General features: G+C 36.9%; 1 protein-coding gene across 1 annotated transcript; it reads left to right on the forward strand.

Annotated features, from left to right (window-relative positions):
* The first annotated feature begins 73,936 nt into the window (after positions 1-73,936).
* Positions 73,937-202,488, forward strand: COL11A1 (collagen type XI alpha 1 chain). The gene is made up of 67 exons (XM_071564612.1): positions 73,937-74,051; positions 88,120-88,287; positions 90,211-90,424; positions 92,838-93,000; positions 104,605-104,733; positions 114,791-114,907; positions 115,516-115,611; positions 117,781-118,026; positions 120,553-120,615; positions 122,075-122,116; positions 122,465-122,527; positions 124,122-124,196; positions 125,493-125,576; positions 125,771-125,827; positions 126,957-127,010; positions 128,047-128,100; positions 128,215-128,268; positions 128,865-128,918; positions 131,952-132,005; positions 132,120-132,164; positions 133,469-133,522; positions 133,612-133,656; positions 134,094-134,147; positions 134,610-134,654; positions 135,695-135,748; positions 137,780-137,824; positions 138,588-138,641; positions 138,721-138,765; positions 142,088-142,141; positions 143,059-143,166; positions 145,817-145,870; positions 148,867-148,920; positions 151,049-151,093; positions 151,224-151,277; positions 151,367-151,411; positions 154,526-154,579; positions 155,435-155,488; positions 157,672-157,725; positions 158,601-158,708; positions 159,472-159,561; positions 159,851-159,904; positions 164,910-165,017; positions 165,560-165,667; positions 166,712-166,765; positions 169,726-169,779; positions 170,506-170,613; positions 173,891-173,944; positions 174,884-174,937; positions 175,031-175,084; positions 182,537-182,590; positions 183,046-183,153; positions 183,343-183,396; positions 183,659-183,712; positions 184,739-184,792; positions 189,625-189,678; positions 190,049-190,156; positions 190,242-190,295; positions 193,188-193,241; positions 193,973-194,080; positions 194,689-194,742; positions 194,833-194,868; positions 194,984-195,037; positions 195,845-196,094; positions 198,054-198,166; positions 198,940-199,008; positions 199,658-199,891; positions 201,571-202,488. Exons 1-67 carry the CDS (start codon positions 73,937-73,939, stop codon positions 201,715-201,717), a joined length of 5,424 nt encoding a protein of 1,807 aa, XP_071420713.1. The 3' UTR covers positions 201,718-202,488.
* Positions 202,489-288,358: the final 85,870 nt, after the last annotated feature.

Below are 288,358 nucleotides of genomic sequence, written 5' to 3' on the forward strand. Positions count from 1 at the left end.
AAAGAGTATTCAAAATAACTGAGTAGATATCTCACAGGTGGTGTGAGTGTCTTTCATAAGGATACAGACTCACATATTCATACTCATAATCCATATTCAATTACTACTGCAGTAGTGACAGGAATTTCTCAGGAACAACTGGTTGATACTACCGAATGTATTCCTTAGAAGCAAACTGACAATTAATCTAGTTTCAGTATCCATTATATTTTGCTCTTCCAAGGAAAAAATACTTTTTAATTATCCAAATATTAAGAAATTAGTGAGGAAAAATTGGTTAGAATGCTACTGTGAAATAGTCTATTAAAGAGTGTTTGAGTTTCCTAGAAAAGAATCCTGATACATATTTCTAGATGTAAGTTAATGTATATTTGTATTTAAAAATTCTCTTTCCAGTTGAAAGCAATTCTTTTGCATTTAAAACACAGTTATGAGCACATGGAATTCAATAAAAACATTCTCATCAACTTTAAAAAGATTTTGGATTAGGCCTTTAAAAACAAAAAGAATGCTCTGTAAGTCTTTATCAGTGCTGTTTTGCTAAGTATGAAATCTTTTACAAATAATCTTCAAGGCAATTTTCATTTGCCTGAATGTGCATTTTTTTTTTTTCATTTTCCATGAAAAAGCACATTAATGGCTAAAGTCAAAAGTTTGAAAAAATCAAGGCTAAATGTCTGGATATAATGATCACATATGTTCCCTGGTTGGTTTGCAATTTCATCAAGGATTAACAATATTTTTTTAAATGCATTGACTGTTCTTTTAGGGTTTTTTTAGTCGACTACTACATAAGTTATACACGTTTAATATTAAATCTAATACTTTTAAAAATACACTAACAAGTCATTGAAACTTTATTTTCTGGACACCAAGTTCTGGCATCTTTCATTCTACTTTATGTTCCAAGCAGTCATCTGTAGAATAATACAAATATATTCCATAAGCGCCTACCAGAAAGGTTATGCATGGAGAAGGTACCTTCTGTATTTTTTATGAGACAATGAATGTTCTTTGAGACTCAGACTCTTCCTAGAGGGAGGAAAACATCCTCTCCTGTACATTCCTAGCATTTTGGAAACACTTGAGTAAACTGATATACAGTAAAGTATATTTTATTTATCATTTTATTATCAATGGAATAGAACAAAATTTCCTGGATTTCTACAAGCACAAAATCTATCACTGCTGTGATACAAAGTGACCTAGAAGAAGGAGTCAATGAGGAGTGGAATGGTGGTTTTTAGCACACATTGTGCAAGAGATGACACTGAAATGCCAAAAGTGTATAGTTCTAGGCTGGATCTTTAACATTTAATACCTCTTCTGAAAGAGGTATATCTGTTTACCAGAAATGCAAAAATATTCAATAGAATTTACCTATGTAGGTAGACAATAGGTTCTTATTAAATTAGATTATGCTATTTGCTAAGGTATCAGTTCCTGATGTTGTGTTAAATACTTTCACCAGAAATGGCCAAATAGATAGGTAACAACTAATGAATTTCAGTGTGCAGAAAGGAATATTTTCATTAGATATTGGGGAAAAGCATTCAAATCATAACTTGGAGAAATATCATATTTCCACTGTAAGGATTCCATTAGATAGGCACTCTTCAGTAGTGAAATAAACACTTATTCCATCTCTTTTGGATTCTTCCAGCCATTTGACAAATTTCACTTTGACAGTAGGGAGACAGCAAATACTGAGAATAATAAAAAGACCAGTCATTAGCACAGGAAGATCTTCCCTACTTCTTCTCCATCATATAGGTGTTTATAGAACTTTTAAAAATAAAATGGTTTTTTCCTTACAGGAATTCACTCAGGGAGTTTTTTTGGCCTTTTTTGTCTGGCAAGAAAGATTACATAAAGGAAAGACTCCCCTGTGGCTTTACAGAATGTATCATTCTCTGAAGTGGCAAAAAAGCCCCAGGCAGAAATGAGGATAGCAAAAGAGTTTCTCAGCTATTTTACTGAGAAGGGTGATGAACCTATAAACTGTGCTTAGAAATCTTTGGCAGAGCCCTGAGCTGAACCCCCAATCCCTAATTTTCTAACCAGTGCCTTAACTGGAGATTTGGTGTCCTCTTTCAAAAACACTTAGTAAACAAACTCAAAGGAAAATGAGCTGGTTAATATATCTTTGCAAGTATAAGATGTATGAATTAGATACCAGATCAGAGTAGACACTTCACTTGGTTACTATAGTTACTGAAATACTTTGGTTTGGACCCGCTAAGTGGAGACCGTGTCCAGTTGGTGTAGCAGCACTGATCCTTGTCACTCAGGAACAGAAATTGGGATCATGGTAAGATCTGGACCCAACTGGATTTTATTGCAATGACGTACAGAGCTGACGGAGAGATTTCTGAAACTGGAAATTATAACCCACAGGAATTAGAGGATTTTAAACCCTGGTGAGATGCAACATTTCTTAAGAACAATAGATTACAACATTTTTATTCTGTACTGCTTTGGATAATTAATTTAATAAGTCATTTTGCTTGTCATTCACACACATAAAAATTAATGTACATGGTGTTTCCTTATTAATTAAGTCTTTGAATTCAGCAGATGAACATTTCTTTCTCACAGAAAATATATTTGATTGTAAATGACTGTCAATAAAAAGTAAAGCCAGCTCTGATGAAAAAATGTGCTGAAAGTGAATACCTTTTGAACTTTGAATCTTTATTTCCACTCTTTATAGAAATAAACACATTTATGGTTTGTTTATTGCTTGCAGAAAGAAAGCCTGTTCATCCTCCCCTACTCCACCCCTGTCATTTCCTGGTCTAGCTACCGAGCAGAGCCTAATCACAAGATGTCTGTGTATATCAAACAGATGTTCACTGGCAACAGAAAATCATTGTCTGGCATGAAGTTATATTGTGTGTATACTGTATTGAGCACACTTACTTGAAAAGCAATGCTTTGTGTCACTGTATCTGTATCTCATAATAAAGAACAAGTGCCCACTTCATGTTATGTATCACCTCTATTGTCATTCCACAGCAATGTGTTTTACAGATGTCTACAAATGAATTTTGGGCTGAACTCCCGTTACTTCTGAACCATAAGGAAGTATGATATGCTATCTGTCTGGTATTAGTTATTAAATTTTTTTGAAGAGCAGTTAGAATCCCCTGAATTAATTTCAGAACTCCTGTTTTAAACAAGACCCCTGGCAGTTGAAGTCTGACCAATGGGTCTGACAGGTTTTCAGCACAATACCTTTAGGTGGTGATGATGTAGTAACAGCACTTTATTTCCTGTGAAGCCAACAGCTAACTCTTAACTTCATGTGTAAACTTAGATGGGGCTTATCAGGTCCTCCATGGCATTTCATGGTGCTTTACCCCTCTCAGGATCCTGGTCTCTGTCTGTTTTTGTTGAGAGGGACAGGAACGAAACAGTGGCAGCACCAGGAGCCATCCTTTCAGACTATGTCTGACACAAGCTCTGAGTGGTACATTATCTGCTTCAGTGAAGCAGAAAGAGGAGATCATCAGGGAGCTGGCTGTGCTCCCTGCTTCTCTGTTCTTCCCAGTTCTGGACATGTTAGTGCAACCTGTGCACTTCTCTAGCCTCAGCCAGCTGGCAAGAGCTCCCACAAGACAGTCTGTCTGTGAAGGTAGCTATGAAACAGCCTGATATCTCCACTTAGCTCTCTGCTGCGATATGGCTGCAATGCCTATTGACGGCAGGGCTGGTGGGCGCGGCACACACTGACTTATGGGAAGGAGTATCACAATACTGGGCTAATCATCAATATGGGGATATGGGACCTGCTTCACCTCTCTGTCTGCCACTCCTAGTGCTGTTAAAGTTGGCATGCACATGCCAAGTTGCAGTCTGTCTTTCTGGAGAAACAGTTTTAAAAAAAAGCTCAATTCCAAACATTTTTGTTCAAAGTAGTTCTTTACCATTTTTGCTGTATACAGAAGCACTGTGTTCTACCACATAAATTCCAGTGAGCTACCCTATCAAACCACAGACATTGTCTCCATTTTATCTTGAACTATTAGGGCAGAATACTTTGTCAGTAATAACAACAAAACGCCAAAACAAAATAAAAAAACCCAAACACCCCCCCCTAAACAAACCAAAACAGACAAGAAAAGCCCTCCAAGAAACAAACAAAAACCCCTCACAACAAAAGAAAATCCCCAAAGCAAGCAAGCAAACAGAAAACAGAGAGAGTGGTCAGGAGACAAGTGGAAGAAACTGGAAAAGAAATATATGAAAATAAGAACCTGTGCAATTCTGTATTTAAAAAAAGCATGTTGAATTAGTATTTTAAGGTTCATCTACTTTACTGAAGACTGTGCAAAATTCAGTCATACTAGAAATGCTCAAGGAATAGTCTGTTGAAATATATCTATCACAGTTATGCATAAGTGCATATAAGTTCTTCAACTGAAATGACCTGATTGAAATTGGAAATTCACACATGAAATCTTAGTCAGAAGTTCCTATGCGAGTGGATAAGAATGCATGGATACTTGGGCTATGAATATTCTCTTCCTCCTACCACAAAATGACATAGAAAACACATTTCAGACATGCTTTGGCAACTGGAAATAGAAATGCCATATGTCAAATATCTGAGTAACTATCAGACTAGATCCTTATTGAGCATTGGTCTTCCCTTTTGCAAAGACTTTTTAAACTGAGACAACTATGGTAGCTGTCCAGAACCTTCAAGCTCAGCTCTGCCAAGCTCTGATTCAGCACAGCTAAGTGGGAGCACAGACAGCAGTGCTTCAGGGCTGCTCTACCCTGGATCAACTTGAACTCTGTCAGTAACGTGATATATGTTCTGGTCTGAATCTTCTCCTCCCCTTCAGTCTAAGCTCCCAAATGCCCTTTGCAGTGGGGAGGGTAAGCAATGAGAATAATGGCTGGCATAAACTAACTTCATGTTGTCTACACTTCACCTTAGGGAATCCTCAATTTTGTATTAGGAAAAAGTTAGGATGAATATTAATGAAAAGGATTCTACCTTGAGCCAAGGGACTTGTTTTAGTACAACCACTGTGTTACATGTGTTGAGGCAGCATGGTAGATGGGTCTGTTTACCTGCATCAAGCATCTAGAGATAGCATTATGTTTTTGTGCAAGTATTGTAAAATAATATAATGTTATATATTGATAAGTCTAAACAATAGCTCTTACCTTTCCAGATTTCTTAATAGAGATTTTAGCAGACTTGTGGGAAATTACCATCCAAGCCTAGACTTTTTTCCCCTCAGTTAAACTGCAGAAGGATAAACTGTCCTCTACTTTGTATTGTGATGCTCAAGTCTTACTTAAGCCTTCAATTTATACCAACAGCTGGATTTATTCTTCAAACTCCCTTGTCTAGATAATGACAACTCCTTCTCTCTTTCCTTTGGACAAATCGGGAAAAAATATGTCAAATGAAGACAGAAGAAACAGAGTTTTCTCCTTGCAACAACAGAAAGAAACCCTTAAAGAAATATAAGCTCTAGACAAGACTCCTCTTTAGGACAAAGCAAAGAAAGCAGGAAGTAGATACTGCCTTCCATTCCACTTTGGCACTGAGATAAAGCAAAGCTTTCAATGAGGTAAGAAGGAGAGTCTAGAAACAAGTGTTTCTATATTCAAGTGGAGTTTGAGATTTTTCCTCAGTTAAGGGTAGAGTGCATCAAATCAGACAGTTTGGCCACTCCCAAGACCTCATTTTAACTTGGGCTTCTAATTCTACATGATCCAGAAAGGCTTTCTGCAGAGCTACCAGGCACCAGTGAGTTGTGTTCCTGGTTTTTAACTCTTGCCTTACTTCTCAAAAGTGCTGCCAGAGGTCCTGGCCACATATTCTGCAGCATGTCCTGTCTGGATTCCACATGAAGATGATACTGAAGAGCATCTCTCAAGGGTAAACCTAGACCCAGAAGATCAGCTTTAGGGATTGCCGATTCACACAAAATTGCTGGATCAGGCTGAGACAGGTTTCACCGAGTAGCATTTATATTCTCAGTCTCTCCTAGTAGAAGACATAAGGGGCATCAAACAAGGCATTCGTATCAGATCAGAATCACAAAATCCATAACTAGTGAAAATCAGTGCCTCAGAGTGCTGTGGATTAAAAATACTTTATAGCTCACTCCTATCTATTAAAGAGCGCAAAGAGAAACAAGTAATGTAAAAGAGCTTATTATCATGTAGCTCAGAGCAAGCCCCACATTTTCCTTCTGTAGCTGCTCCCTATGGCCCTTATTTTGATGTTTTGGCTACTGCTTTCTGACCTTCCTGTCTGGTTGCTTGGTTAATTTGTGCTACCTCCAGAAGACCTCGGGTAATTTGCCTCTTCAAGTCTTCAGCTGCCAGAGATGCGTTTCCTTTAACCTGTCCTTCTCTTGAAAACACAGAAAGTGTGAGAATTGAGTGCAGTAGTTAACAAGAAGAAACTAAAGGAAAACACAGCAATATCATGTTTTCAAGTATTTTTCAGTCACACAGAATTTCAGAGAAGTGAGAATTCAGTTTCAAAAGGAAAAAAAATTGAGGGAGACCAACTAAAAGCTTCCTAAAGTACTATCAGAATCCCTACTTTTAAAGCAACAGAGTAACTGGATAGTGTGAAAAATCCCACAATAAAATTAAATAGCTTTTCTCTTTCCTTGTATTCCATCCAAATTTAAGTTCTTCAGGGTATTTGTTTTATACCTGATGCATTTTAGGAACCTTATAGTCATAAACAGAATTATTGCTGTTACAGTGTAAGACACCCTTGACTTCTCTCTGATAGAACAGCAGCTCTGTGACTCCCAGCCTCATGGTTGGCCCACGAGAGGATCAGAAGGGTTTTCTTTGGCTTACACAATTAAAGTCTTGGGAGAGCTTAAGTAGAAAGTTTGCTTTACTATTTTGCAGTTATACACGGGCAATCTGTGCCAGGCTGCATGTCAGACTCTGCCAGGGAGTCTGTGCATGCATGGAATCAGTGCACCTTGTGCCACCAGCTCCCTGCCACCGACAGGTTCCCACCCTAGCTGAGTCTCACGGCCGGACAGGGCAGCCTTGTTCTTCCCCAGAGCTGTTGTACTTCAGTGGTTGCAAGTCTCTTTCCAAAGTGTCAGAATTAAAGACAAGTTATAGATGCCCCTTTTCTTTTTGTTTCATGAGTCCATCCTGATGCTTTATTATCCAAGATGTAAAATGGAAGTTAAAAGACAAGTTATTTGGTCAGGATTCCTTTGGCCTTTCTGCCCATCTTAGTCAACATCCCTGATTTCTTCTTTCAGCACTGCTTACTTGTAAACTAAGTATATCAGTAAGTACAAGATTAGTCCAAACAACTCCTTTAGCTGTTCAGTGTCTTTTATTTCGCTGTCTCCCTTTCACCTGGTTAATTGTTCAGTTTTACACTCCACTGGAAAAATCCCTTCTGAGTGTTGTCTGTTGTGTGTTAGTCAGTTGTGAGTGGACATCCCTTCTACTGTGTTGCCATCCAAGAATGACAAATATTAAAGCCCTGTTTCCCTCCTGATTTCCCCCCAGTCCCAGCTGTGTCTCAGATGAATTACTTGGGTAAAGCCAAAGGCTCAGAAATGCACACGCCTTTCCACTAGCACTAATCCCCAAGTGCAATTTGCATCACATAATGATAGGGAAAAGGACAAGAAATAAAAATCACTGAACGTAGAGAGAAGACTGAACTTTTATGCACTATTAGAACTATTACTTTGCAGGACACCCTGTGTAAACTTGTCACCAAAAGAATTAATAAATAAAACAATTAATAAAGTTCAAGTCTAGGCAGGACGTTAATATCAAGGGAGCCTCTCACAGTTTCAGCACAAACATTACTGTCTTCTAACTATGCTCTTTAAAAAATGGATACAGTAGGATTTTATAACTGTGTGTACAGTAAAATTGTAATTAACTTCCCCTGATCATATAATGATCTAAGAGAAAAGTTGAAAAGAAAATATAAATTTTTCATTGGCAGTCCTGTTAAAATATATGAATATGGCACATGGGACAGCAATTAGTGAACAGAGTCACTATTATCCTCTGCAATCATTTCCAAACAAATGAAGAAAGAAGGCTGCAAAGCCATATGGTATATATATTATAAAGTAACCTGTTCCATTCTTTAGACTTACTATTACTGCTTTTGACACAGCTACAGGAAATAAAAGGCTACTGGAATGCAGACCGGGAAAATGTATTCCCAGAAGGCTTTGCAGAACTAGAGGCTGGAATCATTGAGTGGAAACAGACTTTGCAAAGCAGTCTCCCATTCTCTGCTGCTAAGATGATCTTCTCAAATATAGAATACATTCTACAAATGTGGCCATATTTAGTAGCTGTGCTTTTAAGATACTTATGGAGAGAAAGTGAAAAAAAGGAAAAAGACAAAGACTTCAAAAAGGTGAATCTCTTCATGGAGGACTGGAATGTAGACTAGAAAAAAACCATTTTCAAGGGAGGAAGCACAAAATCAAACAATTCATAAGTAGTATGCAAAAGTTGATTATTTTCTTAGTTAGAGAAACAATATTAATACATATTAAAAATGTATGATCAACAAGCCTCATAAAAATGTTTTTATAACATTGAAGAGTATGTTGCAGACATGCTGAGACATTTAAATCAATAATCCATTAACAAAACTATTTTAAAGTATGATTCTTCTCCAAAATACCTAGCATCAGTCTTAACACCCTTGCTCCGAAATGGTAATAATTAAACTGTGATGAAAATATACATTCTACAAATGAAAGACAGCTTGTGAAAAAACTGATAGTTATACTTTGTCTGCCAGTGACTTCAGTTTCATTGCCTAATATGGGTAAAGTCTCGGCCTCACTGAAGGCACTGTATCTATCATTAATGGATTTAATGCTGCATGTTCTGAAAAAACCAGCAAAAATCCTTACATCTCATTGTAAATACAGCCTAGGAACATTTAAGCCTTCATCAATAAAACAACAATGGCCTGTACATGACATGACATTGTTTGGTCATCTGTCATTTAGCTACATTGATATACTGATAATTGAAAATATTGGTAATACAATAAAGTTTGCCAAATATTGCCATCTTGACAAAATTAGTGTCCTTTATATGGTTTCACACCCAAGCGTGCATGCTTGTAAAAAGGGAAATAATTTTCTGACTTAATTAAACAGATCAGCAAATATTTATATGAATTGTCTAAAGACATTTTTGCTCTGCTGAACAGTTGCATGTGGCTGCACCACACTTGCAAGAAACATTCCAAAGGAGGAGCTGCCTGTGTAAGGCAACTGTAGGGCCTGTATCCTTTGCTAGAGGATTACAGCCACCAGGACAGTGTTACCAAAGGTCTAAATTTCCTAGAACTGATCTTTCTATGACTAGAATTTCTGTTTCAGTACATGCTATAGTGCTGCCGCCTGTTGCTATTGACTTTAGAAATAAAGGAACTTGAAGTTGTTCTGACAGGGAAAAATAGAGATTAAAATTTGCTGTATGTATTTTCCGTCTTGCCAAGCTGGGTCAACAAGCTAAATAAAACTGGTTTGTTGTAATTACTGTACATAAAGAACGAACCTCTCTCCTTGAAATATAAGATTAAACAGTCAAACACTGACCAAAGAAACAGATCTCCAAGGTATTGTATCAAAGATGGGGTCACATCCAGGTCTGCTTACACAGGAAACCATGAAAGGAATTTTGCCCTGAGCCCAAACCCAACTGATAAACACGCAGTTGCCCACCAGCTGGAAGGGTGGAATGGTGGGCTGAACTCAAAAAGGGTCATGAGCAGTGACCGGGTGCAAGCTCTCCTGCAAGGTCACTTGTGCTTGGAGCAGGGGGTCCAACTATGGACTGCCTGTCCCCTAACCAGCATCCCCAACATCTCTTTAGTCATCTTACTGGAAACCTGCTTGATACATGTTGGTTTGGGAGGAAGGCAGGCTAGGCTTACTGTTACTTTGCTTGGGAAATGAGATCAAGCTGATCACCTGCTGCATTTTAACACTAATGTTTCTCTTTAATCTGTCATCTTACAATTCACTGCCCGTGCTTCTGTTGTATCTCTGTGGCCCCATACATACACTTGGAGCTATTCAGGACATTCAAGCAAAGGTCCCCAATATCCTACAATTGACCTCATGCACATCAAGCAAAAAATGGGAAGTTCTATACTAGAAGGTGAAGAGTGACAACATTAGCTTTCCTTAAGAAGACGTAAAAAAAAATCGACTCAAAATATAAGATAAAAATGTATGCCAGCAAAGAAATTATGTTTTCTTCCCTCTGTATGTCATTGTATTTTCAAGAGACAGGGGTGAGCAACAAAGCTAAGATAGGTAGGCAAAGGCAATAGGAGCAGTAATGAGAGATATTATGGAAAAGAAAAAGAAATGGAAGTAAAGGAGAGTGTAGGCCAAAGCAATTTCTGTTTGGTGCAGCATCTTGAAGGCAAAACCAAGGAGAATGATGTGGTGAGTAGGTGAGAAAATAAATGGCTTTGAGATGCTGAAAGGAAAAGTATTTAGGATAGAAGATTACGATTACGGTTTTGGCAGCAACACCTCAGACAGGAAAAGGAAAGAACACAGCCAGAGGAAGGCAAGAGTTGTCAAGGAGATGATGAGGATGAAGCAACAGAACAGGAAAACTGAAAAGAGTAATAAGACTAAGTCTCCAGAAACCCTTCAGTCTGGACAGATTTGAATCTGCTTTACTGAGATGTATCTGTTGGCTTCTGTGACTAATGTGGATCTATGTCAGGGCAAAAGACATCATTCTTTAGTATTACTCAGATTTATGCTTTTATAAAGGAAAAAAACAACCAACAAACCAAACCTTCTGGCTGTCCCTCAACACTTTGTGAAAATGGAAACAAGGAACTGGAAAAGTGTATATTTTTTCAGTCAGTCAGTGGACAAACTTAACAATAGAATGTATACAGGTTTCCTATTTGTTCAGAGGTATGAAATGCCACCATATTTACAATAAAATATCAGTTTGCAAAAACGATGGTAAGGTTTCACCTGGTTGAAATTGGGGAAGGATAGCAACAATGTTAGATTTTTTGGTCACTACACCAAAATTAGTAGGTTAGAACAAGTGTTGCTGTTGCCCATATTTCTTCCCTTATTTTAGCTGCTGTGGTTCCAGAGGTGCCAAATCAGCCTTTTTGGCTAAAAAATCAAAGCCGGCAAGAAGCAAAAACTCTAAAACCTTACAGCTTATAATGAATGTCTTGGGTCCAATCCTCCAAACACGCATGTAGGTAATTTTTTACTTGCACAGTGAATTCCATTTATTTCTCTGGAATTATTTCTGTTACTAAAATTCCTCATATATGTAGGAGTTTAGAAACCTGGACCTGTTCTTCACTGTTTCTGCCATGTGCTGGCAGTGTTTTAGTACAGGAGACACTTAAAAAGATCCCAGACAGGAGCATAAAGAAGTCCAAAGGGAGCAATTAAGAAGTGGCCAAAGCACTGCAACAATTCGGACAGCAAGACTTGTTCTCTAACTAAAGCTGGTGACTTCTGTAGGAGCTCTATAACTGCACTTAGAGCCCTTTAAAACTTTGCTCGCTCCTTTCCCTCCTTCTTGCAAATGAATAGAGCCATTCATTTCAATGGAACTTTTGTCTGTGTGGGTCTGGAAAGCTGTCTGAGGAACTTGTACTGCTCCAGGTAGCAAATGTTTGTAGAATCCCGAATGTTAGACAGTCTGTAATACTAATCTGGATGGCCTCAGTGCAAAATAAGGTGGCTCAGTAGAGATCACCCACTACCAAGACTAAAACAAATGAAATGTTTGGTCATATTAAATAATTAGATACTTCTAAAATATTAGCAAAAAAGAATCAAAGAATTGACCTTCCTTTGCCTTGGCCAATACACAGCAGTATAGACAGAGACGGAAAAAAGGCATGTGACTTACAAATGTTGATCTCAAGAAAGAAAATGAATAGTTCATCACTAAAAATTCAAAGTGGTCCTCACTAAAACAATAAAAGCAAGAAAATTAGTTGCTTATGCACTCTCAGAAGCCCACTCATATCATACTCTTTTGCCACTATATGCACTTTAATTCCACGGCCTCAGTGTCGGTCATAAGCAGGATTTGATGAAATCCTCTTTAGTATCTGAAGAGATCTGCCAAGGACTAACATGACTAACCCATGCCATGGAACACAGGATACCTGTAAGAGAAGTTTGTGTCTCTAATGGCTTCCTCCTCACAAGCTCTGTCTACCTTCCATGTAGTCAAGATTTCATCACACTTTCAGAGCCATGAGAAATTTCCTCTCATCTATCCATCATTGTCTCTATTCATTTTGTCCCTTTCTGGTCGCATCTCTTTTGGCAGCTTCTACACAATGTTCTCCACTTGAACACAGGCTGTCTGGGGGGCTTTGTTTTTCTTTCCTATGAGGCTCCTAATTCTTAGGAGTTACCTGGAGATAGTTCCTCCATGACATACTCTGCAGCAAAGCTCATAAATAGTGAAGAAGTAGAGAAAAAACTAAGAAATATTTTTTAAATTGAAAAAAACAGTTTGTAATAAATCATAGTAAGGTCAGTACCTGCTTAATCCTTTGACTTACACAGTGAATTGGTTTTTTGCGTTCTCTTACACAAATTTTCCATTCTGCCTGTGCAGTTCCAAATATATTACTGACCTTATCAGAAAAAAGTATTAAGGGCACATTTTGGAATTAGTACAGTTCTTGAGCTATTTTTTGCATAGGAATAATTCCCCTGATTGCTCTCCTGTGGGCATTTAAGACCCATGGAGCACACAATTGATGTCTGCATAGAAATATCAGAAATTAAAAAAATACTTTTTTTCTTACTAGACCTTGATTACCTGGGTACTATATGTGATTGTCTCTTTCCAGTACAGAAAGGTACCTGTTTGCAGTGAGAAATTATTCATTTTATTTGCAGCCGGATTTTAATGGAGGAGGTTTAAGTAGCTTCCAGCTGTCTTTGGAAGGACTTGTCAGAATTTTCCCCTGAAAAAGATCTAGAGATATTCAGGAAATAGCAATAACTTTAATAAATCATAAACTGAAACCAGTGAAAGCTGGAACTATTTAGTAGCAGGAGGCTGAAGGAGGATGAGAAAAGAGAGAGAAGCAAATATGACAGAGTATGATTTGTGTTAATAAAATAATTTTGAAATGTAACACCTCCCTTTGTGAAAAAATAGACAGGTGACAATTATTTCAAAAATTGTGCTGGAACACAAAGCTAATGACAAAACATCCGTCCTTGCCACAGGTGAGCAGGTCATGTTTTACCTGACATATCTCCCAATGAATGGATGTGTACACATACTTTCATACATAGGTGTATGTACTGGACAATTTAAAGGCGTTTGCAGGAAATATATTGTAAAATATCAGTCAGAACAGTCTTTTTTATATATAAAAAAATAATTTCTTTCTTTTAGGGATGCATTTTGCCTGAAGTTCTTACTTTCAAATTTCCTCACTCTCTTGCTGGCTCAAGAACATTTTGCAAAACAGGAAATATCTATAGTTCCTAGTCAGAGGCCAGAGCCAATTCACAGGGTACACATGAAGTTGTGTGAGTGCTATGGGCTTCTCTGGACTTTGTTACAGTCCCACTTCCACATTACTGAGGGAAAAGGGATTTGTTCCTGGGGTACTCTAGAATATCTGATAAATCAATTGCTTTATATCAAGAAATTGCTTTTAAGATTCTCCACTTCTATGCTCAGAATAAGAATTAACATCCCAAGATGTACCTTTTCATAAACTCCATACAAATGGACATTTATAAATGAAGTAAGAAAACAAAATTCTTATTTGTCTATTATAATGGCAGTCAGGAGGTCAGCCTCAGTTATCCCCACATAACCCCACCGAACCTGCCCAATGGGATGCGGTGCTGCAAGCCACGGCAGAGCTCTGCCCAATGTGCAAACTTCAGGAAGGAGAAACCTTCCTTACAGAGCTCAAAGGAATCCTTGTGCTCTCTGAAGGAAAGGTATAAAGGGGTGCTTGTTAACAAGAGTCAACACAGCTCACTTTCTGGAAAAAGAGTGGGGATCTTGGTAAGAACCTGTGTCAAGGCAAAATTTCTCCAAGAGGAAAAAGAAGCCAACCAGAATTTTAAAAAACACTACCTGCTCTGTACATCGTTGTAATTGTATGACACATTCCTATGGGATTGACTTTCTGCAGAAAACTCAGTAACTGACACTGTCATGTAGTGCTTTTAATTCTTCATCGTATTTTTATTTCTTTAACATAAAAATTATTCTTTTTAGAAGTTAAAATGGAGGAGTTTCTTTTTTACAAAACTTTATGTCGTGCTAGTGTTGTATCACTATTATGTGAGTCCTGTTTATTCCAAAACCTAGAAGTTGCTTTACACTCTTACCTGGAAGAGAAGGAAAAAAGAAGCAGTGTGTTTGTGTGTGTGAGGAAGAGAGAAAAGATATTTTGTGCGGCTTTGAGAAGTCAAATTTATTTAAAGATGTCACCTTACATCTGTAGGTGTCTGTAGATATGACATGAAAGCAGGAGTGGATGGTAACCTATCTTATTTAGTATTTTGCCCCCTCACAAAGAAAGCCTATACTCTCACCATGTCAATCATTTGGTCTTGATTAGTGCCTGGAAAACACTCAAGTGATTTGCCTCCGTAGGTTCAGCAGTCCAGCCGCCGGGCACCCCGTTCCGGGCGGGAAGGATGCTGGAGCACGGGTGGGGATTGCAGTTTGTCGCCGCTGCTGCCCCTTGCCTGGGAGGGCTTGTTGTGTGGAACTGTGCAGCCGCATTCCCTCCTCCCACGGCTCGGCCCCATTTCCAGCCTTCCCGGCCCTGTGGCGCGCAGCTGGAGGTGGGGCTCCTTTCACCCCATTCTGTCCCAGTGCAGGCTCAGCGGGACATTGCATTGTTCCCTGGGCTCTGCATGCCTGCAGAGGGGGCCAGAGAATCCGGCACTCTCACTACCTAAACCCACTGAATGTCGCATTTTGGAAAACTTGGGAAGTACTTTGAACAGAGACAAAGGGAATCACAGTGTCACTCAATGTTTTGATATGATGTTGCCCTCTAAGGTAATCTGCTTATCACGGTTTTTACTTTAGTAACTCATTAGCCATTTTCAGTGCTCTCAACTCTTTGAAAATAACACTCATTTTTCTTGTTTTCAGTGACTTAGATTTTTCACTTCAGCTTTTGTGGAATGTGTACCAATAAAGTCTTAATGATCTTTATATTTTTCAAGAATCTTGTCAGAACTAAATGCATTATGACTTTTCCAAAACAGGATGGAAATCATGATCCATCTGTAAATTTTCTGTGTACCACAGTCATTTATTACTTCATAGTGAAATTTGAAATATGAGAACAAAGCAGAGGCAAAGTCAAATAAAAAAGCCACACCAGAAAGGAACATCTGCAAAATTCTATGAAAAAAAAAGCACAAATGTTATGAATTAAACCTTTTCTGACTTTTTCTTACAGCTGCACAACCTCACACTCAGCAGGACAGGAAGGACTATCTAAATATTTCCTATTCAATCTTCGGAAGCAGAAGCCCATACCATTTTTTGGAAACATGAAATAAAAGTCTGTGTGCTAGCATACTCCAGAAAACGTAACAGCTGATAAAGAATAAAAATGTGAATCATAAAATGCAATATAAATTGCAAGTAATTTCAATTTTTGTCTTTAACACAGTCTTTACTATGGCTACAGTTGACTTTGCTAAGAAGTGGTAAGGGCCAGTGGAGAAGATGCTGCATCTGACATGCAGAGATTTATTTTTCACAGCATATCAAAATCATGCATAGAAATGAGCTGTCTGGGAGGACACAAGCTGGGCCTTATCTCTGTCCTTTTGATCACAGAAAGATGAGGGAGAATGTTCATAAGTTGCTATCAAGACACTAAAAACCCACCCCTGTTTCCTACCTCTGACTTACTCGTTCTTCAGCTCTAAACTCAGTGGGGTGCAGGAGCACAGTGTCCTGTGCCAATCAGCCTGCAGGGCAATGGAAACGCTGGCAATGGCAGTACATTCCAGACTAGAAAGAACCATATGTCAAAGCTGCTGATAGTAGTGACACCTTTGTCATCAGCTGTTAGCCACGGTCTAGCCTCCAGATTTTTACACACACACACACACACACACACATATATATATACACATACAGATATATATACACACATACAGATATATATATATATATTTAGTCAGGGTTGCAGTTTCACGATATTAAAATATTTCTAAATCCTCGAGGAAAATGCTAAACACAAGAAAATGTGTATGGACTGCATAAATTGAAATGTTCACATTAATTTTCATATATAGGGACTTCCCTTAGCTAGCTCAAAGCTTTATATGCTTTGTGGTCAGGGTAAAGAGAATTGCTGTCTGTATTTGCCATTCAACTTGGCACAGAAGTAGCAAATAAACTTTGCTTGTGGCTGCTTTCCAAAGCAAACAGAACTTTTATCTCTACTTGAAACTTTTATTAAAGCAATGAATATCACATCTAGCATGCATAAATTCCTTCTGTCCTGCACTAAAGTGGAGTACACAGAAGGATAATTTGGGTAATTAGCTCAAAATAAAACCCCAGTCAGAGGAAAATTTGTGCATAGTGCAATGGGTTATTGTGGAGGGATGATCAGATCTTTTGCTCCTCTGTTCACCCGCTTAACTCTACAGTCTCCAGAAAAAGAAACTTGACTCAACTGCAGTTCTCCTGGGACTTTGCTCTGGCATGGCTCCTTTTCTTTCATTCACAGTGAACCTTCTTTTAGAAGTCATAATCTGCCCTGGAATCTAGTTTTGTATTTTGAGTCAGAAAAATACTAGCTCATTCTGTATGTGATATACAATTTTTCTGATGCTGACAAGTATATTTAACACCCCAATAAAGGTATTTGAATTAACTTTTTAAATATTTAAACTTGTACTCTCCTGTATATATAAAAAAATCTACTTAAAGTTGGATCCCTGATATTTGACACTGGTAATATACTGTTCACTGTTTCCAGCTATTCATGGATGTGTTCCAGATATGTTCCTGACACATAAAAGAATTTTATGCTATTTGAATACACTTATAGTAGCTGGAAGCATTTTTCAGCAAAGGACCTCACTCAGGATGATATATTTGGTGAAGAGGCATTGCAAATAATTCTTCATGAGCCTGTGCTGTACTACTGTACACAGACGATGTACATGTCAGAGCTGTTGTGCTCAGCACAGATGTTCCACCAACAGAAGTACTTCGAGTTGAGAAATTGCTGGCCATTAATCATATGTTATTAAAAAGGAACCCTGTTTATGTATCTGCTGCTACTGTGAAATGTGTTGAAGCTGAAATAGATGCTACCATGCTATGACAGGGAAGCAAAAAACAAAACCCCAGTTTTGTGGACAAATAGGAGAAAGATTCTAGAGGATGCCAACTATAACTTCTTACTTCTGTTCTTTTAACGAAACAAAACCTGGCACATTTGCTTCCGTTCACACGGCAGAGGAACTGCAGCAGGTCTCTCCTGCAGGGCTGTCTCGCTGCAACCAGATCAGCCCCTGTCAAACCTCAGCATCCAGGAAACTGAGTGACACAGAAATTCTATTGGTTTGTCAGTGCAGGGCATTTCTTTCCTTCCTTGTCCAGGTCATTTGGAGGGACAGGAACATTTCCAAAATCTCACACTTCTCTTCAGAATTCACCATTTTCATGAGTCACAACCATACTGATCTGGGCATCACTGGCTTTGCAGCCATAGCAAAACTCAAGAACCTACATCAAAGCAAGTCAGATAATTGGATGTTAGCCTGAGGTAGTATCTGTGCTGCTGTGACAGCACAGGCAGCTCAAGACACTGGCATTTATCTTTCAAATGTAACCTAATCGCTATTTTTTTTCAGTAGTGCTGTTTTAACTGGCCCTTATACATCAAGCTGTTACTTATGTCATTTGAATAACATCTGCTCCCTGTTCATGGTGAAGTGTTTCAAGCTAGAGAACATTTTCCCCGTATAATGGTTCCTGTAGAGCATTTGCCCTGGTCCTCTGTCCTGTGTGCTAGGAGGAAGGGCGGTTTGTTTTACCTTATCTGCAGCTGCAAGAGATTCTTCAGAAGTTGAGAAGCAGAAAGGGACCCAGAGGTTACAGCAGCTACACTCAATATCCCCAGTGCATCTCTGCATTAACACCCCTGATTTTGGACCTCTCTTCAGGACTAGATTTGTAAGGATGCCCCAGCCTTTGGGTCTCAACTAAAAATAACTAAAATATTCAGAGCATGGAACAGAAATAATACAGAGGTGACACAAATTTCATTAGAAAACTTTAACTTAAAACAGTTTGTGAAGACAAGAAGTTTCCTTCCATGAACATGGAGAAAATCACATCTCTTTCATCATCCTGTGATGAATGCAATCAGAAATTGCCATTGACTATCATGCATAGATATAAAGAAACAACAAACAAAAAGCATTGACTCAGTTCCCCTCTTTTGTGCAGCATCTACAACTTCTGTTGCATTTTTTCCTTTTTGTTATGGTATTGCCAATGCTGAATGAAAGAGCTTACAAATTTATAAAAAGATTTGGATAGAAATATAATACCTGCAGTTTTGTGATTTGTCATTTCTAAAAACCCAAAACACCATGCTTAGCTTTTTCAAATTGAAATCTTCAGTTATGCCCCAACCACAAAAACATGCCTATGCTATCATGTGGATCCCAGCAATTACAGTTTGTTTCTGTGATCTGAACTGTAGAAAGTCTCCAAACAGTTATTTTGGACAAAATACATTCCTATGTTATTATTAAGCCTTTTAAGATCACTTTCTATGAATTCTATTATTTCAAATAAACAGGTTGGTATTTCAGAAAGAATTAAAAAGTAAGTAATGTTAAAGAAACCTAGATAGTAACTGATTTGAAGAAAGCATTATTAGGCAATTGTCTTAAATTAATGCAAGTATCTGAGCAAGGTCTGGCAAGACTTTGACTATTTATGTGCTTCCCATAGGTGCAGGTGAAAATTCCAGGCAGAAACAGAATGGAAAATTGAATTAGTATCATTCTAACTCTAGATTAGTGTGGCATAGAACTAAAAGCATAGCATAGCAGCAACAGAGAAAACCGCCAGAAAATATTACCTCTGCTAATATTTATGGCATGAACTTTTATTTCTTATGAAATTCATGTCTACTGACCCCACTTTTCTGTGAGGGAACTTATTGCCTTGGTGTTGTCAGATCTGTTTAAAGAGAAATTGTATCTTGGTAAGACATAAAAAAAATTTTCATTAGAGAAATGCAAAAAGATGGGAAAGACTTAATTTTCTTGGTCTTGACAATGATTTTTCAGGGGACAAATGCATAATTTTTTCTTTAATCAGGCTGTTTATATTATTATTGCTTACCCAGGCAAGTGCTTGAATATACCATGAATATCACTTACCAAAACTAGGATAAATATCCAGCTGTGCTTTTTCATGCACAGCAATACCAGTTCATTTCTTAACCTGTATTCTTTTTTCAGTTTATCTATAAGCAGCTGTTAATGTTTCATCCTAATAATTTTTAAACTTGTATTGCCATAAAGCAACCTTGATGTATTTATTCAGGATATATTATTCCATAATGCTTTCTTATCAATCTCTTCTTCAAACAACAGGCCTGAATTTTGCTTGAGTATTGTGAATGAATTCAGCTCATTGTTAGATTTAAGTATAACAATCCATTATAAATGCAGCACACGATAGACAAGATTCTAGAATGGCGGTATATTCTTTCATATACCACTTTAGTAAAGACGAATGCTTTTTTTTTTTTGTTTAAATGTTTTCAACATACTGCTTTCTGTTTGAAGTTTATTCCAGACAAAATGAAATCTGAGTCTCTTTTGTACTTTGGTGTACAAACAAAGTACAAAACAGGATTCTACCTACCCCTGCAATTCTCATCCCATTAAAGACAGGTTGCTGGAAACTCTGGCTTCCTGATTACCAGTGACACCATTCAGATCACAGAATGTGTTCTGGGCAATCTCTTCTCTAGGGATGAAAATAAACAACAGAGGTCTGTACTAAATCAATGTACCTTTTTTCCTGACTATTATTTCTAAATTATGGACCCAAGTCTAGAAGGGCATTATTCACATGTATAAGTTAAATAAAGGAAGATTTATGATACTGGTTGAGATGTAGAACCATAAATTTATCTAACTTGCAGTATCAGAAAACTCTTCAAATAGAGATGCATTCTTTCAGTATCAGATTCCATAATTTTCTGAGATGCGAATAATCATATCTAATTTATGGGGGCAATCACGTGTTTAAATTATATGAACTGTGTTCATAAATAACTTGAAAATAATAAATTCAAATACAAATAGGAGGCAGTTGTTCAGAAATTTTGGTGGTTCTGACACAACTGGTTTTGGCTGAGACTTTTCTGGGCCTTGTTCTATCAGCAACAGATTTCCATTAAGAATCCTGGGCATTTGAAAAGTGCAAGGATGGCAGATCTGTTAGCATTCATCTTACATGCAGTCTTGACCATGTTTGGGACAATGATGTAAGTGGAATGGTAGTCCTGTTGTAGTGCAGCAGAGCCATGATCCAGGCAGTCAGTCAAGAGTGGGGAGAGATCATTGTATGATAGAGCACAACCATCTCATTAGATCAGATCCTCAAATGCACTTTACGTTTTAAGAAATGTCTGTCTTCCTCACTAAGCAATGCCAGAGTAACTGTTTCAGAGAGTCATGTGGTCAACATATACTCTCCATGTAGTAGCCATTCTGTCTTCCCTGTCATGAGGATATATGGATTTCATTTTGTCACTCTACTTAAGACAGAACAGTAGGGATTTTCTCTTTTCTACTGAAAACTGTCAGTTTTTATGGAGCCAGAACAATCTCTATGGAAAAAAAATGAGACATTTGTGCCTTTAAAAAAATAATCTAAATAAATTGCAGAGCAGAACCTTCTAGATAAATTCCTCTTAACTTTTGACACTTGGTCTATATTTCCCTCATTTTTCAAGACATGTTTTATCAATAGTCCTCTTTGGTATGTACTGGTAAATGTCTGCATAATTTATAAGCCACAGGCATCCAGGAGAGAGATTGAGACAGAATATAGCAAGTGTTTATGAAAGGTACGATGAAGGTTTTCATGCAGCACAGTTTATTCAACTGTGAAAACATTAGTTGGGATATTAGTGAGAGGGTGCTCAGAGCTCCTTTGGCTGCTGACCAGGATAAATGGTCCAAGCAGAGGAGCTGACTGCAGATTAGTTACATATAGAGAAGATACAAAGGAAAAAGAGAAACATAACCCGAGAGAGAGCAGCATGTGGGTTGAGAGATTAATCAAGCATTGCCTGACTTATTTTTCCCCATGCCCTGTTCCTCAGTGAACTCTACTCTTTCCCTCATTCTCAGCTAATCCCACCTTGCGTTGTCCTATGGGTTCACACCACCTAAAGTTGCACATGTTATCACATCCCTTTCTTCAGGATGTTATCTGGTTTGAGACACAGTGATATAATTGCTAGGAAAAAAAAATTAATGGCAATACAAGGAGGGCACAGAGTTTACCACAGCTTTTCATTGAAAGTATTATCTTAAAGTCACAGACAAAACAAGTATGGCTTTTCTCCTTCGTATGGCATCTCCCTTAATCACACCTCCATGACTTTTTCCACACTCTGAATGTAGTTCTTACATTTGATTCAAGTGTGTCTAAGTTTGCATCTCAGATGATGTTTCTGCTCTGATCAGCACTCCACACTCAGCACTGAATGCCCCTCTGAGACCTCGTCAGGCATCCCACTGCCATTCTGCACTGAGCTCAAAGAACAAACTGAATGAGGTTTATTTCAGGCAAAGTGAGAACGAGTTTGTTTATCAATCTTGACTGGCTGGGAAGATCTCCATGTTCCAGGATACTCCTTTGTATATCAACTTTTTCCCCTGCTTGAAACTGGCTGAACACTTTTATACAACCCAGTATTTTACCACAATCTAGCAAGGGATAGTTAAAAGCACTGTAAGAAAATTTTATCCTAAAACCAAAATAAAGCTGACATACCCTGAAGTGTATATGGAATTGGATACTCTTGTTTGCTCTTGATTTTATAAGCAAACTGTTCAGCTACTATTCAAAATACAACAATGTGAAACATGGGGTATGTTGAGTTATTTTCATCACCATTTATTAGAATGTTCTTTAAATGCTGATAATTTCAGAATGAAGCTGGAGATCATTTAAATATGAAGTATAGCATCCTTAACTGTTGAAGTAATACTGCACAGAAACCACTGCAGGATGAACCCACCACGAAGCCAGCTGAAGGTCTGCAGTATTAAGGACATGCTCTAGTCAGCACTTTCCACATCACAGACATATACAACTGCAAGAGATCTTCCTTGCAGAATTCACCCTCAGTGCATACAATGAGGCATCAGCAGTTAGACTCAGAATGAAGTTTTGTCTGACTTTATCTCCAATTTTGAGGGATTGCAAAGCCTCAAAATGTAGCCTGATGTAATCATTGATTTCCATGAAGGTAGTCTTAATTTGCTATTTTTTTTTCCTGACATCTAAGCAAAATATTCTTATTGCAAATTCAACAGTGCTATTCTTATGATTTTATAGTCAAAGTACAGAGGATCAGCCCTCTAACCAATTTATGTACACTGGAGGGTCTCACAGTGTAATCTGACATTTGATGACCTTTTTCACAGCTCTTGAATAATTTTGACTATGCCAAAACATGCTCATATTTTAAGCTGTGCCAGCTGCAATGTTTTTCCTCAGCAGCTTCTAATGTTCTCCTATGGAAAGTCTGATTTATGGGGTTTGTACACAGATAGTGCAGTTTATCCTTGCTAAAAGTTGCACTGCTATCTCCATCAGTATGACATACCAGCTTATCCTATCCCATCTTTTAAATATTTCTATAAAGTAATTAGCATTGTTTGACAACCTGCTGTATACACCTACACTTACATAACTGTCACCACACCCATTTGTTACACTGCAGCCTATGCACATCCTCCTGCTCTGCAAAATAAACCTGTTCCGTTCAAAGTTACCATGTCTGTTTCTTTATGCAATTTAATTCTAAAACAGTATGATTGAAATGCACTAAGGATTTTCTATCATTCATTCTTGCTTTATTTGAATGTTATTTGATTTTGTAGAAAGCAGCAAAGAACTGTGTCACTTCATTAGCGGCCAAACTGATTAGTGCTGCTGAGTAGGTTTGTCAATGCAGTTCTGTATTTCACAGGTCATCATGCTTACAACACATTTTTATAGATGGTTGCTTTGCCATATGCATGCTGTGCTTCACACAACCATTTTAATGTGTTATTTTTATTACAAACAAATCCACTCTCTGCTGGGAATTATCACTTCTTTTCATGATCAGTTCATATACCTTAAATAGATGTTCTTTTAAGTCTTTCATTGCAAAACAGTATTTTAAGATACCCTTTAAAATTCACATTCCTGTGTTGCAGTGATGATGACAGAACACAAACAGAACTGGAATTCCCTTTCAGAAGGACAAGGGAAAGGATTTCAGTAGAATTGTCATATTAAATTCCACAAAATAAATATTTTATTCCTTTTTTAACACATTTCCTAACTCTTCAGATTCAAATACTTGTTTTACTCTATACCATCATAATTAATACTTTATTCTGTGGAGCATTTTTAGTAGATATTCTATAGCTTTCTCACATCATAGTTGTGAGTGGCTTTCCCAAGTAGCAGACAAATTGCAACAGCCCATTCTCATTATTTGCCAGGTTTCTACTTAGAATACTTTGATTACTCTGTTCTTTCCAGACACTTAATTTTTTTATTTTCTAAATATTATTATAATAAAGATATGACTTAGTATAAGACTGGTATGAGATAAATTTTCAGCTTGCCTTATTTCATAATATGTGAAAAGCTATACAAAGTTGTAATTCCAGGCTGGATAAAGGCCCTACATCTTGGTCTTAATGACAACTGCAACAAAGTTTTAGGTATAACTATGACAACTTCCTCTTCCATAAGTGAGGTTTTATTTGTTCATTTAAAGAATTGGAGATTTTGTTTCGTTTTGTTTTTTGGTGGTGGGTTTTGTTTTCCCAAAAATCTGCATGTTCACTTAGTGTTATTTGGAAAGCTCTTTTGAGAGCCCCAAAGGACCTTGATCTCCTAAAAGATTATTTTCTTGCCAAATGCAAGCATTGAGTTTTATTTCTACTTAGTAAAGCATTTTAGGCATTAAATTGTTGGTTACTAAATATCAAACTTGAAAAAGGATGTGGTCCTTCACATATAGCTAAGTTAGTCAGTGAAAATTGTACATTTGAAAGGTGTAGTTCTATATTTATTCAAAGTTGAATCCACTAAACCACAAACAAATGGCTTTCTAGTCTCCTGTGTCTAGAAAATTAAATAGAAGCTTGCAATTACTTGCACACCATCTGCTGCAACACCCTGCTGCACGCCATCTTCAGGAGGAGTCAGAGCAGCCAGAGGAATAGGTATGCCTGTGAAGTAGATGAGCATTCTTGGGGCTTAACCTGCTTCAGAATAATTCCTCTTGTTAAAAATATTGTTCACAGTGGTACAATAAGGAATTAAGAAGCATTCATATGTGCTCCTACTTGAGTTTCTACTGTCAAAAACTTCAGCATAAAGCAATAACAGGAAGTATTTTCATTAATTTGTTTGATTTTGAACAGGTCTTTGGGAAAAAAAATTCTTAAATTTTGGATTTCTATGTTTGTAACTGTTTCTCTTGATCTGATTAAGCCTATGGAAATCTATTTAAACAGGTTCATCATGTCAAACCATGTAAAATTTAGGTCAAGCACTAACATCTGTTAGCAACTTTTTTCTTAACTTAGAAAGTTCAGAAAAGTAAGAGCAGCACAGAAACCAGTTCTGTGAACACTTATTTGAGTAAGTCAGAGGAAGTGCTCTCAGTGGCATAAAGAGGCAGTAAAATATCCCTCCATCCTTGGAAAAGTAGGTGTATGCTTGTTGTCTGTTGCATCCTGCTTAAAACCTGACTTTGTACCTGCTTATAGTCAGCTTGCAGTATGAAGACTGGAGAGAACGATCTGTAAGGAATATTTCCTTATCACAAAAATATTTTTACCCAAACATAAAATGTTTCAGCACCTTTTGCAGCCTCTTCACATAGAGTACTACATAAGAATTTGATTACATTGGTACAAAACCTCTAGGCCAACCAATTTTTTTAAATAAACATAAAATCCTGACAATGTAGAAGTGACTAAATGCACATTAAAGGCCTACACTCAAAACGCACCATAATTTGCTTATTTAGTCTTGATGTATTTTTCTCCTCCTTCAGTTAATCTGCATGGATGTGTACTTCAGCCTGACATACCATTTAGGTATGTGTATTAATATTTACCCAGCAAAATTAAAAAAAAAAAAAAAGAAAAATAATGCAAGCTCTTTTTTCAGAATGCAAAACTGTTCACATTCATGGAAAGATTAGTAGGACAAGTTTTTATCACTTATCATGAGCTGGATTTTCTTAACTAATTGCTATGTTGAGTGCTTAAATCTATTTCTTTAAGTATTTCTTTTATTCTAATAAACTTTTTTGTTGTCAATTCTTTTATGAATATATACCAGATTCCATCATAATGGTTGATGCAATTTGTACTTTTAACTGAGTTTTTGGGATCTCATATATTAGCAACAATGTTGAAGAATTGAAGACAAAGAATCTTTGTCACCTGAGAAATTCCAGCATTTAAATGCCTAAATTGCTCCATTCTTATATAGATGGTAGAAGGAAATAGCTTAAAAATAACTATTCGGAACACGTTAACTTCAAAATATTACTCTATTGATGTTACTTTTGCATATTCCTAGAAAAGAATGAGGCTTTTTTTCTGGCTTGTGAAAGCAACCTGAAATAATTTGGTTTTATTAAAATAATTTTTAAATTAATTAATTAACACTGCACCATTATATCTGCAGTGGTATTGCAGCTCCTAGATCTTGCAAAACTTATATAAGTTGTGTGAATTATAGGCCACTTGGGCATCCTATTTAAGGTTATAAAGAATAAAAGCAATGTCCTGAGAGAGCAATACAGTTATTTTATATTTTACATAAAGATATATATACATTACGGAAAACATATAAAAATAATATATAAATCTTCAATTTTGTATTATAATGTGTTTAATTAACAGTTTAATTCAGATAAGAAAAAATAAATTCTGATTTGGATCAAGGAGATTTTGAAGAGTTGAGTTAATTTTGAATTTTCCAATCTGAAAAAAAAACCACAAAAAAAATCCACAAAAACCCCCAGCATCCATTAAAAAGTTTAGTTTGTAAAAACTACAGTATCTATTGAGAATATATTGTCACATGAAATTCCCAACCATTCCCAGTTTCAACATTGTATAAAATCTTGCCTCTGCCAATTAGACATGCATGAGTCCCTCAGCACAAAGCCATTTTTCCATGTGATGCTCTAATGCAAAAGGCACGACGCTCATGAAAAAAGCACTGTGTTTGCAGAGTGAATATTTAGTTATTCTTTAGGTTGTCATTTGTGGCTTTATGAAAGGACAAATGTTAGGAAAGAGTGAAAGGCGTTCTCTTGCAAGTAGAGAGGGATACAGAAGATTACAATATGAAGTACAACATAATCATGCATTTACTGCACAAAACCACCTCAGAAATATATAACAGAAATATATACATCCATTTTGAGAGTCACAGCAGATGTTCACCTATTTGAAGTGAAGGCCAACAGCTCTCACCACTCCCGTAAAGTACTGCCTGAGAAGTAAAACAACAACAAAGCAAACAAAACCAAACAACAAAATCAAAACAGACACAGGAACACACATCCTATCTATGGATCTCAGTTCCCCAGTTCCAGAGACTTAGGCAGATAGGGGAAGAGGATGAGTACTCAATTCTAAATTATTAGGTAGGAATTATACTTCTTTCCATGTTTCAACATTTGTCGAGCTCTATTCTGACTAGATATATAGATTCTGGATTACTCTGAATAAAAACCAAAACAAAACAACCCCAAACCACAATAAAAGTATAGATTTAGCTCCCCTCATTATATTCCATAGTTATCACAACAATTTTCAACTCTTCTAGCAGTGCTTCTCTACATGACAGCTTCTGGTGAAAAATATCTGCCTGAGTTTCTGGAATATGAATATCAGCAGCTTTTAAAAATTAAGTTTAGTTATTTCAGGATTACTCTGTGATAAAATAATAATTAAAGAGCTCATCAGTGTCTCATTTCCTGCCCACTTTTTCATTGAGTCAATCCCTTCCTTTTTTTAAAAGGAAGTTCTTTTGAAATAAGTGAGAGTATTTCAAACATGAATTACAATTTGACATAGAGTAAGGGTGGCAAAACTGGACCTGTTTCAAACAGGTGAATCCATATTGTGTGTACACCATGGAAAATGTGTATTGGTAATTTTGTTCATTCATCAGTTGTCTGAGCAACTTGCAGAAGTTTGTGTTGTGAGAGTGCCCCATTAAAGAGACTCACCTCATGAACCCTCCCAACAAAATATAGGCCCATGCTGCCTGTTAATGGTCACTTGTGTGAGAAAAGCTGAAGCATTTCATTTATCCTTTTTTTATTCAGGAACAGACTTTACAGAAGATCATGAACAAGAATTCCACAGGGTTTGTCTCTGTGCACAGAACAAAAAGTTGTTCTTAACTCAGAGCTTGCAGCCCTCGTTTTCTGCCACAAAGTAAATAAACCTGCACACATGTCTAACACACATGAATCTGTAAAGGAAGCAAAATTAAAAGAAATGATAGTGTGGGACCAATTCTGCTTTAGGTATGACTGTAAACTCGAAGAATTTTTGGTCACTGTCTCCATAGGCAGTCCCCACACTGCCTCATTTCTTAGCCCTGAGTCAGTAACTTGGCAGCAGTTTTGCCATGGCATGAAAGCCACATACAGCAGCTGAGAGCAAGGGCCATTCTGGCTCTGCCCTGGCTTTATCCCTCCTTCCCTGGTGCCCAGGTGTTCTGGAGCTCAGGGGTGCTGAGCAGGGCAGTGGTGCTGCTCACACCACAGCCTGGCTACAGACAGGACACAACAGCCACTCCCAACACTTAGTCAACAACCCACCTAGAGCTTGCAGAGACAAAACATTTACTCTCAAAAAGCAATGTATTCCTGCTAAAAAGAGTGATGAATTGAATAATTTTAGGGAATTATTTAAGGGGGCTAAAAATAAAGGGTGAGGACAATACTCCTACCTTCCAGCTACTGCTGTTGGATTCCTCCGGCCAAGAATGTTGGTAAGGCCTCAGCTTCTCACACAATTGTGTCTGTATAAAAATAAAAGAATAATTTAGGTTCTTTTCTACTTTTCTTATTTGTCTTAGTAGCTTTATTCCACTATTTGAAAGCCAGTGTGTATGCATAAGGAGTGGATTACCACGAGTTTTTCCCATGTCTGCATTTATTTACTCATTTTCCCATAAGAGAAGAAATAAATAACTCTCGAAATGGATTGGACTCAGATCATGTACTAATCAGGATATATATAGATATATACATATATGTATAGAAAACCACAGACATACTGAAGAATTTAAAACAATGGCATGGCACTTGCCATTATAAACATAATGAAAAGATTCGCAGACATGAAAATGCAACATTTACTCGAAAGACAGAAGATGTTTTGTCTTTCAATTGTCTTTTTAATACACTCAAATTAAGCAGTTTTCAGAGAGGAAAAAGAGAAAAATGCTCTAGTTGTAACTGACATTCTGGGCCAGGTAGTCACAACATGCTCTATAAGTCCAATTCCAGTCTTCCTTTCTTGCCCACCAAAATAAGCCTTAGATTTCTATACCTAAATACTGCTGTTCAACTAGTTCTTAGATACATACAATTGTATCTTAATTATTAGAAATTCATTGAGACCTACCAATTGCACCACCTGAAAATTCCCTACTTTAAAATTCAGGAAGACAAAATTATTTTTAATAGTAGTAAATTCTTTCAGAGAAAAAAAACCCTGGAGGTGGCGTTCTGGGAATACTGATGGAATCCTCTTATTAAATACAGATATATTTGCATTCACACTGCTAGATTCAGCTAGCTTGCCACAATGAATCATTTTTAAGGTCAAGGAGCAAGAAGTTTCCATCTGCAGAAGTGAATAATGATTGAATAATCTTTTTGGATGTTGCCAGTAGTATCTCCAGATTTTGGCTCACATATCTTTGGCTTAATGTCTAAGGTGACAAGTGAATTTAGCTTGAAAGAGAAATGAAATACTAGTGCCAGCAAACAGGCAGTAGACTCAGCACATCCATCAACACCATGGATTCGTCCTCAGAATTGGGTCAGGAATTTTTTGTCATTTAGATCTCGTACTATCCTTTCCAGAAAAAAAAAAGTAGCGAGAAAGAAGACTACATTTCTCAGCCTAGGAATCTTTTATCTTCTTTGCTTTAACAGTTATTTCTCCCAAAATGAAAGTGTCTGTGTCTCATGACACTCTCGAGACTTGAAAAAATACCCCCCGATATACACAGTTGTCACTCTGTGGATTCACATTTTCTGCTAAAGCAATCACTTTAACACATAAAACTGCATTTGGATATTGGAAACAACCTGAATCATGTAAATTAAAAATTATTTTTACAGATTGGAAATATTTATTGTCAGTGCACCATATATCTATGTAGAGTTATTTTATTTCCTACCAGGGTCAATGTGTGATGCCAGATAATAAGGCCTGTGAAGGCAAAATATCATTACAGTGCCAAGAGTTTCATCTCAGACTTTCTGTGCATTACCTACCCAAACTGCTGACTACTACTTATTTCAGTTGCATCTGAATTGAAAAAAATCTCGTTTACTAAAATTAGTCTCTAAAACATGTACAGATATACCAATACAATCTTTTGGAGGTCACTTACATAGTTAATATGAGTGAATTTAAGAAAGAAAAATGTCATTTACCAAGATTATAATTAACAATATCAGTTTCATCAAGAAGTGACAAACACTATTTTCTACAGAGTCAAAATGATCTTCAACAGAACCTGAGAACCACCTTGCTGCTCTATACAATCCAGAGACTGAACACTAATGAAAGCATCTGAATGTCAAGAAATATTTCTCACAACAGTTAAAATTTTAGTATAATTTAAATTAATTTTACTTTGGATGCTGTCTAATTTTGGACTGGCAATATCATCATGTTCTGTTAAGGAACTGCACGGCTCCTACCTCCAGTGAGACACAGACTGGCCAAAAGCCAATGGGAAATCTAAATTTCACATCCTACTTTCACTTGAGATGAAATCCTGCCCCCTCTAAAAGTTAAAGGGAATTTCACTGTTGAGTTAAATGGGAAGGATTTAACCATAAATAAGACTTCTCTATTGAGATCCTTTAATTTTGTATCTAGGTGGCAGATACCTTTTAAAAGGGAAGTGAGATCTGTTCTGTCAGTCCTTGGCTTTGCAAACCTCAGGGGGTCCAATTAGTAGAGAGAAATTTAAACAGCTGTATTTTGCCACTTAACCAAGGAAAACTATTTTGTACCAGACACATAAAAAAGCTCATTTAATTATGACAAGGAATTTTTAAGCATGAAGGAAGTTCAAGCAGCATGGTTAAAAAGTAAAATTCTCAAATAGAGCACTGCTCATTTTCATGGGCTTTTACACTCTTATCTGAACTACTCCCATTAGCTAACTGAGCCGTATTTTATCATGATCTTCCCTTTCTAAATAGGGAAACCCCCCCAATACCATCTGTTTATACTTGTTCTACTCATTTACCTTTTAGATTACTCAAACAGAAATCCAACAAATTTGAGTATTTAATGACTGACAGCAAACACTGAAAAGGATTTAATGATTCTTTCTGCTGGAGCCCTTCTTAGTTACAGAAGGAACTAAGTTCAGTTACTTAGTTATGTTGTAAAATGTTTCTTGGACTCTCTACAATCATTTTATTCTCATAGACTGGATGATGTCTCCAGCATGACTAGTTCAGATTCCGATGCACACTGTCCTGATTTTATAACACATACTTTTCATTGCCAAGCTCATCTTGCTAGGATTTTGTCTACACTGTAACTGGAATGGAAAAACTAGATATCTAAGCAGAGAGTTTGCTACAAAAAAATCCCAAACCCAACCCAACCCAAAACAAATCAACAAAAACCAACTAAAACAAACTTCAGAAGGGTAGTCAATAAAGGCACTTTAAAAACACCACAAACTTTTAGGGGGAAATCTCAACTGAGACAGATTTCAGAATACAGGAAAAACTTAAATCAAGCATCTTGCCATCACTTGTCAAGTGGCTCCTGTAACTTACCTGTACTGGACTGATTGCTGTCCTCCAAGGAGAAAGAATACAATACAACCAATGTTAATATTTACATTAAACAGGAAAAAAGAAATCTCATGAACTACCATGATGGACAGGAGGGGAAGAGCAGAGACTGCGATGAACAGAAGTAATAAGTGAAGTAAGTTTTTGGACATGATCACTAGCCTAGTCCACCTCTCTCAGATCCTTCAGGTACTAGTGCTTTTTACTTCCAAACAGGTCAGTATTATAAAGTCAAATATGCGATGTGCCGAAGTAATTGTCTGCAAAGCCTCTTTTTTGCAGTTCACTTGTCCTCAGAATGATCCCTCCAGAGTTTTTACCCCATCATTCACCTCTTCTTATCTACTTTTATTGTTGTTGGGGTTTTTTTTCTCTCTGTTATAAAAGCTCCTTCAACCATTCTGTCATAGTGCAGTCCACAAATGTTGTGGTAATTCCTGACAAGTGTGACAATTTCCATAAAATGTTTCATGTTGATTAATTCAATTAGTTTTCTAAATGAGGAAACCAGAAACTACAGTTGGATGTTTTCTGCCAAGAGAGAATCTGACTCCCGGGAGTAAGTTTTCATGAGAAAAAATATGAACAGCTCAGACTCAGGCATTAGATGAAAGCAGATAACCTCTCTGGCAGAAAAGTTTTAAAACTCTTCTACACTTCCTTTATGAAACATTATGTCAAAACAGAAGAGCTGGAAACAAGTAGTGCTCAGGACAGTGGTCGAGTGTGCAATTTTCAGTATAGATTGTTGAATTAGTACTTTTGCACTTTTCTCAGCAGTCTTTTCTGGACAAAGCACAGCTGCCAAGAGTGCAGAAATAATGAAGTGTTACAGCCCAAGAGGGAATGCAGGTTAAGGATTTAAACAGGCAGAAAAGCAAAGTGGAAAGGGCTGATGCAGAGCAGCCCAGATGAGAGAAAGGAGTAGTCAGGAGGGAAAGGCACCTGCAGTAGTCATGGCAAAAGGGGCTGGCCAGGCCCACAGGCAGGAGAGTGGCCAGTCATTTATTAGTATTTTGAAATCTGATTTCAGTTTAAACTTCAGTAAAAAACCAAGCTAGCAAATCCTGCTCACTGGACTGAAGAGTGAATTTGAAAAACACTAAAGCTGTCTGGGAAAGAAAAGGACAATGTGAGGCTGTGGATATCCCACTGGGAACTTTTAATGATTGCAGTAAAACAACAGTAACAACAACCAACTAACCAAAAAAAAAACCCAAAACCAACCCAACCAACTAAAAACCCCAAAACCAATGAAATACATCAATATATGCTCTGTAAAACTGCAAAACTATTAGACAGATACTGAAAAAAATTGATGACCTGAAATTATTCAAGGACCTATAATAATAATGTAGATCCTGTATGAGATAGTTAAAAGAATGAAAAACTGTTTACAATAACATCTCTAAACATAGCAAGACAAGGAATATGAAAATATTTTTCTTTGGATCATTTAATCTGTGGAATTATTTCCTTTCTTCCTGTTAAAAATACAATAATGAACTGAATGAAGCCCTGATGCTGAACCGAAAGAAAAGGAGACAGGAAGGAAATTAAGATCCCAAAGGTAAATGGGTGTAATATGGAAAGAAACTCATAAAGTTTAGGATCTACAATATTATTCTCCAGTCCACCACAGAAATTTCAGCCATTTTTTCTGCCTTTATTACCCTTTCCCCAGCCCTAAGATTTTAATTGGATTCTGGATAAGCATAAAAAATTTTTGAAGAATCTGAAGTTACTGAAACTAGGAATTAAAAAGTGCTTCTGCCTAAGAGTGACAGCTGTTACAGTATATTGAAACACATCACACAAAGGTTAAGGAATAAACAGAGGTTGGCATGTGAGAATGATCAAGACTGCAAAATAAAGGAAATGTGGCACTACAAAATTCTCTTGCCCCATTTCATGAGTGTAATGACCTAAAGTCAGAAATTAATGTTAGATTTTGGGTACCAGAGTGGCTCTTGCCAAACACATCACAAAATCGCTATGCCTGGGCTTCAGACAGCTCAGCTACTCTAGATCATCATGCTGTGAATGCCATGAGAAAAAAACAGCATTTGCTGAAGAGTTAACAAAAGGGCAGTCTGCCAGACTAACTTTTAGAAAAACTGGGGAAAAAAACAAAACAAGGCAACCAAAAAAATAGCAAAATATAATTTGAAAGCTGAGGTCTTGTAAAGATGTAACTAAAGCACTTTGGATTTTTGAGCCTAGTAGTGGGGTTGAAAAATACTCTCTTGTTACACTAAGGATGGAATTGGTTCAACTGGCTGCTGTAAAGGCATATCAAGAAAACATTTTTTTTTAGTGGGCATTACTTTCATATGTTGGCATGCTGCATTCATCTCTCAAAATGAACTGATGATAGAGACATATTAGAGATCAATTACTCTAATTAGAATAGTTAAAGCTGTCTGATTCAATCTATGACTAAAACCATAATAACTAAAAAAACCCAACCAACCAAAAAGCACTCCATAAATATCAGTTGCTCACAGCAGTCCAAGAGGTAGGTATTAATACAAGAGTAATTCAAACATTTTGCTACTATACTGGAAGATCAAGAGGTGTGAGCCTTTTTTGTTCAGCTTTCAGAGCTTCCAAATAGCTCAGCACATAGAAATTGTCTGCTTTTAACATTGTTTCCAGATGTACTCTTGGAGAGCTTTCTTCTTTTATTTGGACTGATCTGAATGACCTGAACCTTGGAAACACAATTATACTCTGGGATAAAAACATTATTCTCTGGTAATAAAGAACAAAAGGCAAAGATATGTGTCGACTTAATATCTAAGCTGCTCCTCACTCCAGAAAAAAGGGCAACAGGAATTTTGATTATTTCACCCCTAATCTAGCTTCTAAGCATGAACACACTCCAACATATACAAAGAGTTTAGATGTCCTCTGATTCAGTCTTACAGTAATGAGCATCCATTGAATCACAGATTAGCAAATGTGTTCGATTACTGTATTTTGCTGGAGAAAAATAGACTAATTGGGAAAAATACAACAGAGATAAATAAATCAAAACTACAGACTTTACATTTCAAGATTGGTAACTAGTGTCTCTGGTAGGGCAGGCAGGACATACTCACAGTATTAACATATGAAGTGTAACCCTAGACAGATGCTGGTGTGTGGGACACATGCTCGTCTGTCTGTAGTAGGGTCAGTGTCCAACAAATCTGCCCAGAGTCTGCTTTCAGCCCACACCCAAAACTCTCTGGCCCAACAGTAACAGAGGCTGGAAATGGGCTGCAAGAGCCAGAGCAATTAACCATGGCCAGTTCCCAACAGCTGCCATCCCCCAGAGCCCCTGACTGCCTTCTGGCCAGGCTGCTGCCTCCATAGAGCCAGACCTGCAGCCAGTACTTGACAGGAGGGGACTGCAGACTTCCCAGGAATAAGTATCACTTAGTGTATCACAGATCCCAGGAATTATCCCCCTGATCCACAAAGACTCTGCAAGCTGTAGCTTAGGCAATATTGCTTTTGACTATTCAAATTTCAAGCAGCTGGATTCCATCTTCCAATGAGCCACTAGCTAAGAATTCTGCTGTAAGTTTGGTGGAAGAATATTCCTTTGGACCAAAGACAGAAATGACTAGTCATTTATAATACAAGGAGTTCTCTGGTGGCCTCACACCACATACCAGCTACACAACTTTCATGTAATAAAAAGTATATTTCATCACTATACAAGAAATCATGTTAATAAAGAGAACAGCCCAATTCCAGCTGCTAACCAATTTTATGTGATCAAGTCCAGCCCAGTAAAGAAATGAAATCTAGACAACACAACACTACTTAGCAGAGCTCCAAGTCTTACCACTGTCTGCTCTCATTGCTGAGTTTATTTCTACCATTCACATATCGGTTACCATTTTACAACTACCTTTATTTTAGGTCCTTTACTGTGTTGATTGTTTGGGCAATGCATTCCAAACAAAACTCATTCAAGCTACACCACCTATGGACACTTGGGGCATTAAAGGAATAAAATACAGAGAAAAGGCTTCATTTGGCTGATGGGAACTGGGCTGTTTTTCAGGGTGACTGTTCACTGGGAAGAAACCAGGCACTGTTTGCACTGAAACCAGCAATTCTGCAGTGACCTCAGAGGCAGTTTGTCTCTCTTCTCTGTAAGAACTACTCTCGTAAGACAAAATTACTTCCTCCTTTGGATGCTGGGGTCTGTGGGTCTGTTCTGCAAGGAAGAACCATACATGTGCAGCTCACAGAAAATAATAATTATTTAGATCACTGTCTGCAATTTCCAGCTTTCCTTACATATGACTAAATATGAATTTTGTATTACATAAATATCTAAACTGAATCTTTCTCAGCATTTGTAAGTGGCATATTAAAACAACTTGACAAGTTAAGGTACAATACAGTAATATTTTGAAAATTAACTTAAAAAGATACAATATTTTTTACTGTAAGAACATCCATTTTGCATATTCAAACAATTACCCTATGTATCACTGATTTGCACTTATTCACACAGAAATGTAGCTCCTTCCAGTGAATGGCCATAATGAGGCCAAATACATTTCATGTCTCCTTTTACCAATTGATGTTTTCTTTTACCTGAGGGCAAACATTAGTATTTGAACACCATAAAGTTAGTTTCCAAGCAATATTGCTATTTAGCTCACTAAGAAAATGCACAGAATTTGCTTTTCCAAGCAATTGAAAAAAAAATCAATTCGGCTAATATAGCTGCTGAAAGCGAACATCATTATTCAACTTTCTCTTACGAATATGCACAGTGTGGCAGTCCTCAAGGAGAATTTGAGAACAGCTTTCTCTCTTAATATCTGAGTTCTGCATCACATTTTTTTCCCTTCTTGAGATGGTAAAACTGAAAAATCATGAGTTCTCCTGCAAGTGGGAATCTCTGTCCCACCAAGAAGGAAGTCAGCAATTTGCAGCTGTGCAATCAAGTACGGCTCTTCCAGAAATACTTCCTAATCTTTCTTTTTTGTTGGTTGGTTGGTTGGCTTATTGATTGTTTTGGTTTTGCATGGGCAGAGAGGGAGTGTGAGATGGATAATATTTTCAAAAGTCAAAGAACTAGCTGCATCACCACATGGAGTTGTACAAACTAGGAACTGTATTTGTCTCATTTTCTTGGTGTCTATGAAGACATTTCATATCCACCACATCCCTGTCCCAAGAGAAGTTCAGCAAATGTTTGAGAGGGTCTGAAGATTTCTTATAACACTGCACTTCTGATCAGACAAAGAGACTGGTGATAACTGAGGTCCCACACCAGCCAGGAGCCATAGCATTTTACCTGGCTGCTGAGCCACTGTTGTTGAGAATAAAAGCATAGAAGAGAAGTAGAGGCCAGTGCTTTAGGGTGATTGTGTCCTGCCTGTGCAGCCAGGGTGCTCATTTTGGCTTGCCTTCAGAAAACAAATAGGCTGATATGTTTTCAGTAGGTGGGAATCAAACACACTAGACCAAAAAGTCAAAGTGAGTTGGGTAAGTAAACAAAACATATCAAAGGAACTTAACTCCTTGGCTGTGGTAACAGTGGATTCCAGTGGAGTTTGTGTCTGGAAAATTGGACTCCAGGGCCCAAAGGGATTAATTTTTTATATTTATTTTACTTTCCGCTTGCAGATTTGGAACTTTGTACTCTTAAGTCTTTCACTCATTTTCTTTCTCCCTCTAAGAACTGGATAGCAGGTCAGGGGAAAAAAAATGAAAATATGTACTAATTACACAGTAGGTTGAAAGACTTCCTTTCAACTTGTTACTATAAATAGGACAACAAACAGAGCTATTGACATTAGTCACTGTTAGAAAGGAAATAATTTCTCTGATTACTCCACATATACTGTTTTTCAAAAGTTGTATTTTAAAAGCATAAAATTACTACAATATATAATGAGTTAGCATTTCATAACAGTAACATGACAGAATTGTTATTTCACAGCAAACTAAGACTACTTACAAACACTCCTAAAAAGAGAATTTGAGCATTTATGTTCTGTAAGGCCCTTTACTAACAAGGACCTGATAATAATGTCCTTCTGGAACACAGTGCATTGTTTTGGGAAACCAGTAATCTGAAATTCAAACTATAAATTACAAAGGCTTTTGGCATTCCATCAAAGTGAAGTCTTTGTTTGCAAGCATAGCTATTTTAGTTTTGTCTATTCCATCATCAAAAGAAACAAACCTTGTATCCTCTGCAAGAGCTAATCAGAAGAAACATGACAACTTTCAGACTGACAACCTTTAGAGAAGTATGCAAGGCTTCCAGTATGGTTTTAATCTTTTATTTGAATGTTTGCGCTTCTTTGAGCCTAAGCAGTCTTATGTTCTAAGTGGAGTTTTACAGCATCCTCTCTGGTCATTTTATAGAAGCATTAAATAGTTTGGATTGGAAGAGACCTTAAAGATCATTTCGTTTCAACCACCCTGCCATGGGCTGGGACAGGACCAGGTTTTTAGTGTGCAAAACCAGATAAAGTAGCTAGAATACCAAAATAAATGTTTCTCTCTGATGGCTTCATTCAGCTCATCTAAAGCAAAGGGGAAAATCTTCATTTATTTCATTATATCCTGAATGCATCTGTAAATGAGTACAAGCTAGCAGATGAAAGTCAAATACTATTACCTCACAGTAAAAAAAGTCAAAACCAAATGCTACAGCTGACTCATGCATATTTGCATTGTTTTAACTAAAGTACTATTTTTAAGACAAGCTCAGTGAAGTTGGTCTTCTATTTGTAGACAGATCCTTCATCATTAAGAGGTATTTTAAGGTAACACACATTATTACATTATGCCAGTTCTCTGTCGCAGACATAATTTCTTCTGATTTGACTGAAATTTTAATCAGCTGCCAGGAGAGCAATTCCTTCACTGGTAGAGTTCAAAACAGGCTCTAATACTGAGCTGCCTTGGGAATAAAAACTGACATTATTGTTACAGCTCTGAAAGCAAATACAATGTATTTTTATCTTGCACAGCTGAAAACACCAGTTTTCTATGCCTTGAAAATTACTAGAGAGTAATCTTATAAAACAGCTACAACTCTATTTACATTTAAATGAATAAACTGCTACACATAGATAAGCAACAACTTGAACTTAGCTGAGAGGTTTTCAGAACAGCAATTACACTAAAAATCACAAATTTAACCTAAACCAAACAGTTTGAGAAACGATGTCAACTTCAAATAAAACTGTTTGGGTTATAGATAGGAATGCCTGACATAATATAAAATGAAATCCTTCCATTCTACAGAGTACAGGCAAAGGCTTCACCAGAAGGTTTTATCACACTCTGAGCATCCCATTTGTGCGAGATCTGGGGACAGAGTGTTGAACTGCAAAAAAGTACAAGCCTTTCAGACGTGCAGAAACTTTGACAGAACTGGATTTACCCCCTAAAGAGAAGACCAAGGAAAGGTACAATGAAGCAGCCTAAAATATGCTGAACAAACAAGGGAGTAAATTGCTCTTAATACCCACAATAAGATCAGATAGCTCATTTTCAGTCTGCATCAGGGGGACTTTCTAATGGTAAAGCCAATGACATTGACAAGAAAGAAGATTGCATGATATGTTCAGAACTCACAGTTCTCCTTCCTTGGGACAAATTTCAGTGTTCCAGGTCCTCACAAACTGCATAACAAAATGAGGTTGCACTCAAAGGTGTGTGAGCCTTAGATAACATGAACACAGACACAAATGAAGGTATGGCAAGTATTCTCCTGAGCAGCAATCAGCAATCCCAAAGCTGGTATAAAGCTACTTCTCCAAAAATGCAACTTGCAACTCACGCCTGAGTAGGGCTTTGTCAGTTCAGGACAGAGTAAAATCAACTCACAGCACCTCAGCACTCTACAATACTATTGTAGTAACTGCTAATTTACCTTCTACTTGAAATGTTACTCAGAAAGAACAATTAATTACACCATTTTTAAGTCTGTATTTCCTTAAGTCTAAGATAATAACATAATTTAGTTTGGAAAGGACCTCCAGAGATCATTTAGTCAAACCCTTTGCTCAAAAGAGGACTAATTAGATCAGGTTGCTCAAGGCCTTGTACAGTTGGGTCTTGACTATATCCCGATAGAGAGATCCCAACATCAGTCTGGACAGCATATTTCAGTATTTAATTATTAAAGGACTTTTCATGAATTTCATTTGCTTTTCTTAGTTTGGGAGAGGTTACAAAACACTATGTATATATTCTTAAACTTATCTTCAGGGGAATTAACATTTAATATCAAAAGATGTATAAAAACACTGCTAATAGAGTAGTTCTATCAGGCCTATTGTCATGTTATTACAATAAAACTGCAAATGATGCTCATAGTGGGTGTTTTGCTAGATAAGTAGACCAAGTTTGTACTGTAGTAAGAATCATGTTAAGCTTTCCTGGGTTTTGCAAGTTTAATTTTTCTAAAAAAAATTGCAGTTAATACATTTATTAGTTACTGTTACTGAAGTTATCTAGAAGACATTAGATATTCTCTTACATATTAAATATTTTTGTCATTATTTGTCAGGTTTATTTGGGTAGACTTTATTATATCATTCAATCACCACCAAACTGGATTAGGGAAGCCTTAAACACTACATGAAAGATGCAACTGAACTGGCAGTCAGTCTGGCATGAAGTTCGTAAAGTCCAGGAATTGTAAATCTAAGCTTTTATACTGCATAACCAGAGAATTTGTGAAACAAAATTCAGCTATATTTCCAACTCTCACCTCTGAAACTTCTGCTTGAGTATTGAAGATTGCTACAGTGAGTTTCCTGTGTGTGCATCCATGGCCCATCACCAGCAGTTAGCAGGGCTGGGTTAGCCTGACACACACCCAGTTCCTCTGCCTAGTTAACATAGTTCACCCCTGCTGCCAGTGCACAGCCTGGACATTCCATAACAAGTATCCACCACTTGCCTGTGCCCACCTATACTCCTAACTACAGAGAGGTTTTCTGCTTTGTCTCTGAAGTCTTATTTTCCTATAGCCTCAAAGAGTTAAGCCCTGGTGAGATTTTGTCACTAACTTTTTTCTGTAACAAACATTACAAACCAATTCTAAAAGGGAAACTAAGGATTCTCCTGGGTTCTCACAGGTGAAAAACATGAGGACAAATGCAAAGGAACTAAATAATCTTTAGTAATTTCAAGAGAAAAATTAAAAATAATTAAAGTCATATGTTTAATATTTCTAAAATGTCTAGCTTAGTTTTTTTTGCAACAAGGTACACTTCACTCTTAGAAGTACTTGATACAGCCATGCAGCAAAGTATGGAAATTGGTTTTTAAGTACCAGCTTTCGTTCATACATTTTTCTGTCAGTGATTTATTTAAGGCAGTTGAAAGATACAGCAGTGGTTTTGCCATAATGAAAATTCCACTTCTTGTAGCACTTGTGTCTTGGCTCCATATTCGCTGATTTGCTCCAAAATATATTACATAATAAAATGGAATTTCCAGACAGAAGTCAGTACTTTATAGCTAGATATGTATCAAGGGAAACCTCTTCCACACGTTGGCTGCTAATTACATGCTATTGGTTCTTGACAGAAATACTTTCTGGATTACATTTATTTTTTGCTCCCATAAAGACATTTAGAGAAGACTCAACAGCACAATCCCATTTTACTTTCCACACAAATCTATCCATCTTTTACTGGGACAAAGTAAGACTTCATAATAAGCAAGTTAATTCGGACTTCAGAAGTGTGTATACATATATTTTATATATATATGTAAATTTTTCAAGTGTTTTTTTTCTAAAGGGACAATTTGAGGTTCAAAAGGTGCTTTCTGAGGAAGGCATCCATCAGAAATAGCAGAAGCAGCATGTTTAGCAACCAGAATCCTGGATCTCCTTTCCCCAAAAGTGTGAACCAAGTGGAAAGACTTTATTTTTAACCTATTCCAACTCCAATAGCTCCTCACACTTCTTGATGAGAAAGACATCAAGAAATCCACATGGTGTTCCCTGAAAAAAGTGAACACCATGTTCTTTGTGGGACATCTTTATGGGACCCAAATGCTTCATCCAAAACTGTACTAAAAGTGAAACCCCCCACAAACCTAGAGACTTTCCATACATGTTCCCAATCTTTAACTCTTCTTCCACCATAAAGCTCCAGTGGAAGACTGTCATGCACAGTGCATAGAATAATAAAAGTCATAATATTCGGTCATGAATTTAAAAACTGAACTGAGAAGGTGGCATCTTATTTTGTGAAATCTCCAAATATCCCAGAAGAAGAGCCACCACTTCCTCCAAGGCCTTTTTAAATTTTCTTTTCCCCTGGAGTTCACTCTGTAGGCCTCCAATCTACAGTTGGAATGATGTTCCTTTGCCTGAAATAACTCAGGCTATTTCACAGATGCAGTAAAAATAAAATTTTACTTCCTAGTGAAGGAGACAGAGGTGATCTTGCCAGTGGATGAGGCAGAGCAAGCCATTTCTGTAAGAAGAAACTTAGTGCAACAGCTGCTAAATGACACACCGTTATGTCCTTTACCTGCAGCAGCAATGAGCATGGCTTTGAGGGAATTTAAACTAGACATGGGTGATTTTGCTGAAGTATCTGCTTAGACCCCACCTGAAGTTAGTCCCCACCTCTGTGTTATCTCTGGCACTTAAACTAGCTGCACATTACAAGGGGAGTAAACAGTGGGTATATGTTCCAATCACCTGGCAAAAATGAGTAAATAAAAGGAGCAAAAGAATAGTACTTTCAGAATATTTTCAAGGCATTTACAAAATTATTACAAGCTAAAAAATTTGAGCTAAAGAATTTCCTTGGCAAAATACAGATTTGGATCAGAACTCCTGAGTTTTTGAGACCCACAAAAGCAAGCTGTAAGTATAAATGGGGGAACAAAGACAATAGATAACTGTGGAGACAGGAAAAAAATACCCTAGATACTGGAGCAGATGAAAGAATTACAAAACCTCCTTATATCATAATTTAAGAAATAATAAGATTAAGCATTCAAGAACTGAAGACAATCACACATGACTTCATAGTTTTACCCCAAAACTACCCAAAGCCTCCTTCAGAGAAAGTTCTAGGACTCTCCTTGAATCTCAGGAGTAATTCAATTTTAATAGCTCTGATTTTAAAACAGAAGTAGAACTTCTTTAAGATTAGAGCAGTAAATATCTGTTTATCTTTATACCTCAGTATTGTGGTCTTTGTCTAGATCCTTGGAGGAGTCTGCTTCACTTGTTTAATTTCCCTGGTGACACAGAATATTTCAATTGCAGAGATATTTCTCTTCACTCAAGCAAGACATTGTATTTCTAGAGATCTTTTGGATTTCATGGGTTGCAAACAATATTCCAGAGCCGAGGTTTTAGATAAACATTTTACATATGAGCAAAAATTAGGAATAAGTCCCACGACTAACCCTTCCTGTACGGATGGATGACGGTCACTGTTATCCAGCTTGCAGCTCTCAGGCAGCTCAGCTAATCAACCAGCCCTAACACTACCCATGACTGTTTCCTATTAAGCCATTCCCATTGCCCATTCTTTTTCTGAGATCTCATCAGCTAAAGGAAAGGAACAGAAACAGCTGACAAACTACTTAGTAGTGTTAAAAAAAACAAACCACCGACCAACAAACAACTGCCCCCAGTCAACCCCCACCTGTTTGTTCCAAAGAATTAGCTAGATTTTAGCATGCCCCACCGGGTTCACAACTCACTTTAAATTTCTAAATATGGCCCAAGTTTTCTGAAGAAACAAAAACCCCAGCTCAACACACTAAATTCTCTGTTCACCTCTGCTTCTATTACCCAGTATCCTGAACTGCACCTTCTCACTTGGATTACATAGATTTGATGAAAAACTTCCAGCATTCTTATATAGAGTGCTCCTTGCCCCACCAAGGAAGTGAGTTAGTAAATATTGCACTAGATGGCACTTCTAAGATTATAAGATCACCCTCACAATAGGAACTGGTTTAAAAATTCTATACCTGTGTGTTGTTGTAATAGTCACACAAACAAATAAAAAACATCTACCAGAATTACCAATCAAAACATTGAATTCTGGAATATTTCTCACTTGATCCTTTTCCTCATTTATCCCATCTATTTGAAAGGTCAATGCTAATCCCAAGCAAGGTGTTAAATATTTGTAGATGGCCTTTGCACGTAAATTTTGTATCATACCTGCTTCAACATGTGTTTCACCTAAATTTTCCACTATATTCAAATGGTTAAATATTTTCAGCACTGTGACTACTACAGTTGTGAAGAATTTTGCTGCCAAAATTAATCACTAGAAGATGAAAGAGAGATTTTTGGATTACCTTCAAAATCAGCCACCGAGAATTATGCAGCCAATACACAACTTATTCAACAATTTTTCCTCTTGGCCAAATAAGAAATAAGGCTAAGATAACTTCTTACTATGCTGTTACCTGTTGCTTTTTTTAAGTACCAGTTGTTTGGTTTGTTCAAGTAGTGCAACAGATTCCACAGATTTTATTTAGTCTACAGGTCATCTTTTGGGCAACTACTTCAAGAACATATGCCAATAATTAGCTGAATATCTTCTGTATGTCAGAGGCTGTCAGAGAAAAAAAATTCTTCAACTGACTGTAACAAATAGAATAATAATATAAAATAAAGAAAAATAAACAATAATATTGTTAAATAAACATTTTATGGTTACGAGTCAACATTTTTTGCATTGTGAATTAATCACACTCTCCACTAAATGTTTCACAACATGCCACAGAGGCAAAACATTCAAAGGGCCTAAGCAACATAGGTGCTTTAACCAGTTTTGAAAATGTGACTCAAATTAGTTGGTTAGCTGAATACTTCTGAAAATTTTATTCTATCCTCTATATTTAAGATACCTCACGTTGGTAACTGTATTAACATCTTATATTTCAAGTAAAAACACTTTGGGTGAGTGACCAAATTCCCTCATATTCTGTAATGCCCAGAAGATATATCAACTCTTTGTGATGCCATGTGAAAATTGTGTGTACTCACTTGCAAAAAACCTCAGTATATGCAAGAAAGTTCACTCAAAGGTACCACCAGTAGAACACAAATTCAACAAAATGCAGAAACAAGTTATCATGGGTACTCTCAAACTCTGGTTTTGTATTAGCCCCTACTTAGTGACCTTATCCCACTGTCACAGGTCAGGTTTTGAGCCCTGTACATGCTGTAACTTCCAGGAATGTATCTACAAAGCTCTCACTTTGGCCTCACTTAATACTCAGGAATTGTGTTACTCAGAATGAGTCAAGCAGACATACATAAACATATAATTTGCAGAATTATCTTTGCATTTCCCTTTTTTTCCCTTTCAGCTAACTCTGACCAGGCCTGTTAGTCCTCCCTCTGTCTTTTAGAAGTGCATTTATAAGCAACACTAAAATTAACAATACCATCTTCTTCCCCGTGTCACCATAGTTCAGTTCAGTTCTTAGGTAAAAGTCCCTTTTCCAACATATCTTCCTTATTTAGGATGTAATTAGAAGCATGAGGCAGCTTTCCCCAGTTAATTCTGAAGCATCTGGCATTGACCACTATTTGCCTTCTGTATGTCAATGTATATGTTTGCAAAATTAAAACCAGACTAAGAGAGTCCTTGACCAAGGAAAATGCCAAAAATGAATTCCAGAATCCGTAACAAATCTACGTCTACTTAACAGCACAGACATCCTCATCTCCTCATGGGCCTCTGTCTCTACTATAATGAAAAAAGAAACTAAACCAAAGGCAACAAGTAATAAAACGAGTGGATGTATGACAGAGCAGCCTGTTGGTGGACACATTTCTTTGCCTCTGCTTCATTCTTTCTTCTATCATATTAATTTGTGTAAGCATATAACCAACATCAATCATGTCTAATGCAAATTTTTCTAGTTATAGTAGGCACTTAAAAAGAGAATTTACCAACATGGGCTATATTTTCAAGTTCTATCTGTTTTGTTGTGAAGTACATTCCAAAGAAAACAGTTTACCCTGCCAAATAGCATATGATGCAGACCTGAAGTATATTCATACCACCATATGTTCACCATTAATTCTTCAATCAATTAATGAGTTCTACTTAAGAATCCTCTAAAATACAAGAGAGCAGCTGTCACTAGTCCAGGGTGCAGAGCCCTGGCCTTGCCACAGAGGGCCATGGCTGCCACTGCTGCCCCTCTCCCACCATGGCAGAGCTGTGGAAAGCTAGCACAGCTACTCCCACTGTCTCTGAGGAGCTCAGGCAGTGCTGCTCAGGGGCATCCCTCTGCCTGCCATGCCAGCCAGCTGTGCTGCCTCTTTGTCCTCCCCAGCATCCTCACCTGGTCTACTCAGACAACTTGAGGTAAGTCTCTAATTCAGTATGAAACCCAAATCTTAAAAATGTAAAAGGGCGGGAGAAATCACAGGCTGCTGATTTTGGTTTATACTTGGTTATAGGAAGAGTCTTGCTGAAGGTTACTCACAGGTGTTATTCTGCGAAACTTGGTTCTGTTCATCCAAATCACACGACAAAAAAAAAAAAAAACAAAAAAAAACCCAACTATTTTCATTGTCCGCCTCATCTACTTCCTTCTCCATTGACATTGGCAAGTTCTATTTCGCTCTCAGGAGGATTTCATTGGCAGGAACTAAACCTGTTCCAAGCTCACATTTGTACCAGGTGTCCGTGGAGTGATTGCTGTGAGGGGGTTGGGGTGGTGCCAGCCAGTTCCTCAGCATTCCCAAGGCCAGGCACTGCTGAGCCCCTGGGCAAAGCTGATGGTGTTGCCCTGAAAGTGCAAAGTTTTTAATGATAACCCACTAGGGTTCCTGTTGAAACTGTAAAATTGAAAATATTTTATGTAATTACAAATAACCATTTTGAATTAAATCATTAGCTGTTTATATCCAATGTTAATTCTTAATACAGCAGAAAGTGAGTCTACAGAAGTTGAGTCCTCACACCATACATCTCCTCTGTTGGAGACATGACCAACCCTTCTGTATGGTTCCAGGCTGTACATTTCAATGCAAAACAAGTTCCACTAGAAATTAGACTAAGATCTCTGTCCTGTGGTCTTTGTTTACAAGTTACTAGATTTTAATCTTCTGAATTCTATGTAATATCTCTTCACTGAAGAGTCAGCTTCATGACAAATAGTAATAAGCTAGGCACATGTGTATAGCATCCCTGTAGAAATGGTCTGCATTAGCTCTCCTTCAACTTAAAGCTGTATATGTTTATGTTTATCTGTTTGGCATTCTGTTTGTTTTTCCTTGTGGGAGATACAGTATCTGCCATCTATGCTTGTGTGTCAAATCCTCTCAGCTGCTACTTTCATGTGCTTGCCAGAGCCATGTTCCGTGCTGTGCCCCACTCCTCCTCTGCTCCAGGCAGCCTTCCAGCTTTGCCTCACGCTGCCAACTGGAGATCTGCCTGTGCAGTCCTGTTTTGTTACTGGTCAATGTCCATTAATAATACCACTTCACATCATCTCACTAACCCAAAAGCCATCATTACTTAAATAAAACACAATCAAAAGCTACTAGCATGTCACCCTTATGCTGCTGGATAAGTCAAAGCCAAGTCAAGAAAAAAATACCAACCAAAGGATAAAACCTGCAGAACAGATGACAAATAGAATGTACCAACGTTCAGATTTAAGAAACACGAAACAAACTTAGCAGAGTAAGTATAAACTCTTCTCATAATGAAGTTTCTAATTACCAAATTTTAGTTTTATTCATGCTAATATGAATCTTCTGCAATTCTATGGTTTTCACAGGCAGCCACTCTGGTTTTGCCCTGCTGTAGCCAAGATCAGCATGTGGCCTTTGAACTCCATTCTCTCACTTAAAAGCAGCTGATAGGAAGTATGTAGTTATTTTATTCTAAGCCTCCCAACCTTCTTTTAACTCTTTTGGCTTTAGGGCAAATTTATTCCTTGGATACCACTTCAATTACTGTTACTCCTTTCTTTGCTGAGTAAGACTTAGTCAAGCAAGGAAAATAAACAGTGTGCTGAAACAAATTTGAACAATACTGGTGGTATTTTCTTAAATGCTTAATTTTTACAGGCTCAAGAATATTAATGTTGCCTTTCCTAGTGTTCACCAGACATTTCTATTGGCTCTAGCATAACACTCCTGCCTTCTACCTTTTACAGAGATATCTATGGAAGCTGACAGACAGCTTTAGCACTTAAGAAGCTTTTAATGAAAAACAAAAGTCCATCTAGGAGCACTTTGCTATTTTCAGTTTTCCAACTCTTCACCAGAATCAGAAAGACTCAGTTGCAAGGAGGAATTTTCCTTCTTTTGTTGAAATTCAGAAACATGTAAGTCAGCAGCACTGTGGTTCTAATCTCAGCTTTCAACTTGAAGAGCAGAACTGTGGTCACTTGTTCCCTGTAACTACCAGAGAATTCAGGAAAACTGTTAAGATCAAATTATGCCTTTCCAAAGGCAGGCAACTCACATGGTAATGTGCTGAGCCACCACCAAGGAATGCTCTGGATTCTATTAATACCAGGGCATTTTAGTAGCGTTTTCTCTAAATATGCAGCCTTACAAAAAAGCCTTATTTTCATGTAGCTAACACAGTGGAAAATGTGGTTACAAACTTACTAGTTGAGTATAGTAACTTTGGCTTCAATAAGAGGACAATTATTGTATAGTTTATAATTTCAGAATTAAGTTAGATCATAAAGTAGGCTACCAGTAAACACTAAGGATTGAGGATTACAATAATACATAATTCTTTGTTACTGACATCGAGACCAATTCACTAACTGGAGTATGCATGCATAAAATGATTAGACTTGGATGTAGTTTTGATGCATATGTTCATGGCATGAGTATTTATCTACATCTTCATTTTTTCTAAAAATTTGGTCTTTCTTACATGAAATACGATCAATATGCAAAAAAACCAAAACCCAATGTAATATCGTATTTTAAGGCAGCAACACCTAACAAGCTCTTTAAAGCAAGCTTTATAAGCATTTATCAGTTCATTGTAAATGTTTTGACAGAAAGTTTCCAAACAGATTTCTCAATAGCTTGCTTTCACACTAAGGCATACAAAAATTCTGTTATATATACTGAAATGTTTCAGATAACCTAGGAGGAGTATTAAACTTCTTAACTGCCTATTAAATCAATACATCTTTTCCATGGCTAATCAAAATTAGAAACCCATCATAGTAATGCAGTCAATATGAGGGGTCTCAAACTGTTCATCTAGAAAAACACAGTTTCCATTTGCTTTTCAAATTCTGCAGTGCTCACAAGAACTGTGACCTGTCAGAGCTACTCTGTGTTAAATAGCCACCTTCCTCTGCTACACACACAGAGCTACAGTGTGATTTCACTGTGTAAAGATGGCAGAACACTTGAGCCTTTGTAAAGAGACTTGTGTTTCTTAGACTGCATAGTTTACTTTAAACTATGCATGAAATATATTGGATCTAAATTATTACCAAAAATTTAAGAGATCTTAGAATTACTCTGGATAATTTTCAATATTTAGAAGTTGACAAAAATGGAAAGATGTAACAAATTAGAAAAATCACTAAACACTGACTAGATCCCAAGCACACACATTGGAACACTGCTATTAGTGATCACCTTTCACTAAAAGCTGTTTCAGTATCACACTAAGGAGGTGCAAAGCAGTCAGTACAAGAAGAACTGTGGAATGATTTCTGTACAAGGATAAGCTTAAAAGATCAAGATTCTTCAGCTTTGATATTAGATGCATTAGATGTAAAAATAATAAACAGAGAAAGTGCCCAGAAATTATTTAGCACTGTTTCTTATAATAAAAAAAAATGGAAGTCACAAAAAGAAGGAAACATTTGATAGATTGAAAATTAAAAATAGGAAATGCTTTTTCACATATTGAATTTTTAAATGGTAGCATTTATAACTGCAATATTTTGAAAGCAACTGTATACATGGATTCAAAAACAATTAATCAAATTTGTATAAAATAGGTTTGTCAGTAGCTTTCAAACATGATGAAAAAAAGATGTGTTGAAGAGGAAAGATCTTCAGTAGTAGAGCCCCAGAAGCTGGTACGGGGCACTGGGAGCTGTTCTTACACATCTGTGGGCTTCCACTCCTGAGCACTCTGAGACAGAATATGGGGTGGGATGGATGGTGGATCTGACACGCTGTAGCCAAGCTTATTTCTATTCAGCTGCATAAGAATGCTACAAAGCATCCAGTTGTTTGGATGATCATACAATTTACATTGTAAGTCTTTAACTTGAGTTTTTCTGCCTCTGGCTACTGTATGCTTCCTCAATAGACAGGAAATCTTCTGTAGTTCCTGAGTAGACACAAGAAGGGTCCTGAGAGTAGATAGAGTTTCAGAACGGAAAAAAATGAGAATTACCAATTCAAACAATCAGTTTCCTGTCTTTCAGGAGCCTCATGCCTTACTGTCTTTCAGGAGCCTCATGCCTTACTGTATAATACAATATAAACATGAGCTTGTTTTCTCCTAGTATTTTCATTTCAGTTCATAATAAAATCAGTCTCCTTATTCATTAAAAAAAAATCCAATTACATTAATGTTAACACATTACTTTGGGAGTGACTTTTATGCCAATGATAACAATGTATCCCAAACATGTGTTATTCTTTTTATTCCATTACATCATTTATAAGAACTGGTTGAAGCAAGTGATGGGCCATTCATGCTACTGGAGTACAACATATAAAACCAAAATTACAGAAACTGTCAGAAAATAGTTATTTCTAAACTGCAGCTTCAGTCTAAGGCCTGTTCTCTCCCATATCACATGCTGTGCCCACTGCCCCAGGAAACAACTGGAGCCATCAGCACAGCTTCAGACAGCCTCTAAACCTCCTTAGAAAAATCCTGCTAGTGATCTAGGACTTGGGTGTTGCTTGGAGGAGTCCTACCAATTAGATAGCCAGGCCACTGGTGAAAGCAGAAGAGTTGAAAATCCAAGAACTCTGGCACTTCCTGGGCCAGGAATCAGGGAGGCAACATTTTGCAGCTGATTTGTTATGAATGGACTGACTGTGTGCGTAGTCATGCTACACATCTGTGTGTCCATCAGATGGGTTTTACTCGATTGTTCCTGTCCCTGGGAACAAGGACTGAAGGATTTACAGGCAGCTCTAGAATGCAAAGCCATAACAGGACAGACTGAAATTACTACAGGCAGAGGAATGAGGTTTTTCTTAGTAGTTGGCTGAAGGGAAGTTATTCTGAAGTCTGAAATAAAAAAAAAAACAACACATACTTGGACTTTCGGTAGTCACAACTCTCATCACTCCACCCTCAGAAGCTTCTGTTAGAGTGGTGTTCAAACTCTTCCTTCTTTCTCTCTCTGTCTCTCTCTCTTTCTCCTGTCCTAGGAGTAGGAGTTTCTCCTCTCTCATTCTTCATTCTCTCCTAACCTTGTCTAAAGAGATTATGCTTTCCCCACAGGGAAAATTTCAGCTTAACAGCTTTCTCTCTATGAAACTCTTGTGGCTCTTACAGTGACGTGCTCATCGCTACCAGAGCAAAGTAATTGCTTTCTCCAAAAAACAGAGGGACAACTGGAAAATGGGATAAGCCACCTCATGATTTACAATTTAAAAACTTTTAGAGGATTTGTGGATTTAGTGTTTGCATTCCTTTGGAGATACAGTTAAATGTCAGAAATAGACAATAAGTAGGAACAATCTATGCATTTGATACTTTTAGTAGGACTTACCCCTGCTAGTAAACATTTCTCTTAATTTTTACACCTTATTTAGTATTCTGGACTTTATATGTTTAAGATATTTTATTCCTCTTTCAACGTTTCTTTCACAATTTTTTCTGCAGTTGTATGAGATTTACACTGCAAAAATGCTGGAGCTGTACCAAGGCATTTTCTTTTTCTTTAAAATGAATGTTTCTGTCTGTGGGGTTTTCCCATACCTCTATATTGTTTCTTGTCTTTTTTCTTTCTTTCTTTTTTTTCTTTTCTTTCTTTTTTTTTTTTAAATCAAATGACTTCACCATATTCAGGCTGTCACTAAAAGAGCTAAGCACCCCTAGGACTATAGTGCTTGCCCAGACAAATGTACATTCCTGTCTGTAGAGACATAGCCGGAATGTCTAGCATCAAAATTTCACATTTTGTGCAGTCAATTCTATTTCACATACTAAGCCACAAACCCATTATAGTTGAAAACAGCAGAAAGTCTGTTTTAAATTAGGTGACGCAAATACAGTAGTAACAGAAACCACAGAAAAAGCACATGTATAGAATATATGTAGGCAACCAAATATGAAAGGCAGGTATCAGTCAAAATGCTTTCCAGTCACAGTTTTAGCAAACACAACTCATGAATAAAGCAATATATTAACTGAACAAAAAGGCAATGCAGTGTTTTACATTTCCCGTTTACTGAAGCTCTACCAAATATGAAAGCAACAGAAACAGGTAATCCCAGAATGTTTGAAGACATGCTTTATTAAAGCAAGGGCTTTCTTCCTTTGAATGGACAACTGGAAGAGACAGTACAACACAAATTGCTAAAGAAGGCAAACCTTGAAAAGCACGTTATTTAGACTCACAAGAGACAAGATCACTTACCAGAATAAAGCAGGAGAAAAAACATTATGTAGGCAAAATTTAGAAAATATTTCATTTTGCTCTATTACTCCTAACGAGGGCATGACTACTTGTATTCATCTCATTTTTATGAGACAGAATACTTGAAATGGATCTAGCTTTAATGTAGAGACAGAAACAAATGGTTGGCAATTTTTTAACAGAAGGGTTCTACTTTCTAAGTAAGATCATAACTAATGCTAAGATTTGATGGGAAAAAAAAAGTTTTGAATGATGAGGCTAAATTCATATCAGTAAATCAGTGGATTAAAATAATTCCATCACCTTTTAATGCAGAATTGTATGAAATTATTAGATTAATAGAAACAATAAATTTATTTTAACATTGGGACTATTTGAAGTTCCTTGTCATTTGTCTTCTCAGTGCTATCCTGATGTGGTTCTAGTACATTGTTCCACTTGTTCAAGGACAAAGGAAGTTATTCATAACAGGTTAGTACCAGCAGAACCTACACCTCTGCTGTGTTTTCAGATTTTTTAGGCCACGAATAATTGGCCTGTTGAGGTGATAAAGCCTTGACTTATACTAAGGAAGTTCAGTAACCCAAGTGGAGCTGGCACAAAACTAAAGCTGTAGCTATTCACACAAACACACACACACACACACACACACACACACACACACACACACACACAGAAAAAAAAAAGGTCTGAAGAAATATTGAAGAAAATAGTATTTGCAGCTATAAAATCAACTTTTAAAGCCCCACAGAAATATTCTACATTTAAGATTAAAGGCAATTGAATCATATGCATTATGAAGTATAAGTTACATACAATTGATGCAATAGTTATGTCAAATTACTTTTATGCAATCAGCAGTTGGCTCAGATACAAGTGACAAAGCAGAATCTTTTCTCTTGAAAAAGATTGGCTACATAAAGCAAGTATCATCTTCACTCACAGGATATTTATCTTGCATCAGTATTGACACTATACATACTATATTTTAAAGTCTTTTTTTCACCCCACTAAGGAAAAAAACATAAGAAAAACCCATCCAAAATGGCTCATTTCTTGTTCCTTATGTATCATCTATATATTTCCTTTTTTCCACATGTCTAGAAATTTACTTTACTTGCATAAATTTTCCCTCTCCTATTTTTCTATAGTATTTGCTTCTCCTTTATATAATACACAATATATATTTAAAAATCAATTCTCCTCATATAAATTATTCTTACAGATTCTTCAAATGCATGTGCCAATGTAGTTTACTTTAAATTCATGTGATATTTGAAAAAGTCAACATAGCAAAAGAGGAAATAACATACTGTTCTTAAGACATACATCATTTGTGATAAGTCAAAAAGATTTCATCTTCAAATATCACAGTGCCACATCCACTCCACAGTTCATGCTGACTTATTATTCATGTTAGAAAAATAAGTATTGAAGAATTGGGAGAAGCTAAAAGTTAAAAATAATTAGGCTTTGATGTTGAAAACAACACTTCAGTAATAAATTTATCAGACCTAGCCTGACACAGCCAGCCCATGATTAAAAAAAATGAAGTCTGTAGCATACAACAAGACTGACAGAATGATTAAGTACATTTTTAGCATCATCCATTTTCTCACCTGTCTTTGGATGTGGTTTCTGTCAGCTGATCAAACTGTCAGCTGGCGTAGCTGGGGAATGACAGGAGTGGAAGGGTTTCCTTCTCTAGAGTATCAACCCTTCAGTGTTCTCATTTTCAGACAATATATATCTACTAAATGTCTTCAAACTGCACTTCTAAATAATCATCGCAAGTAGAACGGATCTGCATATTTTTTCTTAACACAGCAAAACAAGCATACTTATATCAGAAAATTTTCTAAAAAATCCTAAAGCTCTTTAAAACATACTTGCCAGTGATAAGAATTAATAAGATTTAAGCCTAAAGCAAGGTCTTTAGCTCTAGTTCATTGTTATATCCAGAGACATGTGGGGCCTCTGGAAGATTGGTTCAAAATTTTTTTCTTCACATTTTAATTAATTTCTACATTTTAATAAAGATGGTGTGTAAACCTAATGGGATTAGAGTTTTAGCATCTAAGCATTTATGAAGTAAAGTGCAAATTGAGAGTAAATCTTATTAAATATGGAATAATATATATTTTTGGAACTTTTTGCATAGCTTACTTCAGACCTGAAAGGTCCAGAAGAATAAAACATGTGGGAGTAAGCCAGATTTGGTATATGTTTTCAAGCCATAAAAACTCTGCTGAAGGCAGTTAAAAAGTATCCAAGACTTGCACTGTACCAGGAAATTTGCATCAAGACAAAACAAACAGGAAAAAACACAAACAGTATATATTATCAAGCCATCTATAAGGCACAAGCATCCCATATAAAGGCTTTTACCTAAAGACCCTAAGCATTTATTTCAAAAGACACATTCAAAATGAAATGGATGCAAAGAAATAATAAAGAAAATCAGACCTCTTTTTGCAAAATATGACTAAAAGTACCACCTAGCTAAGTCTACAAAACCTGATGCTAAGGGAGAATATGATCATTTTCCATCAATATAGCAGGTGAATGAGTGGCTGCAGGCAAGAAGAGCATTATCTACTTTTGAGGCAATTGCATGATAAATTTGCCATAAATAAATGTACTCACAAAATTAGAATGGCTTTATATATCAAAAGATGGACATCTGAAACAATCAGTTACGGAAACAGCTGAACTCATTTGAGATGAAGTTTGGTAAATTCACAAGAGACTTAATTTTCTTGCTGTTTTATACATTTCTTAACATCTGAAGTTTAGGAATGCTTTCCTAATGCTTTAATGTTTTTCTTGGTTAATCTATGATTTTCAGCAGCCATTTTATGTTTCATGACAGTGTAAATAAAATGCAGGAAACAGTATATAATGACATGATTCTGTCACTGCAATTTTGGTCTTGTGCATCTCAATGATCACATGCCTTTGCTATGCCACAGTAAGTTTTAAAATGCTGCATTTAATGGTAAGTCTGGTAAGCCACAATTGTAGAGCTTGGCAATGCTTGCTTTGGCTTTGCAAAGAGAGATATCAAAGAGCTATAAGATCAACTTGCCATATTTGGCACCATCAAGTTTAAATTAAACTTGTATCATAAGTGAATGGATAGTCAAATAAAACCATCCCTCTGGAAATAGCAGGGTACTGTATATAAACTAGAAGAATTATTGGTTGTAAAGCAGTCTGGTCTGGATAGAACAAACTCAGCTGGCCTGAGCTCAGGGAGCTGGTTTTTCTGCTTCATAACAGAGCTTTTATTTCAGAAGCTGGAAACCCTGTATTTAGCCCAGCTACAAACTCTTAAATGAATCAACTATGTGTACATTTGATAGTATGTTTACTAAGACTTCCAAGTGTGTATAGTTTTGTCCTCGTACGTTAGATAGTATGGTACGGCTGCATGTGTGCTATCCTACACTAAAAGTCTAAAAATAACCCAAAGCCTTCCCTTTAAAATATTAAAAACCCAGTTGTGCCAGAAAAATACACTTCCAGCAATCCAGAAGATACATCTACTAACATACTAGCTCCCACAAAATACCTGGTCTTTCCCACTCTGAAGCAACTCATCATGGGTTTTCCTTCTTTCTGGATGGTAAATGGGGCATGCTCTCTATGACCCATTATTAATTCCATTTGTCAGTTACCATCATTTTCCTACTCCCACTGCCCTTTTAACCTTCTTTCATGGACTAAACTACTTTATATAATCTAAGCTGCCCATTTCAAGTCATTACTTTTATTTTAAGGACATTTCTAACTTCAATATACACCTACTCCAGGCATAAATATAACTAGTTGAATATGAAAGAACATGTCAGTGTGAGGAAAGGTTATAGAAAGTCTTTTGTACATTCAAGTTTCAGTCAGTGTGTTCCACAATAGAAATAGAATAGAAAGACCAGGCAAGAAGTCAAAGGAGAGCAGATCCTGGATGGATTTACATACAACAGAGGAGCTGAAATATTTTTCAGCCCTGAGAAGGAAATCCAGATTTAGAAAAGGGAAGGGAATTTGACCATCTTGTTAGGGAGGTTTTCCAACAATCCACAACCTTGATTTTATCAATTTAAAAATTAATTTGATATTTTACTAAAATACAAACTTAGAACCCTCACTATTGCTTTGAATGAAAACTTGTAAACTGTGCTACCCAGTCTTATTTGCCAGTACTGAACAAGACAAGAATCTACTATTTTCTTTATCATATTACTAGAAACACCTATAGGGAATAATTCATAAATGCAGACTACTATCCCATCTTAGCAAATACCCAAAATATCAGCCTATGGCTATATGGTTTGCTACAGTTTCTTCATCTGTACATTTCAAATCTCAGCTTTCACTACCCCTTTCTTTTCCCACAACATGACAGCAAAAAGTTAAAATTTCAAAATATGTGGAAAGCACCCCTGGATTAGTTGTTTTGTGTATCCTCTTGTGCAAATATAACAGGGCACTACTGCTACAGCAAGCATTTGCTTACCTGTCTTTTATGCTACAGCATTACAGAGACAAACAAGGTAGTGATAATGATTCTTGTGTTGCTTGTTCGTCAAACCCACACTACAGCTGATACCATCAAGATGCACATTTGGTACTGTGAAATTATTTTCCCAATGTTTCAAATTATTTAACAATCTCATTGTACAGGATTTTTAGAACCAGTATTTTAGTTATTTTAAGACATGAAATTGAACCTTTTTTCCCCCAGAATATCAAAAATTACAGATTCTACTGCTGAGAGTTCACAGAGAATATAAACCCTCTGTTCTGCCCAGGTAATAGGAATAAGCCAGTGATTAAGGACTACATCTAAGTCAATCTTTGCAGGGTCACTTGGGAAAACAAACCAAATTAAATTTCAAAATCACATTGCAAATATCACATCAAAAGGCTGAGTGGACAGATTCATTCAGAATTTACCTCCATAACTGAATGTAATTTAACTCCCTTTCATTCTAAAACACATTAGAGTTATTCATACATTTTAATTCTGGATGAAAGCATTTTCAGGTTTTCCTATTAATTTCTATTTCTACTTTTAATAAATCTGAACTAATTTTTCCTCTTATATTACAGATAAATTAAATAATGTTCATTTAACATGCAATTCACTGACTAACTGAGGAACACTAGAGAAAGGGAAACTGATACTAATAAATCTAAATTATGTTCTACACTAGAATCCTTTTGGAATAGAAGTAGCATCTTTACATAAATATTGTTTATGTAGATATGCTACTTTTTTTGTTGTTTTTTTTTTTGCTTGCTTTTCCCTTTTTTCATCACAAACCATTTTTCATATCAGAAACAGTACAAACAGGACAACCAAAAATAAAAAGATCCCAGGAACAACTTCCATTACCACACCAAATCTTTTCTTTGCTCATAGTTTTGGGGAAAATGGTGATAACCTTTATATATCATTGATACTTTTCTTGTTTTTTCCTTGTGAAAAAGTAGATTTGAAATTCTGAAAAATTATGAACAGTTTGCCTGACTCTTGTCACTATACTGACTAATGTAAAATAGCAGTGATCTACAGGATTTAAAAACCAGCAAATTTTAAGAAAACACAGGAACATGTAGAATTCACTTACATATTAAGTCTGTTGTTGAATAATACAGTACTGAGGCAGGAAACAAGGATCCATTTTTGCACCTGTCAAAAAACAATAGGCAAAGGACTCTTAGTAACATATTGATTGTCAAGGAACTGAAAATCTCATAATATGCTTATAGTAACCTATTCAGATGAGTTATAAGTCAAAAAAACCCCTTTATACTTCTGATAAATTGATTTTCTTAAATTATAGTAAGAAAATAAATAGCATAATCTCAGCTAATGAAAACCAAATCATGTGCTTCTAGTATCACTTATTGATGACTTATATTAACATAATTCTATTTAATAAATCATGTAAACAAAACCAGTATGAGGATGAGATTAAACTTCATATGGTCTGAATTAAATGTCTCTTTCAGAGATATATGTCTTTGAGAACTCAAGCTTGTCATTAACCATCTTCTTTACTACCAATTTCTGAATAGTTATTCTACATTATATATCTCAATACACAGAGTGGAAGGGAAGCCTATAAGATTTACCACAGCAGGACTTGCCACCAAATTACAAAAGTTAAGGCACAATAATGAGTGATGAAAACTTCATGGCAAACCATTCAGCTCTACATTATTTTAGAGCAAACATATAGTATTTTTAGGTATTTTCCTCAACTTAACACACTTAATTTGAGTTATAGCTTAAAATTCCTGTGTTTACAAAACAGACTGCCTTAGTCTGATGAGTCTCATTTTACAGACTTTGGAAGAAGAAAATTAGTATAACCAAGAAATTCTATTTACTGGTTGCTTTTAAAATCAACCAGATCTGTTTCATTTTACATAGGAATGTTAGGTAATAAATTTGGGCATCTCAGATCTCATTAACTCAGTGTAATTTCCCCTTTTCAGTGGTATCATTCTCCTAATCCTAGCTCTCACTGCTTGTTTCTTGCTCTAACAGACTATCTCAAAGCAATTCAACATGGGCGAAAAATGGAATATTGCCCTTCTGAGCTTCAGGTTAGAATCACTGTGAGATGAAGCTCCATAACTGGCATATGAAAGATGGGAAAAGTACATTTTTGTGGTAATTTATTTAAAGAAAGAAAAAGTCAGCTGTCTAAGACTGCTCAAAGGTTTGGAATGTCACAGGCATGTTGTGAGAGGCTGGCTGAAGAAGCACATGCAAGCGAAATTGTGAAAGATGGATGGTAAATAAAGCTTATCACAACTGCTCAACTCATCATATGAGCCATATGCTAAAAATTAGTCAGAGTTCCAGCTTAACTTTACAAGAATCAACGTATCTCCTTTGGAGCAGATATCTTTTCTAATCCTATATGTCAGGGCAGGAAGCAGGCTAGGACTTAAGGTAGAACTGTCCACACCTTCCTTGGGATCAACACTTCAAAAGTGGTTAAAGGTTTTCAATTCCTAAGCTAGGTTTTAGTAGAACTCAAACTGGACCAAGGTTGCTTTTTAAATAGGCATAATGCAAATTTGTTGAAAAAGACATGTTCAGATACAACATTTTGTAAGCAATCTCTTCCCTACCCTTGTTGTCCATACATCCAAATCCTGCTCCCAGGTCCAGTAGTTTTCAATTCCTGGATTGCTCCAAACACAGCCTAAGGAGACTTTCCTTGTCTCTTTATATGTAGCTATATGTCTGCTCCCTCCCTCTTATAAAGATTTCCCAGGTCCTCTACAAACTCCCCAGCGGCTTGTTCTGAGCAGTGGAAGCTTTGCAGGGTGAGCATGGTCATCAACACTCAGAATTTGTTTCCAAAGAAGCCTCAACATCCCTTCTGTTTGAAAAAGTTTACCTGAACCGAATGAATCCCTCATCAGGCCTATTTGCATATTTTTATAAAGTGTACTGCACAATAAACTGTGATTAAACAAGTAACACAATACACTTTTCATCACACCATGGATGGATTGTTGTGTCAGGGGAGGGTTAGGCTGGATATTAGAAAGAGGTTCTTTACCTAGAGGGTGGTTGGGCACTGGAACAGGCTGCCCAGGGCAGTGGTCACAGCCCCAAGGCCGGCAGAGTTCAGGAAGTGTTTGGACAATGTTCTCGGGCACAGTGTGACAACTGGGGATGGTCCTGGGCAGGGCCAAGAGTTGGACTCGATGATCCTTGTGGGTCCATTCCAGCTCAGCATGTTCTGTGATTCTATGAGTCTGTGAATACTGTGTTCAGTTGTTAATTTAAAAAATATCTTACTGCTAATGAACTTCCTTACTTTCACAGTCCAGCAGGATGTTCTGCACCACTCAGTGCTCCCTGGTTCTGTTTCCTGGCAGTACCACAATGGTGGAGAATCCTTAGGAATTCTTGAACATTTCTTTAACATATGCTTGACCAAGAAGAGCTCTTCACTTTTCATTTAAAATGAGACTTTAAATTTCATGCTCAGATATTTGCTGGATGGATAGGAGCATATTTCTGTTGCAGGAAATGATGCTTTACTGGTGAGGGAACAGCAGGGCAGGGTTTGTTTTGTGAAACCAGACATCTTTTCCCATGAAATGGCCCTTGCTCATAATAAGATATTTTGCTGTTTTGTTTGTGTGATTTTTTTTAAACTCCCCAAATAGGTTTGACATAGACCTACAAAAGGCTGGGATGGGCTTTATTAACTCTACATTCAACAACTTTTCTTAAAAAAAAATATTAAAAAACTTGGGTCTGAATTATTCACCAAATCATAATTCTCAGAATACAGTTTTAACCAAATTAAATAAAACCAGCAAGTTTTTAAGAAATTAAGATGAACACATTTTTTAAAGTGAGAGAGGAAGCAAAGCACTGAACCTCAATTTTTAAGGGGAATTTTTCAGAAACAAGATAATTCCTGCATTTCTTGCTGCTGTCTTCTGCACAGAAAGAAGCCACTGTTTTACAAGCCAGACCATTTTGCCTTTGGGGAGGGGAAGTCAGGAACAGGGAAACTCCCTGTTGAAGGGACAGCAGCAGCATTCCCAGGCCTTCAGACCATTCCTGTGGCTCCCACAGCTGGAAATTAAACAGAAAAAGTGGGTAATGCAAACTTGTGGTCAGATTTCAAAGTTAGTAGATTGCACCAGCTTGACATGGTTGAAATCAAACTGTGCATTCTTTCATTCCACTTTTTTATTGTTTGATCAATGTAGGTGTTTGAAATTTTATGAATATCCACTGTGACAGTGGATCTCCACTCTCCACCACCATAACTTTTAAAAAGTTGTTTGTTTTCCTCTTTCTCAATGCAGTATGAATTAAATTTCACAGTGTGACTCACAGTGTAAGGGTAAGTAATAAAATGTATTAGTAGCTTCATTTTGTAGCACGATTTCATGGGATCTTCTAAATTATTTTTTCTCAAAAACAGCAAGTACAGTGAGTTTCAGAAACATTTAATGCAGACATGTTACCAACAAAAGTTACATTTCCACACAAATAACAGGATGAAAAGCTACCATCTCTTTCCCATTACCTTTTATAATAAAGAAACAGCTCTAGAGTTTTCTTGAGAATTTAAGAAAAATTCAAAGCAGATGATAACATGTAAATTCCTTACAGGCTAAGGTAAGCCATCAGGGATATGACACCATGGAGACAAAGTAGTTCTGATAAATCAACCCTGACAGAGACGAACAAAGTGACAGACCCACAGGCAACTCTGAAGTCAGCAGCTCTACTGCTTGTGAAGTTTGCCACAAAGCATAACATGCCCAGGTATTTTCACCTGCCTGTTCATTATTCTCATTCCTGTCAAAATGCATCTTTCTTGCAACACTGTCATTCACAAAACATTCACTTTAGGCTCCAAAGGCAAACAGGCCAAAGTCAGAGCTCTAGCAACATGACAGGAGACACTGCAGTCAATAGCTATGGTTAGTTATACATTCATGAAGAAATTTGTCTCAGTATCTCCAAATGTGGGAAATGCTGACCTAGTCAATTAGATGCAATTTAGTGTGGGTTTGCATGAATTCAAGGGATTATTTCAAAAACAAAACTGCAAAATTGGATTTTGTCTTAGATACTATCTGAAATTGTTCTGCTTAGTTTTAACATCAATACTTCATCCATCTCTTTCCCTGGGCATAAGCAGCATAGGCATCACTGACTGGGGGAGACTGAATGTCCGTTTTCATTTAGTCATACTTCTTTTCCAAAAAAGCAAGGCCCTGCAAATAAGCATTTCTCATTCCTTTCTTCCTATAGGTCTTTCCATGTTTTTCAATACCATAATCACTTTGGGTCTAACATAAGAGTATATACAGTGAATTATCATCCTTCTTTTCCTTCATCCACTTCAACTTTCTTCCAACTCAATGATAGCTAGCATCATTCCAGCTTATATTTGTCTTAGCCACCATACAAATGCCCAGGAAACATGTATTGATTCTACTTGTCACATATAAACCCACTAGTTACATACACTGACCTTAGAAATGTCTAACTACCTTGTAGTAGTTGGAACTAGTCCTGGGGAGAAAAAGATACATATAAAGATATATCCCAATAGGGTACACAGATATATTTACATGCTTAAAAACTAAGTACCTGCCAAAATACTAGAAGGATCATAAACATAGCTGGCTTGCAGATGGGAGAAAAAATAAAAGATAAAACCAGTATTTATTGTAAAGATAAGTTAGATGTTTTTATCTAAGGGAAACTAAAAGACAAGATTGCTATATATCATCTGGAATTAATTTTGAGCCTTTTACATACTTAAAAATAAAAACAGATGTATAAAATCCTATTGGCATAATAAAGCCCACTTTTCTAAAGGTTATTGTCTGCAAATGTGATGAACTTTAAATTCTGTCTTTAGGAGGACTAAAGCATCCTGAGCAATCTAGGGATGATAGCAAGGTATAATATATACTAGAATCAATATTCGAAGTAAATTCTTTTCTCTACAATTCTCAGTTTTGCTCCAATATCTGATTATAATTTGGTAGATAATTAGAAGACTAAACCATATAATAAATTTTGAAAAAATACTGCAGTCATAATTTGGAATCAATCTGAATACAATAAATTAATCCTTAGCATAAAATAAACATTGCCTCCTACACTTCAGAAGCTGAAAATATACACTGTAGATGCTATAACCATATCCAAAGTTGCTTTCTCCAAATAGTGAGAATCTGCACCAGTACTGCACCTGCCACAGAAAGGTGATCTGTCATTTCAATGTCTGACAGCACTACAGACAAACAGACATATTGCAACCCTCATTATTTTTCCCACTGTATTTCAGAAATTCTGCAACTCCTTTTATAGTCATTCAACAGTACTACATTTTGAAATGTTCAGATTTTTTTCTGATCAATGTTTTTTTTAGCAATCTAACGTCAAGGCATTATGTATAAATTCACGGAAATATTTTTTGTTATACCTCTAGAACTTTCATAATGCAAATAAGGAAATAATCTCATAATCTATGTGGAATTACAGAACAAATTTAATTTGGAAATAGTTGAATTCAGGACTCACTACTGTGTACTGAAAATTGTTATTTAGTACACAATTTAATTATTGCTATGATAGCTTAATAATCAGTAGCCTTTAATCTTGAGTGTCCAGGCCACCTTGTAAAATAACACGGTAGTGGAACAAGCAACATAATAAAACTTGACTTTCATTAGCTAAGAATCCAAACTTGAACTTCTGTATTCATTTTTATTGCCTATTTTATAGAATATAATTAAATTAATATAAATAAATTAAGATATATTTTAATCCACAGTTTTACATTTTATATCTTTTTATCTTCCTCAACAACTACTGCACTAGTAGACCTCATTACTTTTTGCTTAATTCCAGGCTGGCTACAAATGAAACTAATTATTTTATAGTTTGGGCAATGTGCCTGGCAGACAGCAGGACTTGGACACCCACTGCTGCTTTAAAGATACATGTTGAAAGAAAAACTTGACATTTTCCTGATAAAGTTAATCATTTGTGTGGTATTGACTAGAAAATAATCACTTTCTGGAAAAAGATCAAAACATGGGCAGCTGAGGTTATTACTGACTGCTATAGAAATATTGAAGCATTGTAAGCACCTGTTAGGTATGTTTTTTTAAAGTGTTAAGGGGAGGTGAATAACATGGAGCGTGAACTAAGTAGAAATCAACATATTGATCATTTAGTCTAACACACATTAGAGAAAAAAAGGTGTATTACAGTTTCAAGATAACACCAGATGGGAAAAAGTGTATGCAAAGGTGTTCTGCTCATCCTGCATTTACTGATTATTTTGTGATTCTCAAAGAGTTTCTATATTTTTCTCTTTTTGTCCTAATATCAGATGCAAATATTCACATTTTTTTACATTAAACAATGATTAAAGTAATACTTACTTGTCTTGCCTTTTCAACATCCATACAAATTCAAAAACAACATGTAAACACACTATCTGAGGGAGGAATTGTGTTCTCTGCAGAAATCTCTGCCCGTGGACAGGAAGCTTAAGGCAATTTGGTAGTTTTCATGCAATCCTTGTTTCATTTTCCCCTGGCAAACGAACCACTCGATGCCTTCTGGGAACTGCTGTGAACAGACCCAGCCCATGGGACTGCTGGGACTGGTCCCCAAGACTTTGTTAGGGCCTCTGCAATGAAGGCTGCCTCACATTTCAAAAGGGCATGGTCAGCCCTACACAGCGTTTTCAAATCTTAAAAAATTAAAAGGCACCAAATCAAATTAAAAGCTTTGCCATGCCTACATTTTAAAGCTACTACACATAACCACTTTCCTCAAAGGGGTTTCTCTCTTTTCTGGGATAAAATCAGAATTTGGCCTAGAGAAGAATTATTACATGACAGGCTAATGCTTGTGATTCAGTTTTCATCAGCTAGGACTACTAAAATGGCCATCATTTTATGAACTGATGTGGACAATGAGAAATGTTTGAGGTCTGACAGCACCTTCATACTCCAAGGCAGCTGTCATTTGGCAACCTCTGTGACTGCTTTGGCAGGATGTTTTATTTTGGAAGAATATGAGTTAAATATTAGAAGACTTAAATATTTATTTTAATATAAACTATTAATGTATATTTTTTCTTTCATTATTATTTAGATGCATTTTATGTTTTGGTCTTCTCAAACTTAAGCAAGTAAGAGGGCAGGTATGAGATGGAGACTCCTGAGGCACAAGGTCTCCCTGAAATGTTATCTTTGTCTTTGTGTTCTTTCTTACACAACAGGATAAACTTTTCTTCTCCTTCAAAGTACTTTGACAAGAGATTCAGTTGCAAGGTGTCTATGTATAGGAATTGGAAGTACAGGACTGTCACGACTGGGCATAAAATTCATTTGCTGTTTGCTACTGACCTTACTAGTTCTCTCCCTGTTTTAATTTTCCCCAGTTAAAAGGAACTGTGAGGGTGGTAGCATTAGTGTTGCCAAAACCTAATAAACATGCTGCAAGTGTGTGACACATGCAGACCATTAGTCTGTGCCTGCACTGCCTCCTTGTGTATTAGATAGGCCACCAGTACTCCCCCAATGCAAAACAATGTCACAAAACCATGCAGAACAGGAACTGTAAGAGGCTTGTTATACTTAAACATCTGTGTTCTTAATTTGTCAAAAGTCATAATTAAAAATGGACTGTGGTATGTAGACATTGGCCCACTAGTTCAAGAACAGCAATGATTGAAACAGAACTGATCAGGGACACTCTGACTGATAATAAGATAAACAGTTGCCAACAGGAGTAACTGAGCCTGTCTGCACGGTCCCCTGTTAGTTCTCCCACTCCACATATCTGTTTCTATTGGTCTCCAGCAAAAGGCAAGTTTTGGATAAATTGTAAAAATATATAAATGTAAGAGCCAAACTGACACCAGCAATTGAAGTCAAATATTTGAAAGTGTTGTGTTGCAAAACCACAACAGACTGAAGTTTTAGTTGGCCATTGAAAAAATTCAGAAATGGCAATCAAAATGTAGCTTTTTGACAGCTTTGGTGTGTAATGGCAATATCTAAAAAATAAACAGAAACTGAGAAACTAATCCCTACTTCAAATATATATATATGTCACTTTCAGTTGTCATAAATGAGGAAAATTCTGGCGTCATATATGTCATATTTTATGAGATGTATTGCACATTACACTCATTGCTCTTCTTTTTTTTTCCTCCTTTCTTTGAGTATAACAACTTATAATTACCACAGGTTATGATTAAAAAAAGAAATTCATGCAGATTAAAAGAATGGTGGGTTGCTGTATCAATTACACTAATGAATGCTATAAAGTATCAGTAGGTGAACCTTGAAAGGTCAGGGAGTTTGGCTGAAATAAGTACCCAAAACTTGAGCTGAATGACCAAGCTGAGCTGGCAATGCTGCATGATACTTAATACTTCCTGCTGCTTGCTGAACAGGATGGAAATGTGCTGTTTATATGCTGCAAAACGCTATTTCAGCAATATTTTCCTCTCTTCTGAGGGAGATGCAGAAAGATCAGAGTACTCTACAAAACAGTCATGATTAAGACCCAACAAAGTCAGTAAGACCAGGAAATATGGTGATTGCTGCTTTTCTTCAATGAACTTCATAGGCTGATAGAGTGCTAACATTCTCTTTTACCCTGAGGACAAACATATAGCACATTGCCAGAAAAAATCCAGTCAGAATATCTTCCATTCACAAATGTGTGGTCCTGCAGCTCCACAGTCCACCATATGCTGCAGCTCCTTAAAGAGGTCACCTGTATCAGCACTGCAACAGTGCTCACTTTTGTGCATAGTAAGGCCATATAAAGCAAGAAAGGAGGAAGTTCATAGAGCATTAGAAATTTTCCAGCCTACATCCATCAATGAAAAGAACAAAGTTAATGAACAGAACAAAGTTAATGAAAAAATGGTGCTCCTTAATTAAGAGTTTATGTAAAATGCAGTTACTTTTCATTTCATATAACAATACAGAAGCACACCGATAAAAAGGAGGGTTGGGGAGTAGAACACCTCAAGGAAGGCAACTGTGTGGCATGGAGGGTGCATCAAAGTAGCAAGGGGGTAGGGGTCTCAAGGTAAACACACATGCTCTCCTCCACAAAGCCAGGTCAGAATCAAGGAATACACTAATTTTTTTCCAAACAATCCTGATCTCAATTATTAGAAAGCCAAAACAAAACCAAGGTAACTAAGTATACAAAACCAACAAAAAAGCCCCCATGAAAATAATGCATTATCTTCTGATAATACCAGTTTCTTTTATCTCCCTTCAATGCACAGACTCCATACATGGAGGGTTCTTCATCTTTCTTTTCCTAAATCACAACCATAACCAGACCAATGACCACAACAAACATGAAACTAAGAGACTGACCCCCATTATTATCTCTGTGGCTCACACAAAATCAATTGACAATTGAGGATCACCAAGTGAATTCCTCTCAACTGCACTACTCAGTTTTGTAACCAGAACTTCTAACAGAAGATGATGCATTCTCAGAACACTTGTAAGCCCTGCATTGTCTGAGAAAGACAAGATTCTTTAATTTTTATTGCCTCAAGAACTGAACATAACTGCAATGTAAACATTATTTTCATTGCAGTAAGAGCATGGATCAGTACAAATTGTGGTAAATCCTAACCTCAGGTGTAGTCTATTTGACAACACTTTACCACACCTCAACTAAGAGAATAGCCCATGAAAACATGAGAGCTGTTCAGAGAGCTGTGCAGAATCCAACAATTATCCAGTACGTTCAAGTTTTCATTTCCCAAATGATACCTCCTAACTCCACCTGCACCCCAACTTCTAATTTTATATGCATACATATGTTTATCAAAAAGAATATAGACTCATGATGATTCCATGGAGCATTGTATTCCTGCAAGCTTTTCAGAACCTGATTTTAAGTGTGAGTCTTGAAAATATTTTTCTACCCTAATCTGCAAGCCAATCTTATCCCAAACCTTCAATACGCCTATTCCTGAAAAGAAGGTGTTGGCCACTAATAGTAATAAACTACTTAGTATTGCCCAGCAATAACTCAGTCTTCTGAAGTCATCTTTTGTAGTCAACCTTAATTACAACTGTATATAGATTTGGCAGATGACAAAGATAACAAACTGAAAATAACATACTGGATCCTGATGACACCAGACCACTTTGTATCTCTGCATCCAATAAACTGGATTGCCCCTGAGTTATGTTGTAGCAGTATCTGCCCAGTTCTCAGCTCTGTAGCATCTGCAGAGGCCAATGTCAACTTGTAATTTATACATAGGAAAGTACTGTTAAAATGTAAGACAATATCAGTCTCTGGTTTCCACTTGTACTGTTTCTATGCTTACCTGCAGGGGACTCTGAACAACAGAACATTACTCAGGAATGCAGACATATATTAAAAACCCTAACGTCAAGTGCAACAAAAGTCTTGTTCAGTTCTAAAGAATTAATTACAACTGTAAAACAAAACATAGACCCTTAGTTTGTTTCTCCATCTGGTGTAAAATACTATTTTCTCTTGAGGAAGAAAAGGACTAAAGGTTCTGGCTGCTAACTACATTACACAAAGCATGCTGACAAGACTTTTGCATTTATGTGAATTCTACTGTTGATGCTTTATTTTCCTAAGCCTTAAACCCTCTGCCTAACACTAGGCTTCTTCCCAGCCCAGAACACTGAGGCATTGGTTTCTGCCAGTTTATGTAAAGCACTGGCTTCAATCAGTACCTGTATCCTTCTTCTCTCCTTCCTTCCCATAGGTTCAAAATGTAAGTGGAAATAGTGACAATTTAGAATGCAAGTATCAGCATTAAAGTAATTTCTAATAGTAGTTTTCTCTTTAGGAAGGGCACCAGTTTCTACAAGAAATCACAACACAGTAAATCAGATTTTCTATTGACCTTTAGCAGTCTTGCATAGTTGAATTATTCAGGGTTTAGGATAGTTACGGTTCTCAAACCCTGACATTATTACTTGAACAGTAACCATAACCTGAATTAACTAGGACACAGGGAAGTCATCCCCACAGTTAAAGACAGTATTAGTGATTTCTACCAACGCACAACTTAGGGGGAACTTGTAGAAAGGTATAATGGCTAAAACCTTCATCCTAAACCTAACCGTCATCTCCTCTTCCTAAACATTCTACTAGTTCCTGTAGGACTAATACAGCAGGGCACAAGAATTACAGCTTCCAGGGGTCAGCAGGAGCAATCTGGCTTCTTAAGACTTCAAAATCCTCAGCACTATCGATGTGCCAAATCTTTCTTATTTTTAACTAAAGTAAACAAAAAATAAACGGTGGAGGAACTGGACTTCACACAAATCTATGAGATTCATAGTGAAGACATTTTATTACACATAGCACACAGTTTATTTTTGGTTAGAAATACAGCTAATTGGCTAAAAGAGTCACACAACACCATGCTAGAAACTTCAATTGGTTAGAACCCATTATCTCACAAGTCCCATGTTTATAGTAACTTATCCTAGATGTTTTCAAGAACCTCTCTGGTGTGCTGTGAGAAACCTGAGGAGCTCCCATGAGAATCCTCTTGGGAGTAGCTACTCCTCCAAGCAGCTGTGACTTGTTTATTCTTAGCTGCCTTCAGACTCACAGGGTCTTCTATAGATCTGAATTGCTCACTTTTGATTTTACTGTAACTACATTTAACAATATCGCTTGTTTGTGTTAACCAACTTCTGTAAAAAGGATTATACTTATTTGTTTATGAGACGTCATCCCTGAAGTAAGAAGCAACACAGGTTATTGTCTTGCTTTGATATTACCTTCAAAAAACATGGAAGATTAAATTCTCCAAATCCGTTCTTATCTTCCTGATCCTGAAGAACAGGATACAAGTTTGATGGTTGACATTTTTAACTCTCAAGGTTAACCTTATTAACAAAAACCTGGATAAACTCCCCCAGCAAGAGATGTGTAAGTTCCTATTATCTACATCCTCTTCCCAAACCAGCAGACTGTTTCAAACTGGAGTCATTTCATTTAACCTTTTAAATCCTAACACTAATTTTAATACTAACTTTATCCCTTACACAGGCCTGTAAGTTCTAACCTCTCACATTGGTGTTACTGGTAACAACTCCTATTAGTGCACATTTAAAAATGTAGGGATTTTTTCACCAGAAACTGTAGAGATTCAACATTCAGTATAAGTACAGCAACAAATATGCGTTCAATTTGTAGCCACGTCTCAGTGGCTACAATGCAGCTGCTGCTCCAGCTTTGCCTATGTCATTCTTAATGTATTATCCATATTTAAAAAAAATTGGTAATGCTAATATTTCTGTAGTCTTTTGGTATGTCAGCTTATGAGTACTGAACTATGCTGTTTTGTATTGAATTTCTTTTCCTATTTTCTTCCCTCCCTAATTCCTAGTAATCCAAAAAAGAATCACAGGGTCATTCCCTAGCCCAGAGAGTTTGCTGAGAGCCACAGAAAGCCTTGGCTTCATTCTTCGAAACCTTAGATCCTGGAACTGGGGGAGTTCAGTGAAGCTGAAAGGTGTGATTGGTAGTAGCAAAAGGTGTATCACACTTTTGAAGATAGAATCATGGAAAGTAATACTGTCAATATTTTTTACATATGCCTGTGTTCAAATATTTGTTTCCCTTTAAAACTACAAAAACAAGCTGATTAGCCTTTCACCTAGCAGAGATCATTCCACTAACCTCCATTGGTAAGATGTCTTGTTTTACAAGGGCTCACTTCTTTGAAGCAGTGTAACTCATCTTCCTAATACTAATCATACAACAGAAAACTCTCAGAAAATATAGATCTGCACCAGAAATGGGACAATGATGAAACACTTACCTACCTAAAACAAAAGAATTAAAGTAATAGAGAAGGCAGTGAGTGACGACTTTTAAGGAAGACATTTATTTTATAATATTCACTTATGTGCTGTGAACAGAATTGGAAATGGCATCAACATTTCTGTGAAGCTAGAAACTAAAAGTCAAGATCTCTGAGACACATGGAAACCAACAATAAAAGCATACTCTTCCTTAAAGTGCACTAGTTATTCCCAATGAAATGACCCTTTTATATACAGAGAGATCTCTCACTTCTGGTGATATCAAGGAATATTCTAGGAAAAACACAGTGTGATTGCAGGAGAGCCAAAGAAAACCATATTTACAGTTCAATTTCATTACAGTGCTTATAGTCTGAAGAGCATGAGAGCACTGCTGCTGTGTGTTTCTTGCAATCTACAGTGGTCCAAGGAAACATATTCTCTTCTCAGTTCCTAACCCCTCCCCCCCTCTGCCCTAAAATACAACAATGACCCATCTGTGCACATACAAGAGAGCAATTCCTAATATTTAAACATGGACTAATCTGCCAATGTTGATGTATCAGGGACAGCACATAATGAATGTCACAGTGCTTAGTCTTTTTTTTTCACTAAAACTGTCTTGAAGAGTAATGAGGAACAAAAAAGCCGACAGAAAGAACAAACCACTGTGGATCACAGCTGAAAATAACATTCTCTTCTGTTTTTCTCTGAAAAAAATTTTCGCATCTTAACTCTCTTTCAGGTTCAAGAAAGAAAATATTTCTTTTGAAATTACATCTAAGGGCTGAAAATTTCTAACAAAAATCTTTTAAGAATAATTTTATGGCAATCATAAAGCTTGTCTATGCTCCAAATCATTATCTATTCTTTGGCATATTTTCATGGTATCTAGGATGCAATTACTTCACTCTACAATATCATCATCACAACTGAGAACATTACAAACAATAATTAAGAAAATAAATTAGATGTAAATCAATTAAATGTAAATCATTGTCCTTAAACAATGAATGTGACAGGCTGCAAGACGTGAATCTCCACTTAAATGGCATGTAACTTTTCTTTTGTAACTGCTGAATCTGATGTCAATTTATTACATGTCTGTGTGGCCTGATATGTCAGCATGCAAAAATAACTGAGCTAGCTCTAAACTAATGTGATCCTGGTACTAGAATTAATATAGAATTATACAGAAGTGCATATTAATATAAGCATGCTACCTCACCTTCGCATTTTTTCCTATTTGTTCTGCTTCATATTGATGTAGGACTACACAAAGCAGTGGGTATCTTTCCACTGACACTTTGGGAGATGAACAGCAGTCCCTAAAATTTAAATAATGGTAAAGGCATTGTGTAAAATTTCTATTTTCCACACTGTGAGAATACTTGCTCTTGTTCTGGGCAGTTTTCCCTTTACACTAGGGTACATTTTAGCTGTACACATTTAGGCTGACAGGAAGGCTCAGAAAGAAAGAGATGCAATGTGTGACACGATGGAAGTAGCAAGAATGCTGGTAATAGAAAGATGTGTAGTTTATAAGCATGAGGAGGAAACTTGAAACTTTAGAGTGTATGAGATTTTCCAAAGTATTGAGTAAAAACAATTGCCATTGGATTACCTACTGATATTGTAATGAAGGAGTTTGAAGCATGGAGTTAACTTGATCTGTTCTATTTAGTAAGTGACTGAGAACAACACAGACTGGCAGGGAGACAATAACAGTACTGACTTTTGGGGACCTGTATTTAGTTAAAGATGAACAGATGAAAAACTATAAGCAGCTGAGGGTAGTCTCACAATTGCTGGGCAGAGTCTTGCCATCGCTGGGGAGATGGCTGAGCGGTGAACCAGAGGGTGCTGTTGGGTTAAAGGACTGATGATCTTAGAAGTCTTTTCCAACCATAATGATTCTATGAATAAGTTTGGATACAGAAAAGGGGGATGCATATGGCATTTTGTTCTCCATAGTTGTACTGTGGGTAACTACCTGAAATGCCAGAATAACCTTGTGTATCTCTTCACTGAATGGCACTCAACGCACAGCACTTACAGGAGCTCAGGATGTAACTGTGTGACACACCTCAGCCCCCTCATTTGCAAATCTAATGACAATTACACCATTTCAGGAAACTAAGGATAGAAAGAGCCAGGTATATTAATACAGTACAGCCAAACATAAGCTATTGTAGGAAAGGATAATAAATTTCTAAAGTATAATTTGACATGTATTTTCTGAGAAACCATGTTTATTAACGTTAAAGTTCTCAGGGCAGGAAAGTTTTAAAAATATTCATATACACTTTTACTAAAATGTGACCATGGTTTTCTCTCATTTTCCAGAGGAACCACAGCAAACTCTGATACCAGCACAGGAACTCGAGTGGACCTGCTATCTGACTAAGCTCTTCAGAGGTTTCTACCACCTCCTTGCAGGCCTGTCCCCCTTACCGGTTGCTGCACAGGTGTGCAGGGCAGGAGTGCGCGGGGAGGGGACACCTGCCTGCCGGGCCCAGGTGTGCTGAACCTGTGTAGTGTTGAGCTTTCCCTCCACCAGTCCGCTCCCTCCTTTCTAACAGCAGCCTTAGACCGAAGCTCCTAGAGGTGCCTCAAGGGTGTGTGAGAACAAGCTGCGCCTCAGAGAGGTGTGAGGGGGAACGATTCGCCGGGGCCGGACCTGCCGCCACGCCAAAGCCAGCAGGCAGTTTCGGGGAGACCGAAGGGCCATCCGGCAAAGGTTTCACCTCCGCGCCCCGGCTCCCCTCACGCACAGCCCTCTCCTCGGATCTGCCCTGCCTCGCTCCCTGCCCTGCCGGCCCCCCTCCCCTGCTTTGCTTCCCGCCTGTACCCACTGTCGCCCCCCGACCGTCCCTCCCGCCCGCGCTCCGCGGGGCGCCGCCGCCTGTGCGCATGCTCGGGGCAGGGGGCCCACGCGGAGCGGGGCGGAGGCGGAGGGGACGGGACCCCCCGGACGGGACCCCCGGCAGCGGCCCCGACCCGCTCCCGCCCCGCCGGCAGCGCCCCGAGCGCCTCCGGCAGCAGCGCTACCCGCGCCCCGGGGGCCGGCGGAGCCCGCGGAGCAGCCGGTGTGCCGCCGCCGAGGCGGAGGGCGGTGCTGTGGGCGGCCGGGGGAGTCCCGCGATTGGCCTCCGCCCGGCCGCTGGCGTGTCAGTCGGGCTTCAGGGGTGGCCCTGCGAGCCGCTCGCCCAGCCCTCTGACGGGATGAAGCCTTTAGGGGGATGCGGCGCTCTTTGCATTTTGATTAAAGCCCCTCAACTCCCTTCAGTCTGAAGGCAGGGCACCGGGGAGGACGGGTCGGAGGGGCCTGTGCGAGGCCAGGCAGAGCGGGGCAAGAGAGAGGAAACCCCTCTCGGTTTATCACGTATGGCTCTATAGGAGAAATCATCTCTGGGAATATAGTGGAAAGGACGGAGCTGGTATAAACTGAAGGCGCCCGTTTTTAATTCACACTTGAGGCTGCCCAGCATGGAGAAGCAGAGATGGTCCACAAGGTGGAAAACGAGAAGGTGGCCCTGGGACTCGGCTGTAACTGTGCTTATCACCTTCGCTATCCTTCTCCGGACTGCAGAGGTCAGAGGAGGTAAGAAAGCAAAGGGGAGCCGGGGAGTTCAGTCGCCTCTTTCCCCTGCTCGGGGGCGCAGCTGGGGCCGTGTTTCAGAGCAGACCTGTCAGAGCGACTCAGGGTGCTGGAGGCGAGAGCGCCCGCAGCGGTTGGGGCCGGCCCGGGGCGCGGACCCCCGCTGGGACCCCCGGCCGCGCGGGAGGGGCGCGCCCCTGCCAGGTGCGCGGCGGGATGGCTCCCTTCAGCCTCAGCCGAAACCTTGGATGTGGTTTTAATGAGGTAAAGGGATGCACACTGCCGCGGTGGGAATATGAAAGAAATACTTGTTGAACAGAGTGACTCTATCCTCTTCCAGCGCTGGATTCTGTTTCGTGGAGTGTGCGTCCCATTTTCAGTTTTATTGAACTGCTCAAGTTCACCAAGTTGTCACTGAAATGTGACAGGTATCTGCCTTCTCCGCGTAGGGGCGAGGAAAGAAAAAGCTGGAGGTTGGAGGCTCTCTGCTTTGATTTTCTCCATTCTCTGCTATTTTATTTTTCATTTTTGAATGGGTTTCAGTGGGCAAAAAGTTTTCCCGGGTGCAAGTGTAGGAGCAGGTCTGTTTGAGGGGGCTCTCTGCAGCCGTCGCGGAGGACAGCCCCCGAGCAGCGGGGCCCCGCAGGTGGTATGCGCAGTGCCGGGCCCGGAGGTGCCCGGGGGGGTTCGGGGGGCTCAGCCTGACTGTCGCTGGGCTCCGCACGGGCGGTGTCAGCGCCGGGGCGCCGTCCCCAGCCTCCTCCCCCTTTGCAGCCTCCGCGGGGCATTGAGTGGTCCCTTAGGTGTCCGTGGTGCTGGTGGGCAGGGTGCGGCCCGCGGGGGACTTGCAGTGGGAACAAGATCCAGGCAGCAGCGCCGCAGCCTCAGCAGAAAGGAATCGCCGCCCCCTCCCCCGCACCTCAGCTCGCGTCCCCCGCACTTCTCCCCTCCGCACCTCTCCCGGCACGGCTCAGCGCCGGCCCCGCCACGCCGGCCCGTTTGTGCGTTCCGAGCTGCGCTCCCACGTTCGCGGAGCTGCCCTGCGTAGTCTCTGGTGGCGGGAGAGCTTTCCTCTCCCACCGAGGGTGAAAACGCTGTCTCTTCTTCCCTTCCTCCAGCCCTCTCTCACTCGCTCCCTCCCACCGGAGCCCGCAGGCGCATCTGGGGGCCATTCTGCCAGGGATTGAGGTTTTTATTTTACTTTGGGTCTGACATCCATGAAGGGGCTTAACTCTCATAAATGAAAGGTTTATTTCTTATGCAGTTATTATTTTAACGAGGTCCTTCTCAGTTTGAATTCCCACTCTCTGAATCAACAGGCGTCCTGGAGGTAGCAGGAAAGGTGATCAGTCCATTCAAGCCTGTATACCTGAGCTCAACCTTGACGGTGTCAGATCAATCAGGGCTCCTGCCCCCTGCTGGCCCCGCTTCTGACAGGGACTGCAACGGGTCAGATTTCATTGCTATTGCAATTCCACCGACTTGGTGGAGTTACAACAGGGGTGAATTAATCTCGCAGAGCTTCAAGGATTCGACTATTCGTTACTATGTCGAAACTAAAGTTCTTCAAGAACTGATACTGTCCTCAAAGATATGATCGATTTCTTATGCCACTTTTCACAGTAAAACTGACTAAATTAGGTAGGATTTATGAAGACTATGTTTGCATAACAGGCTGGATGCAAATGACAAGTTAAAATCTCAATCCAAACAGCCTAGAAAAAGACAGCAGAAGTTATCTGGTGCTTACTAAACTATACTCAGCAACGTTAGGCAGACTAATTTGGTTTTGGTAACTTTACTAAAAACTAAAAGGCTATCTTGAAAAGCTTTTCTTCTAGTCTTCTGCATAAAGGACATTTCAGAAACATAAAACTACAGGCTTCTTGTGTTTGTAGAAATATTCTGGAAAGAAGTTCTTGAACTTTTCTGAAATACAGTATGCTATTTACTTAGAAACTACAGGGAGCTGTGTGTTTAGGGCTTGATCTGTTATTGAAGTCAGTAAGAGTTTTTCCATTGACTACAGAGGGAGTAGAATTTGACCTAATTTCTCTAGCAGAGTACAAGGGACGTATTTCTGGATCATCTGTTATGCATTCTAACCTTATTTAATGTAGTTAAAAGATAGCATAGGACACAATGATTCAGATTTGACAACAGGAAAGGGAAAATACAAAGCAATAAAATCAAATAGTATACTATAGCAGGTAAACAGTATAACTAAATGAAAATGCTGGATAAAATATGAATGCTGGGCAAATTATGAACTGCCATTATAAACTGTTTAAAATCTTATATTCTTTAACTTCCTTTTCATAAACTACCTCCATGAAAATTACATGGTGTATTCAGATAAAGTGTTTATTATATAGCAGTGGCTATTTTTTAAGTCAACAGAAGCCATTCCATGTAGACAAACCTCACCAGATTCCTAAAATTCTTGGCTTCTTCCAAGTTTCTTTATTTTAACACACACACACGCGCGTGCACACACACACAGACACACACACACACACAAAAGTATGAGGTGTCTTGCAGAAGTAAGAAATGGTGTGGGAAGTTGTGTTTGGGCTCTCGAGTTATTTAGACAGGAAAAGTTACAGAAGTGAGAATCAACTGAATGGGAAAAGCAGTGACTCATATTTGGTCATCTCAGTGCCCACGAGCTCTTCAGCAGCTCTTTTTAGAATATATTTTTGCTTTAAGACTTGGCTAAAGTAAACAAAATTCAGTATTTTAAAAGACATCCTTTGATTTCCTTTCCCCTTCCTCACCTTTAATACTACGTCTGTTGGTAATGTGTTTGGAATGAATAAACTCATTTAGCTGAAATGGCATGGCTTCAACACTATAAATTTTTTGTAAGGGCTTGACATCAATGCACTATTGTGATGCTGATTTAAATTTCATGAGCAAGAAATGAAAAATCAGTCTTTTTATTATTTATAAGCTTTTTTCAAGCACATGGAAATCCTATTCCGAATCTGAGTAAAAGAAAAAGATTTAAGAGACTTACTGAAAATGAGGCTATGAAGGTATGTATAGAAAACACACTTTGGACCTTCTGTGTAAGTGACAAGCAGATTTGTTTCTAATATAAAATAGATACTTTTTAATGTCATCATAGGAAATACAAAGGTTCCTTGTGCTTCCCCCACTCAGGCTTGAAAAGTAATAGTAGTTCTAGGTGCCCAAGGAATGCAGAACTGGGCCAATAAGTGATGGCAAAAGGAGAGTTTTTGTGGATGCACTCTTAACACTGTTACTTATTTGTAAGTGCTAAGTTACACTGTAGTTGCTTAGTAAGGAAGGTATGGATTTTTTTTTGTGGATGGAAACTCTTGAATGTATCTGGCTAGTCTAAACCTGTACAAAATGCAATTTTAAACTAGAAAAGTATAAATTTCTTCTCGGAACTGTTAGTGATGTAAAACATTATTGATTTTAACTGATCAATTCACTTTCAAGGTTGAAAAAGGATATAGACATTTAAATTATTCCTTTATTTTTCAGTGAAATTGTCTTGTATGTTTATTTCTGTGGGTTTCTTACATTAATATTCACCAAGTTAGCAGAAATGAATAAATCAAAGGATGTTTTCACTAGGTGCAGCTGGTGGTCCTGGCTGAACATTTTTTGAGTCCCAAGGATCAGCAGGTGAAATGGTCCAATCTTCCCAGAATAGTTCATGAGAGACCTGCATGTCTGTTTTGAAGTATAATTTAGATTTCTTAATTGTTTCTAAGGTAAAATAATTATTGCAACAGCAGCAGCAGACAGCAGACACAGAAAAATGATTGGTATGTGTTGTTAATTTTCTAGAGTGTGTATCTTTGCGTTTAACTTAAGAGACTTCACAAGGATCCAAGAAAGGATGATTTAGGCTGCAGCAAATTATGCCTTTTTATTAGCTCTGCAGAAAAGAAGTTTCTCAAATTCAGTTTTGTGTGTATCTTAAAAAATGTAACTGTATTTAAGTGTATCTAGAATACCCACAAATACTTAGTGAGTTTGGCTTGAAATAATCTCTGTCCCTAGCACCTATAATTGGAATGACAGTAGGAAAAAAAATCTTTAATATAAAATGTTTCTTGGTACTATCTTTTTTCTGATTACTAAAAAAAAAGAAAAAAGAGAAAACACCAGCAAAACCCATGCACCCCGATCCCCCTGTTGTTTGTCAAATTGGTGTCTGCAGCAGTTGTAAAATGCAGAAAAGGAGTTGTCATACTCATTTTTACAATTGTCATGCCCAAAGTTACTTGATGTCCTCCAAACAGAACCCTGAATCCTAACATGGTTGCAGCCCACTAAAGGAGCCAAGACATTGCTACTGAAGTTATACCTAAAACACTCTGGAGCAATTATGTCTTTCCCGGATTTGTTTGGTACAGTGGCGAACAGTAGGGTCTCCATCTGCCAGCAAGATTAAGAAGTTGCTTTTCTTTTCTCTGTAGAGCACTCTGCTTCTTTTCAGAAGAAATCCTCCTAGCATGGGTTAATTTATCATTGTTCTGAGTATTTGTTGATTGGGGGGGTGGGAATAAATTAAGCAGAGCTTGGGAGAAATCTCTAATGTTCTAAGAATGTGAAGTCTCATGCAGTGATAAAGATTTGCCCTCTGGATGGACACAATTGAGAGCAGTGGCTTAAAAGGAATTAGGTTAACACACATGCTTGTTGCAAGGGCTTATAACTGTTCTACTCTGTATTAAATAGCAAGTTTACAGACTGTAAATGTAAGGATTAATTGTTGACCCGGTTATTACAATAGTAGTAGAATCTGGCAGAACTTAAATTCCTTTTAACACATTAGCACACATAAGGGGTGGTAAAACCTTTGTGAATTTCAGGTCTGGGACTTCACTGTTTGCAAAGTGTTAATGCACACAGTATGTGAAATAGAAGGCATTTGGCAGAGTTCGTATTATGGAAGCAAAGTGTTTGTTGCAAATCAAATTGAAAGATGTATTATAATAGATGATTTTAAAAACAAAGATCCTGATCCTGCTGTTAAGAATGTCACTGGCAGCGAAGCTTTGTCTAAAATACAAATTAACTTAGTTGTGAGTCAGATTATGGTCACATTGTTAAAGTATTACTGTAGACTAAGTGTTGCCTACTCTGTTCCTTAGCTGTGTACCTTTCCTGACTCATATGACCATAGTAATCTGATAGATTATCAAGCATTCATAGTTTATAGAAACAATAAGTTCAGGATTTTACAACCTTGCTGTCTGCATAAGAGGAATTCCTGCTAATGTCAGTAGGATACAGAACTGAGTCTGATTTCCTTGCCTTGCTCTCATATTTCTGAATAAAAATCTTCATAACAAAACTTTTAAATGGGCTCATTTTTTTATGTTTAATTACTGAAGGAACACCTTTTCTCTCCCTTTAGCAGGGACCATTTTTAGATTATCTTTTTTTTTTTTTTGATATGGCAATAGAAACAGGATACTCCAAGGATGTAATACTTGTTTTGCTGATTTTCACAGTTGAAAGTGCTGTGTCTGCTATCTGTACAAAAATAACTTTTTGAATCTGTAGCAGAGGCCTCAATATAGTTAGACACTGGACTGCAGTCCTGATAGATTTTGCTGTGGTGCTAAATAGGAATAACTCCACAGAAATATGGGGACAGATGTTAAAGTATTGTAAAGTAATGGATCAGTACAGGTCAGCACCAGATGATGAACTTGTCCAGTCTTCTGGGGGTAACAAGTGAAACCTTTTATGGAATCAGCATCAGGTCTTGAGTGCTTGATTGCAGTCAGTGTTGCTGAACAAGTGATGAGTACAACCTATCCAGCCTCCGAGAAGGTTTGGGGTAATAAAAAGGTCACATTTTGTGATGAAATGCAAGCAGCAAATATCATAAAGAGTCTGAAAATCTAGGTTACACTCCAGAATTATGCAGTGTAACAAAACCTAGAAATAATTATTCCTATTTTTTGCTGAATATTTCTGGTAAATAAATCAAACTGCAAGCCAAAGTTGTTAAAGATCTGAGCATGTATTGCATATAGACAAGTTTTGCACTGTTTTCCAGTATGGGATTTAAGTGTATTGTGTTGGTGGTTTCTTTTTGTTGTTGTTGTTTTGTTTTGTTTTGCTTTGCTGTTTTTGGTTTGGTTTGGGTTGGTTTTTGTTTGTTTTTTTTTTTTTTACTGTATAAGAGTTAGAGATTGGTTGTTAAAAGAAGATATAGTTAGTAGTTGGTGAGTGTCAAAATTGCATCCCATGTGTACTTAGACTGTCTGCATAGTCTTTGAAATACTATGATGTATTCAGTAGATTTGGCAGCATAAGAAGTCAGTGAAAAATTTCCAAACTGGAAACAGAAGTAGCCAGTTCTGAGCAGTTTCACTGTTGGTGAAATAGTCAGTCCTAGGCCATTTAAAGCATTCCTTTATGCATCTGGATAATCTCTAGTTCTCGTAACCATTAAATATCAAAGTACTGCAATAACACCTTCTTCTAAAAATGTCACCAGTCAAGATCCCAATTACATAATTCACCTAAAACCTAACATATAGGAAAATTCTTAACAGGTGAAACAACCTCGACGTTTGTCTCTAAAAATACATATAAGGGCAACATACATTCAATTGTTCTCATAAATTTACATTCAAGTTCCTAAAGGAAAAAAAAAAAAAAAAAAAGCTTGATTTTCAGCAGCACTATAAAATTTAGGCAACTCAATTGCTTTTTTTTTTTACCTTGAAGATGCTCTGTAACTGACTTCTGCAGCCCATAAAACAGAAAGTTCACTTTATTCAACTCTGTAAAATCCCTTGGTTAACACCTATGAAAGGTGTTGGAGCCTTAACAAAGTACACTGCTTTTGATTCTTGCTCCCAGAGCAAGAATGTCTGAGCTCTCTGTAGAGTTGGGAGGCAGGTGATTCTCCAACTGCCAGGCTCAAAAGAATGTGAGGACAGGCAGCTCTGCCCAGAGCCAGCCAGGAGGAAATGCTGAGGACAGAAGTGTCTGATCCTTCTCTGGTGCTTCGACACCTGTGGCTGAACTGCAGGGAATCGTTGCTTGGGATACAGAGATGAGAGTCTGCAGTGGGAAGGCAGTAGAGCCCTTTCTAAGAACTGGGAAGCTCAGTGAAGCATTTGGGCATAATATGCTTTTGAATTCCTACTTTTGAATGTTTACTTCTTATTAATGCTTAACAGATGAAGAACACTGTAAAATAATAAGTATAGATAGTAATAAGTCTGTGTATTTCCAGTTTTAAAAGATACCCATCATAACTGCCCACAATAAGTAAAAGTGCCTAAGGGTAAAATTAACCACAGACACATTCTTACCACATTAGAAGAAGCACAGATTTTTAGTAATAGATGGGTCTTGTCTTGTATTCTAAAGGTCAACAAACTAGCAGTTTAATAAATTCAGACTCTAACACTGTTGGTAAACACCTCATGTATTCATTAAGCCTTGGACCCTTTAATGAGTGTCAGAAGCCTTCATCATAGTATATTATCTTTACTCACCTTTAGAATACATGACAGGTCCTTGGAATGAGCACTTACAAAGATTCAAAATTGAATATTCAAAATGTTAAGAAAAGTAAATAAACTAAATAACTGTAGGCTATTATGCCTTTAATAGGTAGCCTGGTTTTAAAAACTAGGCAGCTGCCAGTACCTTCTATTTAAGTCCTTAAATATAGACCTAGAGATTTAACCATAGGTAGCCTATTTTGAAAGTCTTGTCCACAAATATAAGGAGTCCCTTCATTAGTACTCACCAAATATGCACATTTTAGCCTACCAGGCTATAACAGCTTGTACGTTTTAAATGATCTGTTACAGTGACATAAAACTGGACTAAACTTTGAAAAAACACTCCATTTAGAATGGAAGATTAATATTTCAATGCTCTTTAAGTTTTAGTTTTTGTGGTAGTTCCATTGGAACAGATTACTGGCAGAATGAAACCTATTTCCATGGGAAAACTAGAAGTGAAATAGTAGTATTTTAGAAACATCAGTCTTCCTAAATTTCTCATATAATTCTTTTTAGTGGGGCACATTAAGCTCTTTTCTACTCCAGGATGGTATCTCACTACTTAGGAGTTATTGATTGTAACTCTTAAAGGCTCTTATGAAGTCATCACTGATAAATTTTCACTTTCACATCAATTAAAAAAGGCCATTTCTGAAGAACTATGATAACTCAAGAAGTTGCCTATTTATTATATAGGAAAAACACCAAATACTGTATATTGTAAAGAATAATGGCAAAGTTACGTACTTAAGGTATTAACAGTGTGGCAAACACTGAGTGGCACCCTCCATTTGGTAAGGTGTATCTGTAAAGGAAAGAATACTGGCTCCTTTTTTTTTTTCTTTTTCCCTTGAGTTTTGTTTTTGTTTGCATTTAAAATATATCCTCCAGCATGCAGTCTGGTAGCATCTTGTAAATGAGGTAGGTGAACAAAGCCTTTAAATAGAGAAGGATCATTGTGCCTGAACTCTCACAAAAATAAGAGACTGAGGAGTTACCAGAAAATCTAAATATAGTAGGATTTCAACTTTACTTATTAGGTATTTGAATGGAAATAAAAATATTTTAGTCTAATTGAGTCATCCCCTGAACAATTTCTTATGGGAATGAATTTTGTAGCCAGAACTTGCCACCACAGTCACTTTCCTGTCGGTCCTGGAGGGTTCCACTTTGAGGCCTGACAATGAAATCCTTTCTTCTGAAAATGCAGGTGATAATTTCCTGTATATACCCTATCTTCAGTAACAGTCTGTCTTGAACTTGTTTGCTCCTTAGGCATCAGCACCTTTTTCTGCAGCTAAAAAATGCTTTGCTGTACAGGTGATACCAAGTTTGGTACACCCCATGTGAAAAGGTTCAGGGCTCTGTCCCCACTGCAGCTTCTAAGTGGCTAATGGCACATTCTGTGTGGAATAGAAGAAACTAAGTGTGACCTTTAGATAAGTCCATTCTGACTTCCATGGTTATCTTTTAAGGAATAATCAAACTCACTCAAAAGTTCTCAATTCAATGAATAATATATTTTCAATTTACATGTGTTCCAGTCAACTGAGGAACAGCAAATACAGCTGGGGTAGAATCACTCTTGATGTTTGACCTCTTCATATCTAAGACATGAGATAGTGAGTGAGATCCACCCTAGTGTGGAGTTGCAGCCACTCTTGGAATTGACACATAAACTGCTTCTCAGTGCAGCTTTACATAGGTTAGAAACTTGTCTGCTGACCAACTAGCCTAGATGGGTCAAAAAGAATTTCTGGAAAAGCACAAGTATGTGGTAATTGTTTTATTTCTGTGAAAAAAAATCTGTTAATAGAGTGTCTAAGTCATATTTTATGAATGAAATTAATATGACAGAATTTTTCAATTTATTTGTGACTGCAGCAGACTTAAATACTAAGTGGAAGCATATATGTATGCTAAGAACCAGGAGGTCAAGGTTTTTCTATGCTTAAGTGTCAGTATTGACACATACACATTTGCTGCTTAGAGTGATACAGGACAGAACATTTGACTTATGTGAAACAACAGCTCTATTTTCTGTGTGTGTTAATGGCCTAACAGTTGCATAGCTAGCACTGACAGTGATGTCACTCACTAAATTGATTTGAGTAAAACTTAGTAAAATAGTTTGTATATCAATCAGTGTGCTGTAAATCAAAACATTTTCATAAATGCAAAGTCATTAAAATAAAGATAATTATGCTTGAAATGTGAGTGTAACTAGAAAGATAGTATGTATAGATTCTCCTCTTTTATCCAAAATTACTGTGGCTAGTATAATTCCAAAGATGTTATTGCTACCATTGGATGCACTGTTAACCCATCGTTTTTTGGGGTCTGTACATTTTACCTTTGCAGAGTCAGATGGTTTTGTCACAATGCAGAAATTGAATGGGGGCTACTGAAGCAGAAACAAGGAATTTTACTGCCTTTTACTAAGGTACTAAGTTCACTGTGATCTCAGTTACAAACAAGATACATATTTAATAAACTAAGTTGTTATTAAACACCATTTATTTGATTACGCATCTACATTTAAATAAATACAAATGTAATGAACCAGGCATGACTATTTCAATTCAAATTGTCTTGCATATGTTAGAACTTGTCCCTGTCTTGTAATGTATATTATTTTACCTGGGGTTATGTGATTATCTACAAGAAGCATTCCCTTAGAGAGCTGGGGAATCGCTGAGCACATTCACTGAAAACAGGGGTCATCCTTAAGACAAGGAGGCTTGATGTCACATAGTGAATAAGTCATGAGCACAGACTGTGTGCCCAAAGGACCTCAGTTTCTGCAGTGTTATACAGTTTCTCAGTCCCTCCTTTCTCTGATATCATCACTTGTATTATTATGGTACGTGAGAACCTCCTCCATGCACAGTTTCCACCAAGAGAAAGGCAGAGCTATGTTATGTAACAGATTCCAGCTCAAATACCAGGAAGTCTAAGTGAAGGAAGAAAGTCCTCTGATCTTTGGCAAATTTTCCCTGTCAAACAGAATTGAACTTTCAAAGGTGATGTCTAAGTTTCATAAGGAGAATTAACTGCATCCCAAGGAATGATGAACTGGAGAGCAGAGCTGTTGCATAATGGTTGTTATTTCCATGCCATCTGAAATCTTGGCACCAAATTGGAAAGATACAAAAGCATGACATCATATAACATTAATCTACATTTTTCTTTACCTTTTGAGAAAACTGTCCCAGGAAATCAGACTAGAAGGTAAAATAATTTCGGAAAGCTCTTTCATGCACTGTAAAGAAAGGCTTGTGAGAGACCCTTGATCTGTCAATAAATGGGTAGTATTAATGTTGCCCTATTTGAATACAAGCTATAATCCTAGTTTGTGGACCACACACACAGCAAACTGCATGCCCTTGGCACTGGTGCTCTTTCTGGTTATTTCTTACCATTCCCAGAAAACATGTGGGAGGAGCATGCTAGAGAAGAGGCAGTTTTCAGGAAAAATGGAAGGGCACAGTGTCACTGAGCACTGCAGAACCTGCCAAAGCTGGCAGAGAGAAGCCATAGTTCAAGACTAGACTCTTCTCTGACTGTGAGTTGTCTTCCTGCCTCTCTCTCTGGTCTTCTATGCAGGCACTCTTGACTGTACAAAGATTTCTCATTACACTTGAACAGGTCACCTCTGACTAGTTAGGGCCGAAGCTGCAGTTTTTCAAGAGCTATTTATTTTAGCCTGTATTCCTACGTGTGTGTGCTCTGTGGCAACAGCATCTATTGCTTTCTGCAGAGGCACTTGAGCAGGTTATCTGAGCATGCACTGTGAGCTCATCAAGAATTTTAAGACTAATGTAATGGCAGCATGGTCAAGCCTACAAAATGCTTGTTCCAGCTAGGTTGCCATAGTTACAGAATATCTAACAAAAAAATCCTGAAATTCCCTGAGACAAAATTTCTACTAGAAGAAAGAAGGGTTTTCTGCAGAAACTTTGCTATATGGTAGCACTAGGCATGACACAGGAGTCGTGCATTTTTTACCTTTCTGCCTGTTTTATCTAAAGACTTCTAAAGAACTACTTTGCTTTCTAACTGTTGTCTGAAGTGGCTGTCTGAAACCTTTGCTATAAATTAGGGAAGTAGTTACTTGTGGCCTATAGGTCAGCAATCTTATCTTTGGTTATTGATGAATTACCTTTTTTGCATTAATTACTTCATATAAATTGTCATTTATATATAAATTGTAATTTCATTTTACTTGTCACTTCTATGATGAATTACATTTCTAGAAATTCTTTTAAACTGTCTAATGCTGCTATTTTATATTTTGTGAATCAGTTTGCAGAAATAAATCAATAGTCAGCTATGGACTATTAGCAGAATGTTTGTTCTTTTTATTTGGAATTTTTGATTTGAGATTGTCCTATTCTGTTTCTTGTCTGGATGTTTTTTAGCAGCAGAACTAGCAGGGAGTAATGAATAATCTTGTTTATGGGTGAATAGTCTCCCAGTCAGCCAGGCAAAGGAAGGTCATTATTCTAAGAAATACTGAAGAATCTGGTGCAAATTATAGAAAAGAGCAAAGGAAAAAGGAATGTAGCAGTGGTTGACTTATACAGAGAAATGGAATTTTTACTAATATTTCTTGTCATTGCTCCTACATTACTGGTTCAAATTATTATAGTTACATTAAAAATAGACATCAGTTACCAGAAAAGAAGTGTGGTAGTTCTTTCAGAATGGCAGTAACACCATGAGTGGAACACCTATAGAAAATACATTATATTCATTAAAATTATTTTTAAGTACTCATCAGAGAGGTAAGACTAATAATACAGAATTTGCCTCTATTGAAACTTTTTAGAATGTTTAAACATAATTTTTTAAATCTGCAGGATACATAGATTTTAAGAGAATTCAGGTGTACTGTAGCATTCATTCACAATGTATTAGCTTGCAACAAACAGTGGCTATTTGATAAGTATTTTATAACACAATGATCTCATGAGAAAACAAAATGAGAAATTACAAGATATGAAAAAATTAAAGAAGTTCACAGGCATTTTCTTGTGAATATAATTCCAGAGAGATAGAAATTATGTGCATTCTGGGGTGATTGAGAAAACCTCAGATTTTGTTTTTAAAGAGAATCAGAGATTAGTTTAACCACAAAGTTGAGTTCTTTATATTTGGCAGTGTCAGGAGATGAATAGGATGAGATAATTAAACTTAACTTTGTTCACTTATGTTACTGATAATGAGTATACAAAAATGAGATCCGAGATACTGCAGTGACAGAAAAATAGCCTAGAACTGTACTAGTAGTAAGAATAGAAGATGCAGATATTTCCCATAGTGACTGTTATTTAAATATCACTTTCCCTATGTTTTTACATTCTTTCACTCATTTGCAAATAGTTGAATGTTCATGAGCAGTGAATTTTGGGCATAAGCTGATACTTGTTGACATGTAAAATGAATGACAGCAGACAATAAATCAGCTACAGTTAATGCCAAGTGCAGTTCAAAGGTGAGAAGTCAAGTCAAATTTACCAGGCACAATTCTCAGCTTTCAGGTGAAACTCACGTAAGACTTTTGCTGTCCAAATAAAGTGGTTATGAATTTGCCAACATAAAATATGAAGAATAGAACCAGTGAAAAAGAAATCTACTGAAATTCTGTTTCCACTCCAAAAAAAATGCATTAGATAGCCCATGAACTGTAGGGAGTATGACAATGAGCACCTTAATTTTCCCTAAGAGAAAAGATACGTAGTGCACAAACTATTTTCTCCCACTGTCTCTGTTGAAGTGCTTGTCCATCCAATACCTTGATCTTTTGCTGTGGAAAACTTTTATAGATTAAGACTTTCTTCTTGGGTTTATATATGTGTTTCTATACATATAAATACTGTCTTGTTTGTTTGTTTTAATTTGCCTCAGTATCAGTGCTCTGAATTTCAACTTTAAATTGCTGAGCACAAATTGTAGTTGGTCTTATTGTACTTGGTCTCTAAGGTACAAACCACATCCATTTGCATTTTATCTTGGAAATAATGAAAGACTTTGATTCAGTCCTTGCAGGCAACAGGTACATTTTTTTTTTTCTAACTGAAAAATAAGTTTACCTGCTTCCTTATCACTTTGTGTTTGAGAAGAAGTTATATGTAATCAGAATATATTATAATGTTAGCAACAGACAATTTCCTGGTAGCAGATTATTGAGACTTGAATAGTTCTGAAACTTTTGTGCAAACTTTGAAAATCAGTTCCACTTCTTAGAAATCACTCATTAAAAGCCCATATTGTAGGTTTCCATCACCAAGATTTTCAGTGTATGCAAAATGGTGATTTTCAGTCAAGTACTTTGAAAACCTAATAATAAAAATTACATTGTATTGAGTCAACTCTTACATATTTGAAAATGCATAATCCTATAAATGGAAATAGAGTGCAGGTGCTGCTCTGACGACACATCAGCTTTTGCAATGACATTCATATCCTTTCTGGAGGCTGCAGACCATAGAGATGCAAGATGAGTAACTCCTTTTTGTTGGTTTTTTTTTTTCCTTTGTCAGCTGAACCTGTTGATGTGCTAAAAGCATTAGAATTTCACAATTCACCAGAAGGAGTATCAAGAACAGCAGGATTTTGCACAAACAGAAGGAATTCAAAAGGATCAGATGTTGCTTACAGAATTTCAAAAACTGCACAGCTGAGTGCCCCAACAAAGCAGCTGTACCCAGGTAAGATTGTCAGAAAGCTGTTACTTTACTGCCTATGTTTTTGTGGTGTCTAAAGCACAGCATGTACCGTCATCAGTACCACAAAATACTTCTGTTATTCCTAGAGTAACAGGACAGGCTTTTTATCCACTGAATAATTCAGTTTTTATTGGGTTCAGTTATAAAGCTCTTCATCAAATTATGTCACTTGCAGAATTGACTTGTAAGTCATATTACCTGTTCTTTCATGATGCTGCCTGGTGGAAACCGTATTTGGTGGCTTTGGCAAGTTTCCTGCTGTTTCTGTAATCCATTTAAAAGCAGTAGTGCTTTCTGGAGTCCTGCTGCAGTGGTAGGAATGAGTTGTTGGCCATTGCAAAATCATTCTCAGAAATACCATCTGTTAAGAATTGTCTCTGAGTATCTAGGTACTTGGAGCACTAAACAAGGCTGGTTGTGGATAGCTAGTAATGTCATTCCATCTTCTGTCAAATTGCTCTAAAATGAAATAGTGAAATTTTGGGAAAGATTCTTTGGATGTTGCAGAAAGACTTTTATTTCATTATTTTTCTGTCACTCATCACTTAACTCAAACTGCTGAGGGAAATGATAGTAAGAATATTAAAAACCCAAAATCATGGAACATTTAAACTTTCTGCTTTGACCCATTGTGCAGAGTTTGAGCAAGTCTGTCTATGAATGTACAGATTAGATGTGGCAAACAAAAATACTTTCTTTTTTGACTTTCAAAGTAGGAGTTACATAGGTATCACCCAGATCACTAAAAGGGTAAAACATGCTTTATTTTGTAGTAATAATGTGTTCCCAGATCAACATGAGAAACAGCTCTACACGGTTCAAGTGTAGCTTATATGTTTCCTTAACTCATCATTTTATTATTGATGCAAAATCCAAGAAAAATTCACTACTGGTGTAATATTTATATTATTTTTAACAGAGTTCTTCCTGTTTGAATGTATCCTCTCAACTAAGTTGAGTGTAGTTGACAAAGCTGTCCAGCTGAAAATACCATGCACTGAATGGCACATTTGTCTGTAGTGCCACACTGATATTAATGTGTCTGTGTGTATGAGTAAACACTTCTCCACCTTGGTAAGGATAATAGAATAGGGACTTCTCTTTCTTTAAAAAAATGCAAAAATGATTCATTGTATTTTCATATGAGGAAAAGCTGAGGTAGTTGGGCTTGTTAAGCCTTAAGAAGAGATGTCTGAGAGGGGACCTCACTGATGTGTTTAAATACCTAAAGCAGGGGTGCCAAGAGAATGGAACCAGAGCACTTCTCCTGTGAACACCGCCAGAGAGAGCTGGGGTTGCTCAGCCTGGAGAAGAGAAGGCTCCAGGAAAACGTCATTATAGCCTTCTGGTACTTAAAGAGGGCTTATGAAAAAGAGGGAGAGGGCTATTTGTGTGGACAGGTAGTGACAGGACAAGGAGGACTGGTTTTAAAGTAAAAGAGAAGATAGTAGAATTAGATGTTAGGAAGAAATTCCTTACTCAGAGTGTCATGGGTGCTGGAACAGGTTTCCCAGAGCAGTTGTGAATGTCCCAGCTCTGAAAGTGTTGAAGGCAGGTTGGACGGGGCCCTGAGTAACCTGGTCTAGTATGTGGCATTCCTGCCCATGGCAGGGATTGGCACTAGGTGAGTTTTAAGGTCCCTTTCAACCCAAACCCATTCTATGATTGTATAATTTGCAAGTTATATTTTTAAAAACCATTTAGGTACGTCTTTCAGGAATTAAAGTATGACCAGAAGAAGAGTTAAAAATTTTTCCTAATGTGATTTTTTATGTACTTTTTTTGAGAATTAGAAAACCCCAATTTGTATGCCAGATTCCCCATGCTTAAGGAAATAAATCCAACTTTTCAAGAATTATTTCATCTTTTCTCAATTTATAGCTGTATATATCACTTTGTTTACAGGTGGAGATTTTCCAGAAGATTTTTCAATATTAATGACAGTAAAACCTAAAAAGGGTATCCAGTCTTTCCTTCTGTCTATCTACAATGAGCAAGGAATTCAGCAAGTAGGTGTTGAAGTTGGTAGATCCCCTGTCTTCCTGTTTGAAGACCAAAATGGAAAACCTGCCCCAGAAGACTATCCTCTTTTCAGAACAGTCAACATCGCTGATGGCAAGTAAGTGTAAAATTGTAAAATGAGAATGTAAAATTTTAAAATGAGAAATGGTACCAAAGCCCACTGTATAGGTGATTATGGTACTTACAAGCAGTTTTCTTAGATATTTAAATGAATGAGGAACACAGTTTTTAGCTAGTTGGCCTGCTGTGGTACAAAATCAGAGAACCTTTGCAGCAGAAGACAGTTCCAGCTTCAAATGGTGTATACAGTTACAAATAAAGCAAGCTGGCTTCCTTTATAATTGAAGAATAAAGAAATAGTCAAAGAAAGTAAACCCACCAAAACTAAACTTGCAAAGATTCTTCCCGTTCAATATAGAAATTCTGTTTTCAAAAAGTCTCAAGGAATAGTCTCACTAGAAGAATTGTCTGATCCATTGGAAGGTAGTAGGCAGAGTGAAGACAAGTTGACAAGACAGCATAGAATTTCTGCTATTCCTAGCCAAAACAGCAGATAAATAAGATGGTTCAGATATCTCTGTATAAGGAAATCAGGGAAGAATAAGCTGGACAATTAATCTGAAGTGCAGCAAGGACTTACAGTGCACCTCCAGTAAAGGAGTTAATCTCAAACACCTGCTGCATTATTAATGCAGTTGTTAATCTTTTGTAGCTTTGTAGCAAGCACTCATTCTCTGGGAGCGTCATTCTAGTTCTTGTAAAAGGACATTCATTCTTTCAAGGGCTTTTTATTTACTGTGCTGTGGTCCTGGAAGAGCAGCTATGGGCTTCAGAGATACACAGAAGTAAATTTTACTAAAGCAAAAATAAATCAGTAAGGAAGGGCAAAAACCGAACAATAATGAAATACATTTATAAAGCAATAAAGGAGAAAAAAAGGAAAAAAGCAATTTTCTTAGCATTTTATTACCAGACAATGAAATTATATCATGAAAGCTAAACTTGATGCATTTCCCTAGCAGGAGTATTGAAACAAAGCAGCAAACTTTTTTTAATTGACTTTTGCTAAATAGCAAAGCTTTGACATAGATGTCAGAATTTCATCCAAAATGTTGAGAAATGGACAAAAATTAAGAAATAAAAATGAACCTCATTTGGTACAATTTCCTGCAGTGAGATTATACAACTTCTAAATCAGCTGGAGTCAATCCTGTCCACAGTGAGTTATGATTTCATGCTTTCAGTTTCTACATGCTTTCAAAAAATAGGCTGACAATTTTCTTCTGACTCAGCTATTTTATGAAGGATCTAGGACAATAGTCTTCATCTGAAAATGAGATATATTTAAAAAGTGTAAACAGTGTAATGTGCCTGAGGATGCATGGCCAGTTTGCTTTTATAATGGCAATGTTTAACCGCGTTCCAGAGAAAACATGGAATTACAGTTCTGGCTCAGTGATACTGTTTAGCAGTCAGATTCCATTAGCTTCAAGGTGTTCCTTTTGATATACAGAAGCTCTTTGTAACAATCTGAGCTGTCTCTCTGATTTAGGCAACCTTAATGTCACAAATGCCAACTAAAATAATTTGATTCCAGCCTTCCTCCTACCAGTCAGTAATATGACATACTTTGACACTTTTTGCCCTGGTCTGTCAAAGATTCTTTAACCCTTTCCTTCATGTTAGATTGCAGAGTGGTCTGCTCTTGCTCTTAGATATTTGAGAGAGGCTCACTAAATTAAAGTGGTCTGTGATGATTATTAATAAAGTCTCATAAAGAATGTAGTAGAGTTGGGAAAATAATATAAAACTTTATTTCAAATAAAACACAGACACTTGTCAGTATTCTGAATCACTTCATTCACTTTTTGATTAATATTATGTAGGCAGGGCTATTGTTGCAGGAATATTGGCAAGCATTCTTAAGTGTATGTATCTGAAAGAGCATCTATGTTGGAACTGTTGTACATATTCAAAAAACCTCTATAGTTCTGGTATACATTCAAATAAGCAAAGGAACATGGTAAAATTTTGGTGCTTGATCATACAGAACAAATACTAAAACGTAAATAATAAATAATAAGCTGCTGGATTAATTATGTTTGCACAAGTAGTTCCTTAAGTAATTTGGAAAATCAAGCATAAAAAAAATCTGCTGTCAGATTGTTCAATTGAAAAATGTAAACAATGCACTCACTTATAATTTGAGTTTGCTGATGTTCTTTGGGTAAAGCTGCAGAGGTCAGCTTGAACTTCATCTTACATAGGATATTCCCAGCGACCTATGGATCTGATTCATTTCTGCTAAGGGACAGATTGTGTGTAACAAATAGTCAAAACATTGTGTACATTTATACATGTGTGAAGAAATGAAATAAATGGATGCAGTTAAAATTTTATCTGTGAATTAATTGGTGTACCATCTGATATAAACTGACTTGATTAGAACACAATGACCTAGTTTTAAAAACATAAATTACAGTAGAGATGTGTTTACCTTTTTTTAATAGGTGGCATCGAGTAGCTATTAGTGTGGAGAAAAAAAGTGTTACAATGATTGTTGACTGTAACAAAAAAACTACAAAACCACTTGACAGAAGTGACAAAACAGTTGTGGACACCAATGGCATCACTGTCTTTGGAACCAGGATTCTGGATGAAGAAGTTTTTGAGGTACAAATCAATAATGAACAAATGGTATTGAGTGATTTTGTGTTGAATGAAGTGCTTAATACAAACAGAATGATTTTTTTAGGTCAAAAGCTGATGTAGTATAGAAACTTGGATTTATAGAACCTGTTAGTATAAGCTGAAATGAAATACAAGTATAAAAGGGAGGTGTATTCTTGGAAGATTTGATGCATTTTTCTGTCCTTTAAATTATTTTGTATCTGGAAGGGACTTGCTTTTTTTGTCTTCCTGCCAAATACTGAGATACCTGAAGTATTTGGGAGAATTAGTCAGGGAAAGTTGTGTTGTGCGATATTGAATCATTCTATTTCTCTCTCTCTTAAACATCTGAAGGTATTTGTGCATGCTAAGAGTATTTGAGAACAGGGGAGAAGGACCTGGAAAGTTTTCTGTGTAATATGAATCCGTTATACTGTTTATCCCATTTATTACTCTCTTCAGTAAATGGAACATACTTTGGCAATAAGGACATATATGTTTCCATCATTTACTGGCCAAGAAGTACATATAGGAAGGGTAAAATGCCTCTAAGGAAGTATGTGGCTGCCAATCATGAGGCCCTTCGAAGTAGAATCCTTATGTCAATGATTATTTTTGCAGGCTAATAATGAAGCTTCTTTAGATCTACACTATTGAGTTTCTTTTACGATATTATTATACAGCAGTTAAAGCTGTCAAATTGAAATTAAAACTCAAAAATAAGAGAATACAGTTCCGTTGTTAACTTAATGCACAAAACGTCAGTGCTCCATAGGTGTCCATTGCTGCAATCCTGGCTTTATGCAGAACATGCTTGAGAAGCTGCATGGGGATCAGAGTGAAGGATGAAACTTTGATTTGAGTCATGACAAAGAGTCATTATTTTAAGACAAAATAAATCCTACTGTAGAGGTTCCTCCTCAGTGACAGTTTCCTCCATCCTTGCCTTTTGCAGTTGTGTATACAATTCCCTCTCTTCTTTCAGTCCCTATAAAGGGAGAAGAGATGGGAAGGGATGTGGTAAAATGTAATTATTTTATGGTTGAAAGCCACTGTTGAAAGAGTCAGTAAAGTTGGATGAAGACATAATTATCAGATTAACATTATCACTTAAAATCAGAATTAGCAGATTAATTGAAGAAACTCAAAAATAACCCTATATTTTTCTTAAAGTCAACATGGACATGAGAATGTAACTTTAACAGAATCTGCTAGAATGAGTTAAAAATACTGTTCACTGAGGGCTTTTGTCACATGTGGAAGGATGGAAAAGGAAGGTAGTGGTAGTGATCCTCTGCCAAAGTGTTTTGGTGAAATCCCCTACACTCAGATGGCAAGTTAGTGCTTCAGTTCCAGCTGAGACCAACTGAGAAGAAAGATGGCTTTGGACTCACAAAAGAATTTGTGCAGCTGTTTGTAAAGTCAGTTTTGAGGCTGAATCTTAATATTCAGTACTGAGAACAGCAGCATTTCTATCTTTTCTGACGTCACTGTACATTTTTGATTTTCTTCAGTGATAAGGGTTTCTTACTCAACTGAGTACAACTCTTTCCTCTCATTTTATTTGGAGAAATCAATTACTGTCTTGTAAGGTGGTTCTTGTAATTGCTGGGGATTTAGATTTAGTCTGAAGTCTTAAATTAGAAGCTTGCGATCTTTGCTTTTGGGATAGGTTTCTGCATTTTCTTTTACTGTATAGCCACCATGGATTCATTTATATCAATATTTGAATCTTTAGCTAAAAATGTGCTTGTTGAAATTCGAGTGTCCCTCAAAGTTCAAACAAAGTACTGTGCCATATGCATTAGTAATGAATCACATAATCATAGAATGTCCTGAGTTGGGAGGGTCATTGAGTCCAACTCCTGGCCCTGCACAGGACAGCTCTAAGAGCCCCATGCTGTACCTGAGAGCATTGTCCAAATGAGTCTTGAACTGTCAGCCTTGGTGCTGTGACCACTGCCCTGGGGAGCCTGTTCCAGTGCCCAACCACCCTCTGGGTGAAGAACCTCTTTCTGATATCCAGCCTAAACCTCCCCTGGCACAACTTCAGACCATTCCCTTGGCTCCTGTCACTGGTCACCACAGAGAAGAGTTTGGTACCTGCCCCTTTATTTCGTCTTGTGAGAAAGCTGTAGACTACAATGAGGTCTCCCATCAGCCTCCTCCTCTCTAAGCCAAGTAACCTCTGTCCTTCTAAGGCTGGCCAAGAAAAACACAATCTAGTTCATTTTTAGTTTGCCTGTAGTTTTTCTACTCTCTAAACAGCATTCTTTTTGTTTTCACTAACAAGACTTCATCCATCCCTTAGTTACTGCTGCTACAATTTCTAAAGTTTGGTGCTGTTTCCTGAAACCTGTCTCCTGCTTGAAAGTCTTCTGGTTGTGTTTTAAATGTTCTGTTTTTCTCATTCATGGTAGCACAGAGTGATATTTGGTGATTTCATGAGTCTCCTTCTTAGTATTTCTGTGTTAAGGCCCTTGCTGTATCTTGGGACCACAATAGGCACTAAAGAAACACATAACACAATGTGTCTTATTCTGTGTGCAGGAAATTCCAGAAATTAAGTTATTTAGCCATGACACTAGATTTAACTGTTTAAGACTTAAAGCTGTATACAAAAGACTTTTCATATGTCATATATTGCCTAAAAAGAAATTCCTATTGGAATTTAAACCTCCGAATGTCAGAAGGACTAATATATCCATGAATCATAAAGGCTGTTTTATCTTGGGTAATAATTACATTTTTACTCATAATAAGCCAATGATTTGATGACAGGGGCAGTGGAACACTTCAGATTGCTCCAACTGAATGGAAATTTAAAATGTGGAAATAATGAACATGTAGATAAATGTAATGAAATCTTGGTCTTCAGAAACATACTCGTTGAATATGACAGTGTTTCTTTTTTGTTTTGAACCAATTTATGCAGCATAACACAACTGCATGAAAAACAGTTACTCGAAGGTAATTGATTCCCACTGAAAGGGCCCAGTTGCACCTCTAAGGTAATTCACAGCCTGGTCAGAATCGAAGCTGTGAACAGTTGGATACATCATGTGTTCCCATTCCCTTAGAGAGTGCACCTGCATCTCTATGACTTCTGTACACGTGTCAGAAACAAATGTTGTTACATTACATGATTCTGACCTCCTGACAACCCAGTTGTAAATTTTGAAAAAAGAATTCCTCTTTCAGTCATATTGCTGTAACATCTTTGTATGGACTGTTGTTTCTGTGAGGAATGTTTCACACTTATGTTAAAACAGCTTTATATCACAGTGGATCAAGTATTCTTTTTTGTTTCTAATTGCATTATTTTAAATTTGTGATACTGGATTTAATGAAATTAAATTCTTGGCTATTTCCTTTTCTGTTTTTTCTGTTCTTAATATTAACCTCCATTTTCTAAGCAGTTCTCCCATCTTTGTTTTGATTTTGGCAGTCTGGCTATTGCTAAAGCAAGAATATGTTATAGTACACTGGGAAATTTTAATGCATACATTCTAATCAGTTGGACACAACTGCTTTGATGGAACTTTCCTATGGTGATCAAAGATTTCAGAGTGAGTGGGTGTCTGGAGATGGGGTAGATCACCACTGAAAGAAGGGAAGGGCTAATTAGTGTCATAAGAGCATGACACACGGCTACCAAATTTTCGGAGTTTGTATATTCAACATACACAGTACTCTTTGGTAAATTTACCTACTGGCACTAAAGCAAAGAGGAGTATTTTTAGTAGTGCTGTCAGAAAGATCTTCTACTTTAGCTTTAAAAGCAAGAAAAATTTTCTCTGAAGTGTTTTCCAAATCTAGTGGAGGGGTTGTGTGTTTTATATGAGAAAATTCCAATTTGGAGTTGTCTGCTGCTCATTCCTGAATGTAAGTACTAATCTGAGATTTTATGACATTGTGGTCAGATAACATGGGAATCAATGTGATGTGAAAACCAAGATACTGAATTCAAGAAAGCATTAAGTGCACACAAATGCTTGAGAAGCAAATTTTAAACTGTGAGTGTGTCTTAGAATAATAAAATTATGCTGTCTAGAAACTGTATTATTATTAACTGCCAAATTATGAGAACTTCATTTACACTGCTAAGCCCTTGATTGCTGAAGTGGATCTTTTGATATCAGTGGGACTCATTTGTAAATGCTTGTTTATGAAAGACTGTCATAACATTCCTCAAACTTTTACATGTGTCTTTTGAAATTAATGTCTTCTGTGTTTTCAAATACATAGTGCAATAAAGGCTGATTTGTAAGTGCTTTCTTCAAAGAAGAGAAATTTCCAAATTGCGTAGAAAAAAAAAAAGGAAGAAATTAGTGAGATGCTGGTACATGGCACCTAGTAAAAGAATTTTGAATTGTGTTCATTGAAATATGTTTGTAGCTTAAATGTTTGATAAATAATAGGGATCTTTTCATTCTTTGCCAAGATTTAAGGATTTGTCACTCCTCATTTAGTACTGTTGGTGTGAACAATACAACAGTTTTTTATAAGTATTTTCTAACAAGTTAATAACTAACAGAATCTTTATACAGATATTTCCCTATAGACATTTTTTCTTCTTCAGGACTCCACATGTGCCAGACCAATGCAATAGTTTTTAGGCATTGTGCTATAAATGAGTATAGCGAGACAAAACCTTATGTATAAGACTCAATTAAAACCCAATAGAAAGCATTAAAAGCACAGAGCTTTATGAGATTAAATCCTTGCAGTAATACTTGTTAACAAAGCGTTTAGATTTTGATACTAGGCATTAATCTGTTTTCATGAAAAAAGCACTCGTACACTTGTATGCAGAGTAGGATTCCTTTAAACAGCCTGGGTGAGCAGCTGAAGGCAGACTGGTAGTGCTCTGACAGCACTGTCATTAGGCTGCAGAGGCTTTCAAATGAGGAACCATTCCTCACATATCTGGAAGCATGGCAAGTCCAAGAAGCAAGTGCAGAAAGGCCATCCATCTGTGTGCATGCTCTCTTAAGAAGGTAGCTGTAGTAGAATGGGTAGAGCTTTCACTGGCTGATCAAATTTGCTGTACAGCCACAGTAGAACAGAGAAGCCAGCCCGGAGCAAAGTGTCCTGAGGGCATGGAGTGTGAGGGAAGTGTCCTCAGTGTCCTTTGCTTCACACAGTCCCACTGAGCTGCACTGCCAGCTGATGGAGACACAGTCAAAACACTTCCCAGTGTATATCACATTTAGTAATTGCTACTGACCCACTGCATGTTTTGTGTCCATCAGACTAAAAAGTTATGTTTAAGATAAGTCCTGTGGGGAGAGGCTGAGGGAGCTGGGGTTGTTTAGCCTGGAGAAGAGGAGGCTTAGAGGTGACCTCGTCACTGTCTAGAACTACCTGAAGGGAAGTTCTAGCCAGGGGGGCGGTTGGTCTCTTCTCCCAGGCACTCAGCAATAGGACAAGGAGGCACGGGCTTAAGCTCTGCCAGGGGAAATTTAAGTTGGAGATCAGAAAAAAATTCTTTCCAGAGAGAGTAATCAGGCATTAGAATGGCTTGCCCAGAGAGGTGGTGGATTCACCATCCCTGGAGGTTTTTGAACTGAGATTGGACGTGGCGCTGAGTGCCATGATCTAGTAAATGGACTAGAGTTGGACCAAGGGTTGGACTCAATGATCTCGGAGGTCTTTTCCAACCCAATTGATTCTATGATTCTATGATAAAGGGAGCAGAAACCAAAAATGCAATAGGTTCCAGGCAAAAATATTCAGAATCAGCCTTTTAGGTATCAACACCAGAGAAGTAGCCAATTTCAGCACTGAGAGGTAAAAAAAAAACCAACCAAAAAAAAAAAAAAAAAAGCAAAGCAAACAGTTTTTCTATTTCAGAGGCACCTCATAAAAACCCAGATTTCTTACAAAAGCCTTCTATTTGGCTTGTTTTGTTTTGGCTTTTTTTCTTTTTCATCTCAAAGAATGGTGATTTGGTGTTTATTAATTTTTTATCATTTTCCCAACTTATGCCCAAGGAACAAAAGTAAATAATTCCAGTTTTCCTCCCCTGTTTTTAAAAGCAGGAGCGGGAAAGTAAAAGAAAGAGTTCTGGTAATTCATGGGAATTCAAGTTCATTTGAAAAGAATGTTCCCAAGAAACAAAAGAATGATCATTTAAACTGTTTGTAATTACATTAAATGTAATTACATTAAAAATGTAATTAAATTAATTAAAAATGCTACATGTTGCGCCAGCTCCAATAAATTTAACAGATAGGATGTATTATTACTTCATTTATTATTGTGTTTAATACGTTTCAGTTTTAAACACAGCTATAAATGAGGTTTCAATACATGAAAATGTAAGAGGTTTACAGATCTTTTATCAAACAAATAAGATGTCCTTGGTCATACGTGTGTGTTTTTCTGTGCTATGTACACTTGCTGTTATTTAGGCATTTTAATAAAATCTAATCTCTTAGCCAGGAATCACAGTTGAATTTGGTCTGTTTTGAAGGTTAAAAATTATAATTGGTATATCAAACTATTTCTTAACAAAGCTGAATTTATCCTCCTATAAGCATGGTGTTTTCAAAAATCAAGAAGACATTGATTTCAATGGAAACTTGGAACTGTATAGAATTCTGCTTTCACAATTTATTACTTTTACAGGGCTTCAATCTGGCAGGCTCTAAATATCTTTCTCTAGCAATATTATGCAATGGGCCCTGGTTATGGAATATTATATTAAAGGCCCTTGGAACTCCTCAAGTCCTCAAATGTTAGCAGGAAGATTAAATGAATTCTGCAGCAAGTTTTTCTGAATTCTGCAGTAATATCCATGCTGTCTAGACTTTTGTTCTTTGGAGTCTATAGCTATACTGTCACATAACTTATTGGAGAAAGTGGCACATATATACACAGGTTGGGATTTCTTCTGATTTACTATAAAATTCACTTTGTACTACTTAGGCTTTAGCCATAGCATGAAAATAAAGACACTGATTTTGTTCTCCTGAGTTGATGTAGTGCCTAACACTGCTTTTGTTTTGCTTTCATCGCAATTGACTTGGACTTCTTTAAAATCTAATTATCCTTATAAGCACATAAGAGGCACTCATTTTATCCAAAATATTAATCAGAAGAGTGGTGTTTTGCTAACACCAACCCCTCCCACTCTAGTCATGGAAAGTCTTTTTGAACCTCTCAGATATATATAAATTAGACACTTAAGTAATTGCTGCCTTTTTTCTTTTTATTTTTTTCTTGAGAATGTCCTGCAGAGCGTCTCAAGTAGTGTATGTCTGCTATTCCATGGACAGGTATTGCTGTCACTTGGCAGGGTTATTGTTTTGTTAAGATTCTTGGAGATATCCCTAAAATCTGTCTCTGAACTGTTTGAGTTTCTTGTGGAACCAGAGAAGTAGACCATAAAATTTTACATACTGGAAGGAAACATTAATTCCAGCATTGGTTCCTTCTTATAGTTCCCTTACAACCTTGTAAGAATTCAGACTTTTTCCTTTTTAACAACATGAATGATAATAGTAGAGCTATCTTTTCTTGATGATAAAAACTTAGGTAATAAATAGACTATAAATGGACTACTTTACAGTTGTACTTCTCTAATGCACCATATTTAGAAAGCCTTAGTAAGACTACATCGTTAGAAGGAAAAGAGAGTGTTTCAAGACAGACAATATCTAAGACATTTAAGAAGTCAATTAAGATAATAAGCAGCCATTAATATTTATTGCTATAATGATAAAATAATTCATTCCTAACTACTCAGGCCATAGATTTACATCACTGAGAAAACCTGACACCACATCTATCTGGAGAGATTTTCCTTGTTTCTATTTCTTCTGTGGAATCCAAGAAAAGCTCCAAAAGCGTGGAATCAAACATAGCAATTATTTGCGTAAGGCTCACTAAAGCAATAATTACATGAAGACATAGTCAGTACTGGAAAGGGAACTTGTTAGTTTACTGCTTTCCTGCAAATTTGGTCTCTGTTTCTTTCTTTTTTTTTTTTTTTTTTTAATTCAACACTGGGTTTTTTCAGTGTTACAAACTCCTTTCATATCAAGAGGCTCTCTTTCCAGTGCAGATACCTCACCCTGTGCATCACTGCTTTATGTTTTTCAACAAATCTTAGAAATCTACATGGACATAAACTTCCTATTCCAGACTGTCACTGTGGAATATCTGTGAGATTCACAGAGGAATTTTCAATGTGTGAGTTTCCGACACACTTATTCTTAGCTGGGCTGTTCCTTGCTGTAGAACAGTTAATGTGAGGGAGTGTCTCTGCAGTTGTTCCACTAAACAGGTGTTCTACTGACTTGAGCATGTTCTCCTGGTAGCTCTCTAGCATCATTCTCCCCCTTTGCTGTGACATGCAACAAAGAAGTGAATGTTTCCTCAGATCTAAATTATTCCTTTTAATAGTCTCAGGCAGCTTTTTTCATATAACCATGGAGCTGATTCAAAAGTCCTTGCTTTTGGTTATGAGCACATCCCCAGAATGGAGAGGAATGAAAATGTTCATAGACTTTAACTGCTTTTATTCCATATTGCAATGAATGACTCAACTACGCATGGTTATGACGATTTCACAGAGAAGGGAAAAGAGCTAATCTATAGAGACAGTTGCATTTCGTACTCTTTTTTTTTTCCTATGCACTCTTTAGAATACTTCAAGGATCCTCAGGTGTATTTGTACATTTAAAACTGTTCTTCTGTCTCCACCCCCACCTTTGTCCTCCCTCTCTTGCTTTCATCATTCTATCCTGTATGCACAAATTCATATACGTTTAGATACCTCAGTGTGGTTTTAGAGATCAGCTACTGGAATTCTTAATAACCCATGACTGCATTTATCCATAATTTCTTTTAAAGTTCTTGGGACTTGTGCAGGTAGATCATTAAATGCCTAATTTATTACTCTAGATCATAAAATCTGAACAGATTATCTGTAGTTTATTTGCAAAGAACTTTGTAAAATTCTATTTTGTCTCACAAAGTCAAGCAGTTAAAATCAAAGAATGTGTTTGTAAAGACTGAAGTCTTCCTGCAAAATTTTCAAAGAGAAAGAGCGTACATTTGTCCAACAAATGCCATAACTAAATCACAAGAATTAAGTCTGCAATAATGAGTGTGGACTTTCATGTGCTGAGACGATTGGCCTGGTCTGAAAGAAAAGCTCTTCTCTGATTATTGAAATAGGACTGCCAGAATTTCACAGAATAAAATACTCAAAGAAACCATTTAATTAGAAAATACAGAAAAATAAAAACCAAAAATATGAAAAGAAAATTAATAATTTACTGGAAATATTTTTGTAGCAGATATTGAAGGAAAAAGCGTGACATTAACATTTGGGATGCGCAATGTAAAATCAATTGGTTCCTCAGGAAACTTCTCACACATGAATAGCCAGTAGCAATTTATGTATTCTGTGCAAGACTTCTGAGGGCCTCCCTCTATGTGGACCCATGACAGGCAGACAGGCGGGGCTGGGAAGTGCAGTCAATGGAGCAGGAACAGCTTTAACCAATTTAGGGACATCGAAGCCAAGTGGTAACAGCATACTGAGTGCTTCTTGCAAACACACAATCCAACAAAGCTCAGTGCCAAAATTCCATGGCATTCATGATCGGCACAAAGCAGGCTCCAGAGTGCTGGCTGCGCTCCCCGGCCTGGGTTTCCTTGGGCTGTCACACTGCACAGTAGTTTCAGCAGTCACTTGGGCATTGCTCACACGAGCTGGCACAGTGTGTGCCTGGTGATCTGTGTGGGCACCTCAGAAAGCCGTGGGCGTTCAGGGGCAGCGAGCGAGACAATGACTTGAACTCAGGGTGAGGACAGAGGTTCTATCCATTCATTAATGACTGCTCAAAAGAGTTACTTACCTCTTTTGTCTTTCAGTTGTTAATTCTCTCTAATTTTTTCCTCTGCTTCACTTATTTTAATTTGGATGGTGAAAGGAAGGGCAGACCACCTTGGAAACACTTTGCTGGAGATGGGGGATGCGTAGCCCAGGCTGACAGGGGCTGTACAAAACCTCTGAAAGCACTCAGATCTTGAGGGAGTCATATAGGAAATCAAATGGGGAATTGGGCAGTATGTATAGCAGGTTTTGAAAGAAGATGGCAAATCAGAAAGCATTGGTGAACTAAGGGAAATAAAAGAGACAGTCCAGAACTGCTGTCAGGGAAACAAACTGCTGCTTTTGTATTTATTTCTGTAAGCTTAAGAAAATATTCCAAATCTAAATTAATCTGAGACACACATGAATCTATAAAGTAAAATAAGTTAGGAGTATTGTAAAAAGCAGACTTGTAACATATAGCCATTATGTGCTATGAAACCATTTCCTACTGTATGATTAAAAGGATAGTAAAAATGTTATAGAACTGGAAAAAATTGCAAATACTTCTTTTTGTTTGGGTTTTTTTGGTTTTGGTTTTCTCTTTGGGGAAGTTTTGCTTATTTCTTTGGGGTTTTTTTCTTTTTGAAAGGAAGAAGTGTTACAATTATTCTTTTTTGAAATATTCTCCAGTTTTCTTAATTTGTTAAAGGTTAGTTTTTAATGATAGCTGTAAAGCCATTTTGGAAATACTGAGAGAACTGTGAATTTTCCCAGCTGTATATTTACATCAGTTATGGTATCTTCTCTTTGAAGTTATTGACTTGCCCCTATTTTGGGCAAAACCAAAATAAAATTACATTAGAAGTATATAAAAGCTTAAACCCCCCCCCCTCCTGTGGGGAAATAGTGAGAGATTGAAATTAATGTGTTTTGACCAAGAACATGTGCCAATTTTCAACAAGCTCATTTTTATGAGAGCATAAGAAGCTTCTGGATGAGGAAATTTATAGTGGAAATGTTGGCAGAATTTACCTAACGCTGTTTAAATAGCACCACTATGTTAAGAAACACACTGGGTACCAGACACTTTCTGTGGAAAATGATAAACATACCAAGTCTCTGCAGGGGATCTCAGCAGAGCCATTTTTATTATCCAGAATAGTGGATCCCTTTACTGTGATGTTTTTTTCTGCATTATATATGAAAATAGAAGTGAAAATAACATTTGTTAGCTGTTAAATTTTTTTTCAACACATTCTACAGTGTGTATTTACACAGTGCTTAATTATTTTTTATTCCAATAACTTTGTTTCTGGTACAATCTTTAATTTTATTTTGTTAACTCCTTCTTTGAGAGTAAAGATGTGATATAAAGTCTCAGAATTTTATTGTTGATGACTTGCATGCTGAGCTGCATGCTTAGAATAGGAAGTGCCCAGAATTAAATCTTAGGAATTTAGACTGGTTCCCAGTGAAGAAGTAAACAGGATGAAAATGACAGAGCAGGAGTTGCACCTTCCCACCAGACATCATTTTAAACCAGAATTTTGCACTTAGTCCATTGGTAATTGCATTGTTTTGCCATGTGAACAATACTTAAGATGTTTTCCATAATAGCAGCAGAAATTAAGTAGCTATGTTATTTATAACTACAGATGGTAATATCTAAGTATTATGTGCCTAGTTTTGTTTCTGAATGCAAACTCTGTACTTCTGGTGAACTGCAGACTATCTTTGTTTTTGTTATTTAATCTGCGTATGCTTTCCTGCAGGGTGAGATCCAGCAGCTGTTGATTATAGCTGATCCCAGAGCTGCATTTGACTATTGTGAGCATTATAGCCCAGACTGTGATTCCCCAGTGCCCAATGCTGCTCAGGCTCAAGATCCTCAAGTTGATGAGGTGAGTAGTCAGTTACATATTACTAGATTTATTGCACATTAGTGGTTCTGCTGGAGACAAGTTACCAAAGGAGCACTTCAAGATAAATGGTATGCATTGTTTTGGAAATGAAGGAAACAGGTTGCAGGAGTGCATTCATTTTTGCTGTCCACTAATTTACGTCAAGCATTTCAAGGAACGTATCACGACAGGGGCATTTGAACAATGAGCATTCTCAATGAAGTTAAACTGTTATTCTTTTAAAAAAATGATAGCAGTATGAGTTTGCTTATTTGTACCTATTTGTCTTCTGTATTATTCCAGTGATGTTTATGATTTAAGTGATGCCACATTAGAGAGGAGCTTTGAATATTCTAAAATTGTAAACATCCTCTATTAGAAATATATGTTCTAGTGAGCTCCGTGCACAAATGCACATACACACAAAATCACTTCAGCCAATTCCACTCCTAGCAGGTAAACCAAGAGGGACAAAACAGAGTAGAAAAATGAAAGTTATTAAGAGAAACCATTTGTTTTCACAGCTGTAAGTTGAGTAATTCAGCGAGGTCCAGATAGTTCCTCAGATTAGAGCTCTGAACATCAGCAGTTGTATGCATTTATGTATACATTCTTAGTACTTACATTAAACAGTGCAAAGTGAAAAGCTTTTGTAAAATCTAGCTAGTTGTAATTGAATTGGCTCTGGATGGCTACTATGCACTCAACCATGTGTGATCTGACTGGTTATTACTACTGACTGCTTAAGAGATCATCATCAAAAACTTTCTGAATTGTTCTCAGATGCATGCTTTGAGCCTGTTTTGGGACTGAACTTTTCCTAAATACATGTTAATTTTATTTGTTGTCACTATTTATTCTATTTAACTGAAAATTATGTCAGCAAGACACAAAGGTCCATAGGGCCTAGAACTTATTTCAAAGGAACTCCCTCCCATATCCATTGCATCAGAGATGTAGTTCAAAATGTGTAAGTCAATTACACATAGACAGAGGCATTACATTATATTAACATGTATTGAGTCTGGTCTCTTCACGGTCACTCCACAGGACCTTCTGTCTGTGTGCCTGGCTACCCGGATCTCCATATTCCAAAACAGAACAGATTGAAAGCATATTCCTGATAATGTATGCAGGGGAAAAAAATAGCAAAATCAAAATTATTTTTCCTTATTTTTAAATTTCAAAATAGCATCCTGATTCTTTCTCTTTCCTGGGTGAAGACCTGGAAGACCTGAATAGATTAATGCTTTTCTGTTTTAAAATAAGACTGGAGAACAGTCAATCTAATAAACTGATCTTTGGAAGAAAAGGTTGGTAAAATCTTGGTCTCTTTCTGTAAGAGTAATATATTTGAATACTTTAAATGCTTTAACTAAGTTGGGAGTGCTGTCACCTCCAAATTCACATCAACTCCCAAGCAGGAGTTAACACATTGTAGAGAGACAGCAAATATTTGCTTGCTCTGGCTACCACTGATGGCAGTGATGGCTCCTGTCCTTTACCATAATGCAAGTGGACAACACTTGAACTCCACAGAGATCAGTTGGGATCAGACTGTCAATTCAAAATGTATTCAAGGTGAAGAGAAATGAATACTTGTCCTTGATAATTAGTAATTTTACTGGGGACAGAGTATATGCATGAGTATTTAAAGCAAAATTGCCAAAATAATGCATGTCTCAATTTGTAAACGAAGGAGTATGAGAGTAGATGCAATATTACTGTTGGTTGAAACATGTACTGGATCATCACATATGTTGCTCAGTTACCATATGCAAAGATCCTTTGCAGGAAGAAAATACTGGCTGTAGACCAGTGGGAGGTAGAGGGGAGAAGAAAGTAAGTTGGATAATTTGAGTTAGGAGAAGATCTGCTAAAATTTTTAGAAAAAAAAAGAACAAATTGCCAAAATGATGAATCTCTAGATATCTTAAAGCCAAGGATAGATACCTTTCTGAAAGTTTTGGAAAATATTATTCAAACTTTACTTGGCTCAATTATAGTGACTCTAAGAAGTTTTCAGGTTGCAAGTATTACAAGAGTTAGTCAAAGTGGTCTAATAGACCCTTCCAGCCTTACATCTCTGAGCCTTTGAATTATTGCAGAGCAGAATAAGGAGCTGATAACTCACTGAGAGAAAGATTATGTGACTACAGAGCCTACTAATGTGTGTTTCCAGCACTGACTACAAATCCCAAAGGAAGTGGTTGACTTTTCATCAGTGAAATAGTTTATTACATTTGTTGAGTTGCATCTAGGAAGCTGAATAGGATTTCTCTTTGTAGTCTCCTGGCAAGTTCACAGCCTAGAAGGGGAGTTGTTCTGAAAAGCGGGATGATTTTTAGACCATTTAGGAACATCTAAAGAGAAGGATTTGCCAAGTACTTTGTTTAACTGAGTGTAATTGTCTTTGCTCTAGGCAGTATTTCTTTCTGCAAAGGAGCAAATAATCAAAATTTCTAGCATTTTAAGTTTTGGAATTTCTTTCAATAGCCGTGCTGACTTAAATGAGCCATTTTTAAACTTATTTCCAGCCTATGCCATCTTTCCAGTTCAGCTGGTGGAATTGTCTATGTATTTATTATGGACAAGGGTCTGAGACTTCATCTAGGCTAAAAATAATTACCAGCCATGAAATGTGGAAAGTTATGGAATATATTGTAGTGAGTTATCATTAAATGAGCCTGAGAATGCATGTCACATTGGTGCCACATCAGGAGTGAAATATTTGCATTTTAAAATGTTTAGGTTCATCTCAAGGCCTTAAGACCTTGACTGTGCTCTCATATGTAAATTTACTGAACACTGATTTTTAATCCAAGTGTCTTTACTAAGGATACCTTAAGTGCTACATTGAGATTTCCTTTTACTTGTCACATTTTCATTTTACTGTGCTGTCAGATTCAAACTGTAATTTCTGTGATGCAACAGCAAGGATTTCAATGCCTGCTTTTTACTTACAGGTCTCTTCATCCCTGAATTCAATGCTAAGTTCACCCTAAATAAAGTTCATGAAGGATCAAGAATCTCAGAGTGGCATTCACAAAAATAGCAAGCTGTGAATAAAGACATAGACCTAGCCAGTCTAGAAAGGAAGGATGAATCTTAAATTCTGCCCTTCTCTGCAGGCATACTCAGCTGTGCTATTCTGATCCCTGTGCCATTCTTCTAACTCAGCAAGGTCAACCTCCTGCATCCTCACTTTTCTCTTCCTGTAGGGGGTTAGGTAGAAGTGATCTTTGGACTTCAAGATACAAGAGTTGGACCTGGATGCTGTCTTTACACTTCCATTTTAATTAAATCAGTCCTTCTCTGGATCCAGGTGATATATGTCAAAAAAAGGTTTATTTAACTGGGCAGCCTTTGTCTGCCTTTTGTGTACAGTCTCTGCAGAATCTCTTGAACTTGGCCATTTGCCAGAGCTGTGGGATCTGTGGGAGCAGGTCAGGCTGAACCCTCGGAATAGGTGCATGTCACTGTCCTTCCCACAGAATGCTTCTGTTCCTCTGTGCTTGGTTCCCTCTTCTACAGACCCAAGTGTCATTCACCCTGAAAATAGGAATACATTAGATTAATAGTAATATCCACATCCTTTATTTATTATAATTTTTGTCGATCTTCAAGACATGTTTTAATTTAAGTATGTGTCAGTTGTCCTTGTACTTGCTCATGAGCAGCTAGATATGAATCTCTGTAACTTGTCAGGCACACAGTGATGACCTCAGAAGTTGTCACTACACAAAAAGATGTTGCCTAGAAATTCAAGAATCATTATTTTCCTTCATGTTGAATGTATAATTAGGTTTTAAGGATCAAATATGGATTTGAAATTATATTTTAAGCTATCAAGGTTACTTTTCTTAAGGAAGATACGCACCTATGCTTTTCTTACAAATTCTTTGTGAAAAGTCTGGCCTCTGTCTTGTTTTCAAACTCCTTTCTGCTATAAATGGAAATACATTAAATTCCTTTCCAGCTCACTCACATATGCTTGGCCAGCTCACAGAAATTAGAGCAGAGAAAGACATAGCCAGTCTTCATCATCCTTGATGCTGGGCAGTATATTTTCTGGAGTGTCAGCAGGTCTGGTTTTCAAAGGACCCAGCTATCAGGCTTTCACATCTTCTCTTGAAAGATTATTCTGCCACTCAGTGAAACACACCATCTGACTTCTGCTGAAGAAATTGCTCCACAAAAGAACTCAACTTCAATTATTTTGGATCTGTCACAATGTTATGGATTACTTGAAGACATAAAATGTTTTCATTTAATAAAATAAAATGAACTTGGTAAAGTAAAGGTGCAAGTGGCCCCCAAATACCTTGACTTAGATAGAGGCTTCAGGCACCATTTCATAACATGTTATTTAGTGTCCTTTCAGGTGTTTGACCAAGTAGAAAGACTAATTTTCTGAAAAATATGGAAAGATAATTATTTTTGTGTTTAATGTCATGTTTATTGTCATCTTTAGAATGGCAGTTAGCTAACCTAGCAGATACTAAAATAGTGATATTTTTATTTAAGAAAGTAACAGAACCTTAAGGGTCGTATTCTCCTTTTGACTTGCTGTCTTTGACTGAAGATTTTGTTCTTCTCTCCTTTTTCTCCTTGCTTTACCACTTTTATGAGCAATTGTTAGAAGAGGCCATCCTTTAACTCTTAACTTTCCTTCTACCCTAAGGTTGGCACCTTCAACTATCTATCTATCTATCTATCTATCTATCTATCTATCTATCTATCTATCTATCCATCCATCCATCCATCCAGCTGATTTTTAAAACTCTTATTTTGCTTGGCAAGCACCCTTTATTTGATTGCACTTTGTAAAGTCTTGGTGAGCCTAGAATGTTTCAAAGTCGGCTTTGCCTCTTTAGGTTGCTAGATGATTTAGCATAATATTTAGACAATGGAAAAATTGCACTTGTGACAATTCTTTGTAATTATTAGTTTAATAATGACAGTTCTTCATATTATTAATTCTTTTAATTTGGAAATGTAAAGCAAATACTGCTAAAATCTACATTTTTGAATGGGAGGTTAAGTTTTTAGAGTATGGATAGCAGAAGAATTGGTTTTCAGAGTAAGATTTCCTTCAGAATATTTAAGTCATTTCACAGTTGAAATATAGGCCTTGCATGCTGCTGATCCTCTGCTTCAAAAATTCATCTGATGAAGAAAACAGCTCATCTCTTTAACTGGAATTGCATGATGATCTGGTAATGTAATATAATCACTCTGGTAAAGAAAGCATGAGGTCATAATGGAAACATTTTGTCCCATCAAGGAGCAGCAGGTTTTATTCTTCCTTTCATTTGTAAGAAAACAGTCATATGCAATATTCATTACAAGAATGGCTGTTCAGTAACTATTGCTGGTCTTACAAGAGAATAAAGAAAAGCAAGAGGAAGAAAATTGCATCACATTCAAAGTATGTGTTACCTGACATCTCTTAGTTGATCTCTCTCACTGAGTTGCACCTATAGAAGATAGAATTTTGATTCCATCATGGGAAACCAATGAGAAAGTGAATGCAGTGTATATACTTTGTCGTAACTAGAACACTTGGTGCTCACAAAAGTGTTTTTCATCCCTGTTTTCTCAGATCTGTAACCATTCCATTATTCAACAGTATTAGAGTTTAGGTAAACTTTCATAGGCAGATCTCTGGAGCAGAATTGAAGTAGCACTGCACATCTGTAGTGGGTGTATTTTACATTTGTCTATGTCAGTACCCATAGGAGGATCATCAGAATGATCCACAAGCTGAATGCTCCTTTAAATCCTGTTTCTGCTTCTTGGTTCTCTGGCTACATTCTTGGCCAGTAATATCTTTGGTATAGAGCTAAAAAACCAAATGGCTCTCTCTTCAACTACTCTCATCATCACTGTCATACTTGCTTTCATTCCATGCTTTGTTTTCTTGCTAGAGTTAGTAGTCTTGACTAAATTCAGAAAGTGATGGAAGTTTCTTTTGCATTTGCATTAATTGATTTTGAAGTTCTAGATGCTTCCTCTTATATATTCAAGAGTGTATTTATTGTCTTTCCTTTGATTAGCAATGCACCCATGACAGATTTCATGACATGAACTCCCCAAATTCTGTTAACTAATAGCAGGGTCTGGGTTTTGCACTCAGAAATTGTAGCATCCAAACTGTAAAGACACTTTTCTCAAGGTTTGTTGAGACCTCAAACTGAGTGGATAATACTCATGTCTCTGGTCATCTGATGAAGATGATATTAGGTTATGTATCTCCAGAAAAAGAAGGAATTTGTGCCACATATCCAGGGTAAATATAAGTTGCAGGGTAAATATAAGTTGCCAGCTTCACTGCAGGTTACTAAAGCCATTAAGCCTTTCCCTGGTGTGTGTAAATTTAGTCCTCCTTTAAATAACTAGTCCTTCAACAGTTCTGTTGTCTCTTCTTAAAAACAGGGAATAACCTTCATCAGATTGAGCTGATAAAAGCTGTGAGTAAACCATATTTATGAAGTACACCTTTACACCAGTTAGGGAAGTAGAGATGTGTTCCTCCATCTGGACAGATTTTGCCTCAGGAAATACACCTGGAAGATTTTGCATCTATATTTCACTATTTGCAATAGGACTAGTTCAGTACAAAACATACTCTCTGTTTATTAGCTCATGTGAAAGCTGATCTTTTAGAAAGAAATGTCTGGAAAGTAAGGATTGCTAAGAATAAGGTTTATCTTCTAGTAAGTTTAGGACTACTACATATTTTCACTTGTCTTCGTTGTATCAGCAGCACTACAAAGTACTGCAATTTTAAAACTACTTGACTATGGTTTCAGCAAGGTGGCCACATGCCCTAGCTTGTAAATTCAAGCATTTTCATAGTACTCCTCAGATACTGTGCTCTTAAGATGGAGGATCCTCACTTGCCTGTCTGCAATCTGATTCCAGCATGGAAACTGTCATTCCCCACTTCTCATCTTTTCATGTTCTTTCTGTCTGTGTGCCTGACTGTCAGTGCAATCAGTGTGATCATATTTTGCATATCAGGAAAGTTTCTCTAACAGAAATGAGTGAGGCACAATACCCAAAAGTAATTTTTGTGTGATTACGCATGATATAATAGATCTGTCCATGTATTTGGGCTTTTTTATATGTTTTCTAGTTCTCATTTATAGATATCTGACTTTTCAAACTAAGCCTCTTAGCATAAACATTAATTAATTCTTCACTTTCTTTTTTGATACTAACATACTTAAACATACTTAACAGGCATTTTCCTTTTTTTTCTTTTTTTTTCTCCCAGTCAACATTTCTGTTTAGTTTGTGGCCTCTTAAGAACTATTTGTTGCAAACTATTGCAATTTTATTAGTCTCATGGTTGGCACAATTCAGCTCAGCCACTCAGCTTACCATAAGAGAAGCCCTGCTACTGAGATTTGCAGAACAGTTACAATACTGAGCAACACAGAGCTATATTTTAGTTGTTAATTGGTCAAAGTGACTGCTGAAATGAAGGTTTCCAGGTTCTGAATAGGTCCACAATGCTTACTAAAAACGAGTCTGTGTGTCTGTAAGTTATTAAACTCCTAACAGTATATTTAAATCTGGCTATTGACACAGTAATTCTCTCCAAAATGTTCCTATACTTACCCCTTAAAATATTGGACATTATTTAACCTAGGTAGGGTCTATTGTTTTGGTACCAATAAAAATTGCATAGCAGAGTGTTTAATTTGTGTTGTTTCATTGAGGAAACATTTAAAATATGTAATGGGTTATCACTGTTAGGGTGGAATGACTGAATTTAGAGAGGTGCATTTCACTGAATACCTTTTTTTTTCTCATAGATAAGCCTAATTTGCATGGACTTTTTGAGGGAAGATAAATGAATCAGGTTTTAGGCATTTGCATGGATTTTTATAATTGCCAAAGAAATACTGCAATTTCAATGCTATTCTGTAACTGTTTCAAAAGTCTGGTTTTATCCATGTGATCCTTTCTTTAATTCCTTTGTGTAGCTGTGTATGGTCTTTTAGAAACTTGTCACTGTTTTCTTGTTTGGAGGGTAGTGCCGTACTTCATTAGAAACAAGTTGTATTGAGTTGCGTTTCCAGGACTGCATAAGCCAGAAAACATGTTTTTATGCATTGACAGAACTGTAAAAATGTATCATCACTGCATGTGAGGCCCTTGTACAACACCATTTGTAAGTCAAACATGTTTCTTTGACTTCACTGGGCTTAGGACTGAGTATTAATTTGCTGAACAGGGAGAGAGTAATCACATATTACTTACCATGTTTGAGTCTAAAGTACTGCAAATTTTGAAAAGTACAAGTAGTATCAACTTATTTGGGTAATGCCAAAGATACCACTGAGGAAAACAAAGCATTGTTTAATTATATGAGTTAAATATAAAGTGCCCATACACTTGACAAAGAGGATATTCTGCATCTAAAATGATGTTTAATATTCAAATGTAGTTTGAAGTGCTCTAATTAATTTTTGAGTACCAAAACATGTTACATCCTTTCTTTGTGTTTATCAAATCTTATAACTGTCCAATTTATATATGTATGGGTAGAAATAATCAAAAGAACAATCAAGCAAGAGCATCTGGCTTCTGAAAAGAAATCTGTACCTTTTTAAGAAAAGCTGTTGATCATAGTGAGATTCTGAGGAGCTACAGGAGTGACGTAACATAAAAACATGTAAAGGGATTTTTTTTCAGTGTTACTCTTAGAGCTGCTGAGGCAATCAACTTCTGTGTACTAAAATCATAAGTAAAAGAAATTTTTCAAAAGCATTGCCAGAGAAAACAATTAAACAAGTGTTTTGGTCATATGGTAGAATAGATTTTGGAATATGGAGATCTGTTTTAATCTTATTCGTAATTTCTTCTAAAATGTCAATTTCTGATAATGATGGTGGGTTCTGTGAATCCTCAGACCATTTGGAAGTGTAATGTACTAATTCTCTCATCAATCTAATGAAGCACATAGATATTGTCTTCATTTTACAGACAGTGATGCTGACTTGTAACAGGAGAGAGGAGATTTCAGAAGTGGCTAGTTCACATGAGGAGCACTAGAATGTTTCTCCTAAATAAAGAAAAGCAAATACTTATTCAGACTCAGGCCACAATTCCACCTTCTTTTCACTTCCTGGGCATGTTAAGAGAACTGGTAGCAACCAGGAAACTGCTTTAATTTACCAGACTAACCAGTTCCTGTAGCTTCAAACATGGCAGGAGTGGTAGGATTGTTTAAGGTGGCCCTTTCCTCTCAGCTGAGATGAGCAGTCCTTGGTGCACATAACACCGAGACCAGTTTCATATGGCACAGCCACGAGTACAGCTCAGGAGTTCCTGGCACCCTAGATAATGTTCACAACATGCACAAGCCAATTCTAGAGCTATTTTCTCTTGTAAAAGTTTTGTGTTCCAAATCTTCATTTGATACTAGTGATTATAGATACAGAGCTATGGAGCAGCCTGCAGCAGCTGAATCTGAAATGAAATTATACCAGTGAGGCATTTGCTCAGGAAGTGTGTGCCATGGAGCCACCCTGGTTTTCAGAGCTCTACGTCAAACAAGAGGAAGATAGCCATGTTTATTTGTGAGTTGTGGCCTCTTTCCTGTATCTGAAATTATTTACCCTGTTCATGTCAGATATTGGCATCTCTGGTCTTCTGGTCACCTACAAAAAACACAGGTAGAAGAGTCTATACCTGTGTAGAAAGAGGCATTATTTTAAAGATTAAATAAATAGATGATTTCACAAAGATGTCTTGTTGCTCCCAGTAATCAAAATTATAGTTGATTCTTCTTTGTAGTCCAATAAAAGAGAAGTTTTTTCCTGGCACTGGTACTTACTTTTTATTACTTTTTTATTGTGCTTTGAAAGAAATAAGAAATTGTATTTTTCCTCCAAATGAATATTTATATTGAATTGTTCATACTAACTTAGTTTTGTTCAACTTTACTCCTAAGTAAAGGTTAAGATGCTTTCCAGTATTGCTAATCTAGTGTGCTGCTACTAACATGGGAATGCCTGATATTTTTCCATTTACAATGTAGTACACACCAGAAGATTTTATCGAATATGACTATGAGTATGGGGATGCAGATTATAAAGAAACTGATTCTGTAACAGAGGGACTCCCACTGTTTGAAGAGACAGTAGCACAAACAGAGGTAACAGAATCTGGGTTGTTTGTTGTGTGGTGTCCAGCTGTCCTCTACCACATGGTTTGTCAATTTGTGTCTTCTGTATATAAGCTTAATGTTTTCCTTTCACTCATTGCTTTACTCTGTAGCACTTGCTTTCAGTTAGAGATGGAAGGTCTCACGGCTGACAGCATTCATCTCACATTTGGTCACCCTTCTTTCATTCATGCTTTCTCAATTTTCTTTTCATTTTATTTATGTTTTCCCATTCCATCTTTCATAACGTTTGCAGAAAAAGAAAGCCCTGGTCAAAAAGAAGAAGAGGACAGTGGCCACTAGCTCAAAGGACAAACTCCAAAAGGCCACAACAAAAAAATCTGAAAAATATGCATCCAAGAAGAAGAAAAGTTATCAAGCAGCAACAAAAGACAAACTAGGGGTAAAAGTAGTCAAGAAATAATCAAGATCTTTCCCAGACCAAGACTGGAAGATCTCTGATAATAAGAAAAAAAAAATTACCTAACCCCTACTAGATGAATACATCTGGCTAATACCATAACCTGAATAACAGTGATACTTCTTGAACTTTTCATGCAGGATTTTTTACTAATAATTTACTCTTTCTTTAATACTAGGCAAACGTTATTGATGGATATCAAGAGTATAGCATAGCTGAAAATGACTATGGGCCCCAGACAGAAGCTCCCTCCAGAACTACTGAAGCAAATGAGGTAATAAGGACTCTTGTCTTTGTAATAAGGGCTTTTGTCCCTCCAGGTGCTGGGGATTAAAAAAGTAGAAACACATTTTAAAAAGATGAATGTCTATGTAAAAGGTACATACCATTACATACTATAACAGCATCTAAAGTGATTTTATGCTTTCTCAGCCAGTATCAGAAACTATTTTCTTGGGCAGAACTCCCATTAATTCTGTAGAATCTGCTGAATCTTCAGACTGCAGAGTTCATGATTGTGAAAATCAGTGGTATATGCTGTGGGAATGTAGGGTTGCTGCATTCAGTGTGGCTGTGAATGGAGCTGTGTCCAGCATAAACTAGGTTAGATACTAGACATGGTCTTCCTGATCTAATAGGAAGTGAAGTCTCTAGTTTTTCCTGTAATTCTTAAGATGCAGCATAAACCAAACCTAACATAAGACAAAGAAGTGCAGCAATGAGAGCCACATATGGAATTTGAGTCAGACGCCTTAATTTTCTTTTCGCAGTTCTTCAGCTAACAAAACCAAATTATTTGCTTTTTTATTCTAGTCAGAAGAAACATTATCTTTTGAACTGTCAAAAAGATAAAATTATTTTGACTCATGTTAGAAAACACATTTTTAGAAAGCCACAATGACAAGCTTAAACATTATTTTGTTAGAATTACTACACCTAAGCCAGTGTTAATATGTCTGCATATTAATTAATGCTAGTGCTAGAAAAATGATGGCTGATTGTAAGAAATAGTTTTAATTTTTCTTTTACCTTTTCCTTTCAAAATTAAGATATGTTGCTTAAAAGATGTACAAAACTCCCCCTTGCCCCCCTTCCCCTGAATAGTTGAGAGCACAAAAAGAGTCCCCATTTGTTTGATGGTTTTTATCCTATGTACCTTTGAAGGTGAAGGTGAATTAAGGTATGTTTTACTCATTCTACTGTAAAGCATTCTTGTGTTAGATCTTATGTTTGCTTCTTACAAGTTATTCAACAGAGGTATAGCTAAATAATTCAGTTTTGTGGGCATTTTTAAGCCAATTGTACAATAGTAGAGTTGTAATGAGGTAGATTCAAAGTGCTAAACTGTCCTTGGTGAGAGCAGTTCTGCATAAAGGTAAAATTTGGCTTAGGTTTGGTTCAGATCTATGTTTACTCTTGCTTAAGGCAAAAGTTATACTCCTATAGATAATGGAATTAGGCAATATTTAAATCAGAATCTGGCCTATTTTAATTGCAATATGTTTCAATATCATTATTAGATCAAGATTTTTTTAATTACTCTGGATGTTGATTAGCTTCTTAATATTTTAAGGCCATACCAGTTCATATTGTCTGATCATTTAGAATATCCATTTCATATTAGCAATATGTGAACTTTTATTTCTTTCAAAATTATCCTTTCAAGAGAATAAAGCACTCCTCTCTTATTTCACAAATGGTTTTGTACATCTCAAGTACTCAAATATAGCATTCTTTTGAACTGCTTTAGTGCTTTTAAGTCGGTTGCTTGGTTTGACAGTTTACATACTCTAAGAAGAAAACTTAGTTTTCAGAAATGTAAAAATTAATCTGAATTTTGCAGGTGGAACTTGACTCAAGAAAAAAAATCAAATTACCATGAGACATATAAGCCATGATTTCTGGTGATAAATAAACTGTAAAATCATTAACACGAGAAAAGAGGTTTAGCTCAGCATTGGTATTTATAGACACAAAATAATGAAAAAGGCTGGGCTTAACTAAAGTGATGCTTGCACTTCTTCCACACTGCTATTGTAAAAAGATCTGAATTTGTTCACTGCTCATTGCATATATTCATTCATGAATGCTTGTAAGTGTGAAACCAAGCAGGGAAATTTAGCTATATTTGGCACTAAAGTAACATTAAGCAAGCAGTACACATAGTACTGGATGTATTGAATTCAGTGGTTTTGGAAATAAAAAACCAAAGCATATGAAAACATTACTTCTTTGTACTACTTATACAAAGATCTTTTAATTACTCTGAAAGGCTGAACTTCCATTCCTTCAGACTCTAATTAAAAGACAATATGCTGTAGTTCTACTGTTCTTTCTTCTTTTGACAAGTCATCATGGTGGATCAGCGTATGCTTACATTGCTTTACTAACAATAACCCACATATTCCTCCTATTCCCAAATCTTTGCTACTGATACGAATAGCAAAATCCTGTTGAAGAAGTATTTGCTGAAGAATACATAACTGGAGAGGATTATGATAAAAAAACTGAGGCAACTGAATATGGAAGCAGAGGAGTAGACCTCAGTGAATCTGATCTGCTGGTAGATGGAGATTTAGGCGAATATGATTTTTATGAATATAAAGAATATGAAGAGAAACCAACTGATTCCACTAATGAGGAGTTTGGTCCAGGTGTTCCTGCAGAGACCGATATCACAGAAACGAGCGTAAGTTGATTGGAGACATAATGCAGATGAATTTAATATAGCAATTATTTTGTAATTATACAGTCTCAGAACTGCACAGACCCTGATCCAGAGCTCCTTGTAACTACCACATATATTCTCATTTTTGATAGGCTTTGGATCAAGGCCATCCTCTTGTTTTAGTTCTCCCAAACTTTTAAATTTTTATTTTATGTCAGAATTTTATCTCGTTTGATAAAGGGACTTTGGGGGGCTGAAGATGGGAGGGAAAGGAAAGAAGAGATGGAATTCAAAAAACATGATAAAATGAACAGTTTTTTAAAATCTTTCTAAACTAGAGCTAAAGCTGGAAAGAATGTGAGTTCTAATGCAGGTGCAAGTGCTGTAATTAATATTTTTGTATGATGACCCTGAGAACTTGAAATGCATATAAGTGTCTGGAATCCTATGACTTTTGCTACTTTCCAACGAGAAAATTCATGAGTGGGAAGGTGAAGGTCTGAACCTTTCATGTAAATAAGCTTAGTCGATGGTGGCAGGTTTATGATCCTGCAGAAATGATTTAACAGCTCAGTATATATAAAGAAAGATAGGATGGCATGGTGGATCCTGTGAATCATCTCTTTTTTCTGAGTTTTATAGCTCTTTCCCTCTGACTTAATCACAGGCTAAACAGCAAGGCTTTAACTTTCCTTTAGTTGTGCCAAGATCCTTGTTTACCATTTTACCAGGCAGTGGAAGCTGCAAAGAAAACTAATATGGCTAAGATTGGAAAGAAAAAATTCCCATTTGGATTTTTTAATTAGGAAACCCCTGAATATAGTAGAAAAAGTGAATTTTGTTTGCAGTAATTGCTCAGTCTTTTATCTTTATTTTCTCCTCACAAAGTCAAAACTTTAGTTTAAAAAGTATCCAAGAAATAACAGAAAGTGCTGTGAGGTTGCTTTTCTCTGCCAACCTTGAAACCCATACTTCTTTTACTGCTCCTTTCAAAACCCTGTTGGGGTCATTGTATTTTTTAATGATCCTTATCTGTGCAATGTGATACAAGTGTACTCTTTTCCTTCTAGCCCAGATGGGGACACTGTGGCAGAATGACACAGAAAAGGTCAGATTATCTGCAAAGCAAAGAGCCCATAAGGCACCATTTGTGCCTGCATTAAACAAATGACTGTGTAGACTCTACCCCGGTGTAAATTTCAACTTAAAATGCCTTGATACAAAGCTGAAGGAATCAGGAATCTTGAATTAAAACACAGGCTCTGGGTTGTGCCAGCTTTATTACAGTTCTCATATGCTGAACCAGAGATATCATACCATTTTCCTTTGACATATAGATGTATTTAGAAGAAGTGAAGTTCTACCTTTGATAAAAAAGGCAAGGTGGAAAGTACTCAGTATCTGAAAACTTTCAAAAAGAAGTGATATTTCCAAAGATGGAGACCCTGATGTCATTCTTTACAACTAATTTATGTTAATTTATAAAACATAACTGTCTTTACCTCCTGCTACTTGATTTTTATGAACTATCAGTGGGTTTATGAACATCATTACTAGTGAGATCTGCACTTTCATAAATCAATGCACAGGCCATTAATCTATGCCTCTGATTTTCCATTCCAGAATATTTCATATTGAAATACTGGAACATTATCCTTAACATTTTCAAGTCCCCAGCTACTTTAGAGTAAATTTCAAATCACTCTACCGAAATATAAAAAAGCATTTCAAATTTTCAACTGGTCAGAACTAGAGCATTAATTTCTATTGGATCTGTTAGCAATCAAGAGACGTATTTCTGAATAAAATTACATTATCTCATGAATTGAAAAAAAAATCAGTTTCTTTTTCTTTGTTTGAAACTTGAATCTGTGTATTTCTTCTATTAACATATGATATTGACATATGTTAATATGTCAATAGGCACTTTTTATATCTGAACCCAAAACTTCCTATGGACCTGATCCTAAAAGAATTGGACATTTGATGCTGATTCATGTATTTAGAAGGTATAACTGGCTATTTGTGAAATTTTATTTAATGTTCATAGTGCCATTTAATTCCTTTCCCAGTTATGCCGTGCAATCACAGACTCTTCTCAGAATACATGTTGTGAATGTCTAATGAATGAAATTAGGAACTTGAAGGGTACTGTCCATATTGGACCAAGGGCTTGCTTCAATCAGAAAGCAATGAAGAATCATTGTTTTTTCCAAGAATATTTCCAATCAATTAAGAAAAGAAACAATGTTGTGATTTGCACACAGAATTTTTAGATTCTAAGTCCAAAGTCCTAAAGCGAAGCATGGGATGCACACTATTGCATCTCATTTGAAGAGTACAAATTGGCAATATCCAGTAATTTAAAAAGTATGCATACAGTTTTGCATTTTCCATTTCTTGTGTATTTTTAATTATATGGTTTGTGCCTGTGACATGTATTTTATAGTACAGACCAATTCCAGCTTCAGCTTTCAGTTAAAGGTTGCTGCAGATTTTTATCGTACCAGGTCCTTAGACCTTCTGCCTACTGTTTTTACTGGCCAGGTGACAGGACATGGGGCTTATGGAGAAAAAGGCCAGAAGGGAGAACCAGCTGTGATTGAACCTGTAAGTACAGATGTGGGTGAGTTTTTCTGTAGCACTACATAACATTGTACACTGTGGATGCATCATTATCAAACCATGTTGTTCATGATAGGATGACAGTAGTTTTATCCATGCCCACAAAACAGCCACCTGTCATTTAAATGGTATAAAGTGTTTACAGACAGTGGCCTGTTCTGACTGACTCTTTTGGTTACACAAAGGACTAACCACATGTTCCTTAAAACAAGGAGAATCTTCTTGTGCAGAGGAAAACAGAGTGTTGATCTGCTCTTCAGGCCATCTAGTAACTGCTGCTTGGACAGATCTACCAATGTAACTTTCAGTTTACTTTCATATAAGTCAGCTATACTTATAACTTTCAGCATAGGCACAGGTAACATCGTAATTACAGGTTTCAACAAGGACAAGGAAGTCCCTCTGAGAGGTTAAATAAATTCTTGTATGCTTAACCTGCGTTGGTGCAATCATATTGTTAAGAGTTTAATTAAAGCCTTTTGTTTTACTGCAACATAATGTTTGATGGTTAAAAAATTTAACTAAATTTAAAATAACAGATTATAAAGAATATAATAATTTTATAATATTTAGAAGAAACTGAATGCCAGTGTGGTTTACTCTGACAAAGTTTTCAAGGACTGCTTTCAAATTTGCATTTGACCCAAACAGAAATTAAAGTTTAATCTGATTTTTATGTCATGGCTAATTAAGTACAGAAATACCAGAGAAAAAAACCAGCTTAAGTTGGAAGTCTGAAAAAATTCTATGATGTGGCATTGTTACCTAAATATCAAAGGCCTGGATTCTCTGATCCAAAAGCTCCTTCTTAGTTCTGTATTTCTCTGTCAGGATTAGGATTTGGTGAAGTTACTGATCATCAAATTCAAAGGACTATAGTAATGAACAAGTTTGAAATCAAGATTGTAATAGTCATGATTTGTGAAGAAGCTGAAAGTGTGTTAGCTCATAAAATGCATGACTTTTTTAAGGCATTTCAAAGTACATTTTGGATAGATTGATAATACCAAGGAGGTTTCCACTGCCAGTGCACAACATTGTTGGAGATCTCTACAACTCACTTCAATCTTAAGTCCAGTCCTCCTTCCTATGGAAAACCAGAGAGTACAAGTGAGGATGATACAGTTGTACATCTTACTGTGACCTGGAATCTGAAAAAAAGGAACTAAGAGATACTGTAAGACCCACAACATAGAAATTGCCAGTTATTCACATCAAATTCTTCAACAGCATTAAAAATAATTATTTTGAATCAGCTACTAGAAGGTCCATCCAGCCTAAAGTCTTTCTCACTTTTAAAGCCACACAATTCAGATTATAATTCTAGTAACTTTGGAGAAAAGATTCCTGGAAAATTTTATCCAAACACTAAGAAGTGTTAACTCTAGTAATTGATATTTTTCTACAAGTCATAATAAAGTTAACGTGTTTCATCCTCCCCTAGGGTATGCTCATTGAAGGACCACCAGGACCAAGAGGACCTGCTGTAAGTATATTAATTACAATTTACTTTATTGTATTTGATTTATCCACTGTGCTTTTTATCCATGAGTTGTTTTATCCATGAGTTGGTCAATATTGGTCTTATGACTTAGCACTTTTAGAGGGGGATAAAAAAGGGTCATGTCTACCCTTTGCAGTGACAGCATGCTACAAGCTGAGTGCACATGAAAATCTGTTTTGAATGTTGACTATAAATCTTTGTAAGAAAAAGAAGTATGCCACCTTGTAAATTTTTTTATCCAAATACATGTTCATCATAACTTTCCAAAGAAAAAAATCACTCAAAAGTGCTGCCAACACTCAGCATAATTACATAATTCATTTTCTACAGGGTCTTACAGGTCCCCCAGGTCTACAAGGTCCTGTTGGTCCTCCAGGTGACCCTGGTGAAAGGGTAAGTGAACAAACAGATTATCCCCTGTATTCATGGGTATCTCACACATATTGCTGCAAGAGTGAGTTAAGTCCTGATCTGAAATAGGTTAAGAAACTCCAGTGGAACTGAGGCTGATTCATTCAGCTGAGCAAGTCAACTGAGAATCTGGACAAACTTTTCCTTAGTGGTAGAAATATGTACTGTAAATACAGGAAGAAAGTTAAGTTCCTATTTGTTTGTATTTCTCTGATGTGATGTGTTTTAAAATAAGGTAATACATACCAACATTTTGTATGGATTTGAATAAGTTCTAGAAAAACAGTATGAACTCATCTATAATATATGTGTACGAATACAGAGAATAACAAGCTCAGCAGGAATCAAAATACACATGGGAATATTGAAGGTGAGGGATAATACTTAGATGACTTTGAAAGTATTTATTGGCTATATTAAATAATATATGGCATTTGAACCCTATCCAGTCATGACAATAATTTAAATCTAAGCTATTATTTTAATGTTACACATTTTCATGAGCCTTTCCTTACTGCCAGAACCAACACAATTTTAAAACAGCCTAAATATATTTATTTGACAAAAATATACTACTAAAAAACTTTTCTGTGTTTTATGAGAGATAGTTTTCACACAAGTCTAGCATGTTCATGCTGTAATTGTGTATACAAGATGTTGAGAAGATGCTACCACTTAACTGAATAATGAGATAATGTTAAAATCCCAACAATTCTTCACCTTACTAGTAAGTCATCATCCACACTTCTTTCATATTTCTTTCCTGCAGATTAGCTAAATATTTTGGAATTACAAAAATTGGGTATTTTACAAAATTTGGGTATTTTAGCACATTGTAATGGAATAACTACTGATAGTACTTAGTTTTGTAACTGAGTGCTTACTGAATTCTAGGAAATTCATGGCTAAGCACATCATGTGCCTGCCGTGGAATAGGCACATGACGCAAATAAATAATTGTAGCGATTAGACTGGATAGAGAATAGATTGAGAGCAGCCCTTCGGAGAGGGTTTGGGGGTGTTAACTGGACAAGAAGCCTGACGTGACCCACTAACGTACATTCCAGCCAACCATGTCCTTGTCTGCATTGAAAGGTGCCTGAGCAGCAAGTCAAGGGAGGCGATTCTCCCCCTCTGTACCACTATTCTGTACCTCTACTATGGAGACAGGCTGGAGGCGGGGAGGGAGGGCGGGCTACAGTAGAGGTGGAGAGGAACTTTTTGAGGGCACACAATCACAGGACAAGGATTATGTTTTTAAACTGAAAGAGGGCAGGTTTAGATTAATACTGGGAAGAAATTCTTTACTGTGAGAGTTGTGAGGGATGGGAACAGGTTGCCCAGATGGCTGCACCATTCCTGAAGTATTCAAGGCCAGGCTGGATGTGGCTTTAAGCAACCTAATCTATTGGAAAGTGACCTTGCCCATGGCAGGAGGGTTGAAATCAGTTATAAGGTCTTTTCCAATCCAGGGTGTTCTATGACTGTAAATGTATGTAAGGAACTCAAAAGATTTATCTTAGGTAGCTATCTTTTTGTTCTCATCCCTTTTTCTCCCATCTCTCTGTTCTCTTAGGGCCCACCTGGTCGCCCTGGTCTTCCTGGTGCTGATGGGTTAGCAGGTCCCCCAGGTACCATGTTAATGCTGCCGGTAAGTTATGATGGCAGGGTAGCCAACCTACAAAAAGCAGAAGTGTCTTTTGAGAAATCTATAGGTTGTTTTTTTTTTTAATTTTGTCTGTGGAATGAGAGATGATACAGAGTTTCTTGTATGGTCTAAGCATTTGAAGTTATATGCTGCCTTTTTTTTCCTCAAACAAAACATGCTTAAGCTGCTGCAAGGCTGACTGGAACCTAAATGAATGAATTACAGACACTGCAAATCTTATATTTTCAACAGTAACAATTTTTTTCTACTATATGTCCTAAACAACGAATTTGCTGTTGTACAGAGGGCCTGTACTCCCAACAGGCGTGTGTGCTTTCAAGTCTCATTAACATGGAGAATTTTAAGCATTCCATGCTTAAAAATGGACTTCAGTGTCCTCTTTGAAGAGTAAGTGCATCCTTTGAATAGAAATATATGCACATGGCCAGCTCTGCTCCCACTGGAGTCAAAGCAAAACACCATCTGTTTTAGCATGTGGAGGAACAAGCCCAAAGCTGTTAAAGTATCTTGCAGCTTTGTGGTATAAAAAGTACGATGTGCGTGGAATTCTTTATTCCTAAGTGTGTGTATGTATGCAAAAGATCCATGTCAGCTCTGGGGATAGGCAACCTGGATAAACTGTTGTGTGCAGTGAAAGATTCCTGGCCCTCTATCCAGTGTGCCTATGTCATACCTTTGGAAAGCTGTGCTTCTTGTTGCAGCTTAGCATTTCAGCAACATTGCAAAGCTTCTGCTAGCAGTTTCATGAGCAATGACAGTCCAGAACCACAGAAATGAGTACTGAAATTTTATTCTGTAATTTATTTTGAAATTGTCAGAAATAACACAAAAGTCTTTAGTTTTAGATACCAAACATTTTTCAATTTTAAGTCTGCCCTAAAGTAAATTGCATTTTTTTTTTCTGTGGGTAGCTACCAATGTACAGAGAACTTGTTAATTTTGATAGCTACTTTTATGGAAGTTTTGCAGGACATTCACAGTCTATTTTGGCCTCTTTCTGATACAAACAAGCAAGCAAACAAACAAAATGAAGATCTTATGAAATCAAGAAAATATTTGCTCTTAAGGGATTAGATTTAGACTTCAATTCTAAATTGTTATTAATGACTTTTTATTAATTTTGGACCCAGTGGCCTCAATGCAGCCATCTTCTGAAGTTAGTGGAATGAACTAGACTGCGACCTTTTGTCTCTGAAGATTTTTGCACAGAGACAGCAAAAAACAAGTATGATTTTGTTTGATAAATTCCGAATTCTTTTCTTGTGTTTGTCCTTGCAGTTCCGCTTCGGTGGAGATGGTGAGAAAGGCCCCACAATCTCAGCACAGGAAGCTCAAGCGCAAGCTATTCTGCAGCAAGCTAGGGTGAGCACAAGGACCCTGCAAACAAAACTGCCACCAGGGTACAGCTCCAGAACCACTCTGGTTTATCTCATTCAGGATGTGAAGTCAAAGATGGGGGCTATTTGCTAACACATTGTGAAATTTTATTAATATAGAATGTGTATGCTGGCTCCCAGCTTTTTCGTGATACCTGTTCTGTTTGGGTTTTTTCTCAGATTGCTATGAGAGGTCCCCCTGGTCCTATGGGACTCACTGGAAGACCAGGTCCTGTGGTATGTAAACAAAACAGGGGCATAGATTTAAGAACACATTAATTTCCAGTCCATGGATCCTATTCTCATCTTGCCTACACCTCTGTATTTGTACTAATTTTATTTGAAAGTCTATACACTTTACTTGTATTTTTAAGCAGATGTATGCAAGAGCAGTTCTTCTCTAGAGTAATTCTACCAAAGTAGTTAGTTGCTACCAGAGAATCTGTCTCATAGACTGCTGGTTCATCATGATTAGCAATGCAAAATACTTACAAACAGTCAAGCGTATTTGGTCTATTTAACAAACTCATACACTATTTCCAGCAGTGTATTTAAAACAAGTGACCTGCAGGGTAACATATAGTCTATACACACAAAGTAACTGTAGAACTGCTGTGAGCAAGGAGTAATTTGTAAACACTGGTACAATATAGACAGTGGTATAACCTGGCCTCATAGTCATGCTTGCATGTTATAAAAGCCTTCATGAATTTCTGTATGCAAAGTTCAACAAATGAATAATATTAATAGTTGTTTTGCTTCTAAACCACCAGGAGGCTCTAGAAATCCAACTCTTTGATCTAGCAACATTTTTTGCCTACAGTTCCAAATGCAAGTTTCTTGGTCTGTGAATTGTTTTCCTGACTAGCTGCTTTTACGAATGAAAAAGTTGGAGCTTTTACTGTTAATATGAATTATGGTTTTTGAAATTATTTTAGTAGCCAATAAGATACGTTTACTAATGTATTAGTTACTAAAAATCTTAAATATAGCAGTGTCAAAGCCTCAGTCTAGCTGCAGCTTCTGTTGCCTTCCCTATGATGAATGCACTTCTATTTGCATTACTTACGTTCTTATTGTATTCATATTTGGGTCTCAAATATTAATATAGAAAATTGGATCACAATCAAATCAATGGCAGTTTTCTCACAGTAGTAAGAACTATTTTTGCCCACTTAGGCCCAGTGTCTGGACAATGATATATCATGGTATATCTGTAGATTCAAATGGTAAATTTATACCTTCTGCTGAATAGAGGATTAGTTATTATTCCTCCCTGTACTTCATGTATGGAAATAGTAAGAAACTAACTAATTTAAAGAGACTTTTGTATATTTAAACAATCTATGTTGCTTTTTTCATCAAGGGTGGACCTGGAGCAGCAGGTGCTAAGGGTGAAAGTGGTGAACCTGGACCTCAGGTATGATAATATTCCCTGTTAATGTTTGAGAGTGTTTATCTTTAAAAAAACATATTCATATCAATTAGAAGAAATCAATGAAGGCTGTGCTTTGTGCATGCAATTGAAGAAAAATATATTTTATGATACTATCTTAATAAAATTCAATAGCTTGATCAACATTAAAATCTTAATTAAATCAATAACTTGATTTGAAATATGAAAGTAACAATCTTCGTATCACAAAGAGCAATTATCACATGTGGAGTTTTATCCCTTGAAAATCTCTTTTCTCTGTTCAGTAATCATATGTTAGTCTACAAATGTATAACCTGGAGCTTAGATATGTGAGGGAGGTTGAATTTAGCTGGTAATTAGCCAATTTTCAAGAAAGATGTGGCATAGCAAGAAAAGTCTCTAGGAATCAGTGCATGCTTTGCTTTTCAGCTTACTATTATATAAACTTCCATGCAGTGATGTTAAAGAGCACTGAAATTTTTGGATGGCTAGTCCTTACCATTGCTTTTTTCACTTCCATGTGGATGGAGGATGAGAAAATGTCCAGATTTTTCAGTCTGGGGTAATTTGATCTCCCTCGAGTTAAAACTATGTTGTGTAAAGCTAAGAGAGCATGTGAGCTGTTTACCAGCCCAACTCATGTCTGTGTAGAAGTTAGGGATCTGAAATAAGCACTTTTAGTTTTCATCAAATAATTATAATGTGACTAAAATAATTTTGTCATGAGAGGAGGAAGGTTTTTCAAACTTACAAGACTGAAATCATCAAAGCCATGGAAAGATTGTAGGAAACTTTTATGTTAAAAGGATGAATTATGCCATCTCATGAAAACTAATGTTAGAATTTGTAGTGCTAAGGCCAGTTTGGATGCCCATATTCTTTTAAAACTAATGGGAATTTGGGAACCAGAATCCATCTCCTGGGGAAAAAATGTAACTTTGTGAATAAAATAATTTTACCTTGTTCTTGTGGTGAGGTTTTTTAACTAACTTTTTACTGACATTAATGTGATTCTAAGAATTACAATCTTTAAATTCAGGGTCCCCGTGGTGTTCAAGGTGCTCCTGGTCCAAATGGAAAAGCTGGCAAAAGGGTAGGTAGCATATGGATCAGTTCTGTTCTTGGTAAAAAGTTTGTATTTGAACAGATTTAAATATTTACTAATTCCACTGCATTTTCAAATGTTTGCTCCGTTGGGCTTTTGCAGGGACGTCCTGGAGCTGATGGTGCCAGAGGAATGCCAGGAGAACCTGGTGCAAAGGTAAATAATGATGAGACCTGAGCCTTAATTTCAGTCTTGAAACAGGCTAGACAGATTTTATGTAGGTGCCACAGCTCCATCTAGGCCAACCCAAAATTCTTCTCTAAAGTGAAAATACTGAGGTTTCAGATGGCTGAGTTGGATGCAAGAGCTGAGAATGAATCATCCACATAAAATATGGTAATTAATGGTAATGGCTAGTAGTATGACCTTGAAAATACTTGATTCTTGGGGCATGATTCCTCTCTCTTGGAGTCAGTTTCTAGTTAGACTATCAGTAATAGTGAAGTCAGTTTTGCAACTGCAAAGTGCAGCTAGAATCAAGATTTCAATTTCAATGTGGACTTCTTTTTATTAATAACATCACTACAGCACAGGAGAAAAGTTGATGTGGCATCTTCTCTTGCTACAAATCATAGAAGCAAATTTTGTGAGTTTGATCTACATGCTAACCCCCATGTGTTTCATTCAATAACAAAAGTGTACATGTAACCAAGTGTAGAAATTAACTTTCGGAGGGCAGGTGCAATTTATTCAGAGTAAGTAATACAGAATATAACAGTCATTTTCTAAAGCTGTGATTTCTTCTTTCCTAGGGTGACAGAGGATTTGATGGACTTCCTGGGCTCCCTGGTGACAAAGGTAACAGGGTAAGAAGAAAAATATGCGTATTTATACAACACCAAATTGATACTGTCACAGAAGTAATGCACTATTCATTAAGATTAGCACTAAGGACTAAGTGGAAAGCTAAAACAGGATGTCAGCTTTTTACACTACAGAATTATATCTGTACTGTCAGGCAATGTATTCATGAAACCTTTTAATAATATAAATCAATAGACAACAATGCATATATATCTGGTAATGACTTAAATATATTTAGAGAATTCAGATCACATCTTCAGCTAGATTTTGCTCTAATTTTTCTTAGTTAAGGAATTTGTTTGTTGCATTTCAAGTCATTGTTGTAAAGGAAATAGTAATAAGAAAAAAAAATTGGCATGAAATTTCTGTATCAGAAGCATGACAAATTTTAACCTGCTGAGAAGCTTGCTCCAAAAAAGGCGTATGAATATTTGAATTGCAAACTGAATTGTTTTGTATGTCTTATTCCAGCAACTGCAGCTTAACAAAGATCACGGTCAGGTCAGACAAGTTAGGAAAGCTTGTACTAATATTTCAGACATCTAATGTACTTGCTGCTTGTGTCATACAAATCTATGTATCTCTCCCTGCATAGTGTAGAAATAACCACAGTCAGGGCTTTCTGCTTTAAATTATACCCCTAATGTAGGTGCTAGCAACAATGTTCCCTTCTGAGTGTCCCTCCTTTACTGTTGTCCTAATAAGTGCAATGCACCATGAAAGAAACAGTGAATGGGAATGTCAGCAAAACTGTTTCCCTATGTGCTAAAGCTCAGTGACCAAGGAATTACTATGTCATCCTTCAGTGGGTGAGCACAGCTGCACTTCTAGAAAATCTCAACTGTGTTGGCTACTGAACCATATGTAGTTCTTTTTTATAGCATCTAGGGATACTCTTTTGAGTCCTGTTTGCAATGGAGAAAGACTTTCTGGTGTCATAAAGAATTTTTTATTCCTCTTTGCTCATCCTCTCTTACTTAGAGAGTAAAGGAATCAGCACATCACATAATTGAAACCCAGTGTGCTCAGCAGGTGAACAGCAGAGGGGGCTCGGCATTAAGCACTTGCCACTGCTGCGCTTTGAGGGCTGAGCAGAAATCTGGTCTGAATCAGGCAACGTGTGTCTGCTTTCCAGTCTGGAATACTAGAATTGTCTGTGGCACCTTCCAAGTCATAAAGAAACACTTTTTTTTTTTTTTTTTTGCAAATAATCAATCTGTTTCATGTTGCCTAAAAAAAAAAAAAAACACCTCCCTGCCCCTAAAATAGAAGAGTAAGTTTGGGTTGAAATTTGCAAAACAGTAATGGAATTAATGACTCCTTTTCATATTTTCTTTCATCCCACTACAATAAAAATGACTACTTTCTTGTGTTTTTGTGGCGATCTTCTGTAAAAGTACACACTATGGTCTCTGTGAAAGCAGCTCAGTTCCAAGCCAGATCGGATGGCTGGAGCTCTTGGAGTCACATATCCTGACAGCATATAATGCAAATGTCAAGTTCTCTTTGGCTTGCAATAATAAGCACAGCACTGTTGTAGACATATTTCAGCTGTAAAAGAATACATATTAAAACCCCCTATCTTTAGAGTCTAAGTTTTAGGACTGCTTTTAGAATTAGTCATATTGGACCTACGAGTAGCAAATTGGATGTCTCTCTGAGGCTATGCCTCTGTCAGATACAAGTTGTCAGACAGGAGTTACTGGATGAGATTCTTTGATTTTCATTGTAGGGCAGATCATACCACGTGGTGTAGTACTTCTTTTAACCTTATTATCTATGACTTTGAACTTTTCTATTTAGATTTAATGGATGCATAACTCTTCTTCAATATAAAAGCAAGACACTATATACTATAAGAAAAGGTCCAAGGAAAAGTAAATTCAGGCTTTAAGTGAATATTTGAAGAGAAGAAATAGAGAACTGAAAAACTGAGAGTGCTGATATTTATAGGAAGTTTTATTCTTACTGAATGACAATATCAGGACACTGAGTGTAAGCTCCTAATGTAAACCTGAGTTTCAGAAAAAGAAAGATAGCCCTTCAGGGGATGAACTCTTTCAATATTTGAAAGTCTAAGTCAACCATCACCTGGATTTCCTTTTCTCTCCCATGCTGGGGTGGACAAAAAAAATAGTAGGAAAAAATCCTGACATATGTAATATTTGGTGGATGTGCTCTGGGGTATATGAGGTAGTTACCTAAAATTCCCTGGGAAAGTTTGGAAGTGTAATGTACAGAGGCACTAAACAGTGACTCCAAATATCTCTACCAGAATCCACAGCAATGGTCAGGCTTCTTGGAGACACTGATAAAATTAAGGTGAACAACATGAATACTTGGTTGTTGTCCAGTGCCAGAAGGAAGTCACAGTCTAAAGTCCATGACCCAGAAGGAGGTCATCTGGTGGAGCTTGAGCTGTGTAGCACACTAGCTCTCTTTAGGAATTGAGAAAGAAAAATAAATCCTACTAGTATGGTCCAGAATCTACCGAGGCTCTGCATATACAGACTTGAAAAGCGCAAATCTCTGAGGGGAAATGTGGAAGTCTGGCTGCCTTCCAAAACCTCAGACAAGTCATTCCCAAGGCCCTTGGTGACTGGTGCCAGGGTGTGTGATTCTGAAAAGTGGTCAGTAAACTTTGCTATATATATTCCCGGGCCCAGCTGTTGGTTTATTAACTTCTGATCCATATACACAAGCCTTATTTTACTGGCAGTAATACATTGGAGAAGGGGGAGGTGTTGATAAGACAAAGGAAAATGTGGGTAACTACCTTTTGTAGCAGTACAAAATGTTACAGAGTGAAATTTTACAAACACAAATAATTCATTGTTTCAACAATGCTTGTTTGTTTTTATACTTAATGTAACGAAAGATTTTACTGAGTACTGTAAGGTACAGATTTGTATCACTGTGTCAAGACATGTTTTGACACATCAAACTTCAGCTAGCACATTTGTTTTCATTTCCTCTCCCATCCATTATTGTTTCCAGCAGCAGATGTTATTTTAATGACTTTCCTTATTCTACAGGGAGACCGTGGCCCACAGGGACCTCCTGGCTTACCTGGTGAAGATGGGTCAAGGGTAAGTTGCTATTCACACAGGGAAGTCTAGAGTGAATCCTCATATCATGGGAATATGGTCATGAAACATGGTTAGTTTTTTTCTAAAACTTGTTTTCCTTTTGTACAAAAACAGGGGGAAGATGGTGAAGTTGGACCAAGAGGTCTCCCAGGTGAAGCTGTAAGCAATTCTTTCTTATTCTTCTGTTTCTGTTACATACAAAAGTCACTTTCAGATTTTTTCATTTCTTTGAACTGTTCTGAATTCCAGTATAAAAATTATTGCATTTACATGTATATAGAGAATACTGATTCTGACTGAAAAGCAAACAAATTAACAACTTTTTTAGGGATGAAACACCAGTTACAGGATTAGAATTGTCAGGGATATATCCAGCCAAGTATATACAACTTGGAGAATCACAAAGGCTATTTCTTATCCTATTGTGTAAAATCAGTCACTGCAGTCCTTGATACATTACAATATAACCAAGTCCCTGTTGCTTTTAAAAGGTTTTCTACACATCTGCTTATTAGAAAATAAGGCCTGGATTCTCCTCTTTTTTTCACACTACTGTGCGTCTTTGTTTCACATGTTTCTCATACCGAATTTCCACTCCTGTCAGTTGGAATTCTGCAGGTGCTGTCACTGCAGAACACAGTTCTGCATTGCAGACAAGAAATCAAGCCTCAGAAACTGGAACTTTACCCTAAATGTCTGATATACTGCTGCCTACTCACAAAGTATGAGGAGTCAAAGTGTTAGTGATTTGTGACTGTATCATATTGAGGAGACTGGAGACTCAGTTCTGCCTACTTTAGCAGCATGACATGAATGAGGACACAAATGATCAAAACTAATACTTGTTTACATTGTATAAAGCCAAAAGATTATGTTATAGACTGAAATCGAGAATAGCCACTGTTCTTTTGTGCAAATTTTTATGGGTAAGAGGAACAAATCTGATGTTGTTTTCCAGAATGCCTTACATTTATTATAATAAAATTATTAGCAATTTTTAATTATTTATTGGATCTTTATTAAAGATAAAAGCACTATTTTACATTTAGAATAGTAGTATAGTGTATGACACACCATCATGTTTTCAAAAGGCAGGAATATAAATATGTTTACTCCTGTTCAGGTCAGCCTTCCAGGCCAAGACACAGCTGAAACTTTAGTTGGAAGATTCTGTGCCAATGTTCTGCACCTGGAAATATAAATGCAGTCTCCTACCTTTCTCTGTAATGACCATACAGCAGCTAAATCAAAGCTTGCGCTTCCACTGACATCCTGTTCAGACATACGGTGCCCTTGAGGCGAATCTGTTATTATTGAATTTTTTCCCTTCTTTCTTCCTAAACACCCTTGCTGCCTTCCCTTCATCCTTCCTACTCCTTATTCTATCCCATTCTCAGTCCTGCTCCTGGGCATCTGTTCAGAAAAAGCCTTGCATGTGTTAATGGGTGTTTCTTCTCTTTCAGGGCCCCCGAGGGTTGCTGGGCCCCCGAGGAACGCCCGGTCCCCCTGGACAGCCTGTACGTACCAGCTGCTCTGTATTCCCAATTCCAGAAGGAAAAAACTGACGTGCACTGAAAGTTGCTCATGTTAATATTGTTTGTTGTAGGGCATTGCAGGGATTGATGGACCTTCAGGCCCAAAGGGAAACATGGTGAGTAGTAAACCGGGAATTAGAGCGGGAGTAGATTCTAAGAATCCTTTTCACATTCTCTTATCCCTGCTACTATGCCATCCATTCCATTTAATTAAACTTTTCTGTCAAAATATTCAGTTTCATTATGATTTTATATAGAAAAGAGAAGCCTTCTGTTACTTAGTTTTCAGCCAAAAGGCCTAACCATGTTTTCTCTCAAGCTCCTTTAGCACCACGGACTCCAGTGCTTAGGTCCTATGTGTGGGCTGTTACTCTCTATTAAAGAAAAGGTCATGATATTCATTACCCTGAAAAAATATCGTACTGGACAGAAGGTGGTGGTAGACTTTAAAGAGGGAGGAACAAAGATGAGTTTGTATTCCTTTTAGTCCTGACAATGAAGATCTGTAGTGCAGAAATGCAAATCTAATGCCTTACTATTTTTTGCATGGTAGGGTCCTCAAGGGGAACCAGGACCTCCTGGTCAGCAAGGAATTCCAGGCCCACAAGTAAGTGTAAAATAACTCCCAAGAAATACGATGTAATGTGCAGCAAATATTTAATAAAAGGAAATTACTAAAAGGTTAGGTTTTCATGTGCAAAAATGATAAACCTTCAAGGATTTTTAAATAATGCTGCAAATGTTCCGAGGCCAGTGGGAGCAGAGTTTTCAAGTAAGTTTTTAGATGGATTTTTCATTCAGGAGAAAAATGACTCATTCAGTGTTCCTGGAATGCAGCAGGAATGGCCACACCTGGAGGAGGTTTCTGAATAGGATCTTGTTACAGTCCTAGTGCCAGAATAGTGGCTTGTGCAAGAGGCACACACAAAACTCCTGATCTAACTTGTAAGGGGAAAAAAAGCCACTTATATTTGCCAGTGTGTTTAAACAGATTAATGAGGGACCTTTAGTGGGGTGAATGTATGTATATTGTTCTCTCTGGTTTCTCACACTGGTTTCTTTCTAACAGGGGCTTCCTGGTCCTCAAGGTCCTATTGGGCCTCCTGGTGAAAAAGTAAGTTACAGCCTTGCTTTGCTACTTCGCAGTCAGTTCTGTGCGAGAACCTTGTTGATGAGCTGTAAGGCTTTGTTATCTTTTACCAACTAGTAACCTAAGCATATGAATAATCAATGGAGCCCTGGCTTTCCTCTCATATACACTTTTCACAAACATAATTTCCTCCCCTTATTTTGGATTAATTTTCTGTTATTAGCTTCAGAATCCCATCTGTAATAGTAAACAGTGTGCCCTTGTGTATTAATTAATTTCACAGCAAGCTGCAAAAATTATTTTTATTCATCTCTTTTGTATAACAAAGTTTTACCTGCTCAAGTCTAATTCTGTTGTTTTTTCAAGGATTATATTTTGATGTAACTCTGCAGTGTAATTTGCTTATGTTAGGGTCTTTTCTCCCCTTTTTGCTGAATTCCTCCTCGATTCATTCTTCTTTGATTTTTCTCCTCTTCACTGTTTACTATATTCTTTGGTGAAGTTGAAAGGTATTTTAGGAAACTATGTACATACTTTTAACCTGCCAGTGTGCCTAAGAAGTATTATTCCAGCAAAATGGACTAGTTCCACAATATATCCATTTCCTAGGCTCTCACAAAGGTATACCATGCTTTCCAGCTGTGAGCACTGGAGTTCTGTAACCTGTACTCTGCCTCTTGACCTTGTTCATATCTTTCATTGGTGAATCCTTTTATTCCTGAAATTCTAAGTAACTTTCAATTTTATACACTGGAGAATTCTTCCCCATCTTGTGTTATGTCTGTGTATGTTCATAGGGTAATTACTAAAACCTGTTCTCAGTCAAGCATCTCGTTGAAAAATATGAGTGGTTTGTGTGGGCTAAAGTTTGTAGGAACTGGCCTTGCACTTATATATTGCATGATAGTATTATTCTGGCTTCAGTTTTGTTATATTTTTTGTTTATGCCTTTATCCCTATCAAGGGATTTAGGTATAACTGCATTTTATGTCTCTAGCTCTTAGAGTCATGTGTTTGATATGTTTTCCACTATTATTAAGATGTGTGTCTGTTACTGCATTTAGGGACCACAAGGCAAGCCTGGCCTTCCTGGCCTTCCTGGTTCTGATGGACCTCCTGTAAGTAACCAAATATTTAATTCCTTAAGTGTCTGAATACTTTTACCAAGTGATAAATATTTCTGGATACCTGTGATGCAGCATTATAAAATCTGTCTAAACCCTGTCTATCATTTGAGCAGCTGAAACTAGAAGAATTACATTTTTAAAGCAGCTGCTAAATTAATGGCTGTGGGCTTTTAAAATGTGGTCACAGATGATGAGATGCATCTGCAACATCTTCAGGGATGTGTAAATAACCTACGGACACACAGAGGGCAGAATAGTGTTCCACTGTAGTCCTACCATGTCAGCGTGGCAAAGCAAATCATCTGTAAAAATGCTCACTGCTTGTTCTCTACGGAAACATAGAACAGATTAGATCTTTCACAACTTCCTTACCTAAGGTGCATATTACATGTTTGGGATACTTATTCCACTGTCTAAACTGGGACATGCCTAAGCCACACTTGGTTGTCACTGAGGAATTCAGCTTTGCTCTGAGCGTGCATTCACTCATGTGAACAGAGAGTGTAACCACCTGAGGAGCGTTGCTTAGGCATTAAACTGAAATGGACTCATTGTTCATAATGACATTCACTAATGTTCTTCATCAAAAACATAATCTTTTTATACCAACAAGCACCATCAGATGGTGTTAATTCTCAGACCTTATCTCTCCTCCCCATGTAACTGTCCCTTACAATTTTTCTTTTAAGTCTGTATTTCTTAAACCTGACTTTTAGCAAGGTTTAACAAGGTCACTGCAAATATTTTGCAAATACAGAACTGTACCCAGGCCTCTTACAATCTACTCTTTTACCTCCTGAAGTACCATTTTAATGGAGAATGTTAAGTATGCAATGATAGTCCAGCAGAAGGTCTATATATGGAACAATTGTCTAAACATTTGAATCTTTCCCCTTATCCTTTTCTCTATGCAGGCAACAGTATTAATTTCTGAACATGAGCATCTTGTTAAACCTTAAAGGCAGGGGGTAAATACTGTAAGAGATAACCAGGTGTTAGCACAGGTCTGCAGCCGATACACATCCCTACTGTGGTGGATTGATCCCAGTCAGCAGCCAAGCAGCCACCAAGTCACTTGCTTACTCCTCCCACAGCAGGATAGGGCAGAGAACCAGAAGATCAAAAGCAAGAAAACTCATGTGCTGAGGTAACAAAAATAAGGAATTCATTCACTACTTCCAATCTTCAGGCAGATGGCCAGCTACTTGCTGGCAAGCTGGGCTGCAGCACACATAGGATTAACACCATAACTGTTATTGGTTATGAATGCCCCCCTTCCTCCTCCTTTTTCTGAGCTATTAGTACTGAGTATGGCATCACATTGTATGGGATATTTCTCTGGTCATTTTGCGACAGGTGTCCCAGCTGTGTCCTCTCACAGCTTCTTGTCCACTCGCATTCTATTCACTCATAAACAAGTATCAATCTTTAGTTTCATTAAATGGACTTTAAATTTTGCAGCATTTTAGTGCAAATTTTGTAAGAAAGAAAAACCATGGATTGGCTAATGTTTTGAGTGCTGCAGTGTTAATGGCAGTGATAGAGAAGAAAGTCTGAGATGTAAATTTATTTTATTTTAAAAGCAAGTCACAGTTTAAAACAAGGACACAGAATGCTGAAACTAGATCAGCGCTCTACTGACTCCTGTGATAAATTCTGTAATTTTAAAACCAGTTTTAGGAATGTCTTCATGCTGCAATATAAATCATCCTTAGTTCAAAATCAAAGTTGAGATTCTCTTGCATTAAAACCCTCTTATTGCTGAAACGTTAGCTAAACAGAAGGGATGATTAGGGTATTCCTGAAAATATTGACATGAATTTTCCAGCTTTTCCTTTGTTACCTAAATGAAATTGGTATTAAAGTAAAATCTTTCCTCAAAATTTTGTGTGTCTGTTCTAATTCAAAAGAAATGTGATTAATGACGTGAAATTCAAATGTTTAAATAAATTTATTTTCATAATAAAATATCACTACTGAAAAATTAGTATTTTTCAATCAAATACATTTCTCTTCAATCAGGGTCATCCTGGTAAAGAGGGTCAGTCTGGAGATAAAGGTGCATTGGTGAGTTTAAAAACTTCCATCTATTTACATAGATTTCAAGAAAACTTTTGTCAGTTTTTCAACTGTGTGACACATTTGTTGCTCTAAGAACTACCTAGGAAGATAATAGAAAACTCATGACACATTCAAAGCATCTCTGGGCAGACAAACGTATTTCTTGTATTTGAAATATTATAGAGATTGTAAATAATATAAAGATTACTCTTTTAAATTGAAACTCATTTTGGAGTTGACAGAGTGGCAGTCAATAAAAGTTGCATACATTTCTTATAAATAACTTGAAGATATTTTGAGTTTTCCTTTCTGTTGTATGGAGTACCCACAAGAGTTCTTGAGAACCTGCTTTTTTTTAAGATTTAAAAATATGTGCAGAGCCCTTGCTTTTTTTAGTTCACCTCCAACTCAGTGTCATTGCAAAGTAATTTTCTTTTTCTTTTTTTGTTTGAAGCTCTGAAGGGACTTGGGGCTCTTTAAATTGTTCTACTTACTCAGTATTGACCCTTATTTGTCCAGAATAGCACTCATTATAGCATCTGATATCATTTTCAGTCCTGTTTCCACGGGCAATGCTAAAAGATTATATTCCAGATGACAAGATGAATAAATTGCCTTAACTTTTCTTAGTGCTGGGCAGCCCAATGTTATTTTGCTGTCACACAGGACTGCTGCATCATAGTGAAAGAGTAAGGATTAGACTCAGAAGAGTACTGCTTACTAACTGAGTACTGTACAAACTAATGTTCTTTACTCCAATATATTTTAGGGCCCTCCAGGTCCTCAGGGTCCAATTGGCTATCCAGGTCCTCGTGGTGTAAAGGTAAGTTTTAGTTATTTAATTCCTCCCCCTGTCCCTTTGAATATATGGATGTGGGTAATTCTTTATATTCTTCCTTTAGGGGGCTGATGGTGTTCGAGGACTCAAGGGATCCAAAGGTGAAAAGGTAAATGTGACTGCAGTTAATTCTTTAGCCTTTTTCAGTACAACATCTGTCTCCTTCACTGCAATGTGCTTTATCTTGCAGCAGTGGGGGTTTTTTTGCCTTTCCCTAAGGGCACACCAAGCCCAATTCCTAAATCAGTGACCTCTATGGTTATTTACACTGCTACAGAGTGAATATAAAACCTTCAGTTATTAGAATGGTTTTGAGTCCTCTTCACACCCATTTGAGTAACTTCTCTCCAAGGTGGCCTTAAGTAGATAGACATCCCCTCTCTTACAGGCAAATAACTATAGTAGGTATTGAGAAGCTTGCACATTAGAAATATGTGGTGACAATACTGTTATTTTAGATGTTTTGATAGAAACATAAGAAATTTGTATTTTTTATGTATTCGTGCAATGGCTTTCTAGGTTCAAGGTATTTTTGTCCCATATTTTTGGCTTTGTCAACGTGCTGGACAGCCCCAGTCAGATACATGTATATGAATGTGAAGAAAGCTTCTATGTTTGCCTGATACCAGTAATGCTGCATATGGAGCTCTTACTCGAGCAAACACCAGCTACTGCCATCTGTGCTGAGTGCTGATGGTCTGCAGTGGCTGAAACTGCAGCGAGTATTGGTCTAAATTCACACTTCCTCAGCACTTGAAATAGGAAACTGCAAACCTGACCACACAGACAAATTCAGCCTTGTGGCTCTGGTGGCTAACATATATATCTTTATAGATATTTCTAAAGCAGAAGATTCAGTCTTGTCCAAAAGCATTGATTTCAGCACTTAGCTCAGTGCCAAGAGCTGCTGTACATTTTCAAGCCTTCCTAAACCACAGTTTGTCTAATCTGCATGCTCATTTTGGAGTTGCTCATTGAATTGAAGCTGAAAAAGAGTGTGTTTAATACCTGTGGAGACTGGACAGTTCAAAAACCCAACTTTTTGTTGTGCCTTAGTGAGTGACTAATATCCAGGTCAGATCAAATACAATACTTGCATGTAAATGCACTTCAGGTATGTGCGTGTATAAATCTGTGTGTATCAGTGAATACTGATTAGCATCATACCCACAATACTTCCGTGTTCCTACAAATTGTTCTCACACTTGCAGTAAGACAGTGAACTCTACTGAATACCTCAAAAGATCACACAAAGATATTTCATAGTTGGTCCTCTTTGTCCTTTAAGGGTGTGTTACACAGGCCTTTTGTTGCGGAAATTATTCAGATGCTGTTACAAGGGGGAAAGCACTGCAAGAGGTGAAAATGAATAAACTTATCATTCAGGAAAGCCTCGGTAGATCTGGAGTGGTCCCAGGAATACCAGAGGAGGCCTGTCTCTGTACTGACCAGTATATGTGACTAGAACTCTAGCTATTTTGTTTTTTGTTAACAGCAGAAGAGGAAATAGAGCATTTAGCTCTCTCCTTCTACATGGAATAAAATCAGCTTCTTGTAGATCTCAGTAGCTGGAACCTCACTGTGAAAGCTGAAGAAGAGTTTCAGTTCATTTAGCAGCCATTTGGTTAGTAGCTGGCATGTAGTCAGTCCTGCTGATTTGTTGCAGTGTTCTCATGTAATCTTTACTGTCCATGGCCATAACTGAGCAACTTCTACAACTGAAGCCTTTTCGATGTATTTTTCACTCTGCCTTTTTCAATACAATCTAAATTTTGAGAAAGGCCACCTCAAAATTTTAACTTATGCCATAGAAGATGACCGTATAAAAGTTTGTTTCACCATCTAGAAAGTGTGAGAAACCTTCTTCTAAAATGTTTTCTAGTATTTTTTTTTCAATGAATCACAGTGTTATGTCTTTTTTTTTTTGCATTAAAACATTTGATTAAGAAACTCTATTTGCTTGTTTTGTTTTAATTTTTTATAATTTTTTATGTCTCACCACGTATTTTGAGCTGTTTACCACTAGTAGATGTATTTCTATCACCCTTTCTAGGGTTATGTGTTGCATGCAGTATGACAACTTGCAAAGTGAAAAGGGCTTTAGCCTTGCACTCCATCTCAGTTGCTGATCAGGGAGAAGATAATAGCTTTTGTAGGCTCAGGAATGCAAAACATAAACTTCTCTTTTAAAGAGAGGATGATATACAAAGCCTTCTTGCTTTGGTGTTGATTTTTGGTTGTCTTTTTTTTTTTTTTTTTTTTTTTTTTTTTTTTTTGTTCCCACTAATGTGGAGCACATTATCACTCTTTTCTGGCTTAATTGACAGTCCAAATATTACTCAGCTTCTGGGTCAGCAATATTACCTCGGCATATAAGAAAACTAATGGTATCATAGTGAAACCAGTTACTAGGTGTTTATTCATCAAGAAGACCTTTGCTGCCAGGTTATAACTAAGCATCAGATAAAAACTGAGTCAATAATCTTGGCTGTCTGGATAGTAGTTTTATGATGAATTAGTCTGGGAGAACCAAAAGCTGATCAGTTTATGCTGGAGCAAGACATAACTCCACTGAGCACATCTGGAGATTTCTGTTTGTATCTGAACTAACTCATACAGGTGTAAACTTGTCTGAGTACTTGTACTTCAGCATGGACACCTATTAAATTGCTTGGAGTAAATTCTCTGCCAGAATTTGCTAGGCAGGAAATGAGTTAGGTCTTACTAGGAATAACAATAATGTGCACCTGTTTTGCCACTGTATATATGGATTCAGTCTTAATGTTCCTTTTTTTGCTACTTTCTTCCAATCACTTCAGCCAATGAGAGTAAGCAGGGCTCAGTATTGATGGACATCAAACTGCTGAAAGAGATGTCTCCTTCTTTTAAGTTTAGGAGCATTATTATGTTGGGTTTTTTTGTCAATTTATTAAGATGTCACAACTAGTCTACTTTTTGATTCCTTTCTTGATTCTAATAAAACCCTAGTTTTAAAGAAAAACTACTTAAAATGGAAGTTCTGCTATTAAAAAGAGTAACACTAAATAATTTGCCACCAATTTTTTATTTAAATGAATGGATGACTATATTAAAAAGAGTGGTAATAAAAAACAGCTTAGGAGTTAAGAACTTTGCAAGATAATTTGTATTAAAACAAGAGAATTACATTGTAATTGTATTATTACATAATTACATTTTATCTTTATTTTTAAACAGCTGTTATTAAGAACTTTCAAACGAAAAAGTCATTTTCTGTAGTGCACTGATATGTTTTCTATCAAATAGTAGTAGCCCTATTAGATTTGCTGGCGTCTGAACTTCTCACTTTATCTATGCAAGTGATTCTAATCTGTAGTGATTATATTTTCTTATTCTTTTTGCACAAACCCATTATTACTAAAAGACTTGACATGCATTTCTGCCTGTTTTAGGGAGAAGATGGTTTTCCAGGATTTAAAGGCGACATGGGTCTTAAAGGTGACCGGGTAAGCATTTATTCATAGCCCACATGTTCTTAAATGTTTAAGTGTTATTATTTTGAAAGTATCACTGAAGTGAAAAGATGTATTTTTTAAAAGAATAAAGACTAGTAACTTAAATTATTTTTATCCCCTATGCATGCACAAATTTGGACCAGAGCTATTGTGAATCAACAGTAGCACAGTTAAAAAGAGGAAGTGAATGGCAGTCTTGAATATCCTTTTCACTAAGCTTCTTCCTAGGGAACCTCCTTTTGCAGATTCCAAGATCTCCAGTACTTGCCTAAGGACAATTTATCTATCTGGGTTAAAGATGTTTCCATTCCAACCCATCATGTTGTAAATCTCTGCCAAAATGTTGTTTATTTAGCCCAATGGGCAATTACTTCCTTTCATAGGGAGTCTTGGGGAGGTTCTAAAAAAAATTCTAGGAGGCTCCTGGCCTGTATCTGTTGTCTGTATACATAAATAACTGTGAAGATGGTATCCACATAAGTACTTAGATAAAGAAAATTTTCTTTCTATGGACTGCCAGGGTGCCTTGACAAGAGTTTAGGAAAGGAAAAATAAGAATACACAGCTTCCAAATGTAGCTATCTTCAGGCAAGACAACTAGGCTCTTACACTTGTGAAAGCAATATTCAGTGCCTATTTTTGTATGTATATTTGCATTGATATGATGAACATAAGTATTTTCCTAATAGGAAACTGGACAGGGCTTTGAGCAACCTGATCTGGTTGAAGATGTCCTTGTGCGTTGCAGGAAGAATAGATGACTTTTAAAGGTTCCTTCCAACTCAAACTGTTCTATGATTGTAATCTCTGTTTAGATTTAATGAAAACTTATTTTCAAGTAATTGTAGGTAGTCTTTCTAATATACACACCAAGGATTGTTTCATATTTATAAGCTGATGTGTTTTAGGGGGAAATTGGTCAGCCAGGTCCACGAGGAGAAGATGGTCCAGAAGGTCCGAAAGGTCGAGCAGGTCCCTCTGGAGACCCAGGTGCTGCTGGTCCAGCTGGGGAAAAGGTCAGTAGCCAGAAATCTACACACACATGTCATTGCCTCATTATCACAGGTGGAACCCATTTCCTTCATCACTAAAAGAACAAGTATCCATATCTGCAAAATCTTTACTTACCTAGTAGTAGTTTTTATGAGACACTTCTACAATAGACCACTGGAGTTCACATTTGAACAAGTATTGGGAGTCATTATTTTGTCAGTATACAAAATACCCTTATAATACTTCACCAGTACTTAAGGCAACTACATTCTTATTCCAAATTACATACACTGCATGCCAGCTATGGAAAACATAATGCAGTGAAAATAGTTGGGCACAAAAGAGAACAATCTCTCTTTCATCAAAAGCTGCTACTTTTTTCAACTATGTCAGTAGAACTTCAGAAAGATGTTAGTGTTATAATTTGAGCATAATGTAATTTATAAACTCTTAGAAAAGTATATATTAAAAAACTCAGTTCACTCATTACAAAAAAGATTTACCTAACTATTGGGAATTATTTGTTAAGTAACGTTCTCTAATATTTTGTAAGATACCTCACTAGCTAGATCATTGAATTGATTCATTAGGTCCTGAATCAAAGAACATAGGAAAAAAGAAACTCATAAGCCAAACAAAATCAACAAAACAATCCAGTATAGTAAGAGTCATATAATCCTAACCCACAATATATTTTCTATTCTGGAATGAAAACTGTATGTTTCATGGCAGTGATTGTTTTCAGTATTGCTAAGTGACAAAAATGTAAGAATATTTGGAGTTCTGCAAAATTTGTTATTGTCATGATATTTGCAGAACAATAAATTGACATCTAGAAAATAGTTCATTTTTCTCAAATCTTTATAAACCTAAGTAAAGAAAAAATGCAACAAAACAAACCTTTTTTTTCTTTAATGTTGGTAATTTCTAAATATGACTTTGAGTTTTTTTAATTCTTCTTATTCAAATTACTCAGTATTAATATAGGTTCAAATTTTCAAGCATTTTCTTCACTGAGATGTATTTGGGACTCTCATAGTCTCACAAGTCCAGAATCTGAAACCCTAAATACCAAAAGATATTTGAAAAAAATTGTTGGTGTTGCTAGCACCATTAGCTGGCCTTGGAATTTTAGACATACATTTTTCTCTCTTCTACAAGTATTTATACCTTATCTTGCCCGTTAGAATTCAGAAATCTTCAATGGGTATTCTATGGATACTTGGCCAGGACAGAGTGAGTCAGAGAGGAATTCTATGGTGTTGGTCCTGTGATATTTATTTTAGTTCAAAAACTAGAATAATCTTTGAGAACTCTTAGACCTCCCCACAATGTTAGGAACGTCTAGAAAACCAGTTATAAATGTCCTGTTTCCTTGTTCATTCCTATTATGTATTTAATGTAAAGGTACTCTTGTTATTAAATTAATGAAATTACCAGAGTAGTCTCCTACTCACTGTGCTCAACTGATAAGAAAACTATTTTCCAGGTAGGTCTGTGGCTGAATTTGCTTAGTTAAGGGAATCTCAAGTAGGTACCAAAAATTGAGGAACATACCAGAAAAGAGCTTGTAATAAAAACCCCATTCATATCTACACTCCAAGCCTGGGCAACTGGGCTGGCTTAATCACAAAATCAGGGATAAAGCTTGCACTGAATTTGGCAAGAGCTTGATGTGCTGTCATGCCACAAAACATTTAAATCATTCAGTGTGGTGCAAAGCTGACAGCATTATAATTATTTTCATATGTGTAAAAGTTGTTCTTCTACAGTGTATCACCCGACACATGCACTTGCAGGAATAAGATAATATGCAACATATTTATTGATGTGCTGCATTTTTTTCCAACAGAAATATTTGGGCAAATTTCCTTCCCCGTACAATCTCTTCTTCCTATTTTTCATTATCTAAGGTTACTGCGAGTACCTTGTGACGCTTTATAGTCATATCTTTTCCACTGAGATCTTCTCCAAATTGTGATAGTTTGGAACATAGACAAATACTTCCCCAGAGTTCCCATCTTTCAGAGTCTGAACCTGCTTTCCCTTGCCTTTGAAAGTTGCAAACCATCACTCACCCTCTAGAGGTCTAGGGAGATCAAATCAGTGGAGTAGAGTATTGTATTTCATTTCTGAGAATGGTTGATGTCAGTGTTGAACAGTCCTTTCTGAACATAACAAGTTCTTAATGTTTGTTGACAAATCTATTGTCAGCAAATAGTCAGTGGGGTATTATTTATCATAGTCTCAGTTTAGAACTATTCAAGAAAAAAATTGATTCTTCAAATGCCTATTCATGAAAAGGCAGTCATCACGCAGTATAAATTAAAATTAATTTCATCTCACTTTAACCTACTAACAGCCTAATTTCTTAGAGAATAATAATTGTTTAATTACTTCATCCCCGCAACACTATATAGCACTTCATGGGGGAAAAAGTAAAACACTGAGGTATTGGTTTCTCTGGATTCCTTTATTGGAATGGGATTTTTAGTTAAGTTTGGGGAACTGAGTCCACTGGTGATTAATTTTAAAAATGAGAAATTGATTTAATTAAATATTATATTCCATGGAGTATCATTACTCTATGTTGTGGAAAAATGATTTTGTATAAAAGTTTGCTGAACCACTAAGGAGGATAAAGTAATATTTTACACTACCTTCTTCTTGCAGGGTAAGCTTGGTGTGCCTGGATTGCCAGGATATCCAGGAAGACAAGGTCCAAAGGTGAGCTGTATATTGTGTGCTTTGACATTAGTTATTTTAGGGAAGCAGGGTCTAGACTGAAAGGGCCATTTTCCCCATTTTTTTCTTGACAATCATATTTTGAAGTAAAATCTTTTATTATATGGGATTCCCTAGGTTAGGCTCTTTATGGAGCTCTGTCTGCCCTCTTCTTAAGTAGGCTGCCTTCAGCCCTTTGCCGTGTTCTCATGAGTTGTGTTTTGTGTGAGCATCAGAAACTGGCATGCAGCAAACATCTTGATAATTAAGGAATTGCTGGTATGCTTGAAAGAGAATAAAGGCTGTACCGACCACTGAATGAATGCTGATAGAGATGAGAATTCTCAGTGTGGTACAAGGACTGCATTTGTGCCATTGCTCCTTCTTCCATAGAACAATCCATATTTCTCTGAAACATGCAATTTACAATTTTCATCATGTTTTCCTTCAGCTTCTTTTAAGACAAACAACGAAACCCAATCCCTAGTTGATTTATGTGCCTACATCTATCCTCCAGCTATCTTTTACTTTTGAATTGCAATATAAAACTATGCAGGGGGCCTCTGGTTTAAGTGAAGGCTTTTATTTTTAAAACATTTGTATGAAACGTATTTCAATCAAGGTCGTTCTAACACAGCTTTAGGAAATGGACATGGTAAATTAATTGCAAACTCTCTTTTCTGAGATCAGTAGGACATAAAAAGTGGAATAAAAGCATAGTTCTGCAGACATTTCCTTGTGTAGAGGAGACTATTAGGGAGACTTTGCACCTCCAAAATGTCTCAAAGAAGACACTTCCAGGGAAATATCACACGTAAAAGAATCCCTTACACCTTCTACACAACTGAACAATCAACCTCCAGTAAAATCCTCAACTCTGCTCTAATTTGGCTCTATTTTTTTTATTTCCAAACTTGAAATTGTGTTTTCAAAGTCCAACTTCCTGACTGACTAAGCAAAATGTTTTCCTGCCTCTGGAACCCCATACTTTGGTCCTTTTCAGTCAAGTGAATGAACTATCTGAAAAATGATTAATCACTGAATACTCTGTGATACTGAAAAATATTAAAACTATCTATGGAAATTATTCATGAAAACTATTCACCTTGAAAGACATGGAGTTTTTTAGTTCTGTCTTTGAACTCAGATGTCTGACATTGCAGTTTCATTGTTCTCCTTTAGAACTGTCTTCTGAAAAAATCTAAGATGAAAGACTTTTTATATTCTTCAGTTCTAATAACAAAAGTTATGTAACATTTCAAATAAAAGTTGATTGATTTTTTTCAACACAGACTTGATCAAGCATTTCTTGGCATTAAATTTCTATCACATTAAAATTGAAAATAGTTCTCAAGCTGCATTCACTGTTCAGTCTTCTAATTTGTTGCTTAAATTTCCAAGAAAGAAATACATAACTCACTGGAGACATCTTTGGAAACTTATTCACAGTCCAGTTCAAATTAACATAAGGGAGTGAGAAAAAAGAAACAGCAGAAAAATACATTAGCTGTGCAAAGCAAATAGGAAATGTTGTCCCAGTATTGTCAAGAAGGTTCACACCATTATTTTTGTTGATAGTTGCTTTTCATGATTTTCTTTTGACAATTGTTCTTGGTGTTCTTAGAGTACTGCCACTTGCTGATAATTTTCACTATGCTTTTTTTTGATTTAATCCACTCCCTCTTGATCAACACAATTGCAAAAGTACTGTACATGTTTACAACCAAGTCATTTCCTGTCATTGAAGTCTAGGTTTTTTACTGGCCTTTTAATTTTAAAGAAGATGCTTGGGCTTCACAGACTAGAATTTTCAGTTTTATTCATATATAAAGTGATAACTAGTGAAGAATTAAAAGGCAAGAAAGAGAGTGAAAAAGAAAGGAAAAGGAAAAGAAAGAAAAATTTTTCTTTTCTCCAACCAGTCAATATCAGTCAGGGTTTTTTTAGAACCTGTGTTAGTGAAGTTGTACTGCCCCGAAGTCTTTTATGGATTATTGGAATAATTGTGTGAAACATGATTCATTAGAGAAAAAACATAAGTAAAAACAAGAGGAAAAAAAAAAAGAAAAAATACATACTACCATTTCAAAGAAGAACAATAAGAAATATTATTTTATGTTTCTCTTCTGTGCATTTTATTTGCCACTGAAATGCTAATAGCAAACTGCACAGACAAAGACACATTATCACAGCAGGAGTCTGGCTAGACCAAACCAAACACTCTCTTGATTTTCATCTCTAGTCAGTTAACAGTATATTTTATCATGTCTGTCACCTCTTTCACCCCAAGTCCCTTATGACAAACTCACACCTTGGCAGGTTAAAGGTCTGCTGTCCCACTGGACATGTATACCAGAAATAAAAAAAAAAAAGTAGTACTGCTCAGACTAGACTGGACTGTTAGCAGAAGGAAAGGGGAGAATAAAGGAAGGAGGAGTAAAACTGGGAGCAGTTTCAAGTCAGATAATCTCACAAATTCTGCTTATGCATGAATTGTATGTATCAGTTAAATGAAACTGTCCAGGGGTCAGTTTACAGTGAATAAAGCACCTGAAGTAAATCATTTACAGTTCAGTAATGTGAATAGAGAATGTAGCAAAAACCTCTAATTTTTTTGAATTGTTATTTTTCTAAAAGAATTATTATACTGTGATGCAATAAGGCCTTCTTTGTCTTCATTATGATACAATTATTTTTAGTGGGCTTTTACTAATTATTTCTTCTCTACTTTAAAAAATCATTCAGATTTAATGGATGTTTTATTGTCTAATAAGATGATACATAACGTGCATTCTATACATTGATTTCTTTAATGCATTCTGGATTTGAAGCATTATGGTGAGTTTATTTACAGCTTTCCTGAGTGCTGTCACACTTGCACATTTGACATGTACAATGTACATGACTTTGAAGTTGTGCTTTCTGTGTAAATTAAATGTTGGTAATGCTACTGGTTTGTTGTTGATACCCTCTGATATATGTGGTGCTTTCTTGCACAGGGCTCAACTGGTTTCCCAGGATTTCCAGGTGCCAATGGAGAGAAAGGTGCAAGGGTATGATAATTCATTCTTGCATGTCAATTAACTTTTGAAACTCAGTGCTGTGGGAAATCACTGAAACCCAAGGCTACAAACTACTGTCTAAAGAACTAGAAAAACAGGCTTTTCAGACTTAAGGTGCACCTCTGTGTAAAAAAGAACATACTGAAACACTATACTTCAAGGTATTTACCTGAGTATACAAGAACTTGGATGCTTTCTTGCTGCATACCACAGCTATATAATTGGAAAAAAACCAAAAAACATAAAACACATTTGTTGAAGGTTTTGGGAGGCTTTTTTTTGATAGTATAGCTGAGTGAGTTGGCAAGAACTGTTTTCTTGTATCCCATGAATTACCCTGCTACCATGCAGTTTACCCTTAAGGAAATTCATTTGTATTTCATATGTATTCTGATTTGTCACAAGGTTGGGGGTTTTATAGGCTTAGCTTAAAAAAGACAAAATATACCAGAAAAGATGAAGAATATGTACTATTATATATATTTAAAAAATGTAAAATTACATCTTCTCCTGCTTTATTTGATTGAAGCAGGTGAGGGAAAATCTGTTATGTATATTCTTCAAACTGTAACACTTGAAAATAGATTAGAAGAAAGGTCACCGTGCTGTTGTGTCTAAAGCTCAGTTGAACATAGCAGAACGTTAGAAAGATGATGAAATAAAGAGATGAGTCAAAATTCTTAGGTGATAGCAGCTTAAACAGAAGTAATGTGCCATTATTGTTAGGAATCTGTTCGGATCTCATCACAAAATAAAGCAGAAATTCATTTTTAAAGATGAATTATATATGAAAGCCAATTGTATTTGCATTGCTTATGTATGATTTAAATTGTTCTTGTATTATTTTAGCTAAGATAAAAATATGTTGCTAAAAATATGTTATGTACAGGCAAAAGCAATAAAACCATGCTCAGTTCATCCTTTTTGGGAAAAATGACACACAATTGCTAATACAGATACCAGGTTCAAAAAACCCAAGCAAAATAGTAGCATCAAACAGAGACTTAAAATTATGAAAAGCGAATTATATTGATCTGTTTTCAGACCTTTGTAAAGCTTTCAGTTCAGCTAGGATATTAACCACAGAATTAATGCATCACACTTCTTGTATACTTAACTATTGTGCTGATCATCAATGAGCCCATAAGTGCCAGTTTTGCAATGAGAATCAGATATTATGGTTAGTCTTGCCTGAAGGGTTATCAGTGTGTTTTATGCTGCCACACATGTAGGTACTAGGCAGGACAGTCATTGTCACTCAGATCACCAACTGTGGAGCATTTCAAAAACAGCACATAACTTTTATTTTGATAAGTGAAATAAAACCAACAGGGAAAAAAAAAAAGAAAGAAAACAGATGTCTGTGTTTAATTGGTTTCTGATAAAGGCAACTTTTATGCTAAAACATCTCTGCTGATTTTTTGTTGCTGTTTTGTTTACCTCAGAGATTAGAAAATACCAGTCATCAAGCTCCTTTTTCTAACTGAAGAATACTCTTGAATTTTAAGATTCTCTGTGTTAAAATGCACAGCAATATTAATGCAGAGCCTAAAGAAAAAATTCTGTTGAGTATGATCAGGAAATACATTAAAGCAAAAAATTAAGGGCTAGTATTCTGGTAAGTTCTATGTCTCTGCAAGTGTGAATAGTTTTGGTAGGTATTACAGTCTCCATATCTGTTTTAAATGAAGAGAGGCTTGCCCTTTCTTTTCTCTATTAACCTGGGGAACTGTCCGTGGGAACCTGGGAACTTTTTCTTCAAGGCTGTTATTACATTGGAAATGATGCCAAGTCCTTTAGACTGCTGCAGATGGACTCTGCTTCTTGTGTTCCATCTTCACTACTATTTTAATGTAGTTTAAAATGTTCTAATGCCTCTGAGAGAATTTGACTCTCTGGCAAATTTAACACATTGAGTCACAAGTCCCAGTGAACTCAGAAAAATAATCAGTTTTCTCAAGGACCATTATTCTGTAAATTGAAATGCAAAGTAGATAGTTAAAAATAAAATAACTTTTTAAACTTTGGGGAGTTGCACTCTGCCTCCACTTCAGTAAAAAAACTTTATCTCACAAATAGTGTGTCTGCTAATTTGATTTCTGTGAACTTTTCTCTCCAGGGATTACATGGCAAACCAGGCCCCAGAGGACAGCGAGGACCAACCGTATGTTCTTTTGATTTGCAATTTAGAGGCTTTCCTATATAAATTACCTTCCCTATATGGTGAAGAATTATTTTTATTTTATTATATTATCCAATACTTTTCATCAAGTGCATCTGTGTTATATTGACAGGGTCCAAGAGGCTCAAGAGGTCCCAGAGGTCCCACTGGTAAACCAGGTCCAAAGGTAATGGTCAAGCACACTGTATAGATTGGCTACACACTGTTTCTTTCAAATAAATCTACATCTTTGAACATACTGTCTTTCCTTTCCAGGGTACTTCGGGCAATGATGGTCCTCCTGGCCCACCAGGCGAAAGGGTATGTGAAAGCTGTTTTTGTACATGTTTTTCCCATGAGGTAGGAGTGTGATTTCAGGGTGGGAGGCTTGTTTTATTTTTGGTTCTCACTGTCACATCTTAGCTCTTCTTTGACCAGAGTAACCACAACTAGCAAAGCCTGAATTCCAATGGTGCTTTATACAAAGTTAAGAATGGTATGGCTGAAGTTTGCTGAAAGCTTCCTTCATCTGTAGCTCAGTTTTGTACATGTAGGACACAGAGAATACATACACACTTCGTGTTGTATCCATGCACGGTATATATATCCATATGTATATAGTACAGGTGTACTCAGCAGCTTATGCTTTTGAGAATTCCCCCCTTAGTGCAGCTTACTGCCTGTTTATTGGGTTTGCACTCAAGCCACTTCCAGAAGATTCTTTGTTGAAGCAGCTGTCAGGTTTTTGTGTTCTGATCAGCTAAGAATTCCCTTCAGCCTAGTTTCTATATGCTTCAGAAATCCTATTGTTCTCTCCAAAATTTTCTGCTTGCTATTATCTTACCAATCAATACACAAATACAGTATACAGTGAGCTCATTGCGCAGCAGTATATAGAAAAACAATATTAATAAATCAGATTTGTTATAGCAGCACTTGAAAACTAACTCAGTTTAAGTGGATGAGCTTTCTGCTTTTGCAAAGCTTAACAAATTTTTCATTTGTAGTTATATTTCATTAAACTGCTAACCTTTTTCATATAAGGAACCCATAGATCTGGTCCCAGTGTTCTCTAGGAGTCTTATTCTTCAGGAGCGAGCTCCGTGTGCGTTTTCCCCAGCTCCATACTGGCACTTTTTTTTGCATTAACTAGGATGTTGGATGGAAAGAACTAGTGTAGTCCAAGAAAGGCAAATGTAGGCTGCTTTACACTGAGGAGGAAGGTCAGAGGCAGACTACCAGCAGGTGAATAGCAGATCCTTGTGAAAGAGGAGTTTGGTGACAGCTCGAAGGGGTTATGAGGAAGAGGAGTTGTGAGGGGACTGAAAACTGAGCAGATCAATCCAAGATGAAGGATTGCTGGAGAAAAACTAACTAGGCAAAGAGATGAAGAGTTGTAGAACACCATGTCTCATATCACTTGTGTAATATAAGTGTGAGGTATCTTATTTGCTTCCCAATAGGGGTGAATGTCAGGCAAAAAATAAAACTGTCATTTCTACTCCTCTGAGACTATTTCCGGTACCAGACATGGAAACATTAAATAATCTATCCTGTGTAGCTACTGTTAAAATGAAATCTAATGACAGAGAAGAAAATGTAATTTTGATAACATGTCGTTAGTATCCTAATGCTTTTTCTCACATAACACATCAGCCCAGTGGCTTGAAACCTGCAAGCCAAATCATGGATGAGAAGCAAAATGTAAGGTTTTTTCCTTAAAAAGCTTCAATATGTGAGAACAGTGGAAATTTATGAGAAAGAAAGTACAATTAACTGTAAAATTTGAGTTGTTCTCCTATAACCCAATTTCTGAGAGTGACCAATTTCATTCATATATTTTGTACAATAGCTGAGTCAATTTTATTGGTTTTTTCTATAGAGCTCCTCTATCTTTTTTTTTTTAACTTTAAGCTTTATGTTATAGCCAGGAGTAAATGAGGAAAGTTCATTTGTCCACAGACACAGTATATGGAAAAAAGACTCCAACCCTCATCTAAAGCATAATTGTGTGTTATGAAGGTTTCAGAAACACCCTTACACCTCTTTTTGAAAAAGAAAATAAAAATTATGGATAATGCAGGAAGATGACAAAGATTTCTCCCTTGGCCTAGCACTTCTTAGTTGACTAAGATTTAGTATTTCAGTATAGTAAAAGTCTGTCCTGGAATAAGATTTGTTTAAGGGCAAATTCTCCCAGACTGGGCACAAAGGATCCTCTCCCACAGATACACTTGCACGCTGCTTTGCCTGCTACAGGAGGGAGCTGTGCTCTGCAACTGAGCCTGGGCTCTGAGGAATGAGGCTTATGGAACTTGGAAAATAGCACTTTATCAGAGGAGCAAAAGAGTAGCAAAACTTGGGAGATGTGCCTCCTCCTTCAAGTCTTTTTCATCAAACCCACATTTCTAACATACTTTGACAGCGATATTGTAGCAAAACTACATGTAATACACCAAGTAGAATGCACTGAAGTCTTGCTCTGTATGACTAGGGTACATATCTCTGCTATGGAACCATGTAAAATAAGTAAGTTTTTAAGATTGCTACACTTTGATTTAGTACACTAAAAACTAAACAGCAAAAATTACTTTCACAAGCTGGCATTTTCCTTTTCAGCATATCAACAATACATTTTAAAAGCCAGTCTTTGGCTTTTTTCATGACAACTTCAGAAATATTCATGTACTACAAAGCCAATGCTTTGTGTAAATATCTAAGTACATAGATGTATGAGAACATACTTGTATATACACGTGTGCATGTATACACTTATATATGCACAATGCACTAACTCACCTCATCATCTTTAACTACATTTGTAAAAGCATGCTGCATGAAAATTTTCTCTCTCTATCTCTCTCTCTCATGTATATATACAAAACTATAAAAATAAAATGTTCATGCATCATGGAATTTTGCAATTATTTTTCATTATTGCAAAATGCTGTGTTTAATCCCAAGTAACTGGGGAAAGCTTATTGTTTTTGGAAGTTGTTACTGTTGTACTGGCTTGAAATATGGCTAGGGTGTAAGAATTGTCAAAGATGAATGTTTGACTGAAAGTTACAGAGATGACCAGACTATGAACTAAATCCCATGGTTTGCACACCACAGGAAAACAATACTTCTTCCTTAGAGCCGGTTCCTACTTTGTTAAACACAGTTTTAGGAGTCAGATGCAATCACAGTTTATACAAGTCCTTTTCCTCTTTCCTTACTGCATTCCTACACAAGCATTATTGCTCTCAGGAAATCTCCAGTGTCTGTGCATATGAATTCTTGCTACCAGTATGGCAGCATAGCTGAGGCTTTGTACTTAAATCCATACATTATCTACAGTGTTCAATATATTTTGTCATTGAAACAAACTTTTCAATCCAGTGTCAAGGCTGCTTGAGTAAGACTTTCCTTATTTGGTTGCCTTTATTCCAGGGACCGCAAGGGCCTCAGGGACCTGTTGGATTCCCTGGACCAAAAGGACCTCCAGTAAGTATCTTTTTAATTATGTGCAACATCAGGAATGTTAATTTTCATACAGTGTCCCTGAAGTGAAAATTAAAAAAAATATGTTAGGGATAGTTTATGTATAGATTACAAATATGCTTGTTGAGCTGTAAGGCTAAGAACTCACATATTCAAAATGATCCTTGGTGCAGTTCATGAAGATGTTCAGCAAAATATACCAAACTGCAAATCTCCTATGCTGATGCCAGTGTCCAGGTGACACACTGAGTTAAGGCAAAGTATTACTTTGCTGCTATATATTTTAACAATTGATTCATTGAGATAAAAATGAATGGGAAGGAGACACTGATCAGTAGCAGAAATGTATAGAAGCAATAGCACATTTGAGCTGCCGCCTGACTAGTTTTACTGCTCCTCTGGAGCTCCTGCTCATGTGGAGTAAGTACAGAAGCATCAAACCACCTGTGATTTTTTTCACCCATGCATTTGCTACTTATATTTCCAATGCCAAAACCTGAAATTTCATTACATATTCCTGTAGTGCTTAGTTTTGTGTTAATGGAGTCATTAATCAAAATAAAATGGAAGGGAAGTATAGGGACTTCCCATGATTTCTGAATTTACAGAAATTGATTTTGAACATGTTTACATTTGACAACAGTCACTCTCCAAACAAGTGTTAATGCGCATCATGGAGGACACAAGATAAAAATATTATTAAAAACCTAGTTAGCTGATATAGGGGCTGTTAAGCTTTACCAAAGACTGATCTATCAAAAAAAGAGAGCAGAGATTTTTACAGTTAATTGAACACTTTTTTTCAGAGTTGAGGATGGCTAAAAAATGTTTTGACTCACTTATTATTTACAATTTTAGGGGCCACCTGGAAAAGATGGTTTGCCTGGACACCCAGGACAGCGGGGTGAGACTGTAAGTAAATGTACTCTACTCTGTTAGTGTTGTAAACCCCTAAAAGTCATGATTATGTGATCAAAACTAAAGAGATAGAGACAAAAGGGAAAAGGGAAGGAGGCTGGCACTAAGAGTTTACAAAACTGTGCTTGTGGTTGGTAAGTTAGGCAAGAGAAAGCTCTTTTGTTTCCATAATACAAGCATGAGGTTATTTTTGCTATGCCCAGTTAGTAGCATCACAATGAGATAAAATAGTCAATAGAAGTAAAAGAGATCAATATCCAGATCTCAATTTTAGTTAAGATTTTTGAGAAAATTAGTATACAGTTCTTTTCCCACTGAATGCCATGTACCATAAATAATAACATAATAAAAAGTCTTATTAATGTAAGCAACTAGAAAACTGAAAAGCCAAAACCTTTGGAAAGAAGGATAAGAAACAACTGAACCTATAAAAACGCTTAAATTTTGAAACTGTATCCTATGTAATTCCCCTAAGAATCACAATGAATACATTCTGGCATCAAAATTAAAGAACTAACATGCAATAGTTGTAATGGAATTATTTTTAAAAACACTCTGCTTTTGTATTGCCAAACCCTTACTCATATTCCACTGAAATCAAATAAAATTCTTACTTGAAGAGAAAGCCATAAATGAATTTAGAGAGAAACCTTCTCAGCATGTAGAATGTGTTTTAGGTTCCAGCTTCACTGGAAAGCTGTTAGTGAGCACTGAGTCCCTTTCACAGTTGGAAGGAAGAGCACAGGGATTGGAGTCATTCTGAAAATATCTATTTCCTTCTGCTAGTACTGTACATTGTGACATCATAGTGCTTTGCAATGATAGTGGCTTTTTTGTGTGTGAGACAATCATTAGTGATTAGTCTTTGTTCTTTTTCAGCTTTTCATAAGTGCTGTTTTCTGCCCTGTGTATTTGTATGCTTGGACCAAAATGTTTAGTATTCCCTGTCTTTCCTTACCACAAGTTTACAGACAGAGTTTTGACTGTGTAAAGGAAGGGACACATGAATGATCCCATGTGTAGCAGTTCTGATTTTCTGTAATTAGAACAAAGTGGTCCTTTTGTCTTTTTTATTGTTGTTGTTTTTCTTTGTTTTGTTTTGGGTTGGGTTTTTTTGTGTCTGGATCATTTCATTGGTCTCAGAGAGAATCCCTAAACAGTTTTGGGCCAAACTGAGTCATGATAATATCTGGCTGGCAGCCAGAAGAGAATCAGATTAAGGAAGGTAAAAAGCTTAAACTGGATCTGATGTCACAGGCGGTCAGTCAGCCTGTGTATAGAGGGATGCTGAGCAGGACCAAATGTCTGTAAGAAATGTGGGCCAGATCACACCTTAGTTTTTAAACAGGTGAGCAGTGTAGGAGGCAGACATACACTGTTAGGTAGGGAATACTGTGTAGAACCCTAATGTGATAGAGCAGTAAACTCTTCTAACACAGTTCCAGTATTTGAAAGAAATAACTTAGCATATTTCAAAGATGCATTAAACAATGCTATTATAAAGCGAGGTTGTCATTCATTGATTGACTGAGTTTGGCCTGAAGTTTGGAGCCACTGATTAAAAAATGAAAATTCTGTAAAATTTGCCAGTGTTCTAAAAAACTATCTCAGACCCATTTCTTTTCTATTCTCTGCTTCCCAGTTCTTGTCATCACATCAATTTCTCATTAGCTTCATTCTTTTTGTGGCACTCATGCTGCGCTTTTTACCATTTCTATATAACCATCTTCCCTGGATCTTTATTTCTTTTCATTTTCTTTCTCTCTAACCTCCATTTTAACTTTAATGTCCCTCCAACCTAATTCACCGTCTGTGTCTTTCTTTAAAAAGCATTTTTATGTCTGGCTTTATGATTCATAATGTACATTTATAAAAATGTATTTTCAACTGTCTCTTAGCTGCCTCACTGATGCATTCAAACTCACCTAATCAAGTTCACCTATTGTAAAACTGACGGGAATTTTTACAGCTGTATCACCTCAGAGACACTGGAAATGATAGATGTAAGAGAGATTAATCATTTCGTTTCTAAGTATACAAAGGAAAAAAGGATTTCTCATTTTTATTTCCTAAAGAGAAGAAATTTGTGATATGGAATCTCCTCTTAAGCACAGACAGGAATTTTGCTCTTCTATATCTTGTCCAGTGTAACATAATTTTCTATAATTATTTCACAGGGTTTTCAAGGAAAAACTGGTCCTCCTGGTCCTGGCGGTGTTGTTGGCCCTCAGGTATACAATTTAATTTCATAATTAACTCCATAAGACTTAAGTTTAATGATTATATTATTGCTAAGGTAGTTGGTTTTGTTTATAAAAGGATGATATCAGTGGCTATATTAACTTTTTTAAACAAAATATGCATAACAGTATTAGGAAGGTATACTTAATAATCATCATTGATTCCACAAAATATGAAAATGTTGGGGTTACCTTTTTGTGTGTTTTTTCATTTGATTATGAAGTTGGTGGTTTACAGAATCAAGGCAGATTTCTTTACCATAAAATATTTTAGAAAGACTTAGTTGTCAGAGGTCAATTTTCAGTCACTTTTAGATTGTGAAGAGATTAACTATCAAAATTTCATTTGATCTAATCTTAGTAATTTGCAACTAAATCAAGCATTTTGCTTGCATGAGTGTTTTTAGGTCATTCCCTCAGTGAAACTTTTCTGCTAGTGAATCTGAGGAGAGATCTTTCAACTCTCCTGCCTTACAATTCTTATTATTCAGAAACGCAGCACTACAGAAATGTTTCAAGGCAAGAATACTACATGGATTTCTCTCCTATGTCCTTTTTGTAACCTTCTCCCAAACACACTGTGTTTTAAAGCTTCAGTGCTTAAGGAACAAGGTCAGGATTTCACCCTTTGGAAGCTACACAGACATGTCTGCAGGCAAAATGCAATGCAAGATTTATTTTATAGGACAAAGATATTTTGTAAGTCAGCCTTGCCTGGAGGGAAGGTGAGGAATGTATGCTAACCAGTGGTAAACTGTTTTGTAACAGATACTCATAACAGCTGGATATTAATAATCTACTCCTTTCCACTTCCTCCCACACCCCCCAAGATGTCCAGGTGACTCAAGTTGTACTTTTGTGCTTAGGGTCCTACTGGTGAGACTGGACCAATTGGTGAAAGAGGTCATCCAGGTCCTCCTGGTCCTCCAGGTGAACAGGGTCTCCCAGGTGCTGCAGGAAAAGAAGGTGCTAAGGTATGATGTGGCTTTGGGGAACAAATTGGAAGGGAAAGATTAACTGATGACAGTGTGACATTTCAAATCCTCATGTAGACATGCAGAATAAAATCAGAACATACAGCATAGAATCAGGATTGGCAGGTTTCACCCAGAAGCACTTGGAAGTCTGGAAGATTTCAATTTTAGAGCTGTGTCTGCTTTCATTGAAGTAAAGAGAATTCTCTTGAGCCAATAATTAATATTTTTGTAATAAAAAATAAAAAAAAATAGTTGGCACATAATACAGATTCAATATGGAAATACTTAGTAATGACATGTTCACACCAAGGTAGAAAATTGTACACTGGCATTTAAAGTTGAATATATGGTAGTGACTATAAGTCAGAATTTCACTGATTAAACTTAACTCCTTGCTTACTTTTTGGCTACCGTTGGGGACCATGAAAAATATTGCTTATCTAGTTACTATGTAATTGTATTCAATTTTTGATTATAAATGGGTATTAGAAATTTTTACTGAATGTATCTTTAAACTTATTTTTACGGCTTTTTGTGTTTTCCACTATTTGTGTTCTATAATTAGTACTGTATTTTGTCAAAGTTTGTTAAAAATTTAACTACAGACTAGTGGTAATCTTCAAAGAACTGGGTGAATAGGTGAGGGCACAATCTTTTGTTCATTATTCTATGATCTGATATTAAATTTTCATCACTCATTTAACAACTATTACAAGCATTTTAAACTTTTTTAAAAATCAAAACGTAATATGTTTCCCAGGGTGATCCAGGCCCTCAAGGCATTCCTGGGAAAGATGGACCAGCAGGTCTTCGTGGTTTCCCTGGAGAGAGAGGCCTTCCAGGTGCTCAGGTATGCGATAAGCACTAGAGCAATTGACATGATATTTCTAAATACAAGACAAAAGATTAAGTCTTTAATTTCATGGAATCTTCTACTATGCTTAAAAATGAATGTAACACGAAAACAGACATCAAGTATCCAACATTGTTAAGTATCATTTGCTATATAAGAAAAAGGGAATTTATTCAGGTTTTTTCTTTTGATATTTACATTTATCCTATTACATATGTTGCAAAAGTAACTCTTAAAATTTCCAGTTTAGTAGACAAGCTTTTTCAATTTTCTTTCCATTTTTTAGGGTCCAGCTGGTCTGAAAGGAGGGGAAGGCCCACAGGGTCCACCTGGCCCAATGGTAAGTAAGCGTAATAATTTTATGGAAATATAAACAAGATTAGCAAGTCAACTTTTTTCTTGTTTACATGCTGTGATGTTTTCACTAATGCAGTCTGTAAAACAGCAGACAGATCAAACTTATATTGAGTATCCATACTAATAAACATTTAAAGAGTGCAGGAGTATCTGAATCCTTCTGCTATAAGTAGGTAGAAGATTTACTTCCTGCTCAATATTTGCCACTTGCACTGTGGACAGTGAATGGTGGACTCATGTCGGATGTGTGATGTTGAGGTGGGTTCACTTTGGCTGGGTGCCAGGTGCTGGTCAAACTGCTCTATCGCTCCCCTCCTCAGCTGGGCAGAAGACAAAGTACACTGGAAGGCTGCTGAATCAATATAAGGACAGGGAGATCACTCACACGTTACCATCATGGGCGAAACAGATTGAACTTGGGGAAAGGAGTTTAACGTATTTTCAATCAAATCAGAGTAGGATAAATACTGAGAAATAAAAACTAAATCTTAAAACACCTTCTCCTCACCCCTCCCTTCTTTCTAGGCTGAACATAACTCCTCATTTTTGCTTTATCCTGGCCCCAAACAGTGTAGGGGGATGGAGAATGAGGATTGCAGGCAGACACTGGCTCTGCTGGACATAGGGGAATTTTCTGGCGCCTTCTCACACAAGTCACCCCTGTAGCACCCTGCTACTGAAACCTTGCCACCCCAGCCCAGTACTGCTCTATTCCCCTGGTACAACTGTGTAAAATTATTTCATGCAGCGATATTCTTTCTCAACGTTTTAAGCTCAACAATATGAATATGCTACAAGTTACGTATTCTTTGTTGTAATTTTTTATGCAAGGCAGTTCTACAAGGATGCACTGGTATTCAAAACATGGTACAGTTATTCCCAAATGTGAATTGTGTCAATTTTGTCAGTCATCAACTTACTTATTTCATTCAGTGCAATTGAAGTAAAGGGAAAAAAAATCAATCAGCATAGCTATTCTTGTTAGACAAAAAACTAATGGAGAAGTTGAAATTCTTTGTATTTCAACAATGAAGCTCTCTTATGTCCCAGCAATTCATAATGAGATTAGAATACATTAAACTGGACAAAAAAACCCCTCAGAGTATTAGTAGTACAAGTAATACTTGGTACTTGAATTCTTAAAATTAATTATTGAATTCTTAATGCCTTTAGGCATTTATTCTATAAAATGAGAACTTGAGTTCTTATCACTGTGAAGTACATATATATTCCCAAAGGGCACCAAAACAAGGTAGTTGGGAATGGAATGGTCTGGAATGAAATAGAAGCTAGTAGGTAGAGTCAAAAGGGATATCATCCCACCTATGTGAAGAACCTGAAATGTTAAAACAAAAGGTGAATCAAAATCAAGAAAGCGTAGACCAGAATAATCTCTTCAATCTAAAGGTCATGTCTTGATTTTTTGTTAGAGGAGCCCCTAAGGCTAGACTGAACTCTCAAGCAGATAGTTAGTTCAGGTGTAATGAACCAGAACTCTTCTGAGCATGCAGGAACCAGACAGCACAAACATACCTGACCTTTAACACACCCCACTTTGCAAGACAAGATATCCAAACAGTAATAGTTCCACTCCTATCATACTTCCTCATAGAGACGCATCACGTAAACTTGTGAGGCAAAAGCATGTATCTTATTTAGTGATAGTTGTCCATATTCTGAATTACTCATGTTTGAGTTTAGATTCAAATGATCCATGTTTTTCTAATTCTTACAGAGTGTGTATAAGTTACTGTTTTAGTTGAAAAAAACAGAGCCTTTTTGAGGAGGATGTCTCAATTATCTCCATTTACTATCTTTTGGTTCAAATCATGGAGCTCTCTCAGAGCTCATGAATAGTATTCCTGTCATGTGAAACAAATTGACAGAGAAAATCCAGGAATACTATTAATGTTCCCCAGCTAATGGAAGTTCAGTGCCAGACTGGAATTACTGTGATGCATAGTCCAGAAACACACAGATTATGGGTGTCAGGAGCACAACTACTAAGGGTTCAGTTTATAAATCCATTCCTGTTGGGGCCACACTTTCTGCTAAGGTAAACAGTCATAGAAAGAAACACTTCAGAGGTTGAGAAATTTTTGCATATCTTTTTTCCAATCTTTAAGAAATAAATGTAGTGGTAGCAGGAATGAAAAAAGAGTGTAAGGGGCAATTTTTTTTTCTCAAAGTAATTTATGTTCACTGTAGTGAAAGCAGGCCACTTGAGGTACAAACAAGCACCAAGTTGCCCTGAAAGTATGCCAGGATTCCTCAGTTGGGTTTTTATCTATTTAATCTTTAATTACTCATTTGTTATCTGTGAAACATTTTTTCACAGTAGGTCATAGCAGACCATGAGCATCAAATAGTCCTAAAATATTTTCTTATCTATTTTTAGCCACCAGCGGGTACACACAGAAGCGTCATTATAGTGGAGTCTTCATTTGCCATTTATAACAGTGAGAGGATTCATGCCATTGGATGACTTTCCTCCGATTCCCTGCCAATACCTATTGCTTCTAACTATCAGATATAGTCAATTATAAGCTTTATTTGGCTAGCACATACATCTGCAAGCATACCACACAAATGACTGCTCCAAATACTGTGCATGCCAATTACTGTGTTTAAAGGGATTTGGACAAAAGAAAGACAGGCATGAATGCACTTCAGAGCAGGGGGGCTTTTCTGTTGGTTTGGAGGTGTTCATGTTTGGTTTTGTTGTGAGTTTTTTATGGAGGGTTTGTGGTTGTTTTTCTGGTGTTTTTTTCTTGTTGTTGATGTGAGGGTTTTGTTTGAATTTTTTTAACAGTTCTCTTTTATCTGTTATCTTTGTCTTCTGTTTGTTTTCTTCCCTTCTCATACTACTGTGTGGGATGTTGAATGCTGATGAGAGAAAGCTCTTTGGAATGTCAAGCAGTCATTTTTCATTTGCTCATTTAGGAATATGATGCTCAAATTAGACTCAGAATAAGCCAGCTGTAGGCTACCCAATTATCAGTACTGAGCTATCGAGAGCTGTCTTCATCTATCTGATAACATTTTACAGTCATGGGGAACCTCACTTGTTGAGCATTTTGTTAACCATCAGTAAAAAAAATTGCTACTACTATGTAATGTATACCTTAGCTATAATTACATATTTCCTCACAGAAAGTGAGGTAAAACCAAGGTTACTAATGAGTCCGTATGAAGGTATTAAATGGCAAAACATGACACTTCTATTCTGTAGAAAAGTGGTGTTTGTTTGTTTGTTTTTTTAAAAAGAACATTAATAAAAAGTTCCAAGATGTGAGTAGTACTGCAAGGCCACAGATTAACAAGGGGTGCCATAATATAAGGAGATTGTTTCATAGTAAGACAGTGACCAAAAAAGACAATAAACATAGAAAGAGAGAACATACTTAAGAAGCTGCCTAAATTGCTTTTTTGAGTTGTGACTATAATTTAATGAATTCTGCTTTTATCAGAGGCCATTCTCACAGAGAAAGGAGAGGGTCCTTGAAAACATGTGTAGTCTCTGTTCATAACTCCTGTGAGGTGCAAAGATCAAGGTGTAAATTTGGCTGAGTAAAAAGAGCTACTAGAAATTATGGCTACTGTTAGTGTCTGCTGTCTGACACAGGAAAGATACGTGAGTTATTTGGGGCTTTTTCATCTCTATTCTTGCATTCTACTGATGAGATGACCTAAAATTGTTGTTTATGAGAGCTGACAAGACCAGAGACCATGGTAGAATGGCTGCAGGGTAGTGACTTTTTCTTGTTGAATTCACTGAAGCCTTAGGAATTAAAATAACAGAAATAGGACTGAAACTTAGGCATCCACCAAGACTTAAAAAAACCCCAACACCTGGAAGGCTAAAGTCATCTGTGATTCTCATACAAATACTTTTTTTGAACACTCATGCAAATTTAGATCTGACAGATAATTTGTGAAAATATTTTGAGAAACCATTCAGTATTGTTTTCTGCCACAGTTATCTGGAGGGAAAAGCACCTTATTATGGAGTTAGTACCAGTTACGCTAATAAGGTCAGCCCAGAAAAAGTATGTCATGAAATGAAGCAAAAAATAGGGCCCTCATGAGTGAAAGCATCTTAAAATTCCAAGGTCCAAGAGCCATCAAATTTGATCTTGCTTAAACATGAAAATAAAGGCTATTCAGAGCTTCAGGCTATACCACCTTATTATTACTTATCTATTAACCTTATTCTTACTGGTCTATTCCCTGATATATCATCCCATTTCCAGTGTATTGATTGGAAAACTGAAATTATGAATAACTTTAAAATGTTACAAACTATCTTGAAGGTGTAAAGCTGAAAAGCTGGGGAAACATTATTGTGCAGGAAACAAAGGTTTAACAGAGTTTTATTGATGCATCGTTGTCAATAATGTAAAAGACAGACAACAAAGATGCGATTTTAATGTTTTTTGACATAAAGTGCCTGTCTTTTCACCTTTAATTTGCGGTATTAGATTTTTAAATTTTTCTGTGCTTATCTAAAGATACCTGTGCATAAAAGCCTCCTCTATATGATGCATCAGATTAGTCATTACACTTGAATAGATTTTTACACAAGTGAATTGAAATGCAGAAACATGCTGATCATCACAGCAATGGACAGCACAAAACTTGACTAAAAATTTGGGTTGTGCTCTGAGTAAGTTCTGTATTTTGATATGGTGAATACTATTATCAGACTGGTATGTTAATGCATTTTGAAAACACAGAGGGGAATAAGTTCTTGAAACAGGAAGTTTTCAAGCACGTTTTTATTATGATGAACAAATACGGGAATTGATATTTATGAAAAAAAGTTCTTTTAGCCTTTTTCTTTCCTTGCACACATTCTGGATGTGTACCTTTCTACCAGCTGCAATCTCAGTGAGAAACAGGTATTTTCTCTGTTGACCTGGGTCATGCAAAGCAGCAGCAGTTACTGGGGCTGTGTCACAATTGCCTTTTGCTGTGTTTCTCCGCAGGGCTCGCCGGGGGAGCGTGGAGCAGCCGGCACTGCCGGCCCCATTGGGCTGCCGGGGCGCCCTGGGCCTCAGGGGCCGCCGGGCCCTGCTGGGGAGAAGGGTGCTCCTGTAAGTAACCACGTCCCGCAAAACTGCCCATGGCACAGACTGCATGCCAGGGGGTTACTGTTTCCTACTCTAGTGCTTGCTATTAAATATATAGTCTCAAAATACCCAACCTACTCCTTTCAGATTTACAATTGTGTAAATAGTAAAACATTCCATGTCATACCTTCTAACACCAAGAAGGGTTAAACCTGTTATTATCTTAGCGTGGAGTGAATAGAATAAAAAAGTTTGTTAAATCAGTCTTTCATTGAAACTTTGTACCCAGCCACTCTGCATTTGAGTACAATTGTATTTGACATCGTCTTCCATTATTACTTTGTATAATACTCTGATATAGACTCTTCCCTTGATAGTTCCTTTTTGTTATTTTGTTTGGTTTGGGCTTTTGTTTGTTTGTTTGGTTTTTGTTTTGTTTGGGTTTTTTTTTTGAGAGGTGGAGTTTGTTTGTTTTTTAATTTTGTATTGGTAATGTGACTCCCTGTACTGAAATGTTCATTACTCCCCTGTGATTATGTGGATTACTTTCTTTTCTTCACAACCAGGGAGAAAAAGGTCCTCAAGGTCCTGCTGGACGTGATGGAATACAGGGTCCTGTAGGTCTTCCTGGTCCTGCTGGTCCTAGTGGTTCTCCTGGAGAAGATGGTGACAAGGTGAATCATTACAATTGCTGTTAGTGCATCTGTGAGAAGGTCTGTCAGGACAGTTCCCTGTTTGTAGCTTTCTTTGCAGTAAATGAGGCAACAAACCAACAACCCTTACCCCTGCCTCCCCTAAACTCCCCCTGCCTGCTGCAAAAAGACTTTAAAAAGTCTCCTGTCTGCGGGACAGATGCCATGGGACATTGGGATTTGTGTTCAAGAACTAGTAGAATAAATTTATCCTGGCAAAGAAGCAAGGATGAAAGTATGGCAAAATAAATCAAGGCATCTGATGCTAATATAGATTTTAGCCCATTTTAGAAACTTGGTTGCTGAATGAGTAAGATGAGATGTTCTCAGTAATATATAGGGATTCAGAACCACTGTTGATAGGCTGAGGGTGTCAAAATAATTGTGTTCACAGCAGAGATACTCTGTTGACTTGTGGCAGAATTTAGGACACAGCACCTTTCATGACCATCTTGCATGTTTGCTTGCTCTGTTAGTTAGAATAGGGTAAAGGTAAACATTTTGACATTCATTTTTGTGATGCATGAGTGTTATTTATCCCACAGAGATTATTTTCTGTAATTTAATTTAATTGTCTTTTATTATTTTATAAAACCCTGTTATTTTCTAACACAGTTTTTTTGTGATTTGAATAGTTCTGAAGTTTTAAAATGCTGTACTCTGCAGTGAGAAGCAGTTGTTCAGTCATATACACTTAGATGAGTCTGTAAATCAGGGTACTTCCATTATAAGTTCATGTTGAAGGTGACATGAGGAACACAATTTCCTTTATTTAGACCTCAGTTGCTCTATACTTCAAAGCCAGGTCTTGTTGCCCTTTGCAATACAGCAATCAATATCTGGATTAATATGACATACTATTGATCACTGCAGAATTGCTCCCTTCAGGCTTTCACACTTGAACAGCAGCATAAAACACAAAATAATCATATCAAAAGGAGCATTTAAAAATACCATGATACTGACTTCAGCTAAGTGTGAAGGAGACCATTATAAACAAGTTTAACTTTTAACTTTCAATTACAGGGTGAAATCGGTGAACCGGGTCAGAAAGGTAGTAAAGGCGACAAAGGAGAAAATGTGAGTAGCAAAATCCTTTGTCCGTTATATCTTCATGAAGAAAAAGTATTCATGCATGAAGAATGCAGGTAGCCTTGCTACATAAATGAGCAGAAAAAAGACACACTCCTAAAATGCTTCTTCAAAATACTGCAACACTAGAGGTTTGTACCTATAAAGCCCAGGCTTATATTTAGTATTGCTTATATTCCTAGAGCTTGAATTTCAGTAACAAATTGAAAGGTAAACTACACTTCTAAGCACCCTTCCTGTATCATTGCAATCATTCTCATTTGAACTGGGAGAAACCAAGAATTCACGTGCATTCACATTCGCTCACTATGGTTCACTGAGTGGCTTGTGTGAACATAGCCAGCTTCAGCTTCTTAGCCATAATGATGAAGACTATGAAGAGTCAGTAGAGGAATCTACTAATATAGTTTTAAAATTAAAGGTTATCTAATTTTTTGAGAGCACAGTTAAGGGATGGCAGCATTTCAGAACAGTGAAGACCTCAGAAGAAACAGCTTATGTGTTTTCATATATCATTAGGCCTGTTGGTGAACCTAGGACTAATCAGGCTGCTACTCTTTTAATTTGACATGTTTCTGCCTTCAAAAATTAATTCTGAAAGTTCAAGCACTTTCTGCTTTGATTGAGGCCAGAAATATAAAATTAAGCTTTTTCCACTGTGAAATTTGAAACTAGATAGAATAAAACTAGCATTCATTCATTTTTGTTTGATTGTGGTTTCTTTCCTAAAAATGCAAAAAAAAAGGTGTATTTTCACTTGTGTTCAATTTCAAGATAAACTGGCACTTTTCTTGAATAGTCTTCCTTTAGTTAAAAATTGAGACATAAGGGCAGAAAGATTCCTTTTGTTATTGTGTTTCAACAATATTCACAGTTAGCAAAGCACAGAACTCAGGATAGGGGTATTTATAGCTAAGCATATTTCTCTTGAAAACACAGTGTGCTCTTTGCAATCAACAGCTCACAGAGCATTCTTAAGAGTACATTGCTTTTAAAAGTGACACCAAATTTATGGCTTAGATATTATCAGGTGATGTTTTATAGGAGGATTAATACAAATTCAAGCAAATCATAGTGTTATGGTGATTTTAAAAAAAGATGTGGCAATAAAGTGTGGGAAAAAATGACAAGGCTTTTTGTTTGGTTTGGCTTTCATTTTGTTTTTTTGTTTTGTTTTAGGTTGAGGTTTTGTTGTTTATTTTTGGTGTTTCGTTGTTGTTGTTTTTAAAGATAACCTTGTTCTTCCTTCTCAATTATTTATGTGAGAAAGACTTCTGCAGTTTCCAATGTAGAAAACACATACTTTTCACAATCTCATTTTTATAGATTAAATCACAAAAAAAATTCTTCCTGCCTAATTTGAGCTGAATGCTTTGGTTAATTTTGTAAAATTAAGTCATGAAATTAAAACATATTTAATACTATGGACTTGTTCCAAGGTAACTGAAAATAAATATTTATCTATTTGCTGTTGTAGTTGTAAACCAGCTGAGGGCTATTAGAGTTACACGCAGCTCCTGTTTGTCGACCTGAAGAGGTTCAGAACAGCACAGGCCCTGTGTCCACAGAAGAGCCTGGTGTTCAAATGAAGGGAAGAAGGAAGCACATGAAGCAGGTCATAGAATCACAGAATGGCTTTGCTTAGGAAGGAATTTAAAGATCAACTAGTTTCAACCCCTGATTTGGTTTAGTTCCTGTTTTCCCCTTTGACATGCCTCTTCATTAGAGAAGCTTCTGCATCAGAGAAATTCAGAATAAAACACATGCTTGCACTTTTCTACTTCACATCATTTTAGCATAGCTAGTTATGCTGAGCATTAGACTGTGACCACAGTTCCCATAGAGAGTACTAATGTATCTGGGCATGTTCCAGCAGACCTGTTCTGCAAATAAAGTGGCTGCAGCATTATCATTTGAGAATGTATCCTGCACTCTCTGTCTCAAGGTTTAAGGCATTTGAGAATATATTTTCATTGAACTACAGGATTCAGTGTTCAGGCCTGCTTAGTTAATTTTAGCCCTAGCAAATTCCTTATATCCAAGCATTATTCTACTTCAAATTTTAAAATTTAAATTTTAAATAAAAGAAGCTGTAGACAACTTTCCATCGATAGAGACTAAAATTAGCCAATGCCAGGTGTTTTTATGCTTTTTTAGCTTCACTCTTTATCAGTTTAGTTTCTCTAGTGTTGCAAAAACAAGATTCAAACCAGCACCCAATTTTAACCCCATCATAACTAGTATCTTGCATTCCCATACTCTTAGATGGCTTCATTAGGTCACATCTGCATGATTGACTTCTGCATTATGTGCACTATAACTTGGAATGTTATTCTGCCAGAACACAGAAAAAAATTAAAAGGTTTCTCTCAGAGACATTTTTTTGCCATTCTGTTGAAAAGAGACTTAATATCAACGAGAATGTGACTCCCTGTGCTCAGCAAGAACTTACACTTTTCATATCTCCTGGAGGTCAAAATAAGCTTTGTGCTATTGCAAAAATAATTTGCAGTTTCAGAAAAACTAATCCAAATAATAAGCACTCCAATTAGGGTCACATTTTTAGATGATACTTCAAAGGTGGTTTTCTTGCATAAGTGTCATTGAAAGTTTTGATATTTTTGATTGTGAAAGAAATATTTTTCATTTTAATTCATGTTTACATGGGAATCTATTCTGAAACATTAAAAATGTGCTTCCAACAAATGCCAGTATTTTCTACTATGGATATGCAAGTCTGAGTTTTTGAGAAATAAACAAGTAATGATTATTTGTACTGAATAGAAAAGACTTGTGAATAATGCTACATTCTCTGTGGAGAAATGTGGAAATGCATAATAGACTGTGACCATGCAAGTAAGGTTTTCTTTCATCTCAGTATTTGCTTTTAATCTCCTTCCAGATGTCATAATCACTAACTTGTCTTTGTGGATGTTTGTTTGTTGCAGGGTCCTCCGGGTCCCCCAGGTCTGCAGGGTCCTGTTGGTGCCCCGGGTATAGCTGTGAGTAGCTTATTCAGAGCAACCCCAGCCTTGCATAACTCATCTGAGACTTACGAGTTCTTTGAACTGCATGCTCCTTACTCAGGAATCTATTTCAAATCACCACTAACAGTTCTGTCATTGTCCACTTCCATGCAGTTCTTTATTGTAAACAAGCCTGCATGGGTGGTGTTACTGTGTGGCAGATTTACAGCAAGGCAGTCATTTGAAAGAATTATTAAAAATTAAATACTATAAATAGTGAATGGGCCCCATCCTTTCAGTGAACTTGTTTGATGGTTTGTATGACAGCTCCTTACCAGATGTAGTTAAAAGAGAATATCTTTTTTTAAAATCCACCTGATAACAGGTGGATTGGTTTTTACTTTTATTTAGAAGGCTTTGAATTCTTTTACCCTGAAGATTGGTAGAACTATATGCTATTAATATTTACTAATATGTAGGTATTCAACACCTAGAGTGTTTATGGAGATGTAAAAGAGAAGAGGAACTCAGGGAACATTTTTGTGAGACATGCAGTATTAATTGACCTACATTAAACCAGGGCATGTGCTGGTGTTCTGTTGGTATAACAGATTTCATCTCATCAAGATGGTGTACATGCATTTGTAAAGACACTTGGCATGATTCTGAGCCCTGTTATGGTTGTTTTCCAGTCATTTCCATGGAGCTTTTTCTGTTATTATCAGACCTGTGATATTTGTGCTTTTCATTGTTTCACAATAGGGAGGTGATGGAGAGCCAGGTCCAAGAGGTCAGCAAGGGATGTTTGGGCAAAAAGGCGATGAAGGTCCTCGAGGATTCCCTGGCCCCCCTGGCCCTATTGGCTTACAGGTAAATTCTGTGCTCTCCACCTGTACAAACCCTGATTTCTCTGTCAGAAACTGAATGACAATTGTCCTCTATTAAATAAATTATAACATCAGTTAACAAGAACTGAAAGATCTCATAATCATAGAGTTCATGCCTAAACAGCAGATTTAATGCTGCAGATTAGTAGGATGCTATGAAACTGAACTCTTGGCTATCACAGGCTTTAGAATGTCATTCAGTAATACACTCATTGACAAAACCAAACAATTTCTGTTACAACAAGAGCACTCTTTATACTGGAGATACACACTTTAAAGAAAAGATTCAAGCTGGAGGTGTATTTTCACAGTATATTTTGGCAACCCAGTGTGTTTCTCAGTGATACCATCACAGACACTAGTGTGTCCTGAAAGATTAGCAGAACTCCATAATGCTTATATACTGCAGCCATCCCAGGCAGGGTCCTATAGTTTCACATTTCTTCCCCTTACAAGTGGTATTTTATGAGTAAAAAAAACACAAAGCAAGCATACAGTAAAACATAGGCTTCTCCCTACTGCATCCAGAGAATTACATTGGAAAAATCTACTTTTTGAAAAATTTAACTTGCTTAAATATAGTGGGACAAAGAACAAGACATTTAGGACCTTTGATTCATTTGCATGTAATAAACATTAAAACATAAAACACTCACTATTTCTAATCCATGCATGAAGCTCTATCATGAATCATATATACTCTCTTTTAAAAATTATGGCAATAATCTTGGAATGTATTCAACAGTCTATCTCCTTTCTGTAGACCTCCTGTGAACTGACTTATCTCATTCACTTAGCCGGACCCTAACTTGTACCTTTAATTTTTTAATTTTTAATCTATTACATAATGTAGTTCAGAAGGCCTACAAAGACATTTATAAAATATTGCAAACCTCCATGGAAGATAAGCTGTCTATTACTGCACCAGCAGATATATCTTCTGTAGGTTCATGTTGCCTTTGAAATGAAAAAGCTTTATTTTCAGAAACAATAATAAATCAGAAAAAAATTCCTAATTTTTTAATGAAGTTTTAGACTATTTTAAAGGGAGTCAAATAAAACCTTCATTGTTATTTTTCTCAGATTTAGAATACCACTTCAAATGATTCACATTTTAAGTTTAATGAGCACTGAGCTACACAAATATAAAAGTCAACTATGTTGAGACATACATATTTCAAATGAGGAATTTTATTTCTCCGATCAAGACTTTAATTTGAATATGTTAGTCCATGAACCTAGATCCCATTTTTGCTAAATGTATTGAAGTACTACTGATAATCAGGGATTTCTTTTATTCAGTAGGGCAATTTTCATAGTTATTATGAACTCTTGGGGGGTAACAGCTTTTCCTGTCTTACATATAATGCTCCTTGGTAACTCTATCACACTTCAGTTAAATTCTGCTGCTGTTACTTAAATTGGATATTAAGTAAAAAGAATTTTTATTTATAAAAATGAACATAGGTGATTTAAAATACTTATTACCTTAATTGTGAATTTCCTTGCTTTTTATTTTTATAATAGTTTTAAAAAGCAGGAAGCTTCTAACAAAAGGAGTTGAAAGTAAAGAAGATCTGAAAAACTCTGTGGGCCTATCTAGGTTATCTTCTAGTCAATTTATGGCAATTTTGCTTATAATTTGAAATATTAAATGACAAACACTGAAAGCAGTCCCAAAGCACTGTGTTCAACAATGCTTGAAAGATTGATTCAGGGAAATCAGTGGGATTTTTTCAGTGTTGAAATAGGAGTCCACCAAATGGCTTTGGAGAGTCTTCTCAAAGACAGAAATATCAGGTAAATGCTTAATTGCTTTTGAAGTTTTCTAAATACCTCCTCTGCAAGCAGTTGAATGAGTTATTTAGGTTTATCATGACCATGAATCATAATGGATAAGGCACTCAACTTTTTAAGCTAAATGCCTTTTTGTGTTCGTGGGGTAGAACTGAGTGGACTGTTGGCAATGGAAGATGTAGCTTATTTGAGGTAGGATTCTTCTCTCTGAATGTTAGAAAGTAATAATAACCCTGGCATTACTACTCAGCAAGTACTGTAATCAAAATGTGTTGCTGAAGATATTATTATCAGCTCTGTGCTTCCATTTCCATAGAATATAGTCTGGTATTTTTTAAAATAAGCAAGGATTACGTAGAAAAACCACTGTGTTGCCACATGAGGTAAAGCTCTTTGGTTTTTTTTCATGCTGACTACCCAATAGTAAAAAGCTCACAACAATCACAAGCACTGACAAATCAACCAAGTTTTTGCAGTAGTAGACAACAGAGACATACATAATTTTTAGAAAAGGTATATATATCTGAATTTTGAAAGTCTTTCTACTGTTTAGATTGTGTCAGAATAGGAGGGCAGCTGAGGAATGTATTTAGTCTTGGTTAAGTTTATATGTTCTACTTTTTTATACAGCTTTATAGCAAAAAAAGGCAAATTTTGCTTTCCATCTGGTTAGCTGTAGTTCAATAACATAGTTTGAAAGTAGGAGAACCCAGGAGGTGAAACTTAGAACCAGATCTTAACATAATGTAAAGCAACATACTGCTATTTACTCCAGGTCCAGAGGATCTGCTTTTACAGAAATCAAGCTTTGACCCTACAGTTAGGAAAGCACAGCTTAGTGGTGATGGTGCTTCTAGACAGATGTCAATATTATCATCAGCTGCAGTTTCCTCCTCTTGGTGATTGTTACTAGACAAACTTGGACATTTTGCTTCCAAGAGTATGTTTGTACAACTCAATGCAATGCCTCTCAGCAGGATTTATCACCTCCACTGGACACCTTATAAGGTGTTATACAACTTCCAGTACTCAGGTAGCTTAGACATCTTTGCAAACCACTTCACTGTGCCACACTGATCATGTTTGCTTTACATATATATGTATCATAGCATAAATCAAATTATCCATACCTGCCCCCAGGCTCTGGATAATGATTGAGAGTGTTTTAAAAGTCACCCACCCTAGCATTTCTCTGTATGGGTTTTTGCTTATTTTTCCACAAAAAGTTTTTGCATCTCCAAGTTTAAGCATCCTAAGGCTACAAATACATATGCTGTAACATAAAAAACCTCCTTTTCTTTTTCATTTTAGTGCAAATATGTAATTTTTTTCTTGTTCCACTACTCTGCCCCCTCCAAAGTTCACAAGTTTCACATGTAGATCTGATTTATATTGTTTCATACTGATTTATAACTCATCATTCCAGGCACCCTACTAATAGTATTCTCCTTTTTGTGTTTTAGGGTCTGCCTGGCCCACCAGGTGAAAAAGGTGAAAATGGTGATGTGGGCCCAATGGTAAGACTGCATCCCCCCTGGTCACTCTGGAGGAGATAAATATCCTCCATATATTATTTTCTTTTCTCTATAACTCACAATTTGATAAGTTAGTCCTGAATTTGATGACTAAGTATGAAAACATTTTGTGTAACATAAGCCATCTGTGGGATTTACTTTGTTTTCCCACATCTATCTCCTTTAATATCAAGATTTAAGTAACTTAAGAAATTACTCTGAAAAATAGATAGTAAAGAAGATGCTGTGTGTGTCTGAGACAGGAGAGTGGCAATGAGCTTCAGGAAAGAAAAAGTAGATACTGCTGGGCCAGATAATCTGGAGCTGCTTTTCTGAAATTCAGGACATTGTATGTTAGCTTCAGGTAATTGCAGGCCAGAAGATGGTAAACACTATTTGGCTCTGTTTACTTTCTCTGGGTGATGCATTTTCCAACTGTTTGTGCTGTTGACAGAATGCCTTCTGGGCTCTTCCTGACTGAAATGCAAGCTCTGTACAGTGTACATTTGCCTCCAGCACCCTATGCCACGTCTGGATGTGTCATTATTGCCCATCTGTAGGCACCATGGCACAGTAGTGTCACAGGGCTGTCACCAGATATGTGAGCTAGTCCAGGGGCTTTGCACAGTGGGGTGGGCATGCAGGTGGCCTGCAGGGAAAGTACAATGCAGGAAACCAATCCTCAGGAGTCCCGAGCATCAGATCATTTCCAGCTCAGGTACTGTGTGCCATAGCCTGGGTCTCCCCTGTCACCTTGTGAACTCATCCAGTGGGCAGCAATCTGGCCCTGCTGTTACTGTAGCACTGCAAAGATTAAAAGGCTTCTGCAGATTGAGTATATTATTTTTATTGGTCAGAAATCTCTACTGAACTTATTATGTCTGTAACTATAGTGTATATGTTCTATGGATTCTATAATATCAAATTGTCTCTTTGATACAGGGTCCACCTGGTCCTCCTGGTCCAAGAGGTCCCCAGGGTCCTAATGGAGCTGATGTAAGAATTAAATTATTCTTTTTCTCTTTGTATTTCAGTAATAAGCACTCTATTTTGGATATTTGGGATAACAAATATCTTTTATCATTGTAGGGTCCTCAAGGCCCCCCAGGTTCAATTGGCTCTGTTGGAGGTGTTGGTGAAAAGGTGAGTGTTGATAATAACCTCCTACAAAGAGAAAACATTGGAACTGGAATAGGAATATACATTTTGATTCTTCTGTGGAGACATACAGATACATTACAGTTCCCAAGTATCCTTCATTGACCTAATAATTGTTACTAGTGATCTAGCTATACTCCTAATTGCTGACTTACCACAGTTGGTCTTTCTATTTCAAGTTTTACATCACAAAATTATTTAACAATCAGAGGAAAGAACTTTGGAGCAGAAAATATAGTTTTCAGGTGAAGTAATAAAGCAAGGTTGTTTCCTTAACTACATATGATGCTTACAGTAATCTTATTGGCCTCAAATGTTTTCTATACTGATGTATCTTAGAACATGGCATAGCTGTCTATCAGGAACAATAAGAATATCCACTGTTATCCAATGTATCACTGTGAAGTGAAGCACACCTTCAGCATCAGTGTATGTCTGTTCCTCATACAGACAGATACAGTTCTAATAAAGCCCAAAGCCTGAGGATTATTTGTGTTAGTGGAAGACCTGACTTAAGACTGATGCTGTATGGCATTCATTCATCAAAATTATTTTCATTGCTATTTTCAGTTCTCTACTCAGAAAATTTTCAAGTGTATGAAGAGGATTTATTTGGGTTTTTTAATTTCGTATCTTACCCAAAGAACACGCCAGATATATCTTCATTTTTCTTAAAGGAAAGATGATGTTTACTTAGACATAAGGGCATTTTTTCCTGTGATTTATCTGATGCCACAGAGTAAGCTATTATATAGTGCTGAGCAAGCAAAAATATCAAAAGACACTCTCTTGAAATGCCTGTTTATGTTTATTTTATCAAGTTACGTGACCTCAGCCCATCACTCATGTAAGCCTAAAAGCCTTTTGCTGTAATGTTGCAGTTTTAATATGATTTTTTTCTTGAACTTTGGAATTGGGAAGAAGATTCCCAGTGGATCATAAGGTGAAGGAAACATAAATATATTCTAGGCCACTTTATAAATAGCTTATTGAGAAACTATGTAAATTTTTCTTAAGTATTTAATTATTTGCCACACAGTATCATATGTGTACAAAGAAACACCAACGTCAATAAATCATAGAAATGACACCTCTAGGTATGTCAGTATTGGTAGTTTTTCAGAAAGCTCACCAGGGTGTCGAATTTTCAGAACACGAAGCAAGATTTCCCTTTTTCTTCCTGTCCCATCAGATCAATAAGTGCACAGGTACCTTTTCTGCACCATTACTGAACTTCAGCACATCAAAAGTCTTAACTTCTTCACCCTTTGATTTATTCACATACTTTCTTTGGCACAATGGACCAATATTGTACCTTTAGCTACAAATCCCATCAGATCTATGAATTTACAAAAAATGACTTAAGTATCATTTCAATCAAAATTACTTATATTTTCCATGATCCTCTTCTTGATCACTGTTCGAAAGCATGTTACTCTGCTCCACAGAACTTGTAGATATTCTTTCTTTTTACAAGATAAGGAAGTTGCCATTACTTTCCCGGGATCATTTGTATGACTTGTAAAGAAAATAAAATCTCCTTTTCATCTTACAGTAGCTCACAAGCTTCCTGTTCCCCTGTGACAAGTTCTTTCTTATGACGCTCTTCAGTATTGTTGACATCTGCCATAAACTGTTGCTTGTGTTTGATTTGTTTTTTCACTAAATGTCTTTTTAATTTTTTTTTAATTAACCCTTCATTTACATTAAGGCCATGTAAAAAGCAATCACCAACTTCTTACCAGTGTGACCAAACTATTCTTTTAATAGAATCTTCAGATATAATGTAATATATGGCTTGTTGCAAAAATATCCTACTTTGTGTCCCTTCTTTGTGTTTTGAGAGCGCAGGGTACTGAGCCTTGAGATGTCGTGTCAGGCTGACAGTGCTTCACTGCAGCACTGCTTTTTTAGGCAGTGGCTCTGAGCATCAACTCACCTCTTGTGCCTTCATCTCTTCTCCCCAGAATTGCACAAGATATACAAAACATGATGCCCTCCCGCTGAAGTGCATTATTAACAAGGATATTCCCTCTAATGTCGCAAGTTTGTGACATTGTTTGTCCTATCTATTTTAAAAAAGATCTTGGCCTTTATGAAGAGCTGGAGGATTTTATTTTTCTCTCTGAGTACCAGAAACGTGACACAATGTAAGAGTTGGTAGAAAAAAAAGTTACTGGAAAAAGAGAATCTGTATGTCAGTGGAATGCAGAAAATAATCAGCACTGTGGGAAGAAAACATTGTCCTGCTACCACTGAGTGGTACTCATTACACTGAGGGTGCTGAGAAAAATGTTAATTATGAGAACATCCATGGTAGCACCTAATTATATTCACTACTTAAAAAAAAAAAAAAAACCAAACAAAAAAAACCACTATTGTGGCCCATTGAACTCAACAGGAATTTTGCCGGTGGTTTTAGTCACCTTTTTAATTTTTACTGTTTCACGGTTAAATTATATTCCAGTCATTTGGTAAAAACACTGACTTATATTGAACTCCTTAATCTTTTGTTTCTTCCAGTGACTCATATATGTGATTTAGTATTCCTATTTGTGATGATCAGGCCATGAAATTTAATTCAAGAACATGAAAATGACTGTTTATCACTTGGCTGTCATTTTTTATTTCCTCTTGCTTATTTCCCGCATTCTCTGCGTTCACACAGAGAAGCCTCCAAGTGTGCTATTTTGGAAGGTTTTATTTATTCTAATTACTTTCCTCCCTCCTCCTCAAGTTTTAGTACATGCCAGATTTTTTTCCTTGTTATGATATCTTCCTTCTTAATTTCAGTTCCATTTAATGAATTTTGCAAGCTTAGAAATCATCAAGAGTTGTTTTGTCAGGAGGAGTTCCCACAGTGGGAGGACAGTTCACACTTTTAAACAAAACATGCATTTTCTCTGTTCCTTTTCTTCCTACGCTTATTCTGCCCTATGTTTTTCTTATTATGTCAGCATGCTTTGGCCTCTGCACCCCTTTCAGGAAAGACATATCATACTACAGATAATTCAATGCAGTGACTGTAGAATGTAGAAAAGCATTTTGGCATCATCTCTGTCACTAGTCCAGAGTGAAAGAGGTTTGCTCACATCATATTTGAATGGTTAGACCAGGAGGTATTTTGTCATTATTACTGATGTTTCAAAGAGCCCTTATATTCTGCCAAAAGAGAAACAATTTTTGTCACACTTAGTGCCATGCATTTTTAACTAGCTTGTTGTTTTCCTCTGCTTTACACACAAGGGCCTAAATGTTCAGAGAGCTCAGCACTACAAATGTGTGTGTAGCCTTGCATTATTAATACCTGTAACCTCCATGGAGTGGCCCACAGGTCTCGAGCCTTACGCTCAACTAGAACCACTTAAATCCAGCCTCACACAAAGAGTATTCTCTTTGGGGTGCTTCTAATTAAGAAACAGTGTAAAACCAAAATGTACCAACACGTGCTTATCTCTGATTTGATATCGAAGGCCTAACATGTGGATATTCTAAATACCCAGGAAATGGCTTATGACTTCTCAAAACTGTGCTGTAGATGTTTTAGATGACATAAGAATTTACAACAGAGGGAGAACAGAACAAGTAATGTTAACCTTGCACTTCTCTTCCTCAAACCCTAATAAAATAATTTTGCCTTTCTAATTTAATTTGTGATAACTGCACTGAGTACTGTGCCATTCTCCCACCCTTCCTCCCTTCCACAGCATGTTACAGACTGTCAGAGTTAGACAGCAGTGCAAAATGATGTCTGCAGAACCTAAGCATTCTTTCTCGGATTTCAGATCTGATTTACTGTATGGAAAAAGTCTGATGTTAGAAAACCACTATACTCATCTGGGTTTATATTCCTTCCTATTCTATTATTCTAAAATACTTTTCAAAGTAGTATACTAAGGAGTGCAACACAATAAGCAAGTGAAATCAATCGTTTACATGCTTAATCATTGATTTATACCACAGATGGATATGAGAGGACAAAATCAATTGAGTATTCTGGATCTTAGTTTAAAAACATGGCTTATAAGTTTTCACAGACCTCTTTATGTGTGCATATATGTTTTCACATATGTATGTGCAGACACTGCTAAGGTGCTTAATCAAGTTGCATCTATGACAGTTTATGCTACCTGAATGTCTGTCATAACTTTTAATAACCTTACCTGACTGGCTGACTGTGATTTCTTCTCATCCTTCTCCATCTCTCCATGCTTGTGAACATGAGCCCTCCCAGAAAATGCAGCACAGCTTTAGAATTTCTCAATTAAACTTAGTTTTGCACAGAGTCATTTTATATATAACACAGTCACATTTACATACCTATGGGAAAAGGTATCATCTTCTAGAAGCACACTTTTTCTCTTCTTTTTTTTTTCTTGTTTTGTGATAATGGCATAAAAGTAGTAAAATTGTAATTTAATTGTTTTCACAACCCAGTCAGTTGCAAAATTGCCTCACTCTTGCAAAATACATCATGCCCTAGAATTTAACCAAAAGGTGGCAGCCTTCTATCCACTGTCTCTATGCTTTGTATGGACAATTCTCTAGAAGTGGTCATAAGGAAAACAAAGAACTTCTAAACCACCTTGCCTGGCTTGATAGAAACCATTCTGCTTGCTTCATCCAAGGAAGTTTTGAGAATTAAAAGTGTCTGGGAAATGACATGGCACTTCATAGTTCAGGATGTCTGTCTTTGATTATTGCAATTGTGTCAGAGAAAGGCTTTGCCTAAGAAAGACCACAATAACTTGTAAAATATCTAACCTGGTAACAAAAGACAAAAATATTTACAGAGGTGAAATATATCTCTTATTAGATCATAAAATCTATTTCCCAAAAGAACATGGAATATTTTCTGTGGAGAAAGTGCATCAGATTCTGAATTGTTACTAAAAATGAAAAGAAAGACAAGGGCCAACAATAGCTATAGATTGCACAGTTTTTAGAAGCTATAAATATGCACTTTGTAAATATATACTAGCTAAAATCTTCTCTATCAAAACGTTGTTTAAATCCCTTAGCAGCTGTCTAAACCAAATACAACATTTTATAGTACCTAATATTTGGAATATAAAAATCACTGTCAGATAAACCAGGACTGCACAGAGGGAAGAGTCACATTTCTTTGTAGAGCAATGATATAGAAATATTAATGTGAGATGAAACTTTAACTGGTCTCATCTTTCAGAGATGCCCTTTAAGGGTATCTTGACATTTTCTAGCCCTTCCAGTTTTACTGTTTTCCCCACTGCTGCTGGTTGGGTTGGTGCTGTGCACAGAGCTCACAGAGCTGCCTGCACCTGCCATTGCCACAGGTGGGCTACAGCAGGTGCCTGAGATCCTGCTGCCCCCCAGGAATAGGCCAGTACAACAGGAAAAGCCCATTTGGTGCATGATAGCATAAAATTATCATATGTTTGTCAAGGGGAAGGATAAGAATTGTATTAGTAATCAAAAGTGGATCATCATAAATTACAGTGTCATTTGCCAGAAAGACAGAAAAAGAACTTGCTCTCTGAGCAGCTTACAAGGGGATTGCGCTGGCACAAGTGCTCCCCAGGAAAGGCTTGGCACAACTGGTGCTCTTCTGTCACTGCTTTAGTTAGTCCTGCAATGGGCACACCTGTTGAAAGAGGCTGTATGGTGGACTCTGTTAAATACAGTGTGTCACTAACATGAATAACATCAACACATTTTATAACTCCAGACTTCATTCTCTGTGGCTACATAAATCTCATGTGATTGACAGGAGGCATGGGCAGACCCCCAGTGCCAGTGATGCTGCTGATTCAGTAAACCCCGTGCAGAGGATAAGGCAGTGAAGACTGAATTTTCCTAGAAAACATACTTAATGCTTATTGACCTGAAGTAGCCACTGGTTTTTGTTGTTTTGGGGTTTTTTTAATAAATAATGAATGCTCTATCATGGAAGCAAATGAACTTAAGTACTAAAAGGGATCATTAATTTTTAAGATTACCACAAGTTTAAATATATCTAATAAAACATACTATAGTTTCTAAAAGCACATTCACCCTTTAAAAGTGCCCTTTCTAAAGGGCATTTTAATATTGCTCCTAAAATTTTGGTTCTGTTAATTAACCTACTCTGGAATTCAGTTGGGTATTCAAATCTTTTTTTCATTTCTAATGTAATATTTACAGTAGGCAAAATTCTGGTCTCGGTGAGGTCATCATGCTGCTATTAGCGTCTCTGAAAAAAAGTTCAGTTTCTACACCATTTGTTTAAAATTTGTATTTTATGATTTACAGCTTTATACTGCCCACATGGAAATGACAGACATGCACAATGTATTCACTGAATTGTCATAGAATGAAGAGGGGCATGGAGGTCACATAGGGTATGAAGGATACACAAATTAGTTCCAAATCTGTGTGTTCAGTAGAGGGGATTGGGTAAAATGCATTTTCAGCATTAAACTATTCTTGTCCATAGGCTTAATTATTGGCAAGAATTTAGATTGAGAAATCCTTTGGAATAAGAATATATAGTTCTTGCCTCAGTACTCCATGACAATCACGAAGTATATTCTGTTACTCTTTCTTAGATTCATGTGCCTGTGATGCTAATAACTAAATACTCTAGTACAGGAATAGTTTTCTGAAAATAGTTTATTTATCAGACCACTGAGCTAGAAAATAATCAGTCATAACTAAACTTTAAAATGAACAATTGAAAAGATAGCCTCTGAGCTAATACTCTATATTAGCTCAGAAACAGACTGAATTATCTTAAATGTTCGCTTAATAGTGCATAACCTTTGGCTTGCACAGATTTTCTATATACAGTGCCATCCTCAAAGCCCTCTGCTTTACTAAATAATTTCCATATTATATGCGTAGCATACACCTCTGTAGCCTGTGGAGGAAATTTTGCTAACTGCTATGCTATTGTTTTAACTTTATGGTGTTTTTTATATAATTTTTTTATTCTAACAGTAGCTCTAGCAATAATCACTTCACTCCATTGACATTCATTTCCAATTAGTATTCTCTTACTTGTAGAAACTGCTTCCAGGCCAAATTTATCTTCTAGAAAACAAAATTATTCTAAAGAACACAAATACACAGTCAATATATTTACATAGCTTTTCTGTGACTAGAAAGAAAGATGGCAAACAGGAAATTTGCAATGTATGGGATAATAAAGGGGAAGATCTTCCAAAGCCCAAAGGGCAGGTTAGCCTCCCTGGCTCAGAAAAACATTAATTTTATATATTATCTCTCAAATTTCAGATTTCAGTTCTGCAAAACCATATATGTAACTTAACCCCCTTTCAGCAGACCAAATAAAACCCAGTTCTTGTATGATGTTTGCATGAATAAGTATGAGAAGAATATGTAATATGTAATAACAGAAATAAATTCACAGAAATATTCTCCCTAATGACTCCTAAATGCATCCTCACACCTTTTTAGGGTGAACCTGGAGAAGCTGGTAACCCTGGGCCTCCTGGAGAATCCGGAACAGCTGTGAGTACTTTGGTTTTCTATTGTCATTAACCTTTACTATGGTGAACTAAGGTATCTGGTAGTGCTTATTTAGAAAGCATTTAATCAGATCACTTGTGTATGATTTATTTGAATTTTCAGTGAAGAACTTCCACCTTTAAAATGCAATTTATTTCCATATAATCATAAACACATCTTGTACTAACAGCTAAAGGGTGAAGCTGGTCTTCCTAAATGAGTACTCAGTTTTTCTTCCAAAAGCATTAACTTTGGCTTGCATGTTCTCTCTGAAAACAGTTCACTGGTGCAAACTGGGTACAGAAGTTGGCACTTGATCTGAGATTTTGAATTCACGTGCCAGTATTTATGGAGGAGTAACATTGCCCTGGTCTGAAAAACAGTTTTGCCATTGTGATTCTTATTTTTAAACTATTCCATTTCCAGATGACATTTTTCTGTTCATATGTGTTCTACAGGGTCCAAAAGGTGAAAGGGGAGAGAAAGGTGAAGCTGGTCCACCTGGAGCAGCTGGACCCCCAGGTGCTAAAGGACCTCCAGGTGATGATGGGCCTAAGGGTAACCCAGTAAGTGAGCTTAATAATTTTAACACAAAACACTGTGAAGCATTACTGAAGTTGTGCTACATACACAACTGTATACAATTTTGTACAATTGCAGTAAATTCATTGTATGTTTCATAAAATATTTGTGATGAGTGCTGCCTGCTTGTCAATGGGTGACACTTTGCTTGGGTTTTTTCCTGATTTATCTAGGGCCCAGTTGGTTTTCCTGGAGATCCTGGTCCCCCTGGTGAACCTGGTCCAGCTGTAAGTATACCTTAAAAACAGTTTAAGTCTGCACTAAATTCTAGTTGACCATGACTCTTTCTTGTCTGGAGATGAGTTGTTGCCTGTAAAATCCATTGCTCTGCTGTTCACATACTTCTTAAGGCTTAAAAATGCTTAGAAATCTTTAAAAAGTTTTGAAAAATAGCTTCCTTGGGAAAATGCTCTGTGGAAAAATAGTGTTTTTAAATTAATTAAGTCAGCTAAATTTTTGATTTTGTTTCTTTTCCTGTGAATTATGTAGGGTCAGGATGGTGTTGGTGGAGAGAAGGGTGAAGATGGTGATCCTGGTCAACCTGTGAGTTGTTTCTGTCATTTTATGTCACCTGTATGTTCTCTCCAATACGAAGAAAGTATCTTTTGCCAAATCAGTGGTTTCTATACATTCACACTCTTAAAAACATTTTCAAAGTAGATGTTTTTTTCTATTATACTGAAAAATAACTATTTATTTCTTTGCAGAGATAAAACTGCCCCTATTATAGTAACACAGTTGAGCAAGAGCTCAATTTCTTTTGAAAGTAGAAATAAATGATGTGTTAAGAATTTGTGCTGGAGCTGCTGAGGAGCACTAAAAGTAGAGCAACTCTGAGCATAACAAAGGAATTCTGTAGCCAAATAATGTTCATTAGCTGACCTGATGAAATTAAGATCTTAAGCAGTATGGAGCAATACCCATAGTAATCCTCAAAGTTCTTTTTTTTTTTTTTTTAATTGCAAAGAAGTAGGATTACCATTTTGGAAAGTCTCTCTCTAGCTCTGGAAGTTCTGATTATCAGAGAATTATTCCATACAGTGCAGTTTGTAAACAAAAAATGTTAGTGCATTGAACATAGGGTTGGAGGATGGGTGGTTATGAGCTGGGGGTTACCTGCAAACTTCAGGAAGTTGGTATCCATGTGCCTTTTTTAACAGGAACATTTTTCAAAAGAAAGCCACCCATGGCTAACTGTCAGATGTTAGTGAAAAATTGTAACAAAAGGAACAATTCCAGCACCTCATAAAGCAAGAAACTTGTTAGTGGAGCTGGGCAGTTGGCTCAGGCCGTGTGTTATTTCTGTGCGGCCACTTTCTGCTCTGCAATGTTTTGTTGTAAACAGGAAGAGAAAAAAAGAATGGTTGCATTTTGTACACTAACAAAAGGTGTTACAAATGTCAAAAGACCACCCTAAGAAAGGATTTGTTGAGTACTTCTGTCTGTGTGTTTATGGTATTTAGTTTCTGTCCACTAAAAGGGGCTAACATATGGCAGTTGTCTGTTGTATTTAATAAAGATAACAACTCCATCCTTTGTTAGCACTGAGCTTATACCTTTCTGTGGCAGGGTCCCCCAGGTCCTTCAGGGGAAGCTGGCCCACCTGGCCCACCCGGGAAAAGAGTAAGTAATGGCTCATGTTCCTTGTGCAGGTCTCTGTCTGAGACAGGTCCTGGAGAATTGCAACTACTTGTTCTCCATGTTGTGACACACACATAATGTTTGATGTTTCTTTTAAGGAATGTATTGGGAGAAATGAAAGAATGGAAAAAGCAGGGAAAGCTCTTTACATGGCTGACACAGAGCATGGGAGCCAAAATGCAGAGTAGAATGTATTTCTTACCTGTAAAGACTCTGTTTCCTTTCACCCAAGTAAATTCAATCTGCTGAATTAGTCTGCGCACAGCAGTGAGTGATTATGGCAGTAATACAAGACATCATCTTTAGGCACATGACTGCTATCAGAGAGCAGGAACAATGTGTCTGTTTTGGAGTCATTAGCCTCTGAAATAAAATAATTTCAATGCAGCTTTTGTGCAAAATTCTGTCATACCCTCTGCATACAAAATTAACAAGCAGACATTTCTGTAACTTATGAAGCTATTCCATTCTTTCTAAAGTCTTTGAAGCTTCACAGGCTTTACAAATATAGCTAATCAAACCCAGTAAATAATGTTATACTTACAGGACTGTAGTAGATGCATCAACCTTTAGGTCTGCTTCAGAGGGAAATTAGATGCAGTTTTTACACTTGAAAAAACAGAAGTGTCATCATTAAAAGTAAGCTGAGAGTTATTTAACAAAATATGTTAAATTGCTCTATTTAATGGGCTTGAGTGAGCTGATATGCCTAATTAGTTTTATCTATTTTATACAATAATCTATTTGCTCCACCAACTTGCAGTATATTTAAAACACTGTAAATGATGATGACAGCATTAGCAACCTTATCACTAGAACTGAAATATGGCTTGATTGAATATGAGCTCTCAGTATGTTTGTTTGACATCAAATTAGAACTTCCTGCTTTATTATACAGAAAGGCAGTACCTCATTCCTAACAGATGGACTGTATTTTATCTGATTGTACCTAGACAAAAACCCACTGTAGAAACCCAAACTCCATCTTACCTGCAGTTTGACATATTTCCAATTTAGGGAAAATGCATGGCTAAATTTTGCCAAGTAATCTCATTCCTGAATTCCAAAGAAAACATTTTGTAGAATCAGATTCTACATTACTTGAGTACCAGTATGTTTCAAGCTTGTAGAAAGTGAAAAGACTGAAAGTTTCACACCTTGCTGGAAAAATGAACAGGAAAAATTCTTTTTATTAGTTTTCATCTTTTGTATGGAAGAATCAGTTTCAACAAAAAGCACTGAGAAGTGTCCTTTCATCTGGATTAAGAAGGACTCAGCATTTCAGTAGTAGTATTGCTGTCTGTGAAGGTGCAGCTCTGGCTATAGTACTAGAAAGCGACATTCCACCCCATTTTGGCTTTTTGTCTCTGAAACAACAAGCTGTCAGGGCTCAGAATTCATACTTTTTAATAAAGTCTCTTGAAATCATCAACTGTAGAATCTCTCTATTTAATTTGTTACTTATTTTTATTTCCCTCTTCCATTCTATTTTGGAACTGAACCTGTACTCGGTTTTACTGCCCACTCTTCTGAAATTTTGTTTATTATTAGGTGTTGGAGTTTTGAGCAGTCTCTCTTTGGTATTGCCAGTTACAAAGAGGATTCCTCAGCTTTTCCTGGGAAGCAAATTCTAGTCAAAGACATGAACATCAATAGTTTTTTCATTGTGTCTAAGATGGCTACAGATACATACTTACAGTGACATTCAACTGTCAAGTGAAGGCCAAAGATAAGCTATTTTGCCTAATTATTTATGGTTAACAGTAATAGGATTACTGGTAGCTGGTGAGTTAAGCAAATATCACACCTGTTTAACTGTGGTGCTCTAAAGGCTTTGACAACAAGTATCTTGCAGACCCTGTGAGGCTGTCTCCTGAACTAGCAGTAGGGTGAATTTCTTTTAAGAAATACTACCAAGCAAGTTCACATCAGAACAATAAACCTGTTCCAAATTCTTTCTTTGAAGAATTAAAATTGACTATCATGCTAATGACCACTTAGCTCAATTCTAAATCAAATTAAAAGGTTAAATCTATGGATGAAGCTGAAGTGGATACATCATTAGAGCATTCCCCAAATTTGTACCCTAATTAATATATTAATTAATATATTAATGTATTAATATACTGCCTACTTTAATTAAGAGATGTCAATACTGCAGCAAAACAATTCTCTAAATTTTGACAAGAAAAGTTTATTTGGTTCATTGCCTTTATATATAATGTACCTTTATATATAATATTATTTAGGAAAAAATAAAGTATTTCTATGAAGGAGATTCTTTTTCATTTGGCTACAGCATCACTCTGCCTCAGCAGGGTGCACTCACCACTTAAAAATTAAGCTGATTTTCTCTCTTGATTGCAAATGCACAGGACACCTAACAACATGCCAGGTTCTTATCTCAACAGGCCCAGGAAATGCAGTAATGGTTTGCTGTATTGGAAATCATGGTTTAAGTCAGGTGACAGACAGCTATAAATGACAATTTAAATTATTTTAATGAAATATGGAAGAGCAGACAAAAATGTTCAATAGGTTCACAAAACAAAATTGAGAACAAGTTTGTTTCTGCATGACTGTTTTAGTATTCCTGGCTCTGCATAAAATGTATCAGGCAATATGTCTGAAATTACAGTGCACTGATCATAAAACTCACCAAGGTAGCTGGGGGGATGAGGGTGGGCAGCTGTGCAGGAATGTGCAGTTACTGTTAGTCAAATATTTCCTGTCAGTGTAAAACCAGACACTCCAACAATTCCAGTGTAGGAAGGTATGATAAATAATAATTAGCAGTCTCTCCCTCTCTGCAGAAGCCCCACCTGTGCCAGGCCAGCGATCCCAGCTGTCAGCAGGAGCAGTTCCCTCAGCAGCTTTGTACCCAGAGCAGTGCTGGCACTGTTTGACTGAGAACACCCCACTTTGTTTGGCACTCAGCATTTATTGTATTTGTAACTTAGCCATTGCAGTGGCTGATTAATTCATGCTGCAGCTCCATTTCTAGATCATGCAGACCATATTTCTCAAATACAAACTACCACACTCAACCCCTTCCAGTTTCTTAGGCAGGGTAGATTATAATCCATATGGGAACTTCAGTGTAAGGAATTTTCAAGCAATGGACATGTAAATTACACCATGTAAGAAAACAAAGTCATGTTTCTAAAATCTTCTGAGTTAATTTAGGTATCTGTTGATTCTTTCTCTTATTACTGCAAACTATGATCCACCAAACAAATTACAAGCTACAGTAAGGTTATATGCATCAGACGTTATTATTTATTATTGGAAAAGCAGTGATTTAAAATGTTCTTCCTGTTTTAAAGTCAGCATTTGGACTGCACTGACCAGGGCTTTTTAGCTACTATGTTTTTTGAAGAGATAAAACTCAGTCCTTTATCCATTACAGCTCTTGAAAATACAAAAGGGAGAAACCTGTTGATACCCACAACAAATGATCAAAGTCCACTGTGGGTAATTCAGTTCATTTTGTATTACCTGTGATGTAAAGCCTGACCTGCCTCTGTTGGCCAAAAGGTTCACACAGTGAAGCAGATGTTCAGTTCTACCCTGGGGAAAGCTTAATTTCAGAAGCAAATGAATGATCTTAATATACTTCTATGTAAATAGTTATAAAATGAATATAGTTTTCCAGGAATTAAAACTGGGGGAGTCGTGCAAGGTATTTGACAGTAGTAGCAGACAGGCTATGAAAAGTTTGGGCTTAATTCATCTCTAGGATAAAAAATTGCTGTTAGGTCAAACACTGGTCTAACTCCCTGAGCCCACAAAGATCTGATGCTTTAATTTTAGGGGGCCTACATTGGTTTTCTGTATATTTTTACAAAGTAAAAAACAGTAAATGAATAGAAGTGATTGAATTTTTCTTGTTGCTGGTCCTTACAACTTGGTGTTTGTTTTTTTGGGTTTTTTTAATTTCTACATAACAATCTGCTTGTTGCACTAACAAACAGATGAATCTTAGGAATTAAGTTTCATAGATTCACAAAATCACACCATTTGATCATGGTCACTTTTCTTTCCTTTTGCTTTAAGCTGATCATTGGTTGGTAAGAAATAGCTGCTTGGAATAAAGACATTTCCCAGGTTAAAAATTAACCTTGTAAGAGAACAGTTGGTCTATTATCTCGAGTGCATCTTTTCAAAACTAAGTATACATAGAGAACCATTTCCAGAAGAGTACATTAGATTCTAGACACCGCTTCTGTTCATGACTGAAGCTATGAATATTAATTACCTGACCTAAAAATCAGCCCTTGATGTTTTGGAGGAGAAAAGGGTATTTTTATTTTTCACTTTCATATTTAGTGGATAATATATCAATTTTTGGCTGTCTAAACATAATTAGGCTGCTTACTGAGCCCATCCCTGACTTAGAGAATAAAGAAGTACTTGTCATTCTGTGCACTGTAGGTGACAGGCCCTTTTGGAATCAGTGGACAAACTACAGTGAATAGATAGAAGCCAAGGCAAAGCAAGTTTAAAACTGTTATTGTATGTATAAATTAGTATTGTTCACTTTCATTTGTATCCTGTTTTAATTTTTTTCCAAGCTATTTCTTTGGTTTGAACCTCATCATGTCAGATGTGTTAGGCAATGCATATTATTTTAGATACTCTAAAAATTCAGAAAATTTTATAAGGAGAAAAAGAACTGAAATGACAGATTGGTATTATTTATCCTGTGAATGATATGTCAAAGAAGAAATTTAATGTTATTTTGTAAGCATTTACTACTTACTGATACAGTGGAAATTGTACTTTCAGATTTTTTCAGTGTCCATGTTTTACAGGGACCTCCTGGAGCAACTGGTGCTGAAGGCAGACAAGGTGAAAAAGGAGCAAAGGTAATTACTGAAGGATTTTTTAGATGCATGGAAATACAAAGTATATATTAAAAAAATTAAAATTAAATTTCTCATCATGCACTGAGTAGCAACTTATCAAAGTAATAATAGGGAAACTGTAAACTCCAAATGAAGACCCAGGATTTGGAGTGGAGCCCCAGCAGTGCAGGCTGAGGAAAGGCAGAGGGACGTGCTTTGCTGCAGCACCTCTGCACATGGAGGCAGCACATCTGGCTCGGGAAATGCTCCTGTGCAGAACATTCGTTTGGCTTTTAAAAACCAGAGCGAGGAGCTTTGCTCTCACTTTGCATCTTGTGTATCCTTACAGTGCCAAACTGTCTTCCTCTCTGACCTGTTGTGTTCTTTTTAGGGTGAACCTGGTGCAGAAGGGGCTCCTGGAAAAACCGGTCCAGTTGGTCCACAGGGGCCTGCTGGCAAACCTGGCCCAGAGGGTCTCCGGGGCATTCCTGGCCCTGTGGTAAGTAAGGGGAACACAAAATAATATTTTAAATGTTGCATTTCGTCTATAGACTCTGGTAAAGCGCCCTTTTTGTTTTCTCTAGGGAGAACAAGGTTTACCTGGAGCACCAGGTCAGGATGGCCCTCCTGGACCACTGGTGAGTACCTTCCTTTCAGGGCCAAAACAGAAAAAGCACTGTACTATTAAAATTCACCATTAATGTGTCTGTGCATTTACAGAAAAATGAAAAGTCAGTTCTTAGCACAAAGTTGCTACTATTCTGTGCTGGTAAAATCTGATACATGACTGCCTTCAGATTTTATTGCTCTGCTTTAGTAGGCAACTGTGCTGAATGCTGCTGAGTTAGACCAGGTAAAAAATGGAATAAGGCAGTTGTAAACCAAAATCAATTAAATCCTCTGAGTAGAATTAAAAATCAAATAAAATGAAAGAAGCTTACAATAAAAAAATCTAATTCTGTCCCCATATCAGCAAACTTACCACCTTAAATCCTTTTGTTTCCTTAGCAGTGGCAAATTGTGTACATCCATTGATTTTAATGACTGCTAGTTTTAGGAAATTGTTGTTCATATGAGAAAAAGTTTAGATCATATCTGTTCCTTAGAGACAGAAAAGTAGAAATCAGAAGTAGGGCTAAAAAGATGCTTCTACCAAAGAAATTCAAGTCTACTATATGGCCAGCAGGTTAATTCTTCAAATGTCAAGCAAAGGTGATCCAATTCAGTGAAAAGGTCTCATATCCCTTGCTTTCCAAAGTCATTGAGCTAGAGTTCACCTCTGTGATCACAGTTGAGTCCCAAATTGGGAATGTAAAGCTTGGAAACAAAACATGGACTGTTAGAGTTTGATGGAAAAAAAATAGACAAGTCTTATCACATGCTAAGCAAAATCTGCACTGGTATTTCAGCCAGAATATCTCAGATTACTTTAGGAGAACAGGGCAATAAGGGCCCATCCTCAACTTCAGAAATGGTGTGGCCCTGAAGGGGGAAAAGGAAACCTGTGAGTAGGAAGTGGGAAGGAAATCCTCTGTTCCTTTTCCTATATGGACTTAGAGGATACAGAGAATACAGGTCCTTAGGTAGCCTCAATACTGAAAGGTTTGGCACTTAAGCTGCACCTGAACTGAGAATCTTCCCAAGAGCATTCCTGCCTCTCCAGTGAGAACTCAGAATCTGAACATCAGCTACAAAGTTTTCTTATCAGTCTCCTCCAGTACATAAAAATGAAAGGGATAAAAAAAATCTAGAATTTAAACTGAAATGCTGCATAAATCAAGATTTTTACCATAAACCTGTCTTTGTTTTTATGTGCATATGTGAGCATGGGAAATTACCGTTTCATTGACTGAATCACTTTCATGGGTGAAGATTTTTGAATAACTATTTACAATTCCAAAAATATTCCAAACATGCAACTTCTTAACCTATAAGCAAAGAGGTTCAGAACATATCCTTTTATGCCCCACACCAGAAGGTTTTTTTCCAATGAACAGTGATCTGGTACATAGCTGTATGCATTGATAACTTCTGTGTATATCATTATACATGGTATTGCAATGGCACCTACATTTAATTTCATTTTTCTCTGTCCTTTAGAAAACAATAATGATCAAATAATGTACTGATGAAGCTTTACATTATACATCTTTTTTGCCCTTTGTTTTAACATTCTAATTTTCTCCAAAGCCTCATGGATAGCATATTGTTTATAAGTCAGGGTTTGGGAACAATGAATGAGAAGCTGAAAGGAAAAGGATTCCCTGTACGTGTTCTCTCCAAAGAGTTTATGATGGGATCACCACCATGCTTTTTTAAGTTATGTGGGAAGCTTACAGATAAAATGCATGGAGTATGAGTCAGGGAACTGAAAACTGATCTCCTCACTTACCATTCTGTGCTGAAAGCTAAAAGTCAATGAACAATTATTCAGCAATAACAAGTATCCTTTCCCCACATGTCAGTCACTAGAATCCCCTAAATCCATCATCTAAAGATCTCTCTTCCAACCAATATTTGTGAGCTTAAATATTCAACTCAGACCTAAAGCTGAGTATATTAATGAACTACATACTCCCAAATGCAGAGACTGCCTGTCACCTCAACAAGAAGTTTTTTTCAATAAATGGCTGCAACTTAATTTTGGATTTTAAGAATGTAAAGTTTATGTGTAGAAGTTGCTGAGGTTAGGTCTCCCTCCTTCCCCTCCCATCCTCTGCAGCAGACTGCTATCAGGAGAAGAATATGAAAGCTGATTTGCAGCAGACCACAACACACTGCAGGTGAAAAGTCTGATTCTGTATTCCAAAAGCTTAAAAAATTCACATTTCTTTCATGAATTATGTATTTACCTAGGCTTTTGCATCTAATGATTCCTGAAGTGGAGATGGAAAGCGTACATGCTGAATAATATTTGGTACATCAAGTGTTACAGCACTGCTGAATCTGTGCCAGGTTGGAAAGGTCACTTACTCCTGCCATCCATAGCAGAATTTCACAGATGTCCACTGGCACCTGGAGACTTGTAGTGAGGAGAGACTGACTTAGCAGCTCTACACCTAATGCATACATCTTCAGTGTGAGATTAAAGCCTCTGAGAAATTCATGTCCCTTGCTTATGCACTGCTTGGCCTGAATTTTTCACCTCATTCTGTAGAACTTACACAAAACCAATACTGCCATTTTTATGAACATAGGAAGATTTCTCAAATCAAGAATTTAGTTGGCCCTCCACTTTATAGATTTCTAATCATGCACCCTTTCTAGATTTCTAATTATAAAGAAGTTTAAATATCACAGTAGCATCTTTATGCCTTTTTAAACATACATTTCAACTTTATTTTGGGCTCTAAATCATATATCATCAATTGCAACCATCAACCACTGTACTTGGATTACATAAGTACATAACTGTTACAAAGCACATAAATGCACTTTGACTTGCACTGCCTTTAATAACATCTCAAGAAAATGTGATCTGTGCAGTATTTTAAAATTTATTTTAACATTATTTCCCTTGATTTATTCAGGGTCCACCTGGCTTGCCTGGACTGAAAGGAGATCCAGGTTCCAAAGGAGAGAAGGTATGCTTTATAACTGTTTGTGCCTTGGCAATAGGAGGAAAAAGTTACTGCCTGTGTGGTAATCTATTGACCACATGATCTGTCCTTGCAATGAAAATACCAACGATACTGATGTAAAGAGAACTGTCAGTTTCACAAGAACAAACTAAGTAGAAATAACAAGCATTGGAGATTTTTATTTTAAAACAACAAAATACAAATACTTAAGAACTATAATACTTTCTTTTGAAATAATGGATTAAGACATCTGGGATAGCATTTTCTAATGGAGTCCCAACGATTTATTGATTGTGTCTCAGAGAAAAGCTATAGAGAAAGGAATATGAATATGTACTTTGTGACCTTCAGTTTTTGTCTGTGTGCTTGGATCAGCTGTTTATGCAGCTACATCACATGTGGAACAAATGTGCAACTCTGTGATACGCTTATAGCATCTAAATGGGAAAACTGTTACAAAGTCCGTAGCCACAGGTATTGTTATTTCTGTATCAGTTTCAGTAAGGACTATGTTGCACTTATATCTTTCACTGAAAAAGCAGTCACAACTTGCAAATAATCTTAAAGTTTAAAAGGCCATCTAAGAACAACAAATATGCTTTTAGAATACTTTGTTTTCAGGTGGATGACAAGAAACAGTGATAACATGTGAAATGTCTAATTTATGTGTTTGCAGAACACGTTTATTTTAATGTAGGTTGAGTTTTAACTATATTTTCTTCAATCTTGTTTAGGGACATCCTGGTTTGATTGGCCTGATTGGACCTCCAGGAGAACAGGGGGAAAAGGGTGATAGGGGTCTTCCTGGTCCACAGGGATCTCCTGGAGCCAAGGGTGATGCAGTGAGTACAACATACTTGTCTTTCCATTCAAGTTCCCTGCAAGCAACGAGTACATATTCCAGGCTTTCTTTTGAAAGAAAAAGTTATTAACATTTAACACCCTGAGCCTCTTACCAGAGGCTAAAACTTTCCTCACATTCTACAAAAACAGTGATTAAGCAGCTTAAAATGAGATTATAGAATGTTTGAGAAAATGAAGGAAACACATACGCTATGACATACACACACAGCACAAGTTAGGGACAAGATAACACTAACAGCACCAATCTCATCATGCTTATTAACAGCATTACTCAAAGGGCCTCCCTTTCTCCTAGCTATTAAGCCATATTTTTAAGACACTATGTAAAAAGTGAGGTTTCCAAACCAGTCTGAAGAGGAACACAGTTGTGACTATACATATTGCAGTGCAAGAACAACTACAAGCAACTTAAATTGTCAGATAGTATTTTAACCTTACAAACTATTTTGACTCTTAGCAAATGGTCTAAATCAAAACTCAGAGCTGGCCATTTACTGGGACTACCTTTTTCACAGAAATGCATTTTTAATCCTGTCCATTATGTAGAATGCTTTAGTTCTGTGCTTATTCTTGTATTCATTTTTAGGGAATTTCTGGTCCTGCTGGTCCACTTGGACCCCCTGGTCCTCCTGGTTTACCTGTAAGTAATTTCATCCAGTCTTCCTGTTCAAAACACTCCCATGTTGTGTGAAATACGCTCCCAACTGTGGTTTTATGTTCTTGTCCATAGGGTCCCCAGGGTCCAAAGGGTTCCAAAGGATCCAGTGTGAGTAGTTCTCATCTGTACTTTTTGTTCTTTTACTTAAGTTTTGCATGTATTATTTTTAAACACTGTGTAACTGTAGCATGGCCAACACTGTGTTTCCTTCATTGCTTTATAGGGTCCTGCTGGTCAAAAGGGTGACAGTGGGTTACCTGGTCCACCTGGTCCTCCAGTAAGTAAGAATTCTTATCTTGGCATTACACTGACACAGTGACCCTGTTTTGACGGGGTAAAAAACCAGCAATTTGTGAACTAAAATATTAATGATTGTTTGAAAAATCACTTTTCAGGAAACACGGATTCCCAGACACACAGAAACACGTGTCTGCACTGAAAAAGCCGTTAGAAATTTGAAACAAACAAATCCCCCCGGCAAAAGAAACACCAAAACCCCACCTATAAACCCCCTACAAACAAAAAATCATCATACAATAATTATTTAAGGTGTAATTGAAGCACAGAAAATAGAATGATACTGGTTTCCCCGGTGATAATCCGTTTCCACTATTTCCTTTTCATATCATAATAACTTAAAATGAAAAGAGTCCAAATCTGAATACAGTGTTTAAATTGCTTAAAATTAAATATTGCTTCACAGACCCCAAGTGGAATTTTGAAATTTTAGCACAGGAAACACCCACAGTTTTCACTTGTCATAGACTATGTCTGTGCTTGAGGGAATTGTCAGGGATACAAAGGCAACTGCAAGTCAGTTCTGTGCACTGATGTGAGGGCAACACACTCTTCCCCAGACAGCAATGTATTGGGAAGGATTTAGAGCATGACCATGGTTTGGCTTCTACAGTACTTTTTCTTCAAGTAAATCAAAACATGTAGGTATACATCTGAAGAATTAAGCGAAATAAAGAAATAAACACTTTGAAGAAATCCTCTTCAAAGCCTCTCCAAGCCACATTCTGGGGTCCTCCCCTGTTGAAAAACAAACAAAAAAGTTAATCAGATATGTTGCTTTCCTCAGGGCCCTCCAGGTGAGGTAATCCAGCCACTGCCAATCCAGTCACCCAAGAAGACAAGAAGATCTCCTGATTATATGTTATCTGATGCTGGTGATAATATTCTGGATTATTCCGATGGCATGGAAGAGATCTTTGGTTCCCTGAATTCGCTGAAGCAAGACATTGAGCACATGAAGTACCCAATGGGCACTCAGAACAACCCCGCCCGAACCTGCAAAGACCTGCAGCTCTGCCACCCAGACTTCCCAGATGGTAAGTTAGCATTGCAGGGGAGGCAAGGCTGAGCTTATGGTCTGCCATGGTACTTTGGCAGAATAATTAATTATTGGGACATGGGTAATACAGCCCCTCAAAAAATAGTCTCATTGAAGGTGTAAAATTTGTAAAAATATATGAGATGTTCTCTTAGTAAAAGCCAAAATTCTTAGAGTTTTTAAATAAAAAACAGTTGTTTTGACAGGTGGGCCTTGCATTTGCAGGACAATCCAAGCAGGGTGTGATGAAAGATTGATGCTGTTTAGATCAATGGAAAGTAAAATCACACATGTCAGCACACTGGGACAGCTAATAGCTTCCTTAGTAGCTGTATACTTTAGCTTAGCATAATAATAGAAAACAACATTGGTATTATAAGAGATTTATTATTAGTTATGACTCTCAAAGTCTTTCCTATTATTTCACCCTTAGTAATTTGTTCTACTGCACCACCACTGTTCTGTATCAGTCAGCAAAGTTTCTTTGATATTGTTCAGTGCTACCAAGTACTAGTGTAATAAAATGCAAAGTAGTATGAACAAGACACAGTGTTCTGAAGAACTAGCTTGATTTCATTATTCTTCATTCCTTTCTTCTTTTTTTTCTGAATTTACCCCTCTGAAAAGGTTTAAATGAAAGCCAGCCTTCACAGAATTTTCATCCTTTCATATTTTTTTCAATTGCGATGGATATTTTTCTGTTTTTAAATGGGAGGCAAAATAGATTTTGACAGTTTAATAATATTTTATTGCTTTCATTCTAGATAGATAAGAACAGATGGTTTGCCTTGAGGAGTAGTTAAGCAGTGTATGTGCTATATGAAAAGTACGTATTTTACAATTCAATACCCTCCCATAATAAGGAATGGTTTTTATAGAACACATTCACCTTCTTCATTTACCAGTATTTGCTTCTTATTTGGAGCCTTCATATATAAGTGATCTTATTTTTGTTAAAATAAAAGCAAATGTATTCATTAAAATACAGAATTCTCCAGGGAAAAGACTTAGAGATAGGAAAGAATGTTTTCAATAAATGCAGCCTAAATCAACAGAATATTTAAATCCCATAAATGCTTTGTCTATACCCTATATTCAGAAGACAAAACCAGTGAAAGGATTAGTCATTTCTCTTTGAAACCTTCACTATTTGTTTGAAATGGGATTAGAACTGTAGTGTAAGAAAATCAGTTGCTGTCCTGCTTGTGAAATATCTGGAGATAAGAACCTGCAACACAGAAATCATCATTATAATTAGAACAGTAGGTTTTAAAGAACACTGATTTTTAATGGCCCTTGGATGGACTGCCACTCTCTTTCATGCCCAGCCTTCACTACTGCAGCTTCGTAACCCAGGAATGAAAAGGTCTTTGCATGAGTTATATCTCTCTCAGTGAAAGCCTTGGGTACTTGTGCCAGATCCAACCCCACCAAGCCCCATGCAGACACCTTTTTATGCAGATAACTATGCAAATGACTCCAGAATTGGCTCCCTGACCTAAACCATAGCTTATTTCTGCCTAAGGCTGCCTCTGCTCTGGTTTTGAGAGTGCTCTAACCACAGGTGCAAATTATCCTTCTAGCTGAAATACTGAAATGACCGAATTGTTGAGACCTGCAATGTGTGCTCCACACATACTCTCATTGCTGTTCTAGACCAAGGTGTCTGTCTGCAGTTCCTCCAAAACCTTAGCAGTATCCTGCAACAGAGTCATGGTTTGAAGTCAAATTAGACAAAACCAAGAGAACTCAGATAAAAACAGACTCTGATCCTCCTGTTGACTTTCATAAATGACAACAGCAATAGATCATAAGGCAGAAGAGAAGGGGTTGCTTTCTTATCATATAACTCAAAATATCAAAAATAACTTTGGAGGACCATTAGGTAGCAATAAGGCCTAGTTCTTCCGAATACCATTACTACTATATAAGGTAAATATTTTCTCATCTGTTTTAGGGGAGTATTGGATTGATCCTAACCAGGGCTGTTCTGGAGACTCCTTCAAAGTATACTGCAATTTCACAGCAGGTGGAGAAACTTGCATCTACCCAGATAAAAAATCTGAAGGAGTAAGTACCAATCTGTGTTTTCAGTTGGCTGTTGACAGATCCTACTGTGCTGTTGCAATGTTAAACGAAACAGGATAATTACATTGTCTCATTTTCATATATCTGTCTTTCTAATTACATTTAAATTTGCATATATCTGAATGGAGCAGTAAAATGGTACATAGAGTTAACAAACACCATTTTCAGTCTTAGATAGGGAATCTATGCACCTGCTTGCTAACATATCACCACATTTCAGAATGCAATGCAGCTGAGCAGCCAGTTACAGTACATAATCTGGCATTTGTCACTTAATAGCTAAACTCTTACTGTGTGGATTCATTTAGACCTATGCAAAGCAGATGTTAAACACTGTTTATTAACAGTATCACTGTTACAGATGGGGCACAAGGTGTTAGACATAGGCTTTCTAAAAGCCTGCCTAAATGAGAGAGATCTATCAGCATCAACCCCAGTGAAAACTCTAATTTAAACACTCTTTGCAGCAACAATTTATACCAGCAGTTTACCTGAATCTTAACAGATTACAGTAGTCTCCCTTAAATAGAACTAACTCTCTTTATATACTATCAACTCAACTTCCTTGTAAAATCACCACTTTTAAGGCATTCTATTCAAGAAAAACATCCTATTTTAGAGCTTTAAAGTGGCTGAGATTTCAGGAAGAACCACTCTTTATTACCTGGTGTGAAATTTGTCCCAGGTAATGCAAAACTTTCATATGTGTTAACATGTGTTTTAAATACTTTTGTCTCTGCTGTTTGACCACACAGGTTAGAATTTCATCATGGCCAAAGGAGAATCCAGGATCTTGGTTTAGTGAATTTAAGCGAGGCAAACTTGTAAGTTGTCACTGCAACATAACTGTATTCACAAACCAGGTACACGTTATCCGCGGTCAGCAGATCCCAAGGAATTTTATCACTATTTAGACAATGAAAAGACCCCCAGCCTTTTTGCCCTAAATATGACAGCAGCTATGTGGCCTCTTGCCACTGGACAGCAGAAGCCTGCTCTGTATTGTCCCACAAGGATCCCAATGGTCACTGCACACCCAGTGAGGAGAATCTGGCTTCTGGTAGACCATACCCCACCAATGAACCTTGGTAAAGCAGCTGGAGCAGATTCCCTGCCCCAGTGCAGCTAACTGGAAATACACTGAGTATGCAAAGATGAGGCTGCAGGCTGACATAACTTTATGATTAACTAAAACCAGACTTCCAAAGGGAGTCTGCTGTTTTACACTATAAGGTAGGAGTCATTCTTTGTCTTTCCCAATGGAATATGTAGTTCTTTATCCAAAATATATTGCTACGTCATGAAAATCTATATACTGAGTCATAGATGTACTGACCTTTAAAACTCTATAAAATGTTATGTATTGGTTGATTTTTTTATTAAGAACAGTTATGTTCTTTTTTGTCAACAATAATTTTGGTTTGCATTGTAACAAAGTAGATAAATACTCATCTAACTTCCTGTATTTTCCAGCTTTCCTATTTGGATGTTGAAGGCAATTCCATTAATATGGTCCAAATGACATTCCTTAAACTACTGAGTGCCTCTGCCAGACAAAATTTCACTTACAACTGTCACCAATCTGTGGCCTGGCACGATGCACCATCTGACAGCTATGACAAAGCACTGAGGTTCCTGGGATCGAACGATGAAGAAATGTCTTACGACAACAATCCTTACATCAAAGCTCTCCATGACGGCTGTGCAGTAAGTAGAGCTTCAAAGAGTCGTTACAAAACCACCTGTCATTTAAAGCAGAAATCAAACAAATCTAATTTTTCACAGCTTTCTTCTGAGAAAGGCTTACTAAACACTCTACTTTTCATATACTGACTTTTAGTAGATTTTTAACTACAGTACACTAGTCCCACATTTAATTTTCACATGTGTACCAAAAAAGAAAATAACTATAAGCCAGGCAACAGAAATGGAACAAACCTGGAATGGAGGCAGGCAGTCAGCACCACTGTGCTGAAACTGCTACTATGAGCACAATATAAGAGAAGAACAGAAGAAAAAAGCATTATGAAGGGAAGCAGCCCATCAAAAGAATATATTTATACTAAAAATGAAGGCACATGCAAATAAAGTATTTTGTGAATACAGCAAAAACATGTATTAAATAAGCCATATGCATGTACCCAAACATAGTGAATTAATTTAATAGTTTGATATGTGCCTCTGTATTTCCTTTCTCATTTTGTGTAGCCAAAGCGAGGTGAAGTTTGCAGATTTTACCTTTCAGAATCCTTCTTTAGCTTTGCTAAAATCCCCAGAGGTGTGCAAACGTGCACGGGCTCTCTGTTCACCTCTCCTTCAGACCCTCTATGGGCACAGCAACTGTTACCACTTTTCAGAAACAGAATGGTTTGTACTCAACACTTTGAAACAAAGACATCAAATGAACAAATGGCAGTTGAAGCCTCATTAATTATTTGCAGTTTTGATATGGGAACATTTTGAAGGCAGTTTCTGAGAAGTCAGTGATACAGAATCAGAGACTTGAAAGTGCCAGGATACATACCTGGCTCTGAGGCAGAGATGCAGCTCAGGAGGTGCAGAGTCTCCACTCAGCAGTGAGAGCCCACCACACAACTGCTTTGTGTCAGCCTTTCTATAGCCTTGTATTTTTATTTCACTTTTGTTACCCACAGTGGGTGAATGCAGACCCCCCAAGAGAGCTGAAAGTTGTAACCTGTCACTAAGCTGAGAATACTCAAATCTGTCAGACTGGTTGCTCATCTGAACTGCAAAACCCTGGCACAGCTGAAGGGTCTCAGCAAATACAGCAGCCCATCCAAAGGAAGTGCAGTCCTGATAACTAACATGATGACTTGGCTGCATGACAGATAGAGGAGCTAGAGACTCTTCTTTGGGCACCAAGGGTGTGCCTTCAAAGCTGACTTACAAGTCCATCACTTGGCAGTCCAGGCAGAGTACTACTTTCTTTCCTGGCCAAACAGCGTCTGTAATACTTTGTGAGACAGTTGTTTTTCTTAGAAGTGGATCTTCTCTTTTCAGAACTAATTAGTGATTTTTTCACAAGGAAGATGTGCACTTCTATGAGAATATTATTTATTAAATAGCGTGGACGTGAACTGAGAATTCTCTAAGAAAGATGAAATGTCTTAGATTATTTTTCTTTTGTAGGTCTTTTTAGTAAGCGAAAAACCTATGGGTCATTTTCCTTCTAAAATCAAAACATTCCAGGTCACATGTTTTAAAGGAAATCATAAGAAAACATAAACTAGAGTTTGCAATATCTGGTGCATAATGGGGCAATAATTTACAAATTCTACACTTCAGAGACTGCCTATGAAGATCCTCAGCACATGCTCTGATCTATAACGGTTTGCTTTTTTTTTTTTTTGCTTCTTTTTTAACAGTCAAGAAAGGGCTATGGAAAGACGGTGATTGAAATCAACACGCCTAAAATAGACCAGGTGCCTATAGTTGATGTGATGATCAATGACTTTGGGGATCAGAACCAGAAGTTTGGATTTGAGGTTGGTCCTGTCTGCTTCCTCGGTTAAGCTTAAGACAAAATCAGATCAACAAAAATGTTGCACTTTGGTGCTACCAACCCACTTCATGCCACATGCAAGTTTTGAATAAGGATGGTATAGAAAATACATCTTGCTGTGTATGTAAGTCTTATCTAGAAAGTAATCATTGCCCTTGTAGGGCCAGAATCACATGACTTAAACTTATTTTGCAAAGACGCTGTGGCACAGACAGACAACTAGGGCTCACTTCAGGAAAACCCCCCTTTGGATTCCTTTGGTGCTGTAAAAAAATGACAACATGGTGCTCCTTCCATTACAACAAAGAGGTGTTAAGTGTTTAATAAAATGTAATTATTCTATGTACAGTACTATACTGTTGTTTCTCTGTCCATTTCCAAAACTTGCATGTGTCTCTGAATTGCACCTGGCTCTTATTTTACATTTTCAAAACTACATGGTCAATACTGTGTATGTATTGTGAAAAAACAAACCTGTAATTGCCAGTGAAGCCAATTCCATTTCTGATTAATAATAAAATCCCTTTGTATATATTGTTGTTGAAGAGCTTTGTTATTTGAAGTCGCCAGTAAACTTAAGGTGGCAAAACTAGAAGATCTTGAGCAGCACACTCCAACAACCCTTTTCTGCTGATATCACTCTGTGACAAGGAATTTTGATAATGAAAGCACCTTCAAAGGTGCTGTGTTCCATGGTGCTATACCTCAGACTTTTTATTTTCTTTTCTAATTCCATCATTTCATAAGATAACTGTATATACCTAAAATAAACAAGTTTCTATTTTTGGGTGGGGAAAATATGTAAGAAAAAAAGAAACCTCTGTGTAAGAGAACTGTTAAAAATCTGTGTGAAATAAATTAGTCATGTAGGTTTCCTTTTTTTTTTATTCTCATCTGGATTTTCCATTGTGCTTATTTGATCTGCATAAATATAAAAAACTGAAATCTAAACAGTTATTTATGGATTTTTGCAGTGTTTACTCAGATGTTTATGTAAGCAATGATGGATGTTTGCTTCCTGAACAGGATACTAAAAGTTTCAGAGAATGGTCCTACACAATATTTGCCCGTCCATTAATATGAATGATTTTTCTTCCTGTTACTCCACCTGAAGGCCAGGGATGCAATATGTCTAGGTCATGTGATTCTACACAGTTGCTAAGCAACACAGAAGAGGGACTGCTTCCTCCAGAGCTGTCTTTGACCCAAACAATTTGCTACTCAAAGCTCACCAAAAACACGTGTTGGTTTGGCCTTCCCTCTGAACGTTTTATTCAGGTAGTTGGAAGTAGAAATTACATTTTAGCTTTACAACACAAATCCTTTTGTAATTATTTTTCATAATATATGTAAGACTTGAAAAGAAATGTTTGTTTCTATTTCTTATAAAATGTTAAATTAAATAGTACTAGTTTCTGCTGGCTCATTTCCAACTGGTATTTTCTTATGCACGTTTATACATGTAAAAGTGAGATTTCAGAAGTCAACTTCTTGCTGTTCATATTTTCTTTTATTTTTGAACCAAAGTTTGTACCTGTCACCTCAAAGAGGATAATACAAATTTTATTAATAAAATCAATTCTTGTCTATCTGGATTGGTCATTCCCTTATTTCAGTGTCCAAAACTCACCCCCAGCCATTACTACAACTTCATTCTGCTTCCAAACCATCCATGTTCTAAAAAACTAACCCTCCAGTATGTCCTGGCAGGCACTGCACTGTTACCAGAGAGGCTGCTGCTCTGGCCCCGGCACTGTGCAGCTGGGCTGGCATGGTCACAGCTGCTTTGTATGGATCTGTAGCCCCAGCAGTTCACGTAATATTATCAAACATGAGAGAGGAGCCTGATAGTCCTTCCCCAGCCACTCTTAAAACCCACAGTGTTTGTCTGCTTCACAATCTTGTGCTTGTCCTTGTAGGACGCAATAAGGTGGGCACGTGACCCTATTTATTAACGGGAAATGGAAGACGAGAACTGGACCAAGACTTAGAAACTACAGGAACACAAAATTTCCAGCACCTTGTTTTAGACAGTGGAACCAGAACTGGTGATGAGTCACATCTAGAGACATGACACATGTCCCTGGGAGCCTTCTCCGAAACAGCTTATCTTCTTTATTAACTCTGGTTATATCTAAAAAGCTGTGAAAGTAGCTCCTCTAAGTTAGGCAGAGGAGCAGCTACTTTCTGCTGCTCAAGTGGGCCAAGTTAGGGGCTGAGCTGTTCAAGCCTTTCTAAAAAAATACCCAACACTTCTGGGTCAAGTGCTTTAGGATGATTCTGGTAAAAAATGAAGATAGTTATGGTTTCACAGAGTCAGGATTAGTCTGCAGCAGAATCTTGTTTCTAAAAGTGCAATGATGCATTCAAGAAGCCAAATGAAACTAGATCTTTTCCAGAATTAGTCAAAGCACCTTGCCAAGGCCTGTGTTGGCAACAGCACAAAGGAGGAAATGAACTTGAGTCTTCTACATTTCTCAGGCAAGGACTCATCAAGTTTATTCCTTCACCCTTCTTGAGGCCTTAATCATGTGTCTTACTATTTATCCTTGTCATGAAACCCTCTCACCACTGCCAGTTATTCTAACTCCTCTTTGTCCATCCTGATTTTCAAAATGCTCTTCTTGTTCTCCCCAAGTTTCAGATAAAATGGGGGAAAATGCTATTATATATTCTTGCCTTCAAGCAAAAATTATGCTGTTTTCCCTCGACAGATGTCTCATATTAGCAGTGCTTAAAAAACAAACAAAAAGAGCACTCTTCAAAGTAGAAAGAAATTTCACATAAAAACCTCACCCATTAGTCTTCCTATGAAATAACTTCAGATTCTGTAGGCAAATCTTACTAGCCATAAAAACATAAAACTTTAGTTTCATCATACAGTATTATAAAAACAAACTAACTAAAAAAACTATGTTTACCAAATCCCTCACTCAACCAAACCCCAAAGAAAACAGGGATCACTATTTTTCACACCCTAAATTAAAAACCTGTGCAATCACAAAAAGGTTGAAATTGTTACATAACATCTGGATTTTACCTCTAGAAACTGACAGAACAGAACTTAGATATTCTGTGATCTTGACGGGTCACCCTACCTGAAGCAGACTGGGCAGCTCCTCTGGAAAGTTTGCTTCAAGCCTCTCTAGCCAGAACAGCCATCCTGGAGATGGTTTCTTTACTGCAGACACAGACTGTGGTTCTGTTCCATGGAAACAGAGTAAGTCAGCACACGGCAAACACGAGCCCAAAAACACTACAGGCAATGTTCTGTTTGGAATAACATGGACATACAATAGAGATTTAGGAGGCAAGCTCTGACTACAGAGGCAGAAACTGTTCTGTGTGTAGCAGTAGAGTTTCTTCACCTCTCCCCCTCTCCCTTCCTCTTTCTAACACAGGATTGGGCTCATTATAACTGGCACATCTCTTGGAAAACTTCATAAAATGTAATGAAGATTTATATTCAGTCTAAATGGGCAGCCATTATGTCTAACATCAACAGTCACCTTGTGACACAAAAAGCTAACACCTGCTTCAAAAAATAAGGACAGTTACCTGCTTAAGATTCTTCCCCTTGGGAACAGCTTTGTTAATTTTAAAATGAAGCTCACATGTTAATGACTGGAAGAAGAAGCCTTAATAGCAATTGATTTTATTTTGCAAGCACACTCATTTTTCTGTAAATGAACATCTTCTATTGTACACACACCAAAAATGTCTGAAAATGACAAAGCACAGTAAATGTTCTATTATATTTACCTGGAAACATGTCTTACTTGGGTTCCTTTTGTAAGCACATAAATTATCAGAGGCGCATTGTTAGTTCAGTGAAAAGCAATGCCAAGATTATTGCAAAGGAGTAGATTGCTCTAAGCTATTTATACATTTTGTTTTCAATAAGAACACTAAAGATTATTACAGTGAGGAAGGCTGTAAGCACACAGATATTCAGACATGCTGCTCTAGCCAAAACAGGGCTTCTTCCTTTCCTGGCTGTGTGAATGAAGACTGTTCTAATGAGAGGATGGATCCAAAGCATACACTGCTGCCACGGACAGGTTTGTCCGGGTTTGCCCAGGTTTTTCAGGGAGCTTTGGCAGACCTTGATTTTATTTCCAGTTTCTCAAGGGCAGAAGAAGTGACTCCATTAAAACACACCTAACTTCAGTAAGACAGACAAGAGTTGCTAAGAAATTCAGCAGCAGGATTGGGATCTAAATGCCTTCTCTGCTCCCTGGTATGATCTAAGAAATTCCTTTTTTTTAACATCAAAAAGGCATTGTAGCTAAATCTTGCTGAAGCATAAAAGAACTCCAGGTTGCACAGTGATTAAAATGCCAAAGAAAATTAAAATTCAGTCCACCCAATCAACTTCCAGAAGAAAACCAAATTAATTCTTCTCTAATCCCAGAAGTTTTCTAAACTGAATCTTGTGTTGCGTTTTCACTATAGTAAGGATGTAATGGTTAATTAAAATAACCTTTCTGAGATTACATAGTTGGGACAACAAGGCTGTCCAGAGTCCCAATGTCATCTTAACAAGCAGGAATGAACACAGAAGCCTCACTCACTCTCAGTTCCCCTCTTACCCTGACGTATCGCACAGCCAGAGATCTTGACAATGGCCCCAGCACCCCCTGGGCTGCAGCAATGCAAGGCCTTCACGTTGGGGCCTGCAGAGGCTCAGCCTCCAAGCTCTGAAGTTCCCCAGCACAAGGAAAAAGCAAACAGTACAGCAGAGCCATAAACCCGAGCTTTTACATGGAAAATGTCAACTAAATGTTGAACCCAGGATGTGACTAACAAATAAAAATTACAAACTATTGTTGTTTCTGAAAGGGAAACATTAATTTGGCATTTGTTAGTTTACCCAGAATCTCATGCAGGAAGGCCAGTGAAGTCAGCCAGGGTACTGTCATGGAGCTGCTTGACTACTAGGGCAAACACTTTTCATTACAGCATGCAAAGTATATTTAGTGGAATGAGGGGTGGAAAGATTTGGAACAAAGTTGTTTTTATTGACACAAAAGCTTCTTTCTGTCAAATATTAAACAAAAAAAACCAGGTAAGATTTTATATTCTATTCATACAGTCCTCTTGAGCCTATGCCTTTTTTTTTTTTTAGAATATCATCTCCATGGCAGCTCAGGTGAGAAAGTAGCTCTGCTTTGGGGTCCTGTTGCCCAAATTAGCTCACAGATAACGTAGCACAATGTGAGGGCTCAGGCTCTGGAGAATGCATAAATAGATAATCTTCATAATATTCACTATTCAGTAACTTTCTGATTTGGATATATAGGGATCACTTATCCCTTTGTTATTTCTCAGAAGGATTTTAGAAGTATCCACTTTGCTCTAAGCCTGTAGAGCTGTTCAATGCATAGACACTAAGATCAAAGCTGTTTACTGTCAGTAAGGGCCAAAAATGGAATTTTAATTTGGATAAAACTTTCCCCAGCACTCCAAATTCTGAAAAGAACAACATTTCACCTTCCAACTTCTTCCATTTCTTTAACTGTGATGTTTCCATTTGAAATTATACAGGGTTTTTCTCCAAACTGACTGAAAATATTCAACTGGAGGAGGAAGTCCACTTGTATTCACACCAAGAGCATTTGCCCATGTGCTGGGGTATGGGAGCTGAGTACAACACTGACAGTGGAATACAGGCACAATAAAATAGTTCTCAGTGTACAACAGAAAGAAGGAAAATGTGGAGGTGGGGTGGGCAGGAAATAATACAGCAGTGGGGAAATATGTGGGAAAAGGATGATAGGAGCACTTGCTTCCCTCAACATAGGGCAGGAGGATGAGAAATCTTTGTGTTAAGTCTGGGAGCATCCCTCGTGATTGCTGGTGTACAGCAGGGGTCAGGGCTCTTTCTCATTGCCAGGTGAGGGTGGGGTGCACCAGCCCCCTAGTCAAGAGGCAGCAAAACTGGTTTACAAAAAACACACCTAGAAAGAGTAGCAAAGATTTCAGGTCTCTGTGGACAGTGCTATCAACACCTGCAGCACCGGCTGCAGCCACGTCCCTGGCCCTTGCTCTCCATCCCCTCCCTTCTCACACTTGCCTTTCTCTCAAACACAGCCCTGACATTGCTTCCTCTGCAGATCCTCTATTCTTGTGGAGCAGCCACATTTTATTGTGGCTCTGGGAAGCACAGGAGATCTGAAAAGGGGGATGAGATACTTAACTTTTAAGGTCAGGAGGGAGAATGGCTGATGGGGGAGGGTGAACAGGCTCGGAAATCAATACACACCCACACTGAGAGGCTGCCAGACTCACAAAATATAAAGCCTGTCTGGACCATCCAATTTAGGAATAGGCAAGGACAAGGGCTGTTTGGTTTCTCTGTCCTTTTCCTACCACAGAGTGAGCAGAGGGATCAGGCAGCACTGAGGGGTGTCTCTGCAAGGAGAGTCAGGTGAAAGCAATAGGGAGATCAGTTCACATTGCTGGCTGTGGGAAACCTCCCTCTGCACTTTAGAGTTGGCCTATTTCATTTTCTAAACACATTGACCTCAAACCAAAGCCACAATATCTTGAGGAAAAACATCTGAATTAGCCTCATATCTTTCCAAGATAATCTTCCTGGAGAAAGCAGTAAAAAAAAAAAATTAAAATGGGCAGTACATACTAACTGATGATACCTGAAATCTTTCCTGATTAAATGATTCTTGACTATTTCAAGACATTATGCAGTTTTGCATGTGTGCATTCATTTCTTGTGTTTTGCATAATCTTTCTGATGACTGATGAACAAGTGTACTATGTAGAAACAGCAGCTAGCCAATGTGATTACTCATTAAATTTAATGAGTAGTTAGAATTATTTACTATAAAACTAGGATGAAAGCAAAATCACAAATCTGAAAGCCAACTAAGGGCTGAAACATATGCAAGCACAATTAGTTAATGCCCTCTTAATATAGATAACAATAAATACATCATATAGATATACAGCAAATTTGAATGTACATTACCCAAGTGGAACTCAGCTGTGATAGTGTATGAAATTATACATTTAACTCTAATGAGAGGCATAACTTAGAGGATGCAAAAACACTGAAGTACTTTAGGGCTCTCTTGCAACACTGGAATATTTTTCATAGTCAGATAGCATTCCAACTTTTTCTGTTTAAATACAGTAAAGGAAGACAGAGCTTGATGTGTGGCTCCAAATCTCTGTAAATAAATGCAGGCTGACTTACACACACAGAGGTCAGCGCTGTAACACCACAAAAAGCAGAAAAGGGTAAAGCCCAGGGCCTGCAAACACTGCATGTCCAAACAGGGGGAGTTACAAAGGAAGATAATCAAGTACAGCTGAGGAATCAGAATCATTGATATCCTGAGTTGAAAAGGACTCACAAGGATCACTGAAGTTCAACTCCTGGCCCTGCACGAGACAGCCCCAAGAATCACACCCTGTGCCTGGCAGCATTATCCAAATGCCCTTTGAGCTCTGTCAGGCTCTGGTGCTGTGACCACTGCCCTGGGGAGCTTGTTCAGTGCCTGACCACTTTTCCAACCTCAGCCTCCTCTGACACAACTTCAGGTCATTACTCCAGGTAATTCTTAAATCAACACAGGTGCAAAACAGGTATTCTCCCTTGTTAACCACTGTTCCTGTCAGGATTGCAAAAAAAACCACACTCACCCTTAATCAGTTAGGATCCAGCTATGCAGGAAATGCAAGGACTCATTTCAAACACTTAGAGATAAAAGGAGAGAAAGGTTAAGACAGTTTTCAGCTGTATTCCATCTGAAATTAGATGCAAACTCCCTCTCTGTGTCAGATGCTTTTAGAGCATCTGGAAAAACAATGCACACAAATGAATTTTCTCTGCCTGCTTTCATGAAAACAAAATTGAATTGAATAAAATCGTTTGTGCAGTAAATATAAAGCCTGATGAATCTTACACAGGTCCAAAAGTTTTTATGTAAATCCAGAGAAACTGTTTCAGTAGGTTTAGGTTTCCTGCACATGGGTGCGATACATTTAATTTTTCAACTTCTTAAAACTTTTATAAGTTGTTTGGAAAAAATATCCATTCAGTCCATAACTCATTGTAAACATATGCCAGTATAAAGCATATTTTTGTAGAAATTACTCACATAAATGTAAGTTCATATGAAGATAAAAATACATTCACTCTTCACTGTGATGAACCAACTACTTCCAAGGACATTTGCTCTAATTTCACAAAATTTCCATGTTTTTTTATGGTATCAAACCAAGACTGCACAGAGCTACTGAAGGCTGATACCAGGGTAAGTGCAAGGGGAATCAGCCACTCTGCTTTTCTGACTGCTATTATGGTAATGTGATCAGTACCTTGACAGATGCTAAGAAGAATAATTTTGCTGATTGACTTTTCTTCAAACCAAAGGCTGTGGGCAATCAAAGAAAACATGAACATCTGGCTGAGCTTTTGATTGCCATGCTCACTGATATAGTGCACCCAAATAAGGAACAATTAGTACAGCTTGTGTCAAAAGACCCATCAGTTAATTCAAATTAAGTCAGGCAAATTGAATGCAATTGGCATTCATGCATATTTCTATGCATAGTTTAAATAAGCTTCTTCTGCACTGCATTATCCTTTATTTATAAGGAAAACACATGCAAGCTTTGTGTTTTAAGTAAATATTTTCAAAAGCTTTTTGATTTCTTAAAGCTGAACTTCTGGGAAAACTCTGTGTCCTTTGGAATGGCATTTCCAGTCTAAGAAGCATAAAATTTTGTTGGCTTTCTCTAGTTCACATTTCTCACTTGTTAATAATTGTTACAAATTTGAAGAAGTTATTCATAAGCATTTTGTCAGTAGCAATTACAATAACATCTGACTGGTATTTGCGTAAAGTCACTACCTAAGATGGTGGTCAAGACAACTACAGACTGTAAGAAGAGGGAAGTCTTACAACTGAAGACTAATTTCCTCATGTTTTTACCCGTTTTTGAGTGAAAACCCGTGGGAATATGTATTTTCTTTCAAAAAAAAAGCATTTTTGTTTGGATTCTATTTATGGAAACAGTAAAGTAGGTTGCATAAGAACTAGAGATTAAAACAAATCAAAGGCAAAAGACAAGCTGAAGTTGTGTGCTTAATTTTTTAAAAAGAGACATTTAGGGGAGAAAAACAAAAGTCAAATCAATATTTTTTAATTCTACCTCCTTGCAGTAAATGAACTCTAGTCCTTGCTTGGCAGATATGGATACCATTGTTTCCAAGTTAACCTGTTAAAATTTTATTTGTAACTTGGGTGTGGAAATGTGTTCTTACTTAAAAAATAATGACAGTTCTGGCTGAGGTGCTATCAGTGCTCAGCTAAATAGAGGTGAAATTTACTGCCTCTCCCCCAAATCTCAGTTAGCTCAAACTGCCCTGGCTCTAAAATTCTATTACAAAGTCCCAGGACTTCTGCAACGTGTTCAGGCTGTTCATTTAAAGCCTGGTGCAAAGCAGTGCATGTGCCACTCCATGGTGGGGAGGGTCACCCGCGCAGCCCCAGTGCAGCAGTGCCCATGGACTGGGTGCCCCACTCTGCCTTACCCTGAGTGCCCGGTGTTGGCAGAGCCAGGGAGCCCCAGAGCAGTGCTGGGGGTATTTGAGATGCTGCTCCAGCAGAAGAGGGACTGTGTCAGAGGAGAAGGTTGGCTACCGTACCAGCTGCCACAGGTGCAATGAGTGTGGCCAAGCAGCTGTTACATTCTTTTTTTCTGAGGGCCCACTTTCATCTGATGCCAAGAAATAGGTTTTCCTAATCATTGAATCCTGTGAATATTAAGACTCCAACACTTTTGAGAACAATCAGATCAATTAATTAAAAAACTGTTACTGTACTACTTTGATAAATCAAGGATTAGCTTGTGATCCATAACTTCAAACAGCCTTCTAGCAGTTGTTTTCTTGAAGTCCTTTCCTTTAAAATACTAATATATCCACATACATCCATCTTCTGACTCAGAGGTTAAGAGTTCTTCTATTAGCGTTACCTTTAGAAATATATTTGATGGAAAATCCCTAAGACAGTCTAATGATATGGTCCAGTTGCTCTAAAGTGCACAGGCCCCTTACAAATGCTACTCAAAAATCAATACCAATCCTTCAGTGCCTTCAAAGGATGTGGAGTAAGGGCCTTAATAATAGTGATTGTCTTCAACAAATAACTGTTCAGTGATTATTCTGCAGTGGCCTGGGAGTCTAAATCCCCCTCAATAACTTTCAAAAGGGATGCATGCTGGGAAATGTGAAATCATGCCTAGCAGACAGGTCAGTAGCTTCACTTTTTTGCTAGTCAAGTACCTACTTATTTACTCTGTTGCTTTCTGATTATTGACATAAGATTTTGAAGAAGAAAGTCTACTAAAAAAAGTAAGTTCCAAAATAGTAGGTCAGCATTTCAGACATATTCAGCACACCAAAGAGTAGAGTGCACCACAGGAGAATCAGCTGTCAGCCCCTCACTTTGCCTGTTTATTTAGGGGTTTGAAAGTAGACTAAGGAGAATAAATTTTCAAAGCTTGTGGTAGTAGGGAAAAAAATCACTCCAAATTGTTAACAACAGAGCAGCACTCATAGTTATGGCCTCTGAGATTTACTCTCTGAGTAAAGCAGCCTGCCTGCTTGAAGTCAGAAATGGGAATATTTAGCAGTTTGAAGTAGTGTGGCAATTACTTTATTGATAAGACTATGAATGTAATGTTATGGCACATTCCTGGAGTTCAAGTTTCCATGAGAAACTCAGAGTTGACGATATCAAAGGCTGAGCACTGTCCAGAGGTAACAGCCATTGCTGTGACTGTCCACAGAAACAGCTGCACCACTGAAGCCAGAAACTGGCTTGGCTTGGCAAGAGCAAGTCATGTACAGCCCGTGCTACCTGTTCCTTACCATTTTGTTCTCTTCTGCATGCTGACACTGTACCAAAAGTAGCCAACCAACCAAAATGGTTCTTTCCATTTCTGGTCAGCTTTTTCCTTGTTAAATAAAAAGAATAAACAATTTCTCATAATTAGACTGTATAAAGAATCAAAAATTGCACTGAATGCATGAGCCTATTCCCTATTATCTGCCACTCCTCTTTTACCCATTAAGCATCAGATTTATATTTTCTGCTTTCCTCGTTTCTTTTATTGAAGGGAAAATTAAAAAAAAAAAAAAACCAACACCAAAGTCACATTGTTCTAAGCTGTAAATTATTCCCTTATAATTAACCTCATGTCTTAATATTTCCATGCCACATGCCAATGCTGTTCCTCTCTGCTACTTCCCAAGTGTACTTCTACTTTCTCTACAATGTCTATTTTCAGACCAGGTAAGAGTCTCTTGTTCAGATCTGCTGATCTGTTACTGCACTTCTCTTTTAATAATGTGTTCTACCTTGGCATACAACATATCACACACAAGCTGCTCCAGAACAAGAGTCCTGTGACAGCCAGTCATAGGTAACACAAATTCCAGCAGCATTATCCACTTCAATGGGCTTCACTCCCACAGCCATTCTAGAAGTTCCAGTCCTGGTTAGAAGGGTCTTAGCACTTCTAATATTTGCACTTTATACACAATACAAAAAGCCACGTAAAATGCACAGCAAGTACAGTCACAAAGTGGTCCAACATATTGTTGCCTTGACTTATTTGCTCATCCATCATCCATGGTACACAGTTTCCAGTATCTGTTATGTTTGCAGTATCTCCTATGTTTGCTTAGAAATCAGGCTTTTCTGGAAGTCTCCTCCTTGGTGAAATCCCTGCTTACCCACATGGACAAGTCACTCTCACAAATTCAAGTAATGACAGTTGTGTCTCTCCATAGAAATCATGGAAACTGAGTGTTGCAACTTTTCTAGGAAAGAAGGTTCTTGGCATACAGAGCAGAGAACCTTGAGAACCTTGCTACATTCACACTTCACCCCATCAAAACTTGTAAATAAAAGTATTGGAAAAAACTGTCCATATACATACACAGATCTATTGCCAGTGATGTTACTTACTAGAAGACACAATGAAGTAATGACATAATATGAAAAATATCTTTGGAAATATAAAAACTGATTTTTTTATGTTAGCAAAAGAAGTACAAAATAAAGATTGGAGAACACCCAACTTTTTTTAATCCTGCATTAGATTGAAAGTATTTTTATTTCAACCATCCCTCAATTATTAAAGTTTATTTCCTGCAAACTTAACTGTCTTAGGAAGTTACAAAACCAAAACCTCTTTGCAGACAAGCTGTACCACCATGTTGAGCTCTATGGCTCCATTAACCCTAATAAAATCATTATCATTATTTTTTTCTTCATGCATGATATAGTGTTTGTATGACTGTTTGTTGTGACTGAAGTATATTGTGCCATCCAGCAGCTGACCTTGTAAGTTATGCAATGCATAAATATTAGACTAGAGAAAGTCTTAGTGTGATTTTAGACTGAGTTTCATTCAAAGCAATTCTCTGGCCTGCCCACTCTCCTTGTGACCTCTGTTCTCATAGGACATTCTGGTAGCTTAGAGGGTTTTTTTTAATTTTAAAATGCTTTGAGAATGAATGTTATGTCCAAATATATTCTCTGCAATAAGCATAAGGCAGTGAAATAAATTAGACTAAGTACCTACCCAGGAGTAAAATTTGGTTTTACAGGCATGAGCGCTACCAGATCTGTCAGACTCAGGGATCCCTTTACGATGGAGATCTCAGTGATATGGTAATAATATGATACTTTAAGCAAGCTGTTGGTTGAATCAGGCAAGTTAGTCCCAACTGTATGTTAGGGAAGTCATTTTATCCTCATAAACTGATTTTAGTCCATTAAGACAGCCTTTTTGCTTCACAGTGTGTACAGTCATTACACTTCCCTCCCTTCGTGTGTCTTCATTCAAAGCAGAACTCAACCACTTTGGTCTTATTACTGTTAACAAGAAAGTGTTCTACCTTAATACAGCATCAAATGAAGTCAGAGAGAGTCATGTAGATGATGGCAAGAGAAACTGCATCAGTGTGCACAATGTTATCATGTAGATGACAATTATAAAGGAGGGATGAAATGCAATTTAAGTGAACACTCAGATACAAAAAAAAATGTGCCACTGCAAACAGTTTCTGAAACAGCCATATAGGAGTCCTTCCTCACTTGGGATTGTTATAATGGGACTGAAAATCAGAAGAAATCGGAATTGTTAAGCAACCAGGTAATAGCAGATATTTTCACTAAAGTTGTATTCCAATGCAATTATTATCTTTCACTGACACAAAAACCATTATAAAACATACTGAGTTAACTGCATGAGTATCCTAAAAGCTTCTTTATTAAAGTTGTTCATTTGGCAGAGAGACTAATAGGCCTAAAAGATTTCTAGCACATTTTAACACCTTCTGGTTTTCTCATTAAAGCTAGCACTGATGTTCAGTTATTATTGTAGGATTTCATTATATTTACAAAACCTTGCCATGTTTCCTCCTTAGAGACCTCATCTGAATCACTTCTGAATATCTAGCAGATGCTCAGGATACTCAGTTCTTGGAAAGAAGCAACAGACTCTTTAAACACCATTTGAAGCACCACTACAATCTCCAGCTACCGTGCCTTAAAAGAACAACTTTCCTTGAAGACACTGTCTCAGGTAAAGCCCTGCTGCTGATTTTGTCCTTCGAATCACCTTGTACTAATCACTGAGGACTCAGGATCCTCGACTAGACCAATCCCATATAGCTTTACAAAGTCTGTATGTTAAATTCGTCTCCAGTACTTAGGCTCAGCATTTCCAGTGCTACGTTTGATGTAACAGTCCTTGGCCTCCAACCTTTGGTAATACAGGAAATGTAACTACTGAGGCCCAAAAGTACAAATGAGAGGGCATAGTTTTGCCTTTTACAATACTGAGCTTAGTAAGTTTTAAAATGCCCACTCAAGGGAGTATGTTAATTTGACTGAGTATTCATCACTTCCTTAAAGAATCAACTTTTATCAGCATCTTAAGCTTGCTCCTCAGCTCTTCTATAAAATTAATTCATGGGGTCTGTGCATAGATAATAAGGTTACTGCTCTTTGGAAGCAAAGTGGTTTGTCTGTGCAGCAGCAGATGATCTGCTGAGGTCAGGTCAGATGGGTGTGTTTTAGAAACACTTGTCATTTTCATTTTTGTTGAAATTAGGAGTAAAGACATCTGCAGGATAAGAAACATATTCCTTAAGGATGGATGCCTATATGTATTCCTTGCTCTCTCTCTGCACTAGCCATAGGGGAAGTTAGCAAGATGCTTCAAGGGAACTTTGTGAGAACATGCACAGGTGTAGGCAGCCAGGAGGAATGACTCATCTTCACTGGCACAGCAGTCCCATATCTGTACATGGAGATGATGAGCTGATTGTGGTTACAGAGCTGAGAGTAACAAGACTGATGCTATCCAGATAGACTGCCTCGATCCATCATCTGGGTCACACACAACTACTTCTCAGGCAGCAAGAGAGACCAGCCCTGGCTACAACTACCACAAACTAATTTGTTGAGTAAGCAGCACATTCGACTAGATAATCTATGTCCACATGTGGTAACTAAGCTCTTATAATCTGTTTCTGATGCAGACAGACATCTTTCCTAACTCTGTAAACAAGCCCAGCTTTGCAACCAGCTGCCTCTTTGAAGAGCTTCTCAGCTGTCTTCCTTGCCTGCCCCTCCATACCCCTTTTTCAGGAATATATTCCCAGGTATTTATATTTTCTGTTTTAAGCCCACACTGGGACTGCATGAACCAAATCTCATCAGCTAAACTGCTAACCATTGCACTAGTCTGGTTTTTAGTGTGTATGTCTGTATGTACCCGCCCTGTTAAATTCCCTGGACAACCAATCTCACCAACAGCAAACCCCAGGATTGCCATGGGAGCTACACCTCTAAAGTATTGGATTATTATGCTCTTTGAGGAGAGAGGAAAAGCATCAACCTGACATTCCACTGCCCTTGAAATCTCACCACTAATTCTGTCAGCATTTACACGTAAGGCAAAAAATGGGCTGACTGACAACTAAGGGTACAAGGGCACTAATGTATAAAACTGTCTCAATTAAAAAAACTAAACATTATTTAAAAGCTTCAAACAGCATTATAATCAGAAATCTGAAAACCATTTTTGTTCTTTTAAATTAGATCACACATATATCACTATAGTAATTATTTTATGGTGCATAGAAAAAGAAAGTATGACTGACCTTCAAATCAACCCTCAGCTTGACAGATTAGATCATTGTATTATCCAGACCTCTATTTCTCATTCTCTTTAAACAGTCAAATAGAATTTATTTGTTATGATAAAGAACTCTCCAATAACAACAGAAAACAAGATAGAGGCAGCCACCTTGCAATGTACCTGTTCTCAAAATTCTCTTTGTTTTTTTTAAAGAACTGCAAGTTTCCAAGCTGCTTTCATGAGTAGCATCTTCATCTCTCAGAGGAAGACTAGAGTATCCATAATGAAGGGAAATTAACTGCTTACAGTGTTTCCCAGAGGACAGAGTTGGCCTAAGTCACTCATTAACAACCATTTTGTTCTCTGTTTGTTCTCTGATATAGAATGATTGAGAAATTGCAAAAAACACTATTCTCTTAAATTACATCTTCAGATGGCCAGGATTCTAACAAATTAAATTATTTTTAAGCAAGAGTACCTTCCAAAGCCATGAATGTCACTGCAATTACCCTGTGAAGACAAGTAAGGAGTGGGTTTCTGAAGTCAATCTTATCCCTAAATAGACTTGCATTTGTTGCTATGAAATAAGTGATCCAGTACAGTCTTTTGTAGAAGCACCTGAGTAAGTCCTGGGCAAGAGCACATGCTGAGAAGGCCTCCTGAGGCCACCAGTAATTAGTTCCCACAAGAGTCCTATGCTCACGAGATGCACTTCAAAGGTATGGAAAGATTTCAAAGAGCTCATTGCTACTAGACTAGCCACTGGGATTCCTGCATTATGGTTTTCACCTGTCTTACTATAAAACAATAAATAGGTATTCAGACAAATTTGTAAGTCATTTTTGACAAACAGTTATTGCTTGAAAACCCAAAAGATAAGTTTTCACTATTTCATGTAAGGAAAGTAAAGTGTGTTTTCAATTTTAAAGAAGTCTGAAAATCATCTTGTTGTCCTTTTTCTGCTTGTTTACTCCCTAAAAAAAGTTTGTGGTCTGTATAAAAGAACAGAATCCTTAGAAGTAACTAAATTTTTCCTCCCTGACTATAATTCAAGATTCAATGAAAAAACAAAATAAAACAACCCCAACAAACCACAGAAGATTTTGTCAACTTTTTATACCAGGACAACAGAATTGAGATGTAAGCTGCAAGAGGCTTTTTTTGTGGTTGTTGTTGCTCCAAAAGCTCAAGATTAATATGAAACTGATAATTAAAAAAACAAAACAAACAAACAAAACAAAAAAAACCAAAAACCCACCACGTTAAAGGGGAATCATAGACCTCAGATAAAAAGGTCTCCTCCAGGAAGGGAATGCTGCACAGGTTGCTCAGTGAGAACAGCTTGGAGGGCCTGAAGGCCAGGACTGGCTGGCCCAAGTTCCAGCAATAGTCCCACCTCAGTCAGGGGCCTGGAGTTGATAATTCCCCGAAGTCCTTTCCAGCAACAGTTCTGTCATTGGTGACCTCCTACTGCAATTATTGAAATTACCCAAGAATCATCAAAGAAAAGAGATTATAGGGTCTTAGTAAAAAGTTAAATATGGTAAACCCCCTAAATATAGAAATAAACCCAAATATTGAAATGCTAATGCAAAAAGAGTGAAGATTCAAATAATTAAAATGAAGATATGCAATCCTCAAAGCCACATTACAATTTTGGGCCTTTCACTGAATTGTACATGCTAAAGGGAAGCAAAGAAGGGGCTCACACTTTTTTTCTCTCAAGTTACCTTAACAGAAATTAGATACATTTACTTTATCACAGCAGAAGTCTGTTCATAGATAAAGTATTTCATGGAAGTTACCAACATCAGCTGGCATCAGGATTTTAAAAATAATCATGTCATTTTATACAATAGGCTTCCTTTATGGATAAGTATTATCAGTTCAACATATTTTTCTCTATATAAGATTTTCCTTCCCAAAATTTCACCCTCAAGACTCCAAACATTAACAAGAAATTTTATTTTATTTTCCCTGTTCCAGCACCATTTATACTAAGGCATTCCACTTAAACTGACAGGAATTTTAACTGGTTCAATGGGTTGCCTGTTTTGCAGGTAAAAATTTAAAATATATCAAATTCTTCTCTAATATTTGTGTCAGAGTACTCCCAACAGGTCAAGAAACTGGTACCTTATCCTGTCATCCTGAGACTATACCTTACTGCAGACAGGCTAAGAAAGAATCCAGCATGAAACTCAGCCTTCCTTCTTCATAAGCACACGTACAACCAGCTGATAAGATTGTTCTACTTTAACCAATAAATAGATCAGGACTCCAATACTATTTTAGCTACAGCAATGCCAACAAACTTAGTTTTGGCATAGGGGGAAAAATTGGCTCAGGCTGCAACTGTTATAATTTTAAAATCTGGAGATTTTTGATTCCTCTTGTGTATCAGACAATATCAAAGGCATCACATATGTAGCAATAATCTTATTCTTGCACAGGGATTTTCCCATATTTTTGGACTAAAACCGCAAATCATGGTGATTTCACTATGAAACAAACAAAACAAAATCAGGCCTATATTAACCAGACTCAGAATTCAGTGCTTATATCAATTCCCTACATGAAAAAGTGACCATCTGCTCCAGTTGTCCACAAGCAATACCCATGCCTTTCCTCTGTGCCTTCCTATTCCCCCCAGTTTAGCTTTAAATCCTTCTCTCCATATACCACTATCCACCTATTTTTAACTTATGCCTTCCAAATTTCTGCTTGGCTGCTCACCTTGTCAACGTATGGCAGATCTGCCCACTGGTGGTACAGACCTCCTATCTGGGACCATTTATGTACCATCTTGTGGCTGGCACAGACATTTGCATGTCTTAAAGGCAATTACAAAATGTCACCACCTCAGAAAAAGCTGCAGCCAGATCTACTTAAAGCTCTTGATCTTAAAATTGTTCCCTCTGTAGTGGATCATACTTTCAAAAGTTAAAATAAAGTTTGATGCTAAGTCTGGCATTATCATTCTAATCCTCCCATTCTGATATTGATGCTTCCATTTGATCTGGAAATTTCTCTCATACTCAAAAGTAGGGATCTGTGGGCTAAAGAAACTCATAAATATTTATATTTCCCCCCTCCCAAAAAAAGGAAGAGAAATATACATTTCTCCTCTTAATTTACTTGTAATACTAGATTCCCTTTTTCTGATGCCCAGTGAGGAAAGGGCACATAACGAGTATTCTTTACCTGAGAATAAAATTTAAGGCTGTTTCTGAGCTTAGTGATCATCTCACAGCTGTTCAATAATGATTCTGGTTTTTGTATAAGTGTGTAAAGTCCTTAATGAACATAAGCCAAGAAACAATGCAGGGCTGCTCATCCCAGCTTTTCTAAGTGTTCCTATTCCAGCAGCTTAGGAATCATTGTAGATGGATGTCATAATACTTTGTTGGCATTTTTTATAACAATTGCCTCTTCAGGCTAAGCAGACCCTGGAGAGGAATAAAGCTGCAGTGAATACAGATGCAACATTAATTAACAGACATACTTAAATGTGAATGTTTTAGTAAGATTTAAGAAGGCAAAAAATAGTGCATTGACATGTCAAATAATCAAGAAATACTTTGAAAGGTTTTATTTCCTGGAAAATTTGACACTCTGAATTAGAATATATTAAGCTGAAATGTTAGGCAGCAAATTAAAGCAAGAGCCTTGTGTGTGCACTTATGCATTTTGCTCTGGTGTTGATATTCACCTCAGCTGCCCTTTGGGAGACTGCAGAACTGAGGCAACTTTATAAACTTACTGGTAATTTCAAGGCTCTAAAATACTACAATACAAAGTACCAGCAGCAGTCTTCTGACACAGATTTCCTGATCAGGCAGCACAAGTTAATTGTGGTGGTTTTTACACTGCTGTCTGTCCATGTTTGTAAGCAAAACAAAGCGAACATCAGCGATGGATATACTTTGCTATGCTTAATACTCTAAAGAATGTCAAACCACATATACATAAAGAATGGGTAGAGAAACTCATCTGACCTCCTCTGCTGAAAAAACCCCAAACCTGTTAGTAAAATCAAAAGATTAATGAAAACAACTGGTTCTACTGCAATATTGTCTTTGAAGATATCTGATGTTGTCCTCAAGTAACTAGTAGTGCTAATATGTAATGGTTAAACTAACCCTGGCTCGAAGGTGAGGTCTGGATGCAGATATAGAGATTTTATTAATCCTCCCCTAGAACCAATTTTACTGCACTAATATTAATTCTTTTTCTCCATCTTGTGCTGTCCTTAGGGTCAGGCTGTACCTAAACCAATTATCACCTAAAAAGGAAGCTATAATAGAGATGACTGGGGGGGTTTGGTCTTTATCTGGTTAACTACTTCAGCCTACACTCACTTTCCTTTATTTTTTTCAGTTTCCTGGACCAAGAGAATGAATTGCTATTGCCAAAAAAAAAGGAGAAAAAGAAAGGGAGAGATGGAGGAAGAAAGAAGGAGGCTTCATTTTTCTGCATTTCTTTCTATCTCTTCTGCTTTGCATTCAGATAGATTCGGAGCTAAAAAACTCTCATTAATAATTAAAGCAACCTTCTAACTCTGTATTGCTTTTGGTCCCACAGAACATCAAAAGATCATGCAAACCTAAAGTGAACTGCAATCAGTTATCAAGCTCTGGGGATTATTTCACCAAAGCAATCGATTCTTCACCACTGCAGCCACCTCTCATTGGAAACATATCAGCTATTTAACAGCACACTCATAAAACAAGGTAACAAATTACCTCAACATTTCCTAGGGAATAATCTTACAGTCTTTCACTGGAAGAAGGCAGGTCCAAAATCACCTTTTTTTCTTTCTTTTTAGCTTCAGTTCACGTGATCTCTCTTATACCCACAAGAAATGTACTATAAAAAGAGGGGAGTCCAACTGACGATTTCATACAGTGGAATGTATGGCTTAGCTTTCAGTAAAAAGATAATTGGATCTTCAATGACTGCATACAACAAGGATTGGGAGCCGTCACATCAAACTGCATTTCTATTTAACAGCATAAGAAACAGATTTCAGTAAGAAACAAGACTCCGTTCACAAATGCAGGGTTTCCAAGATATTCTATCCAGTTGTGATTCCAGTGGGAGCATATACAGAACTTTGAGGACTCGGACAGACATCTTGATAAAATGGAGAGTTCTAAGCTTGATAGAGGACACTCCTTATGAAGAAGGGAAGGAGACACTGTCTGAAATATCATATCCAAAATAATTAGTTCACTTCCTTGTCTTGCCACACATTTTTTATTCTGTCAAACAGAAAAGCGATTCCTTTTCTTCCCTTCTCTTAGTGTAGGGCCACATCTTACTTTCACTATGTACCTAAAGAGACAACATTCTCTATTGACATTGGTGCCCTTCAGACACTTCTTATACCAGCAATTAGCAAATGATACTAACTTTTGGGGAAAAGTGCAGAAAAATCTGGAAATGCCATTATCACTCTGCAAGTGACTCTGCAAAGTTTTTCCAGTGTGTCTGGTTTTGAGAAGTTGTACAACTCACACAGAAATTAAATAAATTACCTTTCCTTTTAACCACTGGTTCCTTCTTTTTAACATTATTTAGTGTGTGGACCATCTGTCTTGTATTCCCATGATCAGATGTTCAAATTTGGCTTTAAAACTTAACTGTTCTGAGGAACCATAATGCCAGGGACTAGAACCTTTGTCACTGACACAGGGCTCTGTCAGGGAAATCCAGCAAGGTGAATTCAATCAAGCAAACACAGTTACACAGAGGAGCATAAAAAATCCTAATATACCCAGCTGGCCAGTACAGGAGCTCCAAGTGCTGAGCAGCAGCTGCCACTCGGGGTGAAGTGCTCATTAAAAGCTGCCAGCGTTCATGCAGGAGGCTGGAAATGCCTGACTCCTGGAATAGAATAGGCCAGAAATTGCCAAGTGTTAAGGACACCAAGTACAGAGCACCTCCAGCACTCTAAAACTCCAATAATTCTTGTAGATCAGTTTAGAATGGTATAGCACTTGAAGCCTGTCAGCCCAAGGGGCTGCCTGACCTCCCTCCTGCCTGTGTGGAGTCAGCTCTAATAGCAGGCAGGTGTGAAACAGCATTTCCCTTACTTGTAACCAGAATAAAAAAAGGGTTATAAATATTGAAAGAAATTCCCAGGTCCCAGTGTCTCAGGACAGGGAGAAACATGACAGCACTCCAGTCTGTCTAAAAGCACACAAGGACTGTGCAGGTGACAAGATAAGATGATGATAAGAACCTTGCCTGGCTTTCCCCTGCACAAATCAGACTGTTCTCAAACCAGCACTGTTCTAAAGGCTACAGGCTGAAATGCAAGTTAATCTTTATTTGATATGTACTAACATGTATAAACAAAGCAATGCCTTCACTATGGAAAAAGTTCCTGGCACACCAGTGTAATCTGAGATGACATTTGAAAGTGTAAGCATATCTAAGAAAGCCCACCTTTTCCACCTTTTTTTTTGTTACTATGATGCAGATGTGTTTCAGATAGGGAAATTTTTGATGGTTTTTTTGTTTGTTTTACTTTTTTTTTCAGCCAACCCGGCAACACAATACTGATATTTAGTCACCTTCAGAGACCGTTTTATCCTAATTCTTGAAAAATCCACAAAAGGCATAGATGTGCCATCTAGATACCTCATGCTTTAAAGAAGAAATTCAGCATTCATGACTGGTATTCTTTACTTTGCTGATGATACCACATTTTCATATAGCAGCTGAATGCCCTGTAAATATATAGGACATACACAAGCACTCAAAAAATGAAAATAAGGTGATATTTCTATAAGTAGAAATTTTAATTTATTAAAAGGTATGACAAACTAGTAACAGAGTCACTGAAAGACATTTGGCAGCATTGGTATGTCTGAAAATAATCCAGCTTCCATTTATTTTAGACAGTCACAGGAAGTCTGCCTGACTATGATCTAAGAAGTTGTCACCAAAGAGATCTGAAAGCTTGATAAAATACAGATAAATCAATTTTTCAAACTTCAGCTTGGATACTTGGGGGACACAGCAGAATAACTGACTGGCATAAAGGAACAAGTTAAATTATCTTAATTACTCAAGATAGTATTGGATTTGTCTATTTGTTCTGTCAGTTTGCACACATTAATATTTTGCTCGCTGAACTGTTATTCAGGTTTTTCCATCTAACAGATAAAATGGACTCAGCACCTCCACTTCTGGAGTATCTTTTTTCCTCATTGGCAGACATAGTATTTACAAAATATTCACTTCATCATGATGCTGTACCTTCCCATTATTGCTCAGTGTCTGCATTATTTTCCCCATGCAAGAAGTTTCCTGCATTATATATGAGATACAGATTATTAGGAAACATTCCAGAGCACTGTATCCTTGGGTTCATGCTGCTTTCAATAATAGACAGACATCTTTCCAAGAAAAGACAGGAGCAATTAGGTGCCCTCTTTCAAACAAACATGCTGAAAGTCAATAGACTTCTAAAACCCCCCCAGATCATTTTATGGAAAACAACTCAGTGTACAGTCCAAAAGGCTTAAATCACTTCTGGGCCTGAGAGACAACACCACTATGGTCTCATGTTTTCTCTGTGGCTGTTTCCTAATTATTGCTGCTGCCCATGTCTGTAAGTTATTTATGCATCTTTGAAACTGTAACCTGAGATCTCCTATCCATTGCTCAGCTCCAAAGAATTCTCTGCCTTCTTGCAATTTGTTTTTAAATTCTATGACTTTAAATTCAACTAATATTAAACAAGTTTACAAAACATAATGCTGCTTTAAAATTATTGAATTTCTCTTCTGCTTCATGTCCTGTCAAAGAATGTTTTAAAGACTGTAGTTACATATAACATTTTGCAATTTCTTGGGCATATTGAGTTTTAAAGCAATCAGATTTCAATTACCAATAATGACCTTGCAGGACCTCAAGAATTGCCACAGTGCTCACAGGGTGCTTATTGAATTTTTAGTGGGTTTTCCTCTTAGTTCAAAAACTTTATTCCTTTTGAAAAAAAAACAAAACAAAACAAAACAAAACCCAGTTCTAGAGGATAACATTTATGTCTACAGCTAACTTACTGATGATAAAAAGAGTAGTACTGTTTGTTCATATTTTATTTTTCTATATTTGCAGCTATTTAATATTCTGCCCTATCCTGCTATGCACTAAAAACTTTGCAGCTTTTAGATGCTTCATTTTATAATTTTTAGCAGTTCTTATATTGCTTTCTACTCACATCTAATTTATTCTTTACCCTTATTTTACCGAAATAAGTGTGATTTTTTTCTTTATATATAATGACCTCTAATATCCCACAGTAAATAACAGGTAATTCTAATCAACCTCTTTCCATCCATTATTTCCTCCTTCAAAGATTGTTTTTAAAAGTTCTACATTTTTGTAACTATATATTTTATATACCCTCAAGTAATTTTCATTTCTGACAATACTATTATCACAAGACAACAGATGTTCACTACTTCTCTCTCTTAATTATCATACTTAAGGCTTATGTCTTAGAACTAATTGAGATAATCTTTGAGATCATCTTTGATCTGGGTATTTCCTTTCAAGACTGGGAGGACACAATACTACATTGCCTCAAGATATGCTCATGCAATATTTAGTAATTGCTCATAGGAACAGCAATTTTATCATCAGAGCAGCAAAAAGAATTCTGCTAAAGCTGCTTTTCCCACACATTCCTCAACCTCCTGTATCCACAGGATGACTCATGTGCTTAATGCCACGTGTGTTGAAGAAGCACCTCCTCAAACCAGGCAAAACGAGTTGTTGTCAGGTAGGAAAAACATACATACAAAGAAATATATTGCTTAGTCTAGAGTGTATCTTATTTTAATTATTTTTATTTTTTCTCCTACCCCTTCACAGCTCTTAGCAGAAATTATAGAACTTTGGAACTGAAATGCCAGTGACAGAATAACCTGCCTGCTGTCCCCAAAAAATATTTCTTTAAAAATTAAAAGAATTTTTTCAAAAATTTTAAAATTTTTCTTCCAATAAGTATTGCTCAATACCCAATGGTGGGCATTTGTAACCTACACAAGCATGTTGCCTGCACTGCCATTTTCCAAGCCCACACTGCCCCCATGACACCAGAGACACCCCCTCTGCAGAGGGCATTGCTGTCTGTGGGCAGCCTGGGCAACAGGCACTTACCGAGGCCCCAGTGGGATCCACAGCTCATGGGTCACTGGGACAGAGTCTCTGACAGTGATCACTCTCTCTTCCAAGAGTCACAGAACTTTGACAAGAGCAATCCACAGCAGTGTTCATGTTACAGATTAAAAAAAATATAATAAAATTACAGTTTGAAGCAGATTTAAGGAGTTAAAATCATATTCAGCAGTGCTATTTTTACATTGCCAAGTAAGCACATAATTCTACTTTAACCTCTGAGGAAAAGCAGTAGAGAGAAGAGCTTATCTTCAGTGGAAGAGGGAAGGTCTGTCTCTGGAGACTTTGCTGCCTCAACTAAAGCCATGCAGAAAACAGTGTGTGCCAATCAGTTCAGTCCCACTGAGTGCTAAAAAGATGAATAAGCAGGTTTATACTACCAGCTGATACCGAACCTGGGAGTTTGGAAACCTCATTTCCTTTCCTTGCCAAGTTCACTCTAACCTTAGTGAGCTGTGAACTGATTTACTAGTTCTCAGGTTTTGTCTTACCTTCAATTATTGTTTTGAATAGTACTAATACTAATAATGAAATAGAGATTTCATTGTTTGCTTTACCATTTGTCCTACTGCAAATGAAAACCACTTTTGTTTTCTGCAGGAGTATTATGTCAATTACGAACTCAGTTGTCTCTGACACAAGGACATATCCTAGGTTTTGCTTTTGTGATTATACTTTTAATGCAACTTTTCTGAAGTTTCCAATCAGAAGTCAGAAACGTAGTTATTTATAAGAATTCAAGGGAATAGTAAAAGATTATCCAGAAGAGAAAGGTTTAGAATAACTAGCATAGAAAACAATTTTAAAATATTTTTCTTACCAAAAAATCACATATTCATTTAGGTTATCTTTTATTTGATATCCTTAAAGCCAATTTTCTAGATGGTGTAAATTGATACAGTTTCCCTGAAACCAGTACACTTTCTAAGTCTACAAGCTGAAGATTTACTCCTTCATTATCCAAGTGATTTCTTACTACAATTTTACAGCCATGATATGGTTCCAAATCATTATTTTTCCATGTATTCAGACTCTCAAAATTCACTGGCTTCCAGCCATTCTAGTAGCTCTAATTTCATGCCAATTCTTCAAAATCTGATCCCAGATTACTCCAAAGTGCACAAGGCTTCATTTGCATTGACTAGAATCTACACACATTTGCATTTTAGAATCTTTACACTGAATTCCACACAGATTTATATACTTCTTACTTTTACTGCAGATAGCTGAGACCTAAGGCTGTTGCAGTTTGTACTACTGTGTATGATCTCAGCAGGTCATTCACATACAGATTCTTCAGCAGCTTGAACAGGCACTGCCATGCTTTCTAGTCTTGCAACATGAACCATTCTGCTATCATCTTTATACAACACAGTTTTAATTTTAGGTATTTATAACTTATGGGATAGATTACTCAGATTCTTCTCTGGAGTAACACTAGATCAGTACCAGTGAATAACACAGACAGCTCTATCCTGTGTCTCTGTAGCCATCAGTGCTGTTTTCCTGGGATGAGATTTTTGTTTATCACTTTCAGCTAAGCAAAATGACTCGTTTGGCATGAAGTCCTGCAAAGTCCTAGCTGGCCTCTAAGGAGTGCCTCACAAACCCTGCAAGGAGGGACATGCCTGAGCCAAGCCTAAAAATGGGGCAGGTTTTCCAGAACTAGGACTGGTGCAGGTAGAGCTGCAGAGAACTTGCAGTGCTGCTGGCCCATAGGCAGAGACAGATTGCACTAATTTAGACAGCTCCTTGGGGCTTTCAAAATTATGCCATGGGCCACTCCATGGGTGTGAGTTATGAGCTGCAACTCTTTGAAGAACACCACTGAACTTCGCCTCAATGTATAGGCTCTGCAGCCTGGTATATATCATGTTGACAGGGTCACTGCTTTCACATCAGAGTCCTGTTGTTCAAGTCAGTGAATTCAGAGCTTGTTCAGGCTGGTATCTGGGGCTAGTCCCTGATTTTCTGCATTTGGTAGGCATACCTAATATACTTCACATCAAGCTTTTATTCAGATGTCTATGTTTTTATTTCCTACACTTTTTTCTTATATTTTTATGTTTCAAACACATTGTAAAATATCTATTTCAAAGAAAAATCCTTACTGATTAATTTATTACTTAGCTTGCAAAATTGACACAATTCTAGCATATGAATACTCAGGACTAGGTAGTGAACAAGCCTCAGCAGGGAGAAAAAGATGAGGAGGAAGATATTTGTCCCTGATACATTACACCAGCCTCACTCTACATGTTAGCTTTTCTTTTCTTGCTCCTTACATTTTTTTTTATTACCTCATATTTATTTTTCTCCTTTCTTGTACACTGATCAAACACTCAGTTTGTTGTTCATACAGACTGATATTGCTGACTCTTTTTCCATCAAACCATCGCCACTGGAATAAGCGATGGTGATTTCTCTTAGTAGGGAATGTTACAGTTAATATCAGGAAACACTAAATAATAAACACAAGGAACAAACAAGTTACCATCAGATTAGATTTCTGTTTTCTTCTGGTGCAAAATGCTCCTTCAGATCACATTTGAGATGTGTAAAGATTTCTCTAGGTGACCTTCAAGTCATCAAAAAAATGAACCAATTTCTTCTACCAATAAACTTTCATTAAGGATATAATATGTGATTGTTTGATACAAATGTCAAAGAACCAAAGAGAGAGATTGCAAGGCATTCTGGACACCAGCAGTCACAATTCTATAAACCCTTTCTAATTAAGGACTTGGCACCAAGATTTCCCCAAACGAAAAAACAAAGGAGCTGCATCCTTGCCTATCTTGGCCTGCAGAGTGAGAAGCCGTAAGAGAAAGGCAGGAGGCTCAAAGGCACTTTGCAGCTCAGTTCATTCTTTAGGAGAGGCAGTGGAAGACAGGCTACACAGAGTGCATTACCATCTTCCCCACCACCTCCCAAAAGGTCATCCAGGAAAAGTGTGAAAGTGAACGTTTTTGCACAGGCACCACCAATACTTTGGAATATTTTTACATCGTGTAGCTTACTCCAATTCCCTAAAAAAATCTGGTCTTGCAACTGTCTAGTCCTGGATCACTCCTGAAAAAAAGCCCACATTTGCATTCCTGGTTTTAAACAGCCTTAGCACTTTGTGTATGCAGGAAGGCAAAACCCAAGACTTGGACTGTGCAAAGACAGGATCTTCTGCATCTTTCACCATAGCCAATCAGTCACAGAGAGCAAAAAGACAAAGGCTCTAATTCATCATTGTGTTTCAAAGAAGTTGGTTTGCTCTCCCGATTTTTCCAGGGTTTTGAAAAAGAGAAGCCATATACTTTGAGTTCCCATGTTGTCCAAAGAAATTGAAAAACCTGAACCACAACACCAGATACTTAATATTCCAGGACATTTGGTTGATGGAATGTATTACAAGCCAGATGCACTATTTTTCAGTATCTTGTCTCGCCTCTTACTTCATTTCACATGATACTTCACTGAGTATTAATGTCACCATTTCCCTCCCTTTCTTCCTTTGCAGTTTGAGGAACGAAGAGAAAGCAAATTCAGACCATGCTCAGCTACCACGATTGATTTTCTTAAGGGTTATGTAGACAACTTGCAACTACTGCTATTGTTAGGAATTATTTCTTCTGCTTTACCTTTAACTGACGTATTGTAATTATTTTAACATACAAATCAGCTACTAAATTAATATACTGAAGTAAGACTGCAACAGCTATTACAAAATTGATAATTTTTGGACTTGATTTAGTATTACATATTATCTGGCTTCTGTGGAATTATGTTAGCCGTGACGTTTTTGTTACAAGACCATAGTCTGACAAATGTTCCTTCCCATGCCTCCCCCAAAAATAAATTTGCATTCCAATTAATGTGACTGGTTCTTTCCAGCACAAAAAGAAGCTTCCCAAAGAGAATAAAAATTCATTGAAACTAAAAGTTTACTAATACCTGCAAAAGTCCATAATTTCTAAATTCAAAGTAGTAAGAATACAATTCAGTATGTGAAGTCTATTCAAGCACACATTTTCCTGGAGGACTCTTATTCCTTCCATTTCTCCAGTTTCTGTACATAAAAACTAGAATCTGAGGTAGGACTAGAGCAAACCCACTTTGATTGTCCTTTAATACTCCTCAAAGAAATTTTGTCAGATGCAACCTGTTAGTCATCTTCCTCCTTTTCTCTCCTTGCAAATCAATAACAGAGTTGGCAGTATTCAAAGCACAAAAGGACTGGAATTGGCTCTCTTGGCAAAAATATGCTTCTGAATCAGCCCTCAGCATCTCTTTTCAAGACAATGTTCCTTTGCTTCAAGTACTGTATTCTGCCACTTCAGAGCAGCAGCTCCCTGCTCAATCCATCTCCTGCTATGGCATGTATTTAACTCCTACATCTTCATCTGAACAAGATTTCTTTTTATTCATCTTAGAAAATAACTAATTTCCTTCTTCTGGATTTAGATCTACCTTTTGTGACAATTACTAATTTGTAGAGTACATGCTAAGCCTAATGATTTTGATTTCTTCATTTTCATGTTGAAATCTCATTCTCAGTTCCTAGGATAGGGTGGCTGCATGAACCTTACTGACTGACTAAACCTGATCTGCCTCTGGAAAGGCAGGCAAGCTGAGCTGAACCCTTCACCCATCACTACTTCACTATAGGAAGCTCTTAAATAGCTGGATAAATTGTATTATTTATCCAAATTACTAAAATTGTAATAGTCACTTTAGACATAAATTAATAATTTAATTTCTAATTTATAATCAGAAAGCATTCTCTATTCTTTTACCCTTCAAAGGTATTTGTCATTGATTTTGAATTTGTCATACTGCTGCATATAATCTCTTCCTTTGGTGATATCCTTTCCCCATTTCATTGGTGTGAATATACCAGCCTGCTGTCCAGCTGCCTTTTCTGCCCCAGGTTAAGCAGCCTCGTGCTTTCTTACCTCTGCTCAGGCTCAAGCGGGTCATGGAAGGAAGTGTGCTTCCAACAGAGAGGATTCCCCTCTTTCTTTCCCTTGTCTTGAATTCTGTTCCTAGACACACTCTTCTATTTCTCATCCATTCTCCCACCCCAAAAGATGTTGTGGTGAATCTGTAGAGGGAACTCTGCAGAGAATGGCAAGAGGGGGCCTGGCACTTCCCAGGGACACCACCATGTGCCCACACCCTCTCCAGGAAAGCTCTGTGCACCTTTGCAAGGCACAAGTCACTTCTGACTTGGATTTCTAAGCAAGTCTGTTGCTTGGGTTAAAAACATTACCTTCCTTTCCTTTGCAAGGTCACAGTACTTTAAGCAGCTGTGATTTAGGTATAGCAGCTATAATAATTTCTTCTTGCTGAGAGTCCAGAGACACACAGGCAGTTAATTTGGGTGACAAATTCAGATAGTGCAGATTTCAGATTCTATACATCTTGTCTGCAGTCTCTATTGTTCTGGTTCAATAGTCGCTCACATGTGATTTCAAGCTTGTTACAATTTATGTTTCACTGCATTTCTCCTATGGACCCTGCAAGCTCTGCCAACCCAAGACTTTCTGTTAAGGAAACAGAAAATTTATCTGCCATCCCATACTCAGCAGTCCTTTAGCTTCTTAGCTGCAAATGAAAATTATTTTTAAGCATTCTGCTTGACAGAGAGTGGGGGGTTGAGAGACAGATGAGAACTAACATACCATGGGTTTTTTAGGAATCAATAAGCCTTTCCATCTAACATTTTGCAGGATTTTCTTCCCCACCTCTCATAGGGTCAGGATTTCCAAAGAACCTAAAAGTAATAATTTTTATTTGCTAGTCCATTGTGTCCTAAACCAAAGACAACTCTTCAGTTATAGTTTTAATTCCTATTCTTCACAACTAGTTAGGATTTAATACCTATTAGTTTCAATGGCAGAAGATAAAGATTAGAGGCCTTGCACTCAACAAACCTCATAAATTCAGCTGTCTAGTGGAATCCACATCTGAAACAAGATAGGTGTTTAGGGTTCTTTTCTGAGAAAAGAACAATGCCCCTGAACTAGAAACACATTTATCTTGCAGCTACATGTTAAATATTGGGGAAAGGGCAGGGAATACCACAGCTAGGGAAGAGGAATGCCAACAGAGTGTGATCAACAAATTAATAGCCTGACCATCAGGTAGGCCCTCATGTCCAGTTGTAAGAACACAATTCAAAACTGGGTCTTCAGCCCAGCCCAGAAGGAATTGAGCTTTCTGGAAAGGAAATTGAGACATCCTTGGTTTAAAAACAAGTTAAGGTGCAGGGTTTCCATAATACCAGCTTTACTGCATGTATAAGCACTTGAGCAAGGGTATGGTCTAGGGATAACTGTTTTGATGACATTAAATCAGTTGCCTGTTGCCCCCCTTGACTTACACCAGCCCAAGCTCCCCAATTCTTTCAGCTGTATGTGACATATCGAATGAGATTGAGCCCCTGCTTTCCACTTTAGTTTCCCTAACCACACACACGTTTTTCACTGGTAAAATAAATGTCTCTCATAATAAACCTTAAAAATTACTCATAAATAATTACTCATTCTGACATATCTTTAATTAGTGGATATTCATTCTTTCATTAACTAGCAGTATTGCTAAAAATTATGTACTGAATATGCACCATCAACAAGATGAAAAAACCACCCTTTTCCTGTAATTTTGGAAGCACATCAGCTGGTTACAAAGCATTGTTTTTTCCTATTCAACCCTGACCAGAGCTAAAACTTGTTAGTTGTCATGGCAATAAAAGCATTCAGGTGGTAGGAGAGAGAAATTAGCAGATTCCATTTGAAATTGCTCTTGTAGGGTATGTTCTCAGGAAGATTTATATACCAGGCAAAGATTGATAGTACTTAGTTTCCGTGTAGCTGAATGTTTTGAAAAATCAGTCAGTATGATAAATGTGAGTTTCTTATTATCTGCTATCATTTTATCCAGCTGTCTTTTTGCCAGAATACACCAGTGACTGACTAAATGTCTTTTTTAAAATTACTCTGGTAAAATAAACATGAAGGAAACTAAGTAGGATTTTTTTTCCCCAAAGGCATTAAAAAGATATCAACAGCAAAATAGTAATACATGACTAGTTTTGCAGGAGGGTCTACTGCTTTGCTCTGTGTGTAGCAGAGAGTTAAACTTACATTTACAAGCAAAATAGAACAATACTGTTACTTCAGAAAGTCCTTGAAGCTTTTAATAAAGTCAGCGTGCTGCTATAAAAGTTGGGATAGTTTGCATCTGGCCTTTACTGTTGGGGATTTAATTCAACAGAATCCATGTGTGATCAGATGCCAGTAGCCATTTTCTGGCTTAGGGCAGACATAATAATCTTTATTGTAGAAATTTTACTGTTTAAGTTTTCACTTCCAGTGATATAAAACAATTAAAAGTAAACTGGCGGGGGGGCGGAGGGGGGGGGGGGTGTATGAGGACAGGCAAACAAGAAAAGTTTAGCTCCTTTCAGTGAAGACCTCAGAAAAAATTCTTCATAACAAGAACTACACCAAAAAATAATATTTGCCTACTGTGCTCTTCACCATCACCACTGATGGGGACTACACAGCCTTCCCAGGAAATCCACTGCAGTGCTTAACAATCCTTGTAGTTGGGAAATGAATTCTTAATGCTTAACCTACGATTTACATGCTATTGTTGGCACCCTTTCCTTTTCTCTTACACACAATGAATACAATGTGTTCTCTTCCCCTTTCCAGTCATCTTTAACATTTGAAAACTTTACTAAGCCTGTTCTCAAGGTGGATCCATTGGGGAAAAAAACCCAAACAAACCACAAAGTAAATTTATCTCAGGTCATGTCTTTATGTCATCCATCAACTCACCTTGGATAACTCCACTATTCTTTGGCTGCCACAGCTGTGAAGGAAGGTAAAAGAAAGCAGTTTAAGCTGAAAGAAAAGGCTCTTACAAGTGGGGCAAGATCAGAGCAATCTCATGGTCTTCATGAGTCAGCTGACAGGAAGTAGTTCTGATGGTTTCAGTAGAGCAGCTGTAAATTAACTTGTTCAACTAAAACAACCTGAGGCTTGTGTTTCTCAAAGACCTTGTCTTGCAACCTACTCCTTCCTATTTCCTTTCTTCAAAGTAAACCCTTCCTCTCTAAAGATCAGTCTGGTACACACACCTGAAGATAATATTAAAACTTGTGTTAAGCTTATGTTAAAAACAGTATAATCTACACTATACCCTGTACAGTTTGCTATTTTCTTTCCTCCTCCTTACAACAGAATGCTAAATCCAATGAAAGTACTAAGTGAGGCACACCCTATCTTCTACTCTGCAGTTGGGTATCTCTATCATAAAAATAATGATATTTTGCACTTGTCTTCACAGAATTGCCTTCAATTTTTTCATGGTTAGCTGTTTGGGGTTTGGGGGGTGGTTTTGGTGGTGATTTTTTGGTTTTTGGGTTTTTTTCCTACTTGTCCAGACCATTTGCAATTCTACTCTTGTCTCCTAATTTGCTTGCATCCCTTCCCAGTTTGGAGTCAAGCAGTGAATGCTCTATAAAGTGCTCAGCAATTACACTTCACACACATTGCTCATTTCTGCAGATCTGGCACAACAGGGTTTGCAGACTCATCTTGCTGCTATTAGGTATGGCCCTAATTATATTATGGAGCAGGTAGAATCAAAAGCCAAATAATTTAATAATCATGAAAACAACACAGCCTTCCAATTCCAAAGGGATCATGGTCACACTGGAAAATAGGCTGCTACGTGGAAAACACAGTGTGCATTTTTTGCCTTGGAAGAGGGCATTTAAATCTGACCTTCACAAGCAAGCCCAGCGACAGCATTCTGTCATTTTTTTCTTTTTGTTTTAAAGTAGTAGCTTTTATTTCCAGTGTCATTGCAATACTTACAAAACAAAATTATCTAAGGCAGTTGGACTAGATGATCCTTGTATGTCTCTTCCATCTGAAACAGTCTACTCTATTCTGTCCATTCTATATCTGCACTATCAATCAAATGTTACTGCTTCCTCAGGCATCAAATGTTACTGCTTCCTCAGGCAATATTACTTACACTACTAGTATTTTGACAGGATTATTATGTCAATTTAATGGGAGGCCTGGTATTAGTTTAGAACTGGTTACTGTTGCATTTGCATTATTGGAAATTTTGTATTTTCGAGCTAAGAATTCTGTATCTGACTTTTGGAATAGTGTGTGGGGGCAAGGGTTGCCACACACAAAGTGCACCACATATTACAAAAATTGTAATGTTTCCTGGGACATGGAAAAAAGAGGAAACACCACATGGAAGATTCTCAAAGCAAGCATTGAAAGTGATAAAAATGTGCATCACTATCAATTAATCCTTCTTATTCATGTTTTAAAGAAAAATAAAATCATGATTATTGGTGACTGTATATTATCAACACTGGTTTTGAAGCACTGGAGAAAAATAATGAAAGGTGACTCCTCAGTTCCCTGTCTGTGATGGCTCAAGGGCAAAACTAAAGCTCTGTATAAAGGCTGAAATACAGGCATTGAAACTGCCATTCAAGTGCAGCTGCAGGAATATCCTTATGTATTTTAATACACTTCACTCAAATTGTGTCTGCCTTTCCCTTTGAGGATAGAATTCAGACACTGTAAAATTCTACCACCATAGGAAACTCAGGAAAATCACCCTGTTTCATTTGCTTGGTGTTCTATTATTTTAATTCAGGGAGAAAGCAGGATGAAATTCCGAGACCATCTTCAAGGCTGAACCATTTAAAACAAATTAATTGCTTTACAGCCAGGGAAATCAACTTAAATTCTGTATTCTTTCAGTTGCTATTGAGTCATAGTTCTCATGGATATTTGAAAAAAACAAACAAAACAACTAAGGCACCTTTGTGGTATGTTTCCAGGGGCAGCAATATGTGCTAAACTTACAATCACATATGAGTTGTACAACATAAGCATTGCATAGGTATTAGTTAACCATTACCACTTCACATAGTTTGATCCATCAATGGGAATGACACAAACAACCTTCTTCTATTCTTTGTTACATGGATTTTCTCTTCCTTTCTTGATCATTTTTCCTGCTTATCACTATTCATTGGGTATTTTCAGCTGCTTTGGTTACCTGTAAGCAGAAATGAACATACCTCCTAAGTACACCTGCTAATGGTGTTATGGAGAACACTTACAACTCTATTTGTATTTGAATGGTTGCTTTTATTGTCCTTGTGGTTACACTGAAAATACATTGCTTTTTAACAACAGTATCATGGTCTTGGAATGCAGAGGAATGCAAAACCAGGTCTCTAAACTCCAGTTCCTCTCTAAATTCATTTATATTTCAATAATGTAAGTTCATTTTTACATGTCACGTTTTTTACTGTGGTAAGTTCTCAATACAGACAAGTTCATTTCTCTTACTGCAGAAACATGGTAATGACTAGTTATATTTCAGTTGGCTTAAAAGGCAATAGTGAACACTCACTCTAAGAATTTTTTAGTCAGCTTATGCTGTCTAGTGCAATGTCTTCTTCCTAAGGGCTCATTAGACTTCAAAGAATAATGATTAATTGCTGAACAGAACATACTTTTTTCCAACACTGAGAACTGTGTGGGTTATTGTAGTCATGTTAAGCAAGTAATTAATATGTCACTTGAAGTATCCACTGTCCTCATTTACTATTTCAGGGGTCTCATATACATGCATTTCCTTGCCAATGGCTGACCTGTTAACAGTAACATCAACAAGGCTACAGATTTATTGTTGACCTATTGTAGAACAGCCTCAATTGGAGAAGAATCTACAACAGTGACTTAAGAATTAATTAGAATGATTGTGCAACTTATCTAACATTCTTCAAAATACTTAGGACAAAATATTCAGATTTTTTTTTTCGCAGAAACTAATGCAGCTACAACACTCTCAGTAACGACACATCCTCTTGCCTGGGTGCTATGATGTTCCCAGATAGCAGTCATGCATTTAGCAAACACATTTGATGTACAACATAAGTCTATCCAGTGTTTAAAGTCACGTTTATGTGTCAGAATGTACAGTTCATTGATTGGACTGACTTGCAGAACTGGCCAAGCAACAACAGACATTAGGTACACACACACACACGGAGGGATACACACGTGTGCATCATTTCTCTCTGCAGTACTGTCACGATGCTGTCACATACCACTGTCTCTAAGATCACATCTGTTCAAAGTTATAGGATATGAATTAATATAGCTGTCTTTTTTTAGCCTCTAATGACCTGTTTTCATTTTGAAAATGCAAACTTGTCTTTGACTCTTTTTTTTTTTGTTTGGTTTCTTTTTCCAGTTGAACTTAATGCAAATAGGAACCTTATAATAATTTATCAAATTAATTTGCATTAGCACTATTTTAAAGTTTTGTTAAAGTTGTGCTCCAGCATTGTGTTGATCAGATATTGAATGCTTATATTATATGCTTCTCTTGAAATTCATATTATAATGTAGCTTAGTGGCCTAAGGGTAACTAAAAGACAAAGCCTACATGGAGAGGTGAACAATTGACTGTAGCAACTAACATAACTGGAAGCAACATAGGAGTTTTCAAACCCACCACTGGAAGACATGAAGGAATGCTCATGTGCTGAAGGTGTGTTATTCAAAACAAGGCATTCAGGTGCTTCACCTGTTAAATGGCACTGTGACTCCTTACAAACCTTGACTAAAAATTTTTTATGCCAGAATATAAAATGGCCTTTTCCATTTCCTTTACCAGCTGGAAGATCTTGGTGGTGATGAGCCACATCAGAGAGCAGAGCTGAGGGCTTTTAATGTGGAAGGTACAGTAAGACTTGGATAACAGATAAACTGGAGAACTCTTCCTTTATATTATAGACCTTCCACTATTGTGTTTCTCCCGTTCCACTTTCTGGGATGCCTACCAGCATTACATATATATATATATATATTAGAATAATTTAGCCTTACAAAGAGGCAGTGAATGGTCACTAAGAGACCAGTAGCCTTGACACTTTTGTACTTAGGGATTTGTTTGTTTTCAGCTCGCTTCATTCGTATGTTATTAGCAAACAAATGTGCCTGCATTTCAGCTGCCATAAGTTCCTGTATTTTCTTACCATGTTTTGTCCTCCTCTCTGTCTCTACAGTAACACATCCATAAAGACCTACATTCTCATAAAGTTATTTGCATTGAGTTCTCAATACTGTAAATAACTTAAAAAAAATAATCAAAAAACCCAACCCTCGCATTATTCACAGAAATTTAGAATGATTCTTTGAAATGTAAAGTAAATGCAGACAGAATATTCAATCAGGAGGCAGGGCTTAGCTGTCCATTATAAGACTTTGCAATAAACAAAGGTTTGCTGAGAAGGCAACAATGCAGATCAGCTAACTCTTGTGAAAAAGGAGTCTCTTGAATCAATGACAAATTCTGCCTCAAACAAATTATTTACTATTCAGAGTTCTATGCTATGTCATGATAGGAAAAAGGTGGTTTTCTTAGTTTCCATTCATCTCGGATTTCATTATCAATTTTCTTCAGAATATCCAGTTAATATCCCAGTGCTCTCACAAAAGGAAACCTCCTTGTTCTCCTTCACTGCCTCATGATTTTTATTACATCTGTGCAAAGTGCTGTTTGGCTTTCTGTAACACTGTATATCTAAGTCATTGAGGTATTAATGTCCTAGAGCATAAAGTCTTTCAAAATTAATTAACATTTTAAAAACAACAAAGAATATATCAATCTATTAATTATTCCAACATGACGAGCAAGGTAAGGCCAAGTCACTCAAACATTCATATTATCTGTACTTCAGTTCAATGTATGTGTCCCTTTAAACACACTTTCATGAGGGAATTGTATACTAATGTAATGAGTCCTCTCATGATGTGACATAATCAAATAACTATCAAAACAATATATGTATAGTGTTGCAGAAACCCTTATATTAAAATAAAACCTCAGAAGTGAAAATGTAATAAAGCAAAGAGAAATGCCCAACAAATTACATCTTTCATAAGCTTTGCTAGATCTCCAAGTCAAATTACTTATTTTATGGAGAGCAGAGAAATGCATTGTGCAAATTCCTGATATCATTCAGGTCTCTCTTTTTTGGGGACAAAAATTATAATTGTGTCATCATGACTCAGTGGAAATCCATTTTTTCTAATATTGCCTTCAGTCCCTTGAAATAAAACCTTGGGAAAACTTCCAAGGACAATGCTTCTATAACGCAAAAGTTCATCAGTTCCTGAAAATCTTCTTTTTACAACCCTGTGTCTATAACATTCTGAAGGATCTTGAATGCACAGTATTAATTTGTTAATCCATAAATAGATACAGAACTCACCACTTCAATTCAGAATTCCCCAAGTGATTAGATGTGTCAAAATAACAAAGACAAATAATTTAATGGTTTTAATTTTCTATACTCCTTTTTCTTCATAGTAACTGTATGTTCTTGCTCTGTGTGTGTCATCTCAAATACCTTATCTCTTAGGAGTACAGTAATTAGTAAAAATACTTATATACCTCAGTAGTTCTTGCTGAAAAGACCTCAGATATAGACTTCAGTAGTCTTTTTTTTACAAAGGGCATAGTCACTGTAATTTAGATTCTTCACTGACCCTCATGAAAGACATTAATACAGATCAAAAGCTACAGTTTACTGCTCTGGCCCTATTTCATGATGTGCAGCTCAGGCAGTTTATTCAAAGATCCATATGAATGGGCAAGAGGTTGGAATATCTGAAAGACAGCTCATCCAAGGAGGAGGTTCAGCTCACCTAACTGCATTTTGGCAACAGAGGAGTCTGGACTCCTGTCAGTGGAGTTCAGAGGGTGATTCAAAATCCCTTAAAAATAGCTTGGAAAGTGTCTTAACTCCACTTGAGTAAACTGATTCAGCTTTTACTGACTGTTACAGGAAAACAGACATGTAAATCAGAGGAAAACTTCCACATTTTAGCCACCAAAATTCAGGAAAGGTGAGTCCCTTTTACAGAAAGTGAGCCAAATCCTACCCCAGCTGCCAAACCCCAGTATTTATACTATTCCTAGATGTTTTGCCTTGTTTTCCTTAGTAATCTATGGATCCTCATCACAATTAGCCACCCATGGATATGCAAAATATAGCATGCAACAGTTTCAGTGATACCTTCAGTATTCAGCCTTGGTGTGAAAACTGCAAACCTTGGTGTGAAATTCATCTTCCATTCCCTGCCATCTGCCCCACACACAGCTGCTTTCACACTCTCTGCTTCCACTCGGAAGGAGCTTGGCACAGTAAGAGCCAAAAAGAACCTACATTTTCAGTCTATCCCAGTTCCTATGCATTAACGTTCCAGCTGGATGGATGACTGCCTTACCAAGTGGATCCAAGCAAACCTTTTGTGTGCACTCTTCCCTGCTCCGTTATGGCACCACAGACCACAAACCTTGTGTTGTAATGCCTTGCACAACAATTAGAGCAACAAGTCCTCTTCTAATACAGAGAATCAAGTACTATCATAATAAAGCATGAATTTGCTTCTCTCTCTTCAGTAAAGTACAGAGGCCTACAGATCTTTAAAGATTTTCTCTTAAATCTCAGATATTCTACTGCATTAAACAAGCAACAGGTAAACAATTTCATTTGACCTCTCTTTGCATCTCACACTTTTGGATTAGACATTCTTTTATTGATTGCACTTTATTTAACTCGAATGCTTCAAAAATACTGAAATGCAAAAGAGAAGTTATTGTAATACATCATAAACTCCAATGATACTTTATTTCATACTAGGAAAAGAGAATTTTCTTATCATAAAACTGACTCTTCTCATATGTAAAGAGACTACTTCAGAACACATCAGTTAGAATATTAAATCTCACTGAACAAGATTAAAACCCCTGTAGTCAAGTCAGCAGCAATAAAAATACATGATCCTACATTTACTGGAAACCAATTTTGTTATACTCTTTTCAAACAAGAACATTAGTCTAGGAATTGTTCTACAGGTTCACAATAAAGCCTATACAATTTGAAAAAAAGTCTAACTTTCTTTCCAGTGTGTTATACTAAAATTATTTTCTGGATAAGAGACCTGTAACAAGGGATAAATTCTAGGTTTGAATGCATTGTGGACCAGTTCACCTGAATTTTTACTATATACCCCCTTTCACATAATTTAATAGAGATTTTGCAACTTAGAGGAGATTCCACAGCCTCATTTACATGACTTGCTGCAAGAAGAGAATATGTGACTTGTAAAGAGTTAGTAGGAAACAGAAAGGAAGAATCAGATCTTTTTGCAGAGTGGTTCTTAAGCTAAGGTTTTCAGCTTTAATTAGGTTAAAAAGAAATCAAGCATAGAAGAATCAAGCTAAATGGAGATATGTAAGAAATGATGCAGCTAGAACCCATGACAAGACGTGATCAGACTCTTTTATGTAACCATAGAATATAAACAAGGTAAAAGAGTAGATTCCTCTCCTTAGGAACAGGATGGTAAATTAAGTGCATCCACTTAACACATTTGGAAAATGAGAGCTTTCTGCTACTGACTACATAATAAATAAATGGAACAGTCATGTTTTTTGCTGAAGGACGTACATTCAGAAAAGACATACAAAGACATGCATTCTCTCTCAATTAAGCATCTGAAGCACAAGGATATTTAGCCCTAATAGGTTGTAGCACATTTTACTATTTCTTCCTATCATAAGGTTTTATTAGGTTTTCAGCAGTATCTTTTCTTTCCTAATGGAACATAAAATTGTAATACTTATATATATCTTTCATGAAATATTTACAGTGCACCAATTGGTTTGTAATTCATTTTCAATAAAGTTCTTTTAAAATCAAGTGCTTTGCTTTTTTTCTGGAACTGTATCCTCTAGTTCCCAGCTCAGGTCTGCAGGTCAGAAGTGCCTGGTGCCAGCTGGCTTCACACCAGGTCTTTGCATGGCTTGGTACCTGCTTTTGTATCAGAAATGAGGGCTAATGTTCTAACCTTCTGACTCAGGCTCAGAATGGCCCTGTTCTTTTTCTGATCATGAGGGAATTTCAGTTTTGTTTCCACATGCATTTTGAAAAAAAATAATAGTTTGGGTGTGTTTGGGTTTTTGGTTTGTTTGTTTGGTTTTTTTTGTATGAAGTCAGAATAACCTTTGCCTAATTGTGTGTGATTGGGTCATATTCAGTTTGTTCAGCATTTCTCAAAAGCTAGGATAACTACACAAAGAAGTTAATTCAGCAAACAAAACTTCCGCTCTCTGATTTGTATTCCTAGTCTCATTTCTTTAATTAAATGGCAAAACAATATATATTTTTAATTGCATTAGTCTTAAGAGCCCAGAAGAAAGTGAGCCAAGTTTTCTTTTCCCTCAACAAGTATTGGCAGGCTTATGAACTCTGTGGCAGGTACTAAGAATAAAAAAGAACAGCTCCTCTGAAGTTGATAATGTCTGATAATTTATACCCACCGAGGACCAGAATTGGATTACAAATTGCAGAGTCATTTTTCTCCTTAATTACAGTTATGCACCTCACTGCAAAATGGATTTCTACAGGTGGAGCTTAGGGTCTCAGCTTACAGAATATTTATGCATGGTGGTGATGACACAAAAAAAGGAAAGGATTTCACTTGTCTTTCTCTTTTATCTGGGCTTTAACTTAGAATATGAATGCTTGTATTCTATCTTCAACTTTGGTAGTAGAATTTCTAGGAATCTTCTACTGAAACAATGAACTTTAATACTGGAAACTCAATCCTGCATGTGTTTAGATGCAACCCTTTCAGTTGTGACAGTATCTCAAAGCAGTCTTAAGACTCTCAAGAAACTCCCAATACTATGCACTTCTGATACAAAATTCCCATAAGAAGTTCCCTGACTAGTATTAAACCTGAAAAGATGTTTTCCTGCTGGAATTGTACAGAACAATTGGCAGGGAAAGCAAACAAATTCAGCACCTTGAGTAAGTGCAGGGCTTAACTGGACTGTCCAATTATGCAAAGCCACGTTCAGTTTGAGTTCCTACTGAAACAGGTGCAGTGAAGGCTGCTGGCACCACCAGAAGGAAAGTCTGTACCACAGGTGGAGAGGACAGAGAGCTTGCTCAAAGAAGGCCTAGCAACAGAAAATCAGAGAGCTCTGGGTTTCTGCTGGAAGGTTCAACATGTAGGAGAGAGACAACTATGTGAGCTAAAAAGATATGGCAATAGCAACTAATATTTATTACCTAAAATAAATTTAATCTGCCAAACGGAAAGGTGTTTTAGATAATAATCTAATTTAAATGTGTGATTTCTTTTCTTAAATTTTTGTTGCATACTTTAAGGAGAATCTGTTTTACAACCAGATATACCATTAAAGTAGGATGTACAGCCAAACAAACTTACTGGGGCATTTCCTCTGCAATATTAGAACTGCTTTTGTATATGGTTCCAACTGAAAAAAGTCAAACTTACCAGCAAATTCCAGGGGTTTGTGGGAGTTCCATGCTGGAATGTCTTTTAAATGGGCTATGCCATTTTGATAATAGCAAAGTAGTTGGTAGGGTTAGTTTCAGCAATACTTCACAAAAGGAACTGGGAAAGCAGCCTGGCAAATCCCTTGTACTAAAACTCTGTCACCTGAGCTAACCTCTCCAACATGGAAAAAGTTATACTACTTTCAGTATAAATATAACAAACAAAAAAAATAATATATTGAAAATAAAGACATTTGTAAATAACATATTGAATATAAAAATAAAAGTAAAAAACCCAAAGTAGAATTCTTTTTGTGCATTGAGCTGAAAGATTTTGAGTAATTGTGGGGCTCATTTCATTCTGTAAAATGCAATGTTTTATTCAGTTTTGCAAACTGCAGAAAATACAGATTTTCTTCCCCGAAATAAAATTCCATTCTTGTTCATCTCTAGTAATTAGCAAGAATTATCTCCTTATTAATTGGTACATATTGCATTTAAAATGTGCTGCCCAAATGTTTATTTTTGATTTATTTCTGATCAGCTAAAATATCCATATGCTTTGCTTTGGAAAGATCCAGCAAGCTTGTTTTCAAAAATAATATGGGCCAGCAAATATTCTCTCAGGCAGTTTTCAGAAAGCTCTATGAATCAGAAACTGGCATTTCTGAAATTACTGGGTGCCTGACTTAGCACAATCTGTCATTGATTAAAAACCAAAAAAGTGGTGAAATCCCTTTGGTGTTCTTTGGAGCAGGGGCAGATGGTTCCCATCTCCCTGAAGAAGCTTTATTTTGTTTTCCTCCTCTCATAAGGGAAACTTTGTAACACTGTGACAAAAATGACAAGTTCAGGCACTTTATGAGAAACTGACATATTGTTTTAAAGGAGAACAGTAGTTTCTTGGGAAGTGAAGTGTTTATGGGATTATAAAATGCCTGGGATGACACCGCGATATACGCCCAAATAATAAGTAGTGCTGAAATCTTTGAATCCCTCACGGTTTTCACTAAAGTTTTCTACGACTGCAGTATCTCATACTCTCACTAACAGATGAGAACCACAGTTTCATAGGACAATCACTGAACTTCCAAGTAATTTGTTAAAAAGAAAAGACCCGGAAAAATCTGAGAATCTTTTGTTCTATTCTAGGGTCAGGAAAATAAAATTTTATGGTAGGCATAGGCCCAGTTCTATTTCCTCATAAAAAACCAGCTTTGTACATTGATTTTCTGTTCCTGTGTTTTGTGTTTCTACACAGCTTCTATATTCCTTACCCACTCAGTTCATCACCTCCTTACCTATTGCTTACACCTGGGCTTTCCTCTATCATCTCTTTCCTCCAAATCTGCCAGTCCAAATTCTTGGTGGCTCCAGCAGATTAGCTCATGGTTGTTCTGTGTGAAGGCAGGAAACATCTTTTGCATGGCACAAAGGAAGGCAGAGCAAAGCATCTGTGTCATCATACCTGCAGGCAGGTAACAACAATTATGGTCCATTTACGGTGGGTTGGACAGGAAACTGCCCAGTAAGAGGAGGAAGAGGAATCCTGATTTTCAACCAGCCTGCAAGAATACTAGGTTTCAAAGAGGAAAAAAAATAAAAATCTTTCCTTTTCATGGAACATGTATGTTTGTGAATAATTCTGGCATGAAAAGAGCAGGAGTGCATGGAATTATATCTGTTTTTCAGATAACAATGTGAATTTCCTAGAGTAGACTGTAAGAAGGAGAAGTAGTAAACTGTATAATCTCAGATGTGCAACTATATTAGCAGCAGTTCAACTAACATTACGTAGAACTCAAGTTTAAGCATTTCCTACTTAAACTATGGTTAATTTTAGCTTGATCTCATTCTAACCAACACTGAACTTAGTAATCAAAACTCAGCAATATTCATGCATAAGGGTACTTCAGTAACTTAGTCACTTATATGATAAAGCTTATTTGTTTAGCTAGCAATAACTTTTCTCAAGCATAACCATTTCTACTGTGATTGATAATGTGGAACTATGGGCAATCTGAGGCATTATTATACAATGAAGCCTCTCGGAGAACATAAATTATCCGAAACAGGGCACTATTGTGTTATTCATTAACAAGTTGGGGAAAGAAGGGAAGAAAGAACAGAAACTTTGGAAGGATTTAAAAAACAGCTGTGAATTCTGATTAGTTTGGGGTAAGATCATAAAATTAGATAATTTTAAATTGATTTGACAGGGTTATATAAAATGTAAAAATTAAGACATTTTAAAGGGAGAAAATTAAATTGGCATTTTCAGCAACATTTCATAAGAATTTCAGATTCCTTAAAAGATGATGTCTGAACTACCTTTTGTGCATGGAGTTCCACTTAACAACTCATGCCCTGTCATTTGCCTGCAGTGCTGACCAATCTTCACAGATATTTTCCCAAATCCCTTCTATTTTTTCTGTTTTGTTATCTAAATTTCTCATCAGAAAGAATAGCTGAAGTTATGCTCTTCCTTCTGCAGTGACAGTACTATCCCAGAAGACAGAGCTAAGGAGATAAACACTCACCTTAAAGGATTTTTCACTGAAGCTGCAAGTAATTATTTCAGTGTATACTTAGGACTTGACTGTAACACTTCCCCTCTTGTCCTCTAGATAAGACATTGGCTGCTGGGAGTGTCTCTGGGGGGTTGATAGGGGATGTTATTTGGGTTTTCCCCACACTCCTCCCCTCCCACAGAAGTTACAGAACTGTTTACCTTTCAAACTGTTACAGTCTCTCTTCTTCACGGAGAACTTTAAAAACCTGCTAGTAGCTGCAGCTGAAGTGATGTAGAAATCCCCTCGAGCAATCTGCAGGGTTCTTCTGTCAGCAGCCTGAGTGTCAGTCCTCTCCAGAGAGACCTCAAACAAAGCTTTAGTCAACTCACACAGGTTCAGAGGGAAAAGCTCTCTGCACCGGATGATGTTTAGATTAAGGGAATAAGCAAGCTGGAACTTGGAATTTCAGAAGTAGATACATTCCATTAGGACAGTTTTGTTCTGCTATAATTTTTGAGTGTACACAGCACATCTGCACTTCTTCATTTCCACTTGGATGAAAACAAACCAAACCAACAAAACTGCAAAAAATACGTGCTCTTGAAATATTTTATGATTTAGTCTGTGCATTTAGCCATGATTCATTGAGGTATTTAAGGAATAAGGTACTTGTGAACTGTTAGGAAGAAGCTTCAATGTTTGTGCAAAACCACGATAACATTACTGGTCACAGTATAATACCTAAATCAAAGCTACCTAAACAACTTACAGAGAAAAAATATTGCTCCTTAAGCTAATAAATATCATAGAAGACTAAAAGGAAACACGGATTCCCTTTAATCAGACATAGAAGGGTGGGGTTTATATGAAATCTGGGGGAAATAATACTGAATATACAGTAACAGTTCAGTAAAAATAAAAAAAAAAAAAACCACACACACAAAAAAAAAAAAAAAACAGAAATAGAAATAGCTAAAAATAGACAATAGAAATAAAAAAGAGAAAACCTGCAACACCTTTATTTCTATTTCTAATTAGAACCTGTCTTGTGTTTAATATTGCCCTATACAGACAGCCTTTGAATTGCTATAATGATACCTCTGAAGATGTATATGATGGAAATGGGGTAATCAGAGGCAAATAAGTTCTCACAAATGCTGCTTCGCTTACACTTCCCATTTGCTTTCCTTGCTTGGTCTCTGCATTGAATAACAGGCCCTGATAGAACTCCTTCCTAAAAGCAAGTGAATGCCTAATGAATTCAACAGAAACACCTACAAATATCATTAAACTGATTTTCCTCATGCAAATGGGATGCTTAAGCATTCCATAAAGAAATAACTTCTGAATCCAAAATAAGAGAATTAATTCTGATTTGGAAAGACACCATACATAAATCTTGATTACTCTTTGATTATGTTGATTTGGGGAGGTTCATAACGAAAGCAGTCCATGTTTTCCGTAATGTGTCACACTTTAAAGGACTGCAATAAGACAAGTGCAATCACAACAGCAGACTTGGTTTCCTCAGGCAGGAGACACAAGCACAACTGTTTGTGATCCCAGAACTGGCCACAGTCAACCAGATTAAAGACACTGTGCTGGGAACAGAAGAGCAAATGATCTGCTAAGCCATCAAGGACCCCTGAGCCTGAAGGCTGGCACCACAAACCAGGTTACTGGCACATAAGTAAGGGAATTTCATTTGCTACAGTACTTAAAAGCAAGCCAAGTCAAGTACTGTTTGGGATTCAAAGATACCAATAATTATGAAATTGTATCACACTACAATTTATAGAATATCCGAGAGTCTTGTAGAACAATGATACTACTTTTTTTAAAATCCAGGGATTTATTTCATCATGTCATCGATTTTTGCAAGTACTTACATTCCTTAGAAGCATGAAGCTCATTGATTTCAAGTGGTGGTTGTGCTTCTAAATCACTTCGGTTCTTCTAAAAATCTTACTTTGAATCATAAGCTTCTTAAATAGGTTCCTCATGTTTTGGATAATTATTTCACCTAAAGAGCTCCTGAAGATTTTTTAATCCCACTTTTCTAACAGCTGGCAGTGCAGTTGTTTTTCCTTGAGTAAAATAAGATGATTTATATTATGTATTACTCTTTTAAATCTAAACAGTGAAAAATGGTAGGCTGTCCTCTCAAGGGTTTTGTTTAGCTCTAAGACATCTGAAATAAAGTGTACCACACAGCGAAACTAAAATCAGACATTTTGTATTTGATAAAACTATAATTCTGAGTTAAATTTGTTCTTTGGGTTTGTTTTTTGTTTTGTTTTTTAACAAGCAAGTTTGATTTAATACTGAGTCATGCAGAAATTATGAATCTGATTATTAAACTTCTGGGAGACTTTATAACAATCTCCCAAAGCTTGACTTCCACTGGCATGTTTAATGTCCTGTTTAACCCTAATAGAAAGTTAATTAATTCCTTTATCAGCTCACCTGTACAGCTCCAAATAACTCATATACAGACACTAAGGGAAACTTCTAAATGTTTCAGTACAATCCCACTTCTCTGGACTGTTACATTGCTGCAAACTACATTTACACAAGAATTGACTTGAATCCTGTTGATCTTGCACAAAACAAATTTAAGAGAGGAAAGTCCCATCACCCTCCTCTCCAAAAATATACTTAGGCTGGGAATACACTAATGAATACAATTAATTAATTAGAAAGATCCCTTAATATAGGCCTGTATTTTGCCTAACCTGTAGCTTAACAGCTTTGTTATTAATCATGTCTTAATGTAAACACTTTGAAGCTGCTGCTACTCAGTATATTGCAAATAGTCCCTGTGGGAATCACGAGCTTATTTCATTCAAACTCCTGCCTGCTGTTAATTGCTCTTAGGAAAACATGGACAAATTAACTGTGCTTTCCGAGCCAGTGGTATACATTTGTATGCTCATGTGTTTGATTGCTGAGGACTAATGATGTTGCTGATAATCCTCTGCTGCTGCACTGCCCTGCATGAGAGCTGGCAGTGCCAGCCTCTTCTCATCGATAACAGTTGATGTTATAAAGGTTAAAAAAAGAAAATATGGTTTGAAAACCACAGTGTTTATCATTCCAGCTGAGACACAGTATCAGTCTGGGTAATGGACAATTAATTTTTAAGTTTTAATTAATCCCTTGTGAGAAAGAAACGATGCTTGTTAGCTGGGATGATTAATGTATATTAAATGAACAAATTAAAAATCCAGAGTATTTTTACTATGACAGTGGCATAAATAGGATATGTGTCACCTTGCTGCAGGAATCAAGAGATTTCCATAATTCAAAGAGACATGTGACTTTTTATAAGTTGTAATAACATTCAGTTAAAATAGGGTAATAAAAAGAGCATTTCATTTAGATGCTCTCAGTCAAAATATTAGTAAATATTCTCTGTGTAGCAGAAACAGCCTACAGTACAATTTGCGCAGCAATATTTAAGCAAAAAGAAAATTAGTTTCTTAATAAGAAAATTAATGTTTGCAACAAATAGCTGTTAAAAAACAGTTATTTACTATCTTCTCCCCAAAGGTTATAGCATTTTAAGATATTTCAGATAGTTATCTGGGCTTCATCATAGATGCCTAAATAAAGTCCTTTGGAAAACACGTGGCTACAACCTAGAAATGAAAAGGAATTGTGTAAAGAGTAATATGGAGGTATATTTACATGGCATTAAAGAAATCATTATTCTCTCCCTCAGTAGCACACCTGATCCTGGGGGAACCAATATTTCAGATTCAGCTTGGCAGTGTGATTGTCAGCAAAAGTTACTCACCATTCATCACTTGATCTCAAAAAGAAAAAAAATTGATTGAGTAACAAAGGAGTGGGATACTAAAAGTGATGATGGTAAATAAACCCTACAGGGATGATAACAATTACTTTAATTACTCATTAAAGTGTACATTTCAGCTGCTTTTACCTGTTCTTTTGTCTGTGTTAATTTCAATGTTCCAGAATATATAGTAAATGATACCATTCAACTGAAAGCTATTTTGGCCAAGAGGATGTGCAGTTTTATTTTAAATAATTATATGATTTTCAGGCCCCAGATTTTTAACATATGTAATCCTGTGATTAAATCTGACCATTATCAGAGGAACATTTTAATAATACATGGGTGAACTGTTTCCCTTAGTCCTCCTGAAATGTTCCACTTAGCCATTTGCTGTAATTTCAGTCCCACCCTGAGCACTCCTGGTTATTCTTGGCACAGGGATAAGATGATCAATATGGCCCAGTAGTTGTAAATGAGGGCTTGAAATTTTTCAATTGGAATTCGCCCCTTACAAAGGGAACATCATTGATGGTTAAATGGTTTGTTCAATTTATCAACCACCTTATCACACAATCTGTTCAATCATAAGAATCTCTGACTTTCTTCTCCCTTGAATATTTTCCTAGTTTGATAATTATCAGAACATGCTAAAAAAACTATAAAGAGCAAAGAGCTTAGACAGAGAAAGCTTAACAGTTGTTTAAATAATTCTCTCAATTTCCCTGCGTAAAAGGGCTCTAATCTTGGTATAAATGACAGGATCATGTTAAATGCAGTCTTTTATGCATAATGATTTTTGCAAAGATGCACCTGCTAATTTGCAAACCCCAGTGCCTTTGAGAAACTCGGCCCTCTGCTTGCTGAGTTAAGGAAAAACAATCTCAGGCTTTTTGTACTAGAAGGGGGGAAAGCAAGGAAGCAAACAAAAGCAAAAAATTCAATTCTTAGTCATACAGTTGGTTTGCGGAAGAAAAGCTTTTTTGTCATTTAACATATGGAGAAACCAGAAGTTACTTGACTTGTGACAGTCAGAATAGTCTTACAGGAAGAAGGAAAATGAAAGGAGAACAATTTTCTTTTTAAAAAGCCAGTATTTTGAATATTTTGTTTATTTGCTTATTTACACTTTCCCTATTTCCCTTGAAACTGTAACTTTCCAGTTGCTAGCAGTGTAGATTTAATAATTCATCTGAGGCATAAATTTGACATTTTAGGTCTCCACCAGAGAGTGTAGCTTCTTCACAAAATTAAAATATTATTTATTTCAAACCAGTGAAAATCCACTTTTGCTTAATATGAACTCAGTTATTCGAGAGTGGTCTCCCACATCCATGGTATGTGTACACCAGGTACTATGAGCCACCTGCAAAGATCAAATCACAGTTCTAATGCACAAATACTGCAAAAGTGTTGCAAAGACTTGGTGGATTTGGTAGCATTAATGATTTCAAACTAAATGACTCTATGATTCTATGAAAGCCATAAAAAGTGACACTATGACTCCAACCCTTCCATAAGTTGCTCAGATTGTAGAGTAAAAAAATTTCTAATCCTTTCTATCTGAAAAACCTTTCCTCAAATCACAGGCCATCCAACCCAACCCCACCATCAGATTGTCTGTTAGGATAATGATGGCATTTTTATATAACAGAATGGAAACTAATAAAGGCATGGCAAGTATAAACCTACTGTGCAATCTTACAGATCCTACAGACACTTGCTGACAGTGCAGAAATTCAATAATCACCTATCCACAAAGTCAGCGGGGCTTGCAAAAATCTTCTTTGCTGACAGAAAAAGAAAGGAATCAATTCCTGAAGATGAGTTGTATCAAAAAATCATAATGAACTTGACTTGGCAAGGGTTAAAAGAATGCAGCGAAATTGTTTTCTATGTGCTGCACAGATTGAAGCAATGCAACCTGACAAGGATTTCAGCAATTCCCTGGCTTTTTCACTGAATGAGCAGGTTTAGTGCATGTTTCACAGCTGCAAGAAAATTAGATAATCTGCAGAAGAAACAAGCTTGGATAAGGCAGAAAGGACATCAAGGACAATATTTATAGTGCATTTTCATGATAAGAAACAGTCTGAAAATGTCAATGTTTTTTGTGTCAAATTAAAACTACAAGAAATAGAAGCATACACAGAGCACTTCCAGGTCAGTGAAAACCCAAAAACTGGAAAAACACCAGAGTACATTTTAAGACTCATCAGCATGTTTGGGTTAATATGTAGCCAAAGGAGATTTCTAGGGTGATTCTATGACTGCCTAATTTGGAAGGTAATTTTATTGTTTGGTTTACCAGAAGGAGTAAAATGGAATAAGTCTCCCATGGAGCTTGTTACATGGGAGGTGGGTTATCACAGAGCAGCTCCAGACAGTGAGGCTGCAAGAGTTCAAAGCACAGGGTTTCCTGGTGGAGGTGACACAGCACTGCAGACCTCCGTGCTGGGAAGCAGGGGCAGGTGTTAACCTTGCAGAGGAGAATTCAGCTGGCAAATCACTGTGTGTCTGCAGGCTCACCACATCTGGAAATTTCTTTCCAAAACAAAAAACGGCTACAGTTTTGGAAAAGGTCATACAAGGGCTGCCAAGATAGAATTACAGTCTTAGAACATAATAAACAGAAATTGTTTTAGGATTTTGCAATGTCCAGATTTTTCACACTCTGGTATCATTTATGGTTACAGTCAAAATTAGAGGCAAAACTTGCAAATTTTCAGTCCTTTGGGACTGCATTTCAAAATTAACTACAATGAGTGATGACACCCATCAGGTGTGAATACTGAAAAACAATCAGTAAAGTTTTTGGATCTAGGGTAATTCAGAGATTACATTGACCAGAAAGGACATGATATTTGACAGTGATTTCTGTGAGAATTATTTTCAGACATCACTGGTTCACACCATTAATGTAACAGTTGCATCACTTTCTATTGAAATGCATTTTCAAGCCTTTTGAATGACTGTTGAAAGTTGGTGTGCCTTTTCTTTTTTAACATAGCATTGTAGAACATAAGGAAAACTATTTCTTTTTCTCCAAGATTCCAAGCACATTGGAGTAATACATTATTAGTATTACTGCACCTTCCATAATACTTAAGAAATATGCGGTCCTCATGCATCTGGATACTTGCAGTAAGTTCCAATATACTATAGTTAACAGTTGGAGAATAATGTATTTTCTGCTACTGTCATTATTCATTCTAATAATAGCAGTATCCTGTGTGAGCTCAGCTAGACCAGAACCATCAGCATTACAACTGTTGTTACCAGTTCCCAAACAGATTACAAGTGACAACGAAACTCAGTTCACATTTCAACTACTTGTTATAATATACAACATTAAAAAATTCACATCAGCTTCTTACCAAGTTCAAGAAATAGATTAATAGAAAGGTCTGATCAGACAGGCAAACATAAAAGATTGTACTATAACCCCATATACACTGAGCCTACAAAACAAGGTTACCTTTTTAACTTTAATTATAGAACTGCATCCCACACTATTATAAATCAGACTTTGGAAATACTGGTTACAGAATGTTTGACCTTCTTTGTTAGAATCTGAGCAACCAAAAAATTCCCTCAAAAAACAAAGACAAGGGGTTTTTTTAATCAGTTTATATTAATAGGAAGATTTCCTGCAAGTTGATGTTCTTGATGTTACAAGGGGAATAATGACAAATCAGCCTGAGTAGCCATGCTGGACTGCACAGGTACCAAGGGAAAAAAAACCCCTTACACTTTCATATTAATGTTAATCCAGGGTAATTGAGGTTTACTTATCCTTGACCTTCCACTCCCACTGTTTTTCCAGCACTGGATCTAATTAATGATCATGCAGCCAACAAGGTGAGTTGGTACAGCTCACAGATCCGACAGAAATCCACAGATAAAATTAACAGTTTTCTACGAAATCTCCAAGCAGACCAGATTCTCTTGAAGGCGTGTGACCAGCAGACTTAGTGCATAGGGAATGGATCCATGACTGGAGCATGATAATGTCTGCTCAGTGTTGTCCTCAATTAAGAGTAAATGCTAAACCAATAAACTAGTTCTGGGAGAGAGTTTATAATGAGGAACCAAGGAGTGAAATTTGTGACAGTCTCACACAAGCCTCTGTGTTTCTAAGGAGACACAGCTAATACAGCTGCACCTGAAAAAAATACTCTTTTAGTGACAAAATGTCACAATAGTGGCAAAATCCAAAAGGCCTTTTTCACCACGTTGGTAAAGCAGTATTATATAGCAAAATGAAAGAAATACACCCTTTATCTCAGTTTAGCTTCTCCCAAATCCTCCTGTGTGCAGCAGTCTATCTGCCTATGGATGTCTCAAAAAAAGTGTCCAGAAAAGAAACTACACAGTAAATAGACATTATACTAGACATTACTCTGATTATGGCAGCATTAAAGTTGTTTATGTTGAGACCAAATATGATGTAACATTTCCATTTTTGTAAATCAGATGGGAAAAGAGCAGAATTAATCTGGCCTTGACTTTTATAATTTAAAAATACCCGTAACTCATCTGCTTGTAATTTCTGGCCTCCTGATTTTGCCCAAGAACATCAGGCATGGAGAGACTAATTTTAACTCAAGCTTCCAAAGACAGTCTGTGAAAGGCACCTATAGGTCCTGCTCCATTTTCCAGACAGTCTTAGTTTGGTCAGGAGAGAAATCCCAATCCATTAATGGTTTTGACAGTCACAGGCTTTCCAGAAATAGAAGACAACATTCAGTTTCCACAGAAAAGTGCTCTGAGGGGGAATGTGGGTTTTTATTTCTAAAGTAACCCACTTGTATTATTGAATGAACTGCAGTCAAAGAGAAGGTACCTGACTAGTAAATTACTAGGAAAAGACAAATATGCTAAGCATCCTGCAATTAAAAAACAAATCAATCACTTTCTAATTGATATACTAATTAGTTGAATGTATAAAGCCAGATACAATTTTTGACCACAGTATATTCATTATAACTATACATTTATAGTCAATGACTGTAGCCCCAAACCCAGAATCTTCTCTATTAAAAGGACTGCAAAATCTTTTCTTAAGCAAAACTTTCCACTGATTTAAATGTTCCAGAATGGATGGAACAGTATTTTTAAGAATCCTACATATAGCCTGTGCCCTGCTTTTACTGAGCAGTGAAACTGATTTTTTTAAAAATCACATTAACTAAAAATAGTTTACCCTCTACTATTGCAGAATTTAGCTGAACTATACAAGCACAGAACCTTACTCAAGGACACCATGCACTGACACAAAAAGCCACAATATCCAGATCTCAGTAAAGGCAGAGTAACATCAGAGTAAATTCCTATAGTTCACATGGACATATCTGTGATGAGACTTTTGCAACCAAGATCCGACTCTGATGTGCTGACATTCACAGCAACTCCTCGCTGTCTGCTCCTTGGAACTCCCTGGAGCACAGGACATGCTTTATGACTTCACTTACCAAATCAATTGCTTTTCCTGATGCATGTCACACATTTGTCCTCATAAAGCATTAATAAGTGTCATAGGAAGAGAAATAGCTCCCAGAAAACCAGTGAAGCGTAGGAGGAGCTGAAAGCAGCACTAACTAAAACACTGAGGCACACGTTAATGGGACAGTTTAAACTGTGGTGGGTCTCATGTCAAGAAATTGCTGTATCCACTAGTTTTACCTTGTAGCCTGCCACCAGTGATGAAAAATGTTTTGGTGGCATTATGCAGTCTGCAACAGTCTCTAGACCACCTGTAGTTAGAAATGTGCATTTAATTTTCACATCATCAGTGATTTGAAGATGCCTGATTTCTATTAAATCAAATGGTTTGGGGAGGCTGTGTCTATACAGGTAGCAAAGACAATAAAAGCATGTTACAAAAACTATTTCAACTGACCTTTGCGCTTTTTAACATCCTAGTTCACATTAAGGAACACTTCATGTCTATGATACTACAATGAGCAAACTGGATGACTTCTCTCTTGTCAGGTACTCAAGACTTTCTCAGCTCTGCACATCTCACCATTTTTTCCTGCTGGAAGCTTCACTTTGGAAAATATGCTGTACTGGCACGTAAAACCTGCTGCCACCATAGCCACTCTCTGTGAAGGATTAAAAAAAACAAGTCTTGCATAAGCTCCAGCAGGTTAGCAGCTTGTCAGAGTATCAGTTGGAACAGCACGTTCCAAGTCATTAAATCTCAGTTTATGTTATACTCCAGAGATTTCTGAAGTAGCAGAATGGTGTGCATTACTGTGTTTGCAAAATAAGAAAGACAGATGTTGAATTGACCTCTTCTCATTGCAATCTAGTCCACTATACTAACAGTTGCTCTAAAGATGTCTCTAAAGGTGTATAGTGAACTCCACAGTATTAAAAATGAAAGGTGAGTGCACAAAAATACTATCACCTTATGCACACTGCAAAAAAACTGTAAATTTGTTAGTGGGAAAATGTTCTTGGGGTCAATTAATAAAGACCAAAATCACACTCTGATCAGTCCTAAAGAAGAAAGAAACCAGAAAAAAGACACTGATATTCTCATCCAACATTATTTAAATTATCTGGGAATTCTTAAGTGGGGGAGGTTTAATACTGAGAGAACTCAAGCAACATCAGAAATGTATGCAACTCTGCTGCAATTAGCATAAGCATAATTAATGTAGTTTGAAACTTCTTGTGTCTGCAGGAATTAAAAAAGCCAAAACAGAAAAGCAGTTTAATTTTTAATGGCTAGCATTATGTTATGCTTTTAGGGTTGACTAAACATGCGTTTAATGCTGACATTATAAAATAATTAAATTGGAACTTAAGGAAGAACAGGGACTGTCACTTCCAAATCAAATGGGAGGAAGAAAATGATGGATAAACAGGTCACATTAACAAATACTGAAGGAATTTATATAGCTATGATCTTGCTCTACTAGGGGCTCCATGCTGAGAATTTCAGATGTCTAAATCTCACCAACAGCTCAGCAAATACCAACGAGACTGCTCAGATGAAGGGTTCACCCCTGCAGCAAAGCTACTCAATGAAATGCAGTTAAAAGACATGGCATCAAATCCCTCAGGACACAGTGGTAAAGTTTATTTGGATACAAACATTCACAACTCTTCAACTCCCCTTCCTCCTTCCCTTCAAAAAATTGAATAAAGATCTATCTACTCCATCCTTCCATCTTCACCTTCACTCCTCAGTTTTAGAAAGCTGATAGAACTTGGTCACAATGAGAATTAACTGTAGTTTCTCCTAAACTTAAGGAAAAAATATTTTCAAGAATTCTATATTTTTCCATCTTTTATATGGAATAATATTCATTTCAATTTTGTATCAATGACCTCAGTCATGACATTATATTTAAGAAACCTGAAGAAACAGTTGGTTTTGGCAATATTGATTAGAATATCCACAGACAATTAGGCTTTTGGGTTTACCACTTAAAGCAATTACTACTTTGTAAAGAGTCTAATGATTTATTAGTCCTTTCTGTGAACCTCACTATCTTGTCTTCACCTGTACTATCACTCCACCTGGTCAAGCACAAGATACATAAGCATTGGAAATGTTTCCCTGGTGGTTAAACAATGAAAAGTCCTAAATTACTGAGGTAACTGATCCTGTGTGTAATTTTAAGGTACTGAAGGCAGTAGGGCTTGTTACACTCTTGAAGCTGTATAGCCTCTTATTTATATCATACAATAGATTCAACTTCTGTAAAAATTAAGGAAAACTAATTGGCTTTGACAAATTCTGTGATAAGATTCAAACCAAGATACACTTATTCAAACAGCATCGGGAGTACTTGCTCAGGAACATTGTATCATTCCAACACTGCCACTGATGTTTCACCCACCTTTCTGAGCTGGGTATTTTTAAGACACCCATCATCAGGGGTGTGCCATCTGGCACGTACCATCTGGCACTCCTGCTCTGCAAGGGCTGATGATCACTGCCTTAATTAAACACATTTTATGTACCTCACAGGGGTGGCAGCAGTAATGGATAGCAGTGGCGATGTGGATCATTTGCACATACGATGCACACCCCCTGCCTCGTGAGAACTGCAAGGCATTTGGAGAGCTTTTCTTTCAATTGTCCTGATCATAGCTTTTCTTTTTCTACCAGTTTCCTGCATCTCACAGTTGTTCTATAGCAATACTTTACAAATCCCACCAGGACTTTGTATACATTGCAAATTCAACCATATTGAAGCACTGTTCACTGCAAAAAACTGCAACCCTTTGGAAAATTTCAGCCAATGCTAAAAAAAGAAATCCATGTTAGAGCCCTCAAACACAGAGTAACTGTAAAGTATTAACTATTTTAAAATAGGCTAGTTATTAAATGGAAAGATTACACCCTAAAAAAATCCAACAACAACAACAAAAAAACCCAAAACAAAACAAAAAACCAAACAACCATCTTCTGAATTGTTTATAGAGTCCTTGCAAGATTTCTTTCTAGGATTTAATAGTTTGACTCGAACAGATCATGTATTACCTATTTTAGAGTATTTGGAACAAAAGAGGTCTTCTGTGTACTGAAAAACCTGAAGGAGAAACCCCTTGTACATTTGAAGTGATCAGCTTCAGAGGAAAATAGATGTATGTGTATACATATAGAGGTGCTAAGAAAAAGATTAAAAGCCACTAGAAATCTACCCTAGTGAAAAGGCGGAAAAGATACTAATACAAGCCTTGAGGTCAGCTGTACCTTATTCTAAAGCCAAACAATTAAGAAGTCAGTCATCTTGTTGATCATTTATATGGTCAAAAACTAATATTGATTATTATGGTCTTCAAACACAAACATAAGCAGAGCATTTTTACCAAGTTACTGTTGATCTTTCTTATTGCAAAAGTGGGAAAAATTATTAAAGGGATTTGTTTTTCAAATCCTTTAGGTGTCTTTCTTTGAATTAGTTTTCTTTCTTCTTAGCATGTCATGTTTTCTGATTGAAACACAATATGTAATGACTCACGAAATCATGTTCAGAGGAGAAATCCTATGTGGGATGAAAGAAATAAAAGAGCTGCACGGAATAGAGGGGAAAAAAGAATACACAGCAATAGTAATTATGTGAAAGCCCAAAACCATTGTTCAAGGTCTCTCTGTTAGCACTGCACAAATACCACTGGCATCTCAATAATACTTCAATGTTTAAACATTTCTGCCTTTTCCATTTTTATTCTCTCTCAGAATTTTCTTCCAAGTCTGCCATGTGTGTGCCTGTAGGTTAGAAGTACAACACACCTGCTGACAATGTAGCAGTTTAATCTATTACCTTGCCTAAAAAAGAAAACCTTAAAATATGATCATTCAAATAAACCCAAGGGATACACTTAACACCAACCAAAATTGATCAAAGGCATTCTTACTGGAATATAAAATGCAAGCATGCCGACAATCCTGGCCAAAATTAAAGCTGTGTTTGTAAACAAGCAAAGATTTTTGTTCCATTTTCCCAAAGATGGATGGGTGAGTTTTAGCCCTGGCTAGATATCTGTAAATCTCGTGTGCCTGGCTCTTTGCTACTGCCATTTCAGTCTCAGAGATGGAAATGGGCATGTGATCTCCAGTGCAAGCACTCTGTGGAAAGCCCACATTAACTTGTGCCAAAAAAAACCAAACCAGACTAAAACAACAAATTCACAATAACCCCCAACCTCAGTCTTGCCCATGACTTCACAGTAAGTTTAATGGTGGGAAAGCAGATTCACTAAATGTTCTAAACTGTGCTGAATGCTCTGGCCAGCTGCCTAATAAATTCTCTCTATTGAACCAAAATATGGACATTTGGGCACACAAGCACAGGGACATATTCTGATTATTTTCATAGATTTTTTTCTGTATAATTTTTTCAGTTGGTCAAACTTCTTCAAACTAAAATTTGTGTTCACTTAATGCTCCAACATTTCAGAAATAGCAAAAGATAACTCATGATGTAGAATTCAAAAATCATCTGCACGTGGGAAAATCATTGGTTTATGAACTAAACTGGTGAAAGTAAGACTACAGCACTTAATATGCAATAACATTAGTTGTAGTGAGAAAATGAACCATTTTAATACAAAAAATTTTAAAGTATTACTTAATAATTAGTTATTGAATGTCTGTATATTATGCCTTGCACTGTGTACACCCACAGAGCCATTGTCATGTGAAAATATGTAACTTTCCACAATAATCCAAGAGAGCAAGGTACAGTTAAGTCTTCCAAAATACAGTCACCTTTGTGATCATACACTGTTAATTTATTTTGCTGTATGCATCATACCACAAATGTAACAGTACAATTAGAAAAAAAAAAAAAGGATAAATTCTAAGTTAGCCTTGAGACTGCTCTCTGTTCATAAGCTTTTCTGCTGCACCCTTTGCGTAATTCTGCTTTCCAGAGATGACTTCAAGGCAGATTACTGCTGTCTTACTTAGCTAAACTCCTCAACTTAAACTTATCCACTGAGCTCTAGAGCTTTTTCTGAAGCCCTACAATTTCTAACAAACTGCCCCCTGCAATGAGCAGAAGGGCTGAGCCGACCAAAATGCTCAACTGCTACTTAAAGTCTGCACAGATTCAAGAATGAACATGGAGCCACAGACTAAGGCTCTTTTTTAAATTACTGCAATGAAAGTAATCTCAAGTAATGCTGAATTATTAATGTATGGCTAACCTTTAACTTGTCTTTTTAGTTTTTACTTTGATCTAAGCATATTTCATTCATTAAAGAACAACCAACTCATTTCAATTTGTCCTCTTAATTTCTCAAGCTGTTCACTGTGGTCTGAATAAACCTAAAGCATCCATCTAATCAGATGATGTGACAATTAGCACAATTTCCATAATATTCATTTGCTGTTTAAAATGTTTGCAATATTCTGGGGTCAACTCTTCAGTGTTCCTGTCTGCTCTTTCTGATCCTGTCCTTTTCTATTTCTCCAAAACAGGTTTTCCTTGTTTTAGCTGGAGTTCAAACTGATGTGGTTCCTTCTGGCTTACAGATCAAAAAGCCTTCACCTCACACCCAGCAATCTAAGCCACCAAGGCCCTGTTGCACAAAGAATCTTCAACTGATGTCAACAAAGTTCTCATAATAGTATTCTTTAGCTGGCTATTGATGCCAAGCCAACACTAACAGTATGAATGATTTTATTTATCTCAGTCTATATCTTTAATATTTGATATACTGATTGAACAACACAAGCAATAAAGCCTGGTGGGAACAAAGTACACGAAATAATACAGCAAAAATTAAAAGCAGGGCACACAAATGAGAAGGCTGTGGTGAACAGCACCCATGATTTCTTATTTCTATTGCACACATAGAGGGCTGGTCACAGTCCAAGGCCCCCAGACCAGACTCACCAGTGGAGCTAAATCCCCTTTGGTCTGCAGGCAGCTGCACTTGCAGCCAAGCCTGCAGCATCCCCCTCTGCTGGGCACAGCTCCACGGGCACAGCGTGTGTGGAGTTCTGTTAGCACACACTGCCCACAGAGACACCCACTATTCTGGTGCCTGGAAACCAATTGTTCAAAACTAGGTAATATTATTAGCAAAGAAAAGCGCAGCATATTTCCCCAGTAACTTCAGCACCACCAATATCAAGCAGAACTTTCTACCACTGCCCCTTGATATTTGTACTATCAGCTGCTATTCCTCGAGACAAATAAATAACTATTTAACAGTAGTAGTAAGAAAGAAACTCTTCCCTGCTCTTGGAATACTCTTGGCCAATTAAGAGTGCTGTTAAAGCTCTTTACAACCTCCCACATATGCAAAACAATAGTCTGTACTCTTCCACAGCATTTACCAAAGTACATGTATTCACACCATTTGTCATGGAAGACACGTTTTGAGAAAAAGCAGAAATACGGGGAAAATTATTTCATAATGAGTAGAGTTTCAGTGTGTGTTCATTTTTATAACTAATAGTAAAGGCATCCAGATAAATCTCTGTCAAACACTTGTTATTATTTTTATGCATAAAAACATTATTCGTGGGATTCTCCTTAGCATTTGTACCAGCCACAGAGACAATCAGCTTGTTATACTTCGTATTAATTGATTGGCTTGTTATTTCAGATGGAGACAAAGTATCAACCCTGATGTGTTTCTTTAAACCACTGTCATGATATAGAACAGAAATACCTCTATTATTGAGAACTGTATGAGGAAACATTTGTTACATATGACAAAGTGCCGTTTTAATAATGTAAGAGTGAGTTTTCCCATGAAAAGAGTGCCTTTTAGTGTTAAAATTACTACTATTTATAAAATAGATGTACATTTACTTCCATATTAGAAAAATAGTAGTTCTATAGCAATTTTGAGTTTCATTCTATTTAAAAAAAGAAACGGAATAACTTTAACTAAGGGACTACTGTTTCACTGGAACGAGTTATCTGCAGAGAAACACATTAGAATACTAATTTTTCTTAATTTCATTTAAAAAACCACCCCATTGTTAGTTGTTCAGAATGACTTGCAAAACAAAGAGCACACTACGTTAATAGCGAGGATGAAGCTATCTATGCACCATGTGATTTGACATGAATAATCACTATTAGCATGATCAAAGCTGCAATTAGGAATCATCACAGAGTTAGAGTAGCTCACTTCGTCTTTGTTTCCATTTCTCTCATTTATTTTTTTAGTTACACTTGAGAATGAACATTAGAAAAGACAAGACCAAGAAGAGAAGGAAATGAACCTAAGGTTAACAAGAGTGATTTATTTCAAGAATAGAGGAGTTGTGATTGACACAAAGGAAGATATATTGCTTTGCTTCATATTGTAACAGCCAGATTGGTGTGAAGGGAGGGGATTTCTGAAGGGGGAACAACCTACATTCTCACAGATTTCTTCTAGAACAAACCAGAGGTAGCATAGTAGCAAATTAAGAAAATGCTTTAAATGCTGTGGCTTTCAATAAAATTACTAAAGAAATGCAATCCCTTCCCCACTTGAAAGAGAAATTCCAGCAGTTCTTCAGTTCAGTGCTCTGTGCTTTGGCACAATCATTCCCAGTGAGGACAGGCCCAGTTACAGAGGGCAGCATGGTTGGCTGTTCTGAGTGTGAGCATCCCTAATAATGCAGCATTTAGATGTTTTGTTCAGAATCAAAATGTAAGTTAACATCACTGCAATACTGGCTGGAGATTTCAATTTTCCTTGCATCACAGTCAGCTGTTAATCACTATTTAACTACTCTCTAGTGACAGCCTCTTTCTTTACTGAACAAAAGCATTCCACTTGTTTAATTTTCACTAAAAATATAAAGAATATGCTTATATTAAAAAATTGTACTTCTGTAAATGGACTGGAAAAATAACTTCTAAAATTAAACTTTCTACTTTAGAGTTCATGTAGAGTTCCAGTTCCATGTATGCTTAATGACAACCATTAAGTATGGATCAATAAAATATAGTAACTGTCAATCAAAAATAGGATGATAAACCTAAAAGCTGTGCAGTGAAGCATGGAAAGACCTATATTTTCTTCTTGAATGTCACAGAGAAAAATAAGTACTTCAAATCAATAGAACAAATGGTTGAGATTACATAAGAGAGTGATAAAATCAAAATTGAATTCTCTTACTTATACTGCTAGAAGGAGACACAAAGATTCATTTAGAATTAGCCACATATTAGCATATCATGTATTAGAAGGTGGTGAATAAACAAAGATGAATACTGATATAAAAAAAAGAATGCTGGCTTCAAAACATGGTCTTACTGATTTTTTTCATAAAGTACCACTGCAGTAACTTCAAACACTTCAATTTCAAATGGATCATGGGAGGAATCAGTAAATAAAAGCTTGTCTTTGTATGTTTCTTAAGAGTTGATTAAAGGAAAAAAAAAAAAAAAGAACAAAAAAACACCCACACCAAATTTTGTCAAATAATCTGTTTATTATCAAGGAATCAGTTACCACTTTTCTGCTGAGGTGTACTAGAGTAGAGATCAGGGGCATAAACCATGGATTAACACCTTTTTTGTTCACAAAAGAGAGTAAAAATATGGTTTATGTTCTCAAAGTGGTACAGAAGAGCGAGCTGAGTTTACCCTAAACTGAGTTCTCACTGAAATGCCTCACATTCCCAAAACCTAACCAATTCATATAAAGTCCCACTCAAGCAATTTTCTAGTCCTGAACAAACTGAACATAAGGCTATAACCACAACTTCAGTTCAGTGAATGTTCTGGTTTTAGCAGTGAAAGGACATTACATACTATGAAGTACATTCAGTCCTCAATGCTGCAAAGCAGAGCTGGATGGACTCTCTCAGCTTTCCTGGTGTCTGCTCATCACCTGCAATCCAAATGGTGTCAGTGACAGAGGAGACCTGTCCTCTCCTACTCTGTAATATTTGAACTTCTTTTTCCTAATGTTTTTTTTTCCTCTGGACTTGTCTATGATGATAAAAATATGACAGCTCTGTACCATTAATTGCATTTCATCATGGCTTTTAAATGCTTCAGAGCAGTTGTTTTCAGCTGTTGAGGTGGCAGCCACATTACCTGCTGCAATATTATAGTAATTGCCCTATTTTATCATGATTTTAGGTAGGCGTAAAAGAACAGCAAGGAACTCAAGGAAGAAAACAATAAAAAGTTAAAAATATTTTTAAAATTTTATATCTTCTCATAAAGTATGTTTACCTAATATGGTGACTCTCCTTCCCCCACTGGGTATTAAAACAACGGCATTTGAAGAGCCAATTAAGTGTAAGCCATGAATTGTAAATCAGAAAAGAATTATCTCTGACCCAGACATCTACATTCTCGTGCAGGGTTATAGAATAGAAGAGAAATCCTACTGTCCTTTGAGGGAATCAAAAGCTAGTGGTGTAAAAGGTTTAGAAAGATAACACCAGAAAAACAGCATGCAATCTACTTCTTTTAATACACAATACCTCTAACATTTTTGTACTCTCCTTTCTGGAGCTACACATGATGATATTCTTGGTTTGATACTTTTGCTACTCTTTATATGAAATCAAACAGATCAGTTAAATGATACCTTCTAAGAGAGAATCACCAAGAGGATTTTAAAAAACCAATCCACACCCCACTTAAATATCTTTCCTTCACTGGGAATTGTTTCTAGCAGAAAAGTAGTCTAAAAGTTCACTATATACAATCTTCAATTCTTCTCCCTCAGCCCCAAATGGTCTCCCAAACAAAGGCTTTATATCTCAAAAAAATATGCCTTTAGAAAACAGGACTATTTTAACTGAAAAAGGAATCAATGATGAAAAGATTTAAAACATATAGTAAGAGCGTTTCCATGGTAATTCTGTTGGTGATGGCACTGAAATTTCACCTGTGTGTTTTGATTTTTATATTATCTCTTTCCTATGTTTAGTTGCCGTGAATAATCTTGCTCTTTTAATGAGTATTCATTAGTCTGTGGGACTGTAGTTGTAATGAAGCCCGTAGACATTTACCATTTACTTTTAGAAGGCAGTATCAGTGAAAACCACAGCAACATTCAGCCTAGCATTTGGTTTTTAACAATGGGCAAATGAGGAAGGTAAATATCACTTGGTAAGAGTATAAGACAGAGATACATTGATGATTGAATTCCTCTTGTATGGCCTCTCTACACTTTGGTAGCCATTCAGCCTGTGGACAAGATCAACAACCCCATAAATGTAAAATTAATATTAGAAATTATTTGCAAATAATTACTTTACCTCAGGATTCCCCTTCTCCTCCCTAAGTGGTGGAAAAAAGCAGTGAAAAAGATGTGTTCACAATATTTTTGTGAGTATTCACATTATAAATCTGGTGTTAACAGTTCTGCATCCCCATAGGGAGACATTCCACCTGAACAAACTAGGGAACCAACTATGTGCAACTTCAACAAATTACCTACAGGCAAACAGGCAGAGCTAGACTGAGTAATACTTGCACATGCTGCAAACTTTCAAATAGCTGAGATGTCCTGATTTTCACAGGTTTATGCTCTTAACTAGCTAGTAGACGGCTTCTTATACCATGGATAGCATTTTCAACCCTTTAGGTTCCAGTGCTATCATCAGATATGAAGTATTCAGGAGAATTGTAAATAACTTAAATTGCCCAGGTATATTATATTTCTTAGAAAATATATTTATTTTAATGTCAAATGGGGAGAAAGACAGCAAGACCTAATACAAGGTCTTGCCTGGGTCTTATTTTGTCCTATGCTTTGTAACTTTACAAAATTCCATTCCCACACAATCTTTTTTAAAAAAGTGTTCTTTAAGTTTACTGTATTGTACATGCAACCACAAAAATCATGGACCTAAACAATACATGAATAAGAACTACCAGGATCTAAATACAAATCAAGTATGTATTCCAGCCCTTTTCTAAATTGCTCATTTTACTCTGTCCTAAACAAATTTAAGAGTTGATTTCTTTTCTTTTCAGACCTGGACAGGCTTGGGCTGTTTGATCACCGTAATTTAGGAGAGATTGAAAGAGACATCCTAATGAGGAATTTTGCAATGGCTGCTTGCCAAGAAATCAATCAATGATCTCTTTCAAAGTCTATCACTAACTTCATTAAACTAGTGAGAAATGAAGCTGCGAGCTTCTCAACTTCATTCCCTACAGGCTTTTGACACACTGAGGTGTTGTCAGTGAGGAACACTGGCTGCATCCCCCAGGTGTGCAGGCTGGGAACTGGCTCAGGGCAGAGACATCCTGGATCTAATAAGGTCACAGAGACCAAAATGGCTATAGGCGTGATGTCCCTTTAAAGACTTACTTTCTTTGCAGGTCGTTTGCTATGGAAAAATCGAGTGAACTTAAGACAATGTCAGCGTCACCTTTGAGGCTCCCAGTCTTTATCTTGCTGCCAGTTCCCACCATGGTGATTCATCCTAGTGAGCAGCAAACAGCTGTTAGGAGGTGTCCTGAATCAGTACAGCAAGAGGCAAACAGACTGGCAGCAGCATTAGCGGAAAGCACAGGTGCTCGGATGATAAGAAAGCCCAAAGGAAGTGATAAGAAGGAAGGGATGTGTGTGGTGCTTGTGTTCTGCTCACCTGGACGCTGCAAGCAGGCATATATAAAGCTTGCTACTACCTTGCCCATAGTCAGTACTGTTCTCTGATCACCTCCTGTTCTGTCCCACTGGATCACACATGGTGCCACATTTCCAAGAGGAATAATAGAATTTATGTTCTAATAACAGCATTAAACTACAAACTACAGAAGGAATTATCAAATAATTTGTATATACAAGTGCAATCCCAAAGACCAACTTTCCTGAACTGTATAGAACCAAATGCCTGCTATAATTACTGCAGCTCTCCAAAGTAAAAGATTTTTCAATACATATGTGATAAAATATTTGTCCACTCACCAGCTCTTAATCTTCTGGAAAAGTTCCCTAACCTCAAGAGTCTTAATAAATTCAGAGTTAGTGAGATTTGATTAAAGACTTTCTAGCATGAAAAGGATTCTTTTTAAAATTATTATTATAATGTTTGTTCAATATGACATCCACTCACATGCTGAGGTCCAGCAAAAGACCTAAGCTCTGCTTAAAATCTCTCCTTGCATAAATCACCTTGTTCTCCACATCTTGCAGCACTAAATAATGACTGAACAATGTTATCAAGAGTTAGAATTAGACATCAATTCACTTAATGGAAGCACCTAAACAGCAGTCAGAGAAATATTACCATATTACCAACCTATGGCATATACAATATATCATGAATCACACTGCAGATTTAAAGGTTTCAAGTATATACGCCCTAAGCAACAAATTCTTGACACACTTCTGAATGTTTTGAATATAAGTATAGGCAAGATAATACAAATCTGCACATGTGCTGTTATCCTGAGAAGAATATGCTAAATTCAATATATTTTGGAGCTTTTTTTAAACAAAAAGTTTGATTTTTTAAAAAAAAGAAGTTTGATTTTTTTTAAAAAAAGTTTGATTTTTCAATAGGAATATTTACCAGTTAGGAGAACTATTGTTTTCAATGACACTGGAATACAGGCACTTCTTTAAGATACATTTAGAAAAACACATCTTGCCATAAAGAAACACTATGTGAGATTCATCAGTGTAAATCCCACACCATGAAATTACAGAAATTAAAGGAAAGTATCCTCTGACAGAATCATATTTTGCTGTTTAGTTGGTTTAACTAAACATAACCAGGGCGACAGTTCTGACCAGTCCAGTTATGATATAATATTTCACAAGTCAGAGATGTAGGTGTAAGTTCCTTTCAAAACTCTGCCCCATACTGACAGAAGAGAGATGCCCTTAGGAGATGAGAATTTCATTTCCTTAACCCATGGACTCCAGGGAACCTCCAGGAGAAAAACTACAATTTAAGGCTCAGTCTTAAGCTTTAAAAATGTATAGAAATGTGTGGGGATGTGTGTTATAGTATCTTTCTTATCAGCTGTTCAGTAATAATCAGCCTACTCTGTATTCTGGCTCAAAATCAACCTCACGGGACAATTCTGTTTGCATCATGTTTAATTAGCTGAGCTGTATGACTTTAATAATCCCTTTCGAACAAAGCCGCAATAACCCAGAAGTAACAATACAAAAATGTCCTACAATAACTGCAGTAGGAAGAATCTGGATTCAATACCTTTAACATAGCTGAAATAGAGGATCACAGGCTGTGTTTTACCTCCCAAAGAAGCTATCCCAGAACTCATAGATTTCACAGTGTAGAACCCTCTGTCCTTTTTGGCATTGCTGTTGCTGTATTATTTTTTATTCTTATTATTTTATTTGGAGTAGTCTTCCAAACTTCAGACACAGGAAGTTATACAAGTGCACACTGCATGAGAAGAAAATACTTGAAAAAACTGAGGCAAGGTTCGAGAAAGCAACAGCAGGAATATTTACATTAAAACTAGGAGCCCAGCTCCCACATTTTTCTGAAATCTCTACTGAAGTTTCATTTGACACTGAAGTTAGTCATACTAGAAAGAAGCATCAGTTTCTCATTGTGCAGATCTCCAACGATCTGAATACCTAAATGTAACTCAGTTTCAGTAGCATTGCTCAGCAGCTTTTCACATATATGCCTTGCTTGAATTAATTTTCATAAGCGGCTCCTAGTTTGAATTAATTTTCATAATGCTGTTCCAAGGGATATGAAAGGATTAGACATGCTTAGAAGCATTTCTAAAAATGTTAATTTCCTGGATTTGGCCTTTAATTTTTGTTGTACCACTGCTAAGTATGTACCACTATTTGGGGAACAATTTCAACAGCATGAAAGACTCCTCACCCTTTCATTTGCTCCTTTTTCTCTACCCCATCATGATGGTTAAGGCATCCTCTATAACCATATGCCAGGCAGATGAACTTTTTTTTTCAAAACTGAAAAATTAACCTGGACTTCTAATGTCACAATTAATTACCACAGTATTAGAGTTACTACTTCAAGAAAGGAAAACTTGGTTTTCTTGGGACAAAGTTCAGGTTTTCTATCATTCCCTAAAGGGTGAAAAGTGATATTTAACTCCTACCAACAAAAGACTTGAACATTTAGAAAGTGACCTGCATACACATTGAGGGCTGCTCCTGGTGTGAGGGCACAATGGCTTCAATCTGACCTTGACATACAGACTTATTTTCTCTGGAAACCAGAATGCAGGTGTAAGAGGAGATGAGATGGAGACCAGTGAGAATTTAGTGTTGCAGCCACTTGGAACGCCATACAGAGCTGAGGGTCTCAGAAGCCAGGAAGGACTCTCAGTCTCAGCAGTGTCTCCCAGCAGCTCCCAGACAGAAGCCCACTGGTGATCTGGTACCTCACTGTAAGGCATTAGCTCACCTATGGTCTGTTCCAGTAGCTGATGTGCCTCTCACTATACCTAAAAGTGTATTTTTACAACACCTCACCTCCCAGTGACTGTCTTCTTTAAGAATAACTCTCTACAGAAACAAGAAAGGCTGAGAGAGATATCACAGAATGACACAAAAGTGGTGCGATTATCCCAGAGAGCACAGCAAGAAGTGCTCTCTCCTGCTGAACTGCTACCACTGCCAAGCCTTTGGCAAGTGCTGAAGCAGACTATATCTGGAACACAGGGCAGGCCTTCCACTGATGGTAGGAAGTGCAGGAGTGGCCAGAAGAGAAGATACAGCATTTACTGGAAAAAAGTATGTAGTAATAATTAAAATAGTAGTGTGACAAAGTAGTAAATCACAGGAAAATGTAACTAAACATGCGACAGATTTTCCAGTGAAAAAGTCCTGTCCAATCTAGAGATTACATTCCTACTCCTGCAGTTCTTGTGTTCTTTCAAAATAGTTAGTTTGTCTTTGTTCTAAATGCTTATGAATACAGAGGATATTTTATAAGATTTCAGGTTACTTCCTGTCCAACATAGGCTTTATTTCCTAAAATAAGCACAACTAGATAAACAGGTGGTTTAGGAAACAAATCAGAGCCAGTGCAGTTACAGCAAGACTTGACTTGCCTCCAGAATGTAGCCTGGCTATCTGCAAATCAGATTGTAATTTAAATCCAAGTGGGAAACTGACAATTAGAATGCTTATCACTAACATGGTGTGCCTGTGTGTTATTTCATATGGATATGGACATGCAGCATTAGAACATAACTGGGTGAAAGAATATAAATATATTAGCATCATACCTACCTTTGTTTCACTTTTGCATATTCTTGTACATCCCTAACTTTAGTCATGCAAATATTCTGACCTTTAAAAGGGACTGTTACTGTGATTGAGGTTAAGCAGATGTTAACATGATATACAAAACTGGAGCCCTGGAAAACAAATGGTTTCAAATTAGAAGGGGTAAACCCAGTCATCTCTGATTTCTCTCTCCTCCCCTGATTTCCTTAAATATTCTTTACTTTCACAATCTCCTTTTGTAACAGCACCCATGCTGCATGCCAGAACTACAGCCTTTTACGTGATTAAAATAATGGTTGAACTTAATATTACATGTAGGGAACCACAGCTGAATGTGTTTAATTTCTGTAATGGTGAAAACAGCTGTTTTCATGGCTAGCAGTGTGTAAGTCTGAGCAGTCATATCTTCATTTTACAAAGAGTATACAACCCTGTGCAAGACAGCTATTTATCATCTTTATGAAGAACTGCAAAAAGAAGCGAAGTTCTTTGTGACCTCTCAGTGCTCTGCTCCTGTAATATACCTCATCAGAAGTCTGTAGTAAGGACTGTTACCAGCTTCAGTAATCAAGTTGGGCAAGTTCTGAACATGTCATCCTTCATGCCTTGCAAAAGCCCCCAGTTCCACCAGTGACCCCTCATCATGAATATCAAGTATAGACAAGTCATTTCTAGACATTTTCTCCAGCTTGATGACTCTGCTGCCTGAACCTTAACAAAAATCCAGCTCTAATCACTTACCCATAATTTAGTGATATTTTCTCACTTCAGCCTAAAAAGTTATTTTCAAGTTGCACATGCCAGGTTCAGGTCCCAGATTAGTGTAATAGCTCCTTTCTGAATTCACACCCTATTCCAGCTCATTTGTACCTGCAGTTCAATGTTCATACATTAAATCTACTCCAGACACTCTTTCTAGTAACAAAAATCAGCCTGTTACCAGCACTTTTGGAATGGCACTTTACCCTTTGATAGCCTGAATCTCTTCCTCCCTTCACTGTGTTCCATCCAGCCACCGAAGTCACTGACCTAAGTGCTTGTGGTACTTAGTCCTTATCTTAGTCTCGCAGGACTTTCTGAATCTCTGGTTTACTCTGAATTATATCCATACCCCATGCACTCCCTGCACTGCTTTACCTCCCCTCATCCGTCAGCACCTTGTACAAATTAAAAGATGCGTCTGAGCATTTTCACCTCTGCTGATGCAGACTCAACCTTTAAACTAGAATTAGGACTTTTTGACCCACCACCTAAAAGCAGTGCAGAAAATTCATAAACTTTTCTAAATTCTTTTCTAATTTAAAAGATCTGTGTTTTATTATGGGGGATAGTGGAAATTAAACACTCTTTTATTTGAGAGCCAGTGTCCTACAGAACCCTGGCATATTGCTCTGCCACTTAAAGACAGGAACACCTTTTTTACCTGCTCTGTTCTACTGTTTTTCTTAAACCAAATAATTTTTTTTAGTAAGAGAGGGAGCATATGCTGTCACAGTGTATCTGAAAATCATGTGTACATTGGCTAGCACTTTGATAGCTGAAATGCAGTAGAAGTGTTCCACTGCAAAAACTCATCTGAAGACATTTGCCAAGGAAAAAGTCTGAAAGCCTTTCCTTGACATCCTGAAAGATACTTATAATTGCAACAACCATCCTGCTCCTAACGTTTGCAGTCACAGGCTGGCCTGACTTCTGGAACTATCCAGTACCTTATGGTAGTTCTGAGTGCAAGTGCCTATGCTCATTAACTGTAGTCAGTCCTGGAAATGCACAGGAGCAATTTTTTTCCTAGTAATTCCTCATCCTCTGTTCCGGTATCCTTAGGGCATAGATGAGCACATCGATATGCACTGTCACTGCTTTCTCAGTTTGAGGGAGGCTCCTCTTGTTCCCACATCAAACCCTAATCCTCTATATAGTTGAAGAAAAGGGGCAGGCTCAGCCTCTAGTAACCCAAACATGATTAACAATTATGTGGTTTCATCATGGTTCAAGTTTATATAAAAAATACCCTACATTTGAACTTACTTTATAGAACAGGCAAGAATCTTACAAAACCACATGACTACATGGCCATTGGTGAAGTTTTGCTACTATGCCATCTTAAAATCTGCCATTTTAGAGGGCTATAAACTGTATATATTATGACTTTTTAAAATGCTGACTACACATTTTCATTCAGAATATGATTTAATTGTCATATCTGGCATGAAAATATCTAGAGTAAAATTCTTGTGGAGTAATGTATGTCTTTTTAATATGATGGGGAAAAAAGACTGACATTATGATATTTTAAAATCAGAAACACTGACACTGCATTATAAATTATTCTCTCTTTTAGTACTTTATATTCATGTAGTCTTAAGCATTTGGAGAATCTATGTGATTTCTCATCTCCAGGCATCCTTAAGTATGCTTGAGAACTAGCATAAATGCAAACTCAGAGGCCTTCTTGAACCTTAAGATGAAGGTCACTATGAATTCACTAGAAAATTCCATTAAATTCCTCATATACATTCTCTACTGTTATTTCAGCACATTTATGATAAGAATGTGGAACTGCCTGCTTTGAATGACTCTTCTACCTGCTATCTACTGGCTTGTCTGTCTCTGTTAATAGTGCTTTGGATTTTAGAGAGTAATAAAATCTGGAATGAAAGTATCTTCTGTTTAAAAAATTATTCTCAGACATTAATTTTAAATATGAAGTAGAAGTATCTGTGTTTAGCTTAAAAATGATAAATGGGACTGGATTTAGTGTGCTAATTTAACACATTACAGTGATTTTATAAGCTGTGAATCTTCTTTCCAGAACACCTTGCTTCTATTTCGTGATAAAAACATTCCCTCTTTCATTTATCTGGATGTGAACACTGTGTGAAGATAAATTACATGCCACAAGTTTCCACAGACCATCACATCCCTCACTTTCTGATACAGAAAGCTCTCTTAGAACTAAATTAACAGAAAGAGCTTAACATGTTAACAAAATAAGGCAGGAACTTGGTTTTATGGGATTATGCTGAGTCATGCATTCCATACTCAACATAATAATCAAATAATCATTTTCAAAAAAAAAAGGAAGTCTACTGTTTATTCTTTAAAAGTTTTAAAGTACTAACCTGATTTAGGGTCACAAAACCCTAATAAAAATCAGTATGGTTCAACATGAGTTAATCAGTTACTTTCAAAGGTAATTATGAACTAAGGGATACAGATAAGCACAGAATGGGATCTAAATATCTAACTGTCCATGTTTTCTACTTATTTATATTTTGTCTCCATGTGGGGCAGAGAAGGGAAAAAGATCATAGGTCAGTTGTATCTCAAGAATATCACCCTATCTCAGCATAATTAAATTAGTGACAATAACAGAATACAACTTGAAATGCAGCCATATATGTGATATTAAAATAGAAAAGTAAATTAATCCCTGCAATGAATTACCCACAATCTAGATGTGTAAAAATCAGGATGTATGACATAATAGTAATATTATATCACATCACACAGAGTGAAGCCAGTACAGGTATTGGTGCTTTGATCTTATTCCCAAACATGAATTTTTTTCAGGGCAAAGTAAACATAAATCTTGAAGACACGGAAATAAAACAGTTGAAGGTTATGCAGTCAACACTCAAACTACACACTCAAGAGTTATACTTTAAAATTTAAAATAACTCAGTCAGCCCAATTAGACTGTGCTCCATCATGTGCATAAACCCAGAATATCTAACAGATATTTTTGAGTTAAAAATGCTGTCTCTAACGATTTGACACCGATGTTTCATAAGGCATCTTGGCTGCCAACAATCACCCCCATCTGTTCTGCTGGCAGCGTGCTCAATCACAAGGTGTGCTGGAGCTCTTCATTTTGGGCAGCACTGCCAGAGAAATACAAAAACCTCTGAACTGAGTGTGAATGCATTCAGACATTGCCAGTTAAAAGCTACCTGAACAGGACAACAAACTTTGGGCAGAAGATAAACAGAGGAAAGAATTTAATACATCTAACAATGGTCATATCTTTGCTTGAAGAAGTGAGCAAACATTGAAAAGAGCCTTTACTATCCAACAATCACACTAAATGATGCTTCCCAAGAGACACATATTGGAAGTAATAGCAGTATCTCCTATTTCTTCCACAGACCTTAAAGACCACTTTCTCACTTCTGACTCATGAACGTGCATATATAGCTATACATACATATAATATCAATACACAAGCATTTACATATGTGTAGCATACATAAATACTATACACACATACATAATAACAAAATATACATAAAATATATACACACACACAATTTTTACTGACAAGCCCTCTGTAGTTCATTATAACTATGGGGAGCAAAATCTGTGCTATAAAGTCTGTTTTTTCCTGGGGGAGGGAGATAGTCACTCGATGCTTCTGCATAGCAGAACCCATTTTCCTGCAGTTACAAGGGGGAAAAGCCACACAAAATGGTATTTAAGCAGGGAAGTCTCACTGGAATTTCTGGTTGGTTTTTTGGTTTTTTTTTTTGCAACTATCAAGAGATCCTTAAAGTAATTTATCAGCTATAAAACCTGGTAGCAGCACATCAAGTAAGTTTCAGATGAGTGCCTTTCTCTTTATTCCACTAAACAAATTTTGTCTTGTTACTCCTCAAGGCCTCAGTAAAACAGTATGACAGACAACTTCGGAAAAAAAATCCTAAATTTTAGTTTCCTTTTTATTTCTTCCACTATGCAGTCTGTCCCCCCCAAAAAAATACAAAATTCAAAGGAACAAAGCTCAGTATTTTAACATTCAGTTACAGATACGAGAGTTTTGCTTTGCTAGAAACGTGGTGCCTGTGCATCTCAGGAGAGCAGAGGAGCAGCGCTCAGAAACCCTGCCCTCAGCTAAGCTGTCACCAGGAGCGAGCCCTGTGGGAAGAAGCTGCTCTGTGGGTAGCACTTTGCTCTCAGCTGCTTGGCCAGGGGCTGCACCAAGGAGCATCCTCGCTGCCAGCCACACTACAGTCTCCATTGAGAGCTGATCTAATATCAGCAAGAATGGGCTTTATACCTTTGCTAAATGGGACCAGAATAGATGAGGCAGTCAGGTCCCTACACGGTCAGTGTCTAAAGTGCCACTCAATAGTACATAATTGCAAATAAAGCAGCAACAGGATATTCAGATACAAGCTTGGCAAGGAGCAGGAGGTTTCTTAACAATCAAAAGTGCTTCATGGTATCAGCTACAGATACTGTTTGATGAAACAATTAAAATATATAACATTTGATGTCACAAAGCGACATTAAAATGTGAAAACATAATAGTACTACTTTGAGGTTTCAATCAATTACTGCTGCTTTGTAATTTATACTTATTTGAGGAATGTGCCACCAAATATTCCCAGAAGAGCTCAATGCATGAAAGCCTCAGTTTACTCACCCCAGAATGGCTCTTCATTTGTAATTCTGCTGGCTTGTTCATCACTGTCTATGTAAACTGCAAATTATATGTCTGGAGGAAGATAGAACAATTCAGCTTTTGTAAATACATTCATGAATTTTGAACACAAAAATACATATACAGTCTGCAAGTATTTTAAGAAACAATACAGTGCCTCAAAATTAAATTCAGAACATGAATCCATCACTTTGACTACTGAAGCAGTGCTTTCCAGCAGCAAGATTGTTTTACAAATATTTTACATTAATGCCAGTGGGAAATGAAGTCCGTGTACGGCTGTACAGTAACACTCTACCTTGGAAAACTTAACTTTGTTCTTCTGTAGTGTGATGGTGAGCAATGAGGATTGATAATAACTGAGAGTGACATCCAATTTCCTCAGATTTTAGACCTTTCACCTCTCACATGCAGGATCAAGTCCTTGTTGTGTTTTATCTTCTTAACAATTGTTTTTGCTTCCTCAAATATAAAAGAGTAGTCTTCCACAAATATTTATATGTTTCAATTAGCAAGTTGAATTCATTTATCAGATTTTTATGATAATGAGAAATGGTAAACATTATACAAATCCATAAAATAATGCAACAACTTGTAAACCGATTTTCTTTTAAGCTGCTTTCACTTGTGGGAGATGAGCCTATATCTGAATCACAGATTGGCAGCTATATCCAAGGAATTGCATGCGGAAAAACTGATAGAACTGCTCAAACACCAGTTTCAAGTGTAAGGAAAATAATGCTTTTGGCTTCAGATCTTAATAGTCAACATTACAGTACAGGTTAAAAGTATTATAACAAGCACTAGTAAATTTTCAAGGCTTTCATCACAGAAATGGGAAAGAAAGCAGTCTTGTAAGTCAGTCAGGGAATTACATCCCACAATTAATTACTTGCCTGTGTAATATTTTAGCCTAAAATAGCTGAACAGAATAAAATACATATATGGCCTCTCCTGGAGTCTCCTACAGCTGACAAAATCTTTGTATTTTAATGGTTATGAATTCAGGATTTACCATACTGAACAGACTTGTGAATACACATACACTGAGACAAAGGATTAAATAACTTAAAGGCCTAGTTCTCTTCTGCATTTTATCTGCTTAGCTCCATTGACAATTCATCAGTTCATAGTGATTGGTCAGACTCGAGATGTTTTAAAGTGTTCAGATGTACAGAAAACACAAAAGTCACGAGTATGGCATAGGGTATATCAGACAAATAAAACTACCAAAGCTTGGCATTTTTATAAGGCTCTCATGAAGACAATCACTATGAGATATCCCCAATGCTTCAGAAGGGCCCACACCCACACCCATACCAACTTCAAGCCTCTGGGCTCTTTTTGTCTCAAGCACAGAGATGCTGCCCATCATTCTAACAAGCCAGTCCAAGGTATGCCTAAGCAAAGACAGGCCAGAGCAAAAATTATATCTTCTTTGTTATTACATCAACAGCTCATTGAGAAGTAAAAATCTCTCTCCCAGGTTTTCCTTCCAATTATCTTTCAAAAGTTACCTGTAGCATTATCAAACACATGAAGTCACATCCACCTTCAGTGATACTGGTGGAGCTCCTGATAAGAGTTCTGGCTCTGACAGAATGGCAACATTTCATATCAAAATAAATCAGCAAAGTATTTCTTCTAGTGCTTTTCATACTATTCCTGCTATATCTCAGGCAAATTACATTCTTTTCAAAAGTAGCACACAGAGTAATTTTTCCAGAAAGCAATCAATAAAATCTCCACTCATGCCCTTCCATCTTTCTTTGCTTTCCTGAGAAATAATGCCACCAGCTGCACTGGCACCTTTGATAGATGACTTGAGTGAATGTTTCTGGACATATTCCCTCTTTCTTAAGCATACAAGTTGCAAAACTGTTGTTCTGCAGACCCTACTCTGAGGTAAGTTAAAACTTTCAGCAATCCTGGAAACACACTGCCTGACTTCAGTCCTGCCACGAAAGCAAAACAGCCCAGCTGGGCACCTGAAAATGTGTGACAAAAGTCACACAATGTTCAGAGAGAGCAAAAAGATTTCACCAAAGTTGAGCAGTGTTTTCTCTAAACGACTAATAAAAACCGCATTATTGCTACACAACAAATACATTTGCAACAAAGTCTCTTCAAGCTTTAGGAGACTATATATACTTTTCGTACTGAATTTACTAATTACATTACATATTTTTAAAATATTGTCTAGTCATATCAAATTATTAAAATACGGCATAGGTACATGTACAATAATTTCCTCAGCAGTATGTCAAATTAAATAATTCCTCTATTTCTAATCATAAGTAGTGATAAAGACTTGTAATCACAAGTATATTTTATCACTGGTTATGGTTAATGTACATTTTTTTTCTAAAGCAAGGATATAATTAAATTTTTTCCTACTCTAGAATAAAATGACAATGCTCTTAATTTAACTTAGAAGTAAAACAAGAGCTAATTCAGCTAGAAGAAAAGCAAGAGTGGTTATGTAAGCCTTGGGACAAAACTCCACTGCAAATGAAACATTTGAAATGAAAATCAGCTCATTACACTTGCCTTTTTGCTGGGCCTAGAAGCAATACAGTTGCAGCTCATCCACTCAATCACTTCTGATTTACAGGCCTTTACTTCCAGAGGCATGTTTAAATGAGATACCTAAATGTATTTTATGCCAAACGGTCCAAGTATTAACAGAACTGAGTTTGGGTCTTATACCTAAGAATAATTACAGAAATCATTTCATCTGTCATGTGAAGAACCCAGAATAAAATAAGCTGCCACAAAGCATTGTGTCATGTCACCATACACATCCACACACACATTTTGCACAAGGAATATTGCAGTTGTTCACTTTTCTTCTTACAGGGACAGTCTAAGGTGGCAGCTTTCCTTGGGGATTATGCTATCATTAGATTTCCCATTAGAGCCTTTTCCATGGATAAGGATTTTTCCTGTATCACAGATTACATCATGTTAATTTCAAACTAGAGGCAGTCACATCAAGTTGAGTTTTAGACACTGAAGAGAGAAAAGAGAGGTGTGGTGAATGGTGTGAGAGGAAGCAGCAACCTAATGTACATTTCCAAAATTGTGCTCACATATTCTGTGCTTCAGAAGCCCTTGAGATTTGCATTGCTCTGTTTACCTCATTGAACATTTCAGCTCTACTAATTCCCACTCTCATACCCGCTGTCAGAACGTCACCAACAGCACTAGATTTCTCTGTTGTAAGCAGGACTATGGCTTCTTTTTGAATTTATGCAGCTTAGTCTCAGTGTTACTAGAATTAAAGTATAAATATCAAACACCTATTATATATTTGAGTCTGACAGACAGTAATTTTTCCAAACAGAACTGAGAAAGTATAACAAATACAAATACTAATGAAATATCTCTCACATCAGGAAGAATCATACTAAGAGTCCCACTTCAGTTATGGGAAAATGAAAACATCATTAAATATCAGAAAACTGTCTGAATGAAGGTTTGGGACCCTCACTCAAGAAAAGACAAAACTGGGTTTAGGAAGTGTCAGGTTCAGAGATTTGAAGCAGTCAGGGCTGTTGTCATTGCTGGGAAGATGCAGAGTGAGCTACTCCTGCTTGTCACAGATAGACTATTGTACATTCCTAGGGAGGCAAGTGGTGGGGGAAAACAAGAGAAGAGAGGTCCCTCTAAGAGTCAGTAAGATTTTTAGGTTTTGCTTTCTCAAAACCTCGCAGGTTCTCCTAAGAACTTAGTTCTGACCAGTTCCAGCTGGTAGGAAAAGTAGTTTAGGTGATTAAACTTCTACTTTAAATTAATGTGAAGTCCCTGGGTGAGTGTACTAAAAGAACTAGCAAAGCTTTTAAATTCCATCCTCTTCTATCGTTTGTTGTTTCAGTCTGATAAAGGAGAACAAAAATATTTGAGAATTCAGCAACTTCAGCTACACATATCTGAAAGAAATAGCAGCTCCTGCCCTGTATCTATGCCTCATATATATTTACTAGAAATTTGCATTAAAATCTCATATATCTTGGCATCAATGTTAGACCACATTGTCATTACCCATGTAAGTTCAGCACAATACCCTGTAAGCCTGGCATACTTAGGAAAATTAATTGTTTGTGCATTTCATACATGAAAAAGATACAGGTGCTCTTAGAAGTTACCTTTGACTCCTCCTTGCTGAGATATTCTTTTTCCTGCTGCACACTGAATTATTGTTCATTATGCTCTCCTCACACAAAGCCTTATTAAAATCCTTACTCTGGTTTTATAGAGTTTGTGAGATGAGAATATGGCCCATAGAAACCAAGGGTCTGCTTAAGGTATTTGTTTCCATTTTTTCTATAAAACAGTTGCGATTTTATTGAGTCCTAAACATTTGTATTCAGTAGACACAGCAAGCACACACCACAGTGATGTTAATATAACAGGGCACTAATCAGGAAATGACATTTTGAAAACCTCTGTATTTTTAAATTGTATTCATGTAAAGAAAAAAGTGAACTAAACACACCTCCTTGCTTAATTGGGTAGTTTAATCCACAGACCTGTCACAGAAAGAACACAACTGCCAGAAACAGTCAATGTTCATATCACCGCTAAGATTAAAATCAAAGAGAATGTCCTTTCAAAATGGGAAGAACCAAAGTAGAATTTTTTTATTGTAACAAAGTACTGTAAAATACACATTCAATGTGAAAATAGAGTGTATTTATTTCTGTTGGGTTTTTTTCCTCCGTATGTCTCTCAAAGCATTTTTCTTACAAAAATTACACAAAAAAAAAAACTGAAAAAGGAGTGGTGATGGTTCATTACACATTTCTTGGCAGGAAACCACACCTTCTTTCCTACAATGCCAAGAAACACCTGTTGAGTTTTAGGCCAAGATTTTCTCATTGTGGGTGCTTTAGTTCCAAATCACCAGTTGGCAAGATAAAAAACAGAAACTATCTAAAATTCCCTTTGCATTTATTTTACATAGATTTAGAAGCTCATAAAATAAACCCCAGAAAAATCCTTATTAGGACCTTTCAGAATTCTCATTGTTCTGAGTTGAAATGAAAGTCCAAAATTGGATTGACAATTTCAGACAATATTTTTAGCTCCTACTGTTACTGAGTATACAAAAGTCAGGTTATGTCAGAAATATTTGATTACTTTTACTTTTAAATGGGAAATAATTTCTACACCATTACTGAGAGTAGAAAATCTAAGTGTTTCTATATGTATGTTGAAGTGCTGTGCTTTTCAGTTAATTTCAATTGCAAAGATGCAATTAACTGAAATAGCTTTTCACCCCAGGTAAATCAGTACTTTAAAAGCATGTTTCTACCAAGCTTCATTAATTGCTGTTTTGCAGCAGATGATCAGATATTAACTGTTGTAGGACTTGCATAGGAAAATGTGTTCATAACAGGTGTTCATTAAAATTCAATCTTATTTTCCCCAGTGTAACTTCATTGACTTTTGTCCATGAAAAATTTTGCCCCATAAATGATAATTGTAGTTATACTTAAATTCTACCTTAACCCTAATGTAACATCTAAAAAGGATTATTTTTTAATAAAAGTGTAAAACAGTAGGTCAAAATCAGCTTTCAGTTACACTGAGATAAATCCTGAGTAAACAGTAGGCTTCACCAGTAATGGCACATTTCTTTTTGTGTGAAGTATTTTTGTGAGAGTAAAATTTTTCCCTTATACCCACATTCCTCAGAACAAACTGTTACTGCAGCAGCCCATATCAAAGCTTTCACAGCTGAAAATACTAGGACAGTGTCACAAACAAACAATTTGTGATGGATGAGTTGTCCCTGTATGGCAAACATCCAGAAATAAGATACCTTTCTGTCAAAGGAGCTGAGTTTCCAGGGATTATTTTCCAGGCACTTGTTGCTCAAATGCTGAAGACACAAGTTAATTAATGACTAAGTCACCAGATTATAAGTCACACAGGAAAAAGCTTTGCCTTTTCAAGAAGTCATCCTCAGTTTAGTCCAGCTGTCAGAGACACTGCTATTTATTTTAAACTCAACCAAAACAACAACTGTCTGTTTCCCACACATTTTAATTTTCCAATATGTTGCAAAATTCTGAATTCAAACTGCATTATTGCCCTACAGAATCAATTAAAAGAAAGCACAGGTTTGTAAGAGCTGACTAATAGACACTGAGGATTCCTGGCATCTTTGAGAAAACCACTACTGCTCACTATGCAGTAGCAACCAAAAGAGACACACCACTCAGTAGTCTGCAGAAATGAACTAAGAAGACACTGAAAAACTTAAAATTTGATTTTTGAAAAATGGAGGCAACTGTATTTAAGTTTAGTTACAGTTTACTCCATATGGTCAAAATTCATACAGTTGACAAAACATGTCTGTTCCTCAGAATTCTTCAGCAATTTGAAACATATTACTCTATATTCTTTTGCTTGGTTTTTTAATTATTCCTCAGAAAATCCAAATTTTAATTAAGGATAAGGCATTTAAAGTTCCTAGTTCAGCTACTATGTGCTGCTTTCAGAAAAGCTACTTGCATATGCTACATGGAATACTAAAAATAGACCACTACAATGCAAAGTTCAAACTTTCTGAGAAATTACTTTCTGGCAGTCTTGAAGAGAGCTATTAATTGTCAATTCAGTATTGCCTTTGATTTCCTTAAACCAGATTTAGCAATAGAACTGAATGAATCAAGGCACATGGGAAGATATCTGCAACATAAGCCTCCCAGGCTTTTATGTTTAGATCAAAGGGTATTGATTTACAATTCTGAGGATGAAAACAGTGGTGAAGAAACCCAGGCAGCTTTAAGTAAAGTGCTGAGATCAGTGACAGATCTGATTTTAGCTATGCATTCCATCAAATAAAAACAAGGCCCGTGGCCTTGTCATGCCTTCTCTTCCCAACCTACTTGTAACACTAGCAACTAGGTTAATGCAAACCCAGTAAAATCAAGCTATGCAGATAAAAAAACAAACAACTTTTATGTCACAGCTCAATCACAGAATGATTGCAAGTGAGAAGCTGGAGGACCACAAGAGAAACAGCAGTAAAAACTGCTGAAAGAAAAAAGAGATCTCCATTGTACAGCATCAGGGGCTCTTAATCAAATCTAAACACAAACCCATTGCTGCCTCAGTAACGATGGGAATAGACATCCTTCCTTTTAAAGATGCCGTAACCGGACATCCAGTACTAAAAGCTCTGCAGATCACTTGTTTCTATTTCTGACCCCAGCAGGTTTGGTGGAGGGCTTCTCCCACTTTTCCCATAACCCCAACTTACTTTTATATTATTTTCTTTATGTTTGGGTGGAGTTTGAGTGGCTCTAGTCATACATCCCTTCTATTTCTGATTGTTGTCCCTAAGTGGGGGGTCGTGGTTGAGGCCTGGCACCTGAGGAGGGGGTTCAACAACGTTGTTTGCTTCAGCAGCAGAATATCTTGATTCTCCCTTGTCAGACAGGTACTGTATGGCCTCAGTACCACAGTGCCCCCAACTCGGCTGGGACTGGAACGGAGGGGGCCATGTAGTCTGCACTTGGTTTCACACTCGGTTCTGTTTCTCTGAGCAGATGTTTATTGTTCTATTGGGGAGCCAGGGAGTAAGCAGCTGTTTTTCACTCTAGAATTCTGAACCTCCTCTAGATTTAACCCCATCTATCATCCCACACCATTCCTAAATGTCATTTTACCAATAGAGAGAAAAAGCTTTTTGAACAAAAGTGGATTTTTTTAACAGTGACTATCAACTTGATATCATTCACACAGGTGTAAAATCCTCCTTTCTGTTAGTCAGCTGATTTTCTCATTAAGACAGCAACAAAGTCCATAATCCTAAATAAATTAATACTAAACAAGAAGTGAACAGTGCAGCAGCTGCAAAGCTAGCCCTGGAAAGTGGCAAAGCAAGGCAGAGACTGTAAAGCAGAACAGCACAGGTAGGAGAAAGTGATTGTTTAATAACACTGTAATACAGCTTTGTTTTCAGAAATGGCATTAAGGCAATAAATAGAAAACAATTTAAATATCACTCAGTGCAATCCCTAAACCAAGGTGTCAAATTCCATTTCATGGAAGCAAGAAGAACTTCAGCACAATAGTACATTTCTTCACAAATTTAATACTAAATGGGTATGGGGAGTACATATAACTAAACTTTGAAGTTCTTAGACTATGGTATTTCAGCTGCATGCTCGTATAGCAGTGTATTTTTTCCTATTCCTCCTAAATCTAAACAAAAAGCATTTTTTTCTTGTCACCACTGTATGAACTATAACAGGTCTTTAATCAGGAAGTGGGTATGCTGACTTCATTACAGGAAAATCAAGAAAAGAAAATATTGGTTTTCATCTACAGAAATACTTTTGTAGGCCATTAAATGTTAGTAAAAACTATTTTCTAAAATGATCAAGAGTAACAAATGGATTAAAGTCTCTGTTTATAACCAATTCACATAAACACATTTTCACTCCTTGTGCTCAGTAGTCATTTATTTGTCATTCAGGCTTTAAGAACCAATTCATTATTAATAATAAAAGTAACCTGACAAAGCCCAGCTGGTGACACAGACATCACCAGCTTTTATACTTTTTACAAAAGGTTCTTTTTTCTCAGTGCCATGTTTTTTTCATGGCAATAGTCTCTAGAGCAAACCCGTTATCAAGTACTCCACTGAACCTAATAGAAATAAAAATGCATAATTTCTCAAGCAACAATGCCCATCACCAGTTTAAACCTCAGAGTACATGAAAGTGCCTTGATAGTTATCTAAGGGTGAAATACACCACTGTCATAGAGACCAAAAACCTGCTCTACAGAGCTAACACGTGCAGAGGCAGGATGTCTGAGTTCCCCTTAAACCCAAGGCAGCAGTGCTGCTTTAGTCATTGAGATCAGTGGCAGTTTCTGGGTCACAGCGCAGGGCCCCAGATGGTCTCCCCAGCCAGCTCTGTCTGCAGCACGGTTTTTCCTATATTTAAAAGCAATCTCCCTCATCCAGCCATAGTGTTTCTTGCCCCCTCTACACCCAGCCAGCCTAAAGACTTTTTACCAACTAACATTCCATCTCTAGGTAAAATCACTCTGCACATATCCTGGGATAGGAGATAAAAAAATACAGAAAGCAATCCTAAGAAATAAAAATATCACAGAAAATGTATCAAATGTATTGCAAGATCCAAGCACTTAAAATTATAGAGAATTATAGAATCATAGAATTGATTGGGATGGAAAAGACCTCCGAGATCATCAAGTATGGTTCCCTATACTGATTGAAACATTAAATGACAAAGAAAGCATGACAGAGCTCAGGAGCCTTCAATTCCAATCCCCCTCTTGTCACTGAATTTTCCTCAGCCTCTTTTTGGCCTCAGAATGAAAGTATAAGCTTAAACGAGGACTGCTTACACATACCCCAGCAAAAGAGGAAGGCATAAAAAGGGGAATGTCCAGAGGAAAGGGATATCAATAAACAAATCAATTTTCTCTCACAATATTGTAGTGTCAGCAACTATCCAACAATATTTTGTGTGTTGCTTTGTAAAAATGAATTACCATACTGTGAATTGTTAAAATATTTCATTTAATCATTTAGACTTATCTGAACATCACTCTGCAGGACCAACTTCATAGTAAAGTAGAGGCCAATCTGATTTATGTCCAGACATGGAAAATGGAATTAATAATACCCCTTGGCAGGCAGGAGGGAGTGGTCAGAAAAAGGGAAAAGTGCAATCAATAAGAAAGAGGGCCTTTTTTTGTTACAAACACATCATCTTAGGTAAATGTTAAGCAATTTCTTTCATTTATATGCTATTGTTCCTAACATGGAAGATAATAGTTCTGGGTTAGGAAAAAAAAAATTTGTTAACCGAATTGATGGTTTTTCTAAACACTTGAGTAGTGCAAGATATATAAAACCAGCAAAAGTGGTATGGAAAAGGATTTTGGGTTTTTAAATCCATCAATTCCAATAAATTTTACAGTCATTTTTGTAAATAGAGTCACATTGACCAATATTTTCATGGCACACTTTCTCTCTAGAAAAATCAGAAGTAAGAAATATGAGGTGTTTCAGTAAATGCCATGACTGTCCTCAGCAGGAAGTGAGAAATGGGATTGATCAATGTTTTTAATCAGAGCCTGTCATAGTGCATGGTTGCACTTGTTGCAACAAGTGTTAGGCAACTATCCTATTAAAGCAGGCTTTGTTGGAATTTTATCATTATAGATTAAAGATCATTCTTTTTGACAATTAGACACAGAAAAGGACACTTATGATATCAACCTTAATCTATTTCCCCTTGGAAAACAACCACTGTCCAGAAAGGGACAATTGAAGAGAAACTTGCTTTGAGTACTGAGAGATGATTGAAGCTCAGAGAGGTGAAGAGCTGATAAAAGTTAATATACTTTATATATTGCAATTTTATTACAAGAATAATCTATGCTTAGATGTACTTATTTATTTCACCTACATAGGTCAATAAATAGAAAGCTTAAGCTCAGCATGATTAACAAGAATGAAATAAATTTCTATCAGGGTACAATCACAATCCACATTGTCTTATGGCCACTAAATTTATAACTATTTTCTAGTTTAGAATTTGTACAAAGAAACACAAAAGATTGGAAGATGTTATAGAAAACACTTTTTCAAAGACATAGAGAATACTAAGCCTTTCGTGACAGGATATTAATAGCACCCATAAAGTATTTAAATACACTAGTATCTATTGTAGAACAACATCCATAAATAGGACTGGCATTAAAGCAATGACGGAAAATGTAAGGCAAAATAATTCATGCAAACTATTGACACATCCAGAGGGAGGAAAAATTAACTCAAGAACAGGACAAAATCAAACACAGTTATTATTTTAATGACACTTTTTCCAGTATCTACCATAAAAACTAGTCATCAAACATGAAACTGTTTGACAAAAACAGCTTTCTGAGTAGAGCAGAACACAAGGCATTTCTGCAAAGGCCTTCTGAAACAGCTCTCTGAAGTCACCCAAATGAGAACAGTCTGCTGTGACCTTAGTGACTGAAATATTATAGTTTGTAATTATATTTCACCAATAACCATTTAAAAGACTAAAACCTATGTTCATAGTATTCATTAATGCAGTCTCATTTTCTACAGCAACCCAACCTCACCAAAACAGATGCCAAAATTCTAGCAAGTTGATTGGCCCATACAGTCTTCAAAGACATTTTTAGATGTCAGTCATCACTATGCATTTGTAAAAATAGCCTGTAGGAAAACTCCCACAAAGACTGCCATAGTACGCAAACCACATTAAATAATTTCTTGTTTAAGCTACAAATCTAATGCTTAAATTACCTATAAGCCATTAGCCTGAATAATCTCAGGAGAATGTAATTACATATACAAAGTCTTTCATCTCAATTAGACTGAATATAGAAACAGTAAATAGTGAATAACTTTCCATAAACAAAAACCTGCTACCATTAAAGAGATCAAGATTTTTTTATTGTTACACATTGGGGCAAAGAAACAATTACAACACAAAGATTCATCTAGTCAGGATTCAGCATCATTCAGAGTTTGAATGTTTAACTCCTAATGGGTCTGCAGGGCAACCACAATAATGAGATCAGAAAAGGATCTGAATGTCTCCATAAATCATAAACTGGTCTCTATTTTGCTGAAGCAAATTTAAGTAGTTAAGAAATCAGCACATCCTATGAGAAGAGGAGCCAGCTGATTTCAGAGCTGCACAGGCAGCCACTTCCTCACAAACAGCCCTCATCCTGATTTCAACCACGTAACAGCCCACTGGAGCTGTAAAGGAATACTGAGTCACCTTCATTGCACAGATAATGAACTAACTGCTTTTCAGAATAATCTCATATATGCTGCAAAGTGAGACAAAAATAAAAATCAGAAGATCACTCCCTTTTTTCTCTTTGCAACTGGTATTTGGGGAAAGAGAATTAAGGATTTACTGATAAGTTTAGAACTTTATCCTGTGGGTCAAAGAGCAATTTGACAAAAAATTTTCATTTCCTCTTTACTATTCCTTTATAGATAAAGATAGGTACATAATTAGCTCTGAAAAAGTCTATCTCAATCTTGAACCCTTTATTAGAAGGATAAAACCTTTTCTTTCATTCTCTCCTAAGAGCTCCAGTCTACTGCATTAAGGAGCTATACCTTTATGACAGAAACAATCAATTCACTAACTTTAATGTTAGTTCCCCACAAAAAAAATAAATCACAGTACACAGAACCACAGACAACTTACACACTGTCATGTTCCACTGGAAAACAAACACTTAAGACTGTAAATAGAGGTTAATTGAGTACTTAAATCTTCTGTAAATTTCCTGGTAAGATTTCCCTACTCTCTTACAAGGTACCATTTACTTACCAGACCCAAGAGAAGATGCAGCTCTGGA

This window comes from Pithys albifrons, chromosome 10, assembly GCF_047495875.1.
Source record: "Pithys albifrons albifrons isolate INPA30051 chromosome 10, PitAlb_v1, whole genome shotgun sequence".
NCBI classification, from domain to species: Eukaryota; Metazoa; Chordata; class Aves; order Passeriformes; family Thamnophilidae; genus Pithys; species Pithys albifrons.

Excerpts from the sequence above, each read along its gene's own strand:
- COL11A1 (XM_071564612.1), top strand. The coding sequence starts at position 73,937 with ATGGAGAAGCAGAGATGGTCCACAAGGTGGAAAACGAGAAGGTGGCCC. Across the intron at positions 122,528-124,121 it reads CAGGTGACCCTGGTGAAAGG|GGCCCACCTGGTCGCCCTGG; the intron begins GTAAGTGAACAA and ends CTGTTCTCTTAG. Across the intron at positions 183,713-184,738 it reads ATGGTGATCCTGGTCAACCT|GGTCCCCCAGGTCCTTCAGG; the intron begins GTGAGTTGTTTC and ends TTTCTGTGGCAG.